At 39.6% G+C, this 265,747-nt stretch overlaps 1 protein-coding gene across 10 annotated transcripts; it reads left to right on the forward strand.

Annotated features, from left to right (window-relative positions):
* Nucleotides 1-42,407: 42,407 nt before the first annotated feature.
* On the forward strand, nucleotides 42,408-207,867 carry LOC138827290 (protein dispatched homolog 1). Of its 10 annotated transcripts, XM_070022786.1 has the most exons (11): nucleotides 42,444-42,550; nucleotides 49,524-49,583; nucleotides 90,076-90,171; nucleotides 113,027-113,095; nucleotides 148,997-149,522; nucleotides 176,849-176,878; nucleotides 186,161-186,284; nucleotides 187,064-187,191; nucleotides 187,509-187,606; nucleotides 191,041-191,138; nucleotides 197,990-207,867. In XM_070022786.1, exons 5-11 carry the CDS (start codon nucleotides 149,014-149,016, stop codon nucleotides 201,602-201,604), a joined length of 4,602 nt encoding a protein of 1,533 aa, XP_069878887.1. In that variant the 5' UTR covers nucleotides 42,444-42,550; nucleotides 49,524-49,583; nucleotides 90,076-90,171; nucleotides 113,027-113,095; nucleotides 148,997-149,013; the 3' UTR covers nucleotides 201,605-207,867. The 10 variants fall into 10 exon arrangements, with proteins under 10 accessions (XP_069878891.1, XP_069878886.1, XP_069878887.1 ...); XM_070022785.1 differs by lacking the exons at nucleotides 42,444-42,550; nucleotides 113,027-113,095 and adding an exon at nucleotides 42,421-42,437; XM_070022784.1 differs by lacking the exon at nucleotides 113,027-113,095.
* Nucleotides 207,868-265,747: the final 57,880 nt, after the last annotated feature.

The raw sequence follows: 265,747 nt of genomic DNA on the forward strand, positions 1-265,747 counted from the left end.
TTCCAATATTCTATATAGTACCTTCTCTTCTTTTTTCTTTTTTTAAGTGGAAACTGTATTGTATTGTAACATTTGGGGGCTGAAGATGCAGCAGGCAATATATAGGTAAAACCCTCCTGCTGAAGGACAGTGAGGAAGAGGAAGGGGAAGGAGGGACATAAGATGAGTGTTGATGTTGATGAGTATGTTTGATGTTGATACATACTGAGGAGGAAAATAAACCAAGATAATGTTGAGTGGTGGAGTAGAGGTAAAAGGAATGGAAAGATTTTGAAAGAGGTGGAGAAGAAGGGGATCAGAATAGGCTCTGTTTAAGTTACATCCCGAAGTAAACAAGCAAGTTTAAGAGAAGAAAGGAGACAGCAGCTGGCACAAAGATTCCTGGAGGGATATCATTGGGCGAGAGTTAGTAGGAGAGTTGGTCAGATGACAACACTGTAGGCTATTGAGAGGACCTTGCTTTCTATTCTGGGTGATACACTGGAGAATTCTAAGCACAGTCTGACGGGATTGAAGAACTTTGGCTTCCTTTTTAGGTGTAGATTATAGGAGGCCTAAGAAGAACTTTGCAATAATACAAGCAAAAGGTGATGGCTTAGACCAGGGTGGAAGCAGTGAACTTGTGAGGAATATTGAAAAAAGGGGTGGGAGGGAAGGAGGGAACAGGGTAAAGAGAGACGTGGGGGTTGGGAGGGATAGAAAGATTAAACCAGTTACCTGTGGCTCACACCCATAACACTAGCTACTCAGTGCTGAGATCTGAGGAGCACAGGAAAGTCCATGACACTTATCTCCAATAATTACTCAAAAAAAAGCTTGAAGTGGAGTTGTGTCTCAAATAGTAGAGCACTAGCCTTAAGCAAAAAAGCTTAAGGACAGCACTCAGGCCTGAGTTCAAGCTCTGGAATGGGCATCAATTTTTTTTTTTTAAGTTGAATTAAGGGACTACATGGTCACACATCCCTATCTAGGAATTGGTGTGAAGTTACCAATGCTACTATGAATTTTGAACATAGTAAGATTCCAAACTTCATTATTGAGCCTGCATAACATATTTTTAAATGTCCATTAGGTGGCAGGAATTCACTAAGTCAACTGTAAGTTTAGTTTTCCCCCTTCCAATTTCCCAGTAAACCAAGAGACTCCTGCCTATTAATGACAACTATTATGAACAGAGACTAGCATTTTCTTTGTAGATTCAACTGTTTTAAGCCTATGATAATTACAGGGTAAGTCTATTAGGGATTTAGCCAGGTATGTGGGAAATAGGATGTGTGTATTTCATTTGGTTTGAAAATAAATGTAAGAATTTGGAGTGAACTGACTAAGGAGACCATTAAGTCTTATTTTGAATTTTGGATATTTAACCTTTTTAGCTTGAGGTGGGACAGAGAAGAGTACTCAAAAAGGAAGAAACCTTGGAAAATAATACCCTCCTGGAACTTGCCTGATGTTTAAACTTTCTGTAACTCATCAATTCACTTGTACTAGCCTTTCTGTTTCAACCTGGAAATGACTTCTATCCCCATTAGAGCACATGTCTCCAAACTTAGCTGCAAATTAAAATCACCTGGACAGCTTTAAAATTTTCTGATGCCTGTCCCACCCATGACTGATTTAAGTGGTCAGGGATGTGACCTCTGTTTAGGACTTTTTTTAAAAAGACCCAAGATGATTCTAATATGAAGGCAAGTTTGAGAGTCACAGGGTTTACTTAATGCCAGCTGTGTAAATATAGCAGACCTTCCCACAACTCAAACAAGTTCCACCCTTAAAGTCAAATGTAAGGGAGCACTTCCACATCAGCTTCCTCAGGGCTCTCTTTGGCCTTGGCCAAATTTGATTATCATTTATGGAATGTAGGACTTGGAACACCCAAAGGTAACTAATAATGAAAGAAAGATAAAGAGGGATTAGGTAAGCTGCTTTTCAGAAATGTTTGAATTATTATAGAAAGTATTTTTATTATGGCACAGATAATAATTTATTTTTAGTTTCTGTTTATTGCTCTTTGTCATGAGAAAGTAAATGGTAACATCTCTTCCTGTTTCTTCTCCCTGGCTCTTCTGTGATGGGCAGACACCAAGTCATGAGAATGGGTGCATCATTCCAGAGTCCTCAGAAGAGGCAACTTAACCCTTTTGTCCCCCAGCCCTTTGGAAGATTCACCTCAGTAATGGCATAAATTCATAATGGTATCAGTAACATTTGGTTATTTATATATGAAACATTTGTACACATAAATATAAATGTGTGCATTTATCCAATCATGATTGTATTGGCCATAAATATCATTGAAATTTAATTTCTAGTCTTCATTTTAATGGATGACAATCTTACTTACATTCATTATGATTGATTTATTTGGAATTATTGCTGGCAATTTACCTAGTATTAGCTGGAGTGATTTTTTTCCTACTAGTTTTAAAGCTGTACATGTGATTGCATAATTTTTTCTAGAATCCTCTAGGTTGCTAACATGTATCCATAGTCTACCCAACCTTTAAACATAGGAATGCATAGAAGAGGTCACCTTATCTTTTTGATTAATGTCTAATAGTTAATACTGCTTTATCTTGATAGCATCCTCATTGAAATAGTGTTGTGAAATGTTGATGCTAAGCTGGGCTCAGGTGGCTCATGCGTATAATCCTAACTACTCAGGAACCGAGACCTGGGAGATCAATACTCCAGACCAGGTGGGGCAGAAAATGTTATCTTCAAAATAACTAGGTAAAAACTGGGCTGGAGGCGTGGCTTAAGTGGTAGAAAGTCATCTAAGCAAACAAAACAAGCAGGAGTCCTGAGTTTCTTTTGCATTTATCTATTTACTAAGGACAGTAAGGTGCTGGGTTTGAACCTAGAGCCTTGCCAAGGGTAGGGGAGCATTTTAGCACTCCATTTCCAAACCAACATTGAGCATCTTCTCGTGTTTGTCATCTGTAAATATTCTTCAGTAAACCACTGAGAGCTTTTCACTCCTATTGTAATTGAGCTGTTTGTCTGCCAGAGGCTGTGAATTTTACAGTTATTAAATATTTTTGTTTCAAGACTCCAGCATTACATTTTCACTAATTGAATATCTTCAATTTTGATACAGAAGTGAACAGTAATCTCTTGGCTTTGAAGAACTGATGAGATAGCAAATGTGATTATGTTTTAATTCTGTCTTTACCATTACTTGGGTATTATTAGGTACTAATATTATTATTAGGTACTAATAATGCCATTTATAATTGTTAATGTTTATTATATTTATGTGTCAACTAGACAGCCTTGAAGTGTCCAGGTTAAATATTATTTCTGTGTATGTCTATGAGACGAGCATTTGAATCCATGGACTCAGAAGAAATGGATTGCCTCAATGTGGGTATGCTTCATGTAGTTAGCGACACTATGCCAGAATAGAACAAAAGCCAAGAAAGGAGAAATTTGCTCCTTTTTTTCTGCCTCACTGCTTGAGGTTGGATATTTTGTATACTGGGATTTATACCACTAGTTGGCCTGATTGTCAAGTTTTGGGCCTGGTAATCCTTACATGGATTTATACCACCAGCTTTCCTGGTTCCACAGTTAACATACAGATTGTGGTCAGCCTCCATCATCATTTCAAGCTAATTCCTCATAACAACCTTACTCTTGCCTATCTAACTATCAGTCTATCTTCCATCCATCTATCCATCTTACTGTCTCTGTCTTCATCCATCCTATTAGTTTCATTACAATGGTGAACCTGATTAATGTAATTTTGAGTGGGAAACTTGGTTTCATAGTGTCTGAATGGCTAGGCCTCCCTAAAGAATTAATCTTAGTTCCTCATCTAATCTGAAAGTTTATGGTATGACAAAAATAGCTACATTTGCCAGCTAAGCACTGATTATGCATGTCTCAGGTCATAGTAAAGATCTGTTATTTGAATTACTTCCCATTTTCCTTCAGAATAAGCAAGTCCTAGGGATTTTTTTTTTTTTTACTTTTGTACCGATTTTTGAAAATTATCTACTTATTGAATATCTACTTGATGATTCTGGAGAACTGGGCAGACCAAAACGTGATACTTAATGTTTTTCTGGCAAATGTTATACCCTCAGACTAATTTCCTTTTCCAATAAAGAAAGGAAACTCACTTTTCCTTGTGCTCAGTGACACTATGCAAATGAATTGAATCCTGAGGAAAATCTAAAAAGGAAGACAAATAGAACCTGATGCTTAGATCTTACTAGCTTGTGACTGCAAGATAACACAGTTCCTTTAATATCCAAGTTAACTTACTAATTTAATATTAACTGAGCATCTCAATATGGTTGGTCCTATTTTAGGTACCATCGAACAGATAAGAAAATTTTTACCTTGTTATTGGCCTTGTTCACCAACGGGACATTTTGTTTCCATGTGACCAGCCTTTCAGATTGTCCCCAGTGATCTCCATCTTTTGATATGAAATATGACTGTGTTATGGGTTCTGTCCTGTCATTCCTTTTTTTCTTGGGTTACTCACTCAAGTCAAATCCATGGTGAGAACCCTCCAGCAGTACAGTAGACTGATTGTGTTCCCATGCCCCAGTTTCATGTATCAAAATCTTGATCTCAGTGTGATGATTTGGAAGGTGGGGTCCTTGGGAAGCAAGTAGGTCATTAGGGCCAATCTGTCATGAGTGAGATTTAGATCCTACATAAGAAGAGGCCAAAGATAAAACAGATAACTCTGTTTGTAGTATGTGATCACATAATTAGAGACAACAGTCTGTGACCCAAAAGAAAACCCTCACCAGAGTCATGGTTAGGCTCCCTAAAGTATAAGAAATAAATTTATGTTGTTTATAAACCACCCAGTCCATGGCATTGAGTTATAGCAACCTGATGTGGCCGATGCTATGGAGAGATCCCTTTAGTGAGGAACGAAAGTCTGCAGCAAACAGCCAGTGAAGAACTGAGGCCTGTTGCCAGCCACATGATAGGCTTGGATGACAGCCTTTCCCTCTCCTACAGATGACTGCAGAATCATCCAGCAACTTGTTGCAACCTGTAAGAGACCCTGAGCCCGAACCTCCAAGCTAAGCCACTCCCGGAATTCCTGACTAACAAAAAGAATGTGAGATTATAAACATTTCTTATTTTAAGCTGCTAAATTTTGGTATAATTTTGTGTGTGTGTGACCATACATAGGTCAATTTACATCACTTAGCTGTAGTTCCTTCATTTTTTAATATATATTTTTATTGTGAAGATGCTGTACAGAGCGGTTACAGTTACATGAGTAAGGTAATGAGAACATCTCCTATCAATCATTGTTACCTCTTCCTTTGTTTTTCCCCTACCATCTCTTCCCTCCACCTCCCCAACTCCTCCCTCTCACCCCCCAAGTTGTAAAGTTCATTTCAACATAGTTGGTATAATTTTTGACATAGTAATTGGTTACTAATATACTTTTTTATTCCTAAATTGTGTGTGTGTGTGTGTGTGTGTGTGTGTACGTGTGTACGTGTGTACTAGAGCTTGAACTCCCAGCCTCACACCCTTTGTTCAGCTTTTTCGCTCATGGCTGGCTCTCACTTGAGTCCAGTTCTGATTTGTGAGTATTTGTTAGGATTCCTAATGATATTTAAACTTATCCAAGCACCATAATGCTCCCAGAAGGCAGAACCATTGCCTCAAAGCACAGTTAAAAGGTCAAACTGGCTCTGTAGGAAGGAGCCCTGCCACTAGCCATACACTGTGACCACAACCCAAATTCCTCACCAGTGATCAAGACACATACAATGCTTGTCACTGGTCCAGCCTCTTGCTCCTTCATATTAGGTTTCCTTTTGGGCCTTTATTATCCTGTCAGGCCACCTCATCTTGGTTACTGTCATCTGGTGCATCTGGTTCATGTTTATGTCTTTGACCTTTGGAAGAGTCTCACTTCTCCTTTTTTCCTAGAAGGTATCTCTGCCCCTTGTAAATTTATGGATATGAATAACATAGAGAAAATATATCACTCAATTCTATCTAGCATCTTCCAAGATTCAAAGACATTGGGAAAGGGATAGCTAACTTCTTTCAGATGCCTATATGGCCAGGCCCTGATGGCTCACAACTGTAATCCTAGGTACTTAGGAGGCTGAGATCTGAGAATCACAGTTCAAATTTAGCTTGGGCAGGAAAGTCCATGAGATTCTTACCTGCAATTAACTGACAAAAGCCAGATTCGGAGTTGTAACTCAAGTAGTAGAGCACCACCCTTTAGCAAGTAAGCTAAGAGATAGCACCCTGAGTTTAAGCAGTAGTGCTGGCACACGTGTGTGTGTGTGTGTGTGTGTGTGTGTGTGTGTGTGTGTGTCTATGTGCCTGTGTGTGTGTCTGTGTCTGTGTCTGTGTATATAAGACTTGTCAATTCAAGAGTACCTTTAATTATGCAATGAAGTCTTTTTAATCTAAATTTAGGTGATTTCCTAATTCTTGATACTTTAGATTACTATCACCATACTTCATTGTGTTTAATATAGGGAAATGAAAGTTAATTTTCTAATGCCCAAGTCACCCACCCTTAACCTACAGAGTGGAAATTGAGAAAGTCTGCAGTGATCAGAGAAGCTCTTTGGCCCTTTGGCAACTGCACACAGGCATCCATCCTTTATCTCCATACATAAATTATCCAAATGTCTTTCCCTGAATGAGCAATCCTGCCAAGAAGTATTTGGTTCTTTTTCATCTTTGCATGCTCCTTGATGCTGCTGCTCTTCAATTATTCCCATAAAAGTTTCTATCTCCTTGCCAAATTGCACCACCTCCAACTGCAAGATGTAATTATTTCCTATACTGACAGCAAAATGAAGCCAAACACACCCTTAACCATTTTTAGTCTCAGGTATTTTATATAGCTTTGCAATGATCTAGCAAGCACAGTGGTCAGATCTTTCACAGGAAAGTGTTGAACTCTCTAGGGAAAACCTTCCTTGTAAGTTCTCATATAAATGGGGACAGAAAGGGAGTGGCATGGTTCTGTCGATCTTAATTCAGTTTGAGTGGGCAGCATTTTTACTGGAGAAAAAAAAAGGAAAGCTCTCAGCAAATTTCTTGGAAGACATATTTATCTGGAACATCTATTTTATGTTTTCTTCAAGGTTGTCCTCAGGCTTACCAGCTGTATAAATCAAGCCAAACTAATATACATAAAATTGTACTCCAAATCGAATGAATTTCTGTTTTTTTAAAAAATGCATTCTGCCACATTGTATCATGATGGTCTTAGCTTGTGTTAGGGGAAAAGTTTCAGTGACAGAGCAAGATGGCGCTTAAGAATGTGACAATATGGAGGAAAAACCTTCATCTTTAAATCTTAAGAAAGTAGTTCTTGAAGCTTTGTATATAATACAATTAATGCCAGTTTGGGATTGTTGATTGAAATATCCACCTTTCCTCATAGGCTGATAGAATAGTTGATTTCATGTGTCCAGTCAATGTAAAATGAAATCCTTATCTAATGTGTTGCTATGGAGATGTTTTGTAGACGTGGCAAATATCTGCAGTCAATTGACTTTCCATAAAGGAGATTATACTCAATAATGTGGGTAGACTTAATCCAATTAGGTGAAGACCTTAAAGAACAAAACATTTTCTGGAGAGAAAGATACTTTGCCTCAAACTATATGAGTATTAGTAATCTTAGGTACTTGGTATGCTGAGATTTGGAAGCTTGCAGTTTGGGACCACACTGGGTAGAGAAAAAGTTTGAGAGAGCCCTTCTCAACTCATAACTGGGTACACAATGACATAGGCTTGTTGTCATCCCAAACTACATAGGGGGCTGAAATTTGAAGAATAGAGGTGTCCAATCTCCCAGAGAAGAAAAATGCTTGAGACTTCATGTTCACAAAGGGAAGCTGGATGTGTGGAGTACACATGTGATCCCAACAAGAACGGGAAGCCTAAATATAGGTGGACCTCTGGTGAAACATGTGGTTAGGGGAAAAGTGAGACCTTAAAAATAACCATTGCAGTGGGGCACTGGTGGCTCATGCCTGTAATCCTAGCTACTCAGGAGGCTGAGATCTGGGATCATGGTTCAAAGCTAGCCCAGGGAGGAAAGTCTGTGAGACTCTTATCTCCAGTAAACCACCAGAAAACTGGAAGTGGTGCTGTGGCTCAAGTGGTAGAGTGCTCGCCTTGAGCTGAAGAGCTGAGGGACAGTGCTCAGGCCCAGAATTCAAGCTCCACAACAGACAAAAATAAATAACCATTGCAAAACAGGTGACTCAGTGGTATTGTGCCAGCCTAGCAAGCACAAATGTCCTGTGTTCAAATCCCCTGTACCACAAAACAAAAACAAAAATTCCAACACCATAGCATTGCCCTGTTGCAGTGACTCATGCCTGTAATCCCAGTTCAAGGCAAGTCCAGGCAAAAAAGTTAGCAAGACCCCATTTCAATCCATAAGTTGGGAATCATAGAACATAGTTTATGATCCCAACTACTCGGGAGCTGTAGTTAAGAAGATCACAGAGCAGACAGACCTTGGCAAAAACAAAAACAAAAAAGCTTGAGACTTACCTGAAAAATAAAGAAGAAAAAGGATGGGGCTGTGGCTTAAATGTCTAATCAAGTTCAAGGCCCTGAGTTCAAACCCTTGTGTCAATCAACAATAACAACGAAACCACAGTATAAAATCTCATCCAAGTTTCCAGCCTGCTGACCTGTGTTGTGCATTTCAGATCTACCATCCCTCAAATAAGTGCATGACCCAATCCCATGATATAAATCTTTTTCAGTCTGTTTCTCTGAAGAACTCTGCTGGGTACAGCTGATATCCAATGTACATTTAGGAGGTTACCGCTACCATATTTAGTGAGCTACTACATGCGCCAGTTGGCCCATATTAGCATTCTGTAATATGCAGGACAGCTCCCCTCCTCTCTGTCTCATGTTTCATACAATCCAGATGTGAACATACTTAACTCTACCAGTCTCATGTAAAACCTTTTATCTAGGCTCCTCATGGTTCACCAAATGACATCCAGCATTCTGATATTTATGAAGAAATATGTAGATCTGTGTTCAACTCACTCACAGATTAATCACAATGAAGTAGAACTGACGAACTGAGAATTTAAAATCTCCCATCCAGCTGGCTCTGGGACAGTGAGTGGATGAAAGACAGGCCCAACAGTTCCCACCAGAGCTGGAAAGTTTTTTATGCTTGGAATCTGGGAATGGAGTATGTCTTGGAGTTTCAAGGCAGTGAACAGTAAATATCAGAGAGCAAGAAGACCTAGATTTTAATTCTAAATTCTTATCTTGGTGGTCATCCACATGCAGATACACATCAGTTTTGTCCTGAAAAGGAATAATAAAAACAGTGTTCCCATGTGAAGGGTGAGAATTGAGATCCTGCACATAAACACACTATTCAAAGCTCTATTCCAAGGACACCCCCCTGGGATAATATCTAGAAAATTATTATCACAGGCAAAAAAAGAGAATAGATTATTTCCTATGTTTTTTCTCTAATTCTCACTAGGGGTAGGCTTTTATGGGAAATGAAATGTGTTAAATTCAACACCCGCCAATATTTATACACAGCTGTAGATGGTTTAACTTAGCCAGTATCTGCAACATGTGTCATTGTATGGGAAACAGATATAGGACTCAAGTCAATGCTCCAAGCAAAGCAGAATCTTTGGAAATCCACTTCTACACCAAGGGCAGTGAAACAGAAAGATGTGATCTCAATAACCCAGAGGTATAATTTCAATAACTAGAGTCAGAAAGCCCACCAATGCATGTGTCTTTGGCTGCTCTGCAGGAAGAAGACAATAGAAGGTGAGAGGGAGATGGCAGATGAGGGATTGGATACTCTTCGTTGTGAAAGGAAAGAAGCGCATCTCCACAAAGGAGTGGACTAGTAACTATTCTGGCTCAGAGTGGCATGGAGAGATTTCTTAGGTCTCCAAGTCCTTAGCTAGATAGGTAAGAAGGGACAGCAGAGTAAAAGATGCAGCTCTTCACCCAACTTGGGAGCTTGACCAAGTTCCCTTCCAATCTCCAGGGGAAGTGAAGGTAAAGAGCAGGACAGGGCAAATGAAGTCTTGAACTCTCTGGCTAAGAAAGATATACACAGCATCTTCATAGTAATTGGAAACCTAGAGAGGTGAGAACACTGCGAATGTTTTAGATTCTCATCCTGATGCTCACAAAAAGGTATGGCTTTGGAACGGCCTTTGATCTCAAGGGTTTTTTATGTATGGAATGAGGAGATTGTACTAAATTAGCTTTACTGAAAATGCCACATACACATAGAGAGACAGAGACAGAGTAAGGAAGGAGAGAGAGAGAGAGAGACATTAATTTGGGGGAGGAATTTGGTTAGACAAAATTCAAAGAAGTTCTGCTCTTCATACATAGAATGTGTATGGTTAAGCTGCAAATGACAGATTTCATATACAATGCTTCCCAGACAATTTGGCTACAAAATGGTGTGTGCACCAAACATTTCTAGAAGTGGCAGTCTGAGGAACATATGTTGAAAAAATCATAAACTAGACAATCTGCAAAGTGCCTTTTCAATACCCTAGAACATTGGAAGGTTGATAAAGAAATGGACATTTGCTGGGTGTGTGAATGACATTGAAAAGTGGGAAACATTCTAAAATAATTTAACCAGAATTTCTATAAGCTATTTCTCTCTTTAATGGTGTCACCATTCTTTCTTTCAAGCAAGCCGAAAACTTGGACTCTCAGCTGCCAATCTATCCACTGCTATCTCTGGGCAATTCAGTCCTTATGGTGCCTGGAAGGCTCATTTTAATGTCAGTCATCCTTTCAGACTAATGATGGGCCAAGTTTCTAATTGCTGCTTTTCCTGGTAGAAAACCTGAAATTCTCACTAATGGTGACATGGAATGCCTCCTTCTCTCTGTTTCTCTGTTCTTTGTCTTTATGGAAGAAGTTCTACTTCCTAACTCTGAAGCCAATCAGGTCACTTCTCAAAAACCTTCAGATTCCACAGGATTATAGAGCAAAATTTTAAACCTTTCACAGACATTTATAGCACTCTCACCTAATTTATCTTTCCTATCTCTACAAGCCAAGCTTCTTGCTTCATTAAAAAAAAGTCTTACATCATGCCTTTTCATCTGTTTGGATAATTTTTCTCTCCTTGGGCTTTCCTCCCCTTATCTCTTCCAACTGAAATATTTGCTTTCAATAAAACATTTGTATCAACTGACAATGATCAAAGTTCGGGTTCTGCCCTCCCATGGAATCTTGGAGACTCACACTTTCAGTAATTGCATAGAAGGTTGTTACCTGTGGAACAAGAGCTTAGTTTCACATTCTCATTCATTCATTCACTTATTCACTCATTAAACAAGTGTTTCTTGCACATCAGATACTAGGGAACATAAATATAACTATGACATTCCAATCAATCCCCTGTTTACCTGTACCATCCTTAATGAGTGACCACTCAGAGTGCTGCTTTTGCCCAGGTGCTAAGCATTCTCTCACGGGAGATCTTTCATGTTCCTTATAACCTAGTATTAAGAGACACCTGTCCTTTGATCAAACCTCCACAGCCTCATTTCCAATCCATCCCATTAAGGCTCTGAAACAAGCCAGCACTAAACACTCCACAAACCCTGGTGCACTTACTTGACTATTATTTACTATAACCTCCACAAAGTGAGCTGTAAACACACAAAAGTCTCCAATGCTCAAGGCTGGTAAGATGCAGCAGGATGATAAATAAGCTTTGATGATGATTTCAATGGATGGTAATTTCTTACTTCCACAGAGACTCCACAAACACAGCTGCCAGGAGTGCATTGTGTAAATCAGATGCTAATTAAATTAAATTCCCACTAGAATTAAGGCAGAAAAGTATTTTGTCTTGTTTTCTTGCAAACTAGGCCTCTCAATCAAGACATCTGGAGCACTGGCATTTCAGGTACACAGAGGAAACAGCTGCAGCAAAGTGAAGCAACTGCTTTCATAATTAAATTGCCACCAGTAACAGGAAAATAGATGCCATTTTTCACATTAGTAATGTTAAAAATGCAAGCAATCTAGTGGAAACTGAGCTGGACTGGCAAAGAAGCAGACTGGGTTCTGATGTTTCAGAGAAACTATAACTCTAAGCTACTTTTCCTTGCTTTCTCCTACCTCCAATTTCTTTTCTTCCTTATTTCTTCTGCTTTATTTATTTATGTATGTATGTACATATGTATGTACACATGTATGAATGTGTGTATATATGTATGTATTTTGGTGCAAGTACTGGTGCTGGAATTCAAGGTCTCTTGCTTTCACTTAGCTGTTTTGCTCAAGGCTATCATTTGTTACTTGAGCTCTATGTGCATTCTGGCTTTTTAGGGCTTAATTGGAGATTAGTCTCATGGACTTTTTTTGCCAGGTTGGTTTTGACCCTCAGTCCTTAGATCTCAGTCTCCTGAGTAGCTAGGATGACAGGAGAGAGCCACCAGTACCTACTACTTTTTTGGTGTTATATTTCTTAAATGTCAGCTATAGCCAGATGATATATTGGTTTCTGGAAACGTCAAAGTCCACAAGACACTGTCCAGCCTTCAGGTGTTCCTGGTTTCCTTGAAAGACCAGGAAGTGTGACCCTAGGACCTCAGCACCTGAGACTTGGGGCTCTAGGGTTTCACATATGAACTCTGATTCCATCAGCTATCCCCTCTGTCTTTCAACACTCCATCCCATTTTACTGATGAAGGACATGGAAGACACATCTCTATCACTGTCTCTAGTGTTGAGATTCTAGAGAGAAAGCAAAGTACATATGACAAACAGCATTTCAGTTATTCCCTGCCTATAGATAAGCAAATTTAAGACAATATTACCAAAGGAAGGAAGACAGAAGGAAAAAAGAAAGAAAACAAAAACACTACTTAAACTACATTAGCTCACGCATCTGGTTTCCTGTTTCCTGTAAGGCAGTGGTTCCAAATCATAGGACTATCACCAAATCACCTCCATGGGAATTTTAAAATCCACATATCATGGAAGCATCTTACAGATTGTGATTTTAGGAGTGAGAGTCTCTGCTTATTATCTTCCCAAGTATGCCTCATTCTCCAGATATGTATGGACTCCTGGTATGATCTCCCACCACAAGAATGAAATTCTCGGCCCACCAAATGGGTCTACAATGAACAGCATCCGGCACAACAGCTTTCATAAGCACCCTCTGGGGACACACTCACCACCCGGACAAGACTGGTGGTAATCACAGAAGATGGCGATGGTGGGGTGACAGCCTCTTCCCATAGTGCCATTGCCCTGACGTGGGCACATTTGTTTCAGCCTACAAGCCAGAGAAGGCTAAATATGAGGATGCTGAGGTATCTCTTCCAGCTCTTTGTGGAAGGGCAGTGCTTATGAATGGTGATGAAGAGCAAAGAACTTGGATGAGAAGTGATTCATGTGGCTCCAGGTTTTTGGAAGCATCTTTCTGCTCCCTGACTTCTAGGACGTTCTGCACTCAATTCTCTCTTCTTCCTTTTCTTTCTTTCTTTTTTTTTTCAGTGTCCTCTCCTTACCTTTCCTCCTGTCTCCTCTATCACTGTAAAATGAAAAATACCAAGATATACTCTTATGGCTCTGTCTATATCTCCTCTCTACCCTGTTTCTTTCTACTCAAGCTTTGGAAAGCCATTCTCTCTTGTTCACATTGGTACCACCCATAGGATCTAGTTCAAGACCCATGCAAAGGTGCACAGATAAATTTAATTCCAAGAAAGGACAAGGTAAACAGGTAAGGACTATTTCTACCTCATCTAAAGACTGACTGAATGAATATTTTGACAGGTTTCCATGGCCTTGAGGGTTCTTCTGTGAGTCAATTCATTATTATTCATTATAATTCATTATTCTGTGCGTCATTCATCATTAGTTACTATTGTTCCTATCACATTTTTATTATATTTTTAATTGTAAAGATACTGTACAGAAGGGTTACAGTTACATGATCAAGATAATGAGTCCATTTCCTATCGAGCATTATTACTCCCTCCTTTATTTTTCCCCTACCATCCTTTTCCTGCCCACTTTCCTAACTCCTCTCCCCGCACCACAAAGTTGTAAAGTTTGTTTTCATCATACTGTCTTGTACATCTCATTGTTACAATGGGTCATCCTGTATCCTTATTTCAGCATTTTGTTATTTCCCTTCCCCTCCCCAAATTAGAAAAATGTATATACAATATGTAGGACACCGGAACCAAATACATATCACATATTTTTTTAAAAACTTTAAAGCTATGTGCTATCCAGTAGTGTCATTTATTAAGGTGATAACTTTTTCATGTGCATTCCTTATTTTCCAACACAGTTGAGGAAAAAAAAAACACCTTGTGGTTCTGAGTTGATATTCTGTTTATCAAGGAGAAATGAAAAAGGATCCATCTTACTTCAAAGGGAAAAAAATAACCTACTAGTCTATACATGAAATCCAGCAGCCAAGCCATTTCCAACAGGTAGGCTGATGCCATTACTGTTCTCTCCAGTCTACTTTAAACTGTTATAAAGTTTGTCTTTGCCTAGGACTCAACTTACAAAAATATTAACCTCCATTTCATTGGAAGCTGCTATAGACTGATTCCTGTGGTGGACATCTGGAAATGTGGTCACAGGCCTGGGGAGAACAAGAAAAAAGAAAAATTTTCCATGGGTCATAGCAGAATTAAAGATGAAAAAATTTGGCAGGAGAGATATAAAGTAGAGAGTGGACATAGGTAGGGTATAAAGTGTAAAAAGTAGACATTGTATTCATATACTGCTTTGTTAAATGGCACTTGCTTTGTACAACTACTTAAGGATATTTTTTTAATTAAAGAATTTTTAAACTACAAGTGATAAAATAGGGTCCAGATTATAGCTCAGTACATTGTCAGTACTTAAAATATGATGTAAGTAGTACTAAAGAAAAATAGCAATTTCTTCATCATATAAAGATAATCTTAGGCTAGGCACTGGTGGTTTGCACTTGAAATCCTAGCTACTCAGGAGGCTGAGATCTGAGGATCATGGTTTGAAGCCAGCCTAGGCACAAAAGTTTGTGAGACTTTTTTTTGTCATGAGGCTTGAACTCTGGGCCTGAGCACTGTCCCTCAGCTCTTTAGCTCAAGGCTAGCACTCTACCACTTGAGCCACAGCACCATTTCCAGTTTTCTGAGTGGTTTATTGGAGATAAGAGTCTCCAAGCGGGCTGGGAAGTTGGCTCAGTGGTAGAGTGCTTGTCTTGCATGCATGAGTTCGATTCCTGGGTTCGATTCCTCAGCACCACATAAGCAGAAAAAGCCAGAAGTGGTGCTATGGCTCAAGTGGTAAAGCGCTAGCTTCAAGCTAAAGAGCTGAGGGATAGCGACCAGGCCCAGAGTTCAAGCCCCACGACTGGCCAAAAAAAAAAAAAAAGTCCCCAAGCCTTTCCTACCCATGCTGTCTTTGAATTGCAATCCTCAGATCTCAGTCTCCTGAGTTGCTAGGATTACAGGTGTGATCCTCCAGCGCCCAGCATTGTGAGACTCTTATCGCCAATTAACCACTAGAAAACTGGAAGTGGCACTGTGGTTCAAAGTGGTAGAGTACTAGCCTTGAATGAAAAAGCTCAGGACAGTACCCAGACCCTAAGATCAAGTCTCACAACCAACAACAAAAAATGATAATCTTTATAGTCTTTCAAAAAAAAAACAAAAAGAAAAGAAACTCCCAAGAAACAGCAAAATAAATGGTTCCAAAATGAGTAGATACAACTGTGTGATCTGGAATACTAAGCCTGTGAAATGCTACACATGTGTGTGCGCATACACATACACACACACACACACACACACACACACACACACACACACATACACACACTCCCTTACCAGATTCAAATAAGAATGGGAAATGATCCCCATCATAATCTGATCTTGAATATTTACAATATCTCTTTGCCACTGATATTTCTTGCAGTAGCATTTCATTTTGTGTAACTCAGAGAAGCCCAAACTTACTTGACATAGAAAGCAGCTATATACATAGTATGGATCTAGTGTTCAAAGGAAATGTTTCTCAACTTCCTTGATATTAGAGACACCTATATCAGTCTGAGTTCATTTGGAAGAGAAGAATCACATATTAATTTGCAGACCATAGTTTTGAACTCAAAACCTCACACATGCTTACCCAGCTGTTACTTTACCATTGAGCCATGTTTCTAGCCTGGTTTTTTGCTGGTTAATTTGGAGATAAGGTCTCATAGGCTTTTCTGCTTGAGCTGGCTTTGAACTGTGATACTCCTGAGTAGCTAGTATTGCAGGCATGAGCCACAGTAATGTGTAATTTTTAATATAAAAATCATTAATCCAACATAGAATTGACTAGTAAAAAGAACTCTAAAGAATACAAGTGGGAGTATGGCTTAGTGGTGGAGTGCTTGCCTAGCATACCTGTAGCTCCGGGTTTGATTCCTTAGTACCACATAAACAGCAAAAGCCAGAGGTGGAGCTGTGGCTCAAGTGGTAGAGTGCTAGCCTTGAGCAAAAGAAGCTCAAGGACAGTGCCCAGGCCCTGGGTTCAAAAAGAATATCTATATCTATATCTATATATACATGTAAATGAGCAGACACGAGGAACAGTTGCTAACTGCCCAGTTTTCTTACTCACAGCTGGCATGCTATCACTTAAAGCCAGTTCTTGCTTTTTTGCTATTTAATTGGAGATAAAAGTCTCTTAGATTAGATTTGTCTGCCTGGCTGGCTTCAAACTATGAGCCTCAGATCTCAGCCTCCTGAGTGATAGGATTACAGGTATGAATCACCAGCATCCAGCACTGGAGTGCACATCTGTAGATTATCACAATCTAAATTATGCTACTTCATATGTTGTATAAGAACCTTACAAGAGTATACCTCTACTCTCTCCCTTCTGGCCTTCAGCTAACATCATGTACTAGTATAGCAAATAGACAGAAGGAAAAGTAGAAGAGGAGATAGTATCCAGAAATACACATCAATACATGTCCACTAATTTAAGATGGGTCAAAAATGTTATTTTAAGTTCATGGGAAAGCAGTGGTCTTTAAATGTGTCATGACAGAAGTGACCTGAAGTGACCTGGAGGAAGGTAAAGTTGAGCTCTTGCCTTAAACCACATACAAAAAACCATCTTGAGAAAGCCTTTTAATACCATGCAAACAAAAACTACAGATCAACTTTAAGAGAACACATGTAGGGACTAGAGTTTAGAAAACCTTTTATAAAAAAGTAAAATGGGAGTCTAGAGGCCATAAAATATCAATCTATTTGCTTGCATGAAATACAAAAATCAGAAGACAACAGATCATTAAAAATGTGCCACATACTTGTTCTACTTATACGATAAACTATATATTATAATGAGCCAATTTAAGGGGAAAATATGCTACGAATACGATTCATATAAGAGAAAAGAAGATCCAATCCAGTAGGCTCTCACATTCTAATTAGCAAACGCAAATACAGAGCTAGAAACAATCTGGAATGGTGATTTACAGAAGAGAAATATAAATGGTCAATAAACCTGAAAAATAATTAATAAAATTATTTAAAAATATTAATAAAAATAATTAATAGGTCTCCTACCTGTCTTCTCAGGATGCCAGGAACAGAAGAGTGTCTGGATGCCACACCCAGTGAAGGCTGAGCATGGTAGAAATTCTTCTTCATCGTCTCCAGAAGAAATGGAAACAAGAGAGTGAACTTGAGTGCTGTTGGTTATGTGCTAGTATCCACTATTTTATATTTATCATATATGTATATATTATATATGTATATTATATATATTTGTATATATTCTATATTTCAAATATGAGTCTAGAATTCTTGAATATTCTGCCAGGCAGAATGCATGGTGCCAGAACCAGGAAGTTTCCCTGTTGAATCATAGACTATAGCTCTTTATCCCATCTTCTTTGGACCACATAACTTACAGCCTCTTATAACTTTCCATTTCTAGGTTTAATCTTTCTATGAGAAAGAAGCATCTGAGAAGGTAGGCTTCCATTTCAGATCAGAGTTCCTCTACCCCAGGTCACAACCCAGTAAGGTTCGAAATCAATTACATGAGTCTCATACTGCCAATCTTTTGAACAACAAAGTGTATTTTTTTAAAAAGAGGTGAAACAGATAATCACATGAAGCTTCTCTTTGGGTTTTTACAGATACAGGTATACATTGGGTCTCCATGGGAAATGTATTTCTTTCTCAGGGTAAAGGTTAAAAGGTTTGGAGAGCACTGGGTATTTGAAATGTACAGTGGTTTCTACCCACTGGATTTATCAGGAGCAAGTTACATGTGGTAAAATCTTGTTAAGTATAGGGGTCTAGCTATATTTCCTTGAGAATTTTGAAAAGGAATTCATAAAACAAATAGAAATTTGTAAGTTGATTGAAAGGTTTCTAATCAGACCAATTTTCTTTTTTCTTCTGAATTATCACTTCCTTCAAGGGTCCATACATATGTCAGTCATGAAGCTCAGAGTAAACTATTTGTTCAAGCATATAGCATCCCTTCACTAATTACACCTATTCACATGGCATATCCTACATCCAGTGTTGATAAATCATTTTCTTCCTATCCTCTCAGAAGACACCCTCACTTTATTTCTTTTTTTTTTTTAATTGTATTTTATTTTATTTGAGAACATACTGTACAGGGGGGCTACAATTACATGGGCAGGATAATGCATACATTTCTTACCAAGCATTGCAGCCTCCTCCTTTGTTTACCCTTCACTTCCCTTCCCCGCCTCCCCCCTCCCCCCACCCAATTTTACCCCCCTCCCCCCACCCAATTATACCCCCCTCCCCCCCCCCACCGACATTGTAAAGCTGGTTTTGACATGACATTTTGTACTTCTCATTGTTGCAACAGGTCCACCTGAATCCTTAAACGACTTGTTTGTCTCCATCTCCTCCACATGTTATACTGACATCAAATATAGTGAAAGCGGGGGTTACACTGTGGGGGAGGGACATACAAAGCAACAAAGAAATAATCTTATAAATGCGTTAGAAACACATGCATGAAAGAAACGAAAACATTAAAATACATATTTAAGGGTTCATTTTCCTAACATCACATTATCTGACCTTTTCCGCTTGACTCATACCTATACTAGATATTGCAAATAAGGGAAACCATGGGACCTATGCTTCTTTGGGCCTGGCTTACTTCACTTAATATAATTTTTTCCAAACCTTTCCATTTCCTAACAAATGGGGAAATGTCATTCTTTCTGATGGAGGCATAGAATTCCATTGTGTATATATACCACATTTTCTTGATCCATTCATCTACTGAGGGGCATCTGGGTTGGTTCCATATCTTAGCTATGGTAAATAATGCTGCAATAAACATAGTTGTGCTGGTAGCTTTAGTGTGGTCTTGTTTGTAAACATTTGGGTAAATGCCCAAAAGTGGGATTGCTGGATCATAGGGGAGATCTATGTGAAGTCTTCTGAGGAACCTCCATACTGCTTTCCAAAGTGGTTGAACAAGTTTACATTCCCACCAACAATGAAGTAAGGTTCCTTTCTGTCCACATCCCCTCCAGCATCTGTTGTTGTTAGAGTTCTTGATTTTTGCTGTTCTAACTGGAGTGAGGTGATATCTCAATGTTGTTTTGATTTGCATTTCTTTTATGGCTAGGGATGTTGAACATTTCTTCATGTGTCTATTGGCCATCCTTGTTTCTTCTTCAGAGAAGCTTCTCTTTAAGTCTTTCGCCCACTTATTTATTGGGCAGTTGATTCTTTGAGGATTTGTTGTTGGGTGGTTTAATTTTTTGAGTTCCAAGTATATTTTAGATATGAGACCCTTGTCCGTTGTATGGCTAGTAAAGATCTTCTCCCAATCGGTGGGCTTTCTATTGATCTTGCCAGCTATGTCATTTGCCCTGCAGAAGCTCTGCAATCTTATGCAATCCCATTTGTCCAACCTTTCTTTGATTTGTTGTGCTTCCGGGTCTCTATTCAGAAAATTTCGACCTGAGCCAAGGAGACCTAGGGTTTCTCCTATTCCATCCTGTAATGTTTTCAGAGTGTCTGCTTTGACTCTGAGGTCTTTGATCCATTTGGAGTTGATTCTGGTGCAGGGTGATATATAAGGATCTAGCTTTAGTTTTCTACATGTAGTTAACCAATTTTGCCAGCACCATTTACTGAAGAGGCTGTCTTTCTTCCATTCTATTGTTTTAGCTTCCTTATCGAAGATTAGATGGCTATAGGTCTGTAGGTTCATTTCTGGGTTTTCAATTCTATTCCATTGCTCCTGAGGTCTGTTCTTATGCCAATACCAAGCTGTTTTGATTACTATGGCTTTATAGTAGAGTTTGAAATTTGGTATTGATATTCCTCCAGCAGTGTTCTTTCCGTTGAGGAGCGGTTTTGCTATTCGGGGTCTTTTATTGTTCCATATGAATTTTTGGATTGCCTCCCCTATTTCCTTGAAGAATGAGGGTGGAATTTTGATAGGTATCGCGTTGAATTTGTAGATAGCCTTGGGAAGTATTGCCATTTTCACGATGTTAATCTTGCCAATCCAGGAGCATGGGAGGTTTTGCCATTTTTTAAGTTCTGTGTTGATTTCCTTTTTCAAGATTTTAAAGTTTTCATCATAGAGGTCCTTCACTTCTTTGGTTAAGTTAATTCCTAGGTATTTTATTTTTTGTGGGGCTATTACAAATGGAGTTGCTTTCCTAATTTCAGCCACACTTTTCTCATTGTTGGCATATAGAAAAGCCATTGATTTTGGGGGGTTAATTTTATAACCTGCTACTTTGCCAAAGTTTTGAATCAGCTTGAGTAATTTGGGAGTGGAGTCTATGGGATTCTTTAAATACAAGATCATGTCATCTGCAAAGAGGGAGAGTTTTATTTCTTCTTTCCCTATTTGGATCCCCTTTATGTCTGCATCTTGTCTTATTGCTGTAGCTAGGCATTCTAATACTAGATTGAAGAGAAGTGGAGAGAGTGGGCATCCTTGTCTTGTTCCTGAGTTAAGAGGAAATGGCTTTAGTTTTTCACCATTGAGTATAATGCTGGCTGTAGGTTTGTCATATACAGCCTTTATTGTATTGAGGAATGTTCCATGGATTCCTAATTTTTCCAGAACCTTCATCATAAAGGGGTGTTGGATCTTGTCAAATGCTTTTTCTGCATCTATTGAGATAACCATGTGGTTCTTATTCTTGCTCCTGTTGATGTGATGAATAATATTAATTGATTTGCGTATATTGAACCAGCTTTGCATCCCTGAAATGAATCCTGTTTGATCATGGTGTATGATTTTTTGGATGAATTGTTGAAGTCGATTGGCCAAAATTTTGTTGAGAAGTTTTGCATCAATGTTCATCAAAGAAATGGGTCTATAGTTCTCTTTCTTTGATGAGTCCCTGCCTGGTTTTGGGATGAGGGTTATGATGGCTTCATAGAATGTGTTCGGTAGTGAGCTTTCTCTTTCAATTTCATTGAAGAGTTGGAGGAGTATTGGTGTGACCTCTGCTTTGAAGGCCTTGTAAAATTCCGCTGTAAAACCATCTGGTCTTGGACTTTTCTTAGCTGGGAGGTCTCTTATTGCTGTTTCTATTTCAATGCTTGATATGGGCCTGTTAAGCTGGTTTAACTCATCTTGGTTTAGTTTTGGCATGTCAATATTTGCTAGGAAAAGGTCCATTTCTGTCAAGTTCTCAAACTTATTAGCATAAAGTTTTGAGAAGTATCCCCTAATAATGTTCTGAATCTTGGTTGTTTCCGTGGTGATGTTTCCATTCTCATCTCTGAGTTTATTAATTTGGGTGTGTTCTCTCCTTTTTCTGATAAGGTTTGCTAAGGGTCTGTCAATTTTGTTAAGTTTTTCGAAGAACCAACTCTTTGTTTTGTTGATTCTTTCTATAGTTTTTTTGGATTCTAATTCATTTAATTCTGATTTAATTTTGATTATTTCTTTCCGTCTACTGGATTGGGGTTTATCTTGCTGCTCTTTTTCAAGGAGGTTTAGATGTGTCATTAAATTGTTAGTTTCCGATCTCTCCAATTTGTTGATGTAGGAGCTCAGAGCTATAAACTTGCCTCTGAGTACTGCCTTTGCTGTGTCCCAGAGGAGCTGGTAATTTGTGTGTTCATTTTTGTTGAATAGCATGAACATTTGAATTTCCTTTCTAATCTCTTCCATGACCCACTCATGATTCAGCAGTGTGTTGTTCAGCCTCCATGTGATACCGGACTTTCTTTGGTGGCTTTTGGTGTTGAGATCTAATTTTATTCCCTTGTGGTCAGAGAGAATGCAAGGTATAACTTCAATGTTTCTGAATTTAGACAAGTTTGCTTTGTGGCCTAAAATGTGGTCTATTTTAGAAAACGTTCCATGTGCTGCTGAGAAGAACGTGTATTCTGTTGCTGCTGGGTGAAATGTTCGGTAAATGTCTGTTAAGTCTAGTTGATCTATGCAGCTGTTTAGATCTGCGGTTTCTCTGTTGAGTTTTTGCTGAGTTGATCTATCTAGTGGGGAGAGTGGTGTGTTAAAATCCCCAACAATTAATGTCTTTGGATCTATATGGGATTTGAGGGAAAGTAGTGTTTCTTTGATAAATTTGGGTGCTCCATTGTTTGGCGAATAGATATTTAGAATTGTAATATCCTCCTGAAGGAGAGATCCTTTAATTAGTATGTAGCGACCTTCTTTATCTCTTCTCACGAATTTTAGTTTGAAGTCTATTTTATCTGATATTAGGATTGCAACTCCCGCCTGTTTATGAGGGCCGTTTGCTTGGTAGATTTTGTTCCAGCCTTTAACTTTGAAAATATGTTTGTTTTTACGGGCAAGATGTGACTCCTGCAGGCAGCAGATAGAGGGGTCTTGTTTTTTAATCCAACTAGACAGTCTATGTCGCTTAATTGGAGAGTTCAGTCCGTTAACGTTAAGAGATAGGACTGAGAGGTATTTGGGGGTTCCTGCCATGTTATCCACCTTCTTGGGGGCTGTGAAAACTGGGTTCTTCCTAAGGTTCTTGGATTCTCAGTTTGGGTGCAGTTTCTTGGCCTTTGTTGCGTTCTTGTTGGTTTTCTATGTGTAGGACATCTTTAAGAATCTTTTGCAGGGCTGGTTTGGTGGAGATGTATTGTTTCAATTTTTCTTTGCTGTGGAAGGTTTTTATTTGGCCTTCAGTTATGAAGGAGAGTTTAGCTGGGTACAGTATTCTTGGTTGATAGTTGTTTGTTTTTAGGGCATGGCATACGTCATTCCAGGCTCTTCTTGCTTTGATTGTCTCTGCTGAGAAATCTGAGGTAATTCTAATTGGTTTCCCTTTATAGGTGATTAACCTTTTCTCCTTGACAGCTTTAAGGATCTTTTCCTTGGTCTGGGTTGATCCTGTGTGGATTATAATGTGACGGTGGGATGTCCTATTCTGGTCTGGTCTATTTGGGGTTCTAAAAGCTTCTTGTATCTGAATAGGCCTATCTTTTTGTATGTTTGGGAAGTTCTCTGCTAGGATCCTGTTAAACAAATTTCCTAGACCATTAACTTCTGTTTCTAGGTGCTCCTCTACACCCATTATCCTTAGATTGGGCCTTCTGATGGTGTCTTCCAGGTGTTGGATAGACCTATCATATTTCTTGGACTTGTCTTGGATGGTTGTATGTTCTTTCTCTATAATATCTAGGCTGTCTTCAATCCCTGAGATTCGATCTTCTGCATGGTCTAACCTGCTGTCAAGACTCTCTACTTTGTTTTTTATCTCTTTTCCTTCTAATTGGTCAGCTTTGATGGCTTCAAGTTCTTTGTTGAAGCTCTGTTTTAGGTCTTGTATGATTTTCTTTACTTCCTTAATTTGGTGTTCAGTGTTTGTTCTCAAATCACTTAGTTGATTGGTTATGGTTTCTTTGGACTCCCATTCCTTCTGTTGGGTTCCATTCAGCATTCCCTTTGTGGTCTCCCTGACTTCCTTCAGCTCTTTGTTAATGGATTCCATGAATGTCTTTAGTGATCTTTGTGTATTCTCTACCTGGTCTCTTAATTCGTGAATTACTCTTTGATTAGTTTCCTCCCTTCTGTGGGATTCCTGCAGTTCTCTTTGAGTGTTCTCTGCTTGCTCACGCCATTCCTCCCTTTCTCTTTGAGTATTCTCAAGTTGTTCACGCAAATCCTGTATCAGTTTTTGAGAAGCTTCCTCACGCTTATGATATTCCTGTATAAACTTCTGGGATGCCTCCTCTCTCTCCCTATCACGCTCATACAGAGTCCTTTGTACATTGTCAAACTTCTCATTTATCATGTTTGCTATTAGTGTTTGTAGAGCTATTTGGGAACTCTCCTCTGGATTATTCTTTATCTGTTCTAATCCCTGATTATCAAGGTTGGGAATTGAGATACCCGAATTTGCCATTTTTCTTGTGTTTTTCCGGCTTACTCGGCCCATTTGAGATAAAGATTGCACCAGTTTTGTGCTAGAACACTATCTTAAGGCAACCATCAACCAAAGTTTGCATTTGTACAGTCAATAGTCTACAGATACAATCTAGTTCAACAGATACATCTATTCAACATCAAACGACTATATGTTAAAGGACTTCGAACCGCAGAAAAGAATTTGGAAAACCAGAAATTATTAGGATTAGGGAGAGATGTGGGTAAAAAATAGGAATAGATTGGTGTGGGGAGGCACAGGGAGAGTTAACTATGTCCTAATCACAGTGCAGGAAATGAGTTGGGTAGGATGCAAGTAGAGAGAGAGAGAAAAAGAAGAGATGGAAAGGGGAATAAAGAGAGACCAGAAAAAGAATAGAAACATAAAAATTAATGTTATTATAGAGGTTAAAAGACCGTCTATTTAGAGAGGAATGTGAATATGTTCAGAGAAGGGGAGGGACATAGAGGAGTTGTGAAAAGCTTTAAGGATGGGAACGGGAGAAGAAAAGATCAGAAGTTCAGTAGAGCTAGATAAAAAACAAAAAGAATTAAGAAAGAAAGAAAAAGAGAAAGAAGACAAGAAAAGAAAGGAAAACTCTTATTCACGTATTCCTAAAATAAAAATTATAAGAGGAGAGAAAAAAAAAAAGGTTACTGGAAAACAATTATTTTTTCAGAAGAGGCAAAAATTAAAGATTAATAAAAGTTTTAGAAGGGAAAAAAATTTATATATATATATATATATATATATATATATATATATAAGGTAACAAAAAACAAAAAAACAAGCAAAAAAAAAGAAAAGAAGAAGAAGAAGAAAAAAAGAAAAAAAAAGAAAAAGAAAAAAAAAAAAGAAAAAAAGAAAAAAAAGTCTTTTGATTTTTTTTTTGGGGGGGGGGGAGGAGTGGGAAGAATCCTGTATTGTCGCTACCGCCTCGGCCGGTAATGACGACGCGACACCGGACTCTTCTCTCCGCAGTTTATTCAGGACCTTTTAGTAATCTTCTGACCCCAACCCCGGGGAGAATTCCCCACAGCCTTAAATACCCGCTGGGTAGCCAACCCTGATACGCCACGTGGGAACCGCCAATAGGTTCAGGTGCACAGAAGCAAGCCAGATTCTTTGCCTTAGCCATATCAGGAGTTGTTTACCACGAGAGCACTCGCCATCGGGAAGGCGGAGGGCGGAAGCCGGCGCCATCTTCCAGGTGCGGCCTCTCGCAGCTCTCTACACTGTATCTCCCTTTTGTCTGCAACCAGTCTCTTGTTGGAGTCTCTGGTCAGCTTGAGGTCCTGTGGCTTGATTGGTTTCTTAAGTCGGTTGGTTGGAAGAGGCAGAAAAATGCTCTGCTTTACCCAAGATTTTGAGATCCCCCTCCCAGGTTAGTTTTCTGGGAGGGTGGTCTGCTTTAAGAGTCACAAAAGAGGGGGATGTGGTGATGAGGCTAGGTTCTGGGTAGAGTTGAGGCCTTTCAATAAACAGTAGCTTTTCCCTGGGGCTATTTTGTGATAAAGCTCACAGCGCCCAGCCTGGAGCCATTCTCAGGGTTTCTGTTTTTCAATTGATTGTTGAGGCTGCTAGAGGGAGGGGCAGCCTCTGGCTCTGGTTACCCAGTGAAGCAAGGCACTCCGATGGCTGGCGCCTGAGCTGGGTGACTTTTCCCTGGATGGAGCTGAGTCTGGCAGGTCACTTCGCCGTTAAGTTCTTGTGACCTGCTAAATGACTCATTTTATTCCAAGGCCTGAGCTGGAGCTAGCAGCTCCTCCGAACTTTGTCGGTATCCAAGATGGAGATCACCGGTGCTGGGGGGGAGGGGTGGCCTTCCCTCCTCTGCTCCCTGAGGAGTGAGGATGTCGGGCTTGTACTCACGCCGAGTCTTGGATCCTGGGTCGTCTCTGGTCTGCAAATAGCAGGATGAAGATGTTCGCTCCTTGTTGGTTCTTGTTGGTGTTGAGTAGAATCTGCTCGTCCGCTGCGTCTGGCTCCTTCGTCCCCGACTCTCTGTGTCTCAGGTATGTCTCCGCGGCGGTGGTCGCCGCCGCGCTGCCGCGGCCCCGCCAGAGCGGCAGCTGCTGCGTTTGCTTGGCTTCCCCTCTCTTGTCTAACTCTCTGTCCTGTGATGAGACACTTGGTGTGATTCTCTGGCTTAGGACTGTTCACTGGAACTCTAAAACTCCTTTCTATGCGAGAGCTTGTTCAGATTCCAGCTTCTCCTCCGCCATCTTCCCGGAACTCCCTCACTTTATTTCTTAAGCCCACATGCAATCATTTGAAAATACATTTTATAAATCTCTAGAGTGAGGGATATAGTGGGGACAGATGATAGACTTGTGTTATGAATTATTTAAGTCAGCATAGATCCCGAGGGCCTAAAATGAGGATTTGATGGGTAGTTTAAAATCAAAATCCCAAGAAAGATACAATGTAAACAATGATATTATTCTTGTGTGCCTTATTCTCAAATAGAATGCTGACTTGGTTGTTCGTATAAATCATTCTTTGACACAGAAAATCAAGAGAATATTGCAGAGTATACGAATCCATTTCTTCATCCCTTTGCATGTGTGTTTTGATTTTGAAAATGTTGAGGATTGGCACTGTTGCAACTTTCAAAGAGATTTTCAAGATCTTATGCACTCTGGATGCTCCAAGATGCTTAAGTAAGTCTATCATCAGTAAAGTGGGCCCAAGTCCCTGTCTATCTCAGAGACATGGACCAGAAACTAAGGTCTGAGAATCCAATTGTGCCAAGCACCTGGTCTTTTTCCTCTTCTTCTTTCAGCTTATATTTAAAAAAATTAAACATGCAGAGAAGCTGATAAAACAACACATTAGATGTCAACAGATGTTCCATCTCACTTAGTTCACCAATTATTAACATTTTGTCATCATTTGCTTTCACCTATATACATAGATACAAGGATGTCTCAGGCACCAAGAACATAGCCTTGAATACTTCGGCAACTATCTCCTAAGAATAAGTATGTTTTGCTCATAACCACAACATTTAACATTGATTCAGTAATGTGTCCTAATGTAGAGCCTAATCTAAAATGTCCCAATTGTTCCAGCACCTGGTATTCTTGAATCTAAGCCAAGACTGAATTTCTCAGCCCTTCCAGTCCCCAGACTGAATAATTCACTTAAATTGGCAGGGGACCAAGTTCTATCTGGAACTATGTATTAATACTCAGATCCTTGACTCCCCTACTCTTGCACTGAGGGATAGAAGGACCATGTATGACAGTGGGGCTCTGGCCTGGAAGTCCTGAGGGAGCAATGTTCTTCCTTTACCTTGAGTGGATGAGCATGGGGACTTCAAGGGGCAGGATTTTCTTTCCAAACAAGTTCCTGCATTTGCCATCTGCCGTGCTAGAAAGGCACTGACATCTAATGTCAAGGCCAAGTTTGCCTTCTCTACCCTTGGCATTTAAGGCCCTCTGGAACTTGCTCCTGTTATCTCTCCAATCTCATCTCCATTTCCTCCTTATAACCCACCTTCCAGCTTCACACCACTCCTGTAAACAAATGAAGTTTACTTGCCTTTAGACCCATTGCATATTTCTTCTGCCCAGATGACAATTTCTACAACTTTCCCCCCAGACTCCCCTCTACTGCCTCCTCTAAGCACCTCTATCCTCTCACATTTTTTTTTGTCGGTCATGGGGCTTGAACTCTGGGCTGCACTGCCCCTGAGCTCCTCAGCTCAAGGTTAGTGCTCTATCACTTGAGCCACAGTGCCACTTCCAGTTTTTGAGTGGTTAAGTGGAGATAAGAATCTCTTGGGGACTTTTCTGTCTGCACTGGTTTTGGACTTTGATCTTCAGATGTCAGCCTCTTGAGTAGCTAGGATTATCATCATGAGCCCCTGGCAACTGGCTTCTCTCACATTTGAGTAAGCTGTCCCTCCTCTAGATCCCATAGACTCTCACTTCTTCTATGTGGAATGTCACACTTTATCACAATTGCCCGTTTATTTTTCTGTGACCCTCAGACTGGAGGGACCCCATGGACAGACTTAGATCTTCTCAATCCCTAGCAGGGTGTTCACCCACAGTATGTGCTCAAATGGTGTGTGTTAGGCAGACGTGTATGTGTTGAATGAGCTCTACTTTATTGAGGAATTCAGTTTCTTGTAGTTTATATTTTCCTCAATACCCGGCTTCAGGCTAAGTGTTCAGTGGATATTGCTAAGTATATAGGAAGGAATCCCCACTTCTACAAACTATGCTCTAGATGAGGAAGTGAAAAATAACGGTCACAACTATATCCCAAGACCCTGTTATGCACCAAAAACACCCTAAGGGACTTCTTAAAAATACAAATTCTTGATCTCATTCAGATTTCTGTTTTCACTTGGAGGTTTCAGTTGAGAAAGTCTAAGATTTTTTTTTCCTCCCAATTGCTGAGCAACAAACCCACTTGCCTAGCAAGTGTTCTTCCATTGAGCTAAATCCCCACACTCAGGATTTTTTTTTAAAATGCAACTAATCCCAAAAGCAAAGACTAAAAAAGATACCCAAGAGAGGACATTCCCTACTCTAAGGGAGAAGGAAGGAAGCTCATTGTCACAGGCCTAGTACTGAGCATTCTGTGAGATATTATATATATATATATATATATATATATATATATATATATATATATTTTTTTTTTTTTTTTTTTTTTTTGGTCCGGTCATGGGGCCTAAACTGGACCTGGGCGCTGTCCCTAAGCTCTTCAGCTCAAGGCTAGGGCTCTACCATTTGAGCCACAGCGCCACTTCTGGCTTTTTTCTTTTTTGCTTATGTGGTGCTGAGGAATCGAACCCAGGGCCTCATGCATGCAAGGCAAGCGCTCTACCACTGAGCCACCTTCCCAGCCCGAGATGATATATTATTATCTTCTCTGAACTTCTGACTGGCAAACTAGGGCAAGAATTTGCTGAGAACTTCAAAAATAGATTTGTGTTTCTAAAGTATAGCTATTGCTGCATTAGCAGAGGCAAATGAAACCTTGGCCTTTTCTCTTTTTATTTTAATGCTGGAATGGTTCAAAAGCCTCCTCATGCTAGGCAACCGCTTTACCATTGAGCCACCCACACCCACACACCTTCAAACTTCTCATCCTTCTTCTTCCACTTCCCAAGTTCTAGGATTACGGGCATACATCCTCATGCCTGGTGTTCTGAACACACCAACCCACGTACTATTCATGTTATGGTGTGAATGTGCAATATCCCCAACAGGCTATTGGTAAAATTTTGGTATCTGCTGATGGCATTATTTGGGGAGGTTCTAGAACTTTTAGAAAAGTGGTATCACTTTTTAGGAGGTGTTTAGCAATATTTAAACAAAACAAAACAAATGTGTAGATGTTTGTTAGAAGAGGCTCCAAAAAATTAAAACTTGGTCTTGTGAATATCGGTGTCTCTGAACTCAGAAGAAGGCTTTCATGGGTCTGAGAAGTAACCTCATCTAGGAAGATACAGAAAGTAAATGGTTATAACACAATTATACTAAAATGATAAAGATTGCTAAGATTACTGTAGAATAGATATTTTGAGTGCTTGAGCCACAGTCACTAATTAAAACTTTACAGCTATGTTCTGTTATTATCCTCTTTCTATAAATGATGAAACAGAGACCCTGAGATATTTAGTGACTAGTCTAAGGTCATACAATACTGGAACTGGTATTCAGATTACAGAGCAGTCTGGTTTAGGGTTCAAAGTTCTGGGCTTTGGAGTAGAAAAAGATTAGAAAAGTTGCTGAGGGAGATTGAAATATTCAAATGGGAACTTGACAAACGGGTGGAATCTGAGTAAAGTTGCTGAGAGAGAGGGAGAGAGGGAGAGGGAAAGAGGGAGAGCGGGAGAGAGGAGAGAGAGAGAGAGAGAGAGAGAGAGAGAGAGAGAGAGAGAGAGAGAGAGAGAGAGAGAGAGAGAGAGAGAGAGAGAGAGAGAGCTTGTCTGTCCTTGGAGATGTTTATTTTTTCTCCAGTAGTGGAGAGAGTTGTGGGCCTGCCACTTCTTATGACCAATCATATCTGTGACACTATAGAGAGGGAAAACCTATATGTATTCTGAGACCAGTTGTTGGGATAACACTGGTTTAGAAATCAAACCTTCCTCTCTCCTGCCCCCTCAGCCATGATGTATTCAACCGTGCCAAAGAGATCAGATCCCAGTGTTTCTCTATATTATCAATTTTATCCAACAATGTCCATCTTGTTACCAAATGATAGAGGGTATAAAGGTATAGGAAAGTGCTTTGTAGATCATTAAGTAGCATACAGATGTTAATTAACATTGCTGCTATCCATAACAGAACTGGTCAGTTTGTAGAAATTTTCTTCTTCTTTTGTCTAAGTGTTATGAAAGTCCTAAGACACTCATTTAAAAATCCCTATGTTGCTGGGCGTTGTTAATCCCAGCTCTTGGGAGACTGAAACAGAGAATCTCAAATTTGAAGCCAGTCTGAGCTACGTAGCCAGTTCAAGGCCAGCAGGAGCTATTGTAAGCAGACCAGTCTCAATAAAATAAAATAAATTCCCCATGTTGTTTTAGATGTGGTCACTAGGTGTTGCTATTTGATAATATGAGACATTTTCAACACGCCTCTCCTTTCCCAAATATGTGTATTTTTTGCAGAAGTACTAGGAATTTTCTTGATTTGATATTTAATACCTACCTACTGAGTTTTCTGTAACTTACAGTGAGATGACCCAATGTTACCTAGAGAAAATGTATTGTATTTGCTTCCTTCTTCCCCTTCTTGCCTGTCCTTGCTTCCAATAGCCATGCTTCACTGCAGTGCCACAGTGGAGATGGCAGCCCAGTCCCACCAGTGCCACCACAAGTATTTTTCAAATTTTATGCGTGTACCAGGAATTGAACTCGGAGCGGACAAGGACTACACAGATGTGGGAGTGAATGAAACAATACTGGCCACTGTGACACTCCAATAGCTCTTGCTTGGGCAATAGACCCCACCCATTCCCAACTCTCTGTTGCAAAGCAAAGAATTGTTTTTTCTCACTTACCTTTCTCTACCCCACTTTGGAAATCATGCAGTCATTGTAGTACCCCTGAGTACCATCGTTTGATTGAATGGAAACTTCCCTTATTCTCATAAGCTTAAGATCCTGTTTTAAAACATCCTCTCCAGCTGGGAGCAAGAGGCTCACGCCTGTAATTCTAGCTACTCAGGAGGCTGAGATCAGAGGATTGTGGTTCAAAGCCAGCCTTGGAAGAAAAGTCTGTGAGACTCTTATTTCCAATGAACTACTCAGAAAAAGCTAGAAATGGTCCTGTGGCTCAAGTGTTAGAGTTCTGACCTTGAATTTCTTTTTACCCAAGTCCCAGGACCAGAAAAACAAAACAAAACAAAACAAACAACAAAAACAAACCCCAAAAAGAAAAAAAGAAATAAATTCCAAAATTTTTAAAGGGTTTTATTTTATGTATTTATTTGTTGGTCATGGGGCCTGAACTCTGGGCCTGGGCACTGTCTCTCAGCTCTTCAGCTCAAGCTAAGCACTCTACCACTTGAGCCACAGCACCACTTCTGGCTTTTTCTGTTTATGTGGTGCTGAAGAATTGAACCCAGAGCCTCATGTATGTGAGGCAAACACTCTACCACTGAACCACTTTCCCAGCCCTCCAATTTTTTTTTCTATTATCTTGTGAAAATTTTAGGACAAGTCTTCCCCTTCATCTCCTTTTGCAGTCACGCCTGAGTTAGAATCTTCAGTTCCACTTGTGTGAGACACAGTGGTAGACTTCTAACAGCCTCTCATGCTTAACAAATCCATCACAGACAAAAGGAAGAATTCTCTTGAAGAAGACTTTTCATCATCTAGCAAGGTTCCCATTCTTATTCCAAAACATGTAAGTTCCCCTCCCCAGCACCATCAGTGGACTTCAACCTACATAGTTGGTACTCTACCTTCAAAAAAAAAAAGTCAAGAAGTATTTCTGTGATAGGCTCTGGACTGGGGAACATGGAATTCAAGCCCAAACCTCTTCCTTTATGACCCACAGAAGGGTATTAATCATTGTTATGAACTTGATGGTGTCTCCCTCCAAGTTGAAGCTCTGACCACTGGTACCTTACAACTGACTATATTTGGAGAGAGGTCTAAAGGAGTAATTGAGGTTAAATGAGGTCATTCAGCAGCACGAAGCAGGGCTTTTAAAGACTAATGTTCTTGTAAGAAGAGGGAGAGGAGGGATACACACAGAGGAGAGGCTGTATGAAGACACAGGGAGGAAGAGGACAGCCATCTGTAAGCCATAAAGAGAGTTCTCAGGAGAAACCAAACCCCAGACACCATGATCTTGGATTTCCAACCTCCAGAACTGTGAGAAAATAAATTTCTGTGGTTTGAGCCACATTTCCTAGCCCTTTTATTTTAGGTTATTCATCAGATATGGTCTTGGGCTAACCTGTGGTCATGATTCTCCTACCTTTGTCTCTGGCACAGCCGGGACTGAATAGATGTTGTAACACTGAGCCTAGTTTGTTTGTTGAGATAGGGTATTACTTATTTTTTTGTTTGGATTGTCATCCAATTTTGATCTTCCCAATGTGTATCTCCAGACTGGCTGGGATTAAAGGTGTGAGCCACTATGCTCTTCCCAGACAAATATTCTTAACCCCTAATGTTTTTCTCTTATTTTCATTTTTTTAGGTAAGTAATTTCAGTGTATTAAAATATCTTGAAAAGAACCCCAGTCACTGAAACATGAATAACATTGGAATTAAATAGGGGGAAAAAAGCACATTTTCACTCTGTCTTCATATAAACTTAAACTAGGAAATCCTGTTCTCATTTTCTGAATGGAATGCTCCATATCAATGAAAAAGAATGAATTATGGTTGCTTCCTGTAATTTTTATGGTTCTAACCATGGAATGTAGAATGAAAGAAGCTACTAAAAAGAGCACATACTGTATCATTCACCCCAAACTCTGACATGTGCTGCGCTTCATTAATGCCTCTTAATGAGAAATCTTCATTTCTGGGAAAGAGTATGGCATAAGGCCTCCCTAAGGTAACTGTGCTCAGAGAAGGATGCTCTTATCTTTCAGGACCTATAGGCAGAGGGGACCTCTGTAGGTACAAGGTCTGGAGCAACAGAAAATGGTAGGACTCACTGTCTAGCTAAAGCAGGGAGTGTTTAGAAAGTTGTTTCTGAGAGAAAGGGGAGAAGGTGGAAGAAACAGGCAGACAGGTACACTAGAGGCTTCCAAGAGTTACTTGGTGGTGCTTGATGCAATCATTCCCACCATCCTCCCTCCAGTATTCTAATCAGTACAACCTAAAGAAATAAGACTAGCTTTGGAATCAAACTAGCCTCTAGAAAAGTCCTTCTCCTGCGCTAACACAATACTGCCAGGACCCTTTCCACTTCCCCAAATCTAGGACAATCCCTGGATCCTCAATCCCTCAGTCCTAAAACCAGGGCCCAGTTTCTCATCCTGCTTGAGATGCTCTGATAAGGCAGGTGCAAAAGATGGAGTCCATTCCGTCATCCATTTCCAGAGCTGGTTCCACAGTGGATCCCACAGCTCTGCTCTGAGCCCACAAATATGCTATTGATACCTGGGTCTCTTCATGTTCTGAAGTAAGAATGTATCAGAGTTCAGAAATACCTTTTTAAAAAAATTGCAACATTTCTATTTATTTCTCTACCTCTCCACTTTCAGGAATTTTCAGATTCAAAGTAACTTCACTAATGGTTGTAAGGGTTATAATAGATGTTATAAGGTTTTGAGAGTACTTTCTAACCTACAATATTCCTTAAATTTCAATTTATAAATGTAAAAATATCTCTATCAAGAGCCAAGCTGCACTTAGACTGTCATTGTCAAACTAATGGGTAATCATAATCCAAAAGTAATTATAATCCTCACTAATTATCTTGACACAATTATGGTCATCACATCTCAAGATTTGTTCTACATGAGAAGAATTATAACTCAATTACACTTCAGCCCCCTAAATCATTACATTGTGGCACTCAGGAATATGACATCACAGATACTTAACAAACACCATTTGATTTTCTTGTCTTGATTGCATTTCTTTCTTCCTCTAGAAAAACAAAACAAAATAAACAAAAAAAATTGATATAGCACCAGTTTTTTACTCTTATAATTCTAGCTATTCAGGATCAAAGCTAGCCTAGGCAGAAAAGTCTGCAAGACTCCATTTAACCAGCGAAAATCTAGCCTAGAGTCATGCCTCAAGAGGTAGATTGCCATTCATGAACAACAAAGCCAAGTGAGTTTGAGGCCCTGGTATATTGGCAATAATAAAAACAACAATAATAATGTAGATGGAGCTAGGTGCTAGTGGCTCATGCCTATAATCCCAGTTACTTACAAGGCTGATCTCTGAGAATAATGATTCAAAGTCAGCCTGGGAAGAAAAGTTTCTGAGACTCTTCCAATTCACCACCAAGAATGGTGGTATGGCTCAACTGGTTGAGTACCATCCTTGAGCAAAAAAACCAAGGGAGAGCACAAGACCCTGAGTTCAAGCTTCAATGTTGCATGAGTGTACAAGTATGTGCACATATGCACACCTGTGCGCACGTGCACACACACGCACACACTGTAGGAAAGATTAGAGAAGTAGGCATAAACTGTACACGAGATTTCCATAAAGAAAGGATGACTAAAATAATATTTGGGGTAATGGAAAAATTGTAACCTAATTGATATTCCCTTATTTACAATAAGTGCAGCCCAGTAAGTGCAAGACCCTTAGATTGAGATCTTCCTAACTATGACCTTCTATAGTTGGAATGACAGGTGTATACCACCATGCCTGGTATGTTAGTTGAGATAGAGTCTCACTAACTTCTTGTTTTGGCAGACCTCAAAACATGATCTCCCTAATCTCTGTCTCTTGAGTAGCTGGAATTACCAGGATGAGCCACCACATCCAGCCCTCACTCTCTCTTTTAATTAGACATTTTCCACAGAAATAAAAATACAGAGAGAGGTCTGGGAATGTGACTTAGTGGTAGAATGCTTGCCTAACATGCATGAGGCTCTGGATTCAATTCCTCAATACTACATAAACAGAAAAAGCTGGAAGAGGTGCTATGGCTCAAGTGGTAGAGTGCTAGCCTTGAGCAAAAGAAGCTCAGGGACAATGTCCATGCCCTAAGTTCAACCCTAGGTCTGCCCCCCACAAAAAACCCAAAACAAAAAACAAAGTACTGAGAGGATCAATGCTGAAGACCTTGCTTATTAGTTAATGCCAAAACAAGAGACAGGAAAAGGAAGGAAATATGAGAAGGCAAGTGACTATGTCTGATTATTTTGCCTGAGGAACCCTCTTCTCTCAGAAATTCTATCTCATTAAAATTTATTATTGTTCCATATCAAAGGTTTAATGACCATATTTTTGAAATAAAACTTTCCTCAAATTATCTGCCAAGTGTAAATGAATGTACTTACCTGGATAACAGGAATAGGGTATTTGAGATTACAATGAACTTTAGCTATGGTGATTCACGCATTGAGAAAACTGAAAACTGCAGTACCCTGATCAGATCCTTTGTCTCTATGGTCTCAAAATAAAGAGTATTGGGCACAGAGGGAGAAGTAAAACAGCAAAGATTTATTGAAGAAAAAGAACATCAGAGCTCCCTCTAGACAGGAGGGGTACAAAGGGAGGGGTACTGCCTGGTGTGTATTGTGTAGGGATTAAAAAGACGTTGCTAGGGGGCTGGGAAGGTGGCTCAGTGGTAGCATGCTTGCCTTGCATGCATGAGGCCTTGGGTTCGATTCCTCAGCACCACATAAGCAGAAAAAGCTGGAAGTGGCACTGTGGCTCAAGTGGTAGAGCGCTAGCCTTGAGCTGCAGAGCTGAGGGACAGTGCCCAGGCCCCATGACTGGCAAAAAAAAGATGTTGCTAGGAGAAAGCAATTCTCAAAAGCTCAGTGATTGGACAGCCTGTGGGGGGCCTATCATTCCCCAGATCCAATTAGAGGTTCCATAGAGCCTGTATGAGCTCTCTATGTGTTATTTGATCTCTCTGACTGGGTGCCCATTCCAGCACACACACCTCTGAGCTCCAATAAGTTTGCTTGTATGCAAGTCTTCCAGAGGCAGTGTGCCAAGACCATGCATATTGGCCAAGGTTTGGATACTGAACTGCTCAAGGCCATAGTGAGGAATGCAGAACTTCTGCTGGAGCGGGGAGCCTTTGCCCTAATTGCCTATCCAGACACCCTTTTCTGCTCTCAGGATTGCCCCCTTCCAACTTACAATGAGATTGGCTGGCTGGAAACCATATGAAATATTAAACAGGAATTTTCTTCCCCTTAAAAATCATAGAAAAATCATTGGTCTAAAAAACCGAGCAATATTACATATAGTTTTCATTTGGGTGCTTTGGTTTAAAGGCCTTGAGTTTTTTTTAAAGCTCTATATTTTATTTCTGCATATGTTAAACATAGAGAAAAAGTTGTTACTGGGTATAAGAAATTTATTTGGGTGGCTAGGGATGAACTATTAAAAGAGCTCTTGGCAGATGCTTTTGATGTTTTCAAGGACCCCTGAGCATTGCATTCTGGGAATGTCGGAGAGGCGAACAGCTTTTGAGATAACTGAGGCTCAGATGGCATAGGAAAATGTTATCTCCTTTGTAAACTGAGATCTCTTTGGGACCTTAGAAAGGAAAGTAGGAAAGTTATCTTTCCCTTTAGTCAATGAATAAACAACAAGAAGAAGGTGAAAATAAATGACTGAAATAGCTGGGAAACTCAATATTCTAAATGTTTAATTGTTTTTTATTACTTTAGAACCCAACATTTCACATCAAGACCAATTATTTCAAATATTCCAACATGCATTTGCTTTGTTACAGTAACTAGGTCTGTTTGTTTGTTTGTTTTGTTGTTTAACAATACCTGGATTGGAGCTCAGGGCTTTGTATTTGCTAGGCAGGTACTATCCTGCTTGAGCCAAAGTCTCAAGACCTTTTTGTCCTGGTCATTTTCAATATATAGGTTCTAGAATTTTCCCCAGACTAACCCAGACCTCCATACTTCTATTTTATGCTTCCTGCTATAGCTAGAGATGGGTTCTTATAAACATTTGCCGCTGGAACCACAGTCTTCCCAATGTCAGCCTGTTGTGTATGTGCCATGCCATACACCTATTGGTTGAAGAAAGGTGTCAAGATCTTTCTGGTTGCCCTCGGACTAAGATTCTCATTAACTTGTAGCACCACCCTTCCTTCCTGCCTTCCTGCCTTCCTGCCTTCCTGCCTTCCTGCCTGCCTGCCTGCCTGCCTGCCTGCCTTCCTTCCTTCCTTCCTTCTTTCCTTCCTTCCTTCCTTCCTTCCTTCCTTCCTTCCTTCCTTCCTTCCTTCCTTCCTTCCTTCCTTCCTTCCTTCCTTCCTTCCTTCCTTCCTTCCTTCCTTCCCCTGCCCCACTTTTCTTTCTTTTGCCAGTCCTGGGGCTTCAACTCTAGGTCTGGGCACTGTCCCTGAACTTCTTTTACCCAAGGCTAGCACTCTACCACTTGAGCTACAGCACCACTTCCTGCTTTTTCTGTATATGTGTTACTGAGATATCAAACCCAGGGCTTCATGCATGCAAAGCAAGTACTGTCCCACTAAGCCAAATTCCCAGCCCAAGCACTGCATTTTTTTTTAAAAGCCAGTCATGGGGCCTGAACTCTGGGCCTGGGCACTGTCCCTCAGCTCTTCAGCTCAAGGGGAGCGCTTTACCACTTGAGCCTCAGCTCCACTTCCGGCCTTTTCTACTTATGTGGTGCTGAGGAATTGAACCCAGGGCCTCATGCATGCAAGGCATGCACTCTACCACTGAGCCACCTTCCCAGCCCTTGCATTTCTTTTTTAAATTATTATTATTGTGAAAATATTGTACAGAGGGGTTATAATTACATGGGCAAGATAATGAGTACATTTCTTATCAAGAATTGTTGCCTCCTCCTTTGTTTCCCCTTCCCATCCCTTCCCATTACCCACCCCCCCTGCCCTCTACCAGATCCTCCCCCCCCTTGCATTTCTTAGCTAACACTTTATTACTTCTCTGTGTGACATTCTTTGGTAATAAAAATTGATTAAACTTGCATTTTCAGATTATCTTGGTGAATGACGCTTTGTATATAATATAGCTTAAGTGGAAATCTTTCTGTGACCTTCTGTACCATTCATTTGTCTGAGAACTAATTTTTGGTATTATATATGTTTATATGTATATGAATACATGTATATAAACAGAGAAATGTATACACATATTTGTGTACATATATATAGAGAGAGACATACAAACTCATACCTTCTTAGTTTAATATTTGAATGGCATAAAAGCCAGGTGCTAGTCATTTACATCTGTAATCCTATCTACTCAGGAAGCTGATATCTGAGGATCATAATTTGTAACCACTCTGGGCAGAAAACTCCAAAAGACTCTTATCTCCAATTTACCAGCAATGAGCTAGAAGTGGAGGTATAGCTTGATTGGTAGAACATCAGCCTTGAGCTATAAGCCAAGTGAAAACATGAGGCTCTGAGTTCAAGCCCCAGTTTAGGCTCAAAAATAAAAGATGAAATAATAGAACTAGAACCTGATTTGAGTTTATTTCTATCCAATACAATTCTATAAACTCACATGCACAAGCTTTCCTTCCCCCAGGTTCTTCTTGAATCTTCGAGTGAGAAGTCAGGTCCTTTGAAAAGTGGGTCATTCTCAGCCCTTTATCATGAAAGCATTGGAGGAAGACCATCTCTCAGATACTGCTGGAAGCTCTCAAATATTGGATTTTTTTCTGTTTGTTTTGAGTGGTGCCAGGAATTTATTTATTTGTTCATGCATATACCACTTTCAAACACTAGCTTTAGTGATCACTGAAAAACATAGCTGTCCATTCTGGTGTATTTCTTGCCCTCCAGGGAGTTTGAATTCCTGTGGGGAGAGGCAGGCCTGTAAACGTGTGAGGTCATGTGAAGTGTGATCATGAACATGGCAGAGGTTGAAGTCTCCGGAGTGAGGACAAGACTCATCATGTCCTCTTGGAGGGCCTCCGGAGGCACCATAAAGTCACGTGTGAAAGGGTCTCCAAGGTTGAACAGGAATGTGTCAGCTGAACAAGAGGCAGAAAGAAGTGCCCAGATGGAAAGAAAACTACATCAAAGATGCTCAATAAGTGAAGATCAGAAAGACAGCAGAGGTGGCAGCAGTGACAGGATATGTTGCAGTCTGTTTCATGGAAATAAAAATAGATTTTTTTTAAAGCTGTAGGGCTCATGCCTGTAATCCTAGCTACTCAGGAGACAGAGATGTGAGGATTACAGTTTGAAGCTAGCCGGGGAAGAAAAGTCAATACAGACTCTTTATCTCTAGACAACCAATAAAATGTCAGAAGTAGAGACATGGCTCAAGTGGTTTTTTTGAGTGAAAAAGCCAAGCAGAAGCCTGAGGCCCTGAGTATAAACCCAGTATAGGTATGCACACACACACACACACACACACACACACACACACACACACACACACACACACACACACACACACACACACACACACACAGAAGTTGATTTTGTCAGAGGAGGACTTCAAGACAGGCAATTTGGTGGAGAAGTAGAGAGGGAAAAGGTAGAGGATGAGTCTAGAAAGAAAACTTGAGTGACTGAGCAGGAAAACCTACATCTACTATGAAACTGGATTATACACACAAGATGAAGCCAACTAGTGTTTTCAATGCAATAAAAGCTGCTCTCACTTATATTGCAGTTCTGATATGCTTTGTAAGTGCTTTAGCTACATTAACTTATTTAGATCACTGCTGTAAGTTTTAGTCCTCATTTTAAGATGCTGAAGCTGAAGCCTAGAGAGGTTGGGTAAATTATCTAAGAACACACAGCCAGTACTTGAAAAGGCTGGGATTTAACCTAAGCAGGGAAGTTTGGGGAACAACTAGCAGCAACGTGGAGTAGCTGGGGCTGGCTGGCAAGCAATCTAGTCCACAGATGACAACAAACAAAAGCTTGTACTGAAAAAGTGCCTGGGGTGGAAAAGCATATCCCAAAGCATGGTGAGTCAGACTTTTCTCTCTCACATCCTTGCTATGGGATCCAAAGCAGTTTGAGTTCTCTAGGATGACTTAATGAGAGATGAGAACTTTGGTAGAGTATCAATAGAACAATTTAACAAATACTTATTGCATGCTTGTTTTTTGTAAGGCCACGTGTCGTTCTTCTCTACTTTTAGTTACCATTTGTTTCCTAATTATTGCAACTGAAGTTATTTCCTTGCAGGAACATGGGCTTGTATTGAAAATATGGTGGTATATAGCCTTAGTCCACATGCATTTCCACAGTGATACTCCTACATGGACATTTTATCACTAAATTAACATAGAACACTCAGTATCTTGCTCTGAATCCCTGTCAGAAAAAGGTCTATGTTTTCCAAGAGTTTGGGTGGCTGGTGGGTGAAATACTCATGATTTTAGGAAATGATTGTAACCTAATCACTCTCTTCTTGTTTTAAAACCTCTGTGTACAAGTGGCATACGGATCAGTTCTCATGGCAACCTTCATTGTCTTATACTACGCTTAAAATTCCTGACATGAAGGAAATGATGTGGTTTAGGATGTTCACATCTCTGAGTTAATGTTATGTGGCCGGGAACAAGGTCAATGACCTACTTGTCTGTTTTCCATTCCCATTAGAGCACCCAGAGGCTAATATCCTTTGATTCCCTTCAGACCTACCTCAAACACCTAGGACATGGCCGCTGGTGCAATATGTGATCCTTCAAGGAGTTGCTTCTACTGCATATGTCAGTCATTCCTATTTAAAAAAGGAATTGTTGTGAAGTACAAGGAAACATTTCACAGAACATCTATTTATTACATCTCTCATAGGACTATCGTCACATCTACATATGGCCATTTGAGCAAGCACCCTCAGGCCAAACACATCCTCATCATTCCCCCTATTCAGGTTCATATATTTCCTTGACTAGAACATTCATTCTAATCAGTTTCATGATTCAGTTTTTTTGTGTGTGCCAGGCTTCCCCACTGATGCAGTTGTATGCAGCCTCAATACCAAATTACTTAGCAGAAGATGTGGAAGTTTTCATGATGTGTCCTGGTCTCTGCTTGCTCTTGTTTCCAGGATCTTAAACCTTCCTGAGCTGATGGAGTTTTCATGTGCGCCTGTGAAAACCAAGCACTCACTCCTTTTATTCCTCTCTGCAAGTCCTTCTCCACCTGTGCTTTACCCTTCCTACTTGCTTTATTTTAGTGTCAACTGAAGACAACATTTTTAGGCCTTCTCTGCCTAATTCATCACACTGCTGGAGTTCCCCTAACATTAGATGGCTTTATTGCACTTGTTTGCACAGACCTGAGTAATCTGTCTGTCTGTCTGTCTGTCTGCCTGCCTGCCTGTCTGTCTGTCTGTCTCCCAGCGATGAGGGACAGCCGCTGTTCCCCATGTAATATATGTGTAGTTCATTGCTTTCCTCTGTGCATTGCTCTATCCGCAGCACCCACAGCAGTGCCTGCCTGGTGATTCATGAGTGATCTACAGTAGATGACAGACATCTGAATTAATGAAAGAAGAAATACTGCCTCGAGGTGAGATTAAGCACTGTTTTTATTTATAACGACTTTCAACTAAATTGTGAGGACAGAGGTCAGTAGGTGAGACTGGGTGTTCCTCAAAAGGCTTAAGCAGAGCAGACGCTTGGTCCAGCGTTTGTCCATAGGATGAGTGAAGCTCTGGAAAGAGCGGAAACAAGAGAAGAAGCAGGCATCTGGGGCCTGCCCTTCTTTCGGTTAGGTTGAGCGGGTTGCACGCAGCCCGCACATCTGCCCGGTGCTCCTCTCACTGTGGTGAGGGGTAGCGGGGGGCGTGGCCTTAGCGGGCAGGGGCGGAACTTCCTGTCCGGCTGGGGAACGCCCACCGCGCCAGGCGGAAGCGCGGCTTCCAGCCTGGATCCGGGAGCTCTGACTGGAGGTGAGTTCGGAGCCCGAGCCCGAGCCACAGCGTGGGTCCTGGGCGCTCGCCGTCGCCTCTGTGTGGACGCTTCGGAGCGTGCTGTCGCTTCGCGCCAAGGGACCAGAGGCCGGGTAGGGACTGGCGAGGCGGCGCTCCCTGCGCGGGTGGAGCGGGAGCTGGGACCCCGGGCTTGGGGAAGCGGCCAGGACTGGGAAGCTGAGGGGGGCGGGCCGCGGAGCCGCCGGGACGGCGTGAGGGGCCCCGGGGGAGGAGAGGCCCCGGGACGGGGTGGCGGTGACACGGGGCGGAGAGGCGTCTTCGAGGACCGGGGAGTCCTGGATGGGGGTGTGTCCCGCGTCCGGGCGGCGTGTCCGAGGGTGGCCAGGGTTGGTCTCCGAAGGCAGAGTCTGGAGGGGGGCCGGGCTGCCGAAGGACGTCTCAATCTAACGGAGATCAGAGAGGTGATCCGACAAGGGTTGGATGCTGAGCTCCATTGAATCCATTTGCAACGAAGGCTCCCCCCGTGTGGATTTCGTGAAGATATTTTACATTTCTAAGGACAACTTGATTCTTCATCCACAGGCCACTCAGGGCTGCCTTTCTTTGTCAGACGGGTAGTTTTAAATGCTCTCATTTAGACCAGCATGCCAACCAAAGTTTTTCCTTATGGACTAACTATCTTGCTGAGTTTAGGTTGTCAGATTTTCTTTGTCATGGATTGTGATCATCTTGAGAAAACTAGTGCTGTCAGCGTTTGTCGTGATATTGCTCCTTGTTTTTGTGCCCTGCGTTGCAGTACATTTTTAGATGTTCAGTGAATTGGATTTCTATCTCAAATTAGGAACTACAGCAAGCCGTGATACTGTCATTGGTGGAAGGTTGATAGCTAACGATTATCTTGCTTGTTTTGAGTGTCCCTGTTGTCATTTGTTAGGGTTTTTATTTTTAAATTTTCTTTTTTTTTTCTTTTTTTTTTTTTTGGGTTCGGTCGCGGGGCCTGAACTCTGGGCCTGGGCGCTGTCCCTCAGCTCTTCAGCTCAAGGCTAGCATTCTACCACTTGAGCCCCAGTGTCACTTCAGGCTTTTTTCTTTATGTGGTACTGAGGAATCGAACCCAGGGCCTCAGGCATGCAAGGCAAGCGCTCTACCACTGAGCCACCTTCCCAGCCCAAATTTCTTAGTTTCTACAGGTAACTTGTGATGGTATGATTCATACTCTTTCAAATAAACAAGGACATTTTATATCCTTTGGTATCCTGGTATTTTGGTAGCTTATTTTCACTTCTGGATGGCCTTGAATCTGTGCTCGAGATACAGAGTTTCAGTGTGTAGTAGCACAGATGGTAGTGGCAAGTGTAAAATAGTGCCTAATCACCAACAGCGCTTCAACATGTAAATGAGCATAGTGAGGGATGTTTTCAAATTATATAGTCTCTAAGGTTATTGAATTAACCACTGTGATGTTTCCTTTTGTTTGTTGTTGGTGGTACAGGACTTTGTGCTTGAGGACCTTTTGCTTGTTAGGCTTTTGCTTGAGCCATGCTCCCAGTCCCCTGCTTTTTTTTTAAAAAAAAATTTAATTGCTTTTCCAATAAGGCCTTTGATTTTTGCCTAGGCAGCCTCAGATAGTGAGGTACGTAGTGTATTTGTTGAGATGGGGTGGTGGTAACTTTTTGCCTAGGCTGGCCTTGACTCTTGATACTTTTGATCTCTGCATCTCCAGTAGTTGGGATTACAGGCATGCGCCATCACATCTGACAGTCTCATTTTATTAAATACACAATAATGTTTCTCTGAGAGGATTTTTACTTTAACAACACAATCTTGGATTCATATTTTAGGCAGGTGCCAGGTGGCTCTTGATTGTAATCCTAGCTACTCAGGAGGCTGAGACTTGAGGGTTAAGGTTCAAAGCAGCCTAGGCAGTAAAGTCCAAAGATTCTATCTCCAGTTAACCAGCAAAAAAGCTGGAATGGAGATGTGGCTCCAATAGTGGAGAACCAGCTGTGAACAACCAAAAAAAAAAAAAGGCTAAGCAGGGCTGGGAAGGTGGCTCAGTGGTAGAGTGCTTGTCTTGAATGCATAAGGTCCTGGGTTCGATTCCCCATACCACATAAGCAGAAAAAGCTGGAAATGGTGCTGTGGCTCAAATGGCAGAGCGCTTGCCTTGAGCTGAAAAGCTGAGGGACAGCGCCCAGGCCCAAAGTTCAGGCCCCACGACAGACAAAAAAAAAAAAAAAAAAAAAAGCCAAGCAAGTGTTTGAGTCCCTGAGTTCAAGTTTACACATCCATGCATTCCAAAACTATATTCTTCCCTCTTTTCCTCTGTGTGTGTGTGTGTGTGTGTGTGTGTGTGTGTGTGTGTGCGCACGCGCGTGCACGTGCACGTTTTTCACCAATTTCAGTTTTCTGGTGGTTTATTGGAGATAAGAGTCTTGTGGACTTTCCTGCCCAGGCTGACTTTGAACCACGATCCTCAGATCTCAGCCTCCTGAGTAGCTAGGATTACAGGCTGAGCCACTGGCACCCAGCCTGCAGTTGTTTTTTTTGACAGAAGAACCTGACAGCTTATGCCAGTCTTCAGCTTTAATTCATGCCTTCAAGTCTTCAGGCTTTAGTTCATGGTAGCAGACGTGCTCATGGTTGAAACAGAAGGGCACCTCCCTTCAGTGTATCTGAAGGGTATCTGAATGGTATGTTTGAAAATCTTTGGAATGTTTGTTCTTTGTTCTAGTTGTTGAGTAAATTTCTTAGCTTTACTTTAGATACGTTTTTTTAATATTGTAGGATTCAGTTGTCTGTTACAGTTTAACAGAACCAACAGTAGCAATTTTATATTTGGTACAACAAATTACTATTGCATGAATGGATTCCGTTTCTTTTTATTTCTACTGCAATGTAGAAATACTGCATTCTGCATATGAAGAACTTCCAGTGAAAGCCGAGACAGTGTTCATACATACACAGTAAAATGTTTGCATTTTTTTAGCTACAGTTTGTAAGATAGCAAACAAGTTGCTGTATTGAGTGATTTGAGTTCATAGCCTTTGGTTATCAATTTTGTTATAAAATATATTTTTACTTATATGCATATCCTACTTAGAAAGCCATTCCTTGCCACTTGCTAGAATCAGAAGAATTGGATATAGCTGAGAAATAGTTTTTGGATAGAGAAATAGCAAACAGCCAGCTAGGATGGCTGAGGGAGTCTCTTCTTGTTCTTTTGTTGTTGTTGTTGTTAGTCACGGGGCTTGAACTCTGCCTGGACGCTGTCCCTCAGCTCTTCAGCTTAAGGCTAATGCTCTATCACTTGAGCCACAAAACTACTTCTGGCCTTTTCTGCTTATGTGGTGCTGAGGAATCGAACTCAGGGCCTCATGCATGCAAGGCAAGCACTCTGCCACTGAGCCATCTTCCCAGCCCGGGAGTCTCTTCTTTTATAGTCACTTTCTGTCTTTTTTTCTCTCTACCAAGTCATTGCCTTTCTTTCATAGTGACTAAGATGGCCTAGGCATCAGAATAACTCAAAAGGGAATCAGAGCAGATAAACAAGACTGCAGTCCTGGCCATTATGCTGAATCCACCAGTCTCTAGACATTTTCTTGCTCCTAAGCAGGGATTTGTGATTACGAACTTCTTGTTTAGATTGTTATTGCTTTAAAAATAGTTTTAGAGCTAAATCATACCTTTCTCTTGCAGTTATACAGATGGACTCTACCCAATTTTAAAGTGAGACATCACATTAAATTATTCACAAACTTGAATAATTGTGGCAGGATACACTTCACAATTATAAATAATATAGAAAACACATGGTGATTTCTTTTTAGATTCTGAGGCAACAAACAATTAGATAAAACATTTGGTGAGAGCTAGGGAAAGTTGACCATTACTAGATATGCATGGCAAGGGTAGGAGCTATTCACTGTGATTGTAAGAGTATTTTAGGACTGAGGTGGATTAGAATTGCCAACTCCTGGTAATAATACACCAGACTTTTAGTTAAAGTGTAGTTAAAAAATATCCTACACATATATGCTACTTTTTGCCTACAGTGGCTGGGAAGAAATGTGTCTCTCTAACTTCCATGAGAATGCCCTGGGAGAGCCTCTTTAAGGTGAAGTTTATGTGACAGTTAGGGAGAGGGACTGCAATAGGAATCGCTTCTTTCAGCACTGATGTTTTCATCAGAAGTGGTGAATGGTGAAAACATGATAGCAGCAAAAGACTGGGTACAAGGGATGTTGTACCTGACTGAACTTGGAGAGTCAAAGCTGGGAAGGAAGCACAGGCAGTGGGAGGGGATCCCCAACCAAATTTTACTTTCTAAAACTAAGGACTATATAGATTGTATCAAACCCAACTCCTGTGTTTCAAAACTAAGTAAGTGACTGTTTCATAGTGAATAGATAAAATTGCAAATAATGTATATTCTGTTAAATTTCATCCTGCATGTGTTTTAGAAGTTCAGTGTTTCAGCCTGTGGAGCTATATTTTGGTGTCAGTTTTGTTACTTATTTACCTATGTCTTGTGCATTCATTACTTATTCCTGAAAGCTTGTGTTGAGTCAGGGCCTATAGTGGACTGATTATGGTGACTCATGATCATAGTGAGCTGATAATATTGCTAGTTTGTAGTTTGAGACTCTTATCTCCAATTAACCACCAGAAAACCAGAAGTGGAGCTGTGGCTAGCCTTGAGCTGAAAAGCACAGGGACAGTGCCCAGGTCCAGAGTTCAAGCCTCACGACTGACAAAAACCAAAACAAAAATAATAGCAATAAGATCCAATCAGCATTTATTTAAAATGCTACAATATTATTTTAAAGAAGTTACAAGATGCAGCCATCTACTAAACTTTACTTGACAAAGAAAAGACATTAGTTTAACTTTCACTATGTTGGTGATCAGCCAGAGCTCTCCAGAATAATAGAATTAATATATTCAGCATATGTGTCCTTAAAAAACGTTTTAAGATATTAGTTCATTCAATTAAGGAAAATGTGCAACATTTTACAATGTCCAGCATGCTGAAAATTCAAGTAGCAGTTGATTCTGTAGTCTTGATGCAGAATCCTTTCATTTCTGGAAAATAAGAGCTTTTGCTCATTATACCTGCAACTGATTAGATGAGTCCTACTGATATTACCTACATTATTAACCTTCTGTAGATATTAACCACATGTGCAAAAATACACTTCAGGCAAAATAAACTTTTCACACCTAAACTAGTGTTTGATTAAATAACTGGGTGAGGTCAAATAGCCATGTTGATATGAAACTAATCTAGAGCATTTTAAATACCTTTGGTATATTATACAAAGGTGTGACGTGCAAAGTATTGCATAGTGATTAGGAAACAGGAAACTGAATATTCAGTCCTTGCCATTCTTTGAAATTTATTTTCTCTTACTTGTGCTATTAATGCTTTACATTTAAAAAGTTCAAGTTTTCCCACTGTTTATGCTATGTATGTATGTATATGTATATGTATATATATATATATATATATCACATCAAATATTCTTAGAGCTAGGAATTAGTTTGGGGCTTATTTAGTCTAATTCCCCTCATTTATGTTTGAGATACTGGTTCCAGAAGGATGAGTGATTTGCCCAGGTAACACAGCTAATAAAGAACCAAGATTAGACCCCTCAATCTCTTGATTTCTAGTTCACAGAGTGGTTGTAGTTAAGTGAAGCCAGTCTTGGTGGGCAAGCTTTCTAAGGAAAAGATGACTTTGAGTCTCCTTTTAAAGTAGTATAAATGGATACATAAGAAAAAGGAGGTTGCTGGGCGCTGGTGGCTCAGGCCTGTAATCTTAGCTACTCAGAGGCTGAGATCTGAGGCTCATAGTTCAAAGCCAGCTGGGGCAGGAAAGTAAGAGAGACTCTTATCTCCAATTAACCACCAGAAAACTGGAAGTGGTGCTGTGGCTCAAGTGGTAGAGCGCTAGTCCTGAGCTGGAGAGCCTAGGGACAGTGCCCAGGCTCTCTCTCTCTCTCTCTCTCTCTCTCTCTCTCTCTCTCTCTCTCTTTCACTCGCTCACTTGCTCGTTCGCTTGCACGCACACATACACACACACACTCACACACACACACACAAAACAAAGTGGTGATACTCACTGTCATGTAGGGAGGATGAGTAGAAAGAAGTAGGATGTGAGATGTCCACATGGATGACATATGCTCTGAGACACACAGTGCTACTCATGAAGCTTAGAACAATTTTGGAAGTAAATATAGGCTACCCACAAGATGATTTACAGGGGATATTCCCACAGACCTTAAGGACAGAGAATGCAAGGACCAAGAGAAGTTATCTCAGTGCTGATAAACTCAAGAGCTCTGTGTGTAACATAGGTTAGGAATTTGGAAACCCTCTCAGAACTTCCCAGATTCTTGAGGGCATTGTAAGAGCTAAGTAGTTCCCCAAGTTTAGAAAGTTGCCAGATTTCAGGTGTGAATTTTGGCTGAATTCTGGTTATGATTGTGCCATTTGATGATCAATTGCAGTCTCAGAACAGTTAAGAGAGATGTTGGGTAAGTTATATATAAAGCCCTTCGGCATTCTGCCTTACTGGCAAAATTAACATCATATACCCACTGCACATAGTCTTCGTAGGAACCAGTGATTTCCCTCCTATAGCTAGCCTGAAGTATGTGATTAATACAGGGTAAAATGTGGAGTGACTGGTAGACATAATCTCAAGGTAACATTATATAAGTTATATATACTTTAAAGCAAAGTAAACTCAAAGAATTAATAAGTGACTTAATATACATAGGTTATATGTTTATTTTTTCTTTGACTTTTATTAGCATACATTTGTTACACAAGGAGAAGTTTCATTGTGACATTTTTATTTCTATAATGTGAACAATATACCCTGTCAGCTTTACTCCCTCTGTTACTCTTACTTATCCCTGAGTTTACTTTTTTACTTTTTACTTCAGATCCATCCTCCTTCCCTCCCTTCCTTTCTTCTCCCTTCCCCTCTCCTCTCCTTCCTATCCCCCATCCTTCTTCCCTCCTTCCCTCCCTTCTACCCTCCCTCTCTCCCTCCCTCCCTTCATCTAAGAGAGCATGTTTCTTTTTCTATAGGAGTTCAGAAGAGGAGGAAGAATAATGGAAGAAACAGGAAACAGGATCTTTGACAAACAGGTACAGCTACTTCTTGGGTTTTCCCTTCTCCAGATCCTTAAATAATCACCACACACACACACACAAACGCATACGCACACACTCATATGTACATAAATTACTCTCCCCATATAGACATACACATATGTACATACATATACTTGAATTGCTTGTTTAAATATACTCTTAAGTGTGTGTGCATGTGTATGTGCGCATGTGTGTGTGTGTGTGTGTGTGTGTGTGTGTGTGTATTTTATTTTTGCATGTCCTGGGGCTTGAACTCTTGGCCTGAGTGCTGTCCCCGAGCTTCTTTTTGCTCAAGGCGAGCACTCTACCTCTTGAGCTACAGCACCATTTCCAGTTTTTTTTAGTAGTTTATTGGAGATAAGAGTTTTATGGAGTTTACTGCCCAGGCTGGCTTTGAACCAGAATCCTCAGATCTCAGCCTCCTGAGTAGCTAGGATTATAGGCATGAGTCATTGGTGCCCGGCTTAAATATACTCTTTCTGAAGTATTTCTCACCCCTTATTTGTGGTTTACTATCTTCCAACTTGCCATTAGAGAAATGCTTCTAATTTACATGTTGTCAAATTATGAGGTTTCCCAGGGAACTTGTCTTTCTTTTTCAGAATAGTAATACATGTTATTGGATAAAATTTTCCTGCAAAAGAAAAAAAGTCACCAGTGAACAGGTCCCTCTGGTTGGAAATGTTGTTAAGATGGCTCATACTTATTGTCCATATATTACATGCCCAGCAGTACTAGGTATTTAGTATCCTGTCAAGTGCTCACAACAATTCTTATAGAAGGTAGATATTTGGACAAATCAAGTTCTTTGCCTCAGTTGCTACTACCATAATACCTAAAATACTTTTTAGAGTTTGCAGCATACATGCTGATTCTAGATATTCATTTGTGCACTTTTAGAAGTTGTATTCCCTTTAGTTTATGTGTCCCACTTCAAATTTTTGTTAAATCAGTCAGTTTATTATTGATCAGGATTTTTCAGGGATGGCACTGTAATGTGGCACCCAATGTAGTTGAACGTAGTATGTGCTTTGGAAATAACCTCTGCCTGGATAAGAACAATAGCGCAGGAGAGGTGGCAGTTAATGTTGGAAGCCAGTCACATAAAAATTCATTTCTATTGGAATGCAAGGCTGGAACATTTCTCATATTACAGCATGCTGCAGGGCAGGGCTAGAATCCAAGCTTTGATTAAAATCACCCCAAACTCTTTTTTTCTTTGCTTTACAACCACAAGTTATTGCCAGCTGAAAGGGATAATGGAGGGTAATGATGAATTCATTTCCATCTGCTGCAGATTTTTTTTTTAAGAGCGTCTTATACTTTCTAAACCTAGATAAAAAGGCCACTTTGAAATGGGAGTAAATTAATGGCTACCAAGTAAGTAGTTATTAGATTTCTGCCCTAGAAGCTTGCCCAGGTGGTGCTGATGGCTGATGCTGCTGATTAGCTGTTCATAGTTCCTCCTGGGGATGAAAGTAGGGGGTGGGGATGAGGAGGAAAGTGTGAGTAGGGAGAGTAGGGATGAGGGTGGGGAAGTGTAGATATGGGGAGGAGATTGAGGGTAGGGGTAGAGGAGATCGGGATGTCATAAGAACTCAAGAATTGCGTCTTTCCTTTGCTGTTTTTATTCTTAGGTTTTAGATATAGATACTACTTTTTCAAGGAATGGATTTTAAAAAAATGTTGTCAAATGCATCAATTTCTATCAAAGTCATATATCAAAACTCCAGGTTGCACACTAAAAAAGGTTCCATTTTTATTTTTGCTTAAATATATTGGTGTACCAATAGAGGGCCTTCTGCTTGCTAGGCAGCTGCTCTGCTACTTGAGTCATGCCCAAGCCTCTTTTTGCTTTACTTATTTTTGATACGGTTTTGCATTTTTGCTCAAGGCTGGCTTCCAAAGGCAGTCCCCCTTCCTGTGCCTTTCAGTGGTTGGGATGACAAATGTGTTCCAAGTAAGTGTGTACTTATTTGTTGGCATGAGAGTCTCTCTAACATCATCAGGGTTGGCCTTGAACTATTGATTTCCATCTTCTGAGCAGGGAAGATAACAATCATAAGCTACTGTACTTGTCTAATATGTGCAGTTTTTTAATTTGTAGTTTTCAAAATTGATTTTGAAAAAAGATCAAATGTATATTGAACTTTTGGGATTACCTGCAGTAGACCCTTATTTTACTCATTGGAACCTGAGAGAACCAAGCTCTTTTGAATTGCCTATGTTGCTAATACATTGTCACACAGTTGCCATATCCCACAGCAGTCATACCATTTGGGGGTATAGGTTGATGGTTTTTAATTTCTTTTTGACTGTACTGTGGCTGATTAACTCTCTTCATTGTCTCTTATGGTCATTTTAGCAACAGTGTATCATAGAAATATGTTATTAGTCCCTTAATACTATAACCTGATTATTAGCTGTTAGAGTGCTGGGCTCAATTAAGTACAGTGGAAGTCACCTTTACACTAATAATTTTTTGATGATTTAATTTGTGGCTGCTGTTGGTTTTCAGGCTGTTGTATTTGCCGAATACTGTATGATGGAATTGCCTACTCCCTCAAGAAGTAGGTAACTAAAATGGAATTTTTTTTTTAACATTTTAAACATTATTTATTTATTTATTTTTTATTGTGAAAATTCCATATAGAGGGGTTACATGGGCAAGGTAATGAGTACATTTCTTATCAAGCATTGTTGCCTCCTCCTTTGTTTCCCCTTCCCATCCCTTCCATGCCCCACCCCTATGACACCCCGCCACGTGCCAAAGTTATAAAGTTCGTTTTTCGACATAATGTCTTATATATCTCATTGTTGGAATGGGTCCACCTTCCCCGCCACAAATTATACCAACATCAAATACAGTGAAAATAGGGGTTGTACCATGGGGGAGGGACATACAAAGCAACAAAGAAATATCTTATAAATATGTTCGTAACAATAGCAAGAAAGAAAAAACATTTGAGTCCTTATCTTGGGGTTCATTTCGCCTCACATAACTTATCTGACCACAAAATGGAATTTCTTTAACCACTGTTTTGGTACTTTTTTTTTTGTCGGTTGTGGGGCTTGAACTCTGGGCTTGGGCGCTGTCCCTGTGCTCTTCAGCTCAAGGTGAGTACTCTGCCGCTTGAGCCACAGCCCCACTTCTGGTTTTCTAGTAATTTATTGGAGATAAGAGTCTCATGGACTTTCCTGCCCTGGCTGGCTTTGGTCTGTGATCCTCGGATCTCAGCCTCCTGAGTAGCTAGGATTACAGGCATGAGCTACTGGTGCCCAGCTTGTTAAGGTATTTTTTGATGTTTCTGTTGGCATCTTGTAAAAAAAAAAAACTTAAGGTAAAAAAAAAGTGTAAGGTAACTAACAATTATTAAATATTTACTCTGTGCTAATCACTGTGCTAAGTATTTTACATGTGTTATGTCTAATTTAATCTTCACTCGAATCCTATTAAGGGCCATTATGCCAATTTTGCAGAGACAGAAATGGAGGGTTATAGAGGCTAAATAGCTTGCCCAAGTTACACACTAATTATTAGAGCTGAGATTTGAATCCAGCCAACCTGACTTCAGGGACTCAGTTTTTACTGACTCTCGTACTCATCAAACTGATCCTTCTGTTTTATGTATAATACAGTCTTATGTGTGAGTTCCACTCACTCTCCTGTGTCATTTTCTATTAGAATCTGTGTATATGTGCAGGATTTTCCATTCCCATTGTAATTAAAATTTCTTCTTAAGTTTTAGTGCTTGCCAGTTGGTCTCTTGCAAAACATTTGTAGCTTTTAGCATTCCAGAGAAGAAGACCATGTCATCTTGGTGATTATAGAAAATTCACCTTATGTTATTATATGTTGTTTTCACCAAGTATAGTCAGAAAAATAGAGAATTGAAAGAAAATTTTAATACAAAATTTAAATGCTGGTATACCTATTTCACAACTAGTTGCTGTGGAGAAAAACTCAGTCCTGTCAGGCTATAAATCTGCCTATTCAGGAGGCAGACACTGTATTTGAACTTAGGGCCTTTCACTGGCTACATAAGTGTTCTACCACTCCACCCATTCCTCTAGTTCTTTTCCTTTTTTGAGACTCCTTTTTTGGGGTCTCATGTTTTTGTCTGGGTTAGGCTGGTCTTCAGTGCTCCTAACTTGTGCCTCCTTTTTAGCTTGGATGACAGGTACACATATTACACCTGGCTTTTTAACCAATGGAGATGGAGTCTTACAACCTTTCCTCACCCCCTCTCCCCCCTCCAGGCTAGTCTCGAACCATGACCCTTCTAATCTCTACTGCCAGAGTAGTTGGGATTACAGATATGAGCCACTCTACCCTGCCTTAGAGTGTAAAAACTACTTTCTAAATATATTCAAAATAAACTGAATGTCAAATATGTCCCTCACAGATTATAACATCACCCTCACCTCCACCCAAAACTTATAATTACTTTGACTAGTGGCACAGAGGACTACCTACAACTTAAGTGTTTCTTCCCAGTTACCATTGTTTCACACGTATCAGCTATATGATGATTTGCTTTTTAGTTTTATCCCTCTGTGAGACATAATATCGGGTGGTCTCTTGGGATGGTCGCTTTTCTGTCTCTCTGTATTGGGCCTCAAGTTTTGACAGTTTTTACCCTATTTGTACAAGGCCATAGTCCTTCCCCATTCTGCCCCATGAGCCAAATAAAAAATAAGCACTTTGTGCTTTTTTTTTTTCTGAAGTATTTCTGCCCTTGTAACATTTATTATATTGCATTTCTGGCTTTGCCATATATTTTAAAAAAGATTTAAATTGTATTCAGTACAGTACAGCTTTTTTTTGTTTGGTGCCAGTCCTGGGGCTTGAACTTAGGGCCTGGGTCCTGTCCTTGAACTTTACTGCTTGCGCCACAGCTCTACCTCCAGCCTTTTTTTCTTTTTCTTTTGTAGTTAGTTGGAGAAGAGAGTCTCACAGACTTTCCTGCCTGGGCTGGGTTCAAATCATGACTTTTTTTTTTTTGTCGGTTGCGGGGCTTGAACTCTGGGCCTGAGTGCTGTCCTCAGCTCTTCAGCTCAAGGCTAGTGCTCTACCACTTGAGCCACAGCGCCATTTCCGGTTTTCTGGTGGTTTATTGGAGATAAGAGTTTCACGGACTTTCCTGCCCGGGCTGGCTTTGAACCGTGATCCTCAGATCTCAGCTTCCTGAGTAGCTAGGATTACAGGCGTGAGCCACCGGCACCCAGCTTCAAATCATGATCTTTAGATCTGTTTCCTGAGAAGCAAGGATTACAGGAATGAGCCACTGGCGCCCGGCTCAGTAGAGCATTTTTTAGGTGATCAGCCCCCAGCCAGAATGAAGCTACATTGTCACTTGCTTGCTTAGTGTATTTGCCATTTAACCTGAGAGGTGAGGAATGTGGAGATGCTTTTGGGTATAATTTACTCTAGTGTGCCCATTGCTAGTAACTGTCAAACCTCTTCCATTGAGAGTCATAAGAAATACACATTTGTTTGAAAGAGAAGCGCTAAATGGCTTCCAGAAAGTGATATTTAAACATTCCCCTTCCTGGAGCCTTGTACCCAGCTGCCTTGTTGAAGAAAACTTTGAGAACCCATCTGGGCCTTGAACTCAGGGTCTTTTGCTGGCACTTAGCTTTTTCACTCATGACCACTCTTTCATTTCAGCTACATCTCAATATAGCCTTTTTCCCTGGTTAATTAGAGGTAAAGGATCTCTCAACTTCCTGGTCTGGCTTCAAACTGCAAACCTCAGATCTCAGCCTCCTGAATAGTTAGGATTAAAGGCATGATTCACTGGCACCTGGCTTGAGAATGAGTCTTTTAACCAGCCTCTAAATATTGTTTTCCTTTGTACTTTATTCTAAGGTAATCAGGCTTTCTGAATTGCTTGCTCAGTGTCTGGTGTGCCAGGCCACAAGCTCAGGTCGGAGCTAGAACTCTAAGAAGATTTATGGCATGAAGGCTACAATTACCATGAACATGTCAAGACTTATTTGTATTGGAATCTCTGCAAAGTTTGTTCTGAAGACATAGCATCTTAAAGAAGATTTAAAAAAGATGATATCCCTACTTAATCAGTTTTCTACAAGTGAGTTTTTAGAAAACGTGTTTCTCGAAGTATGTTAGGCTTAAAAATACAACTTTAAAAAATGTCTGTTAGAGTTTTCTTTCATAGGTTTAGTTCTTTTTTTTTTCTTTGAACAAAAACAATTATTTGCCACTCAGAATGATGTGTGTGCTGTTTTTTCATTTAGCAGTAACTTTTAGGGGAACATCCAGAAGCAGAAAATCATGTGAGAGCAGTGATTTTTATGGTCTTGTTTCCATATAATCTGTACTATATTACCTACATAAGCTATTTTGCTTGCTTACTAAATATTCCTAAAGATAGCATTTTAGTTGAAATGGTGCTTAAAGGACATTTTTTTTGATTAATGTTAATGTTAGGTACTAGTTTTGTAGCAGGTGGTGTTAATTTGGTGTTTTTGGCTGTAGTGCTCCTCAGTGCTGATAGAAGAGATGAGCATTGGAAGGGAAACAATGGCATGCTTTGTGAGCAGTGATGTTGGGTAAGGACTAAGTACATTCATTTGCACAGCCAGTATAAACTCCAGATTGATATTTCTGTGCCTTTCCCTTAAGTGGCCCATGTGACTTGGTGAATATCACTGACTTGATCTTCAAGTCTTGCAAACCACATAACTTGTCCATGAAATCAAGCAGCTGTTTCAAAGGACTCATTGTAAGTCAATTGAATTTTTCTTTCTTTGGGCCATTGCAATGAATAGAAGATTGTGTAATTTTTGTGTGGATATTGAGACTTTTTCCCCTCTCTCCCTTCCTTTCTTTTTCTTCCTTCCTTCCGCCTTAAAAAAAAGTGAGTTTCAGTGCTAAGATTTCTGCAGTTTTTTTTTTTAAGTAGAAAACTTTAAAAAATGTTATTATAAAGGTGATGTACAGAGGGGTTACTGTTTCATAAATCAGTTGCAGTGTTTTTTTTTATTGATCTTCTTTACACAATCCCTGCTATTACCAGTTAGCTTTTGGCTGAAGCTAATCGACTCTTTCATTTTTATAAAACCAAACCCTCTGTGATATTTGGTGACTGTTTTTCAGAGATGGTAATCAACATCTGAAATTGTGACTTCTGCATCATTTTAGATCTGGTCATCATTCATCTAGAATAAATGTACGTTTGTGAAGCATCTATGAGAGGCACATGGATTTGGATGCCTACAATGTGTTCAACACATTTTCTATTCAAACTGCTCGAAACCTTTATTTCTTTTGCAGCAAAAGAAATAAAGTTGAGTAGAACCTTAGTATATCAATAGCCTTCAGTTATTGTGAAATGCTTTTCCTTTCTTTCTCTCTTTCTTTCTCTCTTTCTCTCTCTCTTTCTCTCTCTCTTTCTCTCTCTCTCTCTCTCTCTCTCTTTCTCTTTCTCTCTCTCTCTCTCTTTCTTTCTTTCTCTCTTTCTCTCTTTCTCTCTTTCTCTCTTTCTCTCTTTCTCTCTTTCTTTCTTTCATGGGGGTTGAACTCAGGCCCTGGGCACTATCCCTCAGCTCTTCAGCTCAAGGTGAGCGCTCTACCACTTGAGTCACAGTACCACTTCCGGTTTTCCAGTGGTTAATTGGAGATAAGAGTCTCACGGACTTTACTGCCTGGCCTGGCTTTGACCGTGATCCTCAAATCTCAGCCTCCTGAGTAGCTAGGATTACAGGCATGAGCCACCAGCGACCTGCTTGTGAAATGCTTTTCTGATAAAGCTGGTTTGTTTCAATATTGGGAATTTCAACATTATTATTATTATTATTATTATTATTATTATTATTATTATTATTATTATTATTATTATTTTGTCAGTTGTGGGGCTTGAACTCTAGGCCTGAGTGCTGTCCCTCAGCTCTTCAGCTCAAGGTTAGTGCTCTACCACTTGAGCCACAGCACCACTTCCGGTTTTCTGAGCAGTTTATTGGAGATAAGAGTCTCATGGACTTTCCTGCCCAGACTGTCTTTGAACCTTGATTCTCAGATCTCAGCCTCCTGAGTAGCTAGGATTATAGGCATGAGCCACTGGTGCCCAGCTTCAGCATTATTTTCTAGTGAGAAATACTAGTGTCTTTTAAGTATTGCATAGTTTATCATTTTATGTATACACAAACATGTGGAATCATGAATTAAAGTTCCACGTGTAATGACATGTAAAATATTGAGAGATTATTTCACAGGTAGTAGATCTCAAATTCAGTTAACAGTGTATACTAAATGCCTGTAATGGTTAAGGAACCATGTTTGAGACTGGGTATAGTTTATAACCAGTTGTAGTTTCTTATCTCTTATCCACAAAAACCCTACAGCTTTTAGTTGCTAAGTGTAAGAATTGAAGTGGTTCAGATAAGAGAGATATTATCACAGGACAAAAATGTTTGTGAAACTTTATGACAAGTTGACCTGGGGCTGGATAAGATTTGGAGGCACAGAAGTGAAGTTCCTGGAACAACAAGTAGAGGGAGCAGGAGAGAAGGTGCAAAATTGCAGAATGTGTTTTAGGGTCCAGTTTGGTTTAGTACATGGACAAAAGTTCCTGGAATAACAAGTAGAGGGAGCAGGAGAGATGGTGCAGAATTGCAGAATGTGTTTTAGGGTCCAGTTTGGTTTAGTACGTGGGGAAAAAAGATAAATAGTGGGGCACATAGAACATAGTATACCATCCTGAGAAAATGTGAAAGATTATGAAATAGTGAAGTGATTGATTTATTCATCTGATAACCAGTTGAATATCAATTAGGTGCCAGGTATCAACTAGGCAGAAGAGAGCACAGGCCTGGAGGGAACTAAACTTCCATGTTTAAGTCCTGATTTACTGCTTAATAGCTGAGTAACCTCTAAGTTTCAAATGTTCATTGATAAGTTTGTCTGTTTTTATGAAAATTTTGGATGTTCAAGGTCTAAGAAACTTTTCTAAGAACTTCCTGTTTTGGTTATTGACCATATGATTTGTAAGCAATTATGTAATCATCGCTAACAGACATTTTAGTATTCACATATAAGTATTTCAGTAGAGGGATTAGAGGTGCAGCTTAGTGGTAGCACTAAGCTTACATACAAGAGATTTTGAAAATGTAGGATTGATTTAAATAAGTTGATTTATTTGGATATTGTTAAGTTTAACTTTAAGTTAAATTAATTAATTGTAAGTCTTAGGGCCTGAACTCTGGGCCTGGGTGCTCTCCCTCAGCTCTTCAGCTTAAGGCTAGCAGTCTACCACTTGAGCCACAGTGCCACTTCCGGTCTTTTCTGCTTATGTGGTGTTGAGGAATGCAACAAAGGGTCTCATTCATGAAAGGCAAGCACTTTACCACTGAGCCACCTTCCCAGCCCATAAGTTAAATTTAAATATAAGTTAAGTTGAGCATTTTTAGTTTATAATTTAAGTAAGTTGAAATGAAAAAAAAACAAAAGCTTTCCAGAATTCCTCTGAATATCCTTGTACCCATGTCTGAGGCTATAGGATAACCTTCAGGGTTTTTGTTTGGCAACGTTGTATAACAGTGTGGAGTGAGGAATGGCTGTTGCAAAGGCAAGGTAGAGATCTGTTGGTTATTACTATTCATTTTTAAAATCAGAAATGAGTTAGAAAGCATGAGGGTTAGGCAGAATTACAGCCTTCACAGCTCAGTTTAAACAGAGGAGAGATGGATCCCTACTAGACCTTAAGAGTCAACTTTTAATGTGATATTCATAAGTTAAACCTCATAGGAACTTGTATTTATGTGGCCAAAGTGTAGGGGGAATACTACTGTGGTTTTGATCTTGGGTTGATGATATTTGATATTTGAATACCCCATCACTACCTTTTTGTTTCCAGTATTATGTATTACTATAATTTGCCTTTTGGTCTCTGATACTTTTGACCAGTGTAGTTACATTTTCAAACTCTGTTGCTAGACTTGTCTGTCACAGGAATGTCAGCAACGGGGCTTGCCCTGAGCAGGATGTTGTTAAGGGCTTGGGCTTGTTGCTGTGCCTTGTTGTTTAGGATATCTGACCCTTTAGTTTGTTGAACACTTTGTTTATGTGACCACTGCTTTGCCATGACTGTGTGGAACTGTGAATTGTTGTATGGGCTATCATTTCAGACGTTCAGGTTTGAATTCTGAATTCACTTGGCATGAGCCAGGCTTGCTTTTCCTTAAGAGACTTTTGGTGTAGTTAACCTAGATTTAGAAGTTTGAGTTTGGGTTTGAGTTTGTACTCTTTTTCTTATTATTTGTGTAACCCCAACAAAGAAATGTAGTTTCCCCTCTATTTTCTTGCTAGTTAAGAGAGAACAGTCATCTTATTATAGGTTTTTGCCTTGAAGCTTAGAATGAGATTCCCAGGAAGCATTTTATAAAATTCCATAATTTATGTTTAAATATAAGGTGGCATTGGAGGCATCCAGTATGTCTTAATTACTGAATACAGACTTTGGAGCATTCATCTTCATCTGGTACCTTATTGCTACAATGTAGGCCTTGAAGTTGAAAGCTCAGTGAGGGCAGGATCTTGTCTGTTTTCTACCATTGCACCTCAAAAATTATGCTGACTTCATTTTCTTTAATTCTAGGTTAAATTTTTTGTTGGTTTTTCTATTTATATTTTTTTTTTAGAAGTTTGGTTATTCCTCTCCACCTCTGAAAAAGATGGTATAAACAGAATGTAGCAGCCTTTTCTGTAGCTGGGTAGATAAGTCAACTCCCTGAACGTCACAGATCTATGTTTTCCTCAACTGAAAAGAAACAAGATAATTGCCAGAAATAGGAGGATAGAAATAATGAAAAGAAAAATGTTTGGTCATGTGAGTTAGATGGCCAGAAATTGAGACATAACAGTTGAATGAAGAAACACAGGAAAGGCATTTGGCTGACGCAGAGCAAGATGATCTAGGCCCAAACGGGGCACAGAAGGTCCATTATTGAGATGCTCTGCCACTTCCAGCACATGTGAGGCCTACATATGTGACTCACTATCCATGATGTACTTTCAAAATGTTATCCTCTAGATTTTTATGACTTAGTGTTCCTATAGAGACAGGTGATAGATAAGCCTGTATGTTTTCTGGTAGTATTCCTGTAATTCTTTTCAATGGGCTAAGTGTATCATTTAAGTTAATTTCTTTGAAAGAACTGTTCTCCTGACTCTCTTGTACATGAGCTATTTGATATTGGGAAGTTGCTTAACATCCTTGAATTTTTCTTGGTCAGCTATAATACATATTACTTCCCATACAGCATCGTTACTGGGATGAAAAGTAGTACTTGTGAATATCTCATACTGTGCTGGGCACAGTAGGGCCCCAGGAATGAGGAAATTATTTTTCTTCTAGGAAAACTTGTAACAGTTTATATATCATTTGATAGTGGATTTCACTGGTATAAAATAAGAATTCCAGATGTCAGATGTTAGTATTTATTTTTAGACTAAATATGTTATTTTCCTTTCATAGATTTCTGAGAGACCAGACCCATCTTGGTTGTTGAGTTATTTGTAAACTCACATATCAGCTGTCAGCTGTAGCTTCATTGAGAAAAAGGAAATTTCAAACTTTGAAAGGGTTGCTTTATCATTAATTTGACATGGTTTAAAGTTGTATCGTTGACATAAATAGTGAATAGTCCTCTTGAACTATATTGGAGTTATCCAGACTGTAAGATGTACCTGTTATATCATATTCACTCTTTGTTGGAGTTTTTTTCCTTTCCTCTGTTAAAAAAGCTTTGGTCATATAGTTGACAGTATGTTAGGTAAAGTGAATAAAGACTTGGTATAACAAGTGTGTTGTATGATATACATAAAATGTTACTATCTTGCAACTTTTTTGGGGGGGAATGAAAGTTTTCTTTTATTCTTAAAATTTTTTTATTGTTATTATAAAGGTAAATATAAAGGGGTAACAGTTATATAAGTCAGGTGAAGAGGGTATTTCTTTGGACAGTGTCACCCCTTCCCTAGCTCTCTCTCTTCCCTGCCATCCCCACCCACCAGGTCTTTAGTTCATTTTTAACATAGTGTCCATTCCCCACACAGTTTTAAATGTAAAGGTATGTGCTGCTCTACTGTCAGGGACACATTATGATAAATGCTCATTAAGGCATTTTATTGTTGTGTGAACATTATAGAGGGTGTTTACACAAACCTTGATGGTAGCCTTGGCTGTTTCTCATGTATTAGCCTCAGGGCTACAGGCATGATCTCAAACCTTCAAACAACCTGTGTGATAATGACTTTTAGTATGCTCATTTTCTGGAGACAATGGCTGAGTCTGAGAGGTTGAGTTATATAACTAAAGGAAAACAGCTGAGATTTGAACCCATGCTTTCTAATTCTTGAGCCCATACTCTTAAAGCACTTTGCCATCCTGATCTCTGAACATTGATGATAGTCATTAGAAAGATTTCAAATGCTTGGATCAAGTCAAAAGTTTATTATAAATGTTTTTCCATTGTAGAAGTACCATTTGCTAAAAACAGATGGGAAAGCTGTTAAACCTATTGATACATCCAAAGTTGTATTTGACCTATTTTCCATTTTTTCCTTCTGAAATAACTATTGCATATTTTAGGTAGATTGGACCTTAGAAAAGAATCATCAGGGAATGATTTTGGAATATTTTTTCAACCCTATAGTGGCTGTTCTGTGGATGCTGTTGTTGTATACAGTGTAGAGTACCCTTAGTGACGTTTTACAAGGGTTGATTGGAATGGAGTACATCTTTTGGGGTCCCTAAGATTTACAACAAAGAAAATATAACCTAGACTATGTGTGGGAAAGAATGGCTTCATGATAATATAAGAATAACTTACATAACTGTGGTATTAACATTTCAGAGGTGAGCAGGGTTAGGGGAAGAATGCCAGAAAAGGTACATGAGGTAGACCTTGAAAAATGAGAGGAAGGATGTAGATGCTGGTTCTGGGTGTGGTGCCAAGTGCATGCATGGTTCTATAAAGCAGTAGCACCCAGAAACATACCTCATATTTCCCACTACTGTGTATTTTTACTTCTGATCTCTAGGAGATTTTAAATGGTAACCTATCTCATTTGATGAAAGGCCTGAACTTGAATAAAACACACTAATTACCTTTCCCTAATCTGTATTTCAATATGATTATTTAGTTCTCAACAGTTAAAAGATTGTTTCCTGGGGCTGGGAAGGTGGTTCAGTGGAAGAGTGCTTGCTTTGCATGCATGAGGCCCTGGGTTCGATTCCTCAGCATCACACAAGCAGAAAAAGCCAGAAGTGGTGCTATGGCTCAAGTTGTTGGGTCTTCGTCCGTCCCACAAAAGACGGAGGAAAGGTAAGTGCGGCGCTCGCCCGTTCCCTAGCTTCCCTCAGCCCAGGAGACAATCAGACACAGCGGGGAGCCAAATCCAGCAGGCAGAAAAACTCGTTTATTAACAGAGAGCAGCCCCTTTTTTAAAGACAAAGAGGGTGGGTGGCATGGTAAGGGAGGAAGAGGAACCAATCACTGTCAAGGTCACACCCTATCATTCACCTGAGCCTTCACGGGCTGGTTAGGTACTGATCAGAAGATCAATTGGGGTCTGCCCACTCTATTCTCTCCCAGAGCCATCTTGGCTGGCCATGTGCTCTTCAGTAAATTAGGCTCTGCCCACTCAACCCCCTCCCAGCGCCATCTTTGCTGCCCATGTGCTCCACAGATTCCCCCTTTTTTTTTGTTTTAATGACAGACCCACCTAGCACAGTAATAAACATCAGTCCCACCACAGTTAGAAATGTCCGAAGCAGTTCAATTAATTCCTGGGCACCTGGTGTCTTAAGTAAGCCAGTTCCTTGTACGTGCCTTTAAGCTAGCACAGTAGTCAAGATGACCTTTGAGCTTTACTGTCAGCTCCCAATTGCTCCCAACATCATCTCCCCCCATCTTTGCTTAAAGAAGCGAACCCGCCTGTCTTAGGTTGGGTGGATCGCCTTGTCTGCCTTACCGGTCATCGGGAACTTCTTCAGAGCGAAGCTGAAGGCCCTGTCTTAGGTTGGTCAGACTGACACCCCCTCTTACCCGTCTCTGGCTGCGATTCCTCTTGGGGGGGAAATTCATTCATTTGGAGCTTGATAACTGGCTGGCTAAGCTCATAAGAGTTTTGCAGTGCACGTATAACCCAAGGAAGGCATAGAAAAACCATCAGCAAAAGCATTCCCAGGCCAGGAAATGTCACTACTAGTCCTTTAACCTTAGTGAAGGATGGGATAGCAGTCTTTGCCACTTCAGAGTCCAGAGGTGGGGATTGTTCTAATCCAGCTATTTGCCTGTGGGGTTGGACAAAATCTAAGCTGGAAGCATAACAAAAGGTGGTTGTTTAACAATAAGTATGGATTCAATGCCGCTATACAAGCAATTAGTAAAAGAACAATTAAAGCAGGTAACATTAAAATAATTAACTCCTAAAAAAATATTAAATAGTCCATAGGGTGGTGATCAAAATGAAGGTCAGGCAACCAGGTCGAAGGGACAGCTTCTCTTGTGGTGCTCCTGACGATTTCTGCATTGCCAGCGTTGATCACTGCCCAGGTCACTCGCTGAGGTTGATGTAGATTCCATAGGGCCGTTCACAGGATCGGGAGAGTCAGGACAGCCAACATCTGGAGTATCGCCATCTGCAATTGTTAGAGAACACAAGAGAGCTTCTTAAGGGCTGGTTGCCCTTGGGGATGGTTAATAATTGTCTTTCTGGCTTTTTTCTTTAGCTTATTCTTGGGCATCCTCCTGTATAGAGGAAATGGGTAAAAACTTAGGTTCCTGGCAGGGATCCAAATGGGAGCGGACTCCCCTATGGGGAAAACGCATCCAAATCCCCTGCCCATAGTAACTAGGCGGTCAGGTCCTCTCCATTGTTGTGTCAGGGGGTCCTTCCACCTGACTTTCACTTGGGGCTTAGGGTTTAGTGGTCCCCAGTGCTTCTGAAATCTGGATTCAGTTGCCCCTTTTGAAAAATTTAAGATGTTAATGGTAAACAAAGCTATCTGTAACTGTATATGGGGGCTAACTCCCCCTTTTTTGTTTTATAGGCTATCAGAATACAAATTAAAGGGTTTTTGAATGTCCTGAAGGGCCATAATTATGGCCAGCATTTTCTTATATTGTAATTGTAGGGACAGAAACCCATGGCAACAGCCAGTTGATTTCCCCTGAAAGACTCTGAAGTTGGGTTAAGGTCAGAGAGGCTGGAATATCCAGCAAAGGCTTAAGGGGGCTGGCCTGAGTCAAGGTAAGGTGGGTCCCGAGCACCTTAAAAGGAGCCACCTTTTGAATTTTATTAAGGGCTATGGTAAAACCCCCCTTTTTTAATATGTCCAGAACCTGGGCCAGAAGGCCCTCCAGGCAGCTTGGGTCTCGGTGCCCCAGAATTATATCATCCATGTAGGCATAGGCAAGGGAGGTATCTGAACCCAGCACAGGCTCTAAAAGTGTGGCCAAGTATTGTTGGCAAAAGGCTGGGCTATTGGCCATACCCTGTGGCAGCACTGTCCATTCAAACCTCCGATCAGGCTGGGAAAAATTAAGAGAAGGTATAGAGAAAGCAAACTTCTCGCAGTCATCTGGATGCAGAGGGATAGAAAAAAAACAATCTTTAATATCAATCACAACCAAGGTATATTCTGAAGGTATAGCAGGAGTCCAGGGCATGCCTCTTAGGGGCGTTCCTACTAGCTCCATCCTTTCATTTACCTTCCGTAGATCTTGGAGCATCCGCCAAGCCCCGGAGGCTTTTTGAATAACAAATAAGGGTGTGTTCCAAGGACTTAGAGAAGGGCGGATATGCCTGAGGCTTATCTGCTCCTCCACCAGAAGGTGGAGGGCTTCAAGTTTAGGTTTAGTCAATGGCCACTGCTCCACCCAGATTGGGCTTCCCGGCTTCCACCTAATGGGAGGTACCCGGAGGGCAGTGGCCTTTAGGATTGGGGGTGCACCCGAGCGGGCCCCCTATGTTCTTCTCTGTAATTATGAAAGTTAAAAAAATCCCCTTCCTTAACTCCCTCTCCATCCTGTTTAAGCCTTTGTGCTTCTTCCCCATCCAGGATATCATCATAGGATGCTCGATGGTCTGTAGTGACCACGGCATCCATTTGTCTTAGCATATCTTGCCCTAGTAAATTGGCAGTGAGGTTCTTTGCCACTAAAGGGCGTATCTTTCCCTGTTCTCCATCTGGGCTAGTCCATGTCATAAGGGCAACCGTTTCTTTGGTCTGGGAGTTGCCCCCTACCCCCAATATCGGGGGCCCAGGTGCAAGCTTCCAGTCCAAGGGCACTTCCTCCTCCCTGAGTATGGTTCGGTCTGCCCCAGTGTCAATTAAGCAGTGAAACCTCTTTCCGCCTATGAGAATACTCATTTTAGGGTGGAGTCCGTTCACCAGGGGGATGGTCCAATGGACCTGGGCTGCCCTGCCATGAGGCTGCCTGGGCCTCACAGCAGAGGAGGTTCCTCCTTGGGTTAACGGGGCTGGAGGATGCCCCTCCCCTAGTTTAAAGGCTTCCCATCTAAATCAAACTTGGATCGACAATCCTTTTTCCAATGGTATCCCTTCCTGCACCTGGGGCAGGGCGTAGGTGGCAGTTTGGCCCCCCCCCCCCCCCCCCGGGCCGGTTGGCAGAGGATTGCTGTGTACAGTCCCTCCTAAAGTGCCCCTCTTGCCCGCATTTAAAACAAGTCCCTCTCCCCCCTGGGGTTCCTTGGCCCCGGGCTGCTGGCGTCTGAGCCTGTAAAGCTAAAGCTAGTGATTGGGACTGGTGCTGTTGCGTTCCCACATCCTGTGAGGCCACCACCCATCTGCTCAGGGAACTCTCTTTCAATCCTGCGCAGGCCATGCGGTGGTCTGCATTCATCCCTTCCCAGACCAGCAGCTTTACAAACTGATCTCGGAGGTTCCCTGCTGGCAGCTTGCGGTGAACACTCTGTTGGACTCGGTCTATGAAATCAGGTAGAGACTCATCTGGTTTTTGTCTCACTCCTGCTATGGGGGACTCAGTAGGCCCATCATCTAGTTTGTACCACGCAGCAAGTCCTGCCTGCCTCACCTGATCATGGTACGGGCCAGGTATTGCGGCCTGTTCGACGCCAGTGGAGTAGGCTTCCCCCGTCCCTGCTAACATGGTATAAGTAATGGGTATTGCAGGTTGAGCCTGCCGGTTACTCTCTGCTCTCACTCTGCATTCTTCCTTAAAGAAAGCATGCCATTTAATAAACTGAGAACTAGTAAGAACAGCTTTGGCCACATCCATCCAGTCCTTAGGGACACAAGGGTGATAGGCAATGTCTTGTAATAGGGTCTGGGCCCAGGGAGAGTTTGGGCCATCCTCCGCCACCGCCTTGCGGAGCTCATTAAGATCCTTAGCTTCCCATGGATACCATTCCAAGGGCCTGTTAGCCCCTGGTGCCAGATTGACTGGATAGGCTTGGGGAAGCGAATCCTGTGGCCGAGAGTCTGGGCTCTTGGGTGGCCCTTCCTTTCCAGGGCTCTTTGGTGGCCCTTCCTTTCCAGAGGAGGTCTCCGAGGAGGTTACTTCCCTGGCCCTCGGCCCCTCCATAGAAGGCTGGTAGGGGTCTGGGTCTTGCAAGTCCCTCTCGCAGGTCTCGTAGGGCGCCGTACCTCCCCTCCAATCAGGAGAATAGGGAGGGGGCCTAGGACCGTCAGTATCAGCTGGGTCAGAGGGGGTAATATCAGCTGGGTCAGAGGGGGTAATTTTTACCCTGGTTTTGACTTCTACTGTGCACGTCTCAGTGCGTTCTCGATTGGATTTGACCCTTTCCTTTTCCTTCTCACTTCCCACATCCTCCTGTACCCCTTCTAGGCCTGATGTTGCCTCTTCCTCCTCCTTCTGTGATATAGCATTACCCATATTTAGGGTTTCACTTACCCCGAGAGACCGCTTAGCCTCGGCCGGTATCTTTTCCTTTCGTGCCCCACGTTGGGCGCCAGATGTTGGGTCTTCGTCCGTCCCACAAAAGACGGACGGGGTCCGAGGAAAGGTAAGTGCGGCGCTCGCCCCGTTCCCTAGCCTCCCTCAGCCCAGGAGACAATCAGACACAGCGGGGAGCCAAATCCAGCAGGCAGAAAAACTCGTTTATTAACAGAGAGCAGCCCCTTTTTTAAAGACAAAGAGGGTGGGTGGTATGGTAAGGGAGGAAGAGGAACCAATCACTGTCAAGGTCACACCCTATCATTCACCTGAGCCTTCACGGGTTGGTTAGGTACTGATCAGAAGATCAATTGGGGTCTGCCCACTCTACTCTCTCCCAGAGCCATCTTGGCTGGCCATGTGCTCTTCAGTAAATTAGGCTCTGCCCACTCAACCCCCTCCCAGCGCCATCTTTGCTGCCCATGTGCTCCACATCAAGTGGTAGAGCGCTAGCCTTGAGCTGAAGAGCTGAGGGATAGTGCCCAGGCCCAGAGTTCAGGTCGCACAATGGACCAAAAACAAAACAAAAAAAAGATTGTTTCCCATATTATGAGATACCTAGTGTACTTATTATTTATGAAATTACTACCAGTTTTCTTTCATTTCTATTTAGCAGTAGACTTCACTATTATTATCTTTTAAGGCTTTGGCTTTTGCTGTATTTTTAAGCTTCCAGAATAATTGAATGAAAAGTAGAATTCCCATGTACCCCCAGCCTCCCTGCCCCCCATTTTCCCTTATTACTAAAACATTTTATATTAGTGTGGTACATTTGTTAAAGTTGATGAGATAATATTAATACATTAAAGGGCTGGGAATGTAGCTTAGTGGTAGAGTGCTTGTGTAGCATGCATGAAGCCTTGGGGTCAAGTCCTTAGTACCACATAAACAGAAAAAGCTGGAAGTGGCGCTGTGGCTCAAGTGGTAGAGTGCTAGCCTTGAACAAAAGAAGCTCAGGGACAGTGTCCAGGCCCTGAGTTCAAGCCCCAACACTGGCAAAAAAAATAAAATAAAATTAATACATTAATATGAACTGGAGTATAGTTTACATTAGGACTTGGAATAAGATTTGTGTTGTACAATATAGGTTTAAAAATGTATACTGTGCTACCATCATACTTCATATGGACTAATTTTAGTGCTTAAAAAAAAAATCTCCTGTGGGTGTCTTACTTCCCAGAACGAATCATTTAAGAAACTTCTGTTGATATTTTCTTATCTTATAATTGTCTTGCTGTTTGACTGTTTAATGAAGAATGTGTTTTAGTTATCTTTTCATGGAAGTACAGATGTTTACCATATTTTTCCGTTGGAAGCTTGGGAAACAGTCTTGAAACTTCTAGAAGGGATTATTAGGTCTTGGCTAGCCTCACAATGCACTGATTGCTGAGCAGTGTTCTAAGAGAATAAGCTATAAGGTAGCATATCTAATGCTGTACAATAGCATCATTGTGGTACAGAAATTGAATGCTATAACATATAATTTAAAGTTTTAGGATTATTGAGCACATAATAACATGGTATTAACTGGAAGATGAAGCAAATACTCTGATGTGCATATATGTATTATGTCCATTGTATAAAAACTTTTGTCCAAATAGAAAAGCTTTCATTTAGTGTTGTACAAGACTTAATAATAATTCTTCATCCTTGATATTTTAAACCTTTAAGCAGCTTTTATTGATTATATGATTAAACACTTCTCAAAAACAGGTATGCTATGTTCTCTTTTTGAAAACAGGAATTTGATAAAGATGTGAACCAGTCAATGAAGTTGTAAGGCTAGCTCATGAAAAAAAAAAAAAGGGCATTTTTAAAAAAGTTTTCCAGAAAAATCATCTGAGTATTTGCCATGGGAAAATACTTATTTAGATTCCTATGTGATAAATTATTGATATGTATTCAGTTTAGAAATAAATGTTAGTTCCCATATGATTGGCTTGGTGTAGACCATTTTATGTGTATATGCCAGTACTGGGGACTTGAACCCAGGGTCTCATGCTCTTGTTTGACTTCTTTGCTCACAGCAATACTCTAGCACTTAAACCTTGCCTCTCACCGAGCATTTTGCTGTTTAATTGGCAAGAGAGCCTTTTTTGGAGAGGCTTCAAACCATGATCTTAAGATCTCAGCCTCCTGAGTAGCTAGGATTACAAGTATAAGCCACTGCTGCACAGCTGTTTTGGTTGACTTTTAGTTGTTAAAAAAAATAGAATTTAATGATAATTCAAGTAAGTAATTAGCTTTCTCTTTTCTTTTTTTCTTTTTTCTTTTGCTAGTCCTAGGGCTTGAACTCAAGGCCTGGGCATTGTTCCTGAACTTCTTTTTGCTTAAGGCTACCACTCTACCACTTGAACCACAGAGCCACTTCCAGGTTTTTTGTTTATGTGGTACTGAGGAATTGAACCCAGGGTTTTCTGCATGCTAGGCAGACACTCTACCACTAAGCCACATTTTCAGCCCAGTTTTTCTTTTCTTTTCTTTTCTTTCTTTCTTTATTTTTATTGTGAAAATACTGTATAGAGGGGTTACACTTACATGGGCAAGGTAATGAGTATATTTGTTATCAAGCATTGTTTCCTCTTCCTTTGTTTCCCCTTCCCATCTCCCCCGCCAAAGTTGTAAAGTTCATTTTTCGGCATAACAACTTGTACATCTCATTGTTGCAATGGGTCCACCTGTGTCCCTATTTAAATGATTTGTTTTTTCCCTTCCCCTTATTTGCAATAATAGTATATGTCTGAGACAAGCAGAAAAGGTCAGATAAGTTGATGTTAGGTGAAATGAACCAGTTTTTCTTTTTAAAGAAGGAAAAAAGAAAACCACCCAACAACTTTATGTTCTATTTGCTTCATTGAATGGAAAATAGTGTTCTTTATTAGAAAACCATGCAATAAAGTGATTTTCCTTATTTTTTTTGTACTTTTTAAGTGTTATGTGTTATTCCATAGTCATATGTTATGCTACTGTGCTACTGTGAACTTTTGATGAGGTCTTTAAAAATAAGTTTTTTAGTGACATTTCTGATTTTCATCAAAAGACAAGCCAAAATGTCCATCAATGGGTGACTAGAAAAACAAATGTGGTATGTTTATACACAATGGGTTATTATTAGCCTTAAAAAGGAAGGAAATTCTGACAATGGTACAACATGAATGAATTTGGTGGAAATCATGCCAAGTGAAATAAACCAGTCATAAAATGACAAATACTATATGATTCCACTCTGATTCAGAAATGATAGAAATAGAAAGGAGAATGATGGTTGCCAGGATCTTTTGGGAGGAAGAGATAGAGAGTTCTTTTAGTAGGTATTGAGTTTCAGTTTGGCAAGATGAGGAGATTTTTACAATAATGTGCTAATACTACTGAACTGTATACATATATGATTAAGATGCTAAATTTTACTACAAACAAAAAAATTAAGGAATTTCAGTTTAAAGATAAACAGATACAGCTAATTTTGTCTAGTGGCGTAGCTAGTGAGGGATGGAGAAACCTGGAAGTTTGAGAATTTTTTCCCCTAAGAATGTATTGTCTCATTTCTTAAACATTTAAAGCTACCAAGAAGAAAAGAAAGGAGGCAGTCATTTTGGTAATCGTTGTTTATTTAAAAGGATTATAGACTTAAAACTTTTTAGTTTTTAAAATCAGTCTTTTATTGTAAAAATACTGTATAGAGGGGTTACAGTTACATGAGCAAGGTAATGAGTACATTTCCTATCAAGCATTGTTGCCTCCTTTGTTTTCCCCCTACCGTCCCTTCCTCCCACCTCCACAACTACCCTCCCCACCTAAATTGTAAAGTTCGTCTTTCAACATAATGTCTTGTACATCTCTGTATCCCTATTTAAACATTTTTGTTTTTCCCTTCCCCTCCCCACATTAGACTGACATCACAGTGAAAACTGGTTATACTGTGGGGGAGGAGCATACAAAGAAACAAAAAATTACATGGTACATTATAAATACGTTACAAACAATAGCAAGAAAGAAAAAAAACACTTGTGTCCCTATCTTGGGGTTCATTTCGCTTAACATCCTTTTATCTGGTCATATGTACATAGCTTTTGACCTTTTCTGCTTGTCCCAGACATATACTAGTTATTGCAAATAAGGGAAACTATAGAAACTTTTTAGTTTTTAACAAAAATTTTAAATACCATTAGGACATTTATTTACACCAATTAAAAGTTTTGTGTGTTACATTGTATACTTAACTCAGACCTAAAAGTTTTGTGCATTATGTTGTATACTTAAATCAGACCGAACTGGACAAGTTAGAACAAAGTTACCTGTATAATAGTGCAAAGGTGCAGGTGAAAGCATCTGTTTACCCAGTTTGAGGTGAGAGCAACCACAGGTTTGCCTAACGGGGAGAAAACCACTTCATGCTTAAGATTGCTTCTGTTGATTTTTCTGTGATAATATTGCTTGATAACAGTATTAGTTTCTTTACAGTTTAGCCATTAAAGCTAGGTTATCATTTCCACCATTTTAAAATCAGGAGATGAGTCCTGGGACCAGAGTGAAAAGAAACTGATAAGCTATATTTGGCAGCTCTCTATCACTAGCCATTAGCTTTTGTTTGCTCTCTATTTAAGAAGGTTCTTAAAATACAAACTAAGAGTATCTGATAAAAACTGCTCTGTTGTAAAGATTAAAAAACAGCAACAAGTAACATTCTACGTTAGTGTTTTCCAAAGTATATTCCATGGAATTATAGTCTTGGGAGATCTCCTGCTAGAAAATGGTTTTATAATTATAAATTGTGAAAAATTGTGTGTATATACACACATACACACTTTGGAAAGTCACAGATACATTTGTCTACTAATGATATGAGGAAATCTGATAGTAATATAACCCCCCCCCACTCCTTTAGTTCCTTTCACTTATTTGACCCCAGAACCTTTCTTTCTTTCTTTCTTTCTTCTTTTTTTTAATCCTTGACTGTCTGATATACTTTGCATACCACGCTATCTTTGGTTAATCAGCAAAAATGCCAGATTGTAGGCATGGTTCAAGTGGTAGAGCTAGGCCAGTAGCAGAAAAGCTGAGTGAGAGCATCAGGTCCTGACTTATTCTTAGGGGAATGACAGTATATTCTTTTTTTTTTTTTTTTTGTCGGTCGTGGGGCTTGAACTCTGGGCCTGGGCGCTGTCCCTCAGCTCTTCAGCTCAAGGTGAGTGCTCTACCACTTGAGCTACAGCTCCACTTCCGGTTTTCTGGTGATTTATTGGAGATAGGAGTCTCATGGTCTCTCCTGCCCGGGCTGGCTTTGAACCGCAATCCTCAGATCTCAACCTCCTGAATAGCTTGGATTACAGGCGTGAGCCACCAGCGCCCGGCTGACAGTATATTCTTAATAGAGCTGAAGTGTGAGAATAATGGGTCCATCAAAAGTATACCATTATTAGTTCATTCATAGTTAATAAATGAAATAGTTGAAAGTTTAAGGTTCAGTGAATCTTCCTTGAACTTATGTAAGAGATTCTTATGACAGAATAGTAAACTTCATTAATTCTAACTAATTGGGGAAATCATGAATATGCAAGGTAGTGTCACAAACAAGACAGGACCTTCTAAAGAAATGTAATTTTATCATTGTTGAATATACATTTAAAATTATACTAACAAATAGCCCCAAGTGGAAGACTGAATAGATATTCTTTGAAGAATAAATATCAGTGACTTGTAAGTAGTCCTCTTGCAAATGTATAGGTACGTCAGAAATAACAGTATTTTAGAATTGTTCTTTTCAAAGTTTTAGCTTTCATAACAAGAGTATATTTACACTATTTACTTGCTAATCCATTTCTTTCTAGATTACTCTATTATAAATACTTAATGTAGTATAACTTGTAAACCCTTAGTTGTTTGTGTCCTAACTGAGTTAGAATGAAACTTGGAAATAAGGCACTGAGGAAGATTTTTAAGTGAGGAAGAAGGGGGAAGAAGAACAGAAGAACTGGTTATTATTGAAGATCTTGGTATGTTACACTCTAGTTAAGGTGTGGTGTTAGGGCTAGAAAAAGCAGCTGTGGAATTAGAATAGCCTTAAGGTACCACCTTTCAACAGGCTGAGTCTTTGTCTTTAAAATATGCCCTAAATAGCTATTTTTTCATTTTTTGCCATTATATATAATTTTAAATAGCATTTGTTTCCTAAAATTCTGTCATATCAACAGTTCTTACAGGATTCAGTAGACCTGATGAGGTAAAGTTGCTCCTTTCTCCCTTGTCCCTTCCTTTGGTGTTCTCAGAGTCATTTGTGCCAGGGGATGGTAGGAGAAAAACAAAGGAGGGGGTAATAATGCTCTACAAGAAATGTACTCATTACCTTATTCATGTAACTGTAACCCCTCTTTATAGCATCTTTACAATAATTTTTTTTTAAAAAAACACAAGTTTTACACACACACAAAAGAAATACCTGTAAAGCATAGTAACATAATCACATTAATAGGAGTAAGGGAATCAAGGTAAGGGTTAAATAGCTTATGCAAGGGAGAAAAGGAAGTAGGTTTTGAATATATCTTAGAAACAAAGAATTGGGTATTTTGATAGGAAAACTAAGATGGCTACTTGAGTGGGCTTTCTGAATTAAACTTTTTGCATTATTGTACTCTATTTTTGCATTATTGTATTCTTAAATATTAAATCTTTCAAGTGTATCTGTACCAGTACTCATTAATCTGCCTAATACAGTTATATAATGAATAGTTGATACAGCCTTTCCTTTTAAGAAAATCCTGGATGTCCCAGACTGTGAAAACCAGTTCCAGCATTTGATGATCATTAGTATTGTTACCAACAAAAACATTTTAATGGTTGATCCCAGAGTATTTTGAAGTTAGTGTAACTGCTGTGAGGGTATTTAAATTTTAGTATCAATTGCAAATAGGCCATGAGCCAAATTTTAAAGCTGTTTCTAAGTAAGACATTGTGTTTTGTGAATGTAAAAAACACATTTTGTGGCACTGTGCCAGGCAGCAAGGAGACAGAACACAACACTCCAACAATCACTGTGGGATTTGTGTTGATAATTGTGTCATTGTGTAGGTTAAGATCTTGTGAAATGATCTCTAAAGTAATTCTCCACTGTGTCAAAAGGTAAGCAAGTTTAGTTTTAGACTATGAAGAAAGTCTATTTTGAATATAAAAAAGAATGGGAATTGTTGAAAGTTAAAACTTCCAACACAATGTTTAGCTTAGTGACTCATTTAAAAGTGTAATGTCCCTAAAAAAAACAATGTGATACCTATACACAACTAATTTTACCCTGCCATTAGAATAAAATCATGTCATTTGCTGGGAAATAGATGGAACTAGAACAAATGATGTTAAGTGAGGTAAGCCAAATCATAATAAATGGCAATGTTCTCTCTGATATGCAGAAATTAGATCTAAAATACACTGGGATGTGGTAAATTATACAGGATTCTAGATGCATACAGTGAGACCAAAAGAGGATACTCTTGGGAGAGAAACACAAAGGTGCAATACCTATGTACCTCTTTATTTATATAAAATTATACACACACACACACACACACACACACACACATATATATATATACACACACACACACACACACACATATGTTGACACAAACTGGAAGATAGGGAAACAGAGAGACTTATTAAAAATTTTTTTTTCCTGATGATTCTGTCTTTTATGTATGGTGTATTTGCATGTATATGCAAATGTGGAGTGGATGGGTGGGGGGAGGGTACAGAACTTGAAGGCAAAAGGGTGAAAAACTGTAGCAGTGGAGCTCACTGGACAGTGGTGAAAGTGAACTATGTAACTCATGGGGAGAGACAGGAGGGAGGGACTAGAAGAGAGTGAGGGAAGGGAAGATACTATATGAAAGGAAATGTACTCATTACCTGACTTAGGTAATCGTAATCTCTCTGTACACCACCTTTATAATACCAATAAAGTAAACAATAATAATAATAAATACTACAATGGAAAAAAAAGTAATGCTTTAACTTTTTGACTGTACATTTCAAGAAAACAAGTCTCATTTATCTATTAAGATAAGATGACTTCATAATTTCACCTTCATAAAATGCAAAATATCTGCTTAGGATAGAAAACAGGTTTTGCAGAGTAAAACTAGCAAAAACATTTTCTTTTCTTTTTTTTTTTTTGGTGCTGGTACTGGGTCCTGAACCTCAGGGTCCTATGGTGCCTGAACTCAGGCACTGTTCCTGAGCTTTTGTGCTCAAGTATAATGCTCTACCATTTGAGCCACAACTCCATTTCTGGCTTTCTGGTAGTTAATTGGAGATAATAGTCTCAGGGACTTTCCTACCCAGGCTGGCTTTGAAACGAGATCCTCATATTTCAGCCTCCTGAGTAGCTAGAATTTCAGGCTACCAGTGCCCAGCAATTTTTTCTTTTAAAGAGTATTCAAGTTATCTACATCAAAGAGAGGCCCAAAGCAGTGCTGCTGTTGTATGTGCATCCAATCTTAGAGGGAGCAAACAGTAGCAGTCAGAATAATTTCTATTTTTGTTTTATATTTGTGCAACTACTGGGGTTTGACTTGTATTCAGAACTTCAGGGTCTTCCTTATCTTGCTTGTTCATAGCTAGCACTCTATTACTTGAGCCATGCCCCTAGTTTGATCTTTCACTTGTTACTTGGAGATAGAGACTCAGGGACTTTTTTGCCAGGGTTGGCTTTGAACTGCCACCTTGCAGGCCTCAGTCTCCTGATTAGCTATAATTACAGAGGTGAATTGCCAGTGCTAGGTTTCTATTTTCTTTTTTTTTTTTTAAGCCCCAATGTATTTTTTTATTTAAAGTTGTTTTGCTTATGTAATTTCTCAGTGTAAGATAAAAGACAAAAGTCGCACAGATAAAAAGTCTGTTTTCAACAAGTGTTTTTGAAATATTATGTAGATAAGAGAGTGCACGTCATAGCAGCACAATAAACATTTCCTTGACCTTAACATATTATATTTCAACAATATGTTAAGGTCATTTAAAATTATTTTGTTAGGACTTTAATTTGTATGAGCTTCTTTATGTGTTTTTGCTCTCTCTGGACCTTGAGAAAACAATTTACTGTTCTCTCATAAGATAATAATTTTGAAGCCTTCTCCTCCTCCCCCTCCCCCTCCCCCTCCCCCTCCCCCTCCCCCTCCCCCTCCTCCCCCTCCCCCTCCTCCTCCTCCTCCTCCTCCTCCTCCTCCTCCTCAGGGCCTGGGCACTATCCCTCAGCCCTTCAGCTCAAGGCAAGCACTCTACCACTTAAACCACAGAGCCACTTCCAGTTTTCAGATGGTTTTTGGAGATAAGAGTTTAAGAGTTTCACAGAGTTTACTTCCCAGGCTGGCTTTGAACGCCATCCTCAGATCTCAGCCTCCTGAGTTGCTAGGATTACAGACGAGCCACCAACGCTGGCTGCCTTATTCTTTCTTTTAACTTTATTTCTCTTATGACTTTATGGGTGGCAATCTGTTTTAGAGTATAATATTTAGAAATGTATTCATCATTTGACATGCTTAAATATGTAGAATAGTTCATAATAGAGTTGAATTTTTAGCAACTTTTCAGTGTCTTATGGAACATCTGCTATTTCAAAAACAGGAACTTGAGGAGCATTTAAGTTTATTTCATTTGATTTATACCACTTTGTAGAAAACATTTAAAATGCTAATCTGCTAGCAATTTACTTTTAATTTTGGAAAAAGTGCAAAGATGAAGTTTTGTTAAATTTGTTAACTTGTTTATTTCTTGTTTTGGCTTATTATTTATTTTGGCTCTTTTTTTTCTAGATTCACATTTAGAATTTTGCTAATGAAATGTCATTTGATCCTAATAGGTTTAAGTGATTTTAAAAACCATTGAAGTGGTATTTTTTGATTTTTTTTCCTGTGTATGTGTGTGTGGTTTTTGTTTTTTGTTGTTGTTTGTTTTTGTGCTAATCCTGGAGCTTGAATTCAGGGCCTGGATGATGTTGTCTCTAAGCCTTTTTGTGTGCAATGCTAGCATTCTGCCACTTGAACCACAGTGCGACTTCTGGCTTTTTGTTTTTACTTTTTTGCTATTCCTGGGGCTTAAACTCAGGACCTGGGCACTGCCCCTGAGCTTCTTTTACTCAAGGCTAGCACTCTACCACTTGAGCAACAGCGTCACTTCTGCTTTTTTTCTGTGTATGCAGTACCAAGGAATTGAACCCAGGACGTCATGCATGCTAGGCAAGCACTAAGCCACATTCCCAGTCCACTTCTGGCTTTTCCTGAGTAGTTTATTGAAGATATTAGTTTTATGGACTTTTCTGCCTGGGGCTGGCTTTTAACCATGATCCTTAGATCTCAGCTTCCTGAGTAGCTAGGATTACTGGTGTGAGCTACAAGTGCCTAGTGCTCAGCTTTTTTTCCAGTTCTTTTCTTGAAAATTTTTTTTTTCTGGTATCATATTTTGAACTTAAAACCTAATGCTTGCTTGGCTTGCTTAGCTGACACTCTACTACTTGAACCATGCCTTCCAGCATTGCTCTTTGCTAGTAATTTAGGAGATGGACTTTTCTGCCTGAGCTGGATTAAAACTGAGATCCTCTGGATCTTAGCCTCTTGAGTAGCCAAAATTACAGGTATGTACCACCAGCAGCACCTTGCTGATTCTACTGGTCTTGAGAGAATAGTGCCATTTTATTTTTTCTGCTTATACTAACCTGTATAATTTTTATATAAAGCAAGCAGTGGATATTCACTAGGAAGAAGAAAAACAGAAGGTAGGCAGTGATATAAAATAAACAGTGACATTCCATGGCTAATAAAATAAAAAAAATTCTTCAAAATACTATATATTAAATGAAACAAATTCAAAATTTCCTCAAGTTCCTGCTTCTGAAATAAAAGACATAGAGCTTTATAGAGTATATTCTAAAAGCCACGCATGGTAGCTCATGGCTCTAAATTCATTTACTCAGGAATGGGCATCAGAAATAGTTGAAGCCTAGGCAAAAAGTTAGTAAGACCTCATTTCAATCAGTAAGCTAATGTGGTAGCATTTGCCTGTCATTCCAGCTACACAGGAGGCCCCAGATGAGAGGATCATAGTCTTAACCCAAGATCCTGGACTTTGAGCTATGACTGGAGTCCTGGTTCAAGTGGTAGAGTACTTAGCAAATACTGAGTTCATCTTGCCAGAATGGATGGTGTGAACAAGGGTGTAGAAGTAAAGATGAGACTAAGGCATACGTTTTCAGGAAATAGTATATCTGGTGACCAGACCTGGAATAAAATTGAGAAGAGTTATGAGTAGAACATAGTTCTGTTGTGGCCGGTGCCGGTGGCTCACGCCTGTAATCCTAGCTACGCAGGAGGCTGAGATCTGAGGATCGCGGTTCAAAGCCAGCACAGGCAAAAAAGTCTGTGATACTTTTATCTCCAATAAGCCACTAGAAAACCAGAAGTGGTGCTGTGGCTCAAGCGGTAGGGTAGAGCGCTCGCCTTGAGCTGAAGAGTACATGGACAGTGCCCAAGCCCAGAGTTCAAACTCCATGACCGACAAAAAAACAAAAACAAAAAAACCAACATAGTTCCATTGTGATAGCAGGGCATTCAGTCCTTGTTCACTGGCATGCATGTTGGGCCATAGCCATAGTTTTAGTGAAAACATTCTTTTCTTTAACTTTCTGTGAATAATACTATGTGTTGTTCCATAGTCTCCATTATAAGTCCTATGACATACAATGTTATTTACGTTTTCTAGTGTAGCTACTATCTGCCATAAAAGAAAGACCTCTTAAAATTAATTGATGAGGAGAAAATAAGGGAGGGGGTGACATTGTTCTGGAACTGTTCATGTTTATTATTTTATAATAATAAAAAATTGATGTTCTCTGTCTTTTCCTGCCTTCTCTCACAGCATTGCTTTGTCTCAGTATTCAGATATCTTCTTTCTACATTATCTTTTTTTTATTGTGAAAATACTGTACAGAGGGGTTGCAATTACATGGGCAAGGTAATGAGTACATTTCTTATCAAGCATTGTTGCCTCCTTCTTTGTTTCCCCTTCTCATCCCTTCCCATCTACCACCCCCACTGTCCCTCCCCTCCCCACATCCCGCACCAAAGTTGTAAAGTTCATTTTTCGACATAATGTCTTGTATATCTCATTGTTGCAATGGGTCCACCTGTATCCCTATAAACAATTTGTTTTTTCCCTTCCCCTCCACAAATTATGCCAACATCAAATACAGTAAAAACAGGGGTTATACCATGGGGGAGGGACATACAAAGCAACAAAGAAATATCTTATAAATGTGTTTGAAACAATAGCAAGAAAGAAAAAAACATTTGAGTCCTTATTCTTGGGGTTTCTTTTGCTCCACATTATCTTTATTTGTTTTGAGTCTCAAGTTTTCTCACATATGACCAGGAAAAATGAGGGTTCTTTTTAAGAGTCTCATGGACTTTCCAGCCTGGGCTTACTTCAAACCTCAATCCTCAGATCTCAGCCTTCTTAGTAATTAGGGTTACAGGCATAACTTGTACCCAGCGCAGAATGAGATTTTTGATATGTTCTCATGTTGTTTGCATACTTTATTATATTTTGTCATAATAAGATATTTGGTTCATCCAGTATTTCCTTTCCCTGGCTATTTTGCTATAGAGTCCAGGTTAATTAGGTGAGAATGTTATTTAGAAGCAAAAATCTAGCCACTAGGTGCCTAGATAGTGCATATAATGATTACCAATGCCAGCCAAGAAGTGTGAAGGAGTCAACCCATAGCTATTATTGCCATCTGATTGTAGAAAGAATCAACTTTTAAAACACTAGGAAAGTAATTTAGAACAATAAACCAATATCATATTTAAATGTATGGCAAGAAGTTATTGAGCTGGGCACGACTGTAATTCCATCATTATTTGTATGAAAATCTGAGAGGGGGGGCTGGGAAGGTGGCTCAGTGGTAGAGCGCTTGCCTTGCATTCATGAGGCCCTGGGTTCGATTCCTCAGCACCACATAAGCAAAAAGAAAAAAAGCCGGAAGTGGCGCTGTGGCTCAAGTGATAGAGTGCTAGCCTTGAGCTGAAGAGCTGAGGGACAGCGCCCAGGCCAGAGTTCAGGCCCCATGACCAGACCCCCCCCCCCAAAAAAAAAAAAAGAAAGAAAGAAAATCTGAGAGGGTCCTAATTTTATATTTTTATTATTGTTACATAGTGGCAGTAGTTCATATTTTTTATGTACAGATCACTTATGTTTCAAGTGTGTCACAGTTTGATAAAGTTAAGTTACTTAAAATTAGAGGTGTTTTAGCTTTATGAAGGGGTAGAATTGATTTATTACATTTTATTTAATTTAGCAGATATTTCAGACAATGATGATAGAATATGATATAATATCTGCTGTAAGCAATTCAAAGTCTGGTTGGGAAAATGGACATATAGACAAATACAAAGATTGTGCAAAGGACTATATATATGTGTGTGCACACACATCATTGTACTCAATTGTCATATCCTAATGTGGAAACTCTTAAACCACAGCTGCATATATTCACATAGGCCTTTTCTTAGACATAGGATAGGGTAAAGAGAACATTTAAAGTGTTTTTATGCTTTCCTCCCATGAATTATATCCCAAAATGCTTATTTGTGGTTCACTCCTCCCCACCACATAGATCTCCAAATCGTATATAGTACCAACTACAAAAAAGATCATGTCACACTTGGATTGTTTCTTTTGTATGTTTTCTACTTTTAAAGTTATTAACTCTATGTCATCTACATTTAATTATAAATACTGATTGTGTGGATACAACATGGTAATAATTTCAGCACTTGGTTCTAGTATCATTTTCTCCCAAATACATTTTCTAGTTCTGTGACGAAAGTCAGGTAATTAATTTATATTTTATAAGATCAAATTAATGCATTTAAACCCATCTGTTTTATATTGGTTCCACACCTATGACAAGATGATATCAACCATTCACTTATAAAAGAGAAACACATGGTCAACTTTGAAGCACACATTCTGTTTGTTGCCCATTATCCATGTCAAAATTCCAATTACTGAAACTCTGAGAACAGTTGCTTATAAAGCCAGTATTCATACTCAAAAGGCCTTTTAAATGAAAACCATACTGAGATGCAGTAGACCAAATCTGTATAACATAAACCTTTCAGGATCAATATAGCTACAAAATGCATCCACAATTTGTGAAGGCAGTTTTAGCAAAACAGTATTGTTAAAAATAACTAAAGTGAAACATCTGGCCAATCTGACAGACATTTATTGGGACAGAGGTGTGGACCTCTATGCACGTTAGTATTCTGAAGAAGTTAGTGAACTAACATACTTCTGTGTATTGTTTTTATGATTTTCTTTCTTTAAGGTGCATAAAATCTTATTTAAAAAATTATTTTCAAAGTGATGTGCAGAGGGGGTTACGGTTACATAAATAGGGTAATGATTACATTTCTTGTCTAACTTGTTACCCCTTCTAATATATATGAAGCATATACCAACTGAGATGATGGACTTTTCAAAAATTAAAATCCTAATTATGAAAGCACCATTTTAGTTGGAATAAAAGTCATGACAATTTTAGATCTTATTTGAGAGTGCAATTTAGAGTCTGTCACTCTCTACTAAGATCAATATATTCTAATGACACTTTCATTATTAGAGAATAAGAAGACAGATATGAGAAGCCTAGAGATGCCTTTCAGTGTTAGAAAGGTAGATTGTGTGGTTGGCATTGCTCATAAAGATTGGGAGGCTGGTCTTATTAAATCCTAACTTTGTCATATGCTAGTTTATTGAACAATATTCTTAACATGTCTCCACCTGGGTTTCTTGAACTGTGAAATGTATAAGATAGGCTTCATAGAGTTTCTGCGTAATTTGAGGGGAGTTAAAATATATGAAAAGAGCCAGGAATGTGGCTTAATGGTAGAGTGCTTACCTAGCATGCATGAAGCCCTAGATTCGATTCCTCAGTACCACATAAACAGAAAAGGCTGGAAGTGGTGCTGTGGCTCAAGTGGTAGAGTGCTAGCCTTGAGCAAAAGAAGCTAAGGGATGGTGACTCAGCTTTGAGTTCAAGCCCCAGGACTGGCAAAAAAAAATACATGAAAAAATGCTGAGCATGTTACTAGCACTGGACAAATGAATCAAGGCGGGTTATAAAAATTAATCATACATTAATCAGACATTCTCTTTATAGGTACGTTTTCCCCATCTTTCTTGTCCTTCTACTTAATATGTTTTTCCTCTCAGTTTTCTAATCTAGCTATCTTAGATTTTTACTGTTCTATGTTTCCATAGTATTCTCTCTCTTTTTTTTTTTTTTGGGTGCTGTTGTGGGGCCTGAACTCTGGGCCTGGGTGCTGTCCCTCAGCTCTTCAGCTCAAGGCTAGTGCTCTACTACTTGAGCCACAGCACCACTTCCAGCTTTTTTCTTTTTGCTTATGTGGTGCTGAGGAATCGAACCCAGGGCCTTGTGCATGCAAGGCAAGCGCTCTACCACTGAGCCACCTTCCTAGCCCTCTCTTTCTGTCTTTTGCTCCGCTTTCTCCCAGTTTACCCCATATTTTCATTATCTTCAGAAATTTTCCCTCCTCCAGTTCCTGTTCTTTGATCTGACAGGACCAGTGGCCATGCCTCTTCTTTCATTCATAGGCTTCTATCTCTGTCTTGGAACTTCTAACCTGGATCTTTGAATGTCTTTCAGAAGGTCCCAGAACCTCTGAAATTGTACATAAAAGTTTATTCATATGCTTATTTTAAGGGAGAGAGTCCTAAAAGTTCCTTATACTATTTTAGAAAATTTCAAAAGGAGGTTAAGAACATTGCTTCAGCTGGGTGTTGGTGGCTCATGCCTTAATCCTAGCTACTTGGAAGTCTGAGATCTGGAGGATCCTGGCAGATCCTGGCATTTGTGAGACTTTTTCTTTGTGACCTGATGACTGAGGGTGTGATGGCACACACTTCTCAGCCTTACTATGTTGGGAAACCTAAAATAAGCAGATTGAGGTTCAGGCCCTGCCTAAAAAATATCCAGTGTGAAAAAGCTTAGTGATAGAGTACCTGCCTAGCAAGGAAGTGTCAGGCCCTGAGTTCAAACCCTTGTACTGCAAAAGAACAAAACAAAACAAAAATCCCCAAAGAACCATCACTTCACAATTACTCTTTACTCTTGTATAATTTGTTTTCCTCTTTACTATTTGCCTCATTGGAATGAGAGAGTTTCTTTATCCAAAAAAAAGGTGTTTCATGCATTCTTTAGTTAGAATGTATGTGGGATTTACAATAAATATTATAAAGGAGCTTCATCCCCAGGTAATGTGATATATATGCCTTACTATCTTCATGTAAAAATTGTTCAGTTTTAAAGAGCTAGGAATGCATATTCCTTAAAGGTTAACCTTCTCAATTTCAAATATTCATATTAAATGGCCAGCTCAATTAAAAACAAGGTAAATATGTCTCAGTTTAATTTTGTTTTTCCCTTTTCTATTTCTCTGAGAAAAACCTAAGCCAACTTGGAACCAAACTTTCAGTATTTTAGAAGCTAATTGTCCAGTGAGGGGGGAAAATGTTTTGGAATTAGTTATAAATTCACTAGGATAAAAACCCAGATTGACAGTATTTTGGGTTTCTTTTTAGTCTTTGAAGGCATGCATGCCAACTATAACAAAATAGTCATGTAAACTTCCAGTATATATTTTTTCTATGGCCAAAGAACCAAAGTTGCTTTTCTAACAAAAATCATCATTCACATGAATCATTGTGTCAGCCTGAAAAATTTAGCATTCCTTCAGAAAACAGAGATAACCAAGTAAGACATTTTTCATACATCTTATCATTTGTAAGAGGGCAGAGGGAGAAACCATTCCTTTGAAAACAGTGCTGCTTTCATCTTTGCACAGATAATTCTGACCTCAGAAAGAAATCTGCCTTTTCAAAGGCCTTGACTATACTATGTAGTAATCAAACCAAATGAACAAACACAAACACCATGCATTTCTTCTCCCCCTTTAAGCCACTGGGGATCAACACTGGGTTAATATATAGAACATATATGATATAATAGCACATATGTATTTAACAAAAATGAACTTGAGTGCTGGCATGTGTTGGGTTGTGTTGCACAATAGTGAATACAGCATTGGAGATCTTGGCCTTTAAGAAAATCACATATCTATGTATGGATACTGTATACATTCCTGTGCAAGTAGTAAATAATAAGTTCAGTGAAGGAATAAATAGTCTAAGGAGAACAAATTTTGCTTTAGAATGCCACTTACAAGTTGTTGCTTGTGGAAAAAAATACAAACCCTTATTTAATCTGTTAATTCATTTCCTGTGTTTTAATAGTGAAATTGATGAGAGATAATGGTTTTTGGTTGATCAGAAAAGAAGTAACTATTGTAAACCAAATGTTTATAGACCTTAAAACATAAAATTTATGCTGGAAACAAAAGGCATGTAGCAATCTATCCAAAAGGTGGAGAATGATTTTTCTAAGCCCCAGCCATTTTTTTTAAAATGTGTTCTGAGGAAGTGGGGCAGTTCTGTCTGAATCATCTTATACTTGCTTGGGTGAGTTAGGGGTTCCTCAGGAGTACATCTGGGGTTGCTGTGAAAAGAGAAGTCTATCTCTCGCCCTGACCATTTGTAGAAAGGAATGCTGGGAACACTTCAGTTCTAAGTTCTAAGACTGGTTAGAAATGATAGATTTTTAAGCAATCAATATTTGAAAGTCCTCAACATCATGTTCTTAAATTGACCTAAATGGAAAAACATTATTTTTCATTAGAAAAAAATATAGAAATAAACAAATGGAACCATTTAGAAAGCAGTGTGTTTTAATCAATAATGAGCCCTAACCTTTGCAGTGCTAGCACATGGAAATCATTATTCTATACCAGAGGATAGACTATGTCACGTACTTTTTGAGTCAAAGACCAAGTCTTCATTATGTCAGGTCATTCTGAATTTTACAATTAATCTTATGTTGATGCTAAGTGCTTTTTATTCTTAACATCTGAAGAGAAGACCGTCTTAGTTTTGTAGCATAATATGCCTCTTCTTTATTTCTGAATATTTTTTTTCTCCCTAGCTTTTGAAGATATTTTGACTGATTCTAATTTTGTGTAATCTAAAGAACCGGTGATTTATAAGCTATAAGGGTATGCGATTTGAATGCTTCCTACTTCGTGTGGCTGGAATTTTTCTCCAGTTATAGCTGAGGCATGATCATCATTCTCCACTTTAAAAAAAGACTGCAGCTGCTTGCAGGAGGAGAGTGAAACTAGAACATTTAATATTTTTGAAAATATATCCTGGGGGAAAAAGTGTTTTGTTGGTTTTTTTTTTGTCCAAAAAGATACTAAATTATTTAGTTTGGCAGCCGCAGGGTATAAAAATTTGGAGTCTTATCTCTGTCATTTATTATTCATCAAGTTCAAGTGGAAAAATTGGAAACTCAGTTTCTTATGTAGTTCTCTATTAGACTCATCTAAACTGTTGGCTACAAAGGCCTATATGTTACTGTGCTCTGCACAGTTACATTCCACATTTAGTGAATCAGTGTTTAATTTTCAAAATTCTCAGCAAATAGAGCTGCAGCCAAAAATTCCTCTGTTGAGATTCCTTCCGGCCCAAAAGAAACTAATAGTTCCCGGCTGTGTTGCTGTCATTCATTGCTAATCCAGGTATGGCTGCAAACTGTTTTTAATTTTCTTTTTCTGAACTTAAAGGCAGGACTTGCCCTTTTCCCATGAGAAGTCAGTGATAATGTGCAACTGGAGGTAGTTTCCCTTTTCCACATAGACACAATTAGGCTTTGTTTTAGGGCTAGTTTAGATGTGAGCCTGATGATAGACATAATACAGAGAAACATAGGCACATAGTAGGGTATTAAGGAGAAATAAGAATATGTTAGAAATTTCCTCCTAAACTTTGGAGGTTTATGTCATGGAATGCAGCTGTTTCCTACCATAAACTAGACATTGATACCACTTGTCTTTTTGGTATAGAATGTCAAATTAAATGGGAAATACCTTTTTATGATTATTATAATTCCTGATGGTATTAGAGTTTGAACTCAGGGTTTGGTTTACTTGCTTGCTTTATAGTACTACCACATGAGCCATACCTCCAGCTCTGCTTTTTGTGGATTATTTTTGAGATGGAGTCTTGAGAACTTTTCTGCTTGGCCTGGCTTTGAACTTTGATCTTTGAGATTTAAGTCTCCTGAGTAGTTGGGATTATAGATGTGAATCACTAGAGCCCAACATATTTTTAATGCTTATTACAATTCCTATCATTAATGAAAAGCTTCTAGAAACATTTAAAATATTGTCATCAGTTACTCTGTTCAGATCAGATCTGAATGGATTCACTTTACTTTTTTTTTGTTTATTCAGATATTTTTTTGAGACAGGGTCTTTGTTGCCTGGGCTGGTTTTCAACTTCCATCTTCTTGCATTTGTCTCCTGCTAAGGAGGTTGACTGTGCTGAGTAGAGAGGTCGTGGTCATTTGAGCAGTGACTTGGGGAAAAAGCTAGTGAGCTATGGGGATTGGCAAGGAAAGTATTCAGTCATGAGAATGACTGGTATGAAGACCTGGAGAAGGAAGAGACAAGTCTGGAAAAGCAAGAAGATTATTGAGGTTGGAGTAGGGTAGGAGATAAGGTCAAAGGCAAGCATGAATGTTTAGGTAATGATCATGTTGGGCCTTTATGCCTATTGTAAGAACTTGACTTCTACTGATAATAAATTGGAGTAAAAACCTCTAATCTAGATTTTAACAGGATCAGATTAGTGTCTGAATACTGATTTGTGGTATTCTCTACCCACTTCGTATGGCTGAGATACAGAAGGCTACCAGGTTTATCATTTTTCTGCATCCTCACCCCCCCCCCAAAAAAAAAAGGAATAATAACTTTCCTGGGGAAACAGACTAGCTAACAGAAGAGGATCTGTGTGCAGTGCTTTGGGGGCATCCACTGGAAAAGCTAGTTGGCTGTCTAACCCTGTGATGAGGTCTACTACTCAATGACTTCTATGAATAGCCATAGTTCATCCTTTTATTGTCATACTTTTAACTTTTAAGCACACAGAGAAAAGTCTATAACACAGAAGAAAACAAAGTGTGTGTGAGGAGGGAATTTGAAAGGAAAAGAAATAATGTAGGAACAAAAGACATTTCAGAAAGCTATAATTAAAATCCTCAGAGAAGAGAGAGGATGCCTTTTTTTTGTTGTTGGTCATGAGGCTTGAACTCTGGGTCTGGACCCTGTCCCTACACTCTTCAGCTCAAGGTTAGTGCTCTACCACTTGAGCCACAGGACTACTTCCGGTTTTCTAGTGTTTTATTGGAGATAAGAGTCCCATGGACTTTCCTGCCCGGGCTGGCTTTGAACCGAGATCCTCAGATCTTAGCCTCCTAAGTAGCTAGGATTACAGGTGTGAGCCACTGGTGCCCAGCTCCTAGGATGCAATTTTTATAGAACAATAACAGTTGATGCTCTGGAAGATATAATTCTTTGTTTATTTAAAATATTAATTCAGTAGAAGGATTGGGAGATTTAAAATAAAGACTTTAAAAATTTTTTATTTTATTTTTATTGTGAAAATACCGTACAGAGGGATTACAATTATATGGACAAGGTAATGAGTACATTTCTTACCAAGCATTGTTACCTCCTCCTTTGTTTCCCCCTCCCATCCCTTCCTCTCTCCCCCCTTTCCCCCCCACCCCCATTCCCCCTCTCCATTCCCCCTCCCTCCCCCCACCAAAATTGTAAAGTTCGTTTTTCGACATAACTTAGTCTTGTACATCTCATTGTTGCAATGGGTCCCCCTGTATCCCTATCTAAACAATTTGTTTTTTCCCTTCCCCTCCACAAATTATACCAACATCAAATAGATTGGGAGAAGATCTTCACTAGCTATACAACAGACAAGAGTCTCATATCTAAAATATACCTGGAACTCAAAAAATTAAATCCCCCAACAACAAATTCTCAAAGAAACAACTGCCCAATAAATAAGTGGGCTAAAGACTTAAAGAGAAACTTCTCTGAAGAGGAAAGAAGGATGGCCAATAGACACATGAAGAAATGCTCAACCTCCCTAGCCATAAAAGAAATGCAAATCAAAACAACATTGAGATACTACCTCACCCCCAGTTAGAATGGCTATAATCAAGAAACCTAATAACAACAGATGCTGGAGGGGATGTGGACAGAAGGGAACCTTACTGCATTGTTGGTGGGAGTGTAAACTTGTTCAACCACTTTGGAAAGTAGTAGGGAGGTTCCTCAAAAGACTCCACATAGAACTCCCCTATGACCCAGCAATCCCACTTTGGGCATTTACCCAAACAATCACAAACAAGACCATACTAAAGCTACCAGCACAACTATGTTTATTGCAGCTAAGATATGGAACCAACCCAGATGCCCCTCAGTAGATGAATGGATCTAGAAAATGTGGTGAATATGTACAATGGAATTCTATGCTTCCATTAGAAAGAATGACATTGCCCCATTTGTTAGGAAATGGAAAGACTTGGAAAAAATTATATTAAGTGAAGTAAGCCAGGCCCCCCAAAAAAGACTTTTCTAAAGAGTATATTAAAAAGACAAGCAGATTGAAACTAGATTGGAGCTAGAGAAAAGGTTCAATTAAAGGACAACTGCACTGTTTAACATTTGATTAATAGGAAGAGTTTCAAGAACAATTTGGAATGAATTAATGTGCTACCAGTCACTTGTATAATCTAACCTTAAAATTCTGTGACATGGGGGAATATATTGGTTTTATTATACCATAGATTCTCATATTGTAGAGAAGATGAAAACTAAGCAAATTTTAAAAACAAGACAGCTAATTAGAAAGAAATAGCATCAATTTTTGGATGACTCAGTGGGAATAGTATTTTGGTGGTTACCACAGTGTAAACCACAAATAGTGATTAAATCAACTGTATGCAAATATATTGAGAAAGGAGGAGAAGGAAGCATGCTGTAACTTAGATCACGGGAAGTCAGTATTAAATTTCAAAAGCATTAATAGGGAGGCTATCTAGAAATAGCTGAAAGTGATTGCTAGAGTGAGATGGGGTAGGGGCTCACTTTCCTCCTTTATTATATGCCCTGTGGAGATAGTTTTAAGTTATATTGATGTGTTATTTTTGATAAAAACAAAAATACAAGAAAATTAATACTGCTGTGTTACATACTTCTCTACCTTAAGGCCAGGTGTCATCAGAATATGGCCACCACTCTCAAGGGAACCTTTTCTCTGGGATAGTTCTCCTTTTTGGCTGCTCCTGTTGCTTAAAGGCACCTCGTTTGAATTATGATTTGAATATGAAATATCCTCCACAAGTTCATGTATTAAATGCCTTGGGTCTCTAGCATGATGGCAGGATTTTTTTTTTAATGTTAGGTTATGGGCCTAGTTGGAGCAAGAAACAGGTCTTCAATCCCTTCCTCACTCCCTGCTTCTTGTTCTCTATCAGGTGAACACCCTCCTCTTCTTCTACATGTTTCTGCTGCTATAATGTTCTACCCAAGCACTTGTGGCCAAGGAACCATGGACTGAATCTTGTGAAACGGTGAGCCAAAATAAATCTTTCCTCTTTTAGTTGTTCTTTCAGCTATTTTGGTCATATTTACAGGAAAGTAACAAATAGAAAAAATTGGTACCAGAGAAGTAGAGTCATTGATGGGACTAAACCTGAGTACATGGGTCTTAAGCCTTTGGGAAGCAGGCAAGAGAAAGTTTGAATATCTATAAGTATTGCTTAATGGGTGATTCTGATTGGAATTTAGAAGATGAGAGCTCAAGTAATGAAGTAATTAATTTGCTCAAGACACTATAGCATTCAGGTTGTGGCTTGGTTACTGTTGGCTGCTTAAGTCAGGTTTACAGTGAGATTCAGGAACAAAAACAAGAGAAGATTTATAGTATAGGCAGTTGGGCCAGAAAAAGAATTTGCTTAAAGTAGGATACAGGCTGGTTGTTTAGTTGTTTTTGGTGGTGGTGGTAATTGTGGGGCTTGATCTCAGGGCCTGGGTGCTGTCCCTAAGCTCTTTTGCTCAAGGCCAGTGCTCTACCACTTTGAGCTGCTGCTCCACCTGGTATTCATTAAACTGCTTTGTTAAATGGCAACTCCTTTGTGCAACTACTTAAAGATAATAAAAATATATTTTAAAAATAAATATTTGGCAGCAAGATGATAGGAAAGATGTTTTGAGGGCATCTCAGCAATTGATGTGATTCTACCCATTGCAGGATTGATGTTGTAAAAGTTTTAGTTCAGCAGCCCAGACACTCAGAGGCTGCCACAACTGTGGTCCAATTGGAGGATAGCTACTACTCAATGTGGTGGTAGACCTTATTGTTGTCTACATGATTCTGGTTTGTAGGTCTATAGAGTAAAAGAACTGTGGGGTCATAGAAGCTTCCACTCAGATTTCAAAGAAAGATCCGGGAGGCCAAGCAATGTGTGGTAGGGCCAGAATCTTTACAGGCAGCCCCCGAGAGTATGTGCATGAACCTGTGAGGGTCTAGGCTCAGTTGCAGTAGTGATCTCAGGATAAAGAAGATGCTAGAATATGAAAAGTTTGCCAAGAAAAGTCAGAGGCAATGAGCAGAACCAGCCCAAGAGAAAGGCCAAGTGGGCTTCCATCAGCAAGGCCACAGAGATAAGGACCCTCATCATGAAGCCTCACGTCTGGGATGCCAGACTTGGTGCTATAGGATTTAATGTTAGCCCTTGTGGGTTTCAGTCTTATTTTGGTTACATTTCCCTTTTTGTTCCCCTATTCTTTCCTCTTAAACTGGGTATGTTTACTCTGTACCATTATATCTTGAGAGTATGTAACTTGTTTTGAATTTTACAGAGAGTTACATGGGTTACATCCAAGAGTTTTCATGTCAGAAGTTATTTTGGATTTGGACTTTTCGGATAATTTTGCAGCTATTAATCATTTGGGGAATTCTGAAAGAGATTAAATGCATTTGGCATTTTGAGATAACCAGGAACCTTTGGTGATAGGGTGTAGAACTTTATTTTTTGAACATGCACTATTCCTACAGATTAATTATTGGAAACTTGGGCTCTAGCTGATGGCACTATTTTGGGAAGTTCTTGAAAACTTTAAGATGTGGGTCTAGTTGCAGGAAGTAGGTCACAGGAATACACCTTTGAAAGTTTTATTTTGCTCCTTGCTTCTAGTCCTTTATTGGTTGTCTATTTAAACATTTGGGACCAAGGGACCATGGACTGAATTCTCAGATCAGGAACCGAGAGGAAATCCTATCTTGTCTGTCTACCAACCTACTCTATCTATCTATCTATCTATCTGTCTATCTATCTATCTATCTATCTATCTATCTATCTATCTATCTATCTATCTATCTATCTATCTATCTATCTATCTACCTATCTACCTATCTACCTATCTATCTATCTATCTATCTATCTATCTATCTATCTATCTATCTATCTATCTATCTATCTATCTATCTATATGTTTTTATCTAAATTAAACTCATACTGACTATTCCAATTCCAATTTAGCATTCTAGCCTTCATTCTAAGTTCTCTGTGTATGTTGGTACTGGGGCTTGAACTTTAGGGCCTGGGCACTGACCCTTAGTTTTTTCACTCAACTCTGGCATTCTACCACTTGAGCCACAGCTCTGCTTCCTAGATTCTCGGTATTTGTGTTCCCATCTCTTAACAGTGTACTGGTCTCTACAGTATTGTTTTGGCAAGCTTTGACATTAACTGATAAATGTGTGCTTTAGGCACTTGAACAGATGAGTGAATAATTAGGGTCCTAAATATGTATTTTCAGTTACTGATAAATGCTTGGCATGAAGTAGATGATGAATTAAATTTGAATCAACAAATAATTCTCATTTTTTACTTTTGTACAATATAAAACCTGACTTTCTATGAATATCTTTGCGTTTTATTCTTTAAGCTTGAATTTGGCAAATTATTTAATTAATATAAACAGTCTAGTCTTTTTTCCCCTCAGTAAGAAAAAATGATGAATAAAAATAAAATTGTCTTCTAAGAAAAATAGTTTCTTTGTTTTTACTTTAAAAAAAACTTGGATATGGGCAGCACTATTGAAAAGAATTCAGCATTTCTAATTACAAAAATTGTAGCTTAAAGAGTTTGTCTAGCACATTTCTCACATTTGTCAGCTCTAGTGATGTGAAATATGTTCTGCATCTGAATTCTCTTCCTAGGCCTCCTGCTGCCAGACAAAAAGAATTTCCACTTCACTGCTGCTTATTATTAAGCTGCTATAAACAAGAATGCTTGAAGGGAACTGAGGAGCCAAGGCCTAGAAATTTCTGATAACCTTCACACTCATTCCCAAATGACATTATTAACTCAGTGAGTAATCAGGGAAAAGCAGTAGGGTTTCAGTCACCTATACCCTCAAAGGTTATAGATTTACAATTTAGGACAGACATTAATGGTCATACCTCCTGAAGTAATTTTTTTCTTAAACCTTTGGGGAAATGTGGTCTATTTTTCTCACTTCTAATGTAATTAAAACCAATAACCCCCATGCTCATAAATGCTTTATTTCTAGAAATATGCTTAAAAATAACTATGCTTTCTTTGTTTGCAAAGGATAGCATTTGCATTGTAACTTCTAGTACTGAATTATAATTATTATAATTTTCTCATACAACCAGAGAAGTAGGGAGGGAAGATTTGTATTTGGTAAGGCTTGTCCACAACATTGACTGGGAATTAATTATTTTTTGTTTTAAGGCATTTTTTTCTCCCTCCACTTTACCTTCTTTATCCCAGTAAGGAAATGTGTCTTTCAGCCTTTCCTCCCTATACAAATAAGAAAGAATGTATAAAAAAAAAAAGAAAAAAAACGAAAAGATCAAACCCTTTATAGCGTACAGTTGTAAAAGCTTTTCCTGTTTAAACCAAAACTAAAATGGCAACTTATACACTCTTATTTTTCTACATTAAATTAGAAATCAAAGTTTGACATATTCATATTTAAAGGGTAGACATTTGAAGCTAAAAATAAAAAAAATTGCTTAAAATATTTTTTCTGGGCAAAGTATTGTCATATTGTAAGTTTCCTTCTCCCTATTTTGTACTATTTCTATTATTATTAATTGTTTGAGCATTAGCCTCTTATTGAATTTTACAGCCACACATGTATATATACATGTTCGTGTACATACACACACACACACATGCACACACACACAGTTCTAAAATGCCTTTTTACTTTTAGGTAGTTTTATTTTCTCCCTAAATGTTCAGTTAGTTATCCCCTGTTGGGTTTTATGACAGTGTAGTATCTTCTTAGGGGGGAGCACAGGCATCTCAGGAACACAGTCCAGGTGAAGATTAGTGAAAGTTACTAAGTGAAAGTGATTTCTAGTCATTTAGGGTTGACCTCAGTGCCTGTACTTTTCCCTTTTGATAAAAAGGATGAATGCAGGAGGCTAAACAGAGGGGACAGGCACTCCTCATCCACGTGTCCTTTGGGCCCCAGCAAATACCATTTCTCTCCTTCACTCCCTTGATCCTGGCCCTCCCCTCTGCTGAGGCTGTTTTTGTTTACAGTTCATTTTATTTGTTACTGTAGAATTGATATACAGAGGGTTATGGTTATATGAGTAATGAGTACAATTCTTTTTGACCATGTCTCTTTGTCTGTCACTCTCTTCCAGTTCCTTCCTCTCATATCCATCTACACATAGTGTCTAGTGAATCAGGTTATGGCCATTTATTACTTACTATATACTTACTAAATTTTTAAAGAAATTTTATAATTTTCAACCTATGTAATAGTTGAAACTTAAGCCACATGTAATAGAAGTTTTTTTTTAAAGACGCTGCTTCAGTGAATTACCATGATAGTTGTTGTTAATACATTTGTCATATATAAATAGGCCATTGTGATGTTCTTATGGAAGTAAACAGTTTGATTTCTTGAGTTTTAAAGAGTTCTTTTCTATTGTTAGTCCTGTTTGTTAGTAAATCCTTTGTATAAGCTAAACAAAGGCTCTTCTAGTAAACTTCCCCTCTATGGACTATTATGAAGTGTGCATGTGTTGAACAATATGTTGTCATTGACTTCAGTGCAAAGGGACTTTGGAAATGATCTACTTCAAGCAATTCATTATTTAGAAGAGGAAATAGACCTCTAAGCAGTTCAGTCACTTATCAATGTCACATCAGCAGTTAGTGACAAAGCTAGAAATGGAGCCTGAGTTTTATGGTTCTCTTTCCAGTATATCCTTGTTGTAAATAATTGACTTCTAACTGCCATGTGATGTAAAAAGTCAGGATTTTGGTGCAGATTTATCTAGGCAATGATGCATGTTAAAATACTGGGTAATTGGACAGCCTTACATATCAAATATGTTAGCCTTTGTGATTATTGTGCTCAGGCCATGTGCCTGTTATAGAGAGACAGTAAGTGGAGAATTCTAAGGAAAAGGGGAGTTTGGGGGAGCAAGAGTTTGAGCAAACTATCAGGAAGGATAACAATCTATCAAGAGCACAGAGAATGGTTTGGTGGGAAAATAAATTATGGTATATTCTTACTGTGTAACACTCTCATCTATACTAAGAACACTGAGTTAGCTCTATAACTACTGATTTAAAGGCATAGCCATGACAGAAGTGAACAATCACTTTGCAGAGTAATGTGTATTATTCTTTGAAAAATATAATCATATCTATGCAGACGTAGGTATGACTATGTATATCTTTATAGATGCTATGATTGTATCTCTTTGAATGAGCCACTCCTGAGCCTTCAATAACTTCAAATAAGTGTAAATGCTCTAGTAATTTTCCAGCTTCAGGGATGCCTCTGGTTTTAAGGGATTGTTTGTTTTAAATCACAGTTACTAATAAAAGGAAATTATTTTTGGATGTAAATATTTACTAAGAGCATGTTAATCATAGGTTTCATATGGCACTAACAAAGCTATTCTTCATATAAAAGTTAAAACTAGGCAATTTAAAAGCTGTGAACAAACCCAATAGCAATTTGAGTGTTTGAGAAAACAAAATAGTACCCTTTTTTGGTTAAGGGATATGTGTACTAATTAGCACCTCCTGTTTTAGCCTGTTATTTTTTTTTTCATTTGCAGTAGCACCAAATTCATATTTCTAGTTGGTAATCAAGTCCTCAATCCAAGCACTGCTTTTCAACAAAGGAATTCTTTCACTCTGCAGCATAATGTTTGCAGAAACCATGATGAGTGTCTGATGTAAAAGCTTACGATAATTTTAAGAATAGTTGATTGAGGCTACAGAAGAACAAAATAAATTATACTTAATGAAATAGTTGTAATGAATATTAGAGGGATTTTATTTTCTTCTTAATCTTTTCCAGTTTTTTAAATGAGGCCATTACCCTTCATGAAGAATTCTCTCTATCCCTTTTACTTAGCACTAGTATAAAACACTTCAAGTGAAAATTAGATGAATAGCAGATCAAAGGAAACCATTACTTTAGTTTACTGCTTTTGTGGTGCTGAGAAGCCGAGGAGAGAGAAATTTTTGAGAGAATTCTGGGCTTGTAATGTCGGTAGACACTTAGTTTGGTGGGGCTTTATATTTATAGAGGGTTTTAAATTTAGATTTTCAAATGTTATCCCTAATTAAGATGGTTTCTTTTCTATTCTTTCTTTCTTTCCTCTTTTCCTGCGTTCGTTCATTCGTTCCTTCCTTCCTTTCCTAATTGCTTAATTTATTTTTTAAAGATATTAGCTACAAAATAAGTGAGGAACTAGTGGCTCACCCTGTAATCCTAGTTACTCAAGAGGATGAGATCTGAGGATCATAGTTCAAATCCAGCCTAGGCAGATTCTTTTTTTAAAGATTTTTAAAAAAAAATTGTTTTCGTATCATTGATGTACAGAGGGGTTATAGTTACATGCATCAGGTACAATCAGTACAATTCTTTTTGAACCATTTTTCCCCTTTCATCGCTCTCTCCCAATCTTGCCCTCCTGTCTCCACCCATAAGATAGCCAGTTCGTTTTCTACATAGTGTCTGGTGAGTATCACTGTTTGTTAGAGATTCTTTTTTTTTGGTTCATTGTGGGGCTTGAACTCTGGGCCTGGGCGCTGTCCCGGCGCTCTTCAGCTCAAGGTGAGCGCTCTACCACTTGAGTCACAGCTCCACTTCTGGTTTTCTAGTGATTTATTGGAGATAAGAGTCTCACGGACTTTCCTGCCCGGGCTGGCTTTGAACCGCGATCCTCAGATCTCAGCCTCCTGAGTAGCTAGAATTACAGGCGTGAGCCACCAGCGCCCAGCTTGTTAGAGATTCTTATCTCCCACTAACCAGCAAAAAGCCAGAAGTAGAGCTGTGGCTCATGAGGTAGAATGCCAGCTTGGAACAAAAAAGCTAAGGGCCTTGTATTCAAGTCCTAGAACTAACACATACACACACCCACACACCTATACAATATACCTTGAACTATTTAATTTTTCTCCTTCAGTTTTCTTAGGGTCTCTGTGTAGCCCAGGCTATTTTTGAAGTATGTGTGAAACCCAAGGCTAACCTGAAACTCATGATCCTGATTTCCTCTCTTTCCTCCCTCCTCTTCCTACCCCTAATTACTTCCGCTCCTGAGTGCTATAGACCTTTTAAAATTTTTGTAATTTTTTTGGTGCATTCTTGGGGATTAAGCCTAAGGCCTTGTGTATACTGGGCAAGTACTCTTACCACTGAGCTATATCCCCAGTCGTATAAATTATTTTAATTCTGTTCATTCTCTCTTCCCCTGTCCCCCATATACTGAGATCGTATGGAGTGGCTGGTGCCTTTTTTGACCTCTGAAACAGGCAAAGAAAATTTTAAGTAGAAATAGCATCAGAAAACATTTGTTAGATACCTGTTATAAATTAAAAGACTTCTTGATTCTTGGTATTATATTTTTAGGTTTGTATATCACTTGAAAGTTTTCCCAGAAGAAAAAAATATAAAAACAGCCAGGAAAATTTTGGAAAGGAGAGTTAAGAGATGTCTGAGTTATCAGATAAAAATATGGGGTGTTAACAGTATCTACCTCTTAGCTTGTCATGAAGATTAAAAGTTATTATTTATTAAAATTTTTAGTGTCTGGCACAGAATAAACATTTAGTATAGTTGTAACTGCTGTTCTTACTTCCCTGGTATGGACATTCATAAACACTGTGTGTGGAAAGGTCTGGCAGTTGTGTATCATGGTGGGGTAAGAAGAGAGTGATTCAGCTCCTAGAGTATAAATCGTATTTTTAATACATAGATCAAAACAAAGCTTGAACCACACCACTTTTGTGAACAGTTGTTCATTTTCTACATACATAGTCTCTTCCTAGCAGTTCCTCTTCTTAGTTAAATACGTAGGAATAATCTCTACCTATATACAAGAGACTTAGGTCAAACGGTTCACTGCCAACTTGTTATCCTAAGTACTTGGGAGACTGAGAACTAGCAAGTATTTGTGCTTCTTGAGATCTTCTGGGTCTGCCCTCCTAAACCACCTAGAAGGCTGAGATTGTGAGGATTCTGATTTCAGGACATCCTAAACAGAAATGTCTGCAAGACTCCTATCTTGATGTAGGGAACCTGGATACCAGGGCATACTTGTAATCCCAGGGATGATCATGGGATTTTTAGGGAAGCCTAAAAAGTAGTCAGATTGTATCCCAGACACTTCTCATCCCCATACAGGAAGTGAAAATCTATCCTAAAAATAATCAATGATAAATGTGGCTAAAGACATGGCTCAGCAGTATCATGCCAGCCTAGTAAGCTGGCTTAACTGCCCCCCCCCCCAACAAAAAGTGAAAAAGAATAATGAATTTGTCTCAAAAACAGCATTGAGCTAAAAACAAGTTGCAGAAGATAGATAGGATCTGAATAGTATTGATATAGATTTGGAAAACATGCAAAATGTTACATGCATTCTTAATGGCTATGCATATACTAATAATATAAGAGATGCAAGGGAATGAAAACCTCAGATTTGAGATAGCAATTACCTTTTTGGAAGGAAGAAAAAAATAGCATCTCAGAATGATTCACAATTCTATTTAATATTTTTATTAGAAAAATGGTAAACTTTTATTAAGCTGGAGTCAAGTATACAGATCTTCATATTTGTCTCTTTCTTTTCCTCCTCCCGTTCCTTCCTTCCTCTTTCCTCCCCTCTCCGTGTGTGTGTGTGTGTGTGTGTGTGTGTGTGTGTGTGTGTGTGTGTGTGTGTGTGTGCGTGCGTGTGTGTGTGTGTGTGTGTGTGTGTGTGTGTGTGTGTGTGTGTGTTGGTCCTGAGCACTGTCAGGGCCTGAGCACTGTCCCCTGAGCTTTTTACTCAAGGGTAGTGCTCTTGAGCCACAGCTCTACATCAGGATGTCAGGATGTGGTGTGTGTGGTGTTGGGGGGAGGGGGTCAATGGGAGATGATAATTTCATGGACTTTCCTGCCTGGGCTGGCTTCAGACTGTGATTCTCAGGTCTCAGCCTCCTGAGTAGCTAGGATTACGACAGTGCCTGGCTTGTCTCTTCTTATGTTTGAAGAATTATAAATAGATTAAGAAAGATATGTGAAACTGGTACTAATGGTTCATGCCTGTGGTCCTAGCTACTCAGGAGGCTGAGATTGGGGAATTGAGTTGAGCCAACCTAGGTAGAAAGTTTGTAAGACCCCATCTCAACCAATAGCTATGAGGTATCAACTAACTTAAACAGCCTGTTGATGATTGTGATTTGAAATTAACTTTGTTATAATTAAGTTAATTGGAATTCATTATTACTTTTCATAAATTGTCCATGTTTTTTTGGTCATTGTTTTTTTTGTTATTCATTTCTAATCAGCAGTATTTGTCTCCAGGGAGTTTTGTGACTTCTCTTTTGCTCATGGGCATTTGGCTGCAGAAAGAGGCCAGGAAGGGTGATTGAGGGGTCTTCTGGGAGTAGCTGTGCTTGAGGAGTAACTTTAAGGTGAAACATGTTCTGTTTTCTGCCCAAGTGCTAGGATCATCTGCCACACTCTATAGATACAGCACTCTTATAAACCTACAGTGTTAAGACAACCCGGTGTAGCTATTTTAGGAACTAGAGTAACGTTGTTACTTTCATCTTCTTTTCCACATAAAATACTTTGTGGTGCTTGAACACTGTTAAGCATCTCTGGTACCTGTATCACATTTGAGTATGTCTAGCTTTGGCTGTTTGAAGGGGTGGCATTCTGTGGTGTGGTGAGATGGTAACGATAAGATAAATGAATCTGGTTTGTTTAGAGTGGCCTCAGTGTGATGGCATAAAGGATTGGTAAAATGATTTTAGAAATTATATGAGTAGTGTTTGTATGTTATAGAATTTTTAATTTGAATAAATGTAATTGTATATCTATCTTCATAGATTATTAAGAATATTTTAAACAACAACAACAAAAAATAGAAACAAAATCTTGTTGTTTCTTACCATGGCTCTGAACCCTTAGGCTTAAGTAATCTTTCTGCCTCATTTTGTGAAATAGTTGCAACTACAGGTATGCATTATCATGCCTAGCAAAAATCATTTTTTAAAAGATATAAAATGTATACACAGGGCTGGGAAGGTGGCTCAGTGGTAGAGCGCTTGCCTTGCATGCATGAGGCCCTGGGTTCGATTCCTCAGCACCACATAAGCAGGAAAAGCTGGAAGTGGTGCCGTGGCTCCAGTGGTAGAGTGCTAGCCTTGAGCTGAAGAGCTGAGGGACAGTGCCCAGGCCCAGAGTTCAGGCCCCACGACCGGCAAAAAAAAAAAAAAAAAAAGCATACACAGAAGAATATGACAAATAAGTTAATAATACTGTAGTTTTAACAAGAAATGACAAGATTATTCATAAACATGAATTTGTTGAGAACATAGATTGTTAAGAAAAGACTATTTTTTTTTCCTGATTGAGGCTTGAGCTCAGGGCCTGGGTGTTGCCCCAAGCTCTTTTGCTTAAGGATAGTGCTCTACCACTTTGAACCATAGCCCCACCTCTGGTTTTCTTGTTGTTAATGGGTAATAAGAATCTCATGGACTTTCCTGCCCCAACTGGTTTCATACTGTGATTCTCAGATCTCAGCCTCCTGAGTAGCTGGGATTACAGGTGTGAGCTACCAGTGCCCAGCTTAAGACCAAATTCTTTTTTTTTTTTTTTTTTGTCAGTCGTGGGGCCTGAACTCGGGGCCTGGGCGCTATCCCTCAGCTCTTCAGCTCAAGGCTAGTGCTCTACCACTTGAGCCACAGCACCACTTCCAGCTTTTTTTTTTTTGTTTATGTGGTGCTGAGGAATCGAACCCAGGGCCTCATGCATGCAAGGCAAGCACTCTACCACTGAGCCACCTCCCCAGCCCAAGACCAAATTCTTAATAGACAAAAGATACCAAAGAGGATATACATATTACTAGTACATATAAAAGACATACATATTTTTTTCTGCTGGTTGTGGTAACATATACCTGTAATTCCAGTACTATAGAGGCTGAGGCAAGAGAATCTTGAATTCAAGGTCAGCTGTAGCTATCTGTATCACAGCCTGTCTCAAAAAAAAAGAAAGAAAAAGAAAAAGAAAAGAATTTTACATCCCTAGCAATCAAAGAAGTGTAAGTTTAAGATGCTATTGATAAGATTAACAGACAGTGTTTTAACACCATATTGCTGAAGTGTTGCAATGGACATCTATTTTCTTTGGAAGATAGTTATAATGTGTAGGAGACATAGGAAAGATAATAATATGCAAAAATATGCATAAATTATTACCATCCAGGTCCTTGATGACTGAAGTGCTTTCTTCTAACAAGAAAAAAATCAGATGCAATCTAAAAGTTCAATCTTGGGTTAGCTATTTTGAATAAATGATGAGTATCTGTATGATGCAGTGTTATACAACTATTAGAGCTTATATTATAAAATTTAACTGGTGAGAGTGATTGTCATGATACTAAGTAGGGGAAAAGCAGGATGCCTAATCTCAGTAATATTTTGGAAAGAGAGGCACATGGCATATGAAAAGACTGGAAATATGAATGCCAGATGGTAGGAGGGCTCTGGGCTTTAGGATCATGATAATTGTTCATTCAGGGTTTCTGATTGCCTGTGTGTCCAGTTTCTCTTAAGTGTGCATGAGCTTTTGTAATCAGAAAGTAAGTGAGTATTATTTACTTACAGTCTTGTCTATAATGACCTTTCAATGCTAGGGAATGTGGTCTGTCTAGGCCTTTGTAGCAGGTTCTTTGTCTATGAGGAGGCTGTTTAACAAGAGAGAACTTTGGTGTTTTTGTTGTTGTTGTTTGTTTTTGTTTCTGTTTTATGAGAGAGGGCAACATTTTCCTTTTTAATTGAATTACATGAGAATAAAGTGTGGCTTTCTTGTATGGAGAGAGAAGACTGCATGTAACTTCCTCGGTAGTCATCTTAAAATATAATGTCTGGCTGGGTACTAGTGGATCACACCTGTAATCCTAGCTATTCAGGAGGTTGAGATCTGAGGATTGTGGTTCAAAACCAGCCTAGATAGGGAAGTCTGTGAAACCCTTATCTCTAATTAAAAAGCAAAAAGCCAGAGTGGCGCTGTCACACAAGTGGTATAGCACAGCCTTGACCACAATAGCTCAGGAACAGCTGTCAAGCCTTGAGTTCAGTCCCTAAGATCAGCAATAACCAACCAACTAGCCAAACAATGTATGAAAGAGTTTTAGAAAATGTTCTCTATATAGGAAAATAAGTATTGCCTTTTTTGACCTTGAAAAAGTTTCAGCCTGCTATTTATCACTAAGGCAGAATTTGTCATTATTCTCTAGAGTTGTTAATGAAGTATCACTTTAGTTGCTGATCTTAAAGAATACTTCAAACAAATATTTATTTTTTCCTATTTTTGCCACAGTTCCCTTTATAATGTCAAGTAATAGCCATGCTTGCAGCTTCCTAGTGTATTTATTGGCAAAAGCCTACTAGTATTAGACATACTTTGTGATTATAAGTTAGCAACTTATTTTCAATTGTTATGATTTACTGAAAAATTTTATATACTATTTATATCTTTAGTTTTGACTTACAGGAAATAGTACCTTACTAATCTTTAACTGTAGATGTGAAGAAGAGATAGAATATATTCCTACTTTTAAATCAGTAGAAGAGTACAAATTATTAAATAAAGATCTCAGTGTGTAAATTATTAAATACTTCGTGTGTTTGTATATCCATCATGTACACATAAATGAAGAATATTGAATTACATAAAAACATTTACACAAGCATTTGACAAAATTAGACCAACAAAAGGGAAGTTTTGAGGCAGAGCATGTTATGGACTTTAAACATGGTATTTTCAAAAATAACATGTTTGTTTTTTTCCTGTAGAGTTAGAATTTTGACAAATCATGAAAAAAAAATACACTCCCTGAACATACAATGCAATATCTGATTCTTATCTGAGATGGACAGAGAGACTGTAGGTTTTCTTTTCTTTTCTTTTTTTTTTTTCATTACATCTGTTTACCATATGGTATTTAGATTGTTAGGCAATCCAAAATAAAATAGTTATATATCACAGAGAGTAATCCTCTTATGCTTCAGTAATTTTGTCTCATCTTTAAAGATTTATCCTCTCAATTTGATTCCTGGCAGCCGTGAGAATTTTGCTTTAGTGAGTTATTCTGGTCATCTCCACTACAAAGGAATGGTTTCACATTCTATTTTAGTAATCTGGGAATGGCAAATATTTAGAAGAAGTGCAATACAATGGCTGAAAAAAAGAAGGAAATGAAAGTTTGGTGGGTTCTTCTCTTATCTGCATTAGACTTGAAAGTATCTTTGTCTTGGGAGGGAAGAAGAAACTGCAAATTTTGCAAGTAAGTTAAATTCTTTTCAGTATAACTTTATGAATGAATAGAGAAGACTATTCTCTGCATGTTTCCTTTTTTTCCACTTTTGAAGTATCTTTAGGCCATTGTTTTGTATGTTTTAGGCTATTTCCTATTTCTCTGACTTGGTTTTCCATGGAATTTGACATAACAAAGAAAGCATTTCCTTATGGAATTCTGTACATGCCTTATATTCTGATGATAGGCCAAATCTACTGGGAAAATGATGACAATAATTAAATGTCTTAATTATATAAGTGTTTAAAAATAGAACACTGTGAAATATAAATTAGAGAAACTAAAGAAAATTTTTTGCAAAACGTTTTTTTTAAAGAAAGAATGTTATGTAGTGAAATATCTTAAGTGTGATTAGACCATCTTTTCCTATATCATGGGGAATTTTATGGGCTAGTACTAGCAACTAAAGAAATGCTAAAGTAAGTAGGAGAATAATTAGACATATTTTAAACTTGTGGTGTGTGTGTGTGTGTGTGTGTGTGTGTGTGTGTGTGTGTGTGTGTGTGTGTGTTTTAAAGATTACAAGGCCTACTATTTAGCTGAATGTAGGGTTTGGAGGGTAGTCGGAAAATGCACTTTAGGTACCCTAAAAACGTTTGTACTCTTTGACTCAGCAATTCCAGGCATGAAAATTTATCCTAATAAAATAGTTTAGAAGAAGCATCAACACTATGAATGAACATTTGTGCAAAAATTTTAATAGAAACATTACTTTTATGAGTTCCAGCTTTTCCAAAATAAAGAACACACATTGTTGTTGTTGCTATTGTTTTGAGTGCTAGTCCTGGGGCTTGAACTTAGGATCTGGGCACTACTGGACCACTACCACCACCACCACCAACAATAACAAAAAGACCCATGTTTCCTTTTCCTGGAGTTGGTTTCTATAAATAGTATTTTAAATGTTCAGAGAAGTTAAACTTTTGGATTTCTTACCTAAAGGTATCCTCCTTCAGTCTATTGTGTGTGAAGGCCTTGAATTGTGTATAGGTTATCATGTCCAGGTATATTTTAGATCTAGCTTCCACATATGAGAGAAAATATGTGCACTTGTCTCTCTGAGCTTGGTTTACCTCACTAAGTATGATTTGTTCGAGGTCTGTCCATTTTTCTACAAATGATATAATCTATTTTTCTAATAGATGCGTAAAATTCCATTGTGTGTGTGTGTGTGTGTGTGTGTGTGTGTGTGTGTGTGTGTGTGTGTGTGTGTGTGTGTGTGTGTGTGTGTGTGTGTGTGTGTGTGTGTGTGTGTGTGTGTGTGTGTGTGTGTATACCACATTGTATTGATCTACTCGTCTAGGGCATAACACTGTGAATACCATGATTACATTTTTTTTTTTACCTTTCATCCCTCCTTTCCCGTGCCCCTCCTCCCTTATTTCCACTAAGAAACAGAAAAAGAAAAAGAAACATACACAAACACCAGCACTACCACCAGTAACATAAATAACATGCATTTCTGTTTTCTGGAATTCACTTTGATAAATAGTATTTTATATGTTCTGGAGAATTAGGCCTTTAGGTTCCTTCCCCTATTGATATCCTCCTAGAGTCATGTCCAGTTATATTTTAGATCTAGCTTCCACATGTGAGAGAATATATCACTGTTTGTCTGTGAGCTTAGCTTTCCTCATTTAACATGATTTGTTTTGGGTCCATCCATTTCCCTCCTTACAAATGGCATAATTTAGGGGCTGGGAAGTTGGCTCAGTGGTAGAGCGCTTGTCTTGCATGCATGAGGCCCTGGGTTCGATTCCTCAGTACCACATAAGCAGAAAAAAAAAAAAAGCCAGCAGTGGTGCTATGGCTCAAGTGGTAGCACGCTAGCCTTGAGCTGAAGAGCTGAGGGACCACGCCCAGGCCCAGAGTTCAGGCCCCACAACCAGACCATCCCCCTCCCAAAAAAAACAAATGACATAATTTATTCTTTCTAATGTATGAGTAAAATTCTATTGTGTATGTATACTACATTTTTTGGATCCACCCATCTGGGTATGCACTATTGTGAATAGTGCAGCAATGAACATGGATGTGCAAGTATCTTTACAATATCCTGACTTGTAACATTTTGGGTATATGCCCAACTTATATGACTGGGTTATAGGGAAGTTCTGTGTTTAATTTATTTGAGGAACCTCCAGAGTGCCTACCAAAATGGTTATACATTCCCAGTGACAATGAAATATGGTTCATTTTCCCCCCATCCCCACCAGCATTTATTGTTGTTTGAATTTTTGATACTGGCCAATATAACTGGAGAGAGATGGAATTTCAAAGTTGTTTGATTTGCATTTCTTTTATGGCCAGGAATGTTGAGCATTTCCTCATTATGTTTATCTCCAGTTCTTCTGTGAAGTCTCTTTTAAGCTCCTTTGCCCATTTAGGATTGGTTTATAAGCTTTGGGAGGGGTTATTTTCTTGAGCTCCTTGTATATTTTGGGTATTAGGTCTTTCTCTGATGCATTTATGATAAATATCTTCTCCCAGTCTGTTGGCTGACCTTCTCGTTTAATAAATATGCTCTTTGCTATGTAGAAACTTTTTATTTTGATGTAATCCCATTTGTCAAGTCTCTCTCCTATTTGCTGTGTCCCTGGAACTCTTTTCAGAAAGTTCCTTCCTATGCCTATAAGTTCTAATATTTCTCTTCCGTCTTGCAGTAGAGAAACATTACTTTTATGAGTTCCTATCTTTTTCAAAATAAAGGTCATACTTTTACTTTAATGCCAGTGCTGGGGTTGAACTCAGGGTCTGGGCCTAGAGTTTAGAATTCCTAGGTACTAGACGTCTATGATATATGGACCCATATGTATATGTTGAGATCAATGGTTTTCAGTTATAATTTTTCAGGGATGTTGTTCATAAAACAACCCTAACCCTAACCCTGAAGTGGGTTCTGAAGTGGGCCCTGAGAACAAGCATTTACAGCAAAACACAGCAGCTGTAGCTGGTTGTAGACCACACTTTGTTTAACAGGACTTTATTGAATGGACTTTGGAATCACATTATTGAGCTTTGGATACAGTTCTTATACTTTATGAGATATGTGACTATAATTAATGATTACTGCTGCTTAATATTTATATTATACCCATAGCAGTTAAGGCATTTTATTTTGATTTAAAAAATGTTATTATAAAGGTAATGTGTGGAGGGCTTATTGTTTCATAAATCAGGTAATGAGTACATTGCTTTTTGGACAGTGTCACCCCTTCCTTCTCTCTCTCCCAGTGTTCCCTCTCATCCCAGCCCACAAGTTGTATAGTTCATTTGCAACATAATGGCTACCTGGTACTACTGTTTCAAAGACATTTTAAATTGCCACTCAGTACATAACATCAGCGTGTAATAAACAATTGATGGGTAAAATAGAAAAACAAATGTCATGATTTAGTAATACAGCTGATTCATGTATTATTCATGAGATTTTTTTCCCCGTGTGTGACAGCTATTAAAACTAAGTACCTAAACTGAATTTAGAGCCAGACTTTCAGACCACTCTAACATTAAGGGTTAAGTCAAACACCCCACCCCCACCCATATTATATGTGCTGCTGAAGCAAGTAGAGACCCCCCCCCCCACCATATTGAAAAGATCAGTACAGCCTCTCTATTAGTGAGTTTTTCTTAGCAGTGACAAAATACCTGACGAACAACTTAAAGGAGTAAAGATTTGTTTTGACTCCAAAGTCTCAATTCATGGTCACTTCGCTCTTCTCAGTCCATGGTCACTTGGTCCTTTTGCTTCTGGGCCAGTTGTGAGGCAGAGGGCATCATAGCATAACAGCGTAGTAGAGGAAAGCTGCTCACCTCTTGCCCAACAGGAGGCAGAGAGAAGAGAAGGACTCAGAACAAAATATGCCCTGAAAAAATGTGCTTTGTCACTTACTTCTTCCAGCTAGTCCTACTTCCTAATAACCCATGCAGTGCTAAACTTGTCAGTACATTAATTGTTGAGGTTGGCATCCTCATCGCCTCTCAATAGCGCCATCAGCTGGGGATCCGTTGTTCAACACAGGAGATTTGTGGTGGAGAACATTTCATAGCCAAATCCTGACAACCAACCTCAAAATGTATTTTCAGCTAAAGCTCTTCTGACTGAAGACAGAATTTTCTTTCTCCCTGGTAAATAATACCTGCATTTCTTCCTTAAGGAGGATGAGGATTAACTTGGTATAGAAGGCAACTGAACGCAAATGTATCTGGCTGGGAGCCAGCTCTTTGAAGTTGTTTGACTTGCATAGACTAACCCTGTCAATTCCAAAGGTATAGGAAGTTGTAGAGGACTTTGATGTCAGAACTGTTGAGAGACATTGTCTTCTGTTGTATTTCCTTTGAAGAATGATTCAAGGCAATCTTCACTTACAGAGGGCCAGTTTTTTGACCTGGAAAACCTGGAAAGAAAAACCTTTGGCCAAAAGGGAGTTGAAAGTTGCTACAAGTGATTTGAAAAATCATGTTGGAGTTAATCTGGTTTACCTAGAGGCAGAGGATTAGTTTGTTCAAAATGATTCCTTGTGGGAATTTGTAGTCCAATGGAATACATTGTTGGGCACTGACATGTTTAACTAACTGTAGACATTTCTGGTACGGGCAAGGTTATTGATAAATGCACATACCCTCACAGTGTGTGTGTGTGTGTGTGTGTGTGTGTGTGTGTGTGTGTGTGTGCGCGCGCGCGTGTGCGCGCGCGCGCCGGTGGGTGTCATCACAGAAGTTGAAGGTCCAGTTTCAGAGATAGCAAGTTATCAGGTTTCTTCTCTGATGTCAGATTAATGGGAAATTGGAAACTGAAAGCTGGCATGTGTTACCCTCTTACACGTGAACACTTTGCTAGTTAAGACAGGCAGATTTTCAACATAGTTGTTTGAATACTTGAGGTACAAGCCCCTCTTTTCTTGCCTGCTTGTCATCCTTCTGATTGGCTGCTCTTATAATAGCCAGGATACCTGCACATTTTTCAGGACATTGAGACAAAAAGAAGCTTGTCAGAGTAATTTCTCATAAACTCGTGGTTTCAAGGAGAATAGTTTCTTGAATCAGGTAATTTATAAATGCCACATTGGTTTAAGTCTTTTTTGGAGGGGTATTTATAATACTGATGCCCTTAAGAAAGGTTAACAGATCATATGATCTAACTTGGTAATATGGGACAGGTTTGGAGGTCACAAGAGCAGCCCATAGCACTGGTGAGCCAGTATTATGTCACTAATAGCAAACTGGGTTCATGTTGGTATTTTCTTGGGTCCTCGGCAACAAGTTCCTGTGGAACCGAACAGGTTTGTGTGGACTTGAAGAATGAATCTGTCTGTCTGTTAAGGACAATGTAACATTTCATACCAGTTGTTCCATTTCTGGAAAATGGATTAACTCTGGAATTTCTTGAGGCATCATAGCATGGCCCTACTTACGTTACTCCTGTTCACGCTGAAGTGATGAGTGTAAAATTGCAAGGGCCATTGTAAAAGTTTAATTGTAAATAATGGCATCACATAGAAACCATAGGCTGTGTAGTCACTATGTGGGTGTGAAGGAGGCAGAGTAAATTTTTGGGTAAGGTATTATATATTGAAAAAGTATCTTGTATGTGTGTGAGGCAATCTACCATTGAGGTCTTTTAAAAAATAAAAACTTTCATGTTTTATGTAATAAACCAATCTTAAGGAAGGTTTTTTTTTTTTTTTTTTGGGTCCAGTCGTGGGCCTGAACTCTGGGCCTGGGCGCTGTCCCTCAGCTCTTCAGCTCAAGGCTAGCACTCTACCATTTGAGCCACAGTGCCACTTCCGGCTTTTTTCTTTTTCCTTATGTGGTGCTAAGGAATCGAACCCAGGGCCTCATGCATGCAAGGCAAACGCTCTACCACTGAGCCACCTTCCCAGTGCAAGGAAGGTATTTTTTAAATTAATATTTTCTTTGATGTTTTTATTGGGCTAAAAGGGCAAAGAGTTTTAGTAAATTTGTTCTGGAGTAAGGAAAGTCTCAGCTCAAATAGTTTGTACAAAAATGATAAATTGAAATGTCTGCAATAATGGGAGAGGCTCTTTTAAATTTTGAATTTTTCAGGATTTTTATCTGAATATATATATATATATATATATTTTAATAACAGACTCTGGTATACACTGAGGATGAACAGACAAACCAGAAAGTATTTAGAAATTCCCTGTTTTTCTCCCATAAACTAGAAGAAGGAACCACAAGTATTTATTTATATTTCTAAATTTTGTCTTTTATCAGAACTACAAAACATTTGATATTTTGCTTTATATTATTTTAGTGATAACCATATTTTGAGTACTTGGTTATGTCAGGTTTTTGTGTTTTTTTAACTTTATTGAAAGACCTGTAAGAGATTTATTCTTAGTGAGTTTATTTGGTTGATTATATATTTTTAACCTTGAAAATAAAGTAAACAAGGCAAGTTCTTTTAAAAAAGTAAACATGTACTTACAAAAGTAAAACACTTTTTTTGATGTTCCTTAAAATATATTTGTGTTTTAAAATATATATTATTTAAAAATTAAGTGATGTGTGTTTTTTATTTCTGATAGCAATTTTGAGAAAAGCATTGGGATACTTTTGAAGTCAAGAAATTTTAAGTTAAGACTAAAAGAAAAAACTCAAAATCTTTGCAAGCTAGTATTAAATTGATGTTAGTCTTTTGAAAGCTGGGCCTTTGGTGTACTGTTACATTATGTGGCAAGGTGTGTCTGTTGAACTGATTATTGATAGGTGAACTGTTTTTCTCCAGTAAGTGTTTTTCTGGAATTCCTAAAGACTTGTGCTTAGAAGGAGCTCTTTCAAGAGATTTTCTTACTAAAAGAATGCAAACAGTAGCACTTGGGATGGTATCCTTTAGTTTTTTTGATACTGTTTCTCTTCTAAATGGAAGTTTTCCATTGGCCCATTGTTTTTCCATGTAACCAATTTTCCCATATTCATCACATACTACAACTGCATGAACTTTCTAGACTTTGAGGCAAAGGCCATGAGAAGCATCCCGATTATACTAGGGACATAAGATAATGAAAAAGATGATTTTGTTAAAAAAAAACACGAATGTTCTTAGCATTACTTTAGCAATATATAACATTTGAAAGAAGGTAACTTTATTTCATTATCGCAATGAAACTTTTAAGCTTTTCCTATTTTGCTGCCCAGAGCAAAAAAATATAGCCAAGAAAGTAATGTTTTCTATCTTTATTTAGCAAATTTAAATAATCTGAAATTCAGTTATAGCAAAGAACTTTTGATGTTGTTACATGTTCTGAAATGTTAAATATGATCTGTAAAGTAGAAGTAAATTAATAAATAACTTCTTAGCAAAAAATATTTTATTTGGCATATGGAATATAATGTTCAGTCTCTTAATGTTTTAGGTGATTTTTGTTGTTGTTTTGGATCTTGCTATATAGTATAGGTTAGCCTTACATATGCAATCTTCCTGCTTTAGCTTCCTAAGAGCTGGAATGGATGGTAGAGTCTCCCCTTTCATACCCACCCTCCCTGTTCTGCTCAGCAAAGTGATTTTTTTTAAATGATGAATTTCTTTATAATGCAAACATAATTTTATAATTTACCATCATTACAGAGGCTTACTTATTCATCTATCCATTTTGTATAATTATTGCTTGTTTTCTATATAGCTAGCTTTCCATATGTTAAGCTATACATTTAATAGTAAGCCAAACAATCATGATCTGCCCCCGTAGAGTTTATGCTTTATTTTATTAATAATGTATTGAACTCAGGGGAGACTCTTGGATCTTGCTATAACTCAGGCCAGCCCTCCTGCAAGCCATCATGCTGTGGCTATCTCCCAGGGGAGTGTCTTGCTTGTTTCAAACAAGCCAGTCACAAATTGCCCAAAGGGAGGAGAAAAGGGGGAAGGAACAATATAAAACAGCCTGTCCCTGATCATATCATGGACAGTTTCTGGGTCCCATTGTTCATTCTTCTGAGTGGCCTTTATTTCTTCTTTGTTAAATAAACTCTTTGTTACCTTACTATTAAAAATGATTGAGCTCAAGTTGTATATCAAGTACTGTTCTATAATATATGGTTATGCTCTACTTAAAAACAGGCAATAAATAAGTACTTAATGACTGATGTCATATCAGACTGGGATCAGTACTTCAAAGAGGGTAATACAGTAAAATTAATTAAGTACTGGGCTGATCTACTTTATAGTGTAGTAAAAGAAATAAAAATTAATGTAATTAATACACAGATAAATGTGTTAAATGCCATAAAGGGAAAGCAAAGGATACTATGCCCGTATTTAAATGAAGAAGGTAGGAACCAGTTCATTTTGAGAGGAAGACTGGAAGAAATTATATTTGCTCTTGGATCAAAGTTATAATCATATGTATTAGTTTTCTAGGGCTGCTGAGTGGCTTAATCAACTGAAATTTGTTTCTTAGTTACGGAAGCTTGGATGTCACAAGGTTGGTTACTTCTGGAAACGATGAGGAAGAATCTGCTCTATGTCTACCTTCTGGTGGTTTGCTGGCTTCTTGGTATTACAGACATGTCAAATGACTTAGCATAGAGTTCATATGGTATCATTGGATTTATGAAATACTAGAGCAGGGAAAATGAATCTGTGATGAGGGAGTTTCCATCAGTGGTTGTTTGGGTGGATGTAGTGAGAGAGAGAGAGAGAAGATTAACAGGGTACAAAGAACTTTTGGTGATGACAGAAGTATTCTGTAACTTCTTAGGGTTGTGGCTGTATGAATTACTTACTCACTTGTCAAAACTCATATATTCAAACTTTGTACACAAATATATACCAGATATATAAATTATACCTCAAAAAGTGTTTATAAGTAAGGATAAAAGTCTAAGGATACAACTCAGTGGTAGAGCATCTGCTTAGTAAACATGAGGCCCTGGATTCAATCCCTAGTACTACCCCTCTCCCCCAATAAAAAAGAAAGTAAAAACAGGATAACATAGTTTTGAATAGTTTTTTTCTGAGTATTAAATATGCATTATACACCTATATATGTATTCACACATATATTCACATTCATATGTATGTGTATGATATGTATATATATATGCATATTCACATTTATATTCATATTCATGTATATCTCATAGCCCAGGCTGCCCTCAAATGTATGATCTTCCTGCTTCCCAGTCTTCCTCAAATCTCAGATTACCCAGTGCTGCTGTTACAGGCGTGTATAACCATGCCTGGCTAGTTTTGTACATTTTTTAAATAAAACATTTGTCAGTTAAATTTATGGGAAGTTCTACATTTATAGAATGTTTTATTAAACTTACTAGAAGGCAATTTAGTGAACTTGTCACAATTAATTTTGTTTTGCATCTAATAGTTCTGGTTAAATCCAGAAATAATGAGGTATACCCATTCCTTCAGGGAATATTTCTTGCCATCCATAACTTCCACTTTTTTTGAATATTATATATTTTATAAATGCTGACTAGTTTTATTTATTTTTTATGTACAAAGGCTAATATTCTTTGTTTGCATTAAACATACACGCATATTTTGGATTTGCTTTCAGAAAGATACTTCCTATCTAATCTGAATCATAAGAATTTATTTTCTCCCGCCTGCATCTTAAATCTTCACAGTAAGTAGTGCATTTTTACTGTCAGTTTTTCCTTCTGCTTTGTATCTCCATGTCCTACAGATGAACTGTAGGCATCTGATATTTACTTTATGGTGCTTGAAGAAAAACAAACCTTATGAAATTCTCTCCTTTTTAGAGATTTGGTTAGTTTCTCAGGGATTATAGCTTATACTAATGTGGAAGACATTTAACTTCAGGGATATAAACATCTTTTGAGTGGAAAATGTTTGTTACTACCAGATATATTCTGAAGTTTAAGGCAGTATCAAATGTCCTTTTCAGAGGTAGTAAGGAGAATTTTTTTTAAAAAATGGCTGAGGTCATATTGTAAGCTCTTGAGGGAGGGAACATAATTATTGAAGTATCAAGTCTGGTTTTATGTGACATAGCATTCTTTAAAGAGTAAATGTGATGCTGTGGAAAAACAAATGAGAATTTCTTAGATAATTTTAAACTATTGAAACCTTGTTATTGGAGGAGGTATAGCTGAATGGTAGAGTACCTGCTTACCAAGCATGAAGTCCTGAATTCAAGGCCCAGTACCATCAAAAAAAAAAAAAAAAAAAAGTAAGACTTATGAGTGCTCACTTCAGCATCACATATACTTTAGTTTCATTTTTAATTGAAACTCTCTTTCCAAATTTTATTTTATTTTATTTTATTCTGTCAGTCATAGGGCTTGAACTCATACCCTGGGCACTGTCCCTGAGCTCTTTTGCTCAAGGCTAGTGCTCTCTTACTTTGAGCCACTTCTAGTTTTCTGGTTGTTAATTGGAGATAAGAGTCTCACAAAATTTTCTTCCCCCAGCTGGTTTCAAACCGTTATCCTCAAACTTCAGCTTCCTGAATAGCTAGGATTATAGGTATAAGCCACTGGTGCTCAGCTCTAGATAATAATTTTAAGACAAGATAGTAACATACCTGAAAAATTAGAGATGGGAAACAAAGAAGAAAGTAGTGAAGGAAATGATGACCTCAATTGAGTACAAGACAATCCCATTTGATTTCTTTTTTTTTTTTTTTTTGTCGGTCGTGGGGCTTGAACTCTGGGCCTGGGCGCTGTCCCTCAGCTCTTCAGCTCAAGGCGAGCGCTCTACCACTTGAGCTACAGCGCCACTTCCTCCCATTTGATTTCAATTAATATTTTATAAACAGAAACTAAAGCTAGGTACTTAACTACTAGCCAGTAGTTCTTGGGAGTTACAGAATGAGGAAAAGTGTTTTGTCTGTTTTGTTATTTTTGAAATTATTATTGTTACTGTTTAGGGGTTGCAAATCCTTAGGTTATGAGTACAGTGCTTCTTGGTCAATGTTAACCTTCCTTTGTTCTGTTTTGTTACTTTAATTTGAGGAACATAAAAGCATATTTGTAAGCTAGTAGAAATAATCCAGTAGAGAATTTTAATACTCAAGTACATGAGAATGAGTGGAATCTAGTAGTTGAGAAGGGTTAGCCTTAGAAGTGAAGAGTGGAGGGGCTGGGAAGGTGGCTCAGTGGTAGAGCACTTGCCTTGCATTCATGAGGCCCTGGGTTCAATTCCTCAGCACCACATAAGCAAAAAGAAAAAAAAAAGCCGGAAGTGGCGCTGTGGCTCAAGTGCGCTAGCCTTGAGCTGAAGAGCTGAGGGACAGCGCCCAGGCCCAGAGTTCATGCCCCATGACCAGACCCCCCCCACCAACAAACAAACAAACAAACAAACAAAAAAGAAGTGAAGAGTAGAATGATAGAAAATTTACCTGTATCTAGATACTGGTATGGTAAATTGGGAAAGATCTCCTCTGATTGCTCATTAATGTTTTATTAATGAAGTAGTTCATTAGAGAATAGAGAAGGATTTGTAAAGTTTGAGGAGCCAGGAAAAGTTATGACATACTTATATGAAGATAAAAGAGAAAAGACTTGAAAAGATTTTCCCACCAGAATGAAAGTTGAGACCAATGGCAGTCAGCTCTAGTAGATGCCAGGAGGCAGTGGAATGATATCTTCAGAGTACTGAAGGAAAGAGGAGTGGAACAAAAAAGGCATTTTTGCTACCTGCAGAGACTCAGGATATATACTACTTGGAATTTTGGCTGAAAGAGCTACAAAAGCTAGAAGAAAATGGAATCAGATAGAAAATCTGAGTTGCAAAAATTCTTATGAGTAAAAACGTAAGTTTTTTTTTTTGTATTGGTTTCTGAAGGGAATATTCAGTTGTAGGAAGTAGATTTTTATAGTTCTAGATTTTATACTAGATTTTATAATTAAGTATTTAATATCTCTTCTAAAATATTGGAAAATTTGAAACATATGTTTAATACAACACTGCAGTTATTGTTTCTTTTTCTTTCCAATGAATGGGAAAACAAAAAGCTCTGCAAGCTGTTCTTTAAAGAGCTCATATCGTTTAAGCTGCCTTCATGATCACTGTGTTAGAAATTTAGATGTAGTATGACCTTAGGTTAGATTACACTATGAAAAATTAGACCGTAACAGAGATATTTGACAATGCCTCCCAAATGTATCAAAGATTAAATCTTTGATTTATCGGATACCTAACACAGGCTTTGAGATGTTTCTTTCTTTCTTTTTTTTTGGTTGGTCATGGGGCTTGAACTCTGGGCCTGGGCGCTGTCCCTCAGCTCCTCAGCTCTTCAGCTCAAGGTGAGTGCTCTACCATTTGAGCCACAGCGCCACTTCCGGTTTTGTGATAGAGATAAGAGTCTCATGGACTTTTCTGCTCCAGCTGGCTTTGAACCATGATCCTCAGATCTCAGCCTCATTAGTAGCTAGGTGTGAGCCACCGGTGCCCAGCTTACTGAGATGTTTCTTAAAGGGTAGGGAAGAGAGCTTCTCTTGAGTGTTAATAAGACTTATGTTTAGGCATTGTCTCAGAAGAAATTATAGTTAATTTGTGCTTAAATACGTTTTAATTCTCCTTGTCTGCTTCAGTTCATGTGTGGTTAAAAAACTCAGATCAAATAAAGCATAGCCTATGAGCTGTATACTCCTACAATTCAAATTCCTTTTATGAGAAAAGAAGTAGTCTACTTACTCATTTCCCTAATCAGGAAGGATGAAGCAATTAGGTATTGGATAAAAACTGAAAAATATTCTCGTGTCCATTTTGTAAAGGCTGAAATTATTTTAAATATCATTGAAAAGATAAAAGATATTTGAATAACTGCCATTGTGGGGATTTCAGATTGTTATATTTTCAAAACCAAAAGATAATATCTAAGTTTGATGTCTGAATTACTTGGTAGGTAGAAAGTGGATTTATGTGTGATTCCCAAGCCTCTATTTTTAAGTAATCATCTAATTTTTGATCTAGTGCAGTATGGCTAATTCATTACCAAGCCATTTGTTCTGAATTGCACCAAAGATATGATTTATATGTTAACTTATTTGCTGGTTTTTCTAGTATAATTTAGCTCATTAGCATTCATGATATTCCAAGTGACTAAATGTTAATTTCTAAAGACATTCCTTTTAATATACTTTATATAAAAATCCAGAAAGTATAATTTGTCTTTAGCATATTCAGAGACTTGTGTTTTAATAAAGTGACTTCTAGTTGTTTATGTTTAGTAGAATATTTTAGTTTATAAAACCATATTTTGAGGGGCTGGGAAGATGGCTTAGTGGCACAGTGCTTTCCTAGCATGCATGAAGCCCTGGGTTTGATTCCTCTATACCACATAAACAGAAAAGGTCAAAAGTGGTGCTATGGCTTAAGTGGTAGAGTGCTAGCCTTGAGCAAAAGAAGCTCAGGGACAGAGCCCAGGCCCTGAGTTCAAGCCCCAGGACAGGCAAAAACAAAAGCAAACAAACAAATTTAAAAAACCTATAGTGTGAAGGACAAAATTCTATTCATATTGCTAGTATATTTGCTGGTAAATGCAAAAGAAATAATCTATTTGGAGACTGATCTTACTGAATTTGTAGATCAGAGTTTTATAACTGCTGTGTCTAAAATTAAATAAAAAAGGGTAGCTACCATATATCCACTCAAGAACAAAGAGAACATGAAAGAAAAAATAGGATCAATTGTGACATACCAAGTGTTTTGTTGGCTTACATTTTATTTTACAAATAGTGAAGCAATTTAAGAAACATTTCTTTCCTTGACTTTTAGTTCTAAAACTTACTAGTCTGAAATGCATGTTAGTAATGCTGAGAATGGAAAATACACACCTGTGGCAGAAGAGTGTGTCATAGTAAATATGTTTATACAGCTGTATAGTAATGTTAGTTATTACAGCATACATTTACAAAATCATGTAATGAGCCTCATTTTCAAACAACTATTAACTTTGTCTTAGAAATAGCTAATTAAAGAATAACTTCAGTTTTCAAGTGCAGACTGTACAAATAACATATAACATCATTGTAGCTGTCCTCTTAACTAAATGCATGGATTTGATCATAAGTATATGTTGGCTAATTTCTGAGAAAATTCAGACTTTTTCTAAAACTGTTTCTTATTTATAATTAATGCTTTCATTGCATATAATACCTACTTTTTTAGTACAAACTGGATTTCAATTAAACTTTATTGCATTTACATGGACTCTTCTGTCATGCTTTAATAAGAATTATAAAATCGACTTAATGTCATCTGTGTGAAAGCTTCCTTTATCGTTAATAAATTTCAGTTATTCCATGGAGTTGTTGGTTTGGGGCAACTTGTGTTAGAATATGAAAAATACTGTTAAAAAGTTAAGCACTAGTTAATTATTATTTGAGACAGGGTCTCACTGTTTAGCCCAAGGTAGCTTTGAACTTGTGATCTTCTTGCCTCAACCACCTTTCTTGTGCTGGCATTATAGACATGTACCACTAGGCCTACTAGTAAAAAATTAAAGCATAAAGGACTTTGGGAATTAAAAAATATTCATAATGAAAAGAAAAAAATATTGTATCCAAAGAAATATTGCCATTAACTGTGTATTACTACTACAGTGTTGTCTGTAAAAATATTTCACCTGAAAAGATGAACAGGTTGTGAATAATTTCATCTTTTTGTTTAACTGTTGAGGACTTGCTGTATATCATGCACTCTGTTAGATTCCAGAAATACCAATACATAGGCTTATTTCTTTTTTTAATATATATTTTTATTGTAAAGATACTGTATATAGGGGTTATAGTTACATGAGTAAGGTAATGAGTACATTTCCTATTGAGCATTGTTACCCTCTCCTTTTTTTTTCCTCTACCATCCCTTCCCGACCCACCTCCCCAATTCCTCCCTCCTCCTCCACCACCAAGTTGTAAAGTTCCTTTTCAACATAATGTCTTGTATATCTCATTGCTACAGTAGGTCAACCTGTATCCTTATTTCAGCATTTTGATATTTCCCTTCCCCTCCCCAAATTAGAAAAATGTATATTCAAGATGCAGGGCACTGGAATCAAATACATTGAAAACAGTGGTTATACCATGGGGGAAGAACATACAAGAGAAACAGAAAAATCACATAGTACATTATAAGTACATTAAAAACAACAACAACAAAGATAAAACCTCTTTTGTCCCTATCTTGGGATTCATTTCTCTTCACATCATCTTATATGGTCAAATGTACATAGCTTTTGACCTTTTCTGCTTGTCCTAGACATATACTAGTTATTGCAAATAAGGGAAACTATGGGACCTTTGTTTCTTTGGGCCTGGCTTACTTCACTTAATATAATTTTTCCAAGTCTTTCCATTTCATAGGCTTATTTCTTGTCCCTGATATTTTAGTTTCTATCTGGAAAGAATTATCAAATACTAGCTGTTAATTACCACAGTTTATTTTTTAAAAACCTCTGACACAAGAGGAAGATACTATATATCTATTCAGTATCTAAATAATGAGATCTTTATTATGGCCTGAACTTTTTAGAACTCTCTGTAGTACGTACTAAATTTTAAGAAGGCCAGGAAATAGAATGTAGTAGATTCACTACAAATCCATTTGTGGGAAAATGATGTGGCACTGTGGCTCAAGTGGTAGAGCTATAGCCTTGAGCAAAAAAAGCTAAGGGACAGTGCCAGGTCCTGAGTTGAAGGCCCAGGACCAAAAAATAAGGAGAAGAAAAGAAAAGTTATCAGCTCTTCCTAGGACTTCCTGTGATATGAACTAAGGGGAGATATAGGATAAAAAGCAGCAGAGAGACCGGAAACAGAGTTTGTTTTCTGGTAGTGCTGTGTAATATCTGTAATATCACCTTTTAAATTAGTATTTGAAAATGAGCAAAGTTAAGATATTTCTAAATAGATAGCAAAGTGTGTTTATCAGTTATTTAATCTCCCTAAAAGAAATAGAAGAAGCATTCAGCAAGGAGAAATGTTATCTCAGATAGAAAGTATGACAACCAAAAAAGTTAAAGCTGTATTGCCAACTGTGGTTCTTCTTTTTCCTCCTCTTTCTCCTTTTCTTCCTCCTTTGTTGAGACAGGGTCTCATATAGATAGCTCAGGCTTGTCTTAGCCTCTTGAGTACTTGTATTGCAGGCATGTACTGCCATGCTTAGCCAAGAGGGCTTAAACCTTATTTTAGCACTTAATCTGTAGTTATGTGTCATGTTGCAGTTTTTTTCCCATTTATATTTTTTCTACCAATAAATTATTTTAGAAGTTAGAGTATTAGTCAATATTAAATTACATCATAAATTACTTTTCTTCTGACATGCCTCTTTTCAGTGTTACATTTTGTCTTTCTCAATTTTCTACTTTTACCTGAGATTGCCCTAATTTTTGCTGTTTTTTTTTTCTTCCCAGTTATTTGATATGTATATCATACAGTTTTGGCCTTGATGGCTCTTTTTTTATGATTACTTTATTTTCTCATTAGTCTATTATTGGTGCCTAGTTTCCTCATATGTTGGACTGTTTCTTAGACTAGGTTAATTGTGTGTTGACTATGCATTAATCAAGGTGTTCCTTAACTTTTAATTTATTCTCAGGGATTATTAGATAGCAAATCAAAAGCCAATCACAGTATATTCTTAAGCTTCAGTAAACTTTTGTTGAACTTATTTGGTTATTTGAGGTTTCACTAAAGAATGTGAGCTAGAAAAATAGCAGTATGAGAGAGGCATGCCTTCATGTCTGAATATTGGCAGGTGATATAGTGGTGGAAGTGAGGATAAAGCATAGTTACCATATGCAGGATGTAATCCTGGGATGTGGAACCATTTGCATGATTCTCAATCTGCATGACTCAATATTGTAACAGGATAAAACTAAGATATTCTATATTTTAGAAAACGGATTGTACTTTGAAGTCTAGGAATAGAGCAAAAATAATGACTGGAATTTACTAAATGAAGATTTATTTGATATAAGAAGGGTCCCAACTCTTCTGGTTGTTACTTGGTAGTCATCTGTATTTTCTTAGAAGGTTTTCCTAGGAAATAGGTAGAATTGAAATATAAAATTAAGAATGAATTGCTTTATAGAATATTAAAGAATAAAACAAGTAAACTAATGATTTAAGCTTCGTTTTTATTGATGGGAATAGCTTTTATATATCAACATATTAAGTTACATGTTTCACTATAGAGGTAAGGTGTTGTTAGACTATATTCTCCAAATATAAACTCCAAGTTAGAGTTTATTTGAAAAAGGAGCTGTTTCCTGAAGTATTTAAATTACTTGAACTATATTACCTTTGTAGTCGTTATTTCATTTGCTGAGCAAGATGTCATCCTTCATGGATATATTTTACTTTCCATTTACTCTTTCTTTCTGCCTTACAGGGAGTCTCAAGTTATTATTATTAAGCATTCAGAAAAGGAGTAAGGTTTTAAAAAGAATGGTAGGCTGGGAATTTAGCTCAATGTTAAAATACTTGCCTAATATGTAAGGAAGGAAGAAGAGGAGAGGGAGAGAGGGAAGAAGGAATGGAGAGAGATGAAGAGAGGGAGAGAAGTGGAAAGGGAAGAATGAAGTGAGGGAAGAATAGAATGAATGAAGGAATGGGCATCTGGTTAGCATTTATATTTGAGATAACTTTAGAAAATTTGAGGTTCAAACAGTCCTTGTTTCTGTATTGATTTGTAACTCAACCCCTTTATTTGATTTATTTATTTATTTTTGTCGGTTGTGGGGGCTGAACTCTGAGCCTGGTGCTGTCCCTCAGCTCTTCAGCTCAAGGCTAGTGCTCTACCACTTGAGCCACAGTGCCACTTCCGGCTTTTTCTGCTTATGTGGTGCTGAGGAATCAAACCCAGGGCCTCATGCATGCAAGGCAAGCACTTTACCACTGAGCCACCTTCCCAGTCCTAACCCCTTTATTTGACATACTTTATATCAACTGTAGATAACTTACTTTAAGGTGTTTTTTTTTTTTTTTTTCCCCTGGACCTGGGTGCTGTCCCTGTGCTCTTCAGCTTAAGGTCAGTGCTCTATCACTTGAGCCACAGTGCCACTTCTGGTTTTCTGGTGGTTAATTGGAGATAAGAGTCTCATGACATTCCTGCCTGGGCTGGCTTTGAACCTTGATCCTCATATCTCAGCCTCCTGAGTAGCTAGGATTACAGGCATGAGCCACCGGTGCCCGGTTATTTTAAGTTTTTAAAAGGAGCATTTGAAACTGGGTGCCAGTGGCTTATGCCTGTAACCATAGCTATGCAGGAGGCTGAGTATGGAGGACTGCTGTTTGAAGCAAGCCCATGACACTCTTATCTCCAATTAACCACAGAAAGCTGGAAGTGGAGCTGTGGCTCTAATGGTGGAGCACTAGCTTTGAGCACAAAAACTCAGAGACAGTGCCCAGACCCAGAGTTTAAGCCACAGAACTGGCAAAAAAAAAAAAAAAAGGAACATTTGAAAAATGAAACACTCTTACAGGAAGACTTGTGCACATGCTCAGTTGAACTTTTAAAATACATTGCCATGGGCTGGGAACTTGGCTCATTGGTAGAGTGCTTGCCTCGCGTACATGAGGCCCTGGGTTCAATTCCTCAGCATCACATTAGCAGAAAAAAGACAGAAGTGGTGCTATGGCTCAAGTGGTAGGGCACTAGCCTTGAGCCAAAATGCTGAGGGAAAGCACCCAGGCCCAGAGTTCAGCCCCCACAACTGACCAAAAAAAAAAAAAATTAAAAATCAAATAAGAGATATTTTTTTGTTGTTGTTGCTTTGTATGTCCCTCACCCCCAGTATAACCCCTGTTTTCACTGTATTTGATGTTGATATAATTTGGGGAGGGGAAGGGAAAAAACAAATTGTTTAAATAGGGATACAGGTGGACCCATTGCAACAATGAGATGTACAAGACGCTATGTCGAAAAACAAACATTACAACTTTGGCAGGGGGCGGGGGTAGGAGGATGGGGAGGGTAGATGGGAAGGCAGGGATTGTGAGGGGAAACTAAGGAGGAGGCAACAATGCTTGATAAGAAATGTACTCATTACTTTGCTCATGTAATTGTAACCCCTCTGTATGGTATTTTCACAATAAAAAACTTATTAATTAAAAAAATTAAAAATCATGACCTGAATGTAACAAATTGGATCAAAACTTTAAAAAAAAGCATTACCAGAATCCAGAAATAAATGTATTTTATTATCTAAAATTTAATTGCTTTTGAAAACATTATGCCAAAGGGATATTCCTTTAATGCTTTCATGTTAGGAGGAGAAAAAAATTCTTTTCTTGACCTGTGAAGTCTATACATTGTTATTAATCTGGGCTGTATGTTTCTCTGGAACAGCTCAAGGAACTTTGTTTTTACAAACAAGATAATATGGGCACCAGGATCTCACCTCTGGTTCACTCTTCTCTCTTCCTCTTCTTTTCAGTTACCTTCTACAAAAAGGCACAGCTGTTTATCACTGAAAGAACAGATGCTGCAAATAGTGTTAATCTTGAATATCAGCCCACCTTTCCCAGGAATGTGATGAAAGATCCTGCAAAACTTAGTTTTTAACTGAGTGTCAAAAGATATGAAAATGCTAAGATCATAGCAAAGTAAAAAAAAAAAAAAATCTCTCATATACTCCTAGCTTCCCAAAGTTTGAGTTCAGCTGTAGTTGTCCACAGTGGCTTTTGTTAGTGTACTAGTATTAGTAATAGCTATTGGCTAACAGTAATTGGGATATCATATGTCCCCCACAGGTCCGGGTGTTGAAGGCTTGATCCTCAGTTTAGTTCTATTGGGAAGTGGTAGAACTTTTAAGAAGTGGGGCCTAGTAAGATGGCCTTCAGGGCATTGAGCAGGTACCCTTGAAATAAAATTAAACCTCATTCCTGTTCTCTTTTCACTCTTTTGCTCCATGACTACAAGATGTGTAGTTTTCCTATGTAATTATCACCATGATGTGTTAAGATTGAAAAGTAGTAACTGGGTCAATCAGCCATGCACGGAAACTTATGAAATTGTGAGTCAAAATAAATTGATTATCTTAAGTATTTATTATAGTAATGGATTATACTTGCTGACTAACACAGTAAATATAATCAGAGATTAGGAAAAGGTACATTTTATCATTATACTAGACCAGGATTATTTTAAGATTTGTGACAGTTCCATTTGTTCTTACATAGGGGATCTGAGCTTAATCTTTGCTGGATTTGACTCCTTGCAAAGCCAACAGGGTGTGGACGTGTACAGCCATGGCATCACACTTGGCAGAGGAAATAAAGAACACTGAATTGCCTCATATCCCATAGGGATGGAAGGTGGAGTGTATATCAAATATGCAGTGTTTGAGGGCTGTGTTGACTGTGTAATGCATAAGGAAATATGACTAGAGGATATTAAGTAAAGTTCCTATTTAGGGATTCTTGGTCAGTGACTGAGATATTCCAGAAAGCTATTACAGTTGGTGACTCAGTAAGGCAGATACCTTAACTTAGGAACAAAACAAAGAGCTTACTAGTTTCATTTTTGCAGCTCTTCATCTTCATTTTCATGTTTTGTTCTCTTGTATTGTAACACTGTCAGATGACAGATCTCTGAAGAATGTAAATACTGAATCTGTCAGATGACAGATCTCTGAAAAATGTAAATACTGAATATCACTAACAACATTGTGATACTTGTTTCTTGTGTGTGCATGCATGTGTGTGCACAGATGTTTAAGGGAAAGGTTATCTTTGTGGTGCTAATATAATTTGAAAACTGGATACAATGGTCTACTAGTAAATAAAGTACTTTATTGAAGGTAATATTGTGTATGATTATTTTTGTTGTAATTATTTTGTGATTAAAGAATCATGATGTCTATTATAGGTTGTAGGCTTTGTTATAAGAGAGTGTTTAAAGTCATGCTAAATGTATTCCTCCTACATTTTCATCAAAAGTATTGCAATCTTAGGTTATTTGAGTTGCATCTGAAATAGGCTAAGAAATTAGTGGATTTTTCTTCTCCAAAGATGTTTAAAGTTAATAGTCCCTCAGATGACTTATATTGGTTCTATGTAGTCCTGTTTATAGCATTGTGAGCATTTGCAGATGCCAAAAGGTAGCGATGTGCATCCCAGCATATTTAGGAGCATAAAGATAGATATCTTGTCTCAACACTGGAACTGGAACATTTGACTGGTCTCTATTCTGGAGATTCATTTTTGCTTGACAGTTTAAAATCACAGTTGCAACTAAAAGGCAGCAATATAGCGCTGTATTTACTAGGTAGACCACTGTGTCAGTATTTCAAATTATATTAGCACCACAGGTAACCTTTGCCTTAAACACATGTGCACACATGTGCACTGTGGATAACTATGGTCAACTAGAACTTGCCTATGCTCTTACCAAGTTTTTGGTGAATATGCCAAACATGTCTTGGTCTTGAAGAGCCTTACTGTAAAGCACAACAATGATTGTTGGTCGTGGGGCTTGAACTCTGGACCAGGATGCTGTCCTGAGTTCTTCAGGTCAAGGCATGCGCTCTACCACTTGAGTTACAGCACCGCTTCTGGTTTTGTGGTGGTTAATTGGAGATAAGAGTCTCAAGGACTTTCCTGCTAGGGCTGACTTTGATCCTCAGATCTCAGCCTCCTGAGTAGCTAGGATTACAGGCATGAGCCACTGGCGCTGGGCTTAGCATAACAATTATTGTGATGAGTTTTCTTTCACTTTCTTTTGTTTATTTTTGGTGTTTTAGGTTTTGAGATGGGGGTCTCGCTGTGTTGCTTGGGCTAGCCTCAAGCTCCTGGCCTCAAGTAATGCCCCCACCTACTCTCCCAGGTGGCTTATACAAAAGCTGTGTTCCATCACATCCAGCTCCATTTTAGTGCTCTTGCTTTGGTATTTGCTAACTTTATTGATACTCTACCCTTAAGTACATCAAGATTCCTTTATCTTCTAGGACCTAGTTTCTAATGTACCCTATTTATAAATGTATTCTTTCAGCTAGGCCTCAGGAATTCTAAACCTAAGCACACTATTGGGTTAGATTAAGATTTTTAAAGAATTTTTAAAAGATATGAGTAAAATATATTCTATTGTTTTTAAATATTCCTAAATTCTTATATAAATGTCTTTACTCTTTTCTCTTTTGTTATTACCTTAATTCTTACCTTTTCCAAGTCATCTCACAGAATGTTATATCATTTAAACACATTTATGAAGCCAGACATGGCATGACTTACAATTTTTGAACTGTTTAAACTTCTGAGTAACACATGTATTTTCAACATAGGAGAGAACTCCCCCTACATTTGTGAAATGCCTAACTCTCATGTCTTCTGTCTTAGTGTTCGGTAAGTTGAGGTTCTTGTCACAAGTAATATAAATAGGAGGAGCTTTGAATTCTATTTACTCTTTTTCATACAACTTCATTTTATATCAGAATATGATGTGTTGTAGTAATTATAAATCTAAATGACAGCTGCTTGTGTCCAAGTGACTTATTTTCCAGTAAAGTCTAACATTTGGAAAATTAACTTATTTGTATTGTTATTTCATGACATAAGGAAAATGATTGTAGTTTTCTCCCTAAATATCTCTAAAAAGTCTAACTACAGAAAATTTCAGTTTAATAGTTCTACCACCTCTTAATAACCACATACTTTATTCATTTAGATTCACTTTAGAGTTTGGTAAAAAGATACAACTGAAACCAATAAAAGACTTTTCTAATTAGATTAGAGTCATGATATAGTGGTCTTCATTTTAAAAAACAGATCTCCTGCCAAGAGTTTTATTGTAAAAGTAAGACATTGTGTTTTGAAATCCTATATTGCACACTAAAAATATTTTGGAAGGTCTCCAGAGCCTATGAATACATTTTGCTTTGTTTTTAAACCCTCATACATTACAAGATTATATTCATAGATGATTTATCTACAACATTGTAATTTTGTTAGGGCTGAAATGATTCAGCTTATATTTAATATAAAACTATCAGATCTGAGCCTTCTCTCCTCTAAAAGTTAACACTATGCTTTGTGTGAGACAAAATGTCTCATTAAAAACAAATGATCAGCTGAATTCCAGTGTGAAACCTATGAAAAACTGTCCTGCTTCAGATATTTTTCACATTTAAAAAGCTTTTTTGCAATTACTTTTTGCTAGGTTAAAGTGTATTGTATAATATTTTCACTTATTTGTTTGCATTAAATTTTCATTTTCTTTTATAGAAAAATGAAAAACTACTTCCAAAAATCTACTGATCTCCTTTTTCCCTTTAAAATATGTGCCAAAGTTTTTAACCTCTACTAAAAATTTTAATAGCCAGGTATCAACAGCTTATATCTGTAATCCTAGCTATTCAGGAAGCTGAGATCTTAGGATCTCAGTTCGAAGCCAGCCTGGGCAGAAAAGTCCATGAGACTCTTACCGCCAATAAACTACTCAGAAAAAGCTGGAAGTGGCACTGTGGCTCAAGTCGTAGAGTGCTAGCCTTGAAGTACAAAGAGGCTCAGGGACAGTGCTGAGGCCCTGAGTTCAAGCCCCAGGACCAGCAAAAATAAAATAAAATAAAATTAGTATTAAGTAAATGTTAATCTGGATAACCAAAATACTTTTCAAAAATTATTGACAATGTGTAGTTTCCTAGCTTTTACTCAATTCGAGAAAAGACTATAAGAAACAAAAAGTAAGAAATTCTAGATTTACTTACTTCTTTTTTCTTTTTGTATTTCTTTTTTTGTCGTTTGTGGGGCTTGAACTCTGGGCCTGTGTGCTGTCCCTCAGCTTCTCAGCTCAAGGCTAGCTAGCGCTCTGTCACTTGAGCCACAGTACCACTTCTGGTTTTCTGGTGATTTATTGTAGATAAGGGTCTCACGGACTTTCCTGCCTGGGCTAGCTTTGAACTGTGATCACCAAATCTCAGCCTCCTTAATAGCTAGGATTATATGCATGTTTACTTATTTCTAAGACACTTAATCAGAGAAGTCAGACTGATTGCAGTAAGATAAATTGGCAATTAAGGAAACAGTTTAATTGTAATGACTCACTAAATGGGAAAGATAGATTAGTTTTGTTATTTAAAAGTATTTCTTACTGGACACTGGTTCCTATGCCTGTAATCCTAGTTACTCAGGCAGCTGAGATCTGAGGATCATGGTTCGAAGTCAGCCTATAAGGAAAGTCTGTCAGTCTCTTATCTTTTTTAGTTAACCACCAAAAAGCCAGAAGTGGAGTTGTGGCTCAGGTGGTACAGTACTAGCTTTGAGCAAAACAAAAACAAAAACCAAAAAACAAAACTCAGGGATAGTGTCCAGGCAAGGAGTTCAAGCCTTAGGGCTATCAAATGCACAGAAAATATTCTGCTAATGTCAAGGAAAGTCCTATCTCAAAAACTATGCAAATGACTGGGTGCCATGGCTGACACCTGTAATCTCAGCTACACAGGAGGCTGAAATCTGAGAATTGCAATTTGAAGCCAGCCTGGGCAGGAAAGTCTGTGAGACTCTTAAAGTACAGAAGAAGCTGGAAGTGATGCTGTGGCTCAAGTGGTAGAGTGTTAGCCTTGAGCAAAAGACTCAGGGATAGCACCTAGGCTCAGAGTTCAAGCCTCAGGACTGGTAATAATAAATAAATAAAATTTATGACACAAAATGAAGTGTTAAAATCTTCCCAAGAATAAACTTGAGCAGTACTCTTTTGGAGAAAAGGTAGATAGCCAGCTGCTGTCATTCCTTAATATTCAATACTTGTTTAACTTCCAGACTTTAAAAAAGACAACAGTGCAACATATCGTAATCATGCTTAAAATATACTGAATCCTGGCTGTTTCTTTCCTATAAGTGGGAACGGTCTCTGCTGACTATATAAGTCAACAGGAAATAGGATTTTGTATATTGAATTTTATTTTGCAGATTATACTTCCATATTGCATTTGTTCCACTTAACAAAGAATAGTTAATAGTAACAAATTTTTATTCAATAAATATTTGTAAAGGATCAATGTTGGACCTAGCACATGCTATAATGTGCATTATAGACCTTCCCAAAAGGTATAAAGGTAATAATACAGTCTGTGCCTCTAAGTGTACGTTAATGAATATCCAAATAACTGTGATAAAGACAAAACAGTCACGGCAGGATGTAGTGGTGGCTCACACCAACAAATCCTAACTACTTAGGAGGATGAGATTGGTAGGATCTAGGTTTGAAGCCAGCCTAATCAAAAAGTTTGTGAGACCACCATCTCAACCAATAAAGCTGGGTGTATTAATGTGTATCTGTCATTCCAATTACATAGCAAGCATAAATAAAAGGATCACAGTCCAGGATGACCGGGGCATAAATTCTATACATTGGAAAAATACCTTAAACAAAAATGACTGGAGGCATGACTCAAGTAGCAGAGCACCTGACTAGCAAATGCAAGGCCCTCAGCATGAATCCTGTACTGAAAAAAAGAAATACTAGCCTATGACTTATAGGATGGAGAATTCATTTCTGATAATCAGGGAAGATTTCATGGAGGATGTGCTATTTTTTATGTGCTATACAGAAAGGGGTTATGGAAAGTTGGAAATGTAATAAAAGGCCATTGCTGGATGAAAGAATAGCACACACACTGAGAATGTATGTGTAAGTTTATTTGGAAAAAAGCAGAGTCTGTCAGCTATGTCCCATATCTCCTGCTTCAATGCTGAGGAATTGAATCCAGGGCCTCCTGCATGTTAAATAAGTACTGTAACAATGTTACCCTAGTGACAACCCCCATCTCCAAGCCAAGAAGTAAAGCCAAGTGTTGGCTAGAGTACTGAGTGGAATGGGAAAGACAACTACTAAATGATCAAATTTTACATGGTAGGCATAGGAGAGACATTGGTGGTTTTTTGGTCTGGAAAAGCAGCTTAATTAGCTCTATCTTCTGATGATGAATCAAGAAGTTTTATGTTGATTAGATTGGAAATGTACTTTGTTGTAATTATTCAGGGGACAATTAAACTAAGAAGGTGGCAGAGAATATAGAATGGATAGGTTGATGGTTGGGATTTGAGATTGAATAAATGGAATTAAACAAGTACCTAAAGGCCAACACAACTCCTTCCCTAGTTCAAGATAACAGTATAAATCAAGTGTTCAATATTGAAATGAAAATGGGAGGTTTAAGTGACTGAGATAGTGGAAAGCAGTAGAAACCAGTACAGCAGTTGCTTGATGATGACAATGTATATTTTACATCATTGAGTTTGAAATGCCATCAGGACACACAAATGAAATGTCTTTAGCAGTACTTGCCCAATGGAACTTTAAATAGAAGTTGACTGTGATGATATATGCAGGAAAGGAAAAAAAGTACTACTGGATATTGCTCAAGGTTTAGTATAAGAGAATTAAGAATAATGGAATGGAGGTTAACAAGGTAGAGAATGTTAGAATAATGGAAATTGAATAAGGAGGAAGAATATTACCTGAAGGATTCAGAAATGAAGATACGTAAAGGAAATAAGTATTGAGAAAAAACCATTCAATTTCATTTCTGAAGGAACAGTTTTATTAGATGGGGGAGTAAGATTGTAGGAAGTAAAGGAATGAGCTGGGATGAGGCTTGATATTGCTGGTAGTGGAGGGAAAGAAAAAGCTAGACTAATCTGAATAAGCAGGCCAAGCAAGGAAATTATTTTTAGGCTAGAGGACAACAAACAATTTTTGTAAGAACTTTTGAAGGGGTTGGCAGAGAGAGAAGAAAAAGGTGAACTTGTGGAGGGAGAATAAGACAGAGTAAAGAGACTTGGCAGGAAAAAACTAAAGTGCTGTCTAGTAAATCTGTGTGGTGATAGAAATTCTACCTGTACTCTTTTGTACTATAGCAACAAGCCACCGGTGGCCATTGAGAACTTGAAATGTGGTGCTCATGCATCTGGGGCACTAAAATTCTAACTCCATTTAATATAAATTAATTTAAAATTGAATAGCTGCACTTGGTTTGTGGCTAGCTAAGTGGACAGCAAAGATCTGGTGTGTAACTAGTTAATTTAGGAAAGAAGGTCAAACATTTTGATGGTCAAGGGACTGGTTTGAGAATAACTTTGAGGGGGGGCTGGGAAGGTGGCTCAGTGGTAGAGCGCTTGCCTTGCATGCCTGAGGCCCTGGTTCGATTCCTCAGCACCACATAAGCAAAAAGAAAAAAGCCAGAAGTGACACTGTGGCTCAAGTGGTAGAGCGCTAGCCTTGAGCTGAAGAGCTGAGGGACAACGCCCAGGCCCAGAGTTCAGGCCCCATGACTGGATGCCCCCCCCCCCAAAAAAAAGAATAATTTTGAGATAGAGATGATAAATGTTGAAAAAAACTCATGATCCAATAGTTGCCTTTTCCTGTAAAACTCATTTCATTATTTGCTAGGATTCAGGTAGGACCATGGATTGATTGATTGATTGATTTTACCTTGTAAGGATTTCTAGTGGAGAATCTGCAGATGAGATGAATCACAGCATCATGGAGAGCCCTGGGGAGGCAAGCGTGTGCATTTGTTTTAGTATGCATTTGTTCGTGCTTCCTTCAGTGTCATCCTCAGCCTTGCAGGGTAGGAGTGGGGAGAGAGTTAAGATAAGGTCAAGGGAAAAGCAACTTTGGGACAGTTCTTTGAAAGGAAATCAGTGCCCAGCAAATAAAAATGGGGAAGGGCATGGATAGCCTCTCAAGCTGGACAGTGCAGACCAAACTCCTTAGATATGAGATTATAAAAGAGAAGTAAGGCCACAAATTTTGCATTTGCAATATTTGTAAGTTTGGAAATAGAATTTCCAATAGGAAATGGAACATGAAAGAAGCCATGAGATTAAGAAATGTCATTTCTCAGATGAGATTAGAATATAAACTGGAGTATATTTCCAAATTCATGGGAAGGAATGTAGCAACAAACATGCTTGTTTTGTTTTTCCTCCACCTTACTTGCAATCTGATCATTTGCTCCAAATTTGATTGACTTAATTTTCACTATACAGTCTTTTCTTAAATAATCTAAATTTAAATAGTAAAACTAGGATTTAAGCTGGGCTCCGGTGGGTCATGCCTATAAAAATCTTATCTACTCAGGAGGCTAAAACCTGAGAATTGCAATTTGAAGTCAGCCCAAGCAGGAAAGTCCATGTGACTCTTATCTCTAGTTAAGCAACAGAAAAGCCAGAAGTAGAGCTGTGGCTGAAGTGGTAGAGCACTAGCCTCGAGAAAAAAAAATTTCGTGGGACAGTGCTCATGTCGTGAGCTCAAGCCCCATACCCAGGACAAAACTAAACCAAAACAACAACAACAAAAATCCTGGGATTTATTTTTATCTATTTATGGCACAAAAACTGAATTCAGAATCTCTCAGATCATCTTTTGTAATGTTTTAACTTTGGGTATTGGACTAATAGATGGAGGTTTCATAGCCAGTGAATGGTAGAGCTGAGACTGGACTGCCAGGTCTTCACTAATTGCCTATATTGGACTATGCTTAACAACAAGTTGTGTTTTTGAGTCTTCAGTAGTACACATCTAACAATCTATTCCAGAAGTGTTAACATACAATATGGAATATTGTGTGTAGAACTGACCTATGGTTAGTTTCAGTGAATTTTTCTTTCAAATTGCTAAACTGTTGGCCATTCTGAAAGAAAAAAAATCTTGCTGCAGCATTGGTCTTCTGTTTAGTTTACATTAGGCAACAGTTTACTAGGGTATTTGAGTTTTAGCATTGAGTACTAAAAAGAAAGATAGAATGTCTAAGTGTTAATAAGGATAAGAAAATCTGGAATTAGATTCTGGACTAGGTTCAGTTGGGAGAGAGAGTATGTTAGAGAACAGCTATTTTTTTTTCTTTACTTTTTAAAAGAACTAAGTATACTTTTCCTGCTGACCCGTGTCCCTTTCTCCCTCTTCCAGGCTCTTTACTCTTATTAATAATTAAGAGAGACAACTACAGTATATGATTTCCGAAAAATAGATTAGGTTTGGTGGCTCAGCCAGGTGCCAGTGGCTTACTCCTATAATCCTAGCTACAGAGGAAACAGATCTTAAGGATTGAGATTTGAAGCCAGCAGGGAAGTAAAGTTGATGAAATTACATTTTCAAAATGACTAGCAACAAAAAGAGACATAGTTCAAATGGTGGAGCACTAAATGAACAAGCAGAGGGAGCATGAAACTGAGTTCAAGCCCCAGTGATACTAGAAAAAAAAAGAGATTATTTTCAGAGAATGTTAGAACTTTGGAATGTCACTAGCACCTTTATTTTCACTTGAATAATGTGTTAGGAGACATATTGAAGTGACTGGATAAAAAACATGATTTTTTAAAAAAATGAAATAACAATGTGTACCATACTTTGTGTATTTCTTCATGGATCTAAAGTATTTAAATAATGTATGAATTGTTAACTTTGCTAAAAATATAAAGATTGTAAAGTATTGGATGTAGTGGTAACACTAAAACTCAAGTCAGAACAAAGTTACAAAAGTGCATATGTATTTGTCTCTGAAAGGCACACTTTCTTGCTTCTTTCATTTAGAAACACTAGGCAGCACTTTAGCACTACATATGTAGACATTTTAAGCAGTGAAATCACCACCAGAAAGCATAAAAATGCCACTAAATATACGGAGGGACACTTTTTTTGTAATATGACAGCCAGACATTGTCTTCTTGTTGGACTTTAAATTAGGAGCATGTACATCCACAAGTCACCCCTCTGTGCACCAGAATGTTTGAGTAACTGAAAACACCACAGGGATTCTTTTGGGGGTTACAAATAAATTATTGTGTGGAGACAAACTTGCAAGTACAGAATCCACAAATGAGGATCAACTGTACCTTATTGGCATTGTTGTGCCATGTGGTAATTCTATGTGTGGTTCTTGTTAACTTTGAAACTGTTTTTCCCAGTAGCCACATGATGTTTTACATTTACACCAACAAGAATGTAAGAGTTCTAATTTCTCCATGCCCTTGTCAGTCCTTGCTATTTTCTGCATTTTATGGCTGTCTTTGAGGATGACAACTGGTATCTCATTGTGGTTTTCATTTGTGTTTCCTTAAACTAGTAATGATTAGTATTGCCTATTTGCATGTCTTCGGAGAACTGTCTGTTCAGAAACTTTGCTATTTTTGAATTAGATTGTCTTTTCATTGAGGGGTAGGAAGCTTTAAAAAAAAAACAACACATCTGAACAATATCTATATTATATACATTATCTGAAAATAATTTCTCCAATTGTATGAAGTTTTTTCACTTTTCTGATAATGTTCTTTGTACAAAACTTTTTTTTTATTTTAATGAAGTCCAAGTTTATTTTTCCTTTGTTCTTGGGAGATTTTTGAACTCTCATAATTAACTAATCAGTATGCCCTATTAGAAAGATTGTTTATTCCTTTCTATAATATGAAAGGTTAGACTTAAAAGGTTGAATAAATTATTGCTTGTCATTTTTACGTTTGAAGTATTTGTAGATATTTGCAAGGTGTTTATGTAGAATTTGAAATAATAGTATCAGGGTCATTCCTTTATGAAAGGCAGTGTCAAAGCTATTTATTTTTTAAGAAAAACTTTGTAGTTAGGAAAAATGAAGGAAAGCATAGCTTTGACTCCGGCATTTCTTTTTAAAAATGAAGGCTGCCTCTTTCGAAACTATGAAGTTTCTGTCTTAAAAGCAAGAGCCATTTTTGAAAGAGCACAAGAATCTCCGGAACTTAGAAATAAACACAAAATGGTGTTTATTTGTGTTAGTTTAAGTGTTCTAACCCTATGTGTCAGAAAAGTGAATTGGTAACACTTATATTAGGCTAAGCAAGCAAATAATATCAGCCAACATGGCTTTAATCTACTAAGTAACTTTAAATCTGAAAGATCAAAGGACATTATAACTAAAAACAGTCCTTGTTGCAATTTCCCTGTAGAAGCAGGAAAAGGCTAGAAATTACATGTCACCTTCATATCCTGGCTTGCTGACCTCCTGCTCTGATCAGGCTTCTCTGTATGCCAGCTGTTACCATTATTAACTTGCCCCCAGGGGTTAAGTAGGAGAAAAACTCCTGTCCTATAGGAGAGCAAACAACACAAGTTCCAGCCCCTAACATGCCTAATTCAAAGCAATCTGCATGTGCTTGTCATTCCGTCCCTCCTGGCTCTCAGTTTGCTCTGCCCCTAGCTGCTCCTGCCAACTCTTGCTTTCTGTGGCTCCCTGTTCCTGCAGCCAGTGGTGGCTGTGAAGCTGCAGATCTTTGTAAACCAAACTGAACCAGAGAAGTTTCTTCTTTTAACAGTAAGGTAATATTTTTATTCTTGCTTCGCTATGTTTGCTTCGGCTACTTTGAAAGAATTTATTTTTTAAAACTAAACTTAGTTTCTAAGGTAGTAGTTAAAATTCCAGCTCATTTGTGTTTTTCCCCCCAAAGTAAACTTTGAACAGCATACATGAAAATCTCACAAAGCTTATTTTACTTTATAGCCTGCCACAGTAAGATATGTTTGTGAAAATGTGCTTTCTTTGTGAAGTTGGAAGGAAATTTGAGATTTAAAGTAGGACCTGTTGTTTCATACTTTGAGATTGTTGTTTAATCACTAACTAAATCAGAAAAATTTGAAAATAAGTGCTTCTACCATGACTAGTCGATAGGAGCATAGGTATGAAATCATAGGAATCACTTTTGCAAAATAAATACTTTAAGAAAACAGTAAATTGTTATTTTTGAACCTATAAAGAGAAAAGTTTGGTGAGATACCTATTGGCAAACTAAGATTCAACAGCAGGTTTAAATCTTATCAGCATTCATTTCAAACCTACAACTTGGTGTGCACCCGCTTGAGCTGTAGTTGACTAAGTATTTCATGCATTCTATGCAGTTTAAATTGTTAACAATAATAGCTACATTATAATTGTGCTTATTACAGAAAGCCCAAATCAGAATACATTTACTCTGCTGGCTTTTGTTTAAAGTGAGAATGGGCAATTAATATTTGACAAATAGAAAAATTCAGACTGCATTAGTCTATGAAATATTTTTACATATGGTAATAAAATGTAAGATTAAGAAGGTTAAACAGAAAAAAAAATTAGTGAAAACTGAATAGTTTCATCCTGGCTGACCAGAAATGCCTTTCTTGGATGACAGCATAAGAAATAGAGAACGTTTTATAACTTGCTGAAACTTTTCTTCAGAAAATAAGTATTCTTGTTGAAAGAAATATGCCTTTTTATCCAGCAGAGGATTATTTTAGATCATAATATTTATAATTAAGACAGCTCCAGTTCCCTTTGATGGCTAGGATATCACTGAACTATGTAAATAAGCTCTAAACTAGTAAGTATCTTGCTAGTAGGCTTGCTACTTCCCTTGATTTTAAAGTATGCTGACACATTTCTGCTTTTTAAAATGTTAAAGATGGCCTTTTGCATTATTTTATTTTTTACTTTTGTTTCTCCAATCAACTATTTTTGAATGTTTCATTGTAAAATATTGAATATTGGAATTTCTTCTTGAGATAATGTATTTGGAACTTTTGTTTCAGTGTCCATCTTCACATGTTTCACATAGTATATTTCACAGACATGAGAATTAAAATTGTGAACATCAACTATTTACATTGATTATAAACATATATAATATTTAAGTACCTGAAATGACTGTCCTCCAGTGCAATTCAGAAATTATGTGATAACCTTGCCTTAGTCTAAAAAAATGATGTGTCTTTAAAAATTGGTTCATCCAGCCTTTAACCCTAATCTCACCTGCTTTATTGAAGCAATTGACCCTTTTTTGGCAGCTCTTTGGATATCTGCTTTTCAGTGTTCACTATACCTCGATTCTTTACCTTCAGTTATAACTGCTTTGATATTAGAACCGTGCATTCTCCCTGCAGGTTTTTTAAAACTCAGTGTGGATGATGGCTATGCCTTGACATATATGACTATATGAACATTTTCTGATTTTTTGTAGAACTTGCATTTTGTGATTACATCTTAATATAGAAACAAACTGAGTTGTTTAATATCAAGACGAGCTGCTCAGCCTTTTGAGGAAAAAATGACAAAGCGAAATAACTAAATCAGACAAGCTAGCTTTGGGAAATAGAGGGTCTTTGTTCTCTCCTTCTAAATTTCTTTTCTGTCCTTTTAAATGCTGTTAAATGGACCCATGCATTAGAGATGGACACATTTAGATTACAAAATTATTCACAAAGGATATAGTAGGTGCATCTTATTATTCACAAAGGATATAGTAGGTGCATCTTTAAAATCTCTCCCGCTTTTTTAATATTTGTCAACTGTAAAATAATTTATTTCATGACATTTCATACATGTGTATATTTATACGTGCTTATATTTGTATACATCATATACATAAATGCACTTTGATCATATTTATCTCCCATTATCCTCTCTAGTCCCCTTTTCACTGGACCCTTAGTCCTCTCAGATAGTTCCCTTCTCTCTTCCCCCAGTCTCGCCTCCGCCTCTCACTCATCTCCTTTCCTTTTCCCTCCCCTCTGCTGCCCTCTCTTGCCCTTCCTTCATCTCTCCTCTCCTCCCCTCTTGTCTCCCCTCATCTTCCCCCCTTTATTTTTTGTGCCAGTCTTGAACTCAGGACCTGTGCACTGTCCCTGAACTTTTTCACTCAAGGTTAGCACTCTACCACTTGAGGCATACCTCTACTTTATGCTTTTTTGGTAATTAATTGGAAATAAGGGTTTCATGGACTTTCCTTCACAGGCTATTTTTGAACTGCAGTCCTCAGATCTCAGCTTCCTGAGTAGCTAGGATTACAGGAATGAACCAGTCGTGCCTGGTTTGCCTCCCCCCCCCCCCCTTAAAGATAGATTCTGCATATGAGAGAATACATATGCTATTTTGTCAAAGTCTGGCTTATTTTACCATGATGATTTCCAGGTCCATCCATTTTCCTGCAAATGACATGATTTCATTCTTCTTTATAGCTAAATAAAACTTCATTGAGTACCAACTTTCTTTATTCATGTATTGATGAGCACCTTGGCTGCATCTATAACTTGGCTATTATAAATAGTACTATTTCTTATATCATTATGAAATAAAGATATTTATCTATTGAATTGAAAAATATAATTTAATTTCCTTTATAAGCAAACAGAATCCCATGTCAACTCACTCTAACTGCAATTACAGTCCATCTGATACAAGAAAGCATATAACAGCATTCAGGAGCATTTCTAACAATAAAGAATAGAAACATTTATGAAAATTATATCCAGGCTTTTACTAAAAGTTAGTTTGCCAATCAAATGGAAGAAAGCCTTTAAAATTAAATGATTTTCTAAGCTTAAAGCAACTCTCAGAGTCCTTAAATAAAAAGATGCCTTTAATGGTGATTCATACAAATACCTTTAGTGATGTTTCCCAGGTTGCTCAGTGGACTGCAGGATACCCTTGAGAGATCATATTTGCTGGACTCTGCAGGGAAGAACCCATTTGAGAAGCTGCTCTGCTCTAGGAAGTTTGATTTGCTACATTTCAAAGTTCACAAAACAGCAGGGAGTCGGGCCTGATATCAAATGCTTAACATTTGTGGGAAAAGTTTAGATAATTCTAAGTGTGGTATTAAAACAAAACACATCCCTATTTAAATCAAATGACTTTGAAGTGATTCATGGTGATTGATCTCAGTTTTTGGTTTAATGAAAGGCATTTAAAAAATTCTCTCACATTCTTTAGCCTCACAATATGTGGGAGGAGAAGGTATTTTTATTATTATTATTTAATTTTCCTCATCCCTTGAGCTGCTAAGTGTTGGGGTTAGGGATGTGTGAAGTATTTAAACATCATGTGGTATCTTTAGATATGCTTGTGATCTGTTCAACAAAATTAGTTAAGCCTAGTAATACGATCCGTGTCGGCCGGGGAAGTGGTAATACAGGTGGGTTGCTCAGTTGAAAAGCTGTCCATTTTGGGATTTTAGTGCAGCACAATAGTTTCAGATGAAATCTCATAACCTTGAGACAGACCCATCACATCTTGAAGTCCTATTTATTACCAGACATCCTATACTTTTTATTTGGTGGGGTGTGAAGCTAGAGAGCAGAGTAGGCCTAGCATCTGAGGCTGTTAGACCCTACAATCAGAAAGGTTTAAGATGCTTAAAATGCACTCAGAAACTTACCCCCCAGGACCTCACATGGAATATTGCACACACACACACTGAAACATTAAGAAACATTTTCAGACACTTACTAGAAGTGAGTACTATACTTTATCTTGAGGGTTAAATAAACTTGTTTGTCAAATTGGCTATTTCCTAAACTTGCTTTAAAAGGCCACTAAGTAATTGACACTATGTGACAACTTGCTTCACATTCCTGCACTCTATTGCCCTTGAATTCTGCACAGTTGACTGACGTAAGCTGATGTTTCATTAAGACTTTCTCATCCGTGGCTACATCCTTGCTGGTACCCTTCCCACATGAGAAGTACTGTATCTGAAAAGTAGAGTGCAATAGGATAAAGCAGTTGGAACAGGGAATACCAGGTCCAAATGTTTTTTCAAATATGTAGCATAATTTGCATTTTAAGAAGTATTTTCTGAATGTTAAATATTTTGTTACTTCTTCATAAATTGATAAGAATTGATTATATAAAGTACAAATCAGTGGTGCTCAGCCTTAGCTGCACCTTAGAATCATATGGGAGACTTTTGAAATATTACATGTCCATACTACTCCAACATGAATTAAATCAGAACCTCTAGCCAGGGGTCTAGTCCTGTAATTAAAAAAAAAATACCATAGTGATTTTAATCTGTAGCCTAAGTTGAGACTGCTGTAACAGATCTGTAACTTGTGAATGTTTGTGGTTATATATTGCATTCCCCTCAAGACTGATAGCAGAGTCCAGATAAATGTCTTTGCTGGTTCTTGGGCTAGATAACTACATATAGCAGAAGAACTGCCTTAACAAATACAATTCAGTAATAGTGATCTTCAAGTATACATTTAGGAAGATAAGAATTTGTGCTAAATGAAGATGTTATTGATCACTTAACCCAAATTGTAAAAGATACTCACAAGTCTCTTCCTACATATACCTACTGCCAAAGTACATGAACCATAATGTGAGAAAAATCAGATTTTGTGTGTGTGTGTGTGTATGTGTGTGTGTGTGTGTGTGTGTGTGTGTGTGTGTGTGTGTGTGTGTGTGCGCGCTTGCACGCATGCTTATCCTAGGGCTTGAACTCAGGATCTGGGTTCTGCCCCTGAGATTTTTTTTTTCCCCCTCAAGGCTAGTGTTCTATCACTTGAGCTACAGCTATACTTCTGGCTTTTTTTTTTTTTTTTTTTGGGTCCGGTCGTGGGGCCTGAACTCTGGGCCTGGGTGCTATCCCTCAGCTCTTCAGCTCAAGGCTAGCACTCTACCACTTGAGCCACAGCATCACTTCCAGCTTTTTTCTTTTTTGCATATGTGGTGCTGAGGAATCGAATCCAGCACTTCTGGCTTTTTGGTTGTTAATTGGAGATAAGAGTCTCATGGACCTTCCCACTGGGACTGGCTTAGATACTGCAATCCTCAGATATCAGCCTCCTGAATCGTTAGGGTTAGAAGGCTGAGCCATCAGTGTCCTGCGTGAGATTGGTGTTTTTATAATCCTGAATCCTTTCACTCACTGACTCCTACACATAAAAATTTCTGCTTTGACAACTTAACTCCTTTCTAGCAATAATGCTTTCCAAATTCAGGATTTTCTCCACAACTTTCTAAATTTATTTTACTTTTATAATTTCTTGTTGTAAATATGGAGGGGGGCTTTGCCTAGCATTTAAAATTTTTCTTCTCTATCATTAAGCTGTTTGGAAACACCTTGAGTAGTTTTTATAAAATGAAATGTATAACATGTATAGTTTATCCTTTTCATGTCTTTATCAATATACCATATATACATATATACACATACACTTTAAAAGAGATTGAAGAAAAACATATGGTGTATTTCTTTCACCTTTAAAGGGAGTATTGATTTTCATAAGTTGAAACTACCCACTTATAAATGTAATACTCAAACAGCAAGTTTTCATTGTAAATGAATTATAATCCTTCACTTTGGGAGTTCCTACAGCTCAATTTGGTTTTTCATGATGTGAGGTAAAGCTTACTAGTACCAAAAAGACCTGATAATACTTTGAGCTGTCACTTTATTGAATAAATCTAACGCATAATGTTCCTTCCTTCAGCTTATTGTACCTTATGCATATAGAGAATAGCAGCTATCATACTTTTTGGGGATAGCTTCTTTTTTACAATGCATAAAGTATTTATCAGTGATTAGGTGAAGATATTTATGTGTTCTTATTGAAGGAACATTTAATGGTAGAAAGTTCATGAACTCAGAGAAAATTAAGAAAGTTTAATTTGTCACAGAAGGGAAGAAGATTATGTTTTTCTAGTTAAAACCATCCTTTTCAGTCCATTTAACTGTTTGGCTCCTTGATTAAAGCTACAGATTTCATTATCAAATTTCAATTTCATTATTTCGAAATAGTCTGAATACCATATGACAACAACAGTGCACCTGCTTTTTCAAATTTGCATTATACAATTTATAAATGGTTAACATATGTTTAATTTAGTGAAATAGGCTTCTCTAAGTCTTCGATGCTGGAATGTAACCTTTCAAAACTATCTTTAGAAATGTTGCATTCAAGGGCTATTTTTCATGTGGACTTTCAGAATTTTATGTCAGTAGTCTCTTGTGATCCTGCAAACACTAGTTGAACTTGATCTTGCCTTGGAATCGTCCTGAGGTAGTGGAAAAGCCTTACCTTTAGAGTCATGCTTGCGTGGGATTAAATCCCAATCATGTGATTTTGAGTTAACATTTTTGACACTCAGCTTTTCTCTATAAGAAGTTAAAATATCTTCATTGAAGTATTTTGAGGAAAGTGCTTGACATGGTGACATAATGGAAAAACAGTTCTAGTAGCACTTTGTGAGGAGAAACTATTCCTAGAGAGAAAGCAAACTGGCTGATATCCTCCCACGCAACTTCCTAAGAGCCCTGCTGAAGAAGATGCCTGATATACAGCTTATTGTCAATTTATTTTGGCATTTAGAAAAGCTGTTAATAGGCCAAGTAGGCACTGTCAGATCTGGGGCCATATTTGTCGGATGAGCATCCAGCGAACTTTGAGGAACCACTTCTCATTAAAACAGGTTTGATAAGTAATAAATAACAGGTACTTCATTGATTTTTAAATATGACATGAAAAAGAAACTTGAAGACCTATGTTCTCATAATCTTAGGAGAAAATCATATCTCTCCTAGTTAACTGGGCAAGGTGCTTTAATCCACATATTTGATTTGCATAAAAAGATTAATATCTTGTTAGCTCTTATTTCAAGGCACAGAACAGTTTGGGAGTCATGAAATAAGCTATAATTAGACATTTCCATGAGAACTTCTGTTAATTTTTTTTTCTGTCCTCATTAGGAAAGAGCCTTTCTTATTTTCTTCATCCTACTTGAATTGTGCATCATCTTGATACCACTTAGGTTAAATTCTCTTGTACCTCCCCATCTCATTTGTGTTTTCCACACTTGCAAAGGGACCAGCAGTATGGGCATGTTGTTGGAGTCTTGTTGCTTCAAATAAAGTGGGCAGATTTATCAGACTCTATATTTTGACTACTTCTCAAGGCAAATTTTATGTTTGGAAACACTGCACTCATGCTTTTTATATTAATCAAGTGAAATTGCGCTGGGAAATACTCTTCTGAAAGAGATTGTTAGCTATAACATAGAATGTTGTTGGGGAACCAGTCTTGTTATGTCTTATTCAGTGTTATGAATCTGGTGAAGCAAAGTGCTATTCTAAAATAGATCATCTAAGGGGCCAGGTAGGGTTTTGTATGCTTGTAATCTCAACTACTAGAAAGTATAAGAAAGAGAATTGAAATAGGAGGTTGCTTCCAGATGAAAACTGGAAATTTTACTAAAAAACAAAACAAATAACTAAAGCATAAAGTGCTGGAGGAATGGCTTACGTGGCTAAGCACCTGCCTAACAAGCATGAAAATTCATATTCAATGCCTGTCACTATCATCAAATTATATACATACATGCCTGCGTGCATATCATCATCATTGTAATAATTGTAATCACCAACTATACTTAAAGTCGTTTAGTAGAAAGCTCTCAACTTTGGCATCACATTTTCAAGTCTCTACCATTAGTATGTGACTTTGAGCACTTTACCTAGATTGAGTGAGTGTGTCATTTTTGCAAAGTAGTGGTAATACCTGCCACGTCTGTTTTTCTGAGGGCTATTAGAAAGATCAACTCAAGTGAAATCTTGTGTGTGGAAATGATTTGTGCTCATGTAATAGTTGATGCTCTTTCAGACTATATGAGCCTGTGTTTATTAAGGGTAGTGATGTCTTTGCTAAGTGATTACTGTGGTAATTGGAACAGGTCTGTGTATTCTCTCACTATACATTTAGATTTTAACTTGACAGTTTTCTGGCCTGGATAAGAGTTCCAATTTCCAATTCCAAGTAGTTACTATAAGGTTTTATTAATGTACTTTTGAAGTATCTGAACTCTGGCAGACACCTATATAGTTTGAGTGCATTCTGTGGATAAGTTGGGTATTATTAACATAGTTTGGTATATATGGTATTGATGAATAATCATATGATTATAATTATGACCATATAACAACATTTTCAGTGGTGTGCTACTTTTTGTCTTTGAAGCATAGTGATTCTGCTTACTTTATAGGTACAAATTTCTCAAGTTCCAAACAATAGGAGGTATAATTCAATCACATAGCTCTTGTGACTTTTTTTTTGTTGGCCGTGGGGCTTGAACTCTGGGCCTGGGCACTGTCCCTCAGCTCTTTAGCTCAAGGCTAATACTCTACCAATTGAGCCACAGCACTACTTCTGGCTTTTCCTGTTTATGTGGTGCTGAGGAATTGAACCTAGTGCCTCATACATGCAAGGCAAGTATTCTACCACTGAGCCACCTTCCCAGCCCTGCTCTTGTGACTCTTTACACAAATACACACATGTTCAAACATACACATCTTTTTAAATCCATGGGTTCATACCATACAGGTTGTTCTTCAGCTAAGTTTTCTTTGTACTTAATGTTTCTTTGTATTTCTTTCTATCCACTTTATCCATACCTAACTCATCCTTTTTCATTGCACAGAATGCTCATGTTTTGGATACAACAAATTTAAGTTCCCTATTGATAATTTTCACCTTTACAGTGCTTTAGTCAGCATCTTATTGCATACATGTATCTTTATACATTGTTCAAGCATATGCAAGGGATAAATCTCTACTAGAATTCTGGGATCAAAGGTATTTCAAATTTTGATAGATAGTGCCCTGTTCCTCTCATAGAAGTTGTACCAATTACATTTCACTTAAATTTAAGGAGAAACCAAGACATAGAGACTCTTGAGAGCTGAAGTAATTTGACCCAGGTTCTCACAGTGAGTGACTAGTGGAGTCAGCTTTAAAATTCAAACCTAGTCCTGCTATTTCTTCTCAAATATAGACCTTTCAGTTACAATTTCAAAACGTAGTTTTTGTTTTAAAACCAGGAAACTTCATTTGGATAGCTTTTAATATTCTTATCACTTTATTCATTGTAGTCAAAAGATAGTGCTTGGTCAAAGAACTTGTGAACTCACAAATTGCTAAATAAGTTAATGCTAGGTGAAAGATCAATTGAGTATGGGATTCGTGGCTTTGAGTGTACTGATATTGGCATATTAAATTTATGGACAGCAAGAAATACACTAAAATTCGTGATATGGAGCCACTGCTTCAACAATTGCTCTCTTTTGGCATTCCCTGTGTTTCTGGTCTTCCCCAAAGAGATTTTAACATAGGTTTCTTTGAAACTTACTATAGTTAATCTAAAACTTATTTCAAACTTGGACTATAAATACAATTATCACTGCCTTTGCCATTACATTTATCACAATAGTTTGGCACAGTAAAGGATATTAACAGTTTCTTTAGAAACTTTTTTTTTTTTTTTTTTTTTTGCATTTTGTTACATTTGTTCTTTGTCTTGTGTCTCTTTGTTTTAATTCCTCCATTCTAGTTTTAGGCCAATTTTTCCCTTTTTGTTTCAATTCTAAAGAAAAAAGATCTCTGTGTGGGCTTCAAGGTCAACTTGACTTCAGATTGAAATTTTGCTATTTTCTTGGTCACTTTAACCTCCAAGCCTAAATAAGCCATAAACATTTCTTAAAATGACTTATTTCTGGTTTTTGCTCTTTACTTTTTCACTTTTAAAAAAAAACTTAAGTCAACTTAATTGTTCCTATTTTACAATTAAAGAATCAGAGAAAGCTCATATGACTTCAAATACAAACCAAAGTCAGAGTTCAAATTATTCTTTACCGTCAACTAGTTTCTGCTTCATTCCAAGAAGTTTCCAAGTTACAAAACAGGTTGTGTTCCAAAAATTCATTTCTATGTCAGTTATTTGGCACTTGAACTGCATGTTACCACAGTGGAAAAAAATGTTACCAATGGTAATTAAGTCCCTCAGCTGGCCTACAAGAAATCTATTTAATGCCTATATAACTATAAAATGATGTCTTGGCAAAAAGAATAAAAGAGAATGGTTGGTGATTTTAGATATAGAGAAAAAGAAACATCTTTTTTTCTAAGGGCAAGCAGATTTCATTAGAAGATAAGAATAATGGGTGGAAGTTGTGGAGAATCTAGCAGGGATTTCTAGGTACATTGCAGAATATAAATTGATGACACTGTCTTAAGCCTAGTTTTACTTTATAACTCAAGTAGAATTTTTAGATGTTTCTTACTAACATAAGTCATGGAACAGCTATGATTATAGTTGGTAAGACTGGACTATCTAAGATGATGTTTCAGCACACCTGGGATGATATAAACTACCAGCAAAACAGAAGCATTCTTTTCTTCAGTCCTCTTATGGAAAGGGCAGAAGTTGTTTGCACACAGCCCCTTCTGCACATTCATGGAGCCCAGCAGGTTACTGAAGGTATAGCTCCTCTGGGGCCAAGAGAGAAGGCCTGGAACACTGGCTGTGGGAGGAGGTTGAAAGGTTATGTGCTTCCATTGACTTCTTTATGCAGAGTGTTTCTACAGGGAGAGTTTCTTTTCTGTTTTTCTTTTTCTTTTTAACCAGTCCTGGGCCTTGAACTCAGGGCCTGCGTGCTGTCCCTGAGCTTCTTTATGCTCCAGTCTAGCACTACCACTTGAGCTTCAGTGCTACTTTTTGCTTTTTGTGAATAGTTTGTTGGAGATAAAAGTCTCACATACTTTTCCTGCCTGGGTTGGCTTCAAAACGCAATCCTCAGATCTCAGCTTCCTGAGTAGCTACAGTTACTGATGTGAGCCTCTGGCGTCCCACTACAGTGCAAGTTTCTAATGCTGTGAAATTATTTCATTGACCTCATCTATTGATTACTTCCTACATTATCTAGTTACTTTTTAAAATGCCTTTTATGGTTTATAGTTTCCAGAGCATTAAAATACAGCTCATCTTTTTGTCAGTAACAAGATATAACCTTCAATGAACAAATGCTCCAGTGAGCTTATTGCTGAGATGGTAGGCCATTATCAATAATGCTGAAAGAAGGCCTAGAGTTTGTGCCTCTACCTCTTAAATTCCTCTTGCTGTTGGTATTCCTTGTCCTGCCTCTTTTGATTGACAGAGTAGTTTAACTTCCATTGTGTGTTGAGTATAGCATCTGAGTATTATACTGGTTATTTGGACTCAAAAGTGATCTTATGAACTTATTCAGCAGTGATACTCAGTAGACACATTGTTGAAAATGAACTATACAACTTGGGGAGGGGCGTCAGGAGGGAAAAAAAACTGGGAGAAAATGATGGAAGAGGTGACACTTCAAAAAGAAATGTGCTCCAGACTTATATAACTGCAACTCCTCTGTATATCACCTTTATGATGAAAAAAAGTGATCTTAAGAAATCAAGAACTACTGTAGGTACTACAATCCAAAATTCCTCTCATTGAACATTAGAAAAGATTGTATGAGGGTGATTATAATTGAAGTAGTTTGTTTGCATGTATGAAGGTAGAACCATTGAACCTGTTGAAATTGTTTTAATAATGGGAAGTGGGATAAGATAGTAATAGAGAGGGTAAGGTTGATCTATAAACATTGTATATAATCACAATGAAACTCCCCTTGCGCAATTAATTTATGCTAATAAAATTAACTAAGTAAAATGTAACTGAAGACTGATAAGTAACATCAATTTGTGTGTGTGTGTGTGTGTGTGTGTTTGTGTTTGTGTGCTGGTGCTGGGGCTTGAACTCAGATTTTAGGCACTGTCTCTTAGCTTTTTTGCTCAGGCTAGCATTCTACCACTTGAGCTACAGCTTCATTTCCAGCTTATTGCTGGTTAATTGGAGACAGGTCTTCCAGACTTACCTGCCTGGGCTAGCTTTAAACTGTGGTCCTCAGAGCTCAGCCTCCTGAGTAGCTAGGCTTACAGGGATAAGCCACCAGCACCCAGGTTAATTCCTCTATTTCTTATCATATGTTTATTTAACTTACTGTGTGTGTGTGTGAGAGAGAGAGAGAGAGAGAGAGAGAGACAGAGAGACAGAGAGACAAAGAGACAGAGATGGAGAGAGACAGAGACAGACAGAGACAGACAGAGACAGAGAGAGAGATTCAAAATTTGCATTATTGTACAATGAGTATCTTCTGGGTACCGAGATTCAGATGGAAGCTTTATACCTTCTTTTTGAATGTTCTGCTTAGAAATGCCTGTTTAGTATTTGATACAGTGGGTTAAAATGTACACAGGTCTCTTCCTCGTGTACTAACCCAGGTTAGATTACAATGGATTTGAGACTAAAGAGAGATAATTTATTTAGCTGCTTTATGCCCACCAGAGTTGAGAAGAGAATAAATGGGGATTTCTCCTTTCTTTCTGCTTAGACAAACACCATGTTCAAAAGATGAGTGAGCCAAGGAAAAATTTTCTTTTGTTCTTGTTGGCCTTCATGTATAGGTTAAATAACTTATTTTTCCTACAAATTCCTAGATTTTACATGTTTGATGTTTAGGATGATGAAGTGGGCTGAGAGATATAGAGGAGGTTTTTTAGGTTTTGACGTTGGTTACTGAGTGGGAAAATATGATATGGATAATTTGAACCTGTAAAAGTTTGAACATATTGAAGGCCTGAACCCTTTGGTGGTAGGAAAAAAATGTAAGAGAAAAATTTTCATTAGGGGCTGGGACGGTGGCCCTGGGTTTGATTCCTCAGCACCACATAAGCAGAAAAAGCCGGAAGTGGCATCGTGGTTCAAGTGGTAGAGTGCTAACCTTGAGCTGAAGAGCTGAGGGATAGAGAGCCCATGCCCAGAGTTCAGGCTCCACGACCAACAAGAAACAACAACAACAAAAACCCTTTCATTTGATTATATTATTTTTCTCATGTGCAAGAAATATTGCTGTTGTTTATTACATAAAACAATAAGTGTATGGACAATATGATGCCTACTTACTAATTTTTTAGGATGATAATCATTGATTATAGGATGAAACCTACATTCTTAGCTGACAAATTTTTATTTCCTTTTTTTTTTTGTCAGTCATGGGGCTTGTACTCAGGGCCTAAGCACTGTGCCTGAGCTTTTTCACCCAAAGCTAGTGCTCTACCACTTCGGGCCACAGTGCTGCTTCTGATTTTTTTGGTGGTTGATTGGAGATAAGAGTCTCACAGACTTTCCTGCCAGGGCTGGATTTGAACTGTGATCCTCAGATCTCAGCCTCCTGAGTAGCTAGGATTACAAGGTACCAGTGTCCAGCTTATTTATTCTTATTTATTCTTCTGATACTTAAGTGAGAGGAAAATCTTGAGATTAATTTTCCTAAGATATGAAACATTAAGATTGCTTACATTATTTTAACCTATATAACTAATTGCCCTCAGAGTAGTCCTTCCTTTTACCTGTCACTCCTAAATCAGAATGCCCAAGCAGAGGGTTGTTGAAGAAATGAAGGATGATGTTATCTGCTCACTTTCCATGATGTTCTATTTCTTTCTTTTTTTTTTTTTGGTCCGGTCATGGGACCTGAACTCTGGGCCTGAGTGCTGTCCCTCAGCTCTAGGCTAGTGCTCTACCACTTGAGCCACAGAGCCACTTCCGGCTTTTTTCTTTTTGCTTATGTGGTGCTGGGGAATCGAACCCAGGGCCTCATGCATGCAAGGCAAGCGCTCTACCACTGAGCCACCTTCCCAGCCCTATGATGTTCTATTTCTTAATGAGTTCTTGCACATCCATCTAGGATGGGAAGAGAAGAAAGGCATGGAGAGGAGAGGTAGGAGAAGAGTACTTAGTGGGGGTTATGTGCATAAGGTATGTAGAAGAACTGTGCCTGTGTATTGGCTGTTCCATCACAGGTGCGGCTGGATGTCCTCCTCTCTCACAACTTCCACAGAACCCTCATTCCAAAGAGCTGTATTCAGATATTGTTATCGCTTGCCTTCTTGTAGCTGGGTACTATTGTGTTATTTTCTTTTGTAGAGCCAAGAAAGTGGAGCATGGCCATGAGCAATGTGAACAACGACTTTGTGGTTATGAGCAATGGCAGCATCACAACCAGTGCCACCAACCTTAGTCCCCTCACCCCCTGTGATGGAGACCTTGCAGCCCAGCAGCTCACACCCAAAGAAGTACCAAGAACAAAAGTGAGTCCAAATGGATGCCTGCAGCTTAATGGCACAGTTAAGTCATCCTTCCTGCCTTTAGACAACCAAAGAACGCATCAGGTGTTATCCCAATGCTGCCATCCTTGCCCATACCATCACCCTTTGACCAGCCATAACAATCACCAAGAGTGCCATCCCGAGGCTGGCCCTGCAACACCCTCTGCTTTGACCTCGTGTTGCATGCAGCCACGCTCCGAATATTCTGCATCTTTATGTCCAAACCATTCACCTGTGTATCAGGCTGCGTGCTGTCTTCAGCCTTCGCCATCCTTCTGCCTGCATCATCCGTGGCCTGACCATTTCCAGCATCAGCCTGTGCAGCAGCACATAGCCAACATCAGGTGAGTGTAATAAAGTTTTGCTGACTTTCAGCATTCAACGAATTCTACATGGCTGTGACTGGTCTACTTATTTCCCCAAAATGGGGAAGATATCTTAAGAAAGAAGCAAAAGAGAGTGCTTATTTTGTGGATAGTATGAGCCTATTAAAATGAAAATTAAATAATAGGTCCATAGACTTCCTAGTCAGTTAAACTCTGTTCACTTTTCCTGGTTTGTAGACTGGTTAGGAATTCCTGATAGACCTTTTGTGAAGTAAAAAGTGGTGTTGCTAGAAATTTCTACTATTGGAGCTATATTGGCAATAAACTATCTAATAGGAAACCTTCATTGTGTTATTTATAGTGGTCAACCTTTATGAAAATGAAGTGTAAAGCAAGCTGCTTTCTTATGCTTCTTTATGGCTGTCCTTGCAATCTCCATCCATAGGGTTCAGGTGACAGTGTAATTCCTTGTAATGAGATGAAAGTAACAATTTCTTTAATAGCAAATGAAACTATAAATCTGTAGCACAGGACTTCAAAAAATGAAACATATTAGAAAAACATATGAGTCCTTTTCCCTATCTCAGGTCATAGTTTCTTTCAAATGTGTTTTTCCCATTCACTTTGTACAGAAAAGGCTTACCATTACAGGTGAACAAGCAAAGTATGTTTTATAACATACTAAATACTTTGTAGAGTCCATGTCTTTCACATCATTAATGAAAAAAAAACATTGTAAATGAAGTACAAGAAGAGCACGTGGCACACTGTGTGTGTGTGTGTGTGTATGTGTGTGCGTGTGTGTGTGTGTATGTGTGTGTGTGTGTGTGTGTGTGTGTGTGTGTACTGGTCAGGTACTGTCCCTGAGTGCTCTAGTACTTGAATCACAGCTCTACTTCCTGCTTTTTTTGGTGGTTAATTGGAGATAAAGATTCTCACAGACTTTCTTGTCCCATCTGGCTTTGAACTATAATGCTCAAGATCTCTGCCTCCTGAGTAGTTAGAATTATAGGCATGAGCCACTGGTGCCCAGCGCGAATAGCATTCTTTTTAAAACTAAGGCATCATTTACATACAGATGTGAAGTTTGCAAGTTGGTGGTCTTGACATGTACATGACTGTAATCTACCTCTTAGTCTTTGTTTTTTTTTGGGGGGGGGTCCAGTTGTGGGGCCTGAACTCTGGGCCTGGGCGCTGTCCCTCAGCTCTTCAGCTCAAGGCTAGTGCTCTACCACTTGAGCCACAATAGCACTTCCGGTCTTTTGCTTTTTGCTTATGTGGTGCTGAGGAATCGAACTCAGGGCCTCAGGCATACAAGGCAAGCGCTCTACCACTGGGCCACCTTCTCAGCCCTACCTCTTAGATTGAACGTTTCCATCACTTCAGGAAGTTCCCTTCTACATTTCCTCTCCTTGCACCAGAGGCCATCACTTTTTGGAGTTCTAGTACCACTGACTTGTCTTGCCTACTCCTAGAACTGCATACATATATGTTCATACAGCATGTATTCTTTTATGTCAGACAATTTTAGCTCAGGAAAGACTCACCCAATTGTTGGGTGCGTTTTTATTTTTATTTTTGTTTTTATTGCTGAGTAGTAAGCCACTGTATGCATGTGGCAAATTCAGATCCAGAAAGTGACACTTTTTACCTGTATTGGGTTTTGTACACTTTTGAGATGATCTTGCTTTACTCCTTTTAGAGAGAAAGAAACAGTTTAAAGAAGAAGATGGAAAAAGAAAGAGAAAGAGAGGAATCTCTGAATATATTTCCATATTGAACTTGAGAGCTTCATAGTTCCAGAACTATGATAAGAAATTCACCAAAGCCTCCTTTTCATGATTCTTTTGGCAGCACTGGGCTGCCTGACCAGTTTTAGACATTTTTTCACTTTTAATTTAACTGTGTAAGTAGTTGGTTAGAAAATTATACAATCATACGATATTTTCACAATAAAAAACGTATTAAAAAGGAAAAGAAAATTGTACAATCATAAGAATTTATATGTTTGGATCATAAATCATATGGTTCCACAGGGTGAGGTGAGATAGTTCTATATTTTGAAGCTGAACCATATGAATAAAAAGTTATAAAATGTTTTAAAGTATTAAAACTTTTTAATTGGGCAAATAACCAATTCTTTCAGTATGCCAGGTTATGCCAGGATTTCTAAGTGATCTAATTCAAAAGGAATGGGAAACTCTCTCTCTCTCTCTCTCTCTCTCTCTCTCTCTCTCTCTCTCTCTCTCTCTCTCTCTCTCTCTCCCTCTCTCTCCCCCCCCCCAGTAGTATAGCATTAAAAATCCAAGTAATTGGCAAGTGAACTCACCAGTGGCCCTGGGGCCTCAGCCATCATGGTCAACTTTGGGCCTCATCGCTGGGTTCATAGACTTTTCGCTGCATAATTTGTTTTGGATATAACTGAGCAGAAAAAATGATGGAAAGCTATTTGCCTCATGGAACAAGAGTGTTATTTAAATGGGAAATGAGACCCAATTAAAGTTAACCAGAAGTAAAGACTGTGACTGAATACGGAATGTTCATATTTTAAAAGGAGAAATAAAGATGTTATCATTATTTAATTTGACAGAAAAATGTAGATAAGATGCCATATTTGTCCATTGAGAAAAATAGAATATGATGAAGAAAAATTTCAGAAAAATTGAGCCTTTGGTTGCCTGTTAAAGACATAAAATTATATATAAAGGTACTTGTAAAAGAATGGTATATTCCAATTTTATGTATCACATACTTTACATTTCAAGACTTTCCTATCTTCTGCATTTATTCATATAACTAACAATATTTATTGAGTACTGGTATGTGCCAGGCACCAATGATGTCATTCTAGGCAGGTTGAGGTTTATTTTTTGCTTTCATGGACTTGCAAACTGATAGCAATCAGTAAATCAAATGGGCTGCTAGGATATTCTGATAAGTGCTACCGAAGTTGAAAATGAATAGAAATCACATAAGTGGTGAAAATGCAAGCAAGTATCTTGAAAATTCTGGGAGCAAAGACTTACAAGGTAGTGTAAGCACAACTCTAGCAGAGTCCAAAATAGCTAGAATGCAATGGAAGAGAGAATAGTAGGAAGAAGAAAGGTGTGCTGGGATCAAGTCCTGAAGGGCACTGGGTACCACAGTAACAAATCCCTAGGTGTTGCCCTGAGGTGTTACTGATATCATTCACTAAAATGGGAAGTGGAATGCAGCCATGCATGCTATTAAAACAGGTTGTACAGCCATAAGAGGAACAGTATAATAATACTGTTCCTTGAGCTTCCTTGAAAGATGGAGGATTCTGGCTAATATATGATTATTACTTTGAGGACAATGATACTGCTAGGTGTTACCTAAAAGGAATACTGGAGCATTTGGACTAAGTCTTATTTGCAGAATCATGTCATGAGATGACAAGGCACTAGGCCTGTTACTCTCTTTCACCAACTAGTAAGATATCCACAATGCTACTAACCAATGTGGGAATGGATAGAGCAGTAGTGCAGTATGGTTAATGTTTTGAGGTCTATGGTTTCACATTAATGTAAAGCACTACATGAAGATTGGCCTTACTATAGAGGGATTTCAGTGCTTTCAATTATTTTTGCTAGTTGCACCTACATTGCAAATGAATTTGCCTGTTTGTGTTTTGCTTTATTTTAATGTTTTATTTTGTTTTAATAAAGCAACTAAGCCATAGAGAATGTTTTAAGGAATCAAGTAGAGGATGTAGCTTTAAGTGTAATGATTCAGGTGTCAGTGGTTCATGCCCGCAATCCTAGCTACTCAGAATGCTGAAATCTAAGGATCACAGTTTGAAACCATCCCAGACCCAAAAGTCCATGAGACTCTTTTTCTTTTTCTTTCTTTTCTTTTTCTTTTTCTTTTTCTTTTCTTTTCTTTTCTTTCTTTCTTTCTTTTTTTTTTTTTTGGTCATAGGGCTTGGACTCTAGTCCTAGGCACTGTCCCTGAGCTCTTCAGCTCAAGGCAAGCACTCTATCACTTGAGCCACAGCACCACTTCCTGTTTTCTAGTGGTTAATTGGAGATGAGTCTCAAGGACTTTCCTGCCCAGGCTGGCTTTGAACAACGATCCTCAGATCTCAGCCTCCTGAGTAGTTAGGATTACAGTTGTGAGCCCAGCCATGAGACTCTTACCTCCAATTTACCACCAAAAAGTCAGAAGTAGAACTGTGGCTCAGATGGTAGGGTTGATAGCCTTGATCAAAAAAACTCAGGGACATTGCTCAGGCCCTGAGTTCATGCACACATGCATGCACACCTGCACACACAATGTAACAATGAAATTCCTCTGTATAACTAATATAAGCTAATTTAAAAATATATAGTTTTAACCTAGGCCGTTTGCTAGCTAATTTAATTTGTTCATATTCTTATTTCTCCTATTTCTAAGTTCCTTTTTATTTCTTCTTGACCGCTCTGTCCTTTCTAAAGATTCATTATATCAATCTCTTTGAGTATGCTTTTTTCCTTTTAAAATTAAAAAAAAAATCTTGTTCTCCTCTTTTCCCTGCTCTACTTTCTCCTCCTCCTTTTCCTTCTCTTCCTCTCCTTCCTCTTCTTTCTGCTCCTCTTTCCTTTTGCTCACCTTCTTCCTTTTTCTCCTTGTAATAGAATATGAACCCAGGGGCTTGGGTGTGCCAGTCTCTACTATCTGAAGTGTGCCCTTCTTTTAATCTTCAAATTGATAAAATTAAGAGTGTTCGCAAAGATCATATCTTATATATCATGTTCTAACACCAAATTGTCACCAAATATAAATATTTTAAGTACATTTCATTTGAAATACCCAGACTTTTCATTTGTAAATTTCTATCCTCCTGTCCACTGTTAAGCCATTAACTAACATAACTAATTGAAAGTTGTGTTAAGTTTAAAACACAGAAAGTAATGTCTCCCTAAACTTAGTTTAATTGTTCACCAAACCACCAGGGAACTTAAAAAATAAAGTTGAGTTATACGATATTTATTTTGCGAGGAAACAATAAAGAATTCTAGGAGTTCAGAGTTAGATAGGATTAATGAGGTTGATGAGGTTTGGGTTTGGCTCAAAATAGAACTTACACAATCCTGGAAGTATGACTCAGAGTTAATAAAGTGACTAGAGGAGTCAGAACATAGAAAGTGGAGAAAAATGAGAGGAGAAAGCTTACACAGTAAAAGCATAGGTTAAGAAAGGGTAAAGAGGACAGGATTGTTAGAGAACGGGATTGTGAGAGTGGTCATTTCAGATGGACATGAGAGCTTTTTAAAAAAAACAAAAGCAAAAACAAACACCTAATTCTGCATGCTGGATGAAGTTCTCTAAAATGCTGCATAGTAATAATCTCTTTTTCCTCCAGAGAGCTGGAAAATGCCTCTCAGGAACTAGTCACGTGCCAGGTGTGCTGGTTAAAGCAAGTTTTGAATTACTCATTTGGGGTCTTCTTATGGCCATATTAAAGTGGAAGGCTAATGGTATTATTGAGCAATTCCTAAGGAGTTTTGAGTCCAAAAATAGCATACAAGATTTCTAATCTAAACTGTACTTACCTTTTAATTTGGTGTTGCAAAGAAATGTTCTTGATTTTAACAGAGGACTCAATGAATGATACTTGGCAGTGCCATAGTCTCATTAGCATTATAGGGAACCTGTGATGTTTTACGTTACCTGCCAAATGCATTTTTATTTCTCCAAAGGTGATTTCATAGACAGATGGTCACTTAGAATGTTTGCTGTGGCACACTGGAGGAATTAAAGCTGTAGAAAATTATGTCTGGCATAGAAGGGATCGTGGAACTAGACTAGCATTAGCTTAGTCACTTAAAAAATAACTGAACACCGCCCCTACCATCCCATACAAGGCAACTGCAGAATTTTTGTCACCTCTTTCCCTGTCTTTTTCAATTCTTTGTGTACTGATTTCTCTGACTCCTTTTCTCACAGGTTTTTTTTTTGTTGTTGTTGTTCCTTCTTAGGAGATTATTTTCTGTGAAGGGACTTGTACTTAAAAAGTAAATAGAGCCCATGTGATATATATATATATATATATATATATTTATATATATTTATATATATATGTATATGCATATATATATATATGTAAAGTGGTGTGTGTGTGTGAGTGAGTGTGTGTGTGTGTATCCAAGCTGGTTTCGAACTATGATCCTCAGATTTCAGCCTCCTAAGTAGCCAGCATTTCAGGTGTGAGCCACCAGCTTCTGGCTTTCCATGTGTTATATTAAGATATGCAATGTACCATTTGATCTCATGATTTTTGTATAAATCTTTAACACCTAGAAGTAAAAGTACAGCTCTGAGGATTATGGTGACCTACGCTCTCCCTTTCTTACCTCTGGTGAAGATGATATTTTATTTAGCCAGGAACGTTGATCTAAAAAGTCACTCGAAACACTTCATCAGCTTTGGTACATGAACCTGGGCAATGACACAGATCCCAGCATCTTTGCTTGACCCAAATCTTCTGGAGCAACCCAAATGCTTCCCAAAATGTTGGCACAGTGAATAGAGAAATTCAGGTTATTTTTATTCATGAACTGAGCAAGTATTTAGTAAATACTTAACATTCAGTGATGGAGACATGGGTGAAAACTATAAACTTGGTCCCTAGTTCAAAGATGTAGAAGTAATGTGAACAGGCAACACTTAGATTTCAGTGTGATCAATATTAATTTAATGAATAAGTGTATTCTCTGAGCACAGAATTTAAATTCCAGTGCTTTTGCAAAGGCACAGCCAGAGTTATATGTTATTATAAAAGAAAGCCAGAATGTACTCTACTATAAATTCATATCCTCCTCTTTTATAGCCATTGAATGGTTTTTAATAATGAAATAATAATTTCTCTTTATATCTTGATTTAAATGATTATATCTCTTAAGACTGCTGGATCATAGTTTAACAAAATAAACACCAGGAAACAGGTTTGTGAAAAAGGGTAGAGTGGGGTTAAGAGGACGGGGTAGACAAATGAAGAAAAGAATAGGATGAGAATACAGTAAAAAAATTGGATTGTTGAATGGCAACTCCTTTATATAACCACACACACACACACACACACACACACACACACACACACACACACACACACAATATATATATATATATATATATATATAACTTCACAGAAAAAGACTGTTAACAGGTGTCTTTTATAAGAAAGAACCATTTAATTGCATTCTCTAGACCTTTGTTGTTCAGTAACATTCATTAAAATTCAATTGTCCAGGCATCCCAGAAACATTCTAAATAGTCAGCCTCAGGTCACTGGGTACCATCTTAGACAATGCAGATGAAGATCATTCCTGTCATTACAGAAAAGTTCTGTTGGACAGGGGTACCTTTTCATGGCTCTGTAAAGCAACTGAGATCCCTTTGGAACATGAGTGACAGTAGTGGAACTCATACGATGCAGAGTAACAGCAATATTTAACCTTATATCAACTTATTTCTAATTAATGGGATTGTTTGATTCATTTTGTTGCCTATATAACCAAGAAATAATAAAAGTTGAAAATTCCCTTTCTTCAAACATCTAAAGGACTAAATCCCCATATTAGAAAAACAATACATAGCAGGTAAGTAGTGTCCTTCAAAATCTTCTGGAAACCACACTTAGCCTCCCACAAAAACCATTGCATCTCAGGATTTACATCAGAAGACCAGAGTATTTAGTTTGTAGTTTTCTGGGATCTTCTGTAAGTAGATTAGCTGTAAAAACAGAATTTTTTTTTTTCAAGAGTGGAGAAGTTCAGCTGTCCTGTAGAAGCTTAGCTATCTCATCAAAGCAATAGTAAGTAGTACATTATTACTCTCATTTTTCCTTTCTCCATGCTATCTCCTTCCTTTCCTACATGATGTGAAGAGGAAGCCTGGGGTTTGGAAGACATACAGTGTATTTGAATTCTGGCTCCGCCATTTATTGACTTTTTGATCTTAGATAAATATTTAATATCTCTCAGTCTTAGATTCCATCTCCATGAAAAATGGAAGTAGGGGTAGCTGTCTTGATCTTAGCATGGTGCCTAGCACCAAACGTCAATCTCTCTTTTCTTGTTTGGTTCTCTTGTTTTCTTCTCTTAAGTTCTAATGTTGTTATGCTTGACTGCCTGGACTTAATCCTGTTGATATAGTTCAGAAATGAAGGTTTTACTTAAATAAATACATGATGCATGCTTTTTATTTTTGTTACAGTTACACCCTTCACCTCATCAGCCTCCAGAACAACTGGAGGAGAGGGTTGTTGAAAAGGGATTGTTGACAAGGCTTTCCAGCCCAAAGCCTCAGAGCCTGTATACTTTAATACAAATTATATAATCTGATTATGATGGTTATATAGTTATTTTAGAAGAAGTCTGGTAAGATTTAATCTTGATTTTACTGAAACCAAGATTTATTTTTACATTTTTTAAAGTAGTCAAATTAACTTTCTAAAAAGGATAATGTTTATAATATTGAAAATGTTCCAGGATTGCTTGCCAAAGTCAGTTTGGCAGTCAGATTGAGTGAAGGCCTATTTTATTAGGGGGCCTTCTTTTAGAGAGTCTGTTATAAATGAACCAATTTTAGAGCGTTTTGCCTCACAGAATGCACTACACAGTCTATAATACATTTTAGAATATGAGGCTTAGTCATCTGTTACCTTAAAATAAATTTCAAGAAACAATACCTTCTTTATTTCATAACATTTAGCATAACATTTTGAATGAAGCAAATATATCTTTAATTACCTCCTTTCCTTATTACTGCCAGTTGTTTAGCAGGTACTGGAGAGTAAAGAAAAGAAAAAGAAATAGTTCAAGTTTTCTGTTTGGTTATTTTTTTTTTGGAAAGGCTGTAAAATATTTGGCAAAGGGTAAAACTTAATTTAAAAAAGACATTGTTATGGATCAGTTACCTCTCTCATGCCAGGAAAAAGGCCATTGTTATCTACTGGAACTTCTTTCCAAACTTAAGTGGATTGTTAGGTGTAATTTAAAAGGATTTATAGAACTTAACATTTACAGGAAAATCTTGGTTACTATATTATTTTGGGATACTTTTCAGCAAAACTGACTGTACAAAGTACGTCTTTTTTTTTTTTTAACCCAAACCAGATATTTAACTGATCGTTTGGTATTTCAGAGTCTGAAATATATCCTAGTATCAGTAGCTTATTCAGAATTCAGTAAATACTTGTTTAGTGAGTGAATGAAAAAAGTTTCAGTGTTTTAAGTTTAAAAGTCCATATACTTAAATGCTTAAAGCACTTCATGAACTTAAATTGATCACTACAATCACAACTTGTAGTCAGTTAAAAAAAGAATGATTTGGGCAAATAACTACTCTCAGTTGTAAGAAAATAAAGTTTAGAGGGTATGTTATATGTGTGTCTCAGAGGAGATGGAATAATACAAAAGCTTAGAGGAAGCATCATGGGAGATGACAGAATGCTGAGGAGATGAGAGTTTCAGCTGCCTGATATATGTGAGCAAACCTGGAGGACCCCAGCCGGGATGGGGACAAAGCAGCTGTCTCCCTTGTCTGGAGTCTGTCGGGACATTCATCTTATTCCACCTTTGAAAGACAATATGCCATAGCTAGTCCAAGAAGATTACTCTCCCAAATGGTTTCTGGATTTTGTGTAATCATCAGAAAGAAGTATATCAACTACTTCATATACAGCATAATTATATAGCTCTATATAATTCTAAGCTTGTTAAACCATTTTTTCTACACTGTTTTGAATCTTCAGGGCCTAGCAAGATGTCTAGTCTTTTATAAATATTTAGAAATAAATTGTTGAATGAACCAACTAGATAATGCATATCAGTCAAGCTTTTCTTATGGAGAGCTCAATTTTATGCTACGATAATTTGATAATGAGAATCAGGCTGTCTGGTGTAAAACACATAGTTAGATGTTTCCCAGATAGTGGGAAGAGGTGTTCAAGGATTCTACTACTAAATTATTGTTGTTTGATCTGTCTTTGGAATACAACTTCCTCTCCTTTAATCTTCACACCCCAAATGTACTTGTTCCTGACTTTAAAAAACAAACCAAAAAAAAAAAAAAAAAGAAAGAAACATAGCCTCACTGATGAAAAGGAGTGAAAGACAGACATACAGTCTACTACTCCCATAGTGTTTGGGCTTCTTTTATATTTGAGTTTTAGATCCCTAACTTTTAGTGGAAAGGTGTGGATGGCACAAGGGACTGTGGACACCAGAGAGAGCCAGCGTGTAAATAACCTTTTTTGTCAATGCTGGCTGCCTCTAGGATGTTTACTAATTTAGAGTAAGTGACGTTATGAATGATCAGTATATTACAAAATTATTGGAGGAAGTGTTCATTTATGTTTTTTTGGATTTGGAAAGCAGAATAAATTGAGAATTCAAAACCAGACTTGATCCATATTGTAAATGAATTGGCAAATTCATTTACAATATGTCAGTTTCTTTCCCATATTTGAGTTACAGGGGCTCTGCTACTTATCAGTAGTTTGAGGTTTAACTATGATGTTTTCTATAGGAATGCAAGCAGTATACTGTGTTGTAGTGTAGTGTACTATCTTGTTGTGTCTTGTAGAAAGCAAAGATAGACATGTAAGCCCATTCATTCCGTTGGACCCAATTTATGTGTCTGTGGTCACCTGGGCGTGCCCACCTCCTCTTTCCAACACACACTGCTTTTATTATGTTGCCTCTCTGCTCAGAAACCTTTCCTTTCCCCAACTTCCTTGACATGGCTTTAAAAGTTTTCCTTCAAGAGTGGAGTGTGTTTTATAGGGGAGGGAAGAGTAGCTCAGGGAGAAGGGGCTCCTGAGCCCGAACACCGAGGCCTCCGTGAAGGAGATTGCTCTAGCTAGTAGTGGGATTTACTTGCAGATGAGAAGTTTTACCAAGAAATGATGGTCTTTGTGTCCTCTTCTTTTTTTTTTCCTCCTAGCTAATACTAAATATTGTGGGGTTTTAGGTCTTATTCTGAAACTTTGTTTTTAAGCTGCCAGCAGTGACCCAATACATTACCAGAAACTAAAACTACATCTTTATAAAATAACCCTTAAGAAAGGGTTTTAACTATGATTTAATTGTTATAGAGTTTCCCTCTAATAGAGTTAGACTCTATATTGAGCTCCAAATTATACTTTTTTTTCCTACTTCTTTACTCATGGCCTCCTCCTACCAAAGCTTAAAATTTTCAGTGAGTAACCTTTGAGACTGGTGAGGGTTTTGACTTGAGCTGGGTAGAATCCATTCCAGCATTCCATGTTCTTAAGTTAGTTAAGTTTAATAAGGCTTTTCTGGCCTCCTTATGGGCTTTTCTTGGATCTCTTATTAATGATTATTATTCACATATTATTAAGAACCTATGTATTATATTCTCATTAAGTATGTTTTGTACAGGGCTCACAGCAACATTCTGGCATGGAAAGGCTTGAGTTTAATGGTAAGTACTTTATAATTCAGTGTAATCTTAAACTGTAAAACACTGAGTTGTTTACTTTGTAACCTCCAACTAAAACCATGCAAACTTAACTTCATAGGTTAAGGAAGATTTTTTAAAAATCAAAGCTGCTTTTCAATCCCTTAAAATACTTTAAATATTTTAATTAATCAATTGTCCCTTTCAGAAGTCTAATTGTTTAGTGATATTTCTATACTGCTGCCCCCTCCAAGAAAGAAGAAAAAAAGAGAGAAAGAGAGAGAGAGAGAGAGAGAGAGAGAGAGAGAGAGAGAGAGAGAGAGAGAACGAAAGAAAGAAAGAAAGAAAGAAAGAAAGAAAGAAAGAAAGAAAGAAAGAAAGAAAGAAAGAAAGAAAGAAAGAAAGAGGAAGAAAGAGAGAAAGAAAGAAAATTCTTAGAGTTCCCTTCAGGAATGTATATTGTGGGACCAAGAGCCATGTGGTAATTTGACCTTTTATAGTGCCTTTTTACCCTATAACTGGCAGAGACAAAACATGTTTGAAAATGAATTTCCCATGCCCTGCCTTTCTCACCTTTCAATAAACAGCAGAATAGCCACCTTTTAACTATTGATCTAGCAAGGCCTTTGGATGAACACATCTGTAGGAAAAATAGTTAATAGGAAATGACACCTTGAGACCCTCAGTCCCTGTTATCCCCACTCTGTTTTATACACACGATTCCTCCCTTGTTGACTCAAATAACCAATAGCATCATTTCTTGCCTGCTGCTTAGGGCCACTCTCAACTAATAAAAGAAAAGTTTCTTATTAAGCTAAATGGAAAGTGAAGCTGTTGCAGTCTGATTTGTTACAGCTCTTGGAGTAGTTTTGAGTGTGTGGGGGATAGGCAGACATCATGTACATTACATACAAAGTGTTTTTCCTTTGGAACAGATCCCATAAGCGTGCAGTATTACTCTGTGGCATTTCCATCAAGTAGACATCCTTAACTTTTAGGTATTTGTCTTTCGCCAAGAAGTTTTGGTGGCGTTGCCATGGGGATTTGTAAGTATGTGCACACTGCACATTTCTGCCAGTGTTTTCTGTGGTCTTTTATTGTATCTTCTCAGCAATATTCCTCATGTCTTTAGTAGAAAACTGCAAATTATTTAATAGCTAAATTGGAAGCAAGGTTTCTTTTTAGCTAATTAGTATCCATTAAATGCTTGAGTGGGTTTTAAAATAGATGCAGTAAGACACAACAGCAGGAATTCTGCTGTCAGACTGCCTTATTAATGATTATCATCCACAAAATATTAAGAGATAAAGATACATGCAAGCTCTAAGCAGTTACTAATCATGTTAAAACATTTTTTATTGTCTGCTTTAGATTGGCATATTCCTATTTGTTATAACTAAAGAGAATTCATACTTCCATGTTTTAAGTTAGACATTGACTTTTTTTTTTTTTTTTGGTCAGTACTGGAGTTTGAACTGAGGGCCTCATGCATGGTTAGGCAAGTCATCCATCCAGTCCTCTAACACATAGATAGTGTCTATTAAAGATAGAGATGGTCAGAATTGTGGGTCTGGATAGATATTGAGAAAAACAAATTGAACAAACATATTTGGTTGTTGATTAGTTTTATTTGGTTATCTTTAAGTAGAACTGTTTAAAGTATCCTATTTCAAAATTGACATTAATGAACACTTTGAAGCAATATTTTTCTGTCACATAATATATCAGTTTTACATGAGAAATAATCAGCTATAAATGACTTTTATGTTAATTATGTATCTAATCATGTAAACAGAAATATTTCATTTTACCTCAACATTTTAATTTAGGTTACTTAATATTCAAAGTTTTATATTCTATTGCATATGAATCTCATGTAAAAATTTGTGATTTTTAATAGCATGACCTTTCTAAGGTTTTTAATACATTTATTGTTACTTAAAACTGTCCCCAAATAATATATGATGATGGCCTGAGTTTAAAGATCTCTTAAAACTTATAAGATGACACTTTGTCATGAACTGTACTTATGTCCTGAGTGAAGAAAGTTAACTGAAATGGCATTAAACTGTAATTAAAATTTATAATGACAGCAAGACATCAGGCATGGTATTACATTCTACATGCATTTTCCAATTTAATCTTGAAAACAACCCAAGGAATTCAGTGCTACTATTGTCATTTCCATTATATAAGAAGAAACCAAGCTCTGAAAAAGTTGAATAGTGCAATATTCATTCAATAGATAATGGTATACATAGAGTCCTGGTCTCTCTGACTGGAAACTTCCTTCTTAATAACATCTCTGTGAATATTAAAGAATTGGGGTTTTTTTTTTGTTTTTTTTTTTGTTTTTTTTTTTTTGGTGGTTGTGGAGCTTGAACTCTGGGCCTGGGCACTTGTCCCTCAGCTCTTCAGCTCAAGGCAAGCGCTCTACCACTTGAGCTACAGCGCCACTTCCGGTTTTCCAGTGGTTTATTGGAGATAGGAGTCTCACAGTCTCTCCTGCCTGGGCTGGCTTTGAACCGTGATCCTCAGATCTCAGCCTCCTGAGTAGCTAGGATTACAGGCATAAGCCACCGGCACCCGGCAAGAATTGGGTTTTATTGTTGCTTTTTTTGCTATAACTTAGTTTCAGCAGTAGTTCAAGAAATAATTATCAAATGCTTCCTATGTAGTAGGCAGGTTCACTCTAGTGATCATAGAACCAAAGTGACACTTATCACAAAAGTAATCATGAGGAAACAAGTGACATGTCTTAGGCTGCTGTGGTAATTTTTGGATTATGTAGGCAGCATCCTGATACCGTTGCCTCCTCTAGACTCTGAGGAAACTCCCTAACTTTGCAGCATGTTTGTGTCATGTCCATGTTACACTTAAGCACGTTAGCTAGAGTGGGACACACAGTGGGTTCTGAGTGCACTAGCAACTAAATAAAATTTCACTTTAAATGTAGACAATATCAAGATCTTGGATCAAGATCCATGCCCTTTAAAAATGTTACTATAAAGGTGATGTACGAAGGGGGTTGCAGTTACATAAGTCTGAATACATTTCTTGACAATGTCATCCCCTTCCCTTGCTCTGTCCCAGTTTTTCCTTCATCCCCACCCACAAGTTGTATAGTTCATTTTCAACATAGTGTCCAGTGAGTAACGTTGCTGCATTTTTTTTGCTCTTTGTCCTTCTCTTTCTGTGTTATTTTTTTCAAATCAGTGATGAAGTTTGAATTAGGGCCTTATTCTCAGTAGGTAGGAAAGTATTCTGCTACTTAAACCACACTCACAGCCCCCTCCCCTTTTTTTGGCTTTACATATTTTTCAAATAGGGTCTCACATTTTTGCCTGGGGCTCTCCCAGTGATCTTCCTCCTACCTGTGCCTCCTACATAGCTGGGATTATGGGTGTGCACCACCATACCCAGCCCCCTAGATCTATGTCCTATGAGTCATTTGGATAGATCTTGCTACAACTACAAAAGAAAGTATCAACTGGGTCTTCCCTTGAAAATATTGCCAACACTTCACTTTAAGTATTTCCCTATTTTAAACTAATCTGAATTTTAATTATCTAAAGTTCTACTTAAACTTTTAATGTGTTAGCCAAAGCTAACCTCTGGCAATAAAAGCCTTAGGCTGATTATATCTGGAGGAATGATATGAATATTAGTTGGGAAGAGGTACAAAGGACTCCGGGATATTGATATATATCTTGAACCAAATGTAGCCACCAAATGGTGATTACATAAATGTATAAATATGTGAATATCCACTGGACTGTATGTTTCACTTCTATGCCTTTTACTGAAGGCCCCACTCTCTAAGACCCCATCCTAAAATTTCTTCCCATCTTCTTGGCCAATCTATGTACATTTGAAAGGCAAAGATAATTAATTTTTATGTGTCTAGTATGGAGTGGGAGAGAGGCTGGAGGCAGGTGGAGGGAGGGAGATGATGTTCTTTCTTTGATGACATCATCTCTTCTTCATAATTAACCCAGTTCCACTCTTGAGTTTCTACCTTGACATTTATGTTTATTTCTTGATTTGAAGATAGCAAAACTAAGTGGAATTGTGATTTCAGAATCTTAATAATAAAAATATGGAGTAGTAATTTGTGACAAGATCACATCTGTGCACAAATCTTGCCCTCTTTGCTTTCCTGCTGGCGGCTCTGTGAGCCTCCCACCTTCCTAGTTCAGTACTGGCGAGCAGAAATTATATCTTTTACTTTTTACTGCTCAGCAAATGCTTAGTGAATTGGAATTGGGGGGGGAGGGTGGAGAAGACATGACAAAAGGAAAGATTTAATACTGCTGAGAAAATAAAGGGCTGTCCTTGGGCAGCCCTCCTTGGGGAAAGGAGTAATACATCTTCCCATCCCTCTGTCAAAGATGTATGGTAGAAGTAAACCAAGATTGCAGAAAGATTTAAGTTTTCCATCTGGAAGAGCCAGATTTAAGGTCAGGAAAAGGAATAGAAAGGGTGATTTGAACATTTATGACAAAAGCCCTTGGAGTCTCTAAATTCATAAGGCCCTATCCTCTCCCCCTCTTTCTCCAATACATTGACCTATGACATAAGTCTGGGAAGGCTTAACATGCTCAGTTGGCTTGGAGGTATATGTGAATTTGCTATCTAAGAAATAAAGTGTGCACAAGGAAGCATAAGGGAGTTCTGCAATTGACTTGAAAGCCTTTCACTAGTTCCTCTCGGATATTTGTTCTAGACTGTAGTTTAGCATGTACATGCCATGGAGAATTTGGTTGGAGCACATTTAATCATCTCTTCTGGTCTTTACTAACTGAAATTGTTTTCAAGTTACAGATGTAACACTATGAACTCATTACTTCTTTAAAGGGATCTAGGATTTCTTAAGTGTATAGTGTATTCAGTCCAGGAAATTGCCAGCTTTAAGGCCATGCTATTTTCTGAAAATAATTGGTAGACAGATCAGTGGATGCACTCAGACAAATGAAACAACTCATATTATGCATAAAGCCTTAATGAAGAAAAATCCTTGATAACTTAATGGGCTTTGGACTTCTACCTAGCTTCTCACTTTAAAACGAGGCCAGGCTAAAATTTTTGTTGTCTGACAAGTAAGGAAATTATGAGCAATTCCTTTTTAGGAGGTCAGAAGACAGAAAATAGATTCTAGATTCCCATTGCTGTTTAAATCAAGTTTTCCAAAACATAGCAGACAAAACAGTAACTGAGAGCTTCCATGAACACAATTATAATCCTGAAAACAACAGTCTCAGAATCTATATTCATCCTCAGGTGAACAGCTGATACCAGATAATACAAAACCATAGCCTATGCCAGGACAGATCTGGACAGTTGAGTCAGACCCTGGAAACTCCAGCTCCTTGAGTGTGCCATGAGTCGCTTGCTGGTCGCACAATACTGGATGCTATATATTTTGTGGAAATGGACTTTTAGATTCTGCGTTTCCCCTTAACACAAGGCTTTACAGAAGGTGAGAACTGAAATATCACAAAATAAAAATCCTAGATTCTAGATCAAGGATATTAGAAAGGTATTAGAAAGGAATGTGGATATGACCATATAAAATGATGCTTATTGAAATGAACTCCAAGGAATGGGACCAAGAGATTGTTTTTTAATTGTATGGTTTGCAGTTCTTTCTCTTTTTTCCCCCCTTTAGTTTATTCCCTGTTGTCACTTTTTAAATATCGGTACCCTTTGTCTTGTATATAAGTTTATCTGATTTGGGAAAGGGAGAGGAAATCACAGAAACAATGAGACAATTCAACAATGATACTTACTAGATACTATATTGGAAATGCACTTTACAACTTGGGAGCCAGGAGCCCATGGCTCACGCCTGTAATTGAGGCTGACATCTGAGGATCCCAGTTCAAAGCCAGGCTGGGCAGGAAAGTCTGTGAGACCCTTATCTCCAATTAACCACCAGGAAACTGGAAGTGGTGCTGTGGCTCAAGTGGTAGTGCACTTATCTTGAGCTGAAGAGCTGAGGGACAGCACTCAGGCCCAGAGTTCAAGATCCATTACCAACAACAACAACAACAAAAAAAAAAACAAACAAAAAAACCTTGGGAAGGAAGGGAATCAGGGGAAGTAGGAGAAAATGAGGGAGGTAGTAACACTTTATCAAAAGAAATGTACTTATTACCTTACTTATGTAACTTTAATCCCTCTGTATGTTACCTTTACAATAAAATTTTTAAAATCAAAGTAAAATTTAAATGTAGGTACAAGAAATCATGTTGAAAATGTATCACTAAGTAGGAAGAGTATCTACTACAGTTGTAGTGTCCTATGTCTTTAGTATACTCTAAATTGGAAAGATGCATGCCAGTTATAAAGCATACAATAATATAATGTGATTATAATTGTGATTTATGAAGAAATTATGATATAAAAAGGAACATTATATGGAACTAAAATCATGTTGTCAAAAGATTTGAAGTTCCTCTAAAAAGTTCATAATTCAGAGTGGTTACATTTTAGTATGCATATTTAATGTCTGTCCATTTAGGTACAAAGGCAAGTGCTGAAAGGAAACAGATTGAGAAGATTTACAGTGGTTTTATTGGTGCAGTGAGGATGAGTGATTTTCCTTCATTTTTCAGTCTTTAAGAAAAATAAAACCAACATTAAAACCAAAAAAATACCTCACCAACAATTTGTTCTTCTTTTGAAAATTAAAGTTTACGTATTTTGTCATGATGCTGGGGATTGAACCCAGATTACATGCCAGAGGTAAACAGTCTACCACAGAGCTACGATCCAACTCAGTATATGGTTTATGACAAATGAACTATTAAATGAAAAGCCTATCAAAATTGATGTTTTTTGATAATACTAGAGTTTGATCTCAGGGCCTTTTGCTTGCGAGGCATGTGCTAATCTGTGGAGCTACACTTTTAGCCCTCCCCCCCCCTTTGGTGCTAGTTATTTTTAACATAGGGTCTCACTTCCTGTGCAGGTACATGCCAAGACCACAGTCTACCTTTTTTAAGCTTCTTATCTAGTGCATTTGACCATGCCTTGCTTCTTTCCATTGAGATAGAGGCTGGACTTTTCTGCCCCAAATGGCTTGGAATCATAGTCCTCCTAATATCTGCCTCCCATGTAGCTAAGATAACTGTTACATATCACCACACAAAGCTATGGGCTTGAGAAGGGGGTCTCAAAAATTTTGCTGTTTAAATTGGCCTCCAGCCATGATCCTCCCAATCTCAGCCTCCTTGATAGCTAAGATTATAGGCATGAGCCACTGGCCCTCAGCCTAAGGTAAAATTTTTAAGTTAAAAAGAATGTCTGCACCTACTTTTCTGAAATAGTAGAATGACAGACTCAGGAAACGTGCTTTGGACCTTTAAAATAGCCCTTTAAACTTAAGCACTCTTTCATTTTTTTCTTTTTTGGGGAAAGCCTACTAGGTTGACAAACCAGATGATTCCTGACCATAGGTAACTGATAGCCAAGCATTATTTCTCTCAGCATTTCCACTTCTGACACATAGCAGCACAGATGTGTGATTGACATCCATCTCCAAGTTCATCTAAAGTTAGCAACAGAGGAGCAGCTCTGCCTTACCCTTCTGCTGAGCAATGAGACTTCTTTCACTAACCAGTTCATCTAGCTATTTGAAAAGCTCTTCAGATGAAGAGCATTGTGTTTGAAAGCAGTTAAGAAACACTATCGTTTACCTACATTATGGGAGAGTCCTTGATACTGACTATTCACACGAAGTATTAAAAAGTTTGATTGGAGGAAACAGGTTCATCAGCTGTTATCTCAACAATGTCAGAATACCACGTGGTTCAAATATTTGGCAGTCTGAATTATCTAAAGTTCCAGGAGAGCTGGAAATGGTAACACATGCTTGTTATACCAGCACTCAGTTGGCTGAGGCAGGAAGAACATGAGTTTAAGGCCACCCCGGGCTTACATAGTGAGTTCCAAACCAGCATGAGTTCCATGGTAAAGACCTTGCCTCAAAAACAAGTAAACAGACTTCACAGGAAAATGCCAAGAATTTCACAACAGGAAAGGATCTTAAAAATAATTTAACCTAACTCTTTTACTTTACACATGAGGAAATGAAAGCTAGAGGTTAAAACTGAGTTTGGAAACAGGTCTTCTGACTTCTCATTTGTGGTCTTTTAAGCACATTATCCATAGTATAAGTTTCTAAATATTGTTTTTACATGGCTACTTAGGCATAGATAGATAGATAGATAGATAGATAGATAGATAGATAGATAGACAGATGATAGACAGATGGAGACATATTTATAATAGGTTTTATAACTACGTGTAAATACAAGTGAATTTAAAGTTTGAGCCAGGTGGAGGGCATTGTTCAAAGGTGGAGGTGTGTGCTGAGCATATGTGAGGTCCTGTGTTCAATGCCCAGCACCACCAAAAAAGAAAGTGAAGTTTTATTTTTCCTGGTGGCAGAGTGTAACAAGGACAGCACACAGCTTGAGAACATGTGGCCTCAGCATGGAGACCTTCCCTCATTTTTGACAGAAAATTCTTGTGTGTCCTTAGTCTAATTCTTTTAAGCTGAGTTGATTTTTGTTTTCTCATGTTAATCTTGAACTTTGTAGAGAAAAACCTTTTCTATCAGGATTATTTTATTAAAACTGACTGTAAGAATTATACTTTGCAAAATTTTGCTTTGCTCCAGCCTTTATTTAGCTTTTAAACAATGAATTACATCTTTCACAGGTTTTAAAAATATATATTTTATTGTAAAGATACTGTACTGAGGGGTTACAGTTACTCTTTCACAGGTTAAAAAATGTTTTTATTATCTTTAAGTAGTTATGCAAGGGAGTTGCCATTCAGTAAAGCAGTTTCTGAATATAATACATCTCATCAGTGTTACCCCTTTTAACATTCTCATCCACCCCTTCCATCCCACCCCTTGCCTTACATTTCTTAGCTTTTTAAGGATATATATTGAATTGTTTGTTGCCCTTTAACGAAGCAGTTTATCTATATAACACATCTTGATTTAGTGTAGCTTTTGACAGTTACATTTTTTTCTTATGGTTCAGGGGGTGGAACCCAAGGCCTCGCTGTGCTAAGATAATTTTTTTCCCATTGAGCTATACCTACATCCCTCAAAAATTTATTTTTTAGGTTAAAGATGAGAAAGCCTAGTTAAGGTAGAAAAATCAGTTTCACTAGAGTATCCTTAAAATTGTAAGTAAAGCATTTCTTTGGCTGTTGGAGGACAGCCTTCCCCAGTGAAATGAAGACATTACAGCAGCTGCAAGGTATGTTTTACCCTCCTGGAAACCATCTGGCTACAATGGATTTTCATTCTTCTTTCACTCCTCCCCCTCTCCCCAAGTTGTTGTTGTTGTTTAACAGATATGACTTTTAACCTTCCAGATTCAACCTTATACAATACTAAGTAATTTTGTAAGGGCAAAGTAATTCAAACTGTGAGAAATAAAGTCAAGGAAGATGAGTAGTGTCCAGTGCCACATCTGTAATCCTAGCTAATCAGGACGCTGAGATCTGAGGATCATTGTTTGAAGCCAGTTTGGGCAGGAAAGACTGTGAGATTCTGATTTCTAATCAACCACTGTAACACCATAAGTGGAGCTGTGGTTCAAGTGATAGAGTGCTAGCCTTGAGCAAAAAATCTCAGTGACAGAGTCCAGGTCCTGAGTTCAAGCTTTAGGAGCAATACCAAAAGGGGGGGAGGGGCGGGAAGGGAGGAAGGAGAAAGAAAAAGAAGAAAGATTATGGTTCTTATAAGTTTGATCTTAAATGATAGTTCTTACACTGAGCAAAATGTAGACATTAAAAATTGAAAATTAGCAGATGTTATTATTATTATTATAAAGGTGATATACAGAGGGCTTACAGTTATATAAGTCAATGTCACCCTTGCTCTCTCCCAGTTTTTCCCTGTCCACAGTTGTATAATTCATTTTCTATATAGAGAGTACCACTGCTGCAATTTGTTCACCTTTTGTCCCTCATTTCTGTGTCCCCTTTACCCTCTCGAAGACAAATACTAACAAACAAATGAGATTTTAAAAAAATACAAGGGAAAAAAGCCACGTGATTCCATCTCCTGGATGTGTTTATATTTTTAATCTCTGACTAAACTGGTAAAGGTCTTACTAGTTTCCTATTTTATATTCAGCTATGAGCAAGTATCATTGACTTTTATAAAGTCAAGCCTGCAGGTTTCTAGTGCTTATGAGTAAAGAGATGATGTTACACTTCTATTCTACATGAGTCTTCTGTACTTATTTCCTTAACTGATGCTCGAATACTATATCCAGAGAAAGTAGTAGAACTTGAGATCATTCAAGAAGCCAGACACTGGTGGCTCATGCCTATAATCCCAGATAACCAGGAGGCCGAGATCTGGAGGATTATAGTTTAAAGCTAGCCCAGGCAGAAAAGTTTACAGGACAGCACTCAAGTTAGCCAGCAAAAAGCAAGGCTTGAAGTGAGGCTCAAGTGGTAAAACTCCAGCCTAGCAATTGTGAAATCTTGAGTTTAAATCCCCTGTACCACCAAAAACAAAGATCATGCAACTGACAAATTTTAAGGCCCAGATTCAAAATCTACCTCTCGTCAGTTGATTTTTTTTGTTTGTTTTTTTTGTTTTTTGTTTTTTTGCCAGTCATGGGGGCTGAACTCTGGGCCTGGGTGCTGTCCCTCAGCTCTTCAGCTCAAGGCTAGCGCTCTACCACTAGAGCCAAGCACCACTTCCAGCTTTTTCTGCTTATGTGGTGCTGAGGAATCGAACCCAGGGCCTCAGGCATGCAAGGCCAGCACTCTACCACTGAGCCATCTTCCCAGCCCCTCGTCAGTTGATTTCAAGTTTGCTGTTCTTTTAACAGTGATTTCTTCATATTCACAGTATTTATTAAGTATATGCTAAACTTCTTTTCTCTAATTTTTACAAAATATTTGGTGTTTATCAGGTGCTCTTTAAATTTGAACCTCCCATTGCCAGCCTTTTCCTCCCTTCTAGCTTATTTGGCATAGGAGTTGGGCCTCAGTTCACTTTTTTCTAGACATCATGATAAGCAGCACTTTGAAGTCGACATCTCTTAAGCATTCAGGAAATGCATTACGCAAGGAGTTGTGGTTAATGTCGTACTTTACATCACTTGACACAGACCATAAACATTTAGCTCTGGTGCATGAAAAATGGCTTTGAGTCCAAGCTTAGCTTATCTCAGGATATCTGTTTCACAGTCACGATAAAGCCCAAGTGTGCCGGTGATGATTCATGGAAATACTTAATGATGAAGAATGGCTTTGTTTTTGTTGGAAATCTTGTAAAGTATGTTCATGAAACTGTGGATTTGTTATTTTGAGATATTTTCTTCCTAACATCCCAGTAAAGTACTGTAGTTATTACTTGCAGAGTGTCCCCTTACAAAAGACAGTGTGGCACAATCCAGTGTATGACTACAGAGACTCAAATGTGCTTTCATTTATGACTGCTGTAAGTTCAGAGTGTATTTCTTTCTTTGCATCTTAGTTGTTTAGAAACATAAAAAGCCATTTCTCATAGGCTTCATTTTCCTGAATGTGAGAAAGAGTTAGCTGGGCGTAAACAAATACAGCAGTGGTACTCACTAAGCACTATGTTGAAAATGAACTATATAACTTGTGGGTGGGGACGGGAGGGAAAAATTGGGAGAGAAGGAGGGAAGAGGTAATATTGTCCAGAAAACAATGTACTCATTAACTGACTTAAGTAACTGTAACCCCTCTGTACATCAACTTTATAAAAACAATTAAGAGATTTTGCTCAGTGGAAGAGTACTTGCCAGACAAATGCAAGGCTCTGAATTCAGTCCTCAGCTCTGGGAGAGAAAAATAAAGCTATAAAAGACAAAACAAGAACAAAAAAACAAGGCAACTATAATAACAATTAAAAACTAAATTTAATCAATCAATTAATTTAAAAAATGAAGAGCTAGTTAGAACTTACAACCCTAACGCTGTCCCTTAGTATTAATTCTGCAGGTGAGTCAAGAATAGAATCCTTCAGACTGAAGGGAAGTCTTTATGTTTCAGTATTCTTATTCCCTTCTTCCTACAGTTTCCCTCAGTCTTCCCAAAAATGATTAGAAGAGAAAAAAGTGAAAGTCATGAAGAAAGACCATTTATAACTTTTCCACCCTTTTTGTCAATTTCCTGTTAACTTTTCTCTTCTTAAATTTCTTTTTTTCTATTACCTTTCCAACAATTTCCCTTGTCCTCTGTATGTCCTCCCATTATCTCAGCACACTGTGCCTCCCACTCTTTCTGAGAACTTTACAGTCTCATTAGTTGTTCCCTGAGTGACATATGTGCACATACCACAGTTCACTGGTCATCAGAGTACAGGGGCCAAGGTTCTCAACTGCTGTAACTGGTCTCAAGCGTGAAGTGCCAGGGACAATTTATTACTATGAGTACTTGAGTTTGTAAGTGCTTTTTTTCTAAAGCAGATTTGAGCTTAGCTCTAAAATAATGTGACTAGCACTGCTTGCCTACAGAAATTCTTTCTTGAGTGGGAAAAAGTGACTGTTGTAGTCTGCTGTCAGGGGATTGTGTACAACCCCAGCTTATCTCAGCCACAGTCTGTGGGAGTAAGTTGGGAACATGCAAAGGTCACTATTCATAGGCTTTTTCTCCACATGAAATGATGAAATAACTAAATCCCTAAGGAAAAAAGGAACAGGCAAAGATTGCACTTACAATAATTATTGCTTGTTTGGGTTTGTTTGTTTGGCTGGGTGGGAGCTGACACCATTTTGACCATTTGGGATGAAGACAGCTTTTTTTGACCCTGGGGATAGAAGATGGTTTTTCTGTCTAATAGAGGGTTAGGTTTATTTTCTTTCACTAAAGTTGTTAATTAACACAGTTAAAGTGAAGATCATCTAGTAGGTCTTTATATTAAAAAGATATTAAAAGAAGCAAATCTGACAGATTTTACAAATAGAGACTACTTTTGATCTAGGAAAGTTTGGGATGATTTCCTTGCTTTACCCCCCATTCACATGTGTTTTCTAAGAAGAGAAACACAAACAGATTTTAAAAAGGCAGCTGTAAATCAACCAGGTTTCATGCTCTACCTGCAGTGTGGTTTGGGTGTTTCCAACATCTGTTTCTCGTGTCCATTAGTGTAGGAACTTCAAAGGGATCTGATGTTTTCCCAAGAGGTATCTTTGTGGTAGCCTCAATTTTTCTTTTTCAAATGATGTTGACAATCTCTACATATTGTCACAAATGTAACATTAAGTGAATCTTTGCTCAAACAGAAAGAATGTGATGAATCCATAGCTGTTTGCATCTCTAGGGATTAAACCAGTCACAACAGATCCATGAACTTCTCAGAGAATGTTTATGCATCAAACAGCAAACACTCATTTTAAATACCTAGTATAATATAATCCAGCATCGTGTATCAGAGTTAATATTTGAGTTCTAAGAATAGCAAAATGTGTTAACTGCCCATGGAAATCCAAGAAGTACCTTTGAAAATCTGTCTAGCTGGAAAACTGGGAGTGAAAAATTAAGATTATAGGTAGAAATGATTTCTATACATAATCTTGTTATGTGCCTTACTCTCCCTCTGTGAAAGTAAGCTTTTTCTAATAGCTCAGTAATAGCATTAACCTCAGTGTCCAGACAGCATATACTTTCAAAGTCTCTGTGTAGTTGGGGTAATGGTTGTCTAATTCCATGAAAATATTTTTTTAAATCATTTAATGATACACTTGAAATGGAGGAAATGTGTGGTATGTGAATTATAGCTCAATAGTACTGTTATATTAAGAAATCATTGTATAATTATATTTGCCTTTGGAAGTTCTTTGGTAGATTTATTCAAAAGGCTAAATGTGCTTCATAGTTTCTCCAGGGCACTTGGTATAGAGCATGCTTCCAAGTCCTTCACCCAGCCCCATGGTTGTCTGTTTGCTTCATGCAACGAACCAAGTGCTCTCCCCTGTCTGCACACTTCCACTCACCTACATACCAGCTGAGGTCCTGAGTGACCAAAGGGAAACCGACTGGTCTCTAAAAATGGAACTGGAAAAGAACTGGAGTGTGTTTTCTCTAAAATTCTTTCTAGAGCTTGCAATCTCTGAAATTGTGGCAAGTCTTGATTCTGATACTTTTAATGGGCTTAGAATCATCATGCTAACATGCAATAAAGCATGAAATATGCAACATCTGCATCTTCCATTTAAACAGACTAATACAAAGTATTCTAAAATGCAAAAGGTAGGAACACTTTTAGTCTCATTCATAATTACAGCTGGAGTTAGATAAATAATGTTTTTTTAATTTTATTTTTATTTTTTTATTTTTTTATTTTTTTGGGTCCGGTCATGGGCCTGAACCCTGGGCCTGGGCGCTGCCCCTCAGCTCTTCAGCTCAAGGCTAGCACTCTACCACTTGAGCCACAGTGCCACTTCTGGCTTTTTCTTTTTGCTTATGTGGTGCTGAGGAATCGAACCCAGGGCCTCAAGCATGCAAGGCAAGTGCTTTACCAGTGAGCCACCTTCCCAGCCCCAGATAAATAATTTTTTAGGCATGAATGTGTGTATCCTAAAAAATATAAATAGGCAAGAAAAGTAAGAAAGAGAACTTCAAGAATTCCAAAGTAAGGTTTGACCTGTGGAAGGAGTAATGGCTTGAAGTAGAAGATTTCAGGTCACTCAATTACTCCAAAGAATTTCTGTTTATATGGGTTGTTCCTGACATGTACCATATTGCTATGAAGCTGAAATTTTTTAAATTATTTAACTCATTAAAAATAATAGGCTTATTACATGTTAACAACATTTTTCATGAAAAATAATTATATCAAACAGTTCAGTGAGATTGGTGTCATTTTGTATTTCTGTCAAGCTGTGATGTGTGGCAGCAGATTCTCATATGGCAGACAATGTATTGTTTGAAATTTATGAAGTATGTGGAGGAGATTTGGGCTTACACAGATATATACTGGACAAGAGCCATTACAAATCCCATGAAATGGTTTCAGAAACTCTCAGTGCTCTTCAGATCACACTGTGGGAATCACAATACTGGGAATAGTAAAACATAAGTAGTAGATTTTGTTCATTTGAAAACTCACCAGGCCAGTAAATAGGGGGAATGATGTGGTAGGCATAAAGACTTTGGAAGTTCCAACTAAGTTATTTTTTAGACAAGTCTCACCATGTAGCCCAGGCTGGCCTCAAACTCATAATCTTCCTGCTTCAGTCTCCTGTGTGCTGAGATTACAGTTTGGGATTATATCCACTATGCTCAGATTGGAATTTCTTCAAATTTGTGCTATATATTTGGGTAGCAGGGTACGAAGAATGAGAGGGAGTAATAGCACAGCCTGGGAAAGACATGATTTGAAATGCAAGCTCATATTCTTTGGAACAGATTGTGATATTGATATTAAAAACTGAGAGGTAAGATACAAGGACAGCTGGTATCTTGAAAATGGAATTGAGTATTTGTGTTTGTTCTTAAGTGTTGGGATTCCCTTAATGAATAAGGAAATGGCTTGGATTGGAAGTTTAGATTGGAGATGAGAAGTTTGTTGGTGGAAAGGAGAACGGATCTTTTAACTGGAAGCTGGGGAAGCTTTGAGTCCATTAGGAGCTGGGGATTCAGGTTTGGTCCAGGAAGGTACTGCCTCCCTTGTAGCCCCTGGAGCATTTGTCTACTAGAGTGCACTGTGGCCAGCTAGCAGTGTTCAGTCCACACATGCTTAACGGCTTCCAAATGGTTGTGTATTTTAACCCTTCTGGGATTCTTCATAGGAGAACTGACAAGTAAACTGTTCATAGCCTATCTAAGTCTCTATCATGTGCTTGTATGTATGATATGAGGCTTTGTTTCTGATTAATTTGCCTTTGTTTATTTTTTTCCAGGCCATCCAGACCTTTCAAGTTACCAAAAAGGTAAACTAATTTGGTTATCTTATTAAATGATAAACTCAGTAACATTTCCCCCCCTCCTGTTTCCTGATTCCCCACATTTTCATGCTCTTCCCACCTTCTTCGTGTGTGTGTGTGTGTGTGTGCGCGCGCGTGCGCGCGCTGTCCCTCACCTCTTCAGCTCAAGGCTATAGTGCTCTACTACTTGAGCCACAGTGCCATTTCTGGCTTTTTCTGTTAATGTAGTGCTGAGGAATTGAACACAGGGCCACATGCATACAAAGCAAGCACTCTACCACTGAGCTACCTTCCCAGACCCTTCATTTATATTTTTTATGAAAGGAAAATAAATTATCTGTGAATTAACTGCTTGAAGAATCCCATATCTCCCAAAGTATTCTAAATGTTATGATGGATTTTTTTAGGCTTTAAATTCTCTTTGTGTTTAATCATTTATATTTGTTTACTTATTTTGTAGTGCTTGTAATAAATAGGCTTTTCATAATTGTATTTGTTGAGGGATACTGTTCTGTTAACCACCATGACTTAAATTCATGATAGTTCATTTCAAATGAACTATTTGTTTTTTCTAAAAGTACTGTGGCCATATTAAAATGACTGTATTATTTCATATGGACAATTTTAAGGTTCATATATTAGTTAGAGAAAATTTAAAATGGATATATTTCTGAACACAAAAAATTATCAAATGTCCTCTCAGTTATAGTGGCATTATATATAAGAAATTCCAAATGAACTTTGAAATTAAGTTGCTAAAGAATTCACATGCTCATGACTTCAAAACCTTCCTTAAGAGAGTTATCTCATTAGAGCAAAATTACTACATAAATTTTCATCAGTAAACCTTGCTTTTATGCAAAATGATATTTTTAAGTTGTAGTTAAAACATAATTGCATTTTAACCTCTCTCTCTGTGTGTGTGTGTGTGTGTGTGTGTGTGTGTGTGTGTGTGTGTGTGTTGTGTACACATTGTTGGAAGTTGAACCAAAGTTTTTAGCATGCCCAGGGAGGCACTTTACCAACTGAGAGCACCCTTACTTTCACCGTTTCTAAGAGACTCCAGTCTGGTGGCATTACGTGTGTTTACATTGTTGTGCAAGCATCCCATCATCCATGTTTATGTAAAGATGAACTTTTCTTGCCTTATGAAACTGAATTTCTATCCTGTTTCCTCTTGCCACCATTCTGCTTTTTCTTTCTATAAGAGTTTAGTTACCCAGATTTTGAGGGCTTTTTGTTTCTGTGTTTGGTTGTTTTGTGTGTTTGTATGTGTGTGAGTGTGTGACAAACTTATGTTACTTAGCATAATGTCTTTAGCTTAATGTCTTCTAGGTCATAGCATGTGTTAGAATTTCTTCTGTTTTAAGCCCTAATAATATTCCTTGTACTATACCTAAATACCACACTTTAACTACTTCTATTTTTTAAAAAAATTGAAAAATATAAATAGAAGAGATAGATGACTAAGCATGTCATTGAGAAAAATAATTCATTTCTCAAGAAAGGCTTGCTTGAGTTTATACAAGATTTGCTTGCTTGAGTTTAGACCTCACACACAGTGAGCCCAAAGGAAGAGACTCTCAGGGGAGGAACACAAGGTACGTGCCTCTGATCATAGAAAGTAATATTTATTGAAATGAACTCCAGGAAATGCAAACAAGTTATTTTTTTCTTTAAAAAATTTTACATTTGTTTTCAGATTGATATTTTTAATATTAATAAAATATTTAGGAATTAACCAAAGATGGAAAAGAACTATCTAATGAAAACTATAAAAACTTGAAGAAAGAAATTACAGAGGACACCAAGAAATGGAAAGACCTTCCATGCTCTTGGATAGGCAGACTTGATATAGTGAAAATGGCCATACTGCCAAAATTAATATACAAATTCAAGTCCTATTAAAATCCCAATGATATACATTTCTGAAATACAGAAGACAGTCCAAAAATTCATATGGAACAACAAAAGACCTAGAATAGTCAAAACAATTCTAGGCAAAAAAGACAACATGGGAGGGATCTCAATGCCGGACTTCAAACTCTACTATAGAGCCATAATAACACAGACAGCATGGTACTGGCACAAAAACAGACCCAGAAGACCAATGGAATAGAATAGAAGATCCAGAACTAAAACCACATGCCTACAGTCAGCTGATATTTGACAAAGGAGCCAAAGATATACAGTGGAAGAAACACAGCCTCTTCAACTACTGATGCTGGGAAAACTAGGAGGCCACATGCAGAAAACTAAAAGTGGACCCCAGCCTATCACCATGCACCAACATCAACTCAAAATGGATTAAAGACCTTAACATCAAACCTAAATGTCTGAAACTACTGCAGGACAGAGTAGGAGAGACACTTGAACTTACAGGCACAGGCAGGAACTTCTTGAACAGAGTCCCACGGTCACAACAAATCGGAGAGAGACTCGACAAATGGGACTACCTTAAAATAAAAAAGTTTGTGCACAGCTAAAGTTATAGCAACCAAGCTAGAAAGACAACTAACTAACTGTGGAAAAATATTTACCAGCAATATATCAGACAAGGGATTAATATCCAGTATATGCAGGGAACTCAAGAAACTAATCCCTCCCAAACCTAACAAACCAATTACTAAATGGGCAAAAAGAAGAAGAAGAGATAAAAATGGCAAAGAAATACATGAGGAAATGTTCACTATCCCTGGTTGTAAAGTAAATGCAAATAAAGACAACCCTGAGATACCACCTTATCCCAGTCAGAATGGCCCACATCCTAAAGTCAGCCAATGACAAATGCTGGATGGGATGTGGAGAAAGAGGAACCCTATTACACTGCTGGCAGCAATGTACATTTATACAATCACTTTGGAAAGCAGTCTGGAGGGTCCTCAGAAAGCTAAATATTGACCTCCCTTATGACCCAGCCAAGCCATTTCTAGGCATCTATCCTGAACAACAGGAACCAGTATACAAGGACACATGCACCTCCATGTTTATTGCAGCACTGTTCACAATAGCCAGGATATGGAAACAACCCAGATGCCCAACTTCAGATGAATGGATCCAAAAATTGTGCTATCTACATACAGTGGAATATTATGCAACCATTAGAAAGGACAAAATAATGGCATTTGCAGGGAAATGGATGGAGCTAGAAGAAATCATGTTGAGCGAGGTAAGCCAAGAACAAAGAGACAAACAGCACATGGTCTCCCTGATAAGTGGATGTTAAATCCAAAACGTAAGGTGATACGACTAAGTTAACAAGGCTTAAGAAACAAAGGACTTCCACTCATCTGGTCGAATCACTACTAAATAACCCCATGCTGCGATCACATATATGGTATATATGTGCACATGGGAGGGAAACCAGGACGACAACACAGAACTGGAGGGAATCAGGGAAAAACATACAACAGCGGGACCCATCAGCTGCACTGGACATTGATCAAAACAAACTAAGCAACGATGGTAGGGAGGGAATGAGTATGAAAGAAGGAACAGTTGACACAATGCAAAACAAAAGAAATGTACTTATCACCCAATGTGGAAGAAATAACTGTATTGTCAAAGCTCATAGAACTCATAAATGTTATAGACCACAATAGACAATTGGCCCCATGAAAGTCAGAACGTGTTTGTGACTTTAATTAAGCATCACTATCCCACAATACTGTGAAATTTAGGAAATTATGTAATCATTTAATCACAATAAAGAATTTGAAAAATATTTACATTTGTTCTCAGATTGATATTTTTAATATTAATTTCTTATATATCTAAATATAAATATAGCTTCTTTAAAAAGCCTTTCCTAATTGTTCCACCTACTCAAGCCAGAAATATCTATTTGTTTATTTAATTTCTAAAGCATTCTAATTATACTCTAAAAATAACATCTCTTTTTTCCTGATTTTGTAGGTCCTTATAGACCTATCTGATTAGATTGTAGGTTCCTTGAAGGCAAGATCCACATCTTCCATCTTTTTTTTTTTAATTTAATTTTATTTTATTTGTGAACATACTGTACAGAGGAGTTACAATTACGTGGGCAGGATAATGCATACATTTCTTACCAAGCATTGCAGCCTCCTCCTTTGTTTACCCTTCACATCCCTTCCCAGCACATCTTCCATCTTTGTATTCACAGAATACTTTGCAAATTTACTATTTAATGCTAGCTGTCAGATGGATTGATTACTTAACCAGAATGAGTTATACCATATTTTATGTGTGTGAAAATTTTCCAACTGTGGCCATTCTTCACATTTTATTAATGGTTGATACCACTGAAAACAATGTGAGTAGAAACATTTTGAAAGGCCCAGCCTTAAGAGACAGGAGGAATCAGGAAGCATTATTAAGGGTGAGGGAAAGGAATAAACCAAGGGAAAAGAGATTTAGGAAGGAAGGGATAGTTTTTAACATTGCTCAGGAGAATTGGAAACCAATGACTATCCATTGGTTTAGGCAGTCAGAAGAGACAGGAGAGCAAAGGGCAAGTTAAGAGAAGTTGAAGTTTTGGGCTATTGACCAGGAAAAGTGGGCCTCCAGTTAAAGGCACTTAACACTCAAAGAAGCAATGGCTGTCTGTTCCAAGGGAAGGAGGGAAAGAAGAAAGTTTTGGATTTGGGGTTTTTTGGGTTTTTTGGGGGTCTGTTGTGGGCCTTGAACTCTGGGTTTGGGCGCTGTCCCTGAGCTCTTCAGCTCAAGGCTAGCACTCTTCCACTTCAGCCACTGTGCCACTTCCTGTCTTCTGGTGGTTAATTGGAGATAAGACTTAGTGTCACAAACTACTTTCCTGCCCAGGCTGGCTTTGAACTATGATCCTCAGATCTCAGCCTCCTGAGTAGCTAGGATTACAGGCATGAGCCACCACTGCCCAGTGAAGAGTTTTTAAATTGACAACAAAAAGTGGAAAATTTACTGTTGAGGATGTTATTGTAATATATAAGTGGCCAATTTAGAACAGACTCTTTACTGTTAGCTAATATAAGTTGGCTCTATAAGACATTTGGTTTATTTAACAGTTGTTTCTGATCTTCTCCCAGAATAGTAAGGTGGCTGGAAAGAATGAGTGTGTTTGAGGGTCTTTCCATTGTAAACTAACCCAGTACAGCAGTGACAGCTGGAACAACATGCCCACTACCTACTTTAATAGTGTAACCACAGACACATTTAAGTCATCTGCTACCTCTCTACCTCTATTTCTTCTTCCTGTAAAAGGAGGATGAATCCTTCAGCAATGTGTTCTATCTGAGAACTAGCCAACTGAAAAGATGAGGGGAACTTGTATATAATAGTGCCCTGGGTAGAGCTGCAAGCCCTCAGGAGCACAGCCACCATTCACTGAAAAAATGACTCTTTACAAATCCCCAGGTATTCCAGAGAGCTATTACACAGTTACATCGTGTTATTATCTAAATAGTGCCCAAATTAGAGCAGGTGGGTGGGCTGAGGTACAGAAGGATGGATGTATTATAGTAAAAGGAAGGCTATTTTAGAACATTGTCCTAATGCACATATGGTTCACTTTTCAAAGAACATAATATGCAGGCATTTTTTAAGATATACCTTAGGCCCAGACTCACCAGAAGTAAAGTTATTATTTTTAGAAAAAAATAATATAGTAGTAAGATTTATAGGCCATTTTAAATTTCCTTTACTTCTTCCATTTTATTAGTTTATATCTTGATATTTCAGCCTTTGTCTGGATTTCATTTTGTACATGAAACTGGTTTTCATGTAGTGCCCACAGTGATAGCCCATCTTAATATAGATGTCAGGTAGAACAGAAATAGTCACAGCAATTGTGTAGTATTTAGGAGGAACTTTCATCCAATGAATGGTTGGGCATATCCCCTCCCCCATAGTGCTCTATGTACTCAGGATGGTGATACCGTTCTCAACTGTGAACAATCGTCTAGGAAAGGCCAGCGTGTGAAACATCTGTTGTGTGAGGAAGTTGACTTGTAATATAGTAAGGTTAAATGTGTTTAGAAGAAATGTGCTGAAGTCACTAATGCCATAAAATTTCCATATGTAGTCAGTGCACGTATGTGGTATATAGCAGCACTGTAAAATCAAAACCAAATGTTTTCAAAGGGAAGCAAAGCAATTACTGAAAGAGGTTTTTCAGGTTGCTATGCATGTGTGTGCCCATTCTGCAAGAACACAAACAAAAAGCTATTATATGGGTAAATTACACCATAGTATGAAAAATAAGTAATGTGGAGCCCCTTGCCCTCTATTGATAACATGGTTGTAAGTTCTATTCATTTAAAAGAAAACAGATTCACTTAAAACAAGTATAATGAATAATCATATAGACCTGAAGCCATTTTCATTTCACAGTTCTGATACTCTATTAGTCTAAAATGTAAAAATACTCTTTTTAAAGTATAAAATAATAAACAGAAAGCCTCAAATATGCTACCATAAAGGATTTCATTGCTTCAAAACCAGTCATTTTCATCATAGTGTGAACATAGTGGAGGAGGAAATAAAGGGAGAAGGGGATTTGATTGGGTTTTGGGTTTTTGTTGTTGTTGTTTGTTTGTTTTTTGTCAGTCCTAGAGCTTGAACTCAGAGCCTGTGCACTGTCCCTGAGCTTCTTTTGCTCAAGGCTTTCACTCTACCACTTGAGCCATAGCACCACTTCAGGCTATTTCTATTTATGTGGTACTGAGAAATGGAACCCAGGGCTTCATGTATGCTAGGCAAGCACTCTGCCACTAAGCCACATTCCCAGCCCAAGAAGAGGGTTGTTTGTTTTTGTTGCTGTTGTTTTGTGTGTATTGGGTTTGTTCCTACAGTGTAAAAGCTGTGGCTAGCATAAATGTGATTGAGATGGTTTTGTTCACAGTTCTTAAATAGTTATCTTACCTAGTATAATTTTTCCATAATGAGTTTTTAGCTCCAGAATTGGAAGTCAAGTAAATAATGTTAAACTGGGCATTCTATAGTTTTGTGATTGTGCATAAAGAAGTAACTGTTAGTGGCACTAGGAAGCTTTAATTGTGAACATGAGGATATAGACATTGGAACAATTTTACTTTCACATTAGTCTTTACCTTCTCTTGTGTTTGAAGAGCAAGATGAAAGCATAGTAGTTAAGAGACAGAGTCTAAAACCACACTAACTAGGATCTTAGTTCTATGATTTTGAACTTCTCCTTTAACCTCTTTGTGCCTCTGTTTTATCAGTAAGGTGAACATAATAATTAATGAGATGGTAATGACACAGCAACCACAAATATGCCACTGAGTACAAGTTGTTATTATTATTTTTATAAAATTGCTTTAAAAGAACAGTAGTAATAGGTACCTGTGCCAAGTCCCTTGAAGCATAATTACATTTTAAATCCCTTATTGCAATTAGAGTTTGAAATAAATATACCCACAAAGCCAGAGCTGTGACACTAAGAAAACAGAATATAAAACAACTTGAGGTTGCCAGGGGGGAGGGGTAGAGAAAATAGGAGAAAATTGAGGGAAGGAGTAACAAGTTTATAACCTTAATTATGTAACTATAACCCCTTTGTACATCACTTTGACAATTAAAAAATGAAACAAATACAAAATCTAAGATTTGTAATTAATATATTGATAAATTTGTTAATTTTGCAATTTTATTTAATTAAAAAATTCAGTCTATTCTTAGAGACATACAGTAGCATATACATACACACACATATTCATCAGCCTTGTTTGTAAATGTAGCATGATTTAGAAAAAAATAAATTGCAAAATACATGAGTAAGAAATCTTGTTCAAATGAACCAAAACTAACCATAACAGTAACCAAATGGGATAACATTCCTGAGAATTTGAGAATACAGGTCCATGAGTTAAGTGTTTTAGGATTTTCTCCTAATAAAGATTCAAGAAATAGCCAGGCACCGGTAGCTTACACCTGTGATACTGGCTACTCAGGAGGGTGAGATCTGAAATTGTGGTTCAAAGGCAACCCAGGAGGAATGTTTGTGAGACTTTTATCTCCAATAAATGACCAGAAAAGCTGGAAGTGGTGCTATGGTTCAAATGCTGGGGGGGGGGGGGGGGGGGCGGTGCAAAGAGGGCGGGAGAGAGAGAGGGAAAAGGGAGGGTGAGAGGGAAGGAAGACTTACTTGAGAAACTAGAGAGTTTTTGGATACACTTTGAAGTTTAGACAAAGTTCATTTTAATCAGCTTCTGTGGAGCACATACAGTTCCTATTAAAGCCTGGAGGTGTCAAATAATAAGGCTTAGCCCAGGACTTCGCAGAAGGAAGAGTGTGAGAGTCTGGGAAAGGTCTGGAAAAAAGAGCCAGGATAGGAGAAGCTTCTGAGCTATAGGAAGAGACTGGAGCTAGACCACAGTGGCTAGAGAGTGGAAGGGTGAAGGTGCTGAGGATCCAGGGATGTGTTCATTTATTGATTGCTATTATCAAGCACCTCCCACAAGGTACTAGAATAGGAACTGACACTTCATAAACAAACAGGCATCTTTGAGCTATGGAATTCATGATCTGGTGAATATGTTCATTATAGTTTTAGTTGGAAGGAAAGATAGAGGCTTAGGGGAAGTATTTGCTTTTTCAGTTTTACACTATATGAATTTGTTTATAGACTAATATCTTTTTAAAGAACAGAGAGTAAAAGTATGGAGAACAGAAATGATAACCAACAAAAATTCTGGAAGAGACTACAGAAAGGATGGATTCTCTTCACTTATGAAGGGTGGCATTTCTGTTTTTTCTTGACACATGCATAAATATGCATGTAAAAAATATGCATATAACTTGCCAAATACAAATGTTATTCTGAATCTCAATAGCATGTGATATATGATGAAAATACAATGCTTTTGAAACCTACCATAGTTATATATAAATATTTATAATCCTATTTGGTGATAGAAACATTTAAATTCCTATTTATTGATAAGAACTTGTACTTGGGCCAGGTGCCAGTGGCTCACTCCTGTAATCCTAGCTACTCAGGAGGCTGAGATCTGAGGGTCACAGTTTAAAGCCAGCCTGGGCAGGAAAGTCCATGAAACTCTTACCTTCATGTAAACCACCAGAAAAAAAAAAAACAGAAGTGGTGCTATAGCTCAAGTAGTAGAGTGCTAGCCTTGAGCTGAAGAGCTGAGGGACAGCACTCAGGCCCAGAGTTCGAGTCCCATGACCGACCAAAAAAAGACCTTGTACTAGTCTAAAATATATAGATCTACTAAGTTGTTCTCATGAATAACGAAAACCTCAACTTTGCTTTTCAAAGGCCTTCTTTTGTGCTCTCTTTGTGCTTTGTAGTTATGCAGCGCTGCTAGCTGACTGGCCAGTGGTCGTCTTGGGCATGTGTACCGTGTTTATCGTGGTCTGCGCATTGGTTGGAGTGTTAGTACCAGAGCTTCCTGACTTCTCTGATCCACTGTTGGTAAGGAGAAAGGAGCCAGTAGCATTTTCTTTTCTGTTTTCTTTAACCCCAAATCATCTCCATGAATTAAGCATTTTAATGTATTTGTTGTATATGCCTTTTTAAACTTCCTGTAGTCTTTTGAAAGTCTACAACTCTTTCTATATTGTCTATATTCTCAGGTTCTCATAAGGTTAAGGAATTCACCATGAAAGTCTGGAAATTGTGCTTCTTCATCTCCATGTTTAAGATTAAAAAAAGCAATGTATTGGAGAATCTGGGTACTAAGAAAATATTTTCATAAAGGCTTTAAGGTGTTTTTTTTAACCCCCAAAAAAGAAGTTAAAGGAATTTTAGTGTTACAAAGAGCAAGGTCTGTTTTTAAGTAAACATTCTTCTGGAATAATGAGAAAAATATGGCCCAGGGTAGTTATATATTCTTTGTATAACAGTATAACAATGTATAACATAATTTAATTAGATCGTAGTTTTTATAAGCTAATGCTAAGCATTTGCTATTGCTTGGATATGAATTAGAAAGATAAGCTTCTGCCAAATTTTTTTCTCTTTCCTGAGATATGTAACCAAAGAATCCAAGTGTTTTGTCACAGTAAATAGGTGATCATTATCATGTTGAGTCATCTTGTTTTAATGCAGTTCACTTCTGGAGTAGCCGTGACGAACATCTGTGATTTCTGTTCAAGACTATACATCACTTTGGCATTGCTTTCTAAAGCTGTTATTATAACTATTAGTATGAAATGAAATACACTAATGGAAACTTTACTATTTTGCCTTAGGGTTTTGAACCAAGAGGGACTGCAATAGGCCAGCGACTGGTCACATGGAATAACATGGTGAAAAATACAGGATACAAAGCAACATTAGCAAATTATCCTTTTAAATATGCAGATGAGCAAGCCAAAAGGTAACCATTGCTTTTAGAAAAAGAATATTTCCTATTGAATCCTGTTCTGTTGCCTGAGTGAAAACATCTAAAGTAAAATGCTAAGCTCAGAATTTTTTGCCACTAAATTTAACTTGTCTTTGTTGTTAAAAAGATATTGTTGTAGAATGAAGAATAATTTCCTTTTTTTTTCTTTCAGAGAAAGTTAATGTTGGTTGTTTACAGTAAAGATCAGATGCTAAATAGGTTGTGGCTTTGACAATGTACTTCAGCTGGTATACTTACGGCCTTGAAATAGCTAGAACTTTATTGAAGATCAAATTGTTATTCTATTTTAGCCATCGGGAGGATAGATGGTCAGATGATCATTACGAAAGAGAAAAAAGAGAGGTGGACTGGAATTTCCATAAAGACAGCTTTTTCTGTGATGTTCCAAGTAAGTACATAGCATACTAGATGAATAATCCCTTCAGTGATTTCCTAGTATACAAGACAGAGTATGACTGGAGACTAACAAGTATGTGGCCTCAAAAAACACAGTCTCTCTACTTTTAGCATTCTTAAGGAGATAACTAACTAACTAAATAGCTAAATAATGTATTAGACTTCTCTGGATTAGGAAACCACTAGTCTTAATTTATCTGTAATGAAAATTAAGAAAAAGATACTTCAGTTGTATTTAATTTTATGAAAGAGTGAAATGTAATAAAATTCTTCACCTGGCCTAAAATTTCCAATCTTACTTCAATGTTTTTTTTTTGTTTTGTTTTTTTTTGTTTTGTTTTTTGGTAGTGGGGCTTAAACTCTGGGTCTGGGCACTGTCTCCTGAGCTCTTCAGCTCAAGGTGAGCTCTCTACCACTTGAACCACAGCACCACTTCTGATTTTCTGGTGGTTAATTGGAGATAAGAGTCTCATGGACTTTCCTGCCCCAGCTGGACTTCCCCCCACCTTTTTTTATTGTGAAAATACCATACAGAGGGGTTACAATTACATGGGCAAGGTAATGAGAACAATTCTTATCAAGCATTGTTGCCTCCTTTGTTTCCCCTTCCCATCCCTTCCCATCCCCTACCCCCCAGCTGGGCTTTGAACCATGAGCCTCAGATCTCAGCCTCCTGAGTAGCTAGGGTTATAGGCATGAGCCACCGACACCTAGCTTTTATTTCAAACTTTTATGCTATATATTTCTAGATTAAGTAACAAGTAAATATTTTTGTATTGAGCCCTAAAATTACTTGATATATACGTATATATATGATATATGCTATATCTATGTATATATATATTATGTAAGCTGGGAGAGAGAGGAGATGTGACATTGTGCAAAAGGAAATGTACTTATGTAACTCTGATCCCTCTGTACATCACTTTTATACTAACAATAAAATATAAATAGATATCAAGAACACTCATGTGCCTTATTTATGATTTAAAGAAAGAGAGGTGAATAAAATGCACTCAAGAGAACCAAAGCTTAAACACCTCAGAGGCCTGCAGATGGTATGAGTGAGTAAAGCTAGCTGGGCAAGATGTTGGAATTGGTGATGGCTATGGAGCACTAAGCACCTGTCATATCTAGAGGAACCAGCTGCTGCTCACCCTCAACAAATGCTTAACTTCACAGAAATGATGACTGGAATGTTGCAAGAACTTCCCATAGGTCAGGAATCCAGATTTCAATGTGAAACCACAGATCTCTGAATGTTGGCAGCAAATTCACTAGAGAAAATTTACTGCAACATAAAGTTAGCCTGTTACTCTGCAGCTGCCCAGGAGAAGGAACACAAGGCATAGAGGAAGTACAGATGAACACGTGTGACATTGATTAGCCTCAGTGATTAGGAATGAGGAATTATGGGTAATTAGAATTTCCAATATAGAGCCAGGTGCTGGTGGCTCACACCTGTAATCCTACTACTTAAGAGGCTGAGACCTGGGCTGGGAAGATGGCTTAGTGGTAGAGTGCTTGCCTTGCATTCGTGAGGCCCTGGGTTTGATTCCTCAGCACCACATAAGCAGAAAAGGCTGGGGGTAGTGCTGTGGCTCAAGTAGTAGAGTGCTAGCCTTGAGCTATGAGTTATGGTCTTTTGGTTTCAGCTTTATATTGTTGCTGAAAAGCAATCTTAAATGTGTTTTTCCTATCTTATTAGGATCTGCTTGAATCTTTGATGTTTCTAAATCTTTACAAATCTCAGGCTTTTTATTTTGAATACTGTTTAACTATATAGTAACCAGAGAAAGTGGCTAAGGTAGAATTTTATGCTGATCCTAGAAAGCAATACAAGTTTACTTTTCTGTCTCTTCTCCTCAAAAAAGATATTAGAAAAAATGAACTCTGGTTAGTTCTGGTTTTTTGTTGTTGTTGTTGTTGTTTTGTTTTGGGTCCAGTCGTGGGGCTTGAACTCTGGACCTGGGCGCTGTCCCTCAGCTCTTCAGCTCAAGGCTAGTGCTCTACCACTTGAGACACAGCGCCACTTCCGGCTTTTTTCTTTTTGCTTATGTGGTGCTGAGGAATCGAACCCAGGGTCTCATGCATGCAAGACAAGCGCTCTACCACTGAGCCACCTTCCCAACCCCAAACTCTGGTTAGTTCTATGTTCTTTCTGGTTGCTTTATTTCTCTTGAAGTATTACTGCATTTGTATACATATATTACTGTATATGGTTTAACCAACATCTGTGAATCTTTTTTTTAATTTTTTGTTATTATAAAAGGTATTGTACAGAGGGCTTTATCTGTGATTGTATCTTATCTAGGAAGAACATTAACAAGTCTTTAAAATACAGTTTTTATTTTATATTTCAATAGTCTGTATCAAATATTTGTCTCCTGAGATATAGATTCTGCTTTGGTGAAAGCCATTACAGGGCTCTATGTAAAAGAAATACTTATTTCCTTGGGCTGACTTTGTACCTAAAATCAATTTACATGAGACAATAGCTATTACATTCAATTTTACTTAAGAAAACTTAATGAGTATAAATAAAACCCTTTGTAGTAAAGCTTTTTTTTCCCTAAGTTTTCCAGTTAATTTTATTAGTGCAAGTAGGGCTTTTTAGATAATATAAACTTAATCTACTTCATTTTATTTGATATATTAAAATTTTTAATAACTGGTAGATCACCAGCTTTCGTTCACCTCATCTAATTCCCACACCCATTTTAGAAAGATGTCACTATCAGCATTTTATAAAGAGGACGCAGGCTCAGAGAAATTGTAAGAGGTATAAGCGCACACAGGTAATAAATTACAGGATGTAGTTACAACAGATCTGACTCCAAAGACCAAGTTCTTTCCAATATATTACACATCTCTTTATTGAGAAGCATGTTTTGTATTAATGTGATTTCCAAAATACTTTTTCTAGACTCTGGTGTGCCAGAGAGGCCCTGTATTCAGTAAGAACCTGGGTCTCTGTGATCCTGGCGAGCACTTGAGTACTCTGGTCTGCTATGATTTTAGAGCTTTAAATTGATCCACCATTCTTCCACTGTTAGCTGCCAGGGAGAATGTCCCTCTAATCCATTGCTGATATTCCCTAGTGTATCATTCTTTGATTTTATATACTATTATGGCTACATGTTCAGAAATTAGGAGGGAGGCATTTGATTAATTTCCTGCTGAAAATTCTTATGGATTTTTTTTCTTCTAAATTAGAGTCTAATCAGAAGTAGATTTGTTGTACATTTAGTATAATTTTAAGCTGTAGTGAATACACAAAGGCTTTCTTTCTGTATTGACATGAAATTCCCTGCTTCTAATGAATTGTCCATGTGGTTTCTCACTTAAACTTTCTTTAAATTCTCAGTCTTTCCAAATAAAGGAATAATTTATAAACCATTCCCCCTTCTTTTTTCATATCACCAGGTGACCGATACTCCAGAGTCGTATTTGCTTCCACAGATGGGGAGACACTGTGGAATTTACCTGCAATTAAATCAATGTGCGATGTGGATAATTCCAGGGTATGTAAAATGCAGCTGAAATTTGTTCAGCATAAATAAGGCTAATGTAAGTGAAACTTATACCTATATTCCTGGTGTCTGGTCAGATGAAAGTACTTAAGAAGCTTACCTACTGATGAGTATACACCAGCAGGCCAGCTTTGTATTCTTTCAGAGCCCAAGATCAAAGCATGCCTGCCTGCTTCCCTATCTTCCAAACCTACCATCTTCCTTACATAAGAACTGCTTTCCCTTGCCTGCCCATGTTCTTTCTCCATAGTGATCTTTTCTGTTATTTCACTGTGTGTATGTATATTGAAGATAATAAGACTGACATTTCTTATTTGATTTTATTTTCTCTCTAACCTAGTTTTATTCTTCTCTACATTTCTCCTCTCAAGATATTGTTAGCATCTTAATTATGTAACTAAATGCCTGGCTGTGTCTTTGGCAATCAATGGGTCATTCTAGCCAGTGACCTCAGAGGAGAACTTAGGGAGCAGACTTGGAAAGGGAACATCAAAGGGCATAAATTTAGTGCCTATCTAAATGGTGGTGGTAATCCAATCCAGACTGCCTGGAGCTTTAAACACCTTACTGCTTTAGAAAACACCAGGAATCCAAGAAGACGGATGCTTCCTCTGCCAAACAGATGTCAGCACCCGAAGACCTAAAGTGAGCCTCTGAGTTGGGACAAGCTGTCAGTTTCTTGAGGCAGTTTCTCTGGTAGAAACCACTGTCTTCTCTCACTAATGGACCTGTTGGGGCATAGCCACCACACACACACACACACACACACACACACACACACACACACACACACACACACACACACACACACACACACACACACACACACACACACACACACACACACACACACACACACACACACACACACACACACACACACACACACACACACACACACACACACACACACACACACACACCTTATGTGTTTAACATAACTCTAAAACAGAAAATCATTGACTAAAAACAAAATCATATCCCCTGCTGAGAGCAGGGCAACCTGACAACCCAACCCAACCCCCATTGCCTCAGCAATGGAACAGAAAGGTAGAAAGGACTCTTAAAGGTCCGCTAGGCCAGAAGTCTCAGTGTGCTGACATGGGTACGTGCCTTCCAAGAACTAAGTGGCTCACCAAATCACTCCATTATTTAGGCCTACCTCTTCTGGCTTTACTCCATTCTTCATTCTGAGAGACTATTTGTACATTTTGAAAATAATTTTCCATTGATTGTGTTATCAATTTTCTGTCAGTACCACCTTTTCTGTGTTTAACTCCAAGTAGATCAAAGTGTCGGTGTATAAACATCAAAGTTTCTTAAACAGTAGTCAGTTTTATTTTCTGTGTTTTCTTCTCTTCTGTATCTAGTACTGGGGCTTGAATGCAGGATCCTGTGCTCTTTTTCAGCTTCAAGTAGTAGAGCACTAGCCTGAGAGTGAAAGTAAGAGAGAAAGAGAGAGAGAGAGAGAGAGAGAGAGAGAGAGAGAGAGAGAGAGAGAGAGAGAGAGAGAGAGAGAGGAAGAAGCAGACTAATTTTCCCTCATGCTAAGGTGTTGGGGGAGATCATACACTATAGTCTTGATAAAATAAATACGATTTGTGTACAAGGTTCTTAACAGCATAGTGTAAGGGATAGAAGAATACTGAATCTTGGCTGATTTTTGAAACTTAACTTTAGGTAGAGTGGTCGCGGTAAGATGTTATATCAAAAGAAATCTAGATATGGCTTTCTAATGGCTTGACTTGATAACGTTTGTATAATTTAAACTATCTAAAGGAATGTAGAAGTACTCTTATCTGAATATGTCTCTCTCCTAGGCACATGATAGGGATTGAAAGCAAGAACAGGACGAGTATAATTTCTAAGTCACTGAGAGCAAAACTGTATAATTCAGTAATTAATTGGGAAGAAAGAAGAAACATGATATTGTCAGACTTTGAGGGACAGATTCAACATACATGTCCAAGTAAATAGATGCTATAACCAATTTTAGATTCACACCAAGAAATGAATGAATAGGTAATCATACTTCAAAAACTGTGGTTATAATTTTTACTTGTTAAATTCTTACCGATTGCAAACATTTTTAGTAGTCTAGTCTCAAATTCTGCTGTGAGCCCAGGATAAGAGATTTTTTTTTATAATGATACTAGGTATTCATCCAATACCTTAAATAACAACTTGGATTAATAGTTCAGCTTTCAAATGATTATGGTTCATTTCCCCAGTCTCCCAGTTTAGGCCACTATTAAGGATTTTGTCTGTTATGGTGATTGGAGCAGAGTGTCCTCAGACTCTCTGTCAGGCTCCTTCCCACCCTTCAATTCTGGTCATTGTACTTAAGCACTTGATTATTAACACCTCTCATGTTAAATGAAACACAACCAAGTGATACAGAGAGGAAGAGCTTAATTGTTGGGTCATCTCCAGAAAACGTCTGGTAATCAGTGTAACATCTTGGGGAGGCCAGATGTCTCACTTATCTCCTGCCTGTGTTTACAGCACATTTTGTTCAAGCTCCAGATTCCCTTTAAATTACATGCCACTTATACTCATAATTCAGAGAGGCACAGGTTTCCAGAGTCAAAAGGCTCTGTTTCTGAGGCTGGCCTATGTCCTATCAGAAGTGGCTGAGACTTTTAAAGGAGCCTCACTCAATTCCTCTGATCCCCTTCATTGCTTCCTTCTGCCCTTTGACATCCTAAGGGACACTACGCCAGACAATCATTAGTAACCAGAAGTGTATTTCTCCCATCTTTACTCTGCTAGAAACTATGTTCCCAGATTAGTCTTTACATGTTGTGGATGTTGGTGCTTTGAGGACTCAGCTTGTAAAAGCATGTGATATTTGGTAGATGAGACTCTGGCTTACCAGGTGACATTAGTGGATAGCTAAAACCCCTTACAGCTTCAAGGAGCCCAGAAATAGAATTTCTGGTTCTTGCTTTAAAGAAGCCTATGGAGTGTTTGCCTTCTTTCTCCTCCTTAGGTTCCCTGTAAACATCAATGTAGGGATTGTGGTTACAGGGGGAAGAAGAGTCTAGCAGTCAGTTGAGCCTGGTGTTAAGAGCTTAATTTTCCACTTAGCTTCTTAAAATATCTCCAACTTAGCCAGTAGTTTGAAAGTTTGAGGTAGCATTTAAAAATCTGCTAGTTTTTTCTTTTTCTCTCTTCTCTTCCTTACCCCCTATTTTAAGTCAACTCCACCCCTGCTACTATCTAACTAGAGAAGCATTCAAAGACAATTATAACCACAGAGGCAAAATGGCTTCCTAAGACATCCAATTTGTAAACAACTAGAATTAGAAGGGCTTACGAGTTAAAAAAATTGCTTCCATAGACTCCACTTGTATTTTTATAAACTTCAAAGATTTTTAAATCCCTCCAGTGAATCCATTTTCTAAAAATACAACAAAATTATAACTGCCTCCTCCCATGAAGAGGTACCAGCTTGCCATTATCTGTAAGCCTCACTATATAATGCATATCTCAGTGTTTACTAGTAGTCAAGATGATAAAGTTAGAGCCACCGTCACATCACCACTGGGTGATGTGACTTGGGTATTCCCTGTGCGGGTCCTGTCAGCTCTCACACACAGTATGCTATTTATCACATTAAATTACAATTATTCATCTTTGTGCCTGATTTTCTGCCACCCCAAGAACAACTAGGTAAGCAAGGACTACCATAGCCTATTTATCTTGTGCAGGTGCTCTGTAAGTAATTTTTCTCTTTGGAATGGGCAGTTAGGAGCATACAATGTTACTTATGCCCTGAAAGTGTGGACAGTCGCTTGAGCTTCATTCCTTTAAATTCAGAAGGCTCCTACCCAATATAGGGGTACTTAAACAACGTCTTTTCTCTGTACTTACCTCTTACCTATAAGAGCCCTCGAAAACAGTTTTTCCAAATGTTAGACATCAACCAACACCAATTTTGAATTTAAGAATTAACTCAGTGGTGAACTAGCATTTATTTTTGATAGAAGCCATCAAAATAGTAGTTGATCTGTATTGATAAAGTCCAACTTCTTCATCTTAAAACCCATTGTTATTAGGAAAGGTTATTAAAGGACAGGATTCTGTGCTTGCTTTTTTAGTATTAGCTGGCAACCCTGTTTCATTTAGCTTTAGTGTTTAGGTACTCTAGCAACTACAGATTAGATCTTCCTAGTTGATAGTGAGTTTCATCATGGTAATTCATTTTCTTCCATCTGAAAGCTATCAAGCATCAGGGTTGCATTTTCATATTCTCAGTTCACCAGGCCAGGCCTGGGGGCTAACATGTTGTTTCAGGGATAAAACTGGTTATTTGCCATAAAAACCAGAGGAGATGCCACTTCAGGCTTCTGGTATTTATTAGGTAATTCTGCTTTCCCTAAGTTAGCATAAATGTGTCTTTAACCTAAACACAGCTATGAATAGTATGTATTACTCTGTTTTATGAAAAAGTACTCACTACTTTTCAGAAATAAACTTAGACATGAAGTCTTTGTGAAATAAATATTTTAGTGTGTAATAAAATCCTTTTGTCTCAGCTTTTTTTTACTCCTCTAGAGTGTCTTTTAAAATCAGGTAACTATTATGGGATATTCATTATGGAAAATGTCAAACCTATGCTGGGTACAGTTTACATAGCTTCAAGACTTGCCAACATATAGCCAATCGTGTATCATCTACACATCACCTCACAGATTAGTTGGAGTAGTGGCTTAATAAGGGATCACTAGTAACTTGGTTTATAGATAAATCACAGTTCCCAAAAGATGATTTATACCAGTTTCTCCCCACTTTGGAAATATATTTCAATGAATGAATGACAAAGTCTAGTTTAATCAAGGTAAATGGTAAATTCTAATCATACCATTCACACCAGGCCGGGTTCTAGTGGCTCATACTGTAATCCTAGCTATTCAGGAGGCTGAGATGTGAGGATCATGGCTCAAAGCCAGCCTGGGCAGGAAACTCTTATCTCCAATAAACAACAACAACAACAAAAACGGAAGTGGTGCTGTAGCTGAAGTGGTAGAGCTCCCACCTTGAGCTGAAGAGCTGAGGGACAGTGCTCAAGCCCAGAGTTCAAGCCCCACGACTGAAAAAAAACAAAAACAAAAACAAAACAGTCTTTGGTAATTAGAGATGAGGGCAAGAAGTGGGACTAGGAATTTTTAGCTCTGGGCATCTTTAGCTCTGGTCCCAAGACAGAAGTCTCAGGTCAAGCTCCAGAGAAAGGGGTTGGATTTTATTCTCACCCTCAGGGAACAGGAGTCAGTCATCTAATTTACAAAATAGAATTACCCAGAGTTCTTATAACCTAGCAATGCTAGTAAATGAGAGAACTTATTAATTTACTGTGACAAGAATTTCCATAAAATAGGAAGTGTTCTCCTGAATGTTCTAAATCAAATACTGTCCACGAATCTTCTACTTATCAAAAGAGCAAATTCCAAAATAGGGTTATAGCCAACCTGAAGAAACTGTGTGTGTGTATATATATGTGTTTGTGTGTGTATATATGTGTGTGTGTGTGTATATATGTGTGTGTGTGTATATGTGTGTGTGTGTGTGTGTGTGTGTGTGTGTGTGTGTGCACATGTGTGCACACATACTTGTCCGGGCTTGAACTCAAGGCCTGGGCATTGTCCCTGAGATTTTTTACACAAGATTAGCACTCTACCACTTAAACCATAGTTCCACATTCAACTTTTTGGTGGTTAATTAAAGATAAGAGTCTCATGGACATTCTGCCTGGGCTACTTCAGATCACAGTCCTCAGATCTCAGCCTCCTGAGTAGCTAGGATTACAGGTAGGCTTGAGCCATCAGTGCCCGCCCAGCTTGAAGAAACTTTTAAGAAGAAATAACTGAATCCCTAATTACGCATTAATTTATACACTAAAATCAGATACATACAATATATTAATGTAAAAATATTGCCCATTCCTACCCATATGTCAAAAAATAAGTTTAGTCTAAATCCATCATGAATCTCAAGCCATGTTTTGGATAGTACCAGCATTGCTTTTTTGTTTACTGGTTTTTGTCTTAGTGTATTCAGACTGCTGTAACTGGAAACAGAGAAGTCTAAGCTTAAGGGGCCTGCAGATTCGGTATCTATTTTATAGGTGGCACCTTCTATGTGTCCTGATACAGCTCTATGGAATCATCTTTACAAGGACACTGATCTTATTAATCACCTCCCAAAAGCCCTGCCTCTCATTGTCACATTGCAGAGTAACAGGAATTAGGGAACATAAGTGTTGATCATAGTAATTGTCAAGTAGCATCTTTGCTTCCCTCTGTGTTGATTGAGATACCTTTGCCAATAAAAAAAATCATACTGATATCCAAAATTTTTAAGCAAAAATGTATTTAAGATACAAGTATATTTGAGATACAAGTATATTTGAAATGCAGAAATGCATCAATTGGGTCATTATTTATTGCATTCTATGGTCATTTGAAAAAGAACTTGTTTTCCAAGTAGGTGTTAATTTTATCTCCCTCACCAAACTCAGCTCTTGTTGACATTGCTTCTCACTTCTATATCATTTCCATAGCCCCAAGTCAGCTGACTATGCCATGTTGGCTTTGAAGTATAACATGCTCTTCTCCCCTACAAAAGGAGAGACATGATGAACATTTACCTAGTTTCCTGCTCAAAATAAAGTGACTCATAAGGTGCCCTGTAATATGAGAAAATCTTGTATTGCATAGCAAACTGATACCTAATTTAAGAGGATATTTAGCTTGGGTAATTTTCCTGGTCTATCCAGGCAATGGTAACGTTCCCAGTCATGCATCCATTTAAACTCCAGTCCTGCGTATCTTTCTCTGCAGATCAGATCTCATCCCCAGTTCGGTGATCTCTGCCAGAGAACCACAGCTGCTTCTTGCTGCCCCAGCTGGACACTGGGGAACTACATTGCCATACTGAACAACAGATCATCTTGTCAGAAAATCGTTGAGCGAGATGTCTCTCATACATTGAAGCTGCTTCGGACCTGTGCCAAACACTACCAAAATGGCACCTTGGGGCCAGACTGCTGGGACATGGCAGCCAGAAGAAAGGATCAGCTCAAGTGTACCAACGTGCCACGCAAATGTACCAAGTACAATGCCGTGTACCAGATCCTCCATTACTTGGTGGACAAGGACTTCATGAGCCCCAAGTCAGCTGACTATGCCATGCCGGCTTTAAAGTATAGCATGCTCTTCTCCCCCACAGAGAAAGGAGAAAGCATGATGAACATTTACCTGGACAACTTCGAAAACTGGAACTCTTCCGACGGCATCACAACCATCACCGGGATCGAGTTTGGTATCAAACACAGTTTGTTTCAAGATTATCTTCTCATGGATACTGTGTATCCTGCCATCGCCATTGTGATCGTCCTGCTGGTCATGTGTGTCTATACCAAGTCCATGTTTATCACTCTCATGACAATGTTCGCAATAATCAGTTCCTTGATTGTCTCGTACTTTCTCTATCGTGTTGTATTTAACTTTGAATTTTTCCCTTTTATGAACCTCACTGCACTCATCATTTTGGTTGGAATTGGAGCCGATGATGCTTTTGTCCTGTGTGATGTCTGGAACTATACCAAATTTGACAAGCCTCACGCGGAAACCTCAGAAACCGTGAGCATCACCTTGCAACATGCCGCACTCTCCATGTTTGTCACAAGCTTTACCACTGCCGCCGCCTTTTACGCTAACTATGTTAGCAACATTACAGCAATCAGATGCTTCGGGGTGTATGCGGGAACAGCTATATTGGTGAATTATGTCTTGATGGTCACGTGGCTTCCAGCTGTCGTGGTTCTGCATGAGCGATACCTCCTCAATATATTCACTTGCTTCCGGAAGCCTCAGCAACAGGTGTATGATAACAAAAGCTGCTGGACAGCAGCTTACCAGAAGTGCCATAAAGTGCTTTTTGCCATTTCAGAAGCCTCTCGAATTTTTTTTGAAAAGGTCTTGCCGTGCATTGTCATTAAGTTTCACTATCTCTGGCTCTTCTGGTTCCTTGCCTTAACTGTAGGTGGGGCCTACATCGTGTGTATAAACCCAAAGATGAAGCTGCCCTCCTTGGAGTTATCCGAGTTCCAGGTGTTCAGGTCGTCCCATCCTTTTGAGCGTTATGACGCTGAGTACAAAAAGCTTTTCATGTTTGAGCGTGTTCACCACGGAGAGGAGCTGCACATGCCCATCACCGTCATCTGGGGTGTGTCCCCAGAGGACAGTGGCAATCCACTAAATCCCAAGAGTAAAGGAAAGCTGACACTAGATAGCACTTTCAACATTGCCAGCCCAGCTTCCCAGGCCTGGATTCTACATTTCTGTCAAAAACTGCGAAACCAAACATTCTTCTACCAGACTGATGAGCAGGACTTCACCAGCTGCTTCATCGAGACCTTCAAACAGTGGATGGAAAATCAGGACTGTGAGGAGCCGGCCGTGTACCCATGCTGCAGCCACTGGAGCTTCCCCTACAAGCAGGAGATCTTTGAACTATGCATCAAGAGAGCCATCATGGAGTTGGAAAGGAGCACAGGGTACCACTTGGATAGCAAAACCCCAGGACCAAGGTTTGACATCAATGATACTATCAGGGCAGTGGTGCTCGAGTTCCAAAGCACCTATCTCTTCACCCTGGCTTATGAGAAGATGCATCAGTTTTACAAAGAGGTGGACTCATGGATTTCCAATGAGCTGAGTTCTGCACCTGAGGGCCTCAGCAATGGCTGGTTTGTCAGCAATCTGGAGTTCTATGACCTTCAGGACAGCCTCTCAGATGGCACCCTGATTGCCATGGGGCTCTCTGTGGCTGTGGCATTTAGTGTCATGCTGCTGACAACATGGAATATCATCATAAGCCTCTATGCCATCATCTCGATAGCCGGGACCATATTTGTTACTGTCGGTTCTCTTGTCTTGCTGGGCTGGGAGCTGAATGTTTTGGAGTCTGTCACCATTTCAGTTGCAGTTGGTTTATCCGTGGACTTTGCTGTCCATTATGGGGTTGCTTACCGCTTGGCTCCAGATCCTGACCGTGAAGGCAAAGTGATCTTCTCCCTGAGTCGCATGGGCTCTGCAATTGCCATGGCCGCTCTGACCACCTTTGTGGCTGGGGCCATGATGATGCCCTCCACAGTCCTGGCCTATACCCAGCTAGGCACCTTTATGATGCTCATCATGTGTATCAGCTGGGCTTTTGCCACCTTCTTTTTCCAGTGTATGTGTCGGTGCCTTGGACCACAGGGAACCTGTGGTCAGATTCCTTTACCCAAAAAACTACAGTGCAGTGCCTTTTCCCATGCCCTGTCTACCGGTCCTCGTGACAAGGAACAAAGCAAAACACACACCATGAATGCTTATCATTTAGATCCCAGGGGCCAAAAAGCTGAACTGGAGCATGAGTTTTATGAACTAGAACCTCTGGCATCCCACAGCTGTACTGCCTCAGAGAAGATCACTTATGAAGAGACACACATCTGCTCCGAATTTTTCAACAGCCAAACAAAGAACTTAGGGATGCCTGTGCACTCAGCCTACAACAATGAACAGAACAAAAGCACCAAAAGTGAGACAAGCTCCGTCTTGTTACCACCTGCTCTGGAGCAGCACACCATGTGTCACTTCTTCTCTCTGAACCAGAGATGTAGCTGCCCAAATGCATACAGACCCTTAAAATATGGCCCACACTCTTGCCAGCACATGGGTGATAACTTGTGCCACCAATGTGCCCCTCCTGCTAGCAGCTTTGTCCAGATCCAGAATGGGGTGACACCTCTGACAGCCTCACACCAAGCTGCTGAGGGATTCGTGCATCCCATCCCACACATGCATCCCTGCCCCTGCCTGCAAGGCCGAGCGCAGCCACCTGGAATGCAGAATTCTCTGCCCAGGAATTTCTTCCTCCACCCAGTGCAGCATATTCAGACCCAAGAGAAAACTGGTAAGGCCAGTGTACACAGTCTTCAGAGCATCGAAGAACATCTCCCAAGGATGGCAGAACCAGCACCACTGGTCTGCAGAAGCACTGGAGCATTACAAAAAGCATGTTGTGATCCTGAGAGTAATCAGAGGAGACTCTGTACAAATAAGGACGCAGGGAATATGGAGGGTAGTGGAGGGACCGAAGCCAAGGTCTCTGGTTTACCAAGTCAGACCAACAAGGCACAGAGGAAAGTAGAGTTGAGCTCATCACAGACTGATGTAATGGTGAACTCAGAACATTTAAGTCAGAGTGAACCAAAATTAATATTTAATCATTTAATGGGAAAGGCTGGATATAGGTCCTGCCCAAACAATCCTCAGAGTTGTGGCAGAATTGTGAGAGTGAAATGCAATTCTGTGGACTGCCAGATGCCAAACCTTGAAGCCAATGTGCCTGCTGTATTATCACACTCAGAACTGTCTGGTGAAAGTTTGTTGATAAAAACACTATAATAAATATAGCATTAATGTCTGAACCAATGCCTCAGTCATTCTTTTGAAATGAAAATAAAAGCCAGAAGCTTAGAAGGGTATAACCAAAATACAGGAACTGGTATGTTTTACCTTGTTAAAAATCATGGCATATTTTCACATTCCATTTAAACAATTATTATAGATTATTGGATTCATTGATAACTTTTATTTCAAGACTTATTATTATCATTATATATATTATTATTATCATTAAGGGATTTCAGTTCAGATGTCAGTTTATGAGTACAGTGCATCTTAATTAAGGTTACCTCTTTCATCATTCAAGAAGGTTTTTACATTTGTACCTGGTCTAAAAATAGTTGTCTCTCTCTTTGTTCTCCTACAGTGGTGAATCTAATTCTAAATTACTGGAAGCTTTATCTTGAGCAGCCATATTTACCTAATACCTTTATTCTGGTGCATATGGTTGGTAGTAAGCAAAACTTTGCTTGCTCACCATAATTACTAGAGATTGCCCTTCAGTTAGATTTACTATTTCACTTAAAATCCAGGAACTAAACAACATTAAAGTTTGTACTTCATTTAAACATTATCAAGCACCTTAATAGTACATATTCTATTTGTTTGTATGACTAGACTGTGAAGCCAGAGACACATTTACATCCAGACTGCTATCTTTCCCACATTAACCAAATAGGCACAGGTGTTCCATTATCCTACCTACCAATCTAGGAGCCATAGATATCATCTTGGGCAAGGCCACAGTTACATTAATGCCACAAAAGGAGAAGCGTGAATTAAGTGATATGATCACCCACAAAGTACTGCATTCCAGAGGGTAAATTGCATAGTGACAAAAGTGGGCCTACATCACATGTATCCTAGCCACTTAAAGTCTTCAGAGTAAGGGATGTTATATCAAACTCTGCTTCCATCTCGTGCCTTAAAGGACTGTGTCCTGGAGGCTTTTCCCTCTATTTTAAGCCATGTCTTCATTGTTGCAGCTAACACCTGGAAATGCTAAGCCTTCGGGCAGGATCTTAAGTGACACCGTGTATCTTGAGTTAAATCAGTCTGCAGTAATTGAGCTGTTGGAGCATGCTTTTGGGGTAATGCTTCAGATGACATAGCCCATCACAGCTTGTCATCTGATACTAAGGCATTCCAGCCCTTCCAGGCAGAGCCTCTGCACTCTGCTTCCTCCCAGGGCTCTACCTCTGGTTTGGTCCTCTAAAGAATCTAATGGGAATAGCTCTACATACAGAAAAGATTTCTTTAAGACAGTTATATTGGTTAATCTCTTAGGAAGTTTCCAAATTGATCTGTGTATCATCCTCGGGCTTGAAAAATAAAAGCTGTCAAGAGCTGGAAGGGATTTTTCAGATCAATGACTAACGCACAAAACACATTTCTGTTAAGTAGCTTTCCAGTTTGGGCTTGAGTGCCTGTGCCAAAGAACTCACTACATGTCTACCTTGATTGAGCCAAAAATCTGTTGGATTTCTAGCAGTTATTCCTCATTCTAATCTCCAGAGTGAAAGCAAACATCTCTGATCTTTCTGCCACATGATATCCCTTCCCTTCAGATATTTGAAAGCAATGATCACATTCCCCCTCTGGCATCCCCAGCTCACACCAGTGTTCTTCCAGCCACATACCAATGGAGCATTTAAGGTCTTCACTGGGTGTTTGCTTAATGCCTTGTGCAGGGATAGTGCCCAAACAGACTCTGATAGCACCCCCACGAGGAAGTCTAGTCCTCAAGAGAAGAGGCACATGATTTTTTTGTGAGGGGAGCCAGTCCTGGGGCTTGACCTAACTCAGGGTCTGGTCACTGTCCTTGAGCATTTTTACTCAAGGCTACCACTGACTTTTGGCTTTTTGGTGATTAACCAGAGAGGAGTCTCATGAACTTTTCTGCCTGGGCTGGCTTCAAATCACAATCTTCAGGCTCATCCTAAGTATCTAGGATTACAGGTGTGAACCACTGGCACCTCATGAAAGTGTATGTGTATACCTATAAATATAAACATATATAAAAAATTTTAAGGCATTGTTTCCCATTTGTAAAACCAGCACTCAAGAGGCAGAGGTCTAGAGGATAGTGGTTCAAGGCCTGCCTTGGCAAAAGTTACTAAGACCCCATTTCAATCAATAAGCCAGCCATAGCAATGAATGTCTGTGATCCTAGCTACACTGCAAGGATAGGTAGAAGGATTGCATCTTAAGTCCACCTGGGCAAACATCAAGACTCTGAAAAAGTAACTAAAAAAAGAGGCTGGAGGTATGCCTGAAGTGGTAGAACACCTGCCAAGCAAGCACAAAGCCCTGAGTTCAAACCTCAGTACTGTCTAAATGACACACATTTGCAGGGAGAGGGGTGAATAGCAGTTTCAAAAATGTAGGCTGCAGCCGGGCGCTGGTGGCTCACGCCTGTAATCCTAGCTACTCAGGAGGCTGAGATCTGAGGATCGCGGTTCAAAGCCAGCCCGGGCAGGAGAGACCTTGAGACTCCTATCTCCAATAAACCACCAGAAAACCGGAAGTGGCGCTGTAGCTCAAGTGGTAGAGCGCTCGCCTTGAGCTGAAGAGCTGAGGGACAGCGCCCAGGCCCAGAGTTCAAGCCCCACGACCGACCAAAAAAAAAAAAAAAAAAAAATGTAGGCTGCAGGAGACAAGGAAGGTCTAGGAAGGGTCCTGGTCCCTAGCCTCATGTGGGAAGCACCCTGCCAACAGCACTTCCAATAGTCTTAGAATTCAGTCTGAGGAGAGTGACTTTGAAAACAGCTGTATGTTTTCACCTTAATGAGGAGAGGCATTTTAGAAGAAAAAAATAGACCTGTGTTAAAAAAGAAAAGACTCCTTTGGGATTTTTTACATCAAGTTCAGACATAGCAAAAAAAAAAAATAGCATTTGTTAAAAATCGTGAGATTTTCTGTGTTTTTTTTTGTTATTTGTGTGTGTGTGTGTGTTTGTTTGTTTTTAATGCTGAAGGAGCTAGCATATCCAAATATTCTTTAAACCAGAGCTTATCTTTCCAAATGTTTGCTGGTATTTAACTTATTTCCAATTGCATTCACAGTGTGTTTGTTAACCATTTGTATTACGTATTATCTTCATACACATAAGAGGTTTTCACATCTTTGTATTAGGTATATAGGAAAAGGAATAAACATTCATGATTGGATAGTAGAATCTTACGCCTTCGGTTGTAACCGTATGCATTTTGTTGTAACTACCATAATTTTATGTTTTGACAAAGAGAAAGATGGCATTTCTCTTTCTATTAGCTGTGTAAATCAAAGAGTGTATGTTCAAGAACTCACTAAGTAACTAGGAGGAACCCAGGTTCTCGGTCTGCTGTGGAAGTCATCAGAACAGGAAGTTGACAGCACAGAGAGGGCATGTTGGCCATGGGGAAGCCAGATAGGCATCTGTGCTCCTGAGGATGCTTTCCCGAGATGCAGGGGATATGAATGTGGCTACAGGTGTTCAGGTGGGACATAGAATAAAGCAGTCACATTCTGGAAGTCATCACCCAAAAAAGAGCTCTCCCTTACCCTGGATGTTTTTCCAGTGGGTTCTTGTTGCTAACACTGAAAATTATGTACCATTTTTGGGATAAGAAGTTAAGCCAGGGACTCAACTTGAGTAATGCACCAGAGCTCATGTCCTGGGGAGGGAGGGGAGAGATAGCAGTCATCAGCACCCTGGCTCTTCTCCCCACACTGTTAAAATGGGGTACACTCTTGACTTACTTTGGGACTATCACAGTAAAAACAAAAGTTTGAAAGTTCCCTGTTCTCAACTAAAATAGCTAACCTTTGATGTTTATTCTAATGTTTTTTCAAGTAGCTTTTGGTCATCAATCTATGCTTTCCTAAAAAGCAAAGGGTAAATTATTTTCAGCCAGGAATATTTTTCCCTCTTTGGAACCAAATAAAGTTCTTATAAGACTTGGTTTTAGTTTGAGACAAAGAGACAGAACTTTGTTCAAGTTCTACTAATTGTACATTTTTGCTTGTGTTTTTTGTTTTGTAATGCTGGGATTGAACCCAAGGCCTTGTACAGATTGAAATTTTAAAGGGCAAAGGATTTGTTAAGCAAACCAACAATCTAAGCAAGATTAGAAAGAGCATGCTTAGCCTACCTAAGAAAACAAAGTGCTAGAATTTAAAAACAAAACTTAATGTCACTGGTTTTGCAATGTAACACAGACATTAACAAACTCAATTTTAGAAACAAGTGGGGTTGGGGATTTAGCTCAGTGGAAGAGCACTTGCCCAAGTTCGGTCCTCAGCTCTGGTGGGGAGGGAAGGAGGATGGGAAGATCTATAAAAGACCAAAAAATGAAACACAAAACCACAACAAGGCAACTTTAAAAAAAAAAAAAAGGTATAATAGGATTATTTCTAGGGGACATCTTACCAGATATTGTAAATGCTAGGTAAGAATGACAAAAATCACATCTTTCTTGGATACCCCCCCTCCTTGCTGGCTCTATTTTTGTACCTTGTTTCTATATTCTAGCAGCAATCAAGGCTCCATTCTCACTGCAGCTTTGGAGGAGGGAGTGCATAAAGCCACAGTCTTTGCATTGTCTCCAGCAAAATTTCTTGCAGAGGGCTGAGGAAAGGCTTGAACAATAATCACATTTCTAACATTAGCCTCAGAGATTCTGAAGTTTCTCTGCATTGTTCTTTTCTAAAAAGAGCTTGGTCTCTTTACCTTTAGCATCCTGGTGTACCCGTTATTGGTCATAGATGTCAGATGGGAAGGACTGCTGAGCAATTCCATCCCAGATCTCAATTTGAATTTCTTTGCCCTACCCTGAAAAGGAGCCTGGGTTTCCATGAGCAGATCAGGGGGGATTCCTTCCATGAATGTCTTTGTTGCCAATGATGAGAAGTTATATAGCATTGTAATAAATATCAACCTGTTACTATCAGAGAAAAGCCAGTTAGAGATGAAACCCAAGCATTTCTGTAAATTAGTGTGATTCACAAAACCAGTTTAAGGCATGAATCCTGTCCTGAAAACAAAATAATTTTTGTTTTCATCTGCAAGCTGATTGTTACAAACTGCAGGAGGGTAAGAAAGTTCATCTTGAGCCTCAGAGGTAGAGAGAAGGCTATTTAGAGTCTCTGCAAGGATATCATACCTAGGGCTGGTTCTTTCAGACATCATGCTGGAAATGACAAGTACTCTCACTTGCCTTACTTTCAACCTGATCAGTGTAGGAGGAAGTGAACTATCTTCTCTTCCCTGACACCAGGGCTCACTATTGCAGCCTGTTGTCCTGTTACTGTTGCCTGCTTGTTTCTGTGTCGCCCTCATTACCCTGACTTCTGGTGAGAGGACAGGTTCTTCATTACACACTCAGTGACAAAACTGGACTTTAAGTCCTCTGCACTCAGGGCCTGTGGAAAGAGCCACTAATGACCCAAGAACCTCTGCCTTCCCCCAGACCGATGTCCTGAGAATGCAATACCTATGTCCCCTGTAAAGAATGGATTTGCACAGCAAATAGTTGTACAAGTAAGATTAAAATAAAAATAATAAAATAGGAAATGGCGCTATGGCTCCAAATAGTACTAGCTTGACCAAAAGAGCTCAGGGATAGTGCCCAGGTCCTGCATTCAAGCCCCATGGCTGACCAAAATAACAACAACAATAATAATAATAACAACAACAACAGATATAGCTGGACGTGGTGATGGGGTGCCTGTAGTCTTGGCTATTTTGAAGGCTGAGGTGAGACAATCCGTTGGGCCTGGGAGTTTTAGCAATGTAGCAAGAACTCCATTTGCAAAATAAAATAGACAATGTGAAGAATGTTGAACTAAGATTCAAAGATCTCAAGCATCTGACAATCACTCCTGTATGCAGCCACAGAGGTCTGCATTTTTTTTTTCACAATGACCAGTATTGAAGAGCAAGACCAGCTTTGTCATCTATAAACTATGTTAATGATGTGTACCTCACAGGGTGTGAAGACTGAAAGAGGTGAGGGACGTTAAAGATACTGCTGTGTAAATCTTACCATTGCAATAGTTATGATCCCCTGTCATTTCACTGTACTCATTAAAGCACATCCTATGACTGGTACACATGCTATGGCCATGTTTGCCTGTATTGCAAATACGTGTATATATGTGTATGTATGTGTATATATCACATGGTTTATGAATGTGAGTACATGTGTTTTCAGTATGAATATTTGCTATAATACATCAATGTAATAAAGACTATTCCACTCCAATAAAAAGTCTTACTGTGACTACCACTGTGCTTTTTTTTTTTTTTACTTTTTATTAAAAAAGCCTGGAACCATAGCTCATACCTATCATCTTAGCTACTTAGGCAGCTAGATATGAAGGATCAAAAACAGCCAAAGCAGAAAAGTTCACTAAACTCCAAATAAACACCAAAAATCAGGGTTGAAAGTGTGGCTCAAGTGGTAGAGTGCCAGCCTAGCAAGCATGAAGCCTGAGTTCAAACCCCATCACTACCAAAAGAGAGAAAGAGAAAAAAGAAAGAGAGAAAAAGGAAGGAAGGAAGGAAGGAAGGAAGGAAGGAAGGAAGGAAGGAAGGAAGGAAGGAAGGAAAGCAGGCAGGCAGGCTGGCTGGGGATCAAACCTAGGCCTTGCATCTTGCATATGTTATGCAGTTCTCTACCATTTAGCTACACTGTCTTCACTAAGACATTTCTGCTCCCACTTACATATTGTTTAAATTAAATCTGTCTTCACTGTAAGATGTCAGCTAACAAGTTTTGAATGAATGAGTAAAAGGATAAAAACCTAAGTGGCCGGATTGTTGATAGAGTCTCAGCAGATACTTTTCCCTGCTTATAGATGATGAAATTGAGTTCAGGGACCTTACTTGATGATTCACCTGACAAGTGCCAGGGTTTGTCTGATGGTAAGGTTTCTTGATTTTCTATTGATTTTAATGCTCCTTATTATCGCCACTCTTCAGTACAATTCTTCACTAGCCTGTCTCTGTATTTAGTTCGTATTCAAGGTAGATACACTTTTCTAGTTTTTATTTGCTATTTATGTATATGGACATAGTTGTATTTTCTCCCTTCCTCCCTTCCTTCCTCCCTTTCTTTCTTTCCTTCCTTCTTTCCTTCCTTTTCTTTCCTTCTTTCTTTCTCTTTCATTCCTTCCTTTCTTTCTTTCCTTCTTTCTTTTTCTTTCTTCTTTCTTTTGTTCTTTCTTTCTTTCTCTTTCTTTCTTTCTTTCTTTCTTTCTTTCTTTCTTTCTTTCTTTCTTTCTTTCTTTCTTTCTTTCTTTCTTTCTTTCTTAATTTCTTTTCTTCCTTCCTTCCTTCCTTTCTTGCTTTTTTCTTTCTTCCTTTCTTGTGCCACTCCTGGGCTTGAACTCAGGGGCTTGAACTCACATGCTATCCATGAACTTTCTTTTGTTTGAGGCTAGGTCTCTACCACTTGAGCCACAACTTCTCATCTGGCCATTTGGTGAATAATGGGAGATAAGAGTCCCACAAATTTTCCTGCCTGGGCTGGCTTTGAACCATGATTCTCAGATCTCAGCCTTCTGTCATAGCAACTGGTGCCCAGCTTATTTAATAATTTTGGAGACATGATATTTATTTCAGATTCATTTTGAAAGTCATAATACCTAGTTATTGACAAAGCAAAACCTGAGCTCCTCTACAACAAACTGAAGATAAAACTCTCAGAAATGAATAGGCACAATTGACATTTTCTAGAACAATACAATTTTGGAATCTCTTAACTTAGATTTTTTTGCTAATCCAGATGGGCTTTCTGTATTTTTCTGTCACCCATGTACAGATCCAGTGATTTATTCAACAGATACTGCTGAGAACCTGCACAGAGCCAGCTGCTCCTGGGTTATTGGTGCCTGAACAAGACAAGGCTCCTGCCTCCCTGGGACTCTCAGTAATAAGCAAATCATTACCGAAGACAAATAAATGAGTGCCTGAAGGAAAAGCAGTCTGACAACACTATCATAAGAGTAATATCTCTATCACACAAATATAAAACAGGAAGCCAATAGAAACATAGACAGATAATATAAACAGACACTCCTCAAAGGAAGACTGTAAATTGGCCATTCTACTCACTGGATGACTTACCATTTTAATCTATGAGATTGGCTAGGGTTTTATAAAGACTGGCAGCAATCAGTGTTGGGAGCATACAAATCACCCCATCATTCTGGAAGGGAAGATTCTGTCGGTGCTGTTAATGTTTCATTGTGACCAAAGAGTCTGATTTCTAGAAAACATTCTTCCAGAATTAACAGCATGACTGTGCTAAATACATACATGGGGATATTCACCCCAAGAATTTACAACTAATGTCTTCCAACAGAACCCAAGTTGAATAAACCTATGGACTATTTTGTAGCTGTTAAGAAGAATAATGTCCATTTTATAAATTAATTTGTAATAATTTCTATCATATATTGCTAAATGAAAAAAGGAGTTGTAAGTAAAATGTTTGACTACTATAACATATATTTAGAATAAAATTTCTTAACCTCCCCCTCTCATCTTCAAATATAGGATGGGAATAGACAGAAAATACACATAAGATGTCCTTGTTTTTGCTTCTTAGAGATTAATGATTTTTTCCAATCATGTTCAAGATTTTCCCTAGACTTTCCAATTCTGTCTCAAAGAACTGTATCTTCTATTATTTTGTAAATATTCTAGTAATTATGTCTAGGCCTCATAACCTCTGAAATAGCTCCTTTCCAGCAAATGCTAACAGTAAAACACCTCAGCCAAAACACACAATGGATGAGACAGAGAAGGGTGAGGCCTAATTCCTCTTGACTGGCTGAGAAGGAAGAAAGAATGTAAGTACAGGGGTGGGGAGAGGGAGGGATAAGAAGACATGTTTAAAGCTTTGATTTCTTCAGAGAATATGATCTGTTAATGTAAGAACTGGAGAATAACATAAAGAGACAGAAGTTTGGCTGGAGTTCATACAGCCTGACGCTTGTCCTAGGCTCTTTGTCCACATGAATAATAGGAGGTGGATTCAGAGGCCTAACTTACAAAGAAGGTTCTAATTGTGAGAGTTGTTCCACAGCAGGGGAGTCATATCTTACTCTGAGCTAGAGTCCCATCTGCACAGACAATTTAAGAGAGCTCCTCTAGTGCATGGTTAGTATTGGGGCCAGTGTGGACAGAGCTCACCCCCTAGGCCATGCGAGGCCTAGTGATCTCTGATAATCTGTGTCATCTCTGGAGTTTGAGACAAAATTATTTTTCATCCTATAGTGATCAAAGCTTAATAAAAGCAAAATAAAGACTACAAAGCAATAGTTGGATGCTGGGGGTATGTGAGCATTTACTGCCCAATGGGGAATGCTTAACTATCAGTCTAAACTCTGATGGATGAGGCTGGAGGAGAGAACTGGGAGTACATCTTTTAAGCCAACTAGGTGTGTTCTGTCTCCGTGTTATATTTAGAAGCAAAGCCTCTGAGATCAAGGACTGTGATCACCTGGGGCTTGCCCTGGAGTCAGGCATGGGAGCTTGGCTATTTGCATCCAGGAGGCACCAGCCATATCTGTCCAGTGTCAGCAGGGGGACCATTAGGGTCAGTTTCTTGCCTGGCCCATTCCCATCAAGTGTAGAAGCCACAAAGAAGTGACCAGTCTTCTGTGGAAGACCAAAGGGATTTCTGTGAGTTCTAGAAGGTTTGTGAGCCATGCATACCCCTGCCCCAGGCAGGCCTGGCTGCTGCTTGCTGCTTCCCTGCCCACCCTAGGCAACCTGTTCTCACAAGCTGAAGGCCTTTGGTGCCACCCCTGCCCTTAGGGGAGGGTGGAGGAACCTGCTAGGAAACAGTTGTATGGATTTGGCAGGAAACTCTCTAGTGGAAGGGAAAGAATGGGAGGTTCTTCCTCATCTGCCAGGACAAGAGAGGTAAACAGGAGGCTGTCCAACCCTGGGAATTCCTGGATATAGAATTTCTTTTTAGCTGGAACGAAGGGATATCCTGACATTGATCAGCCAGATGGTCCCTGCTAGGGATCCTTCCAGTAGGAAGGGCAGGGCCGTGAGCTTGCGCCTGTAAACCTATGGACTGAGTGGGAAAAATCTTCACTGGGCATGGCTTCCAGGGATCAAGCAGAGAGAAATCAGTGTCTTCGGGGCCCTGGCTCAGAAGCTAGCTAGATCTGAACTCAAACCCTGACCTACTCCTCTCCAGTGTGGGAGGAGGCCCGTCCTGTGTTTTCTCTGAGCCTTTTCCTGGATGGAATCACACTGCTCACCTTTTGTGAGCACTGTGATGAGAACATACTCATGACCCTCACACATGCCCCTAGGCCCCAGGTAGACATTTTTAAAGAAACCAAAGAGATGTTTTCCACCTGCTCATTCTGAAGCCACAGCTTCACCTTTGAGGATGGAATCAAGAATGAGAGGTCACCTCTCCCTGTCTTTTCACACTAGGTCTTCTGCAGAGCACCTGGAGGTCAGGTTCTCAGAGAGCTTAGTGGCCACTTAATGACCTGCACTCCTGTAGGTGATGAGGGGACCAGAGTAAGTAGACTCTGAGTGGAGCTGGGAACATGCACGGGTAGTATGGCCCACATCACCAACTTCTGAGAGACAAAAACGAGACTGTCACCAAACCCAGTCACTCAGGCCTGTAGATGGTCTGTGTGTCCCAGTGCTGTGTCCCAGTGAGGATACAAGGAGAACCAACAGCCTGTCATAGGCTCGCTGTGGAGGGGCAGGCATTTCTAGGCAATGGGGGCAGAGCTGAGCATCTACTTTTCAAATGGCAGCAAGGCCTGATAGTTACCAACCTCAGACATTGAAGCTGAGTATCTCAGACATTGCCTGTCTGTGCATGAGAAGGTGAAGTTTTTGTTTTAACTTATTTCCATTTAAGTGGCCAAACCAGCCCATGACTACTGGGGTTGTATGGGCCAGGTGTTGGGCTGTAGTGGTTCTCAAATGTCTGTGAGTCTGAGGATTATCAAAGAATGTATGGTTCCCCTAGGCTGGGCAGTGGCCCTGGAGCCTTAAGTTAATAAGCAGTCAACTGGTTCAGGGGCCACCAGCTCCATTCTCTCCTCCTGCTCCCCTGTCTTCTTTCCAGGCCTGGCCTTCTCTTATATTCCCCTTAATTTTGTTCCTTCTGTCTTCTTATTTCCTACTGGATAGATGAATAGGTATTGTAGGACTTTAACCCAAGGCTGATGGCTGATGGATGAGGTAGGGAGGAATGATCACAGTTTGACAGACCAACAACCACGGACATGGTACTCAATTCTTTGTGCCTCAGTGTCTTCATCTGAAAACGAAGGCAGTAAGGCTTTGTGGGAAAATGGTGGCACATAGTAGGAACCCATTAAGACAAGTTCCTATAAGTTTCCTCAATATTCCTCCTCTTCTGCTCCCTTCCAGCAAGCATGTCCCCGTGGCTGGACCTGCAAACAAACCTTGGATTCCAGATCCACATCTAGTACCTTCGATTACCTTTTTGTAAGTCCTTTCTTAAGTTAGCCCTCAACAACCTTGAATTCTGAATTTTGGGAGTTATCCCCACAAAGTGCTTAACAGGTAAACTGGTTGTTGGGCTAGGAAAAGTCCTGACTAGGGCTTTCTCCAAATTTCTCCAGAAAGAAGAGGAATGGTGCCCCCATCATGCTGGTTCTGAAATATCCCAAAGATTTTGGGCAGGCCTACAATCTCAGGTATGCACTGTGAGTCTGTCTCTAGGTAACACCATCAATGGCTACCCAGACCTCCATGACCTCAGAATCAGCCCTAGTATCTCAGAAGTTGTTTTCTGGGTCAATCTACATCCAGTTCTTGGGACAGGAACAGAAACTCATGGACTCTGGTAGTCATCCATCCCCTACACAGAGCCCTCAGATCCAGGTTTCCTAGAAGGGGAATCACTTTAATCTCAGTATCCTCCTGGCCCCAGGAACCCTGCAGCCCACTTTAACTCCTGTCTGACAAACTCTTCTCCATAAATGGTAGGCTTCACAATTTTCTCAGACTGATCTGATTACCCAAGTATGTTTCAGGTTCAAATAATGTAGTCCACCTTTCCTGGAAACAACTGGACATTGGGCTAGTCCGTGGCCAAAGCACAAATGTTCCCTGATGTTAGGAAGAGGCAGGGTGAGGGGGGTGTCGCAGGCCTCCTCTCTAAGCCCTTCTGATGGCTGAGGGTCAGCAGGACCAAGGAAACAACAGATTCCCCAGGGAGGAGGGGCAGCTTGCAGAGTCCACAGATCAGGCCCCAGAGAGTCTGTGGTCCTTGTGCTCTCCCTGGTTCTCAGACCACTATGGAAAATGATGGGGGTAGCATCCCATCTAAATATCTCCAGAAGTGACCTGAGCTCTGGGTTCAGGGCTGTCTTGCTGCCTGGGCATGGCTGGTCCACAACCTGACCTAATTTATGATGGCACACGGACCAGCTCTGTCAACTTTGAATACCACCCAAAAATGTTTTTGTAAAGATTGGACCACCCTAAAGCTACAACTGATCTCTCATTCTTATTTGTCTCTGATCAATTTCTCTGTCTTTGTTCCTGGCTGACTCTTCACTTCCCATCCGCACCCCCACCCATTGTTTTCCCCTGCTCAGTTGGCCTCATAGGATTGCTCCAAATTGGGACTCAAGGATGTTGAGCTGGGAAAAAGTCCTGATCCAGGCTTTCTCCAGATTTCTCAAGGAAGAAGGTGGTGACATCTCCATCATGGTAGATCAGAGGAGCCTGAAATATCTCAAAGACTCTGGACAGGCTAAGCGGGTAATGGCTTAGCAGGTTACAGTTGCAGCTTTCAGAGCTCAGCTGCAAATGCCAAGAGCAGCAAGGTGACTGATTCAACCTGATCTCTGAGTGCCCCCACCCTGGGTCAAGCCTCATCAAGATGAAGTTCAGTCATGGCGTGTGTGAAGCAGCTGACCACAATGAACATGGCTCTGGCTTCTCACTGGGCAGGGCATACCGGGGACGAGGCAGGAGGAAGTCTGGGAAGCAAAAAGCACCTGTCACAGGAAGCTACCAACATCCCTTTCAGCTCTGAAACCACCTACAATTACCGATGGGTACAGGATGAGGCCTTAACTAGACTGGAGATAGGATAAACAAAGATGCCAGCCAGCTGGTTTCACAGCAGGAAGCTGTTGCTCCCTTACTCCCTAAGAAAGTAAATTCCACCAAGGGTAACTGTAGCCCTCTCCCCGCCCGGTCTGCACACAGAAACCCCTTTATGACACCCACCCCTATGCCTCCAGTCCCAAGCACTTCCTCTGAAAAATGAAATTCAGTCTGGGTCAATGGGCCTGGCCCAGCTAATGTGCCACACAATCCCCATGAAGCCGCCTTTGTTCCATCTCCGCTCTAATGGGGCCAGCATCAGAGCTGCCCCTGGCTGATCTGCTGATCTCTTGCCTGCTGCCTTGGCCTGGCTGGAGTCGTGGCAGGCCTGGTAGTGGCTGGGCTGGCCTGCAGGCCTACGATTCTTCCCAGCTCCCCAGGCAGGCAGCTGTTCCTGCCCATCCACCTCCAGCCTGGTGTATCTCTCAGGAGTCAGGGACACTCACAAAGGCAAGAAGGCAGAACTGAGGGTCCCCTAAGACAGATGAGAAGGTGGGGTGGTGGCAGACCCAGATCCCCCACCCCACACACACACAGCTGGACTGGATATGGAGGAGCTGGGTTCCCACATGCTTTGTAACCAGGGTTCCTCTCCTCTCCCCTTCTTAGTTTGCAGGGAGTAGCTTCACTCTCTCTCTGTCTCTCTCTCTGTCTCTCTCTCTGTCTCTCTCTCTGTCTCTCTCTCTCTGTCTGTCTCTCTGTCTCTCTGTCTCTCTGTCTCTCTGTCTCTCTGTCTCTCTCTCTCTCTCTCTCTCTCTCTCTCTCTCTCTCTCTCTCTCTCTCTCTCTCTCTCTCTCTCCCCCCCCCCCACCCCCTTCTCTCTTTCTCTGACAGGCTGGAATTGGGGCTTGATAGGAAAAGCAACTGGAGCTCCAGGCCTTTCACACTTGCTCAGATTTCACACTGTTGTGATTTAGGATTAGCAGGAAGGAGAGGCAGATCAGATGTTGCCGCCATTTGAGGCCTTTCTCCCCTGGGGCCAGCCCTCAGGTCCTGGGCCCTGGCCTTTCCTTCCCTCAACCCACCCCCATTCCTCACCCCTCTCTGGGCTAGGTCCACCCCACCCTGACTTTGGAAGCTCTGGCAGCCTCCAGCCTCGGCGAGTTTATGTTTCAATCTGCAGCATGTTCTCTCTGAGGTTTGATTGTTCTTCTCAGAGCTCCAAAAGCCATACCAGATGGGTTTTGAAATGTTCTATGGAAAGCATGGAGAGTATGAGCAATCAGTAGTGGGCACAGTAGCCATTGGTGCTGGGGACACGGCACAGAGTGTGTATTGGGGTCCTTGGTCATTTATCCCATTCCTTTATTCACTTCATATTTGCATGCATGCATGCAACACTGGTTTCCTGGTGCTATGAATACTGGATACTATGGTGAGCAAGACTCTTTGCTTACCCTTAGAATCTGGAGAGAGGCGATCAATCACAACAAAAGTGAGAGGGTATTTATTCAAGGTGAAGCTTGTGGTCCAGTCACCACAGCCAAAGCCTGGCCTGGGCACATTGTTTTTAAAGAAACATTTTAAATAGTAATATTTATTTAATACAATATTAAGAATATGCAATGTTTCCCTGTGTTAAATTTTTATTGTTGTCCCTGGGCCACTTAGATGAAATGCAGTCTCAGACTTCATTTCTTCTCACGAAATCAGCCTTCCTTTGAACAAGGAATTCAGGTGCTTTGCAGGCCCTGTCATGGTGGAAGCATTGGTCCTCAGGAGCTGCTTCAATCTTGGCTGGAGAGTGTGAAGTCAGGCACCCAGGCCTGAGTCCTGGCCCCATAGATTCTGAATTCACTGGTTATGATGCACCATGGCATCGGGGATTTGGAAAGTTCCATGGTGGTTGGACAATACAGCCAGGAGAGAACTCTCAGTTTAGAGGAAGAGCCCTGTGGAAGAGGAGGTAACAACCAAGCTCTCTGCTCACTCCCTTCTTCCTTTGTCTGACACCTCCACTGACTAAGCTTTTAGAGGAGGCAGGGGACTCCCAGAACTTTCCTTCTCATGCATGCAAAACAAGTATCACCAGAAGTAATTAAAGAAGGGAAGAAGCCTATTCCACATACATGTTAAAGTCCCTAAGGCAAAGCAGTGGACTCAGGAGGGAGCTCAGGTCCTGAGGACTGGCCTTGAAGCAAAGAATCATGGCCTCAGGGAGCACAATAGCAGGATGAAAATGCTGGATCTAGGAGCTGGGAAAATGGGGACTGGGGTGGCTGCTGGTGTCTCCTACCAGGCTACAGAGGATAGAGAACATGTCCCAAAGGAAACTCCACATGGGAAATATCTGGAAACTTAGCCTAGAATAAAGGGAGCAAGAGGGATTCTGGTGGTTGCAGATCTTGGCCAGGGCCCATAGTGCTCACATCCTTTCAATATCAATATCTACATACCCACAGAAGAGAGAGGCCGAGTACCTTTAGGGTAATCAGCCTCCTCTGGCCAGAGTTCCCCACCCCTGTTATTGAATTATGTTCCTGGGGTTGATGATGGTGTCTGGGTTTGTTTGTTTTCCTCATCAGTTCTGGGTGGAGGCTGGAGGAAACGAGTCAGTCAGAGCACATCCCTGCCAGGAGGGCTCACTCCTGTTCTTAAACATGGCGGGTATACAAGCTCAGAGCACAGCCAAATCTACCCAAGGCCCCAGAGAACCTATAAACCCCATCACATGACAGTTGTTGACAAGTCCCAGTGGCAAAGGGGGTCACCTCCTTCCTTCACACTCCTTTCTTCCTTCGTCCCTGGGGATGAGGAGAAAGTTGCTGTATTTTTAAGTCTGGAAGGCTAAGTGGTCCTTTCCTTCCTGGGGCGGGGGGGAAATCCACTTATCCTATTGTAGAAAGAGAAAGTCAAGATCAGCTCCCTCTGTACCTCCTGGGCCAGGCCTCCCATAGACTTTTCCTTCCTTCATCGTCCTGGGCTGTGGAATCCAGTGCAGACGTTGAAACCAGATGGTCTGGCTCATACCCAGCAACTCCAGTTACAAATGATACAACTTTGGTCCATTTCCTTACCTGTAAACAGATCTAGTAGTGGTTTTATGGAGAGGATTCCATTAGCTAAATTGTCTCCTAGTCTTCTATAATGTGCACACCCTATACCTTGGAAAGGCCAGATAGGGACACTATCAAGTCTTAAGTGACTACTTTCAGGAGGTTATTCAATTGGTTTTGGAAATGAGTAAGTTGTTATTAGCAGGAATTGAACATTCTATAGTAACGAGCTTTACTTGATCATAAAAGTATTTCTGAGGCTGAGCATTTACTGTTTGAAGTACCTTCTGATGAGAAAAAGATATATCTGAATTTGTGGATTGCTATTTGATTGTGAAACCATTAAAATGTGAAAACGATTGAGTCCTTCTGTGACAACAGGTGCCACCTCTTTCCCTGGGAAATAAGCCCTCAGTCACCTTGAAGTTCACAGAAGTTACTTGTCCCCACCACAGGGAGTGGTCACAAGCCAAGCCTTGAGTTCTGCCTATGGTTAGGGCTGGGCACTGCTGGGCTTGGAAGTAGAACTCTGGGATGCCAGGCTCAAGACATAGCATTTGCTAATTTCTGTAAACACTCCCACCAGTGCTGGTTCAAGTCACCAGTGTGACATCACTGGCCTAGAAATGGGAAAGGATATGCTCACTCAGTCCCCATAAGCCAATGCCAGAGAATCTCCAGCTGGTAAACTACACATCTCCACCTAGGAATTCAGTGGACTCTCTTACCCAATGCAGGAGGCTGACCTCCTTGTCTTGAGGTCCTAGGACTCCAATCTGAGATATCTAAGCACACAATATGCTACCTCAGCACAGGAGTGAGAAATGTACATGCAGAGGCAGGGTACAGAATTACACACTGCGGGTAGATGTCTTCAGTCACGTGGTAAAAAGCTTCTTGTGTGCAGAAGCTGGGTGGGAACATCTCCTTCCCCAAAAGAAAATCAAGTCCATGCTAGGAGGAAATACAAAAAATAAGGCCATTGGCTAGGTAAGATACTTACAAGCTTCTTTAAGAGTCTTACTAAGGTAAGGCTTCGTACGTAGAACAAATGGAAGGAGGAGGGTGTGTGAAGGGCTCATTGATGTTCCAGAGTGAAAATGATAGGATGAAGTTGGCTCAAGTTTGACTCTGAATTGCCCTCCACATAGCCCTGTGTTAAAGGCTTGGTCCCAGCTTGGTATTAGTGAGGTAGGGTTTTGTGGGAGGTATTAAGTCACTGGGGGGGGTGGGGTGTGCATAGGAAGGAACTGTAAGATTCCAGCCTCTTCTTCTTTCTTTCTTTTACTTCTGAGCCATAAGGTAAATGGTTTTGCTCCACATGGTGTGTTTCCCCACCACAGGCCTGTAGTCACAAAGGCAATCAATCATCCAGTGAAATCGCCAAAATGGTAAGACAATATAAATCTTCTCGCTTGATAAGCTAATTAGCTCAGGTATCTATTACGGTAATAAAAAGCTGACTAACTTGAAGGCTGCCACAAGCTGGTGTGCTGGCTTGCCTTATGTCTCCCAGTGGGCATCAGCTGTCCCAGGTAGAGTCTTGGTAGGGACTGTATGCTTCTTCCCCTGACCCCATGTGGATTTCCCAGGATCTGAGTTCAGGGCACTAAGTGTTGGTTTATCCTTTCCTTCAGATGGCTTGGAAAGATTCCCTTCAATATTTCAGACGAACATAATAATGAAGTGTTTTGAGGGGAGGATTTCTGAAGTTCAAATTAGATGTTATATTGGGAAATTATAGGTGCTGCAGCCAAGATGAAGCAGCAAGGAGGCTGATAGTTCTGCTGAATCATGACTGAATCTACTTTAGACAGGGCAGCCATGTAGCTCCTTCTTGGCACCTCCACAATATCCACCTGGTTCAGACACTTTCCCATTGCAAAGGAGATCAAAGATCACCTAAATCCTCTTTTCAGACCACTACAGAAACCCTGGATCTCTCACATGAGCAGGAGGCTGGCCAGCTTAACCCGTACCCCATGGCCCCAGGAACCCCACAATGGTGCTCTATAGAGTTGCCACTACCACTGATGCTTTGTCCTCATTGTCCCTAAGATCCTAGCTATGGAATTGCTTTTTTCAGAGACCTGCAGGGTGGGAGAGACATGTGGGGACTTGCCAGGCCCAAGCAGGCTTTAAGCTGGCTTCTAAGACCTACTAAGAGCTACTACTGTTCTTAGATTCCCCAGTAAGCAAAACAGCATTAGAGGGGGTGGGGATGAATATTTACCCTCTGGTTTTGTTTTGTTTTGTTGTATACCAGCTTGATAGGATAAGAGGTGTCATGAGAAGTATGTATACTATATACATATATATTATATACCCATGTATACAAGTGATCACAGAAATTGGGGTCACTTCCTCATGTCTAGCTGGCTCTGAAGCAAAGTCTGGTTAAACTTCTGTCCTCAGGGTCAGATCCAAGCCCAGAGCCAAGCAAGGGCCTTCATATAACAATGAGTCTCTCTAAGCTGCTCAGCAAAGCAACCAGTCTAGGTGAGTGGACAGTCTGGGTGAGCAGACAGTCTGTGTCCTTCGGAGCGTCATTCATTGCAAGGTGACATAATGAGCCAAGAACAAACTTACTGCCACTGTATCCTGGACACTTTATGGGCGTTGCTTCTGATTCGTCAACCTTGAAATAGTATTACCATTTCCCTGAGAGAACTAAGGCTCAGAGAGCTTTTGAACTAGATTCTCTGTCTTCACAGTCTTTCTACTTACTCTTTCCCATATTAATGCCACTGACTACTTCTCTACGCCACGCCCCCCCCCACGTCTTCTCCCCTAAATCATCCTCATTTTCTATGCTCTTCTGGGCTTCCAGAAAGAATACTTTGAATTCAGCGAGCTACCATGGAAGGTCCATTAGAGGGCAAATACCATGTGGCATTTTATGACCAGACAACTGGTTTAGAAGGGCAGGGGACCTGGGCCCCATACCTCCCCAGCCTTATGATAAGAGCTGGCATAGTTGATAAATAAAATATGTACTAATAAGTTATCCGTTTTCTTTATGACATCAGAATCAATTGGGTATCTTGCATTTTACCAGCTCACTTTCTCCTGGCCCTAGCTGGCTGGAGTCCTAGTGGGGATGTGAGCTTCAGGGTAGATGGAGAAGAAGAGGGGATGAGAGAGGGAGAGAGGAGATGGGAGGTCGTGACTAAGGAGAAAGCCAAGATGACAGGAGGGAAGAGAGACAGGCAATGGGGAGGCGGATGTGAGATGGTGAGGTCCTTGTGTCCAGTTTGGCCCCCGTTTTACCATCTGGGCACAGTTCTTCTGTGTCTGTCATTCTGGGGAAATGTCAGGCAAAGAGGACAGTGGGAAAGCTGGTGATTTCCACCAAGTTATCCTCAAATGCTGGCAATAAAGATACCCCCAGGTGGAAAAATCATTCCACTTCTCCTATCCTGTGGCCAGAGGAGGCCTCCCTCTAAAAGAGAAGACCTTTTTTTTTTTTTTGCCAGTGTCCTCTGGTGTGTGGGACATAATGGGACAAAGGAATTTGGAAGAGGACCAAGGAATTCTGGCTTTTGCCCTTCAGTCCAGAGAGGCTGTTCTGGGAGAAGGGGTTTGAGATTGTGTGTCCGTGTCTCAGATACCACTGACATGGGGTATCTTTACCTCCTGTCTGAGCCGAGCTGGCAAATAGGACACCCACACCCATGGGCAGAACAGCCTATAGTAGCCCACAGGAAGTCTCATGGGGAGGCTTTGTCAGGCACTGAGCTACCCTGAGGCTCCCGTATGCTTACCTTCTTCTTACTGAGTCCCTGCATGGTTTTGTACTATCACTTTGTGAACTGGTTATTTTTCCTTTTCAACAAAAATGGAAGCTTGCAAGCTTTCTGACCTGCCTTCCCATGCATCACTGTGTTTATGAGGCTTCTGTAGCCAAGAAGGCTCATTTCCAGATTCTGCGAAGGATGGCAACTGGCCTGGGTAAATGCCATCTTTGCCTGACAGGGATTGGCGCTGTGGCTGGCCAGAAGCTCTAGAGCCCTGCTTGGCATGAGCTGCCTCTGGTGTGTTCTGTGGTGTTCACAGAAGGGCTTCGTCCAGCTCGTAGCCTTCACCAACCTCTTAAGACTGAGATGGTGGTATGGGTGGGTCTGAGGAGAGGCAGGGGACAGCAACAAGGCCTGCCCAGTGGAGGCCCAGAGGAGTGAGTAGTATCCTAGAGACAACTGCAAAAATCCAAGTTGCTTAGTAAAGGTCAAGCAGGTAGACATAGGAATCCAGATGTTGAAACTTCTGAGTTGGATGAAGTGGCCAGTGGTCTTGGCAGACTATAGGGCAATCTGACCAAGAAAGTAGGGTCTGTAAACTCATGGGGCCTCCTCTGGAAAGATTGTCGCAGACTGGTCATATTCTGTTTCCAGGGCCAGGATTGTAGGGAGGCAGGTGATGGGCAGGGATGTCAAATGAATGGAGGTATCACTCTGGGGGCCAAACGTGCTTTTGCATGACCCTCAGATAATACCTCCAATTCTGCCTCCACTCCAGGCCCCTCACTTGCCTCTCCCTAATGCTGTTGGTGTTGTTGGTGCTGTCTTGGCCAACCTGTCTTGGCTGCCCCCAGGGCTCTATATAACAGCACAGGTAGGTTGAGCTCATGGACTCTAGGTTGGATGAGGTTTTCACCCTGGTTCTAGTACTTTCCTGGTCTCAACTGGTCCACAATGGCCAATTCCCCATTCCCCTATTACAGGGAAGGCCACTTCCAAAAAAATAACCTCTTAAGAAACAGCGATAATGTTCCAGGACTGCCTGACAGAAGCAAACATGTTCTTCTTGTGAAAGGTGGTGGTTTCATCAGAAGCCAAGAGTCCTTTGGAAAAAATGTACAAAAAAAAAAGATCTTGAAAAGTCTCAAATTGCAAAATTTAGCTAGCAAGAGCAAGAATCATCTAAAACAACAAACAGAGGAATTAACTCCCCAAGGAAATCAGATATTGAAAATTTTCAACTTATAAAAGAGACATGCTTAAACTCACTACAGGAACTTAAAAGTAAAATGAGAAGTATGGAAAAAGAACTGACTTATTATACTTAAAAGGTTAATTGGGAAATTATTTCTAGAAATTCCAAAAAAGCATCTAGAGGAGTTTAAAAAACACAGTAGAAAGAGTAACGAACATAAAAGACAGTTGACTGGAAGACAGATCTGAAAAAAAATTACAACTTGGTACAGTGAAGAAAGGACATAGAAAATATGAAAAATAAATTAGTGATATGAAAGATATCATAAAGTAATTGAACATGCAATTGGAATTCCAGAAGGAGAAAACAAAAGAATAGGAGGGAGGTAATATTTAAAAATATTTTTGGTCTGAGAATGTTCTACAGTTGATAAAAGATACCAATTCTGAGAATCAGGAAATAATGCATCATAGGCATAATAAAAATACATTTCTATTCAGACACACAATGGGGAAACTACAAGATCTTCTGCCGAATTCTTTCAGTTCTACACCCTTCCATCTGTCTGGCCTTTCAAAATGTGTACTATATGTAGTAACAGCAGCAACAATAAGCTACTTTATTTTTAGTAAACAGTTTACATTTCCAAGGTATTTTACAGATATGGTCTCTGAAGACCTTGGCATGAGGAGATGGATATTGAAGATTAAGGGGTTGGGTCCCAGGCCAGTTTTGCCTAGCAGTAGCTGAAAACTGAATACCAGGTCTTCTAACCAGGGCCCATTCCACTCTGTGCCCCCACGGGAAGAATTTGGGGCTCCTTGGAAGCTCCTTCCAACTCCACAGACATTGCTTTAGGAAGGAGCAAGTGTGGGCTGAACAGGAATTTCCTGATGTGAGGAGAATCCAGAGGTGTGGGATCCATTCCATCAAAACTTGCCTCAGTCCCAGGACAAATGCAGATGTCTCCTGACCCAGATAGAAGCTGTGGCCTGTGGGAGGGAAGGGGGACACTGGGGCTCAGGCAGATCCTGGAAGAAGTTAGTGATGAGCTAAACCAGGGTCTTGAGTGTGCTAGGTAAGCTTTCTACCTACATGCTCCACCCTCACGAGTCATTTTCATCTTCCTCTCTTTCTGCTTGTAAGAGATGTTGGTATGGCTCTGATTTCTGCCATTGTCTATGGGGGGAGGGTGGTGCTAGGGAAGAATGGTTGATGAGCAAAAAAGTCTGACATTATCAATCAGGTCCTCATTTGGCACTGACTTGACTTTTTCATGAAGTTGAGGCAAGGGAAGACTGAGTTGTAGATATCAGGGGACTTATGCCCATGTTTACTCCTTGGTTATGGACTTGGGAATGATGAGACAATGTGTTGCTCTTGTTTTTGAGTTACCCAAATTGTGGCACTTTGTGATGGTGACCTTAGTAAATGAATTGTGTGAGCATACATCACCTTGACAATCCAAACCCCTCCTGCAGGAAGAAAAGCTCAAGGTATGGGAAGGTAACACTGAGTTCCCTTACAAAAGCTTAGCTACTCAGTTACCAACTCCAGGCATCTTGGCCATGGGATTGTCCCCTACACAGAGCTAATCAGATGCTGTTGCCATTGTTTCTGAACTTTGAAGAAGAAAACTATGACTTCGGGTCAGTGGGAGACAGCCAAGTGGTTCAGCAGCTGGTGCCCTGCAGAGTTGGGGCAGCACCCAAGGATGACTGTTACAGTCCAGGCATGACTATTATGGTCCAAGGATGGCAATGATGGTCCAGAGACGGCTGTAATTACCCTGCTGCTACTGTAGCAACATTGAGACCAACTTCTCCCCGACCTCAGATATTTTCTGCCCAACTAAGTTTTCCAGGATTTCCAGGACTCTCTGAATTCCTGGCCTTTCACACGAATCAGAGCCAATTTCTGATGTTTGGGACATAGAAACCTTACTAGAACTTTATATATATATATATATATATATATATATATATATATATATATATATATATATATATATATATAAAATCTTTGAGGTTCCTTTTGATTTTAAAGAATGATTGCTTCTCATACTCTTAATTTTAAATTATCAATTAATATTTAACTCAGAATCCAAAAGTATGCTAATTCTTAATCTGTAGGCAATGCTCAAAGGATGACTGTGGCTTAATTCTCCCTGGGAGACTAATGCAGTGTGCAAAAGGACCAGATTTTACAATAGGACAGTTGACCTTAGGGGTACAGCCATGTGGGCTGGAGCAGACTGCAGAGATCATCCTGACTGGAAAGAGTGAAAGTAATCTTCCTTTCTTTGTCTTGAAGCCATTTTGCAACTCTCCATAGCGTTTTGGAAAATGGTCATAACACAAGTGACTTATGCCCTTAAAAATACAAATTAGTTGTGCACAGGGAAATGCAAGTGATTTCCACTTGTAAAAAAAATCTACTTGTAAATTCATTTCAGCACGTTTGTCTCCAACCACACCATTTTGGTGCTCTCATTAATTAATGAGTTAAAGAAAATGTTTGACATCTGTTCATTGTATTCGTTTTATATTATTATGAGAGTAGTGATTATCTTAATAAAACAAATGAGGGGTATGGGCCCTGGGAAGTGCAGTGATTTGTTCAAGTCAATGTGTCTGAGTGGATCTTTGGAGAAGCAGAGACTATGGGGGGGATTTAACCCATACAGTTCTCTTATTGGGGGAAATGCCTTTGAATGCAAATGGAGAGGAATAAGAATAGGAAAGATATCAAGCTACCATGCAGGTCTGACCTCAAGTCAAGGATAGTGTGGAGAAAAGCCCTGTAGAATGTTCTAGACTTTTGTGTAGTCCAAGGCCATCAAGGCTATTGAGACTCCTTGAGGGAAATCACCTATCAAAGAAATCATGTGTCTCTCAGCTTCCTAGGATTCCTTGGCATTTCTCTCCCATCCTTCCACATTCCTACCTGTCTTGTGCATTTCCATAACTAGGCTTGAATACTTGGGGTTTCTGATTATGGGATAGGGGATTCTGGGAATGCTTACAAGGCAGTAAATTGGGGAAGTGACCTATAATATGGCACTGTCTTATATGAAACCTAACAGATCTTGCCCCTTTCCACCCAAGAGAGTCTATTTCTGACATCACAGGGCAGCAGATATACTTGGCATAGCTGTGTTACACATGTTGGAAGGTACTCACAGGAAACCAGCTATGCATTCAGACAACGCTGGGGTCTTCTGTGTTCCTTGGCTTAGCGGCTCCAGGATGAATTGCGAGCATAGTCAGCTTATAGCAGTCAATGGAGATTCTTTTAGTGCTAATAAATTCCCTGTGATAGACCCCAAGGATACTTGAGAACCTTCTCACCTCTTAGTTAGGCAGGTTTCTGTACACTGGGGAGAGGATCGCTGCTCCCTGGGGACTCTTAGCTCCCACTACTGTGAGATGAGGAATGTTTGCCTGTGGAGTGGGCTTCCCACACAAAATGCTACATCTCTTGGCACTATGCTTGGGGCCTGTACTAGGTTGGCTTCATGCCTTCCAGTCTTTATCAAATTTACCACACTATTCCTAAGTGCTCCAATTTGGGGTGAAAGAGAGAAGGCCAAGTGCTCACCAGGGAGGGGAAATCTTTGCTGCTGCTGCTGCTGCTGCTGCTGCTGCTGCTGCTCCTCCTCCTCCTCCTCCTCCTCCTCCTCCTCCTCTTCCTCCTCCTCCTCTTCCTCGTCCTCCTCCTCTTCCTCCTCCTCCTCCTCTTCCTCCTCCTCCTCCTTTTCCTCCTCCTCCTCCTTCTTCTTCCTCCTCCTCCTTCTTCTTCCTCTCTCTGTCTCTCTCTGTCTCTCTCTGTCTCTGTCTATCTCTTTGTCTGTCTGTCTCTCTGTCTTTCTGTTTCTCTCTCTCTCTTGCATTTTATTATGACTTTTCTTTTGGTGCTGCTCCTGGGGCTTGAATTTAGGGCCTGGGCACTGTCCCTGAGCTTTTATGCTCAAGGCTAGTGCTCTATCACTTTGAACCACATTGTTATTTCTGGCTTCTAGGTAGTTAATTGGATCTTTTGGACTACCTCTCTGGACTGGCTTTGAACTGTGATCCTCAAATCTCAACCTTCTGAGTAGCTAGGATTACAGGTGTGAGCTTCTTCTGGCCTTATTGTGATATTTTTAAAATGAGAAATCAAGACTTTGCTACCTTTGTGGCAAATTGAGTCTAGAACGGTGTTTTCCCAATTCCCAGCCTTCTACTTCTTCCTGAGTGTGGCCATTCCTCAACGGGCCTCAGCCCAGGGGTTAGAGGCAAATGGATGTTTTCCAGAGCTCACTATCTCATGAGAGGGACAGTCGAAGAAATGTCTAAAGAACGGGGTAGACCCAGAGAGAATATCCCACCCAGGAAAGCATCCTGAAGGAAGTGACATGCTAGCGGTGTCAGGGAGAATACACCAAATGTGGTTTGTGAAGAGCAGAGGTAGGTAGTGGGAGGAAGAGAGCGTAGAACGTTAGGGTGGAGAATGGGGTGGGGTGGGGGTAGGTAGAGTGCCATGGGTAAATCTGAGGAGACAAGAATACAAGGACCCTAAATGCTTACCAAGGAAATGATAGGTACTGCAAGGTTTGAAGCATACAATGACTCTCCTCATTATAGTTTGTCAGCCCCAAAGTAACTCTTAAATCATCTACTTTCCCTCTGGCTGACACATCGAATGAGCATGAGAAGTAACCAACACAGAAGCATGTTCAAACTGACTTTCTAGAAACAACACTTCCTTTTTACTTTTTTCTACACAGACCTGACTTGACACTGTGGGGCTCAGGGTGAGACTCCAGAGAGCCTTGTATAGCCTATGTCCATATATTTATAAATTACAGAGGTCAACAAGCATTCACCAGAATCTATGTGTTCTATTCTTCATCCTTCATAAATGTTCTCTCACAATGACTTTGCAAGCCAGGGTTGCATTTAGAATATTGGATTCTCTGAAGTTCTGGGCCAGAGGTGGAAATGCCAGGAGAGTTGGCTGTGGCCCATTCCTTCTCTTCCCAGTCTGGCTCCATCCTGCACTGCTGGCAGCCTTAGTGTACACTTGTGAGGAGCTGTTTTTAAACTCCAAAATACTGCTTTCTGCCCATCCTCGGGAGAGACACTTGAGGAAGAACCTCATGCTGTCCTCTAAGCAGACTCAGGGCCATCTGGATAACAATTTAGGGGTTTGAGGTCGACCAAAGATAGTCTAGATTCTAGAATACAGGTCCTTATTTCTAGGCAGAGATATCCCCTTGGTCCTATGAACTCTTCATGTCTTTGGAAAGACAGCAGACATAGGAGCACCAAAGAAGAGCCCTCTAAAGCATGAGACCCAGTGCAGGACTCCTCTTCTGTGAGGATGGAAGGGCCACTAAGCTTCTTTTGGTGCGAAGAGCAAGTGGTTAGGATGTCCTGTGTACAGTGGCTTATGGCCTTGTGGCACTTTTCCTTTGTGGGGCAGGATGGAGCCGCTTGGTTGGTGGTACCTGCTGTTCACAAATTCCCCTGATTGGACTTCTACCTCAAACCACTGGGCTCAACTTCGCTTCTCTTTCACATGTGTGGGGACCATGAAGCCCCAGCATGGCTGCCTGTGCTTGGTGCTGTCTGGGCCAAGTGTGCTGAGCAAGGTAGAGTAGGAAGAGGTCCCCACACAGCATTCAGAGGGCCCGTCCGTCTCCCTCATGTTTCCCTTTAAAATTCATTACGTGCAGTCCTGCATTTGTCCCTTTCCTTCCATGGGCCTGGCGGTGCTATTTTTGAAGGTCTTGGAAGGAACTAGGGCTTGGCAAATACAGCCAAATCAAATAGAGCTTTATCTGCCTCTGTTGGCCGGTAACTATTGCTTATCTTCCTGCTCCAACCTTCTCTCTCTCTTTCTCAGAAGAATGGGTCCTGTCTTCAATCTCTGAGTGTCTCAGGAAAAGAAGGGGAAGAGAGAGGGAGGGGAGGGAGAGGGAGCCATGGAAATTTAAAGATTTATTTCAAGTCCTAAAGTCGAAATATTTTTCCTGGGTTCTCTCTTTGGGAACACTTACGTGTAGGATTAATTTATGACTAGATCTCAAACAAAAACAGTTCCTAAGTCCAACACCCCATAAAGTCTCCATTTAGTTTCTGCTCACATTTCCTCCCCACCTGGCAGGCCAAGTCCCTCTGGCTCCTGATGTGTTTTCTGTGCACCCTTCAGGCTGGGATCTCTCGGAGTCTCCCCTTTCGTGGGGTGTCTGACAGTCCAGAGCAGAGGCCTCTGGCTGACATGCACGTTTACATCCTTAGCCTCAGTATGCTGCTTTATCCATGGCATTCATTTGTCCCCTGTTCTTAACTGATAAACTCGTTATCATTTTTAGTAGATGGGGCTTTTGAATTTGGGACTGTGAGATGCCAAGGGATGTCCTGAGGCCAGCCCCTTGGACTAGAGAGACCAAGAGAGACCAGTGATGGAGCATGGACCGACGTATACCTCAACACATTGGTTCTGGGACTCACTGGCAGGACCTTGGAAATCACCTCATTGTACAGAGAGGAAAACTGAGAGAGAAGTGAGCATGATCATAATTAAAACATAGTTTCAGTTCTAAAGTGCTCATGTTTTTATGGCAGATTCTCAGAGGCTTTGGCTACTGGGTCTTTTCTAGTTGACCTATGGGGCATTATTCTCAGCCTGTGTCCAATAGTAAGAGAGGAGTTGGTGTCAGCAGATGCAGACATGAGTCAACTCCAGAGCCCAGTCCCAGGAAAAGCAGCTAGTTTCTTGAAGAGGGTAGGAAGAACTGGAGGATCTGGGTGGCATTTATACTTATATTAATATGTAAAGACAGTGTTATGAAGTCTATGAACCAACATTTGAGAAAGCAAAGGAGAGGAGAATGAAAACATAATGTTTGAAACACACTGTCCACGTGTATAGAATAGTCACAGTGAAACCTTCTTGTGTTACTAAGGCACACTAATTCAAAACAACTCATGCCTTAAGAAATAAATCTGTGCAGAACTTAGTTACAAGTTAATCCAATTACTTGCATGCTATAGATGGCAATGCCCCTGGTGATCTGGGCAGAGTGAGATGAAACCCTCTGGAATGGACTGTCCATTCTAGATGCCATTATAAACATGGGTGGTCATGGGAGGAGGTCAGATGTCAACCCACATGGGGGTTGGGAAGGAAGTTGTTCCTGTTCTCTTGGTTGACTCTGAAAGGTTGCATAGAGAAAGTAACTGTACTTGTGGTGGAGACAGCAAGAAGGCTAGAGTGGAACCGGAGCCTGAAGATTGAAGACCTTGCTACCATCAACTAAATATTGTCATCATCATCATAAGTCTTTCATGATGAGGTGAGGCTTGTATTTACTGAAGGAAGTGTCTCCTAAGATTACAGGTGTGAGCTTCGAACTCCTGGTCTTACTGTGACATTCTAAAAATGAGAAATCAAGACCTTGCTATCTTTGTGGAAAGCTGAGTCTAGAACAGTGTTCTCCCAATCTCCTCCTGGGGAAGGAGGCTGGAATGACAACAGAGGATTCAGAATACCCATCAACTTAGTGGAGAAAGTTTATGAAGATCGATTTCAATTGGGAAGGTTCTTTACTACAGGTAAGATGCCATCAAGCAATATCCAGTACTATAGAGAAAGGCATTGTAAAAGCAGGAGTCACTTCATGTGGCAAACTTTACTATCTTCATAGCCACTCCAGCCTTCAGAAACTACCACCGTGACCTGTCAGCAATCTTTCACCTCAAGGCAAGATCCTTCACCAGCAAAAGATTAGGATTCCCTTGCCGTTCAGATGGTCATTAGCAATTTTATCTCAATGAGGAACCTTTAAGATACATACATTGTTTTTTAATATGCTATCTACAATTACTAAAGGATAGAATGAACATAAGTAGGGTTTTTTTCCCCAGTCCTAGGGCTTGAACTCTGGTCCTGGGTGCTGCGGCTGAGTTTCTGTTTTTGCTCAAGGCTAGTGCTCTACCACTTAAGCCACAGCTTCACTTCCAGCTCTTTTTATAGTTTATTGGAGATAAGAGTCTCATGGACTTTCCTGCCTGGGCTGGCTTTCAGCCATGATCCTCAGATCTCAGCCTCATGAGTAACTAGAATTACAAGTGTGTGCCACCAGCGCTTGGCTGAATGTAAGTTTTATGTGCACTTGGAAACCAAATATATCTCGACTTGCTTATTGCAATGTTAACTTAATTGCAAATGGAACCTCCAGTTCAGAGGTATGTTGGTGCTAGATTCCTTGCTTAAGAAGGCAAGCCACTGAATTCTTCATAATCAGTATCTCCTCCCTTCTGGCTCATGGCAGTTTATAAAGAAACACACTGTATTAGCTCCTATTTTAGACAACTTTCCTAAGACGCCACTACTTCTACCCATCCTGGCCAGCCAACTGATGTCCTTTCAAATGCTGAAGATGAATACCCATCCACAGATAAGAAGCCATGTAGCTCAAGAATACTTCTACTGAGTACTGCCATGGACCTGGCAGGATCCCAGCATGGTCAGCTGGGTGAATGGGAGGGCCTCGTGTCCCCTGAGGACATCCTGAAAAAAAAACATCCAAATGGAAATCAGAGTGTTATGGGCAGTGGAATAGTTGGCAATGTTAGTTTATTTGGTGCTTTTCAGCAGTGGATAGGTTTTCTTGTTGCCTAGGCCAGCAAAGAAACTCTTATAATTTATTGGGTTTTCCTTAATATTCAGTTTTTCCAAAAATGTAGATTTGGAAGCATATCTTGGATATGGTTTTCAAGGATTTGGATTAATCCTTGAAATTTAATAAGCAATTCATATTATTTTGGGAATATATTAGGTAATTCGGTGTTGAAATAAAAAATTATATATTCTTTGATTTATGGGCCATTAGTTCTACAACTCACAGAATCAATTCCCTTAAACATTTCATATCCTTAGCTCTGTAATTAGGTAAATTCTACCCACAGTGTATTGAATTGTGACCCCCCAAATATCCTATTTGTCTATTATTTCACTATATATATGTGTGTGTGTGTGTGTGTGTGTGTTGTTCTTTACTACTATATAATAATAGCATTTTTTACTGTTAGCTGTGCCCACCCAATTTTCTGTTTTTACTATGCATTCTTACTTCCTTTTGTTCTTCTCTTCTTCCTTCCTTCCTTCCTTCCTTCCTTCCTTCCTTCCTTCCTTCCTTCCTTCCTTCCTTCCTTCCTTCCTTTCTCTCTCTCTGTTCTCCCTCCCTCTCTCCCTTCCCCCCTCCCTCTCTCTCCCTCTGCTTCTCCTCCTCCTCTTCTGCTGCTGCTGTCATCAGATCTCACATTCTCAGGGCTTGTTCCATATAGAATATGAATGGTAACGTGAGGAGTAATGGTCTCAGTACATTAAGAAGGTAGGCAGAAGATGAGTCCATGCACTGTACTCTGAATGCTTCTTTCTGGAGGCTGGTGGTGGTAAGTGGTCAGATGTGTATGGGGCATGCAGTGTGGACACTGTGTGGGGACTGAAGAAACACAAAGTCCTTGTGAATTCATTTTGACTCCCCAGCTGTGTGGTCATAAAGACCCTGTGAGTCCCAGATCCTATAAGGCCAGTAGCTCCTGCATTCCCTCCCTGCAAGTCCCTCATGCCTACCTCCTAGCATGATTTCACACCTATATGAGTGCTCCGAGAGTAATGGAGAATCTCTGAGATCTCCATATTGATGCAAAATTTACCGGCTCTGTCCCATTTAACCTCATGGAAATCCACCACTCAATTTACTATGGTAATTGAGAATATGGATTTGAAAGCTGAAAACAAATGCCGTAACAAACCACACATTATGCCTGGCTCCAGTGTCATCTTTTACACTCAGGTAATGCTTCTTTCTTAGCATGTAAGAGTGAGAAATGTTGTCTTTCCTAAAGAATGTGTAAACTTCCTGCAGTGACCATGTGAGTGAGTCCCTGGCTCTCCCTCCAAGAAAGAACAGTGGCCAGCCAGTTCAGTTATGGGGGTTTTAAGGAGCTGTCACCTTGACACCCCCTACCATGGCAGTATTTGGTGAGTTCATGCTTTTCCAAGACAATCTGTAGCCAAGGACAGCGCTGAACGGGGGACCCAGGGCCTAGCTCTTTCTATCTAAGTTGGAACTCTGCTGAGGGAAGCTTTGGCCAGAGTTCCTCCCTCAGAAGTATTAAGACTTTCTTGGGGTGCATCATGGCTTTTCATTCTTCCTTCCCCCTCTCCTTCCCACATCTCAATCTGAAAGTTGCCCCTGCTCCTGCCCCTGTCCACCAAGCCTTGTACCCATCACAGCAGTATCCCCGCCCCCCCCCCCCACATAAATCTCTTGCCCTTCTAACTCCATCTTAGTCTGCTTCCAAGAAGGACCCAGTTGATACTCCCAGAAAATGAGTCTTTTGATTTTCTGGTTATTTAAGTTACCCTGATTTTCTGGAAACTGAGTTATAACACAGATAACTGTAGTATCCCAAGTGGCCTTCTCCAAATGGTGTTTTGCAGAATGACTGTGCCATACATGCTCTCAGAAACAAGACGCAATTGCAGAAAATTGCCTACCGTCTTTCCCCAGATAATCTACAGAAACATCAACATATACAAGCTTGGAGAAATATTGCAAAGGATATCCTTTATATAGCATATAAAGGTTAGTATAATATATTCGTATTTATCCTTTATTGGTTAGTTCAACTTTAATTTACTTGAACACCACAAACTTCCTTTTTTTGTGCATGATCACTAATTTCCACACAGCCTTTCTGTGTCTTACCACCTTGCATAGAGGTTGCTACCATACCTGGTGGTGGTCAGTTTTTGATACTTTTCTTCATTATGATTTACTTTTTGTGGAGATAGAATAACACTGAGGTGTCATCTATGCAGAGTATAAAATGCACTCTTTCTTAGTCACAGTCCAAGAAATGGTTTTTGATGTTTGCTGCATTGCAGCCACCGCTCAGATCAGCCTCTTTACACCACTGGAGAAGAGTCCCTTCCTCTTTTCAGTAAAGAATCTTTGCATTCTCGATACCGTCAAAAATCCAATGTATAACCTACAAAATTAAGAAGGTGAGGGAAGGGATGGGTAGAGTGGGATGGACAAGAATATTGGAAGAGGTGGCATTGATCAAGATATATTTTATTCATAAACTGCTTTATTAAATGGCAACTACTTTGTACAGCCACTTAAAGAACAAAAAGAAGAATCTGCCTTCACCACGGTTATGAAGATATTAATCTATGTTTTCTTGCTAGAAACTTTATTCTTTTTTTTCCCTTTCACATTAAGGCTATGATTAATCTCGAATCAGTTGTTATATTGCATGGGGTAGTGGCCAAGTTTCACATTTTTCTTTGTAGCTATTCATTCGTTCTGAGAAGCCTATGTTGGAGGCATGGCTCATTTGGTAGAGCACTAGCCAATGAGCAAAAGCAGCAGGGACAAGTTCCCGTCGTGGGGTTGGACCTAAACAAAACAAAACAAAACAAAAGCCTATCCTTTCTCGCCATTGAACAAGACACAAGCCAAGTAACCACATCTATTTTTAGGCTCAGCATCCATTTCTATTGCTGTATATGTCTATCTTCGCAGCATACTGCAATCTCTTTTCATGTAGCTTTGAAATTAGTTTCTGTATTTTTAAATTTGATAGAACACATCTTGTTCTTCTTAGTTAATCCTTTGTGGTCCTATATACTTTAAAATCAGCTTCTCAAAGTTTAAAAACTTTAGTTATGCTGTTAATTCTAATTACTCTGGATCTGTAGATTTATTAGGGGTTATTAGTATGGCACATATACTAAGTCTTTCAAATTCTAAACTCAGTGTATATCTGATCATTTTTATTCAGATCTTTATTTCAGCAATGTTTTTCAGATGTTTAATGCTGAAGTCCCACTCATCTTCTGTTAGATTTACACCTAGCTATCTAGTTTTCTGATGTTATTACAAATAAATGTTTACTAGTAAAAATTAATTCTCATTGGAAAATTTCATTTTCCAATAAAAAAATCTCCATTTCCATTTTGTTGCTAGTATAATTTTTGTGTATGTGTGCTGGTCTTAGGGCTTGAACTCAGGACCTGGTCACTGTTCCTGAGCCTTTTTGCTCAAATCTAGCACTCTATCACCTGAACCACAGCCCTACTTTCAGCATTTTTGGTAGCTGATTGGAGATGAGAGTCCATGAGACTTTCTTGCCCTAGATGGCCTTGAACCATGATCCTCAAATCTCAGCCTTCTCAATAAGGAGGATTACAGGCGTGTGCCACTGCACCCAGCTCATAATTAACTTTTATATTGGCCTTTCTATCCAACAACCATGTTCAATTCAATTACTAATTTGTGACTATTTTTTTTCCACATACAAAATCACGTCATCCACTTAGTAGAGACAGTTTTATCTCTGTGTTTTCTCTGGCCTTATAATTGAAGAGGAGGTGCCAGTGGTGTCCTTGTTTTGTCCTCAGTAATAGTGGTTAGAAAGTGCTTGTTGGGGAAAGCATTTCCCTCCTGCAAGGTAAAGTAATTGCATCTGACCCCATGCAATCCTGTTCTGAGACAGCAATTGAATTAGTGTCGTTGTCCCTGCCAAGCATTATATTAGCTTCTTGGATATAGTTAGAGCCTTTGTCTCTCAGCAAAGAAGGACAGGGAAGATCGTTATTGTTACTTATAGATGGGGAAACTCAGTCTCAAGATTAAATCAACAAAACTAGGATCAGCATCCAAATATCCTGTCTGCCGATCCCACTGCCTACTTCTCCTTGGCTGGGCTATCCTAAGAGCAAATACAAATGAAACTGGGCTTTTTGCTTGGATTCCACCCTTTGGATTTGAAATGGTCCTGTTATCTGAGCCAGTTGTCATTTCAATGGGCTCAGAAGTTCTGTTCACAGCACACACTCTCGTTCAGCACTAAGAGGAATGTGAAGTCCACTCAGCCTTTCTGACCTGTTTGAAGGCTGAAGAGATCAAACTCTGGGTCCTTTGTAGTCATAGTCACTTGTTAGATCCACAAGAACTTCTAACTGGTCCTTGGCTGAACTCAGGAAGTAAATTCTTTTGCGATGTAATAGTACCTATACTTTTTGGTTCTGTGGTGATTTAATAGATTGCTTATGACATGTAATAAAGATCAGACATTCCATCACTGGTGTCTCTAAAGCAGCTCCATTGGCCCCGTTCATGATAACAAGGGAGGTTGATTTTTCACTAACAATGTGAACTAAGGTAGAAGGATCAGACTGAAGATGGATTTTATGTCTTCTGTCCATTTATGGACAAAAGCAAGAGAGTCTGGCAATCATTCATTTTGTCATCTGTTGGCTCTACCGACTAGGACCTCCAGTGACAGCCTTCTTATCTCTTCCCTGGATTCCTAGAAAAGATTCCTAACGTCGGCCATCATTTTCCCTCCACACAGATGCTATTCTAAAATGACCACACTGTCCTCTTGGCTGTTCCTCCCATCTTTTGTACTTGTTGTGTTCTTTCATGCCCTCCCCCAAGTTCTCAGGTCTCTACTCAAAAGTCGCCTCAGGTGACTTCACTTAAAATAGTGCTCCTCTTCCCTCTACATCCCTTTACCTGTTTTGTTTTGTTGTTGTGTTTCCAAGTTTATAATGAAAGCTAAGGGAGTGATCTGTCAGCTTAACTTTTAGGTATCTGGGTATTTCAGGCAGGACATATCGTGGGTGCTTATTAGCTATGTGTTGAATGAGTGAATCATGAGTGACTCATGGTGAATCATGAGCAGTGGCAATGTCCAGCAGACGTCCAAGCACAGGCTCATATAACTTTGGGTACAAGTGCTATCATTTCTCTAAGATTTAGTAGCATCAAACAAATATAGATAAGACAGAGCTCCCCAGTAACTTTCTACAGCGAAAGAAACATTATGTTCTCTATTTCCAAGTATAGTTGCCATTATCCATATGTGACTTTTCATCCAAGTTGTCATTTTACACCTTTTGATAGGAGAATAAAGACCATTATATCTAATGTTAATGTTGAAAGGTATGCCACATTGCCTGTCATTGTGCCATTTTTGTTCTGCTTGCTTATTTCTTCTCTCTGTTTTGTCAGTCTACTCTTTTAGTATGATTTATTCTTTCCTGTATTTTTCTGTTTTTGATTTTCTTCTGCAGGCAGAATTCCATTTAACGTCTTTTTATTATTATATTTTTATTGTAAAGATACTGTACAGAGGGGTTACAGTTACACAAGTAAGGTAATGGGTACATTTCCTGTCCAGCATTGTTACCCCTCCTTTGTTTTTCCCCTACCATCCCTTCCCTCCCCACCTCCCCAACTCCTCCTTCCCCAACCTCCAAAGTTGTAAAGTTCATTTTCAACATAGTGTCTTGTACATCTCATTGTTACAATGAGTCAATCTGATTCCTTATTGCAGCATTTGTTATTTCCATTTAGTATCTTTTAACATCTAGTTTAATGGTCATGGATTCCTTTAGCTTTTGTTTGTCTTGGAAGGTTTTTAATATTTTACCAATTATAAAGAATAGCTTTGCTGGGCACACTATCTAGGTTACTAATTATCTTTCAGGGGCAAATTATGACTTTTGGTGCCCTCCTTATATTTAGTGTCTGTGTCAAGAAATCTGCTATTATTCTGATAGGCTTCCCATTGTAAGTTATTTGTATCTTCTGCAGCTTTCAATATTCTTCTTTGTTCTGTATACCTAGTGTTTTTTGCTATGTCTATGGGATTTTCTCTGATCTTACCTGTTTATGGTTTTACAAGCCTTTGTCACATTGAAGACTCTCTTTTTCTCATGGTTGGGGAAGTTTTCTACCATTATTTCCATGAATAGGTTCTCAGTTCCTTTAGTTTTTTATTTCTTCTTCCTTATCTATCCCATACTTCATATGTCTGGTATTTTGATGGAATCTGAGAGGCCTTGTAAATCCCCTTGGTATCTTTTAAGTGTTCTTTCAATGTTTTCGTCTAATCTATCTCCAACATCTGATACCCTGTTTTGAACTTCTTTTGTTTTATTGCCTAGGTTTTCAAATGAGTGTATTTGGGCAATTGAGCTTTCCATTTCTTGGATTTCCATTTGATTTCTTTTTCAAGATTTACATATCTTTATTATTTCATATATTTTCATATCTTTTATAATCTGCAGTGCCTTATTTAGTCATTCAACTCTTTATTTTCTCTTATTTTCTGTGTGAATCCTCTTTTAATTCATTTAGTTGCTTAAACATCAATTCCTTTATTTCATTAGTTACTCATTTTTTATTGAGATTTTGCTTGGACGTTCTTTTCAGTATTCTTTATTGTAGTTATTGTTTTTTGAGAGAGACATGTAACCTTGTTTATTCATTAATGTCATGATATTTTGCTGGAATTTATATACGTAGGTCCAAGATTTGAGGAGATTTCAGTCTCCTGGGTACTTTCAGTTGGTGGTTTCTTTTCTTTTCTTTCTTTTTTTTGGGGGGGAGGTCCAGTCGTGGGGCCTGAACTCTGGGCCTGGGCACTGTCCCTCAGCTCTTCAGCTCAAGGCTAGTGCTCTACCACTTGAGCCACAGCGCCACTTCTGGCTTTTTTCTTATGTGGTGCTGAGGAATCAAACCCTGGGCCTCGAGCATGCAAGGCAAGTGCTCTACCACTGAGCCACCTTCCCAGCCCCAGTTGGTTGTTTCTTGAAGCTTCTCTAAGAGAGAATAATGGTTGGGTGGTAGTGGTGTATATATTGGAAGGGTAGACCTTAGTTGACAATTGATTTTCATACTCAAGATACTGTGTGTAGAACTCTCCTCTGCTCAGAGTGAGGAAATTAGGCTTTAAATGCTTTTACAAGTGGTGAATTATGATCTTGGGTTTGTGGCCATCTTATGAAGATCCGTCAGCACTACTGCTCTGATCTCTTCAGATGAATATGGGATCAAAGGTATATCTTTGTGCTCTAGGAAAAAATCTTCCTTACCCAGAGTAGTAGTAGGAAGGAGATAGAAATTCTTAGCCCTATTGGCATTTGGTTACAGAAGATGAGAAGTTGTGGAAACTAAGTTTTAGGAGAGGTTAAGGGGAAAGTGGAGTTAGGCAGGTTGAAAGAAATGAGTTAATGTTGTGTTGAGGTAAGGAGGAGCAAGGGAGGTAGATTGGGGAGAATTAATAAGTCTATACATGTACACAGAAAATAAAACCAGACAACGCCAATGATCAAGAGTGAAAAAAGAGGAAAATACCTCCCCCAAATAAAATGATATTCAGGTAATCTAATATCTGGTATGAGTGTTGGTTGTGATGCAGAATTAAGGACCAGGATAGCAGGGTGGAAGAGAATATGTTTAAAAGAAAAATTCCATTTGTAGAGAGAAGGAGGGGATAAATAGGTATAACTGGGGAGGAGATATGGGAAGGACCTGATTCCATAATTTGAAAGAAAATACTAAAAGGCAGTACTGTAATTCAGATAAGATGATTTGGGAGAAGAAAAGCAAAATACAAAATGAAAGAGGGCAGATTGGAAGCATCTGCCATTTTCACTTTGTGAATGAGAGGAATTCTGTGACACAAAAGTAATCAGATAGCTCAGCATGGGTGGCTCATGCCTGTAATACTAGCTACTCAGGAGCTTGAGAACTAAGGACTGTGGTTCTTGCCCAGGCAAGAAAGTCCATGAAACTTTTATCTCCAATTAACCACCAAAAAAGCCACAAGTACTATGGCTCAAAGTGCTAGAGCACTAGCCTTGAGCTCAGGGACAATTCCCAGGCCCTGAGTTCAAGCCCCAGGACTAGCACCAAAAATAAAAGTAAGCAGATTCTGAGGCAGAAAAGAGTAGAAGAAAAGAAAAACAAAAGGAAGTTGAGGGTACCTAGGAAATTACAGAGACGCAATCACAGCAGGAATTTGAAGCTGGTGGCTGGCTCACTCCATTTAGGGTAGGGACGACCCCACACACACACACACACACAAAGACAGCAACACCTAATCCCCAGCCTGGGGATTAGGAGCTGGGAGCTACTCATTCATCTGCTGTGAGAGGCTAGATTAGGGGAAGTAAGACATTCTGTGATCCTCAAATCCAAGAGAGGCGCCATCTTGAGAAAGTTTCTCTAGGAGCCCAGGAACAAGAAGCAATCACAAATGAACAAATCACAGGATAATTTGCCACACAACGTGGGTATACATCAGTTGTAAGAGGCCTGTGAAGAAAAGGAAGAGTGTACGAAGCAGCTGAAAAGTTTAAGCCACTGTTTATTAAGAGAAGCTATGCTGCACCAGGGACTCTTACCTCACACATGTGACATTTGAAATGTGCAAATGAAGAATGAAAATTTAATACTAGACCATTTATATTTAAATAGCCATAGACAGCTAGCAGGTACTATATTAACAAAGGACTTTGCTAGCATATACTAAAATACACTGGCATGTATTTTAAATTGTAATAAATATAGCTCGAATGTGCTCCACATAATCTGTATTTTTTTTCCTAATGGGACCTGATTTACACCTACTAACACTTTTTGGGTTTTTCTGATAAATGCAAAATAGGATTTAATTGTTCTGTTAACTCTGTGTGTGTGTGTGTGTGTGTTGTGTGTGTCGACTTGAGCATGTTTCCATGCATTCAATGACCATTTGTATTTCCTTTTCTGTGGCTTATCTATTCATATCTTTTACTATTTCTTCTGTTGGATTGACATTCCCTTGCTGAGTTTTTGGGAGAGTTTCTGTCTATCTCTGGGTATTTTTTACTTATTTAAAAAATTTTTTGGCCACACTGGGACCTCACACTTCTTAGGCAGATGCTCTACCACTTTTCTAATTTTTCTTTTTGGCTTTGGTTAATTTTTGAGAGAAGTTCTGGTGCTTTGCCTGGGGCTTGCCTTTGGTGGTGATCCCTTTACCTAGCTGGGATTACAGGCATGCTCTCTGAATGCCCAGTTTGTTTATTGGGATGGAGGTCTTGCAATGTTTATTGAGATGGAGGTCTTGCAAACTTTTTGTCTGGATCGGCCTCAAACTTAAACCTTTCTAATCTTTGCCTTCCAAGTAGATAGAATTACAAGTATTAGCCACCAAGCAGCCGTGGATCTAGGAAAAGCCATGGCTTATGTCACAATAGGCACAGCGGGATCACCTCAACAGTGGGACCAAGATCAATGCCCAACCTGCTTCTCTTCTCAGAGAGAACTCCACGAGGGGCCTGGGGGTCTCCTGAACTCCCACTTTCTCTGCTGATACTGCCTCCAGCTTGTCCTCTAGTGTTTGCCTGTGGGGTTTAGAGCCTCTCTGGGTTGGTCTTCCCCCCTTGACTAGAGTCCTCAAATTGAAAGCAGAATTCATGTCAGCTCTTAGGAGCTCCACCCTAGTCCCCAAACCTTAAGCTCCAGCCTTGAGCCTGTCATGAAAACCTAGACTGTTCAATTTTGCTATGTTTATATAGTGATAGGTATATTGATAGGAAAATAAGCAGTGCCCACAGGTGGCCAGAATGGCCCCCCTGGACATAGCCCTGACTCCCCTTCAAGTAAATATCTCTTCCTTCCTGACGGGGGAGAGTCTTCCCCGTGGGTCAGAGGAGAGGCTGTGGAGAGGTGGATCTTCAAAGAGGAGAAGGCATGAGAGGAGCATAGAAGATCTGGTAAGAAATGGAATTTCCTCTGGGTGGTAGCCTAGCTACTTGGGGGCAGAGGCAGGAGGATCTCAAGCTAGAGGCCAGTTAGAGCAACAGAGGAGTTATCATTCTCTGGGATTTCACCATCCTGTGAGCTTCTGCTCTGTGCATTGATGGCAATCTGCAGAGATATCAACACTTGCATCTCAAGAATGTGCAACAACAGTTCCACCACAAAAGGATCAGGGAGCCATGGTAGTCATTGGACTCTGTGTTGAAAGTGAACTGTACAATTTATTGGTGGGGAGAGGAGGGAAGAACTAGGAGAGGATGAGGGAAGTGGTGACATGGTCCATTACCATGGACATGGTACTCATTACCTGACTTACCTAACTGAAATCCCTCTGTACATCACCTTTATAATAATAATAAAAACTAAACAGTTTAAAAAAGTACTAGGGATGTGGCTCAAGTGGAAGTGCGCATGCCTAGCGAGTGTGAGGCCCTGGATTAAATCATGAGTATTGGGGTGGGAGCAGGAAGCAAGAAAGAACTAGAATTTTCATAATGGGATAATTTTATCTATTTACTTATCTATCTATCTATTTGTTTATTTTTGGTGCCAGTCTTGGGGCTTAGATTCAGGGTTTGGGCACTGTTCCTGAGCTTTTGTACTCCAGGCTAGAGCTCTTGAGCCACAGCTCCCTTTCTGACTTTTTGGTGGTTAAGTGGAGATAATAGTCGTATGGACTATTATCTGCCCAAAGTGGCAGAAGCCATCCTCAGATCTCAGCCTCCTGAATAGCTAAGATAACAGGCATGAGCCATAGGTGCCTGCTATAAAGATTGTGGGGCTTGAACTCTGGGCCTGAGCACTGTCCTTGAGCTCTTACAGCTCAAGGCCAGCATTCTACTACTTGAGCCACAGTTCCACTTCTGGTTTTCTAGTGGTTTATTCAAGATGAGAATCTCATGGACTTTCCTGTCCAAGCTGTCTTTGAACCACGATCCTCAGATCTCAGCCTCCTGAGTAGCTAGGATTACAGGCGTGAACTACTGGTACCTGGCTAAAGAGATAATTTTTAAAAAATCACTTAAACCTAGTGTGGCTATGGGTACAATGCTAGATAAAATCAGCATTGGCTACTTAGGGAGCAGAGTTGGAACAGAGGGAAAACTACACTGCCATGATCACTGAGTTAGCATCACTGAATAACTACACATCAATCACATGTGGACTGTCCCCATGGAACTAGAATTCTCCCTCAGCTTTACCTTTATTTCACATGGCTCAGATTTTGTGGGATATTTTATTTATTTTTTTAGAATCAGTTAATTATTGTAAGATTTTGTTTCTACTGAGTTAATAGACAGAGAATTAGAAGTAATTGAATTAAAAACACTTTTATTGAGTACGAAAACAATGAGACTGATGAACAAAATGGTCTTATACTCACTGTTTCCAGGTCATTGAAAGCATGCGTTCCTTTTAATTAACCTTTTGAGTTTTTTTTTTTCTTTTTTAAAGAAAGCTCTAAATGAGGCATTTATCCGTGCTTTGCTCACAGAATAAGCATAAGTCCAGACCCTGCAGGGACCGGGTAAGATAACACCCACACAACTGTCAGAATGTGGAGGCTCCAGGTATGTCTGTGCATATAAATGCCTTCACCTCCTAGGGATCCCTGTATGCTCTTACATTAATCCTCCCAGTCACCAGACTGCTGGGATCAGTCTGAGGTGGCACAAAGGCACAGACAGGGAAGTGCTCACGAAAGACCCCCAGGGACCTCCTCTCCCACTGGATGAATTTGACAATTTGGCTCTTAGCTTCATTATACATAGGCTTCATAGGCACTTGCTATTAGCACTCCCAGACTGTCTTTGTGATTGTTTTTTTTTATAAAGCAGACACACAATAAGAGTTCACAGAGGCTGATGAAGAGACCAAAATAGAATCCATAAACACTGGAGGATACTTCTCACCTTCTATGTAAACTGCTCAGAAAGCTGAGAGATCATTAGGAGACAGGCTTCCATTTGGAAGCATAGCCAAGGGTATCAGACTGAAAGATGAAAAAGACCTCAGGTCCAAACTAAAGTCAGGGAAAAGCTTGGGTGACAAGTAGTGCTTGGCCAATACTATGAAATATGTGAAATTTATATAATCACCTAATCTCAGAGAAAAAAAGTCAGAGAAGGGATGGGTTAAGAGAGATGGGTGAGGGGCTGGGAAGGTAGCTCAGTGGTAGAGCGCTTGCCTTGCATGCATGAAGCCCTGGGTTCGATTCCCCAGCACCACATAAGAAAAAAAGCCGGAAGTGGCACTGTGGTTCAAGTGGTAGAGTGCTAGCTTTGAGCTGAAGAGCTGAGGGACAGCGCCCAGGCCCAGAGTTCAGGCCCCACGACTGGACCCCTCCACAAAAAAAAGAGAGATGGGTGACAATGTTGTCAGACCCTTTGTACTCATATACTGTTTTATAGAATGAGAACTTCTTTGTACAACTACTTAAAGACAATAATAATAACAACAAGTAGTGCTTGGTGAGTCTCTAATTAAATTGGCTTATTTGCTGCTTTTCATCTCTCATGCTTAGCATATAGTAAGTGGTCAATAGACGTTTGTTACATCCACAAATGTATCTCATAAAGGATGGCATAGACCCCTAAGTGGGAAGAAAGGAATGATCGCAGCATCTGGCAGTGTTAAGGCCCTCCCTATATCCTGTGTCTGGTATATACAGTCTGGTAGGTATAATTCCCATGGTTGCTGGTATGAAAATCGATGACATAGCTGAAATGAGGGTACCTGCTCTGTTACAAGTGACAAGGTTACAATCTTCATTCTTAGAGAATTCACAGTCCTGTGGTCCTGTGTTGAGGACCACATGCAAAGTCTGCTATACTGGCTATGGTGACTCACCATAGACCAAAAAGCTGGGCTGCTGCTCTGCCAGTCCCATTGCCGAGACTTTCCTCACCAGAAGTCCAGTTTTGAGGGGTGTATTTGATGCCAGAGCTTTCTGTCTGGCAAAGATGGACATGTTTTTCTTAACAACCAAGCTGCTTTCTTCATTAAGTAATTTAACTAAACACTCTGAGGTGGAACCTCCATCTTTCTGGATCTTGGAAAGCAGAGGGAAAAGGGCTCCCTAATAGTAATTCAAATTTCTTCTCTTCGGCTCTCAATGTAGAAACAGGTGGAGCTTCCAGGGCCATTCATACCTTGTGGAGGAAGGTGACTCTGTGGGCCATCTTGATACTCAGTGTATGTTGGCTCCCTGCTCATTCTTTTGGGGACAAATACTGGTGAAATAAAGTCAACTATTGCACGGTTGGCTATGTTTCTGTTTAATAATGGAAAAATCTGTGCATCACCCATTGAAAGATTTTTTTTTGGGGGGGGGAAATTATCTTTAAGTAGTTGTACAAAGGAGTAGCCATTTAACTAAGCAGTTTAGGAATACAATCAATGTCATCCCTTTTAGCGTTCTCATTCATCCCTCCCAACCCACCCCTCCCCTCACTTTTCTTAATTTTGTAGTGTAGACATTGACTTCTTGCCTGCCTCTTGCCCTCCTCCCCCTACAAGATTGTTTTATTTATTTATTTCTTTTTTTACAATGAAGAAATGAACTGAAACTGGCCTTGGGGAGCTTCTGGAACCGCAGAGGGAAAGTTGGAAAAGGGGCGTCAGGTTGAGGATTTGATCATTAGATTGGGCTGTGTTTTCCTCAGATGAGGGCATGTCACTGGGTGGCTTGTTCAGAGGATCTTTGCTTCGTGTTTAAACTTAGCAACTTCTGGGGTGCTCAGTCCAGGAGCAGAAGTCACTGTGTAGGGGTGCTCAGTGCCAGAAGGTGTTCATAGGTCCAGGCCTGGCCCATTGTTCTCCTTTGTCTGGTGTACGACGACTTTTGGTTGTGAGATGGAGTCCAGGGAGTGTGGTGTATCCACTCACACCTACATTCGCTTCCCCCTCAGTGAGTGAACACCTGCTACAACCTTGATGCTGCAGCCAAAGCTTTCTGCTCCATCAAACAGTGTACAGGGCCGAAAGTCTTGGTGCCAGCAGAAACCCCACACTAGCTAGGAGCCAGGCAATAAGCAAACAATCATGAGACAGTTTGTTTGTATAGTTAGGAGAAAGTTCTCCAGAAGTCAGCTTATTTTGCCCTAATACCATCTGAGGGAGTCTTCCAATGTGTTCTAGTTGAGAGATGACAGATGCCCCCACCTTCTCTCTGGAAAGTGGAGGGTTACTGGGCCCTCCCCACCGCTGGCTTGGGGCCTTGCTTTCCAGGGTCCGTCTGCTGCCTCAGGCTGGTGGGAACTCAGTCCTAGGGATCCAGGGGGCGAAGGGGCCTTGTGGGGAGGTGAAGGAAAGGGCTGAGGCCTCCTGGCCCATTCCTCTCTGGCTTGTAAAATTCCAGGGCTGAGTCCAATCTCCCAAAATAGAAGCGGCCAGAGAGCAAACTTCCTGGCTCCATAGGGATCCCCAGTGTGTTGAATGAAGCTGTTGGTTTGCAGAGTCGGGGAGGGAGGTGGTGGAGAGAGGCCTACGTGAGCAGAGCTCACTGAGATCTTGTGTGTAGAGGGGGTGGGGTGAGGGCAAGAAAACCCCCAGAGCGGGGACCACAGATGCTGTAGTCACCCACACCCTATGTTCCCTGGTCAATTCTTTCTTTAGAAAGAGATAGTTTGCTTTCTGTGGGCTTGGAAGACAGCAAGCGACAAGGCAGGCCTGGGATTTGCAGGGCTGGTGTGACACAGAGGGTGGGTATTTGTGGATTGGGGGGGGGGTGAAGGAGGAGGGAGAGACACTCGGTGTCCACAGCAGCCAGCCAGCAAATGGGAAATGTACATCTGAATTCATGTCTGTTTTAAACCCACCCGTGTGTTTAGCCAACTGTCCCCGCAGAGGGGTCCTTTGTTTATCAGCAACGTGTTGAAAATGGATAGCTCAACAATTAGCCCTATATGGAATGTATTCCCCATAGTAGGTTCAGTCAGCATGATCTCAGTGACCTCCCTTGAAGATCTCAGACATATTGAAATAAAGACGAAGCATTAGATTAAAACAAACAAACAAACAAGCAAGACAGCCCAGCTGAGCAAATTGGCTTACACTGAATGGACAGGAGATTGTGTGAACCTAAGGCTTTCCAGCCACCCTTGTGAGTTCTGTCTCTCAGGGCCTCAGTTCATTAGTTCATCCCATGAACAGGATTCTAGTTGAAACCTGCTGAAAGAATGGAAACAAGGCAACCAATCAGCCAAACAAACAAACAAATTTCTAAGCACAATCTTTGTTTTTTGGTAAATGTTTTAAACTTGTTATTATCAAGGTGATGTACAGAGAGGGGTTGCAGTTATATAAATCAGATAGAATGTGCTTCTTTTTGGATAGTGTCACCCCTTCCCTCACTGTCTCTTAGTTTTTCCCTCCCATCCCTACTTCAAGGTTGTATCATTCATTTTCAACACAGTTGAAATGCTGCATTTGTTCACCCTTGGCCCCTCTGTTTCTCTTCTAAGCACAATCTTTCTGCTTAGGGACTGCCTATTGCTGCCTAAACAGAATCCCAGTAGCACTCTGCCAACTACAAATCAATGAGGATGCTGAGAGCCAGCTGATGCCAGGCTTGGATTGCAATGGTGAAGCTTCACATTCTCTTTTCCTGGCTTCCTGCTTGTATGGCAGGTGTGCCTGGAGCTCTGTAGCAAGGAACGCACAGGCCTGAACTATGCAAGGAGGGTCACTGCCGATGACAGCAGGGTCTCTGGCCTGCTGACGTCGACTGAACAGCTGAAGGCTTCTTGGAGGACAGAGCTATTAGCTCACAAGGGACATGGAGGCAGGCCTTGGACATAATTCCATTATGGAAGATCTCTTTTTGTTGTAAATGAAATCCCTCTTGTCCTAAACCTTTCTCTTCTCAAGATGAAGTAAAACTTATACCTTTAGCCTCTGTAGTTATTCTAGTTGGCTCAGGGTCAGAGAAGTGGAAGGGCAGAGGAACAGGTGCCAGACACACTGCATTTCTTATTCCCACATCAAATAGGCTGAAAGTTGAGAGACATTGAGTCCCAGGTTGAATAGCAGGTAGGAGCTGGGCTGGTATTTGAACCCAGGCTGAGAGTGAAGCCCATATTTTTTCTATTATTCTTCAGTGCTTTCCCCTAAGGCCCCAGAGACCTTTCCCTCCCAATCCTGCAAGGGTCACCTGGCCACCCAGGGGAGTCCCTAAGGACTCCTCTTCCCTAGGGAAGCCTCCCTAATACCACAGCTCATTATCTGCCCACAGTCAGGCCAGGTCCTGTGGGCTGGGCAGGTCTTTTTTTAATATATATACTAGTGATGTTAACATAGTATAGGCTGCTGTAATTATTATTGGTATTTTTTCAGTCTTGATTTCCTCCTGCCAGACACGTTGTCTAAACAGGAAAGCCCAGCCTTCCTGTTTTCCCATGAGTGACTTTCAGGAGCTGACTGATGGAGCTCTTCCCTGGCCCCCTCCCCTTCTTGTGGTTTCCAAAGATTCCTTTAGGGTCTTGAGGATGACTGGGAAATACCAATAATAGCCCCCATGGAAGGAAGGAAAACCACGGTGGCCAAGTATGTGGACATCGCTGCTGCTGCTGCTGCTGCTGCTGCTGCTGGGAAATGGGCTTTGCTTCAGAGCCTTCTGTCTGACTTCCTGTCACACAGGCCATCCTGTGTCCCACAGGCATGGTGTCTGCTGAGGAGCCTCACCTTGACCCTGACCATTCAGATAGAGGGACAAGTGTCCTGGTACCCTGGCGGATGGTGTCCACTAGCCCAGGTGAGGATGGGGTGAAACCCCTGGCCTGGAGTCCACTTTCTGCGCTCTAGGGCAGATGAAGGTCTTTTCTGGTTAAGTCTGCCCTGTGCAGCTATACTTCATTTTTATTTCACTTAGCTCCTCAGTCTATAAACACACTGCATGCTGTAGGGGCTCTGCAGGGAGAGGATCAAAGTGAGTCTAGTTATCTTTCTTGGAAGACGAGGGACAGGGGTAGAGGGAACCACAGGGACACATGGCGCAGAGAGAAAAGAAGTGGGACTGTCAAATCTCCAGGCTGGAGCCCCACCCCCACCTTTGGCAGGAGGTCGATTTGGCTCTGGCTGGGCCACAGGGAGGGAGTCCCAGGGATTCCATTCCCCGTGGTGAGCACCCTCAGGCCACCCATGTTGTCTATCCCAGGTACCCCCTGCCTTCCTGACTCTACCCTGCAGTGACATGGGCTGGGGGCAGCTGGATGAGGGAGGGAGGGAAGGAAAGTCACTTTCCCTCCTCTTGTCCCAGAGACTCATCTTAAAGAGATGAGGTAATGTCTGTAGCCGCTCCGGGGAGAGGATGCGACATGCACAGCCAGGCGCCCCTCTGACTCCCTCACAGCTACAGGAGAGGCCCCAAGCCCTCTTGCTGGGCCAGATTTTCCTGCAAGAAAACGTTGACAGACAGAGGGATCAGATCAATATTTATGAGACCAACAGGAAACCTGAGTGCTCCATCCACCAGAGCCCATGCACGACCTGATTCCTATGGTCCTCAGCTCCAGCTGCACATGTCTCCACCAGAGCCTGGAGTCTGGGGACAAGAAGTCGGAGGGAAGTGGAAGGCTCAGACCAGCACCTGCCCGGCTAGGGCAGTGGGCAGAGGGATCAGGAGCAGAGGAAGCCTGAGGAAAAAAGGGAGGGGTTGTGAGGTTGGACTGGCACCAGTCATGGCACACCTAGAACCCAGACGATGACTACAGGTGATTAGGGGGAGAGAAAAGAAGCCACTGTCCTGTGTGAGCTGCTCAGAAGGGATTTGCAGCATGACTTCCCCAGAGAGAAAGGGGCCTAGGTGTAGAGCATCTAGCCCCTTCTGTTGGTCTAGATAGGTCCTCCCGCCTATTCAGAGGCAGGTGAAGGAAGAAAGCTGGGCTCCTGCATGGAGGACAGGACGGATGACAAGAAGGAGGGGCTGCCTGCGAAACACCAGGTCCTCTGTGTTCTGCCTGCTCCATGGGAAGGAGCGTGGGAGCCTTGAACATCCCCGAGGCTACAAGCTGTTCGACCCCCACACAGAACCTGAGATACAGAAAACCCCACCTTGTCCCATATGCCAGGTGCTCGGGGTGATTTCCCAGCGTGTTAGTTAGCTTTCTGTCAACGTGGCAAATACCTGAGATAATGAACTGAGAAGGAGGGAACGTTTAATTTGGCTCCTAGCTCCGCAGGTTTCTGCCCGTGCTTGCTTGGCCCTGTTGCTCTTAGGTCTGTGGCAGCCCAGGACATCAGGGTGGGAACATGTGGTAGAATAACCTGCTCTATGGTGGCCAGGAAGCCAAGAGGAGGAAGAGAGCGCGTTCCAATATTCCCTTCAAGGTCACACCCCCAATGACCTAACTTACTCCCACTAGGCCCAACCTACTAGTGATTTTGCCACTTCCCGACAGTGCCATCTGCTGATCACCAAGATTTTAGCATATGGGTCTTGAGGAAAACATCCAAAGCCCCAACCCATAGCACCTAAAAAGAAGCAGACTGAAGTTTCTTTCCTATATCAGTTGCATCAAATAGCCCTTCACAGCAGAGCTTAGGAACTGAGATTCAGGTCATTCTCTTATATGGAATGCAAATGCTCCTCTGTACAGGATCAGAGGTAGAATTCAGCTAAGCAAATCTTACATCCGTTTAAGAATGGAGAATACATTCTCCAAGAATGGAGTAGGCTGATTTTTTAAATGGAGGGAAGAGCCATCCCTAGAAATGGCCAAGCTGAAGCTCTAGCTCCCCAGCCTGAAGAATCAGAACAAATTCCAGTGCGTGCAGGGGGCCAAACTCTTTCAACTCCCAAGATGCCTTGCACCATGGTCATCTTCTATTCCAACAAACACTGGTAACCCTTCATTTGGGGGCCTTCCCCTAGTTGCCCTTGTGACCACCATAGAGAAAGGAATGGGTGGGTGAATTCAGGGAGTCCTTACCTTATTAGGCAGCCAACTGATGATCAGTTGCATCTACACTCATGATGCTGAGCATTTCCAGTTTGATCTGCTTGGGTCGAATCAGGACACCAAGGAGAGATCACAGGTACAGCTGCCAAGTTCTCTTTTCATCTTAGAGCACCCCATGAGTTATGTGGTGTCTTTTACCCCTCTACCCCCGCTTTTTGCTAGTCCTGGGGCTTGAATTTAGGGCCTTGAGCACTGTCTCTGAGCTTCTTTTGCAAAAGGCTAGCACTCTGCCACTTGAGCCAAAGGACCACTTTGACCTTTTCTGTTTATGTGATACCAGGGAATTGAACCCAGGGCTTCATGTGTGCTAGGCAAGCACTCTACCACTAAGCCACATTCTCAGACCTTGCTTCCTAAGTTAGTATTTAGCACTGTCCCCTACCACAGGACTGGACTCCTGCCTCTCTGTGCTTCAAGGAGCCCTTTTCTAGGGCCCAGTCACAGGGTTGACCTCTCTATCTTCATTTTCTCTTGGGTTCTTATACCACCTTGGCTGTGCTGAGCAGCAGGGCTTAAGCAGCCAGGCCTAGAGGAGGCCAGGGAGTCTGACATGGCCTTCATGCCACATTGGTACAGTCAGCACGGTGGGATCTCTTGCTTCTTGCCTTTCAAATGCTCACTGGCCTCTGCTTCTGGCTTGCTACTGAGGCCATGAGATCGTGTCCTATGCACTCTGAGGGGTGCAAGGACCAGGATTCCAGGCAAAGTGTTGCTCGTGCTCATCAGAGCCTTCAAAAACAGGGAAGGAAAGTTTCAGGGTTTGGGGCAAATGTAGGCACTGACCATATAAAAGGTGTAGTCTGAGGTTTGTCAGCGTTAACCTTTCCCTTTCTGTGACTTCATAAATGGTGGTCTTTATTTTCAGTAGCACAGAGCAAAGGAAAATAGCAAAGGCCCTGAGGCAACGTGCATTTATCAGAGTCCCCAGCTTCTTTCCTTCTCATCTCCATTTGTGCTGCCCTCTGCAAGTGGACCGGGGCCTGTAGCCACTGTCTGCAGCCTGACATCTTCACCCGTGAGGACAACGCATGGACGAATGAACTGTTACCACGTCAGGGAGGAGTTAACACAGAGCTAAGTCTGGGGGATTACACTTCCCGGATGATTGTGGTGTGTGTGTGAGTGTGTGTGTGTGTGAGTGTGTGTGTGTGTGTGTGTGTGTGTGTGTGTGTGTGCAGTGTCATTGGAGTCCTGTGGAGGAACAACAGAAGGAATGTGGGTGGGAGGCGCGGGCTGCGTTCCCAGCCAGATGGCTCCATCTGTGAAAAGCCTGTTTTTAGTGATTTTTGTTTGTTTTGGTTTGTTGTTATTTATTTTTGTGAGCTTGAGCCTCATAGGGGTTTCCCTCCCCAGAGGCCAAAGCTCTGTCAGTGTGGTGTTGGTCAAGTTTCTAGAAACAGGCCAGGCACAGGCCAAGCAGAGCCCTGGGCTCAGGCCAGCTGGGGGAGTGTGAATTCCAGCAGCCAGCCTCACAGTCTAGTGTCACTTATGACGTCAGATGGCAGAGGCATGCTAGATGCCTTTGAGGCAATTGGGTTTAGAAGGCTCCAGGAAGTTTTGGGGTGCTGGGAGAAGGTCAGGCCTTCATTGAGTCTAAGCTTTGCTCTCCCTTGGGTCAGGAAGGGCCTAGGCAGCCTAGGGGCTGAGGATGCTGCTCAGGGATGTGGTCCTACAGCGCCACCTGGGGGGCAACGAGGAAGATGGCCGCAGAGGTCTTGGGAAAAATGAGCCCATCCAGCCTGACTCTAAGGAGAATCAGTCAGGAAGGAGCCTTTCTCTTACCCAGGACCGGGTGTGGACTGCATAGTTCTTCAGAAATTCTGGGGACCCATCCATAGAGAGGAAAATAAAGCAGTCCTGGAAGCTTGCACTTCCATTGGGATTATTTTTCTCAGGGTCCTAAGATAACCATTTCCCACCACCCCTGACCCAACTGTTAGTCAGCAGACCATTCCATTCAATCATTCAGCCACCATTGAAGGATCCTTCAACATTCAGATTATGGACGTGGTGGAAAGCACACATCCTGTTTTATAGAAGGAACAGATACAGAGAGGCTTGGTTGCTCCCAGCCCTGAGAGCATCTGGTATGTGGCTGGACACCCTCAGAGCGATACCAGGTGGCAGAAGAGGTTCCAGTCCCAAAGTAAAGATGCAGATCCAGAATAAAGCCGAGATCAGTTCAGAGCTGGCCGGGGGATGGGCGGGGGGGGGGAGGCTGCAGGCCTGAGCAGAACCTGGAGGGGCCACATATCACCTTCAGCCTCAGTGGTACAAAGAGGAAGTGATATCTATAATTCAGGGCTCAGCTCTCTTACAAACCTTCGGGGGAGAGGGCCACTGCCTCCTTGTCTAGCGGCCTTAGTTCTTTGCTTTTGCTGTTTCCCTTCTTTGGGGGTGGGGAGTGGGGTGTGAGCTTGCCAGGGACACTTTAGCAATGTAGAATGAGGGGTCTTAAACAATGGCAAATAATGACGTCATAGTCCTGAGGCTGGAAGCCGGAGATCATGATGCCAGCAGAGCAGGTCCTTCTGAAGAGAATGAGGAGGATGTGCTCTGGGCTCTCTCTTTGGCTTGTAGATAATCACCTGCAGAAGCACACGGTCTTCTCCCTGTGGGCCTCCTTTTTAAACTGAATCAGGGCCCACACTATAATATCATTTTTTTAAACTTTTCTAAAGATCCCATCTCTAAATAAGGTCCTATTCTGAGATACTGTGAGTCAGGACTTAAAGCTATGCATTTTAGGTGGACATGTTTTGGCCTGTAACAATAATTGGTCAGTCATTATACTTTTCCTTCTGCTAACTGAAATTTGAAAGTGGAATGGAATTTTGAGTGGGAATTCTGAACTGGAAGATGGCTTAGAATCCTGATGAACATAGAGGAGCATGTGGGAGGCTGAGGGAGAAGGATCATAATTTAGGGCTAGCCTGGGCTGCATAATAAATTCTAGGGAATTCTGCACTACATAGCAAGACGATGTCTCAAAAACCAAAAACCAAAAAAAGAAAAAGGAAAGAAAAAAGCAAGAGATGTTGGGATTGTTGAGTAGAGAGCTAGGCGCAGTCTTGCTTACCTGTAGCTCCAGCTACTCAGCAATGGAGTATTATCTGAGCATGAAACAGAACGAAATTGTTATTGCTTATGGGGAAATGGCTGGACTGGAGATCATCAGGTTAAGTGTAGTATGCCAGGTTCAGAAGGACACACGTCACATGTTTTCTTTCATATGTGGAAGCTAGATGTAAAAGACAACTATATACATGTGTAAACTTATGCTTGAATGCACGCAGATACGTGGAACCGTTGGGGACTGTTGGAAAGGATTGCAGGGAAGGGAAGGGAAAGAAGATTAAAGGGTGAACAATTACTGAAATATCTGTGAATGAAGATGGCAAAACTCACCAGAAGCTGTTGAATAGCAGAAGATGGGGAATTGGGAAAGTGAGAGTAAACAAGGGAGTCAATCTGATAAAAATAAATTACTGTACATGGATGTGTGAAGTGCCACAGTGAAATGGCTTTGCATGATTAATATATACTTAAAAACAATGACAACTGAGCTGGGCACCAGTAGTTCACTCCTATAATCCTAGCTAATCAGGAGGCTGAGATCTAAGGCTCATGGTTTGAACAGGGAAGTTTGTGAAACTCCTATCTCCAATTAACCACCAAAAAGCTAGAAGTGGAACTGTATGACTCAAGTGGTAGAATGCTAGCTTTGAGCATAAAAGCTCAGGGATAGCACCCAAACCCTGAGTTCAAGCTCACACACACGCACACACACACACACACACACACACACACACACACACACACACACACACACACACACACACCACCTACACCCCACACACATACACACAGAGGTATAGATTTTCTAAAAGAAAAATAAAATTGATACATCTTTGGAGGGTCTGGAAGTCACTAGAAGGTCTTGAAAGGCCAACGGTTGCATCTTCTGGTCTCAAGCCCTCAGACAGGGCTGAAGGAAGACTTTGCCCTCATAGTCTGGTCTGAACCAGGTTGCTCCGAGCAGCTGTTTTCTTTACACACCAAAGAAGTGGAATTTCCTGGAGCGTCTCTGAGAATCTCTTCCCACTTCGTAAATTCCATTTGAAGCAGATGATAATGGTCCCTGGGACAAGGTGTTGGAGATGGAGTGTAACGCTTTACGGAACGAGCTCATAATCCCCAGATCTGGTGACACAGGCTTTTAGCCAGGGCCATGCTGGGAGACAAATGGCCCCTCCAGCTGGAGGAAAACTTTGGGAAGGTAAAAATCTGGGGCTGGCGCGGGGCCACATGGTAAGTGAGGGATGTGGATGAACCTGGGGCCAGAGAACATGGCCATAACAAGGAAGGGCAGCGGGGTAGTGGTGGACACGGAGCTTCGCTGAAGCTGTCCCAGGAACCAGGTTGTGTGAGTTCCGGGCTGCCAGGGAGGTGGTGTGCCAGTGGGCCGGTAACTCGATGGGACCTTAGCTGCCCTTCATCCCACCGGGGACCTGGTGCTGCTGAGAGCAATGTCATCAGAGGGCTCTGTGACTGTGGCACGCTGTTGAAGGAAAAACAAAAAGTACTTGTGGGGTTGGGAAGGTGGCTCAGTGGTAGAGTGCTTGCCTTGCATGCATGAGGTCCTGGGTTCGATTCCTCAGTACCACATACACAGAAAGAGCTGGAAGCCATACTGTAGCTCAACTAGTAGAGTGCTAGCCTTGAGCAGAAGAAGTTCAGGGACAGTGCCCAAGCCCTGAGTTCAAGCCCCAGGACTGGCAAACTAAATTTTTTAAAAATTAAAAAAGTACGTGTAATATTTGTCACAGCAGGACAGTAAGACTGTATTTCCGGGGGGGGGGCTATTGTTATAAGTATAGGGGTTCCTGCGTATAGGAAAGAGATGGAGCTTGATGGGTTTCAGTGAGTAGGGTTCATAGAAAGGGGAGATGGGTGTCAGTGGATCGGATGGAAAATAAGCAAGTGCCCTTCGACGTGAGCTCCCAGTCTCAGTCCTTGTGTGTTTGAGACCAGACTTGACTGAACTCGCGATCCGTCTGCCTTTGCCTTCCAGATCGCTGGGATTGCAGGAGTGTGCTACCACAGAAGACCACTTCAGGATCAGCCCAGGTGCTGGGGCACAGTCCTGCTGTAGGCCCAGCAGGAAGGACAGCAGCTCTCAGCACATGCATATTATTAGGGCTGAATACATATTCATGCATTTTACATTCCTGTAGCACATAACGAGAGCAAAAATAAACAACATTTATGGTACTTTACAGTTTGTGTACAGTTTGTATACCATGTGTATTTCTTAGCTGATCCAGTAGAGAGCATGTGGGGCATACAAGTACTTGAAGTAGAATAGCTATGGTCCCATTTCACAGATGAGAATATTGAGGTTTGAAGAAGCTGGGACTGCTTAATGGACAAGTCAGAAGAGGCCAGGTATAATGGTTCATGCCTGTAATCCCAGAAGTCAGGAAGTAGAACCAACAGGATCAGGAGTTTGAGGGCCACCTAGTAAAACTCTATCTCCAACAAATCCCAACCCAGACTAAAACAAGCACAAAACCCAGAGGTAAAATGCATGGCTTGGCTTTCTCTGCTCTCACTACTGGTATCTGCAACTCCCATTTATTGAACACATGTTTTGTTTGTGCCAGGCCTCAAACACAGCTCTGATTTTAAAAAATAACATAATTGGGATGTATAGAGGTAACTTGCTTTAGCAGTGATGATTGGATCTGGGCCCTCTGATTCCAAACTTCGTACTTTATTCAGTTTCTGGCCCTTTCGTTTCTCAAGGCGCTGCTCACCGCCAAACTCACAGGTTGGGAAAGCAACTCTAGCCTCTGGCCGAGGTGGGACAAGCTCATCCCTGATCAATAAACCCAGTCAAGGCTGACTTTTTTCCTTGTCTAGTTGTTAGAATCATAATTTGTCTTTGGGCATATCTGAGATTGTGTGTGTGTGTGTGTGTGTGTGTGTGTGTGTGTGTGTGTGTGTGTGTGTGTGTACCAGTCCTGGGGCTTGAACTCAGGGCTTTGGCACTGTCCCTGAGCTTCTTTTGCTCAAGGTTAGTGTTCTACCATTTGAGCCACAGCTCTCCTTCTGGCCGTTTATGATAATTTCAGTGGAGATAAGAGTTTCATAGACTTTCCTACCTAGGCTGGCCTCAAACCACGATCCTCAGATCTCTGCCTCCTGAGTAGCTTAGATTACAGGTATGAGCCCCTGGGTGCCTGGCCCAAGATTTTTTTTTTTTTTTTTTTTTGTAAATGGGAGATCTACCATGTTGGGATTCCTATGTGTGCTTTTGGAACTCAAATCCATTTGGTCTCCTTACTTTTCTCAGGGTTGTTGTTCAGCTTCTATGTTGCTGGGAAATGAAGATTTCAAATACCCACATCAGTCAGAAAAATCTCTTACAATTGTCTCTAGAGTCCTGGCAGGTGTCTGGCTCTTTGAAGTGCAGGCTTAAGAGTCTGGTCCTTTCTTATCACGATGCCAGTGATAAATGTTGCATTGTTGCTTGACTTCTTTTTTCTTTAAGGCCTTTAAAAAATATTTTATTGTAAAGATGCTGTACAGAGGGGTTACAAAACTTGTTTTTAACTAAAAGAAACAGCATTTGGCAATATCCTTTGATTTTGGTAGGAAAATGTTTGTTTGTTTGTTTTTCTCTAGGTTTCCATGTGGGTTTTGAAACTTTTGTGATGTCTGTGGACTTTTTCTTTCAAAAGCTAGCTGGGTTTGCCTCTTCAAAGATGTCAGCCCCAGCCTTTGCCAAGGGTGAAGTTGATAGATAATGTCCCTGCTAATCACTTATGTGAGTGTAAAAATAGGTCAATGTTTTCTCTCTTGCTGCTCATTTAACAAAAGGAAGAAAACAGTGTGTATGTGTGTGTGTGTGTGTGTGTGTGTGTGTGTGTGTGTGTGTGTTTTCCAGTATCCCACCTGTCACAAACAGTTGAAGTAATATTAACTCACTTTTTCCCCTCAAAGAGTCACTCTAAGACTGACTCAGATGCTGAAAACCTTCAAGGAAAACTTTTTTTTTTCATAAAGTTCAGTGCAATTAATTAACGAGGGGGGATCTGGAGGAGAAAGAATCCCTCAGTGTTCACTGTAATGTCAATTATGGCACTGCTGGCAAACACATAAAATATATAACAGATCCACAGTTTGCTCCCCTCCTCCTCAGATTTTTATATGAAGTGAGCATTTCTTTCCATTACGAATCTGGATGGCTTAAGTTTCCAAACTGAAAAGTTTAGACAAGATGAAATTAGATATGCATGTGTTCACTCACATCGCGCGTGCACACACATGCACGCACACACACACATTCATTATAACTTTGAAAATACTAATGAAAATGGTCCCTTACATACAAATGAAACAGCTGGGCACCAGTGATTCACATCTGCAACCCTAGCTACTCAGAAGGCTAAGATCAAGGGATTGGGATTTGAAGCAAGCCCAAGAAGGAAAATCCACAAGACTCTTTTTAAAAATTATGATTAATTTCTATTGTAAAGGTGATGTACGGAGGGGTTATAGTTACATAAGTCAGGTAATGAGTACATTTATTTTTGAACAATGTTACCCCTTTCCTCATTTTCTCCTAGTTTTTCCCTTCTCAATCCCTGCCCCCCGCCAAATAGTATAGTTCATTTCCAACATAGTGTCTAGTATCACTGCTGAATTGGTTCACTTTTTGTCCCACAATTTCTGTGTTTCCCATTCCCCTCCCCAAATCAGATAACTTGCATATAGGACAAAGGGTACAGAAAAAAAATCAGTAACAAAAGGAAAAGGGAAAAAAAAACCGCAAAAAATACAATAAGAAACCTCTTGTTTCCATTTCTTGGAGTGCATTTCGATAAGCATCATTTTGTATGATCGCATGCTCATAGCTATTGGGCCCTTGTGATCCTCTCCTAAGAATAATCGCTCCACTAAATCAACAAAAAGGCAGAAGTAGAGCTGTGGCTTAAGTAATGGAGCACTAGGTTTGAGAACAAACAAACCAAAATGTGAAAGGACACAGTGCCTTGGCCCTGAGTTCTAGCCCCAGTCAATCAAATAAAAACAAAATGAAACACTAAAGGATTAATTCTGCCATGAAGGAATTTGCTGTGTGCTAATGGGGGAGTAGGTTTGGGATGTAAATGAAAAACAATTGAAGTGCTTTTTTTTTTTTTCTGCAATGAGGTTGTAGCCAGCTCTATAAAGACTAGGAATTTTATCCTATTTTATATTTGGCTTCTATTTCTCCCAGGTTCAAAAATATCCTTATAGCCTTGTCTAAAGACAGCCCTGGGCAATTTATCTCCTCCGCCCACCCTCACTCCATCTGCCACTGGCAAACAAGCACAGCTATTAACCTTAGTCCTTTGTGTCTTGCCAGACAAGAATTCAGGCAAGACATGACCATAGTGAAAGTGATAGGAGAGTTTATTAGGAAAGAGATATGGAAAAAGAAAGGAGGCTATTACACAGACATGACCATTCATTTTAGCCATCGGCAGGGTACATGCATGAGTTTGGTGTTACTAGATGGAAATCTCAAGGATGGGAGTCTCACCTCAGGGTCTTGGTTCTAAGTCCCATGTGTCCTGAACAAAGAACTGAGCAAGACAGAGATGCATAGGGAAGGGCCGTGCAAAAGCACTACACTGCAGTGGCAAGAGTGACACCCACCTTTACCTTAATAGAGGTGTCAAGATGGCAAGTGGTTCAGTCATTGGTGGAGTTGGGTGTGAACTCTAATGGGCAGGTTGATTGACAGGTGGAGCTTCTACGACGGATGTACTTCTGTGCATTCCTGGGTTGTCAGGGCCTCCGGGAAGACTGTGTGACTACTCTTCATAGAGATTACGTAGTCTTGAATGAAAGTCCTGGGCATCATAGGGCCTGATGGCCATTGTAGGATCATGGTCCTTGTCCGCTGTGTATATGCACTGGGTGAGAGTTCTGCTTTAGTGGATGAGAAGCCTGGTTATTGGGACTTGGTGCCAATTTGTTTAGCCACAGAAATTTTTATCAGTTATATTATTCGCATCATTTGGTGGGCTCCTCAGCAGTATTTGGTGGTCCCAAGTGGTAACTCACCTGTCATTCCTCAAGCTGTCCTAGAGTTTCTCCACAGTGTTCTGAGTTCACCGGTGACTTTCATGTAGTCCAAGCCAATGGACTATTTCTCAGGCCTTATCTTTTTTGGGATTTCCATGCTATACTTGACAATGACCACCCACCCATCCATCCATCCATCCATCCATCCATCCATCCATCCATCCATCTATCCATATATCCATCCATCTATCTATTTAAGTTTTATTGTAAAGGTAGAGCACAGAGGCATTACAGTTCCATAAGTTAAGTACAGAGTACCTTTCTTTTTGAACAGTGTTATCTGCTCCCTTATTTTCTCCCACTTTTCCCCTTCCAACTCTCCTCCTCACCAAGTTGTAAAGTTCATTTCCAACAGAGTGTCTAGCAAGTATACTGTTGAATTGGTTCAACCTTTTCCCCACCCTTCCCTAAATCAGATAAACATATACAAGACAAAGGGTACAGAAATAAAAAAAAACAGTGACATCAGGGAATAAATCAAAGGGAAAAATAAAAAGAAAAAAATAACTGCAAGCAGTACGATAAAAATAAAACCTCTTCTGTTCATTTCTTGGAGTTAATTTTGATAAGCATCATTTTATATGGTCATATGCACTTAGCTATTAAGCTATTGTGATCCTCTCCAAGGAATATCCTAGACATATTTTAGTTATTACAAATGAGGGAAACCATGAGACTTTTGTTTCTTTGGGTCTGGCTAACTTCACATAATATAATTTTTTCTAAGTCTCCATTTCCTTATGAATGGGGTGATGGTGATGCCATTCTTTCTGATGGAAGCATGAGAATTTCATCATATATATATATATATATATATATATATATATATAGAGAGAGAGAGAGAGAGAGAGAGAGAGAGAGCATTTGCCTGATCAATTCATCCACTGAGGGGTATTTGGGTTGATCCCCTATCTTACCTATGGTAAACAATGCTGCAATGAACATGGCTGTCCTAGTGGCTTTAGAGTAGGCTGGTTTGTGGTCATTTGGGTGAATGTCCAGGAATGGGATTGTTGGAAAGCTTTATGTTTAGTGTCGTATTCATGACCAGCCACCTGGCTTTGGTGTGAATTCTCTGTCTTCACTCATCCCTACATCTTCAGTAACTCCTTAGTCCCTTCATTCAACATCTTTAGTACTCTTTCCTTAAAGGCCTGTTTTCCTGGGTCTTTGATCCTTTATTTTCTCAATCTGTACTCTTTCCATCCTCATGTACACTCTCCTTTGGTATGGAGGACTCTACAAGGTTACTCTCCAGCTGTAGCCTCTTTCCTTTGCTCTACAAATTGCATGGCTTGGATTAAGGCCTCTAATTCTCAGATAACCATGGTAGACTACTTCCTGTACTCGAGTGGTTCCGAAGTCCTTGGGGGCTGTCGTGGGTCAACTTTAACTCTCTTCAAGCCTTCATCTATGGGGTCCAGTGATCCCTGCCAGAAGTCAAGGCTTCCCACAGTTTCACTTCCAACCCATTATCCCAATCTGTCCCCTACTTGCTGGCCTGCCTGACTCTAGCTCCTTTGCTTTGCAATAATAACCATGGTTAACCTATCAAGCATCCACTGCATATAGGTCCCGTAGGAGTGCCTGCAGTTGCCTTCACACTGAACCCTGAGCCTCAGAACTCGTACTACTATAGTTCCACAGACAGGGAAACTGAGGCCAAAGTGGTTTCCTCTAGGTCTTTCATGTACACTGCCTCTCAGGCTCATGGCCCACTGTATCCCCTCCTCCCCTGCTTTACTATAACCCTAGCATGCCTGCCACCTCCATTTCTCAGAGTCCTGGCTACCACCTGCTAGAGCCTTATTTCCTTCATCCTCATCTTCCTCTGCCTCCATTTCTAAAGGAAAGAAAAAGTCTATGAACCCCAATCCTCTGTTCTCTGGCAGTATCTTTGCAGCCCATCCTTCACTGCAGCAGGGTTCGTTCCTCAAAATACTAATTAATCGGTCATGTCCTTTCAGCTTAAAACCCTTCAATGGCATCTCCTTGTTCTGAGGACAGGCTTAAATGCTTAGCATGGAATCAATCATGACCATCACTGTGTTCTCCTCTTTCTTGGCTCTTGGGGCAGCCTGGCTGTAAGCCCTCCTGCCTTATCCACAGGCAGGCCTTCCTTCTTTCCTTCCTTTACAGACATTTTTTCCTATATGTCAGACAAGTCCTTGTGTTGATCACTCAGGGCAGAGATAAAGCAGAAACTAGCAGAAAAAGAGCAGGCTCCCTGAAAACATGCAACCTTCCAGAACAATCTTGACAGGTATTACAGTGAATGTGCACTGCTCTCTGGCTTCCAGGTCAATTCATCTATGACTTGGCACATTACTGCTCCTTTTGAGTCGAGTGACCTCTCTCATCTGCCTGCCTAGCTCCGGTTCCTCCATGCAAGTCCAGGGGCATTCAGGTGTGAAGGTGTTGCAGGTGGCCTCTGCTGGACACGGCTCACACCCTAGCAACAGCCTTACAAACTAAGGTGTAGGTTCTGCATTCAATCCTATTTTTAAAAAAAGCAAGGAAGTTCTTCTTAAAAATTTGATATCTGGAGGACAGCATGACTGGATTTGTTGTTGGAAAATCCCTCTGGCTACTGTGTGGAGAAGTAATTAGAATAGTAGGGTTAGTACTAAAAGTTACTAAGAGTTACTGAGAGCATCTAAGCAAAACCTTGGGGCATGCTGGAGTCACAGTACAGTCTACAAAGCATGCAGGCCTTAGGGGTGCCCATCTCTCCTCCAGCAGAGAGCCTGGTGCTATTGGTCTGTGGTATAAAGTAGGGCATGGGATTTCCCAAAGCTCCTTGGCTAAATCTAGCTTTTAGACAAAGCTATGGAGGCAAAAAGAAAGAAAGAAAGGAAGGAAGAAAAGAAAAAGGAAAGAAAGAAAGAAAGAAGAAAGAAAGAAGGGAGGGAGTGAGGGAGGAAGGGAGGGAAAGAAGGAGAGAAGGAAGGAAGGAAAGATGGAAAGATGGAAAGAAAGATGGAAGGATGGAAAGATGGAAAGATGGAAAGAAAGAAAGATGGTGGGTTGGTCATTGAGTGGAACTAGGGTGTCTTTGGTATGAACTCTGATAGGTTGTTGATAGATAGATGGGGCTTCTATAACAGAAGATCATGCATTCCAGCATTTTTAGGAGTTGCTGAGATGAATGTGTGCATGCATTCCACAGAGAATGGGCAGTCATGAGATTCTGGGCATTGTGGGGCCCAAAGGGAACATTGTAGGTCATCCTCCTCATTCCCTATACCTGTTCTTTGCAGGACACATGTCTTGGTTATCAGGGTGTGGCACCAGTGCAGTCACAGGAATTTTTTTTTGTTTCGTTTTGTTTTTGTCAGTCATGGGGCTTGAACTCTGGGCCTGGGTACTGTCCCTCAGTTCTTCAGCTCAAGGCTAGTGCTCTACTACTTGACCTACAATGCCACTTCCAGTTTTCTGGTGGCTTATTAGAGATGAGAGTCTCATGGACTTTCCTGCCTGGGCTGACTTTGAACCGTGATCCTCGGCACTCAGCTTCCTAAGTAAGTAGGATTACAGGTGTGAGCCACCAGCACCTCGCTCAGTCACAGGAGTTTTATTCAGTCAGACGCTTTGGGGGATCTTGGGCTGTCTTGGGATGTTTCATCAGCAGGGGAAGATTTGTGGGCAGGGTTTGTGAGGGACTCTGGCAATCACAGCCCTGTTCCATCTGCATTTCAGAATGGTAAAAATGGACTATGTCTTGACTGAGGTAGTAATTACAGGGGTACCAGACACTGAAGGATACTTTTAGGACATGTTCATTTTGTTGCTTGCTTTTTTTTTTTTTTTTTAACACAGCTTAGTGATTTCCTTCCCAGATTTCTAGAGACATTGTCTAGGCCTCCAAAGAGCTCAGATTCATCTCCCTGGACGAAGAATGAAGTCTGAAGGGCAGGAGAACTGGAGACACGTCGACAGAGTGCTGGGAAACCTACATGTTCAGCTTATACAACAGGTCCCCCTCTGTGCACACTGCATTTCACATCTACTTTATGCTGTAAATTATGCTGAGCATTGCTACTTTTTAAATTTCATTTTATTTTTCAATGCTGAAGATGGGTCCTTGTATTTTTTGAGGAAAAAATGTATATATAGGCCAGATCAGCTTTGAACTTGTGATCCTTCCTACCCCTTGTATGCTGGGATTATTGGCCTATACTACCGCACTTGGCCTAGCTACTTTTGATTGCTGGTGGAAAACACCGACCATGAACCAAAATATAAAGCAGCCAGGGGTTATATAACACTACAACTTGGGTCAGCTCCAAGCCCAGAGCATCTTCTGTGGCTGTTTCCGAGGAGGATCTCAGCTAGGTACCCAATGCTCACTTTAGGGCTGTGGCTTGGGCAGGGTGGGTGACACCTTTCCCAGTGATTCCTCACATCAGCGCTTGCTCCTCTGTGTTACTCGCAAGCCTGACTCTCTCCTTAGCATCAATGGAGATTTCTAGCTCCTTCCCCAAAATGCTTCTTTTGTTTTCATGGGGAACAGTCCCCAGAAACCACTGGTGACTTATTTTTGTAAAGACTTCCAGGCTTGGTATGACCCCAGACTTAGAAGATGCTGGTCATATAACACTCTGCAGCTGGGAAAGCTATAGAAGCCAATAAATGGCCTAGGTCATTGGAAAAATCATGGAGGTGGCCTCAAGTGTTAGGCCCCGAGGGCTACTTGAACAGAAAACCCAAGTTGGTGCAGCAGAAAAATGTCCCAGCCTCCTCTCTGCCAAAGTACCTGCTTTCCCAAAGGGTGCTTGGGCCAAATGAGACATGATGTCATTGGCTTTTATCACATGTCAGTGAGGTGACCATCCTGGGAGGTGAGGGGCGGGGTTGGAGCTTGGGCAGGGGGAGACATGGAAACAGAGCCCTGTGGTGGTGAATGGCCTGAATTGGGAAGAAAATTGGAATTTTCCTTCCACTTGGATCAGGTCCCCAAGTTTCAGGAATAAAGCCACCTTGTCAGACTTGTGTGAGCACCTGTGAGTACCACAAGAGCCTTTGTGAGGTCTTTCCATGGAAGTTTCTGTAAAATAAAAGTGTTTCATTTCTCAAAAGCTCTATCTAAATGGAAGTTATTGTGGCCATTCCTGAATAAAATGGATCGAAAATTCCTTTAATCTCCCCAAAAATAAAATTCAGCAAAAGATTAGATATATATCTGAATTTATGCATATATACATATATCTTATATACATGTATATTCACCTGTTAAAGTCATGTTTTCTTTCTTTTTGCCTTAATTTAAAAATTATGAGTCAGACATAGTGGCACATAGCTGTAATCCCAGTACTTAGAAACTGAGACAGGATGACTACAAGTTAGAGTTCAGCCAGAGCCTGTCTCATAAACAAATTACAATGCTCACTGGTTCTGTCTATATTCCCTGCCTTCTTCACAAGCAAAAATGATCATCTTGATTTTCTATAGGTACATCTTTTTTTCTATTGTAGTTATTATTAATGAAACTGTTAATGAACTTATTCACACATTTAAACAAAGTGTTTAGAACATTAAATAAGATCAGACTCATAACAAAAGTTTGCAATCTCCTGTCCCTGCTGGTCTCCCTAAGTAGGAGCCAGTAAACGCTCATATGCTTTTCCTTTGGTGTGGGAAGAGGAAAGAAACACATTTGTCTTAGAGGCCAACCCTAAATATTAAGGTGTCTGGGGGAAAAATATCCACTACCTCATTATGAGCTGGTTTATTTTGTGTTTTTCTAGTCCTTTAGCCAAAGGATTTTTTTCTACCTCCTACTGTTTAGTTGTTTGTTTGTTATTTATGCTGGTCCTGGGGTTTGAACTCAGGTGCTGTCTCTAAGCTTTTGTTCATGAGGCTAGTGTTCTACCAATTTGAGTCACAGCTTCATTTCTGGTTTTTACTTTTGTTTTTTTTTTTTTCCTGGTAGTTAGAGATAAGAGTCCCATGGACATTTTTGCTTAGCCTGGTTTTGAACCATGTTCCTCAGATCTCAGCCTCCTGAGGCTGGGATTACAGATATATGTCACCAGTGCCTGATAGTGCTTTTTTTTTTTTTTTTTTTTGCTGGTCGTGGAGCTTGAACTCTGGGCCTGGGCACTGTCTTGAGTTCTTCAGCTCAAGGCTAGCACTCTACCACTTGAGCCATAGCACCCACTTCCAGCTTTTTCTATGTATGTGGTGCTGAGGAATTGAACCCAGGGCCTCATGCATGCAAGGCAAGCACTACCACTGAGCCACTTTCTCAGCCCCTTGATAGTGCTTTTTAAATTAAAAAAAATGAATAAGACCTTGCAGAGAATTAATCAGTGGGGATAAAAT

Source organism: Dipodomys merriami, unplaced genomic scaffold, assembly GCF_024711535.1.
Source record: "Dipodomys merriami isolate MVZ:Mamm:240054 unplaced genomic scaffold, mDipMer1.0.p SCAF_153, whole genome shotgun sequence".
In the NCBI taxonomy this organism is placed as follows: domain Eukaryota; kingdom Metazoa; phylum Chordata; class Mammalia; order Rodentia; family Heteromyidae; genus Dipodomys; species Dipodomys merriami.

Coding starts and splice junctions, on each gene's coding strand:
- LOC138827290 (XM_070022790.1), top strand. CDS start 149,014: ATGGCCATGAGCAATGTGAACAACGACTTTGTGGTTATGAGCAATGGC. Junction 187,192..187,508: donor GCAGATGAGCAAGCCAAAAG/GTAACCATTGCT, acceptor ATTCTATTTTAG/CCATCGGGAGGATAGATGGT. Junction 191,139..197,989: donor GCGATGTGGATAATTCCAGG/GTATGTAAAATG, acceptor CTTTCTCTGCAG/ATCAGATCTCATCCCCAGTT.